Below are 288358 nucleotides of genomic sequence, written 5' to 3'. Positions count from 1 at the left end.
ACCATAATAATTGCCTAGGGGTACCTCTAAATATATTTTTACTGAAGATGAAACGTGGTTTTATTCGAACTTATGAATATAGTTAAACTGGAGAATTTGAAGAGAACAGGTATTTTTAACATTTAATACTTGTCATACTTTGATCAAGCATTACAACCTCACGACGCTACGTTTATAAATATGCAGTATACTTATACAGAATTCGAAACCTGATTTCATTCGAAATTCTGAATCTAAATATATTTTTACCGAAGTAAAAACGTGGTTTTATTCGAACTTATGAATATTTTATAACCGTCGTTGAATAGCCGACCCAAATTTTGGGTTAATGGTTACCAATGTTCAACTCCGTAGCCTTGTAATTTTAAACACAATCCAGAAGACAAAAGAACACCTGGAGCAGTATGACTGGAGAATTTGAAGGAAAAAAAAAACAGTTATTTTTAACATTCAGTATTTGTCACACTTCAGGCATTACAACCTAGCGGCGTTACGTTTATAGGTACGCAATTCTTCGACTGATGTTAAACCAGTGGAATATTTATGTATAATTAGCTTAACTACTTGGAGCGTAACTGTACTCCATGCTCATCCTGTCAAAGATCCTGTTTTTGCCATTTATCCTTTCTATGATTCTTTAGCTTTTATCTCTCTAGCATGTCAAATTTTATTAAAAATAAAGTGCTAATCATGAAACGAACAAACAAGTTAACGAGGAAGCGGAAATTACTTTGGATAGCGTTTTGGTGAGTTTACATGAAACTACACCGAGAACAACTTCATAATAAAGTTTTTTTTTTTTTTTTTTTTTTTTTTTTTTTTTTTTTTTAAAAACTCGCAGGAAATCACTAAAAAAATTTCAAAGATGGTAGTTTTTTTTTTTTTTTTTTTTTTTTTTTTTTTTTTTAAATAAGTGCAGGTTAGTACGAAAATAAATATTAATATGTTAATATGTAAATTATAGTTGTGTTAATTCTAGCTATATTTAAAAATTATCAAGAGCAGACTTCACCTCCACCCTTTTTTCAAACTTTATTTTCATTAAAAAAAATAATAAACGGAACTGCGCAGGTACAAAAATGAATATTAAAATGTAAATTATCATCCAATTTTGCTTATAAACGATCAGCTGAGCTATGATTGATCAGGGGATAGAGAGGAGGGGACAGGGGATAGCCATTCTAACCGTGGGAGGTTCTCGTGGTCATCCTCTCCATGTAACGCAAATGCGGGTTAGTTCCATCTAAAGTCCCCAAGGAAGGCAAATTTCTCCTAATGCTTGATCCAGGAGTTACCTTGTCTTCTGGATTGGGTTCAAAATTACATGGCTGCGGAGTTGAACATGAGTTGTCGTAAACCCAAAAATTGGGTTGCCTGTTCAACCCTGGCTATAAAATAAAACAAAAAACGATCAGCTAGAGCTGATGTCATAGGTCACATGTGTGGGTATTGTGATCTTCTTCTTTTTGAAGTGCAAGTATCCAATTCTGATCGACTAACCATACCTCATCTGGATGTCAAACTTAGACGGAACTTATTAATTGTGTTCGCAATTACTTTAAAAATTTGTATCTGCTCCGTAATTTTTCTGGACTACTCCTTGCTTTGTTTATCTGCATGACAAATATTAAGATGGAATTTATTAATTGTGTTCACAATTACTTTAAAAATTTGTGTCTGCTCCGTAATTTTTCTGGACTACTCCTTGCTTTGTTTATCTGCATGACAAATATTAAGATGGAATTTATTAATTGTGTTCACAATTACTTTAAAAATTTGTGTCTGCTCCGTAATTTTTCTGGACTACTCCTTGCTTTGTTTATCTGCATGACAAATATTAAGATGGAATTTATTAATTGTGTTCGCAATTACTTTAAAAATTTGTATCCGCTCCGTAATTTTTCTGGACTACACCTTGCTTTGTTTATCTGCATGACAAATATTAAGATGGAATTTATTAATTGTGTTCGCAATTACTTTAAAAATTTGTATCCGCTCCGTAATTTTTCTGGACTACTCCTTGCTTTATTTGTCTGCATGACAAATATTAAGATGGAATTTATTAATTGTGTTCGCAATTACTTTAAAAATTTATGTCTGCTCCGTAATTTTTCTAGACTACTTTTTACTTTGTTTATCTGAATGTCAAACAACAATTACTAATTATGTTCGCAATTAATTTTCTTAGTTACAATATAAATGATTGTATTTTGCATGCATGTGATTCTTTACTAAAGCCAACGAAGCGATGCGATTTGAGAGGGTGTGAGAGGAAGGTATGCAACCCGTCGGTCACGCTCGGCGACATTTGCATGCAATAATCGCATTTACAATTCAGTTAGGCGCAATTAATGTCGCCAAAGATGTAAAAAATGACTTCACAGTAGCACCGACGATATAACTTGAAGCTAAAATTAAATGGTCGGTTAATACAAGAAGCATAAAAGAAGGAAGCGATTTATTTGATAAAAAAAAAGTATCCCCTTTAATGAATAATAATTTTCTCATTTACAACTTCTCTCCTTAAACTAACTACAGTTTTCTCTCTATATAGACCATCGATAGATCGTACATTTGGATATATCGTTTTTTCACGTCTCCCGCATAATCAAACTCAAATATATATGTATCAATTTTTAAATTTTCAAAATTCTGTAAAAAAAAATTCTTAATAAAAAAATATTATTAGCTTTTTGTATGAATTCATTTCAAAAGAAAGTGCAGAAATTCGCCATATGATAGAAAAATTATGATTAGCGATTTTGCTAAACTCTATTGTAAATTAACGAGCACAAATTCTGTGACGGTAGTTTTGGAGAGGGATGCATTCAATTTCAATATGTGTTGGCTGTTTTGGAATAGGTACACTAATTTTGAAAATGTGAAGGTAGTTTTAAAGAGGGATACATTCAATTTCAATATGTGTTTGCTGTTTTGGAATAGGTACACTAATTTTGAAAACGTGAAGGTAGTTTTAAAGAGGGATACATTCAATTTCAATATGTGTTTGCTGTTTTGGAATAGGTACACTAATTTTGAAAACGTGAAGGTAGTTTAAAAGAGGGATACATTCAATTTCAATATGTGTTGGCTGTTTTGGAATAGGTACACTAATTTTGAAAATGTGACGGTAGTTTTGGAGAGAGATACATTAAATTTCAATCTGTGTTGGCTGTTTTGGAATAGGTACACTAATTTTGAAAATGTGACGGTAGTTTTGGAGAGAGATACATTAAATTTCAATCTGTGTTTGCTGTTTTGGAATAGGTACACTAATTTTGAAAATGTGAAGGTAGTTTCGGAGAGGGATACATTCAATTTCAATATGTGTTAACTGTTTTGAAATAGGTACACTAATTTTGCAGTGGCTTGCATCAATTTTTTTCTCCAGGACTTTAATATTTGTTATATAATCAAGGATAGTTAGGAAGTTTAATCTCATATTTATTATTGTAAAAAAATATTATCAACGATTACGTAAAAACATTTTCCAATGACAACTTTTTCATCATTCATTCCATAAAAAAATAATTTTAAATTTAATATGAATTTAAATCATAATTTTTAAAAAAAAACGAATGCATTTATTGTAAGTTGATAATTATCACTAATCAGTAAAACCTGTCAAAATGAGAATCGCTGTGACACATCCTCAAACTAACATGATAGAAAATATGAAAAATGATTTAATTACACTTGAACGCCTCGTTTTTGAAAGAAAACAATTGTGTATCAAAATGCAGCGAAGCACGTAGAAACTGTGCTGGCATTACTTCTTTTCAAAGGTGTGGTGCGATTATTTTAGTCCACGCGAAGATCTCATATTTCGAAGGTAATTAGACCTCCACTTCTTGTCACATTGGCGCAGGAAGTTGGCATCTACAGACACCGCCGAAAAAGAAAAAAGTTTGAAGCCAGGAAGAAGTAAAACAAGAAATGGCGATAGAAAATTACCGGTAGTCAAGACAAAAAGAGACAAAACTGAATCTTCTGAAGCGGCAAATTTCCCACCTTTTTGCAGATGCTAACGTTTAATGTTTAGTGTAGTACTTACTAAAAAGACAGTTGGGCAGACATGTTAAATTGCACGTATCCTGTGCAGATCCCGAAACGCCCACGCGTGTCGAATAGTACTGGTTAAGTTGCCGAAAAGGTCAAATTATCATACGAAAACCAATTATCACTGGAGCTTTTTTTTTTCTTCTTTTGTTTTTACTTTTAATGGAGGCTTTAAGCTGTTACAAGTTGTAATTCGAATTAGCAGAAGAAATAAACGTTGGTTGAACATTTTTGTAATCGATTTTGAAGGAGTTAAAAGGCCCATTTTGTTACGGCTGCTTTTAGAGTTGCGCATTCTTGCAGTGTTGCCTAAGGGTAAGGTTTAATTCACGTTGTAGCTGGAGAAAAGGTACCTACAATTTCTGAACATTTGCTTTCATATTCTATACATCAAATACTCTTTTTACCCTTATATTCGTTATTATACTGCATAAATATTTTCAAAGTGTGACCACTCGCAAGTAAATTCTCTACTTCGATAACAAATGTTATAGGAATTGCGAAATAATGTATCTTAATTTTAATATTTCTTTTTTTTTGTTTATTTTTATTTAAAAAAATGATGTTAATAATAAATGGAGGAGGTGAATTTCCGAACTACGGCAAAATAATCGTTCTTCAGGAACAAAATATTTAAAAAAAGGAAATTATTCAGGCAACTTGTTCGTAGAAAGTTTTCCGTTTCCTGAACTTTTTGACTGAATTGTGAACTTCTTGAAAGATAAATGGTGAATTTTTTGAAGAGCAATTGTGAACTTTTTGAATGAATAATGGTGAATAGTTTGAGAGAGTAGGGGTGAAATTTCTAAAAGAGTAACGGTGAATTGACAGAAAGAGTAATGGCGAACTGTCTAAAATAGTAATGATGAACTTACTGAAACAGTAATGGCGATCTTTCTGTAAGAGTAACGGTGATCTTTTTGCATGTGCAATGGTGATCTTTTGGAAAGAGCAATGGTGAACTTTCGGAAGGAGCACTGGTGAATTTTTGGAAAGAGCGAAGGTCAACATTTGATAAGAGCAATGGCGAAGTTTTTGAAAGAGCAATGGTGAATTTTTTGAAAGAGCAATGGTGAATTTTTTGAAAGAGCAATGGGAATTTTTTGAAAGAGCAATGGTGAATTTTTTTAAAGAACAATGGTGAATTTTTTGAAAGAGCAATGATGAACACTTTGAAATCAGTGGAACGTTTTAGAAGTATCGGAGTTTTTAAAAGAAACAAAGGATTTAAAAGTATCAATGATCACTTTGAAGGTAATGGAAATTTTAATGGAAAAAAAAAGATTTCCTGTTTTTCATCGATTTTTTTATTTTCTTCTTAATTTTTATGACTTAACAAATACAGAATTTTGAAACAAAATTTATTCATTATAATTTTGTTAAAAATTGGTTAAAAATTCCTTAAAATATTCACGAAACGAGTAAATTGTTAGGGACTCGTAATGAATTCGCAAAAAGAAAATGTTACTGTCCTTGGGGCTGTCAATTGCATTGAAAAGACAATCAATCGAGAAAATAGTCCTTGTCCAATAAATTGTAAAAGAATATTTAATATTGTCTGAAATCTCGAACACAGATTGAGTAACCAATTTTATTCAAATATTCGCATTCCGTGATCGAATCCATTCCTTAAACGGTGTCCACATATCGTTGACAGGCAGAGGAAAAAACCATTAGTGTTTTTCGGTTGATTTTGTCTAGCAGAAACACTTACAAAAATTCGATTATTCAGTTATGTTATAACGTTTCAAAATATACATAAACTCAAAAGATAAAACAAGTTTTCGTATCTTTGTTTGGTGGTAAATAACCGGCACGCGAGAAAACTCGTTTGCATTTGCGAACAAACCTGCCTTTCACTACTTCATCATAATCTTCAATCGTGTTTAAATCGTTTTGTGAACCTAATATATTTATTTAAATGGTCACACGCTAGTGTTTACTCCGTCGATACGGACATGTTTGTTGTATGAAAATCAAAACAACGTCTTAATTGAGGGGATATTATGTTTACAGACCTATAATTTTGTTGAGACACACTATTTGCAGAAGTAAAAGTTTTATATTCAATTCATTCGATAGTTTTAAAAATCACAGAAACCTATATATAGTTACTTAAAAGCATTTATTCAACCTAATTTTATTCAGGATTTAAATATATTTTTTTTATCAGTTTCAGATTTTTTTGTATGTTGTTACATATAATTTAAATATAAAAATAGATTGTGTTTAAACTTTAATTTTAAAGAATATTTTATGTCTGTATTGAAGGGATTTTCCAAAAATGAAAACAATTTACGAAAAGGAAAAAAATTTCATATATTGTATAGAGATATGTATGTATATGACATATATAGAGCATACACATACACTGGTGTGCAAAACTAAGCAACAAGTGCGTTTTTTGTCATAACTCTAAAAGAAATCATCCGATTGATATGAAATTTGAATATGATGTACATTATTTTGTACTCAAAAGTTGGTAAAAGAATAATGGCGCAGAAATGAATATAAAGCTTAAAGTAGGGTATGGAACAAAAAAAGGCTTTATTTGACATATAGTGGCGTTACACATGATTGCCTGAAGAAGCGTAAGTACAACTGACAGATGTTCCCTAGTATGGGATATGCTCTCCCCTTACTGTAATTGTTGCTTGGCATCGTCTCTCCATGCTATGCACCAGATTATCCAGGAGTTCTTGGGGTAAACGTCTCCATTCCTCCTTTAACGCATCTGTCAGTTGATGGATGTTACCAGGAGGATACTGTCGTGTCGCAAGACGTCTCCCTAATGCATCCCACACATGCTCTATGGGATTTAGATCTGGAGAGTAAGCTGGCCAATCCATTCGCGTGATATCTTCACTTCCCAGTAGCTCTTGAACATTAGCAGTACGGTGTGGCCGGGCATTGTCATCCGTAAAAATGAAGTCTGGTCCTATTGCCCCTCGGAACAGACGCACATGGGGTAGGATTACCTCATTGCAGTAGCGGTCACCAGTTACAGAACCTCGGTCGAAGATCTGAAGCTCAGTCCACCCGTTCAACATAATGCCACCCCAGACGACAACTCCAGGACCACCGTAACGATCGCTTTCCGCGATGTTATTGGGATGAAATCGAGCTCCAACCTCTCTCCAAATCAACTGACGTTGAGAATCGCTTGTAGCACTAAAACGACTCTCATCTGCGAAGAGGACGCGACTCCATTGATGAGGTGTCCAGGTTTCGTGTTCTCTGCACCACTCTAATCGATGCCACTGATGGCTAATTTTTAAAGGTATGCAGCGTTCTGGACGTCTAGAAAAAAACCACCTTTGTGGAGGCGTCTGGCCACTGTAAATCTTGATACTTGTCGTTCTGTGGCTGTGCACAGTTGCTGAGATATGGCGCTCGCTGACTGAAAACGGTTTCTTTTCGCCTGGAGGTCAATGTAACGGTCATCTCTTGGTGTTGTTTTCCTTGGACGGCCACCACCAACCTTTCGAACAGCTGTATCAGTAGTTTTAAAGGCATTCCAAGCACGAGGAACAACACTTTTGTTGATCCCGAACTCTTCGACGACACTGGTCACACTACGCCCCTCCTCAAGCTTCCCAATCATTCTTCCTCGAGTAAAGTCGTCTAAATGATTTCTTGAGGACATGTTTTACAAAACAAATCACTTGCACTTGCAGCGAATGTCTCTAACTACGGTGCTCTTCATCCTTTTATCACAGCTTTGACCTGCGCGCGCCGACCCACAAGGTTTACGTACACTTGCATCACCTACGACGCTTTATTTCTAAAATTTGCATACAAATAATCTTTCTACTGAATACGTGCAGATTATACGGCAATTTAATGGCTATCTTATACTTTGTTGGGGAGCTGTGGCCGAAAAACCACTTGTTGCTTAAATTTTGCACACCAGTGTATATACATATACACTTATAGATGTATATGTGTATATGTATATGCATGTATGTATGTATATATATATAAATATATATATACACACATATATATATATATAGATATATATGTATACCTGTACTGATTATAAATTTTTTTCTTTAATATGAAACTTTTCACAAAAATTTTATTAAATAAAGCTTTGCGTTAACAGATTAACTTTAATATAGAAAATCTTATGTGTAACGCAAAAAAAAAGAAGAAAAAAAGAAGCAAAAATCGCAGTATTTTTTAAGTGGGTCCAAAAACGGTGCCTGCAAATAAAATGTACATTAGGACTTGGGATAAGGTATGATCAGCCTCACTTTCCCCGTAGAGGACATTTTTACGCCACATTAATCTTTAGTTTTGTTTCTGGATATACAGGTAATATATTTCAAGGATTGTTAACACGTTACAGTACAAGGATCAGAAATATTTCGTTAACTATTTAGAAATCGTGGAGTTTTTTTCACCATAAGTAATTTAATCAATAATATGAAATATAGCTCATCATTACATAGCCGTAGAATTGTATCAAAACTCAATTATTTCAGAGGATTTGTTTGTTTTGTTTTTTTGCTAAAAATCATCTACTGAACAATTTGAAAACATATATCTTCACAATATATTGCCAGAAACAGTCCTTATGCATTTTTTTATGAATTTCTAAATTATTATAATATTATTCCACTTCTAGACCATCATTAAAATTTGAAAATTTTAATTTAAATTTATTTCATAATTAAAGTCCAACTACTTAAATTTGCTTCTGTCGAATTTCATTTTTTATTTAATGAATATTTTTGTGAATTTAAAATTTTGGGATAATTCGAACTTTTCCTTTAATTTCGAATTAGTTACAGCACATTTTATGCATGCATATAGTTCTTTTGATGCCACATTCGACTTATCTATTTTGTTTCTGCGTCTGACGTAGTTTCTTGTAACGTTTATTCTTTTTTTCTTTTTTAATATATTCATGTTTTATTTTGAGCCCGGTGCAGTATGGTAGCATCCTGTTTTTATAGCACTAACACTTTTTGTAATTTACCGTGCTACATATTCAGTAAAAAAAAAACTATCTTTTCAATCACAAAAAGAATTCAATATTTTTTTAATTTACTGCAATTTAAATTTTTGTAATTTGTACTTCCTTGGAATTAAAAAAAAAATTATGATTATTTTATAAAGAAAATTTGATGTCGTATATAAGCAATGCACTTACAACCTCCTCCTCTTTAGCAGATGAAATGAAATCGAACATCCGAAAAGATGCTTACGTATCAGCTCTCAGTTCTAATTCTTTTCGTAATTTAGTCCTATAGTTTATTATTTCAATAACATAATATATAGACTTAAGGAAGTAATAATCTAAGAAAAATTTCTGATATCAGAAATCAATTATTTCATTTAGACAAGCCCTTTTCAAGAAATCTAATTCAGGACTGTACAGAATTCATTTTAATGTATGACTGCATTTGAGCTATGCTATTGTATTTAACACAAACATAAACTGATATCGATAAAAATAAATTACTGACTAATTGAAGTTACTCTAATTAATTAATTAAGTAAAACTTTTAATTAAAAAACCCTGACTAAAATAAGAGGAAATTATTGCTATTTCCTTTTTTTTATGAAAAAACATTATAAAATGTTAAGTCCCACAAATATGAATTAAATAAAGAAAAAAATAGAGCTTCTTCAAATCGAGGGTATCGACCAAATTTTAAATGTGTAAAATAATTGCCTTATTTTCCTTCATTCATCTTTTTATTCATAATTACCGAGAATGGTAAGCAAATGACTAGAATTCAAATTATTGGAAGCGAAAAAGTCATGAAATGATCGAAATATCTGAAGATCAATAAAACATATGAATGAAAAAAATGTCAAATATGTAACAAATGTTAAATTAATTTAATGCATGAATTCCTACTTATGGAATTTGTGCATGAGTTCCTGCGTATGGAATTTAAGCATGAGTTCCTACTTATGGAATTTATGCATGAGTTTATACATATGGAATTTATGCATGAGTTCCTACTTGTGGAATTTATGCATGAGTTCCTACTTGTGGAATTTATGCATGAGTTCCTACTTATGGAATTTATGCATGAGTTCCTACTTGTGGAATTCATGCATGCCTACTTATTCTAAACATAAATAATCAAAAGGTTTTTTTCAATTTTATTTACATTTATTTATTTACACTACGATGTTCTAATTTTTATTTCATTTTCTATAAATAATTGAATTCATCACACTTATATGTTATCGAAATTAATGTATATATATATATTTCATAATTTAAGAATAGAAATATTTTAATACAAAGTAGGAAAAAAAGTGTAACGAACTACTAACAACTCAATATGAACTATTTCGTTTTCGAGAAAATCCCCCATCAAATTCCATAATAAGCGTCAACAAGAAAGAAAATCATATTAGAACGTTTTCGAAAATGTTCTTGATTCGTGACACCCTTTAACTGACAGGGCGGTGATTGTTTGCTGCCGAGAGTAGGCACCTATGTCCAACTAAATATTGATATAATATCACCCCCCCCCCATACCACCTTTTCATGATACTTAAACACGCGATGAATAAAATAAAATAAAAAATCTACACTTGCGACGAAGATGAACATGAAAAAGCAATATCATTAGAGGCATTTATTGTTTATTGATGCAAAAGACTACAAGCAAGTGTATGAGCTTGTAACTGGTACATATGAATAAAATAAACCTTTTTAGTTCTTTTTGTCTTAAAGCACGCGAGATTTGTTGGAGAGAAAAAAACCGTCATTGCTTGATAGTTTTTTTCGTTCCTCGTTCGGCTATTTGCTTCTTTGTTGTCTTGTCGACCCGCAACAAAAACAGAGTCTTGCGGGAGTCACGATGCGTTGCTTATGGTACAAGGTTTTAAGTACCTCCTATTGTATTCTGAGCTCAGTGATTGCTCATTCAATATTGATGCTTCCATAAGAATAATAGCCGGTATCTGTCCCCGTATTTTTTTAAAAATGCATGAAATGCAATGGAACAAATGCTCCTTATCACTTTTGCATAAGTACAGAACTGTGTTATCTACACGAAATTAAAATAAATACCAATATGGAAGCGTTTACAATAAACGAACATGGCGGAACTAGTATTATGGATTTTTTTATGTATATATATATAGATATATATAGTATTTCGGGTCGTAAAATTTAAACTTGTATTCCATGGCGATGTCACCAAGTTACTCGATGGCTCAATTTTCGTTTTGTAAAAGTATTAAGGGAATTGTCTGAAATATTTAGGTTAAAAACTAATAATAAAGCTTTGTAGAGTTTTTATCTTGTCCGATTGCTATTTTATTTATTTATTTTGAATATTGAAATGACTTTAAAGCAACCAATTTTTCTGTTGTTTTCATTTTCTTCGATTGTTTGGAGACTAAATTTTCTGAATTAGTTCTTCTAAAAAAATGGATGATAGAATTATAGTGTATCAGTTATGAAGTGTTAGAATTTAACAAATAGTAAAAAAATAACGTGGTGCCTCAGAGGATGGAGCACTTGCCTACCAATGAAGTGAACGAGGTTCGAATCCCAGCGACGACTGGTGGATACGAATTCCACATCCGGCTCGCAGCAGCCACAGAGCCGACGTAAAATATCCTCAGTAATCAACAGATCATGAGTTAGAGTCCCCTTATCGTCGGGGTAACCACGGGAGGTTCTCGTGGTCTTCCTCTCCATGTAACGCAAATGCGGGTTAGTTCTGTGGTGTAACTACCACTACAAATATTAAATACCAAATCAATAGTATATAAGACATGTTAACTTGAATCCGTCATGAGGTACCTTTTGATAGATGAAGGTTGACATGTCTACAATTAAATCTCCCACATTGGTGACCTACGGACGTGATAAGAAATTGTAAATATTGATGGATGAATCCAAATTAAACAGTTGATTTGCTTAAAAAAATATACTGCTCAAAAAAAAAAAAAAAAAAAAATCCGGTGAAGTAAATAAAGTCTCCCGGTTAATAAATAATAATGAGCGAAATGCTAGAAAAAAAAATAATAGCGAAAAGCTATAAAAAAAAAAAAAAATAACGAGCGAAATGCTTGGAAGAAAAAAATAAATATAATGAGCAAAAATTGAAGTTAATAAATAAACAGCATGAATCAACTAGTGGTATTCATTCATCGAATTCTATCACAGATACAATTCTGGAAGGGGAATAATGTGGTGTAACTACCACTACAAATATTAAATACCAAATCAATAGTATATAAGACATGTTAACTTGAATCCGTCATGAGGTACCTTTTGATAGATGAAGGTTGACATGTCTACAATTAAATCTCCCACAGTTCCATCAAAAAGTCCTGCACGAAGGCAAATTTCTCCCAAAACTTGATCCAGGAGTTCCCTTTTCTTCTGGATGGGGTTTAAAATTACAAGGTTACGAGGTGGAACATTGGTAGAACCCAAACTCAAAATTGAGCCAGCTGTTCAACGACGGTTATAAAATAAAATACTCAGAAAATGGTTCTAAATTGTTAATTTATTTCTTTGGAAACAATCGTAATGCACGTAAATTTTCTGTTCAATTTTGGTAATTCATTTTACAACAATACTATAATAAGCTTATTTTGCTTTTTTTAAGTTATTTAACTATAAGTTTTCCTAAAATTATTTTGGTATTGAGATTAAATTATATAAAAAGAAACTCCTTTAGCCTATCGCTTAAAACTAATTTAATTTCTCGGACCTTTTTTTCCTTGTATTCATGAATTTTAAAAATTCTATCTACTGTGAGGAATTTGTCAGAAACGTGATTTTCTGTTTCTTTTCGTAACCGAATTTATAAATTCTATGTTTATATATGTTGTTAAAATTTATGAAAAATGATCGAATAATCGAACACATGACACACACGAGAAAATAGCTCTCCGGCGTTTACCCCTCATCTTGACCCAACAGACATTGAACAGTCAACCCAATTTTTAAGTTACCGTCTACTAATGTTTAACACCGTAGCCTTGTAATTATGAACCCAATCGAGAAGACAAGGAAACTTCTGGAGGAAGTATTAGAAGAGAATTGCTTTCGTAGAGGACTTTTGGATGGAACTAACCCGCATTTGCCTTACCTGAAGAGGAAAACTTCCCACGGTTAACCTGACAGCAACAAGATTCTAACCCATAATCCGTGTGCCACTGAGGATAGTTTACGTCAGTACTGTGGTGCGTGCGAGTCGGATGCGAGATTCGTATGGGCCAGCTATCGCTAGGATTCGAACTCGGTTCACTTCATTGGGAAGCGAGTGCTCTGTCCCCTGTGCTATTCAGTTTATTTAAAGAATATTTATTAAAGTACATTTTCAGAACATTTTTAAATGAATGTAATCAAAAAAACATGAAGCTTTTTGAGCCAGTAACAACCAATTTCAAGCAGCAAATAATTAAATAAAAGCAGCACGTGCGAGACTAAGAAAAAGCAATTTTCCTAACTAAATTGGTCCCAGAAATCAGATAAGAACTGTTCTCTAGTTCCATCTCCAGGGCCGGATACAAAATGCATGTCGTGGTGGACCTCAATCGCTCTACAATTTTCTTTTTTTTTCTTTTCACAAAGTCACTGGGACTCGATATGTTATCACCTTTGCTAAAACGTGCCATGTTTGATAATACGTATATGTTGACGAATTTCCATTCTGGAACGTTTGTGTTCTAGGAACATATAAATGAAGTGAAACATAAACGCTACATGCACCCCCTGATAGTGCTTTTGCGTGATGATTCGTTTTCAGTGCGGCGGCATGCATAAATTCATGCCGAAATCGGAGACTTTTTTCCGAGAATGTCTGAAGGCACGTGTGCTGCTTTTGTTTCGGAAACTGCATATGTTTTTGAAGGGAAATAACGAAAATGGACTATTACGAATTTCTATGTGGTCATTTCTCACCTAGATCAATTGTGACTCGAAACAGAATACGAACAGAGTCCAACAAAAACAATGTGCACGAAGATAGCGGCTACTAATCGTAAAGAATAGCAATTACCTTCTTTCGGGTTGCTTTTTGTCTATTTATGAATGGCTTTTAAGTTCAGGCTATTTTTAAAAGTAGCGTTTGTTAAATTTTTATGTATTTATTTATTTGTTTATATATTTATTTATTTATATGTATTAAGGGTAAACAAGAGCTTAAATATAAAAAAGAGTACAGGAGTTTCATGAATTTTTTTTCTTTTTTTTTTATCGTCTAGGCAACATTTGCTTTTTTTAAACTTCATTCTTCTGTGAGGTTATTTTTAAAATTCATTCTTACGACTTCTGATATAATATGAGACTAATAAAATATTCTTTTTTATTAAACTACAATTATAGATATTTATATTAAAATATTGTTTTAGACATGGTTCTCAACGACTGTAACAGATCAGATTCAACTTAGTAGTTTTAATCTGGTTGTGTTTTAATCTTGTATCTTTACTTGTCAACTAGTAGTTTTAATCCGAATTGAAGCGTAATAACGTTGGTATTAATGTTACTCCTACAGATATTGTTAAAATCCAAAATTCCCCATTAAAGTATTTCCGGAATTGAAATCTAGCTTTAAGATACATGATTTTAATGTTTAATATATATATATTCCCGGGTTTATATTAAGAGCTACTGTTTGTGTTAAAAAAATAAACTGTTCCGCTATGACTGTTACACAATAACGCTGCTGGTTTAACATATACGCTACTTAAAGTAATTCTTAATCGTTTTTCTAATGATAACGTAAAAAAAAAAAAAATTACTGTTCCATTATGACTGTTACATAATAAATACTAAATACATGCTGGACAAGCTGGTCTAAAATACACGCTACTTAAAATAATTCTCAAATCATTTTTCTAATGAAAACGTTAAAAAAATGTTGCTGTTTCTTTATGACTGCAACTTAATAACGTTGCTTTTCTGACATACACGCTACTTAAAATAATTCTTACTCATTTTCCTAATGAAAACGTTAAAAAAATGTTACTGTTTCTTTATGACTGCAACTTAATAACGTTGCTTTTCTGACATACACGCTACTTAAAATAATTCTTACTCATTTTTCTAATGAAAACGTTAAAAAAATGCTGTGTCTTTATGACTGAAACTTAATAACGTTGCTTTTCTGACATACACGCTACTTAAAATAATTCTTAATTACTTTTATAATGAAAACGTTAAAAAAAATTTTTGATCCATTATAAATGTTACATAATACCGTTTCTGGTCTAACATACGTAAAATAAATCTTCATTTTAATGCTGACAACGCATTATGCTTCCACTATGATTGCTGCGTAAAATAAGTTTGCATTAGCTTCAAAAACATTACTAATCCAATATAGACGCTACATAAAACATTTAACAAGATAACTTATATAACAAAAGAAACTTGTTAAAACGATAATTTATCGTCATAAAAATAGAAACTTTTTATTAAATCCAGTGTAACCAATCCTTTTTTTTTATTCTCAAACATCTTAAAATAATCTATACAATAATTAAACTGAAGTAGTTTTTATAAAGCCCCAACATGCAAGGGGGTGGTATCTCATGTCAAAATATTTTTACAGAAAGTCTTTCAACCCTAATACCATCAACTTAGTAAGAATTGACGAAGCAAGCCGTCGAATCGAATGGAGGTACTGGCTACAACTTCTCTCCCCAACCCCTGACCATAACTAAAAAAAAAAACCTTGTTAACCAACAAAAACTCGAAAGAAAACTTAATTCCGTTAGATACAAAAAGTAAAGAAGAAGGAAAAAAAATTCGCCAAGGGAGAAAAAACAGCTTCTGATAGGAAGCCGTTGATGCGTTAAATTAATTTTTGGGGGTGTATATACCCTTTTTTTTTTATCGCTTCCCTTTTTACTTTAGTTCGTGGCTTGTACACTGTTGTCGAAATCTTGAAGACGATCCGCGTAGACCATGTGTGAAGAATAACGGTTGGGTGATACCATACATTTAATCCCGAAAAAAAGACGCCAGTTATTAATAATAGTAATGAAAAAAAAATGAGCCAAAATGAATGAAGAACTCTACAATAGCCCCTGATTTGATTTCTTTAGTCAATAGCGGAACTTCTTAATATGATATTTTTTGGCGATAAGAAGAAGATATTCATTTTTTAATGCATGCGTTGGAGATTTAGGCGAAGTTTTGATGAAAGATAGGATTGTTTGGCGAGGATTTTTTGTATTAATTTATCATCTCTTTTAATGTGGTTTTTCGCCCTTTTGTCAGACTTTTAGTCGGAAAAATAATTATCGTAGATGGGTTCTTTTCAACTTGATGCTGTATACATTCAAACCTTAAAAAGTCACAGAAAAATACGTTAATAGAAAGTGTAATTTACAATGTCAAAGTTTTATAATTAAGTTTCGTTAATTGTAGCAATTGTTTATTTGCTTATTTACGTGAAAGATTGTTAATTTGATTATTAAAGTATATAAAAAAAATGATCTAATCTTTAAATTTTGATTCTCTAAATACTATCTTCAAACAATGTACTGATTTTGATGAACACGTTTTTAAATTAGGGTTTTGGTTGTCATCGGTTTACTAAAATTCAATTAGATATTAATTATTTAGAATGGTAAATAGAGAAAATTTTTCTCGTTCAATTAATTTCTTTGAAATGTTTTTTAACTGCGAAAAAAATAATTATGTAAGGCCTGTTTTTTTAGCAATTATAAAAGCACTTCAGTCTTGATTTAAAATAAAAATACAGTTTAGTAAAGATAAATAATAATATAGTCCTATTGCTTGTCTAAAATAAAAATATAGTCCTATTACTTGTTATTTTTATTTCACTTTGAATTTTTTAAATCCATGAGGGGAAAAAAATCTAATATTGGAACCCACAATTTTTTCTCATACCTAACAATCCGATGTACTGTGCGCAAGAAGATAAAAACCAACTTACAAAAGTAAGATGAAAAAAGAATTCTAAAAAACTGCAGCGGTCGCCATAGCAACGCACGCAATGACGACGCATGCGCACTGTTTACTATTACTCTTGATTGTTGTAGTTGAAAAGTGTGAGGACGCCATCAAATCCAAACCAAAACCCATTTTGTCAATGGGTAAAAATAGCATTAAAAGAATAGCCTTCTGTAGACGCGTACACATTGAGAGTCTTTCAAACATTTGTGTAACCCATAGTGGTAAAAGTTTAGTCAGGAGAGCGGTTCAAATTTTGGATCCCATAATATGTCAGTTTTACTTCCTGCGTATTTCACTATGTCTCCAGAAAGTTTTAAGCAAATTGAAAAATTTCTGCACTCAATTACAAAACTCGTTTATCCAAACATAATTCCCCCCAAAATAATAAATTCTTAATTATTATTTATTATTTTTTATTCTATTTAGTAGTAGTTGAAAAAAAATTGATTAGCGTGGTATCATTTAAAAAAAATAATTTTAAGTAAAAAACTACAAAATGTGAACGAAATAGGTCGAATAGTTCCGGAGAAATCTAATTTTTAAATATGCGACTTATTGAAAAATTTATTTCTCAGGAACTTTCGTGACCGATTTCGCTCAAAGTTTGTACTTTGATATTTAAAATTACGTTCTTTGAAATAATTTAAAAAATTGTACAGCTTGCCATTCAAAATTTTTTCGACTACCATTACATTAAATAATGAAAAATAGTAAGTAAATTATTTTAAAAAAAATTTTGCTCGGAATTTTCTTCAGATAGATGAATTTTATAATTGTGCTCACAAAGTTTTCTATTCGCTAAAAAAATTCTCGAGATATTGCGAAATATGGGAGAAGCAAAATTAACATTAAGAGGTCCAAACTTTGGACCGCTCTCCTGACCCAACTATTTGTACCATATTTCCCAGATTGCAGCTATCCTTTGCACTAACTAATTGACATATTTCTCGCCACCCCCTCAAACCATTAAGATTGAGTGCTTGTACAGGAAAATCCGATCATTAAGTCAAAAGTTATTTAGGGTGGGGATTTTTCTTTTCGCTCTGTACAAAATTCAAAGCAAACTAGGTACAACAAGAACATCATGCCTAATTGTAGCAGAAGTGTGCAAGTGAGCCAGTTTTTTCTTTTTTTAAACAAATGAGTTAAAAGCAAATAAGAGTTAAAGCAAGAGAAATATCGAACAAACGCAAATAAGTTAAAAACAAATAGGAATTAATATAAATCAAGAGTCAAACAAACTAGGGTCAATACGAGTACAAATATTACTATATTAGAAGTATGGAATCAAAACACTTTGGTCTTGCTTGCTAATACAAATGAGTTAAAAGCAAAATGCTAATACATACCAAGAGTCAAACAAAGTAGGGTCAATAATAGTACAGATATTACGATATTAGAAGTATGCAATCAGAACAGTTTGCTCTTGCTTGCTAATACAAATGAGTTAAAAGCAAAATGCTAATACATACCAAGAGTCAAACAAAGTAGGGTCAATAATAGTATAGATATTACGATATTAGAAGTATGCAATCAGAACAGTTTGCTCTTGCTTGCTAATACAAATGAGTTAAAAGCAAAATGCTAATACATACCAAGAGTCAAACAAAGTAGGGTCAATAATAGTACAGATATTACGATATTAGAAGTATGCAATCAGAACAGTTTGCTCTTGCTTGCTAATACAAATGAGTTAAAAGCAAAATGCTAATACATACCAAGAGTCAAACAAAGTAGGGTCACTAATAGCACAGATATTATTAAATTAGAAGTGGGCAATCAGAACAGTTTGGTCTTGTTTGTTATTGCAAATAAGTTAAAACAAGTAATAAGAATCAATACAAACGAAATGTCAAATTTGGGTCAGAAAGAACACAAACAATGTCATACTAGAAGTGTGCAGCTAGAACAGTTTTATTTAATTTGTTGAAACAAACTAGTTACAACAATAAAACGATATTTAAAAATATTTTCTAAGAATGAAGAAAACACCGCTCATAAATCATCTCCTCTATGTAAGGAGCCTTATTGATAATGGACGTCATCTTTTTTCCTTTAAGTCCGCCTATTATTTTCAGTACGATGGCAACATTCCTCTGAAAACCCATTCACCCTTAATCCAAAATTAAGTAACATTCGACTTTAAAAATAGAATAAAGCTCTCTCCATTTCCCCAACCAGCAAAACTCTTGTTTGTATCCGTCCTTCTCTTAAGTCCATCATAAATCAACATCTAACAAATAAAATTTAAGTCTAGTGGGATGTATAAAAACAAATAGCCTATATTCTTATTTTTATTTAAGATTATTTGGTTCCTGAGCCAAATGCCGGACATGAGATGATAGCACTTATTGCGTACCAGGAAATCTCCCGTAATTTATTGCAAAGATGAGAAAAAAAAGGGGGGGTGGAGGGTTTCAGGAGTTGACTGCGGTCGGAGAGGAATGAGAAAATATGATGTGGTTAATGGGGCGTGAAAAGTGGTTTTTAGGGGCCCCGAAAAGTGAGCTTTGTCCAGCGATGATCGGTCCATCATTCTACTTTGAGAAGAAGAAAGAAAAATAAATAAATAAAAATCAGAGCATTTTCGAATACTTAAACTTAACAGACTGTAACTTACACACGCTGTAAAAAATTGGATGCTCAAATTTTCATGAAACTTTCATCGTTTGTGACGAAACTGTTTCCTGCTACATGCTCCGAGTGTACAAGTGACGAAATAACTATCGTCACTTTTTAGAGGAAACGAATTTCGTCAAAAATAAACAAAAATATTTCGTCATTCTAGTTCCGATCGAGCCGACCGTAACGTCTAGTGGACTGGGAGATGACTTCACCTCAGAAAGGTCCTGGGTTGGAATTCCGGACGTGGCATGGATATTTTTTCATTCTCTGTACTATCTGTCCTTACTGTGGGAGCAACGTTGGCCCAACTGATATGGTGACCTTTAAAGAGTGACCAGCAAATCTGCCCTACTGCTACTACCTGAATGACGAGTGTCAATCGGGTAGGCAATGGGAAAAAAGTTTTCAACGTAATTCTAGTTCGTCAATAATCGTCATTCTAGTTTCGCCATACAAGTTAGCAATCTCCCACAATGTAAGACTATTAGGTTCCAAGGTGAGAAAATACTTTTTTCATGCATTTGAGAGTTCACGTTTCGTCGCAAATCACGTGATTTCATGACGAAATGATTTTTAAAATTGACGAAATACAGCTCAAGAATTTTTGAATCGTCAAAAGGGAGAGTTTTATTTTTAAAAGTGCAGCAGCAATAGAAAAAAAAACGCTTTGCGAGGTAAACGGCATGTAGTGTAGCGGTTTCCGAATGGTGTGCTGTGGAACCCTTGAGTTCCGTGAAAAGGTTCCTGGGGTACCGAGAGTTAGTACAACATTATCAAATCCGGTAATAAAATTTATATCCAATTGATTTCGATTGGTTTTTCAATTCCTACTATTATTTATCTTGTTCAAATTTTTTAATCGTTAATAAAATACTTTTTATTCGTCCACTCAAGTTCGAATACATTTTTTTAAAACTTGCAGTGTAATGTAAACATAGTTTCTCCAAATATTAATTCATTAATGAAATAGGGATGGGTGAAAAATTAACTGGAATTTTTTGACTGATTAAGCGTTAGTCATTGTTTTAATATTTACCATAAACGGTTCAGTTTTTCACATATTTTAAAAATAACATCAGCGATAATTTCTAACTGATTTGAAAGAAAAAAAATAGTTTATTGCGCACATTTCAATATTTAATTATTTTATATTCGCTGAGTCTAGAGCCCCTGAATTAGACAGGCAGACTTATCATTTATTTTTGGAGCAAAGAGCTAACATAAGCACAAAACATAACTAATACTAACATAACGTTAACTTGCGAACTTGTTTGCTCCAATATTGCTTGATAGGTCAGCTCTGATAGTATAGGAGCCTAAAGGCCTGGTTTCTTAGGACAGGACGCCGTCAGCTGGAAATCAGCGCTAACCTCTGATTGGTCCATTTGTGATTTTGAAAGTATACGTCATCGAACGCTCATCTTGAACTACAATTGCCGTCCAACTCAACTGCAGTTGGATTACAACGTGACGTTAACCACAGAAGCAATGGCGGACAACATCCAACAGCACATTGAAATCAGCCAAGATTTTGATTTTGACATTAAACATAGCTTCTTCATTAAACATAGCACTCTTCATTTAGCTCAGCTATAATGTGTTTTTTCTTGGACAAAGTCATTATTTGTTCTCTAAAACACTGGTCGACAATAACAAAATCAATACAAATTCAAAATAAATATTTGTTTACGTTATTAACGCATGCGCAATGAGAGATAATGTCTGCGTTGGACCGACTGCTCACGCTGAGCTAACAAAAAAGTATTTTTTGGCGTCAGCTCTACGTCAACTTTCCGCTGACGCCCAGATAAGGCGCTAGTTCTAAGAATCCAGGCCTTGAGCTAACAAATCAGTATTTTGTTGGCGTCAGCTGGACGTTGACGTCCCGCTGACGCTCAGATAAGGCTCTTGTCCTAAGAAACCAGACCTTTAGCTGTGTCAGATAAATTCAATAAAGAACATGACGTGGTAGCACGTGTGGTACACGTCACCAAATGTATACTTTTATAGTTGTCTGATACCACGCGCCTTTTTTTTTTTTAAATTCCTACTATTAGTTCACTACTCTCCCTATATATCTTGTTCAAATGTTCAATCCTTAATAAAATACTTTATATCATCCATTCAAGTTCAAATACATTTTTTAAACTTGTAGTAGATGACACTTGATGTTAATATAGTTTTTTCAGACATATATTCATTCATTTAGATATTCATTTAGATATTCATTCATTCATTTCAGACATACATTCATTCAGATATTAATTCATTCATTAAATTTAATAAATTAATTTTAGTTTCATACGGGAGAAATTTTTTTAATTATTTAATAAGAAGTAACTAAAATAAAATTTTTCTTTGTTGCCCTAATTAGGAATTGACTTAATTTTTTTTTATTCTACTTTTTTATTTACGAAATAATACTGACTAGAAATTAGACCTGAAAATTTGAATTTTCAGTTAGTAGCTAGTGGCCGGTAGACTCTAATAAGTTAGTACTGACATTTTCCTCAAACCTAATGAGTCGATAATCAATACCGATAGGTCCTGTTCATTCGATGTGACTTTTTGCTCCTTTTTTTTAAATCTTGAATTAAATTATGTATATTTTTTAAAAAATAATTTATATTAGAAACCATCTACGACTATAAAAAGTTAATTCAACAGTAAGAATAATATAAATATGCGATCAAATGTAGTTAAACATACTGATTTAGCTTCACCGTGCATTGAGAATAAGATGCTCAGTAAAAATGTTTAAAAAAAATGAAGGATATATAAAAAATAAAAAAAAACAAGGGAAAAAATTTCCCGGTTGTTTATTTAATTTATGTCCTCTCTTTTATTGGTTGACTCGCCTCATGGCGAGTGGTTATTTTTAGGCCTAGTAGAAATAGCATTCTTCTACGTATATAAACAGCATTCAATTTTGTGTTATTGCTTTTTTTTATAAACAATAATTTTAAGAAAATAAACAACCGTATAAACTTCTTTTCCTCACTCTTCTCAACAAGTTACACTAGTTGTCTAGTAGGAAAAAAATTTATTAAAGAAACAATCGTAATTTCACAAAACATCCTTTCAGACGATTTTTAATGGTTTTAAAGACTAAACATAATTTATTTTAAGCAAAAGACTAAAACAAACACAGTTTTCCAGTTTTCTGAACTGAATTATACTAAGTTTAAGTTTTAAGCATAATTTACTTCGTGCGTTTTAAAATCCCATTAAGTAGAAATGCCCATTTAAGGAGGGAGGAGAAAAAGAAAAAAAAAACAGGAAATAATAGTCCTCATCTTTCATAACGGAAAAAAAATTTTGGAGTAAATTTTTTTTTTTTTAACAATTCTTCGTACTTAAAAGGGAAAAAAAATCAGGATACCACCCACCTTTGCAGAAAAGGTACCGCAGAAAGGAAGGGTGCGTAAAAAAAATTAGAAAAATGTGTCTGGTGAAGAAGAAAAAAAAAGTGAAGAAAAATCACGTTACCCCCTTAATGGAAGCTTCTCCTCACAGCAGGACGGTCCTGCACGCGACTGAACGTCGTGATAGATGCAAATCTGCACAAAAAGAGATAGAGGCTATTTGGGGACGGAAAGACGTAAAAAAGACGTTAAAAAGAAGTTTAAGATATCGTGGAAAGTGCGTCGGTCGCATATGCAAATGCCGAAGCCCTGCAACATCGCCTTAGCATCATTTGCAAGGGAGTCTATCCATCAAATATACCCATGAATCTCCTCTGCTGAAAGGGATGTCAGCACCAAACGACAAGCGCCCATCAACCCCCTACGAAATAGCCCCCCTCCTTTTTCTTCTAAATTTAGTCTACCGGTTCCATCCTTTCATGCCACATCCTCTCCCTATCTAAACCTTATTTACTCATATTGTGCGCATGCACCATTGACAGCTGACCAATGGTAGGCATTCCCACTACAATGGAGAAACCCTTTCTGTAGCGGTAAACAAGAAACTCATTTTATTTTGATTTTTTTTTTTTTTTGGTTGAATCAGTACGGATAGTTCAGTTTTTTTTCTCCGGTCATTTTTCGTTGGGGAAATTTTTTATATGGTTATTGATGATGCAAATATATCCTTTATGTGTATCTATATATGCTGCACAGCGGCTACTTTGGTAAATTGATAGTGGATCCCCATTTCACGGTATTTTTGGATTTTAAAGGTTGTCCTATCTGCAAATAATATTAATAACATTTAATACAAGTTTTAAAATAATCTGTATTGATTTTTTAAGAAAAACATTAAATTATTATTAAGGATCAAAACTAGAAAAATTCTTCAATGCCAATTATTTTTAACTTATGACTGAATTGAGAAAGGATTTAAAATTTTACTCTCGATTCAATTACCTCATTTGATTCCTCAGGTTTGCTTTAATGTTTTCTATGAATTTTTATTTATTTTGATATTAATAAACTTATGGTCGAAATTACAAGAATTTTCAGATTTCGCCCAATTTAGACTAAAACCTCCGGACCTTTTAAAAAGAAATTCCCTTTGAAGATAGAATTGAAACTAAATTTTATTAAAATTGGTTTAATGGAGGAAGTAAACCTATCACTGCTGGTAAGGAAACTTGTTTTTCTCTATACATGGAGATAAGGACGAAAACTCTATTCAAGGAAGCAAACCTGCCACTGAAAAGAAACAAAGTTGTCTGCCATGAAGCAAACTAGTCTGTAGTACAAGAAAAATAAAAACTTGCCTGTCACAATGTGAAGTAGCAAACTTATCTATAGCACTGCAAAGAAAAAACTTATCCTTATTATCGCAAAGATGCTAGTAGCACAACAAACTTGAACCTCGGATTGCAAGGAAGAAAAAACTTCCCCTCTAAGCAGTTAGCACTGGAAAGGAGAAGCCGTTTTCCTAGCACTGTAAGGAAAAGAACTTGTTCCTCGCACTACAAGGAAGAAAACTTGAACCTCGCGCAGTAGGGAAGAAAACTTCTACCTCGTACTGCAAGTATAAAGAAACTTCCCTTCTTAGCAGTTTGCATTGGAAAGGAGAAACTTTTTTCCTAGCACTGTAAGGAAGAAAATTTGTAAATGGACCTGCAAAGAAGAAGACTTAAACCTCGCACATCAGGGAAGAGAACTTCTACCTCGCACTGCAAGGAAGAAAAAACTTCCCTTCTTAGTAGTTTGCACTGGAAAGGAGAATTATTTTTTCCAGCATTGTAAGGAAGAACAAACTTCCTTTCTTAGCAGTTGGCACTGGAAAGGAGAAACCCTTTTCCTAGCACTGCAAGGAAGAAAACTTGAACCTCGCACAGCAGGAAAGAAAACTTTTACCTCGCTCTTCAAGGAAGAGAAAACTTCCCTTCTAAGTAGTTAACATTGGAAAAGAGAAACCTTTTTCCTAGCACTGTAAGGAAGAAAACTTTTCCGTGGCACTACAAGGAAGAAAACTTGAATCTCGCTCAGCAAGGAAGAAAAAACTTCCCTTCTAAGCAGTTAGCACTGGAAAGGAGACACCTTTTTTCTAGCATTGTAATGAAGAAAACTTGTACCTCGCACAGCAGAGGAAAAAAACGTCTACATTGCACAGCAAGGAAAATAATTGTAAGAAATATAAGATAACTTTTATCTCCTCATAAAATAAAATTTTTCGTGAGATCTGTAAGAATAACAGTGTATTTCTCGCTCTGCAAATAAAGAAAATCATCGGATATTGTATTAGCCAGAACAACCTGTGATAAAATTTCAATGGTTTTATTGAAATATATTGGTAGGTTTCGTTAATTATACACATTTATTTTCTGGATACATGAGCTATAATTTTTTAATGAACTTATCCCTTAATTCATAAAACTGTTTTATTTACGTTTCAAGCCTAGAAAAATATTAGAATTTCGAAAATGACTTGAAATATAAGGGAAAATTAAACTGAATAAATTTCAGGAACTTCAAGAAAATCAACAATTCGATTGGACAACTTCATAAAGTGGTTCTCAAAACAACTACTCTCTTCTTCTTCTTTTTGTTGGTCTTTTTCTCTACTTTTCTGTTCTCTTCTCTCCATATTTTGTCTTCTATTTTTTTCTCCTTCCATTTTTCATATATTGTCAGCTTAGTAAGTGAACTAAAACAAAATGATTGCCGTATGCCTGACCACTATGGCGTAAAGGGTTGAAAGTTTATTCGAAGTCTAAAGAGGGAGTTTATATTGTTAATTTTTTTTTATAAAATAACATACTATTCACTAAAAGCAGTTAATTCATATGACCATCATAGAGAAGAAAATCGAAGACTAAAAATACTTGTAAAGATTTAAATTAGGCTCTAATCATTTACAAATCTAAATGTTTTTGAAATTTTCAATTCGATTCCTTTTAAGAGACAATCGATACAATTAAAATGGCGTAGAAAAATTTAAAAAAAAAAATTGCAGATGGCCGAAAGTAGACACATTAACATTTCTCTCTTATTGATAATATTTCTATTAGCCTCCTATGTTAATTCTCTCGGCTTCAATTTAAAACTCAAAAATTATTTTACTAAAACTTTTTAATGGCGGAAATTCCCGATGCAAATTTGATGACTTTTGCCTTTGGACGTCTTGAAACGGCATCTCAAGTTAAATTGTTTTCAACCCCCTCCCCCTCTCCAGAAGTGGCACTTTTCCTCCTCTCATTATGAGATTGAGAAATTTTCAAAAAATAATCCATCTATAAAAGTAAAAACAGGGGCCTTATTGTCAGTGGCGTCGCTGTCAAGACCAGTGGGATTAAAGTTCATTAAATTCTAGTTTCAATTTCTGCTTTTAAGTTTTGCTCCACTATTCCGAAGGGCCCTGTAATGAGATTTTGAACGGCCGGGAGGGGGGCAGAAAGAAATATGGCACCAGCACACCCCCTATAATCTGTCAGTGTAATTTTAAGTGCAATTCAAAACCGGTGACAGTTCCCTCAGTCGTCTAAGATAATAAAATTAATTTCTGGAAGCGCTTTTATATCTTTGGCGGGGAAGAGCGGCTGTTTATTAATAAATTAAAAGTTCAAAAGCGCCAATTGCATCCAATTCGCCAAAATCGAGAATGATTCGGGTTCGTTAGTAGAGAAATTAATTTTACGTCTTGTTAACGCGAGCCTTATGTATCCTTTTTATAGCAGAAAAAAAATTAAAAATGTAATTAAAAATATTCCTTTTGCGATATTCCTTTTGCTGTAATGGGGGTATTCTTTACGATAAAGATTGATAAAATTGATTTGCTTGTTTAATCTTATTGAAATTGATTATTAAAGGAGTCGAGTCTTTAAAAATCGTATAATTTAATTTTTGCTTATGCAGGGGTGTTTTCTTTTAACTTTATTAAAATATAGCAGTCGAATTTGTTTCAATTGAATTACAATTTTTGAAAACTGTTTTTAGTATTTAAGAAAGCTTATTAATTGATTAGAGAATTGCAGAGTTTTTAAATTTTATCTATTTAATATGGATTGTTTTGCTGTAACATAATTTTATTTTTCATGAAGTAAAGTTAAAGAGCGAAGATTACTTGGTTGATATTTAAATTTAATGCAAATTATTTTCATGATCAAAGGATGGTTTTATATAATGTTATATTCACGAAAGTTTAATAAAAATTGAAGAGAATGATGGAAAAGCTTATTGAATAAAGTTCTAAAAAAATTGAATTTTTGGGATTTAAAAAAAACTACGCTAATGAAGTTAATATTATTCTCCTAAATTTTTTATAAAGAAAATTTTAAAATTAAAAGGGAAGTGAAACCGAAGAAGTGGAAGAATAAAAGAAGAATAACAAAGGAAAAGTAGTAGCAGAAATAGATAAGAAGAAAAGAGAAGGGAAGGAAAAGAGAAAAGAAAAGAAAAGAGAAAGAAAAGTAGAAATAGAAAAGAAGCAGAAGAATAGTAGAAGAGAAAAGAGGAAGGAAGAAAGGTTTTGTAGTGGAAAAGAAAAAAGTGGCAAAAAAAAAAAATACGAAAAAAGAAAAAGTTAAAGAGAAAAGAAGAGTACAATAGGAAAGAAGAGAGAAAGACAAAAAAAAATGAAAAGAAAAAAGTTCATTTTCTTAAAAATGGTTAAAAATGGCAAATTTGCCGTCACGCTGCATCTCGGATTAATTAATTTTCTAATTATTAATTTCGGATTAATTAATTATGATAGCTCAGGGCACAAAACACAGTTTCTGTAATTATAAAAAAAATTCATGAAATTAGACGTACTTGAGAAATACTAGTACTTTGTTATAATGGACTTAATCCACTTTCAAAATAAATTAATCAAACGTTGATCTTTCATTAAGTTTTGGCATAAATGTGACAATTATGTAAACATATCCATTCATATAGTTGGACACAACAGTTCAACTATTTACTCTCGACATAATTACAGCAAACATGCATTAATTAATTTGAAGGCATTCTATTAAATCACATTTAGAATCGTATATTAACTACACATATCATGTCAAACACTTATCACAACTGTTACGAGATGAATTAGCAATGTTGTCAAACTTAGTAATTAATTCCTGACTGTTGGCAAACATAACAAATGAGTAATTCGTAATCTTCTTAATGTCAATTTTCACTTCTTCATTTCGTAGCGTTAAAGCTGTTTTTAAAAACTAAGAGATTTTTTTTTTAAATTAAAGAATTAATGAAAGTAATAAAGCGATGAAGAAATAATACATAAATAAGAAATTAATAAAAAAAATACATATAAAGCAGAAAAATCGAATTGAAAATAAATATAATTTTTAAAAAGGAATAAAATTGCAACAAAAAAATAATTGAGCGGAAATGGAAAAATAATTTCAAGGAATTCTTATAAATCTGGCTTCTTCAACAAAAAAAATACGTACATTTTCTTGTCGCGCTATCCCAGTAACTACAATCTTGTTCTTTCTGTTTTATGTAGCATAAAACGTTAATTTATTTATTTAATAATTCATCTATTTATTTATTCTATTTTCTGTATTTTATTTTTTGATATTTAAATTTTTATTTTTTTTATTTTTTTTTAATTTTTATTTTTTTACTTTTTTTTAATTTTTATTTTTTTAATTTACTCTTATTTTTAACTTCATTTTATTTTTTATTTTTAATTTATTTTTATTTTTATTTATTTTTAGTTTTTTACTTTTAATTTATTTTCATTTTTATTTATTTATGTTTTATTTTTAATTGATTTTCATTTCTTTTACTTTTTTTTATTATTTGAATTTTTTTTAATTTTATTATATTTCATTCCTTCTTTTTTTCTATTTTTTTATTTTAATTTTTTTTATTTTATATTCTATTATTTAGAGGAGAGGGGGTTTAGAGGGCCTACGGAGAACTTCAAGTGGTCTCAAAATACAGTCGAATTTAGCTCCTCCAAAGTCTGTAAGAAAAGTTTTTTGAAAGATAAACTTTTCTGTTTCACTTAATGCTATTCTCACGTAATTGAAAATTATTTTCAAAAATATAATCTTTAGTATTTAGTAATAAAATATTACTTAATTTTAGTCATACAGCATACCCTCCCATATTTGACACTCCGGGGAAATATATTTTCCTGTGATAGTGAAATAAAGAAGAAATTTTTAAAACAAATAAACATTTTATAAAACTTCTAACAGAAATATTATTAAATTTTTTGGATAAAGCAAAACTTTTTTTTTTAATTTCACATTAAGAAAAGTATTTCCTGAGACTACGAAAATTCTGTATTTTGCCAACAATACTTGTTATTCAATTGCTTTTATTCTCTTAACAATGGAACTCTTTGGCTGAAAAATATAAATTTATTGTTAAAATCATTAAAATTCAATATAATATTTGCACTTGAATTGCAGTAAAATTGCTGCATCTTTGTTGCTTAAGAGGACGCCATGTCGCGTAAGAAAATTTTCGCAGCAAATTCTCTTTTTCCTGCATTACTAATTTAAAATTTGAAGTGTAGAAAAAGTGAGTTCAGACAAACGTAGAGTAAGCCACGAAGTTACAAATACTGAAAGGAAAATCTTTAAAATATACAAGAGAAAATAAATTAAGAGATGATAACTTAGGATTACTCAAAGAAGAAGTTCTCATCTAGTAATTTGCTTGCATTTTAAAAGTATTTTTTTCAGCAATTGAAACTTCATAACTTACTCTAGCTTTGTTTGCACTTACTTTTTCTTTCCTTTAAGTTTTAAATTAGTAATAAGGGAGAATTTACGACGAAAATTTTCTTCTGGTGTCCTCTTAAGATGCAAACCATTTGCCACGAAACTTTTAGGGGGCTGACGAGATTCAGCGGTATGATTATTTATTCTAACACTAAAATATCGTATTTCTGAAATAGTAACTTCCTAATGAGTATATAAAGCAGTTTTAAATTAATATTTAAGGTCAAAGTATAGAATAATGTAAAAAAGACACGATAAAATAAATTGAAGTCTGAATACGGTGAGAAAGGCAGGTACAACACTAAAATATCAACCGTGATTGTTTTTTTAATATAAACTCTTATCTAATTGCACAGTATCTGCAATGTTTCACGAACGCTCTTTTTATCCAATCATTTTAATAACTACCTATGGAATTATTATTTTGCCCGCCGCACCGAAAAAGCATTCTTTCACATTTTTCAAAATATTGCATGGACCGCTGATTTCACATAAACACAGTCATTTTCTATTATTCGTGTTTAGTTTTGCAACATAGATGCAATGATGTGGAACAAGTTTATAAAATTAATTTTTTTTTAAAAATATATAAATAGTCTGACCAATAGAGTTTTAAAGAATGAAAAGGTAAACAAATGAAATAAATAATTTGACTTTTCAACTGGTACTTTTATAAATAAAATTATAAATTTTGATAATGTATTTTCATGTGTAAGTATAAGTTGGAGTTGCCTATGTAATTTAAAAGTTCGAAGTAAATTAAGGTATGCTTTTATATTCGGAAAGGTTCTAAAAGTTATGTCCCTCCTACTACAGTCGAACCCCGCTATAGTGAACATGGTTTATAGTGAACTCCCGGATATAGTGAACGAAATGTTAGGTCCCGTGCCTTGCTATACACGTATAATGTTATTTTTTGTGGATATAGTGAACCAAAAAAGTGAGGAAGTTGGATATAATGAACTTTTTTCTGTCTTCAACTGATTTTTTTCTTCATTTTTTTTGTAATAATTCTGAAATTTTTACTTTAAAATAAATACATATACCGATTTTTAAAACCATCTATAGAGGGGAATTTAGCGATACGCTTCTTTTATCTCACTTTCCCATCCCTAAACAAACCAAGCAGATATTTCCAACCCTAGCAGATAGTGCACCTGTAAGGTATCAGTGGGATCAATATGAATTTTCTGTCAGGATTGCTCATCAGCTAAAGATTACTAAATTGTTTTTTTTTTTTTTTTTTTTTTTTTTTTTTTTTTTTTTGTAAGCAAGACGAGGAGCAATGAAAAATAACACATTTTTCGCAACTAAATAATATTTTTCAGTCATTTATTTAAATAATGTATAATAAAAGGGAGGACTTTGGGAACCATTAATTAAATAGCCTGCAGAACGGATATAGTGAACTCCCGGTTACAGTGAGCCAAAATTTCGGTCCCTTGAAGGTTCACTATTGCGGGGTTTGACTGTATTTCAAATTTAAGTCTGAAAATTAAGATATTCGGGCATAAAAATGCTTGAATTTTTTTTTTAAATATTCAGAAATTTCAAAAAATAATTAAAAGCCGGGAAATAAAATATTGAAAATATATAATCTCGTCATTAGCTCACACGATTATATCCGGAAAATAAAGATTATATATATATATATATATATATATATATATATATATATATATATATATATATATATATATATACTATATATATATATATATATATATACTATATATATATATATATATATATATATACTATATATATATATAGTATATATATATATACTATATATATATATACTATATATATATATAGTATATATATATATACTATATATATATACTATATATATATATAGTATATATATATATACTATATATATATATACTATATATATATATATAGTATATATATATATATATATATATATATACTATATATATATATAGTATATATATATATATATATATATATATATACTATATATATATATATATATATATATATATATATATATATATATATATATATACTATATATATATATATATATATATATACTATATATATATACTATATATATATATATGCTATATATATATATATACTATATATATATATACTATATATATATACTATATATATATATACTATATATATATACCATATATATATATATATACCATATATATATATATATATATATATATATATATATATATATATATATATATATATATATATATATATATATATATATATATATATACGGAAAAAAACGAAGAAAAGTAGGAAAAACACTAAGTTTTGTTTTTATTTTTACTTAATGTGTTCTATTTTATTTCTCGTGAATAAAAAAAAATTTGTAAATTTTTTTTTAGTGCTTCTCGCGTTATTGTATTGATATATTTTACTCTGGCTATATTAATACAATATTAGAAAGCACTCCGTTTTGCGGATAAAATCGTGTGAGCTGATGAAAAGATTATATCTTTTATTTTCCAGAATTTTATTATTATTTTTCTTTTTCCCTTTTTTCATTATTCTGTAATTTTTCCATGTTTTCTCAGCATTTTGAACTTTATATATAGATATATATTAGTAGGTAAGTAAGTAGTTAGTAGGTAAGTAAGTATGTTAACAGGAAGAAATATACTAGGGTATCATAGATAGGTGGTGAAAAAAGACGCATACTTTTGAAACGTGTAACAAGATTTATAAAAATAGAGAACGAACTTTTGTTAGAGGAAGGTAACTTAGCTGGTGGTCGTCCAAAAATTGCTTTATAAAGATAAGGGTTGAAGTTTTGAGAAGGAAACGATTATTATTTTTCGCTTTTCCAGTATTGATATCAGAAATAAGCTTTTTTTCCATATAATCCTTTTTCGTATAATATTGTTGGCTTAAACAGCAAAAAAAAAGAAGAAAAAAATTTATGTCCTTGATTTTTAGAATTTTTATTTTTGTTTTATAGTGGAAGGCTATTAATTTTATATCATTATAAGCATGGAATGTCTATATCTTTATTATTAGCTTAAACTTGATGTCAGTGGAAATTAGTCGTAATAGCGGACCCTTCTTATTATGCTCGTTACTAAGAACTTTTACTCATGGCAAATTGCACGATACCATAATTCCCTGTATATAAATATCGTCACCATAACAAAACTAAAACTCGTATCAAACGAGAAGATCTTTTGCGCGCAATTTTTCGCTCTCTGTTGTGAATAGTGATTAGTTTCAAAGGAAGCGTAACGCTGAGGAGACAGGGCGTGGATACAAGAGCGAGCTTCCTTTTAGGAAATGTTTACAAGGTAATTCCACCCCTTCCCCCCACCTTCTTGTTTTCTCTTCCCAGATCTTACAGATAGGGGTCAGTTGGAACCTATTGTTCCAAATTAATCCCTCATCTACCCTTTCGTCCAGATTTCCGGATTTCATTTTTCTTTTCTATTGATAAAAGTGGATTTTGGAGAGGAAATGGTGGTCTGCAATACGAAAAACACAGTGGGGAAAAAAAACAATGTTTTTCTTTAAAAATTTGTATGACAAAACGTGCTGCGGCCTGGAAACGCGCTGATCGGATTGAAATATTAGTTGGCGCTTTTGTTGGACTTAATCACTAAATGGCGAAAAAAAAATGTCGCCAGTTCAGTCAACTTTTATTGTATTTATTATACATGGCAAGTCAACCTGGTGATAATACATGACTCAGATGAGGAGAGGTGCTGCATTTTAACTAGAATGCATTTATTACAACGCACTGATGCCACACACAGCTAAGAAACTTATTAGTACCGGACGATTATTTTCTTAATTTATTGTTCGAGAACGCCAGGAGCACAAAGCAATTTTTAAGAATTATTTTCGTTTTTGCGAGGCTAGTTTATAGAAACTGTTTCGCAAAAGTAAAATAAAATAAATAAATAAAAAGAAATATATATATATATATATAAATCCGCAATTTTATTACCTTAAACTTATCAGTATGACTTAAAGTTTTCAGTATTTAGCAAACCTTCAGAACTGTTTTTTTTTTTTTTTTCCTATAATTGCAGACAAGTTCAGCACTTAAACAACTATTATTTTTCAAACTCTTAATCAATTTTATTTGGAAGATTATTTCAAGTATTACAAAACCAATATTAGTTTTTTTTTTCCTCCATACTTCCGACTTCAAATTGCCCCAGCCATATTTCCCCATTTTATTTTGTTTTTTTTCTTCTGATTTTTCCCCGACTTAGTTAATTACACTATTTAATTTAGTTACATTGAATACTTAATAACATATAAGAGCTGCATAACCGTTCCCGACTCAGGTCAATGCGTCCTAGGAGAGAAAAGGCCGCAGCGCGTGTTACCACTAGTAAGAATTTGGATTCTTTAGTAGTCCAAACCTAATGACATCTTTCGTATTGCTTTTACTGCGTAGCTAAGTAACCCGAATGAAAAAAAATCAAATATTAAATAAATATAATGGTATTAGTGAATAAATTAATGTCAAATCGAATATAACAAATATTTCGGACATTCGCCAAAGCGACTATGTGATTGTCAACATTCACCATCAGGGTATCCATCATTGTCGACATTGTCTTGATTTCGGTCGTTCACGGTAGCATATGAACGTTATAACCGTCGTTGAACAGCCGACCCAATTTTTGGGTTTACGACTACTATTGTTCAACTCCGTAGCCTTGTCATTTTGAACCCAATCTAGGAAACTCCTCGATCAAAATATTCCTAGAAATTTGCCTTCGTGGAAGACTTTTTGGTGGAACTCACCCGCATATGCGTTACATGGAGAGGAAGACCCCGAGAACCTCCCACGGTTAGCCTGACTGCAAGGGGACTCTAACCCAAGATCCGTCTACCATTGAGGATATTTCACGTCACACTGCGGTCGGTGCAAGCCGGATGCGGAATTCGTATCGACTCGCTATCGCCGGGATCGAACCCGGTTCACCTCATAGGAAGGCGAACCCTCTATCCTCTGAGCCATCGCGGCTCACATATGAATGGTCCGTGTAAAGCTGAGCACAGATGGCACTAAAGGTTGAAATTCGTCGTAAGATTTCCGGGTTACTTTTTCCGATTAATTTTTAAGCCTAAGCTTGGAAAAGCACGACATCCAATATTATTATAGTTGTAGTGTTTGTAAATGTAACGTGTTCTTTCAATTTAAATTTCAGCTAAGAAAACAACAAATGTTACCCTAAAAATTACGTACGGTGTTATTTTGCACAACTGTAGCCAAATAAGGGATAGCACACATCTTAAACATTGCACTTTATTCATGCTTTCATATTAATATTCTTAAAGTTGTTTTGGGCTCAAAGCCTATTAAAATTTGTAAATTACAGGGAGCTCCTATGAATGGTGAAATTACGCGTAAATTTAAAAACAAATTACAATAATAAAACCGTATGTCTTATAAAATTTCAGAAAGGCAAACTATTTATCAATTATTTGGATGAAAATGTTCGTTGACTAACAGAAGAGAGTGAATGGAAAGCTTACTTTAAGAGAAAGTCTTACGATGAAGGTTAAATTAAATGAGCCATAGCCAAGTCCATACTCCAATTTTGTAGTTCATGGTCACAATAATGTTGCTTAACTCGATTAAACATTGTGACACCACTCTTATTTGTTCGCTTCAATTGACAACAGGTGACATATTGCTTCAAAATTATTGTTTACACGGAAAATAATTAAAGTAGGCGAAATTATTATTTTTTTTTTTTTTAAAGTGAGTGTTACGTTTTGTTTTTATGCTTCAATTTTCTATTTTGAGGGCAGATGACATAAATTAGGTATGCCAAGTAAGTGCACTAAAATAAGTGTCAAATAACTTTTGTTAGATTATTAATTGTTAAGTAAATACTTTTATTTTATTTTATAACCGTCGTTGAACAGCTGACCCAAATTTTGGGTTTACTACTATTGATGTTCAACTCCGTAGCCTTGTAATTTTGAACAAGGGAACTCCTGGATCAAGTATTGGGAGAAAATTTGCCTTCGTGGAGTACTTTTCGATAGAATTAACCCGTATTTGCTTTGCATGGAGAGGAAAACCTAGAAAACCTCCCACGATTAGTCTGGCAAGGGGACTCTAACCCATGATCCGTCTACCCCTGAGGATATTCTACGTCCACATTGTGGTCAGTATGAGCCGGGTGCGAAATTCGAATCGACTTGCCACCGCTGGGATTCGAACCCAGTTTACCTTAATGAAAGGTGAATGCTCTATCCCCTGAGCCACCACGGCTCTAGGTTAATAATTGTTAGGTTCCCTGTTGTCTAAGCCTGATTTATTTCTAATAAAAAAACATTTAGTGGATAGCATTTATCTACCAAAAAAAAAGGCTATCAATATTCAAAAATTATAAGAGACGATATCGTTGTAACTGTTTTGTATGTTCTACTTTACGTTTTATTTTGTTTTTCTGCTAAATTTTGTTTTTCTGTGAGAAATAGAAACTTGCACTTACGAAGTTGTGTACAAAAATGTTCAGAGAGTTAAATAAAATTAAGAAATTTAACGTACGTTTGAGAATTATAAACTTGCAGTCAGTAAAAAATATCATGCGAGTTGCTCTGCTCCTCCCTACATATGCATGTAAGAAACTGAATTTGGATTTGATGAAAAAACCATTTTAAATTAGAAATTTTTCCAGAGCTTTTCCGAAATTCCAGTTTGATCGAAAGCTATTGCAATTTTAACCCTTTATTTCTTCGGAAATTTTTTCTCAAATTTATTGTCTTTAATAATGATTATTTTATTAAAAGTTTTGTTAAAAATTATTCATCTTTCTCCAGATCTTTAGTCTATGAGCTCTAGTAATCCAGTAAACTGTTTAAGCAATTATCTCTTGCAAGTCTATCGCGTAATTTGTTACTAGCCTATCGCGTAATCTGTTGCATGCATATCGAGTTATAGATTTCAAACTGATTGATTAATCGCTTTCAAACCTATCGATTAATCTGTTGCAACCTATTGAGCAGTCGCATGCAAAACTGACGAGTGATCGTTTGCAATTCTACAGTTTACTTTAGTAATCTGTTTAAACAATAATTTCTTGCAAACCTATCCTGTAGTTTCTTACAAGCCAATTGAGCAATCGCATGCAAAACTGACAAGTGATCGTTTGCAATTCTAATAATCGTTTGCAAACTTTGTAATCTCTCGCAAACTTGAAAAGTAATCAATTCCCTGCTTTGTGAAATGACATGTACCCCAAAGGAATAGTTCCGAAGCATAAAGGGGGCAATCAGAAAATTTTTCTTTAATGAACAGTCACCATTTACTACACAGTGAGTTTTTTCGGCTGTCAGGGATCGAACCCACGATCGCCTCGACATGGGCTCAGTGCCCTACTAACCAGGCTATTCCGGCCTTATATGCATTCTATGAAACTGTTCTGAAAACATAAATGATACTTTTTGTGCTGAGTGTGTTAACAACACATCCTTCTCTTTTTTAGTAAAAGGAAACGCGCCCTCTCCAACTTACTGCAAACGATAGTTTCGGAAGGAAACGCCACATAACTCTACTTTACCACAGCCCATCGAATGTTACTTAACTTATCCCATCCCCTTGCCAGAACCATTAAACTCTAGGGGATATCTTTACCCTTAAAAAAAAAGAAGCAAGTGCCATCCTCCTCCTGAGCTTCTATTACAGGATTGAGTTCGAAAGTGTCATTTTGGGAGGACATTAAATAAAACCCAGGGTGGCTTCTACTCCAATCTGTCGTCGCCTTTCGATGGACTCTAGGCTTTTTTGTTTATCCCTTTTTCCTACTATCTTCCCTCTCATCTTCCCTCTATCTTGTTGCATTCATTGAATATGGATGGGCGACTCGAAACCGTGCTTTACCCCTTGTTAGTTTTTTTTTTTTTTCTTCTCCACTCTACTCTGGACGATGCATCGAGCTTCGATGGGTTTTTAATGTTTCCGAAAAGGCCTTCCTGCCATTTCCAATCCTTGTGGGGTGATGACGAGGAAAAATACATTTAAAATCTGTTTTTCTCTTTCGCTTTATTTATTTTTTTTTTTCTCCCTTGAATTAAACAAGCCATTCCTTTATTCCTACGGTCAAATTTTCAATTGATTATGTAGATACAGTATAGTTTACTGAATTTTTATAAATCAATTCGAATTTGCATTTGGTTATGTAGTCATAGTATATAAGCTTATTAAATTTTTATTAATTAATTCTTAGAGTAAAATTTAAATTTGGTTATGTAATTATGTAGTTTTAGCATGGTTTACTAAATTCTTATTAATTAGTTCCTGCAGTCAAATTTACATTTGGTTGTGTTGTTATAGTATATAGCTTATTAAATTTTATTTAATTAATTTTTATTGTCCAATTTAAATTTGCTTATGCAGTTCCAGCATTGTTTACTAAATTTTTATTAATCAATTTCTAATGTCAAATTTACATTTGGTTGTATTGTTATAGTATATAGCTTATTAAATTTTAATTTATCAATTCTTATAGTCCAATTTAAATTTGCTTACGTAATTATGTAGTTCTAGCATGATTTGCTAAATTTTTATTAATTAATTCCTACAGTCAAATTTATATTTGGTTGTGTTGTTGTAGTAAACAGCCTATTAAATTTTAATTAATTAATTCTTATAGTTTAATTTGAATTTGGTTATGTAATTAGGTAGTTCTAGCATGGTTTACTAAATTTTTATTAATTCCTGCAGTCAAATTTACATTTGGTTGTGTTGTTATAGTATACAGCTTTTTAAATTTTAATTAATTCTTATAGTCAAATTTCAATTTGCTGATGTAATTATGTAGTTCCAGCATGTCTTACTAAATTTTTATCAATTAATTCCTGCAATCAAATATATGTTTTATGTAGTTATAGTGTATAGTTCATTAAAATTTAATTAATTCTTATAGTTCAATTTAAATTTGGTTCTGTAATTATGCAGTTATAGCATTGTTTAATATATAGCTTATTAGATTTTAATTAATCAATACCTACAGTCAAATTTACACTTGGTTATGTAGCAATACCATGACTTACTAGACTTTTATTAATTACTCTAATAAATACCCTAGCTATAAATTCCATCTTTAGAGTTTTCAAGATTGGTGAAACTTGGTTCGTTTACAGAGAAGAAGAGAAAGACTTTAAACTCTAACTTATTCACAATCTTAGCACCTGGGGACTAATTTTCGGATAATAAGGTAAAGCAATCGGATTGTTTAAAGTTCGAATTAAAGACTTTGCTGGATTTCGCGTTCGATTTTTTTATAGAAGGAATATTAAAAGAAAATTCACAATTAATTCTTTCATTGAGGAGATTATTATTGGAACAGATTTTAGAAGCGTAGTAGACAATGGTGCGTAAGGCAATTATATTTTGGTTATGGGCTGACTTATCAATAGTATTTAATTTAATTCTGTTTTATAACTGTCGTTGAACAGCCGACCCAGTTTTTGTGTTCACTACTAATGTCCAACTTCGTAGCCTTATAATTTAGAATCTAATCCAGATGACATGGAAACTCCTGGATCAGAACCCCCAGAGGTATGATTTGTTGTTGGAACATGGCGAACTTTGTGACTCGACAGATTTACCGTGCATCAATCACCATTTACTACACGGGGAGTCTTCGGGATCGAACTCACAACTTTCGCTCAACGCTCAAACGCTTTTCGTTGTCACAAAACTATTTTCTATATATTGACGTTTTGCGAGATTTTCAAACTAAGCATAGAAGCCGTCGTTGAACAGCCGACCCAAATTTTGGGTTTACGACTGCTAATGCTCAACTCCGTAGCCTTCTAATTTTGAACCCCATCCAGAAGACAAGGGAATTCCTGGATCAAGTATTGAGAGGAAATTGCCTTCGTGGGGAATTTTTTGATGGAACTAACCCGCATAGAAAGGAAATACCCGAATACCTCGAATCCCCTCGAATCCCCTTGCAGTCAGGCTAACCGAGGGAGGTCAGCCTGACTGCAAGGGGATTTTAATCCATGATTCGTCCACCACTGAGGATATTTTACGTCAGCACTGTGGTCGGTGCAAGCCGGATGCGGAATTCGTATCGACTGGGATTCGAACCCGGTTCGCCTCATTGGAAGGCGAACGCTCTATCCCCTGAGCCCATCACGGCTCTATTAATAGTATTTTAATGACTTGATAAAATTAATAGATTCTGAAAAAAAATCAAACTATTAGTTTTGTTAGCAAAAAAAATTAAATTTTTAGATGCATGCTAAAAAGTCAATTGCTCATTTTTTTTTTCAATTATCAGGAAATGAAGTGATTTCAAGTTTAAGGTTGTATTGCCACTGGCGACCGTTTAACCTTTAATGAGTAGATAAAATTATTGTTCTTGTTCTGTTATCTCTTAATCCCTTATTGATTCCTTCTGGAACATTCTTCTGCTTACAAGAAGCAACACCGTTCCAGTAGTCGATCTTGTGTGAGACATTTCCTAATTACACGACATGTAATGATGGTCGCGTGCTCCCGCCTTTAACACGTCATCGGCAAGTGGGCCCGAGTTCGGCCCCACATCTGGCACTTCCGGCCGCTCTATCACGCTCCATCCGGATCCATGTTACAAGTCACGAACTTAACATACAAAGCGATGTAACAAACATTGTCACCCAACCTCCTGACCCCCATATCTATCTCAAATAGTTGTTATTTCGCTGAAAATATAAAGCTGTTATTGAATACTGAAATTTTATTGTTTTTAATGAATTTTTTTTAAATTTCTTTTTATTCAGTTACATATTGCTACAAGATCAATTAGGGCTAAAAATCTATATTATTATACTGTAATATAGCCTCATTTAAAGACTAAATATTTTAAATTTCTTTCTTTTTTTCCTTTTTTCTTTTCAAAAAGAATACATATCGTTACATATGAGTTGCGGTGGAAATTTCATTTTTTTCCTTTTTTTGCTAATAAAACTGATAGTCTGATTTTTTTTTCAGAGTCTATTAATTTTATCAAATAATTAAAATACTATTGATAGAGTCGTGATGGCTCAGGGGATAGAGCGTTCTCCTTCCAATGAGGTAAATCGGATTCGAATCCCAGCGACGGCTGGTCGATGCAAATTCCGCATCCGGCTTGCACCAACCACAGTGCTGACGGAAAATATCCTCACTGGTGGACGAATCATGGGTTAAAATCCCCTTTGGCGTTAGGCTAACCATCGGTGGTTTTTGTGGTTTTCCTCTCCATGTAACGAAAATAGGGGTTAGCTCCGTAAAAAATTCCTTCACCAAGGCAAATTTCCTCTAATACTTAATCCAGGTGTTCTCTTGTTTTCTGAATTGGGTTCAAATTTGCAAGTCTACAGACCAAAGTATTGAGTCGGCTGTTCAACGACAGTTATAAAATAAAATAAAATTTTCGTTAGAAACCTACAGTTTTAATTTTTTTTTATTTATTTATTTTCTTTGTTCAAAAAATTAAGGTACAAGAGGACATTTACCTTTTGAAAATAACAACATTGATGTTCTTTTACGACTTGTTTTTTAAAACGTCATTACGATTTTTATTTTGATAAAAAAAATATTATATTTGAAAATAACTGTTAAAGCATAAATGAACTTTGTTTAAAAATATCATATTTTAATTCGTTTTAGGCAAACGTCAACTTTTGTTATCCAGCCGAGCAACCTGAAAAGGTATGCACGGCTATTGTTGTTTTAAGGAAATCCTGTAATTATTGTACAAAAACAATGAGCCTTAATTTGCAAAGAAATTTAAATTCGTACAGACTTTCCCCAGGGGTGACAGAGAAAAAAGAAGAACGGAGCGAAATTTTCAAATAACTCTACCCAAAATTCAATTTTGAAAACCAGGATCTTGAAATTTCTTTTTCTTTTTAAAAACACTCCATTATGATTATAGGAAAGTAATAACTAAACAATTCAAATTCGCGCTGAAAATTGCTGAAGAAATTGTTTTTGAAATAAAAGTAAGAACAAAACAAATAAACATCAGTCTCCATTGTGTTTAAAAGAGCAGTATTTTAATTATAAAAGTTGTTTATCAAAATCAAACGAACGTAAACGATTATAAATTTTTGAACTTTTATTTTAATGCTTTTAAATGTATATCTTTTAAGTTAGACTTTCAAATCATAAGTCTTGGAATTAAAAGCCTTTATTATTTTTATGAAATGAATCTTTGTTACTGTCCTTGTTTATATTTCATTCTTTGGAGATACAGATTAATATAAAACTCGTTTTATTTGAAACATTCGACAATTTTGAAATAAATCATTTCCTTTCTTTCCAAGTTCTGAAGTGGCAAAAGCAATATTTATTTAGATCATCCATTAAAAGTGATGTTTTACTTTAAAATTATTTTTAAGTTGCTTCGATTATTTTTTTTTCTATTGCTATTTTTATGCAAACACAATTATCATGCATTTTCTAGAAATTAGTATAAACTTATTATTTTTCATATTATTTTAATATGTTTCTCTTATTATTCTTATTATTTTAATATTTGTTTCTCTTTAAATAGTTTATGATGGAATGATTTAAATCAAGCATTTTTGCAGTTTTTATCCATGTTGAAAAAGTTTTTTTTTTTTGCTTAACAAAAAATACCTAAATTTACACTCGCCGAGTTTGTCCCGCTTATATGAAAACATCGAGTTTGGTACCTAAATCTATATACATCGGGTTTACTATTAAATCTGCACACATCGGGTTTGCTACATGAATCTGTATAACATCGGGTTTACCGCCTAATTTTATATCGAGTCTACTGAACCGCGATGGATCAGGGGATAGAGCTCTCGCCTTCTAATGAGGTGAACCGGGTTCGAATCCTAGCGATGGCTGGTCGATACTATTTCCGCATCCGGCTTGCATTGACCACAGTGATGACGTGAAATATCCTCAGTGGATCATGGGTTAGAGTCCCCTTGCCGTCGGGCTAACAGTGGGAGGATCTCGTGGACTTCCTCTCCATGCAACGCAAATGCTGGTTAGTTCCATCAAAAAGCCCTCCAGGAAGACGAATTTCTACATATACTTGATACAGGAGTTCCGTTGTCTTCTGGAAAGGGTTCAAAATGACAAGGCTACGTAGTGAACATTAGTAAACGTAAATCCAAAAATTGGATCAGCTGTTCAACGACGGTTATTAAATAAAATTAAAATATATCAAGTCTATTGTTAATTCTACACATATAAGGATTGAGTACCTAAATTGACTTACATTGATGCAAAATAAAGTGTCGTTTTGTGCTTAATGAATATGCATTTCGTACCATATTTAATCATTCATAGAAAGTGTAGGTCAAAAATTGTGATTTAAGTATTTATAGTTCAAGCGCGGGGGGAGGGGTCAAAAAAATACTAAGCGTTAGACACAAGTTCAGTGGATCAACGTATAAAGATATTTTCTCCTTTATACCCTGATTGGAAATTTATTTAAATACAATATAAACACAAAGTTTTGACTTCACGAACATAAAGAACGATTTTTTTCTTCAAATCTACAAACTCTTTTAATGTACCGTTCAGGAAAAAAATCTAATTGAACCGTTAAGTTCGGAAATAAGTACTCTAGAATGTATTTTTTTATGGGATTTAACTATTTTCTGACTCGATGATTCAATTAAAAAAAAATACGAAAATGGCGCCCTTTCTCTTCTTTTTTCAAGAAGTCTCTTTTAAAAGCCTATTTTTTAATATAAAGTTATAATATAAAGTTAATATAGTTTTCAATGTAAAGATCTCCCATACCCACACATGTAACATATGACGTCAGAGCTAGCTAATCTTTATCAGCAAAGGTAGTGCAAGTTTTTCTACACAAGTTAGAATGTTAATTAACGATAAGTAAATTAAAAACAGAGCTGTATCGCACATCGAATTAGTTGAAATATAAATCTTTCTTGTCTACTTCTTTTACTTAACTTAGATTTTTTTTTTTTTTTTTTTTTGCATTTTTATTTTGTGTACCTTTCAACTTTGATGCGTAATTAGTTTGTTTATGCTTTACATGGCTTCGTGCTTGTCTCTGTATCAAGCTTCTGTGTAAATAGATGGTGAAAGAATTGAAATCTTTGAGAAAGAATATTTGTGAAAAAGTTTAGAATGTGTCACTTAAGAGAATTGATACTTGACGGGCTTGGTTTAATCAAAATAGAATGGAAAGAAAAGTTGCTAACGTAAGCAAATGCCACGTTTCAACAACTCATCAGGATAGAGATACACACACTACGTCGCTTACAGGCACCCCATTGTAAAATACGGCTAACTTAAAAACATTGTTGCCTTAATTGGGTGATTTCAACTGTAGAAAATTACTGCTGAAATAACATTTTAGTGTATAATCACGTGGTTGTGCCTGGAGTCTCAACGTTACAGCTATTAGGATAGGTTTATTATCACGCTAAATCAGTTTTTTGATCAGATTTAATAGGATCCTGCAAGCGACGTCGAGCTCGTGTGTTTACCAATACCTCCTAGAAAATACCTCCTTCTTCTAGGAGGTGTTGGTTGAACCCGATTTTACACTGAATCGTAGCATAAACAAATGCTGCGATTCCACGTGCACCTTCGCTTGAGAGTATCCAATTATGCAATGTCCATATATGTGTTGTTCTCTTTTAAACGGAAAATTATTATTCCACATAATAATATGTCCAATGCTATGTGACGATTTAAAAACTGTCTGATTTAAACAAATGGGCCCGGTTTCATAACAACGCAGGTCCATTTTTTTATTGCAATGCATTTTTAACTGTAGATATTATAGCTGTTACAATTACTGTAAGATCAAAATATAAACGTAAAATCAGACCTCTACTCTATGTGCAAACCAATTGACTTTTATTTAACTCTTGATGAATTTGTGAAGACTTTTCTTGTAATTACGCTAATCCATTCCATTATCTTTACCCATTATTGCGTTACTATTTTTAACAAAAGTCATTAAAAAAGTCTTAATAATTTATTATTATATGCTGTTCCCTGTTTTATAACTGTTAAAAGAAATACCTATTTCTACGTAATCGTTGTAAGCGGTATTGCTATTTATAAAGGAAGCTAAAGTAATTACATTTTTTAAGATTTTATCCACTGCGAATCAAATATCCTCACGCTGTGTTCTTCTATGCATAATACTAATATCATTTTGAAGATACTCCTATATCTGTACTTAATACGTTCTAATTCTAATATATATATATATATATATATATATATATATATATATATATATATATATATATATATATATATATATATATATATATATATATATATATATATATATATATATATATATATATATATATATATATATATATATATATATATATATATATATATATATATATATATATATATATATATATATATATATATATATATATATATATATATATATATATATATATATATATATATATATATATATATATATATATATATATATATATATATATATATATATATATATATATATATATATATATATATATATATATATATATATATATATATATATATATATATATATATATATATATATATATATATATATATATATATATATATATATATATATATATATATATATATATATATATATATATATATATATATATATATATATATATATATATATATATATATATATATATATATATATATATATATATATATATATATATATATATATATAAAATATATATATATATATATATATATAAAATATATATATATATATATATATATATATATATATATATATATATATATATATATATATATATATTTCTCTGATTTTTTAAAGTTTTGATTGTTTAGTCATTGTTAAAAAAATTAGTTTTCGAGATATTTATTTAGATTATTACGTGCACCTATATCAAAGGTAACAATAAAAAAGAGAAATTACTGGTTGAAATTTTTAAATTTTAAAAAAAAAATTATTATAGAAAGATATATATAATCCCCTATTTGGACTGTTATAAGTTCCATAAAATAAAATTATGGAATAAAATTACTTCTCATCAATTTCTTATTTTGAGTCGCAATCTGTACAATTTTTTTCCCTTTTAAAGTGCAGATAATTATTTTTCATAAGGCGGTGAGTTTCGTTACGTTTGACAAATTAACAAAATATTCTTACATAAGACTACAATAGTTGTCTATTTTGTTAACAAAATGTTCTTTATTTGTGTGTAAAATGTCGACGTTTAAAGAGAAAGAACTGATGAACAAGAAACAATTACGGGGGTTGGTGAACGGAGCGAACAGGGAGAAGATCCACCTAGTATAATGAATTCATGATCCAGAAATAATTAATAGCAGTATTATATCTTATTTGGTTTCTATCTTTGCAAATTTTGAGATATTGTATTAGACCAGATAAGTCTTGAACTTGAGTAGAGTAGAGATTTAAAAAAAGAAAAGAAAAGAACGAAAATGATTTATGGAGAGCTCTAAAGTTAGCCTGCGATGATCTCTACGCTATTTTAAAATCTCGAAACTTTTGATGCAAATCCTTTCTTGTTAATTTACGGAAAATTAAATGAACGTAATTTATTTATCTTTTTAAATAGCTAACAAATATTTTTGAATAAAAATAACATATTTGAAAGAGAATTGACCTTTTTAAAGGGACTCTTTGCTTTCAGTGAGATAAATAATTTGGGAATATTTTTGGCTCAAAGCTGAGAAAGTTGGCAGTTCTATAGAATCAGTGAATAAAACTTAACAAAACTGTGAGCAAACTAAACTATGAGTTACTTAATAATTGAGGGAATTGCGTACATTTAATTCTTTTATAGTTAACATGCAGGGAGTATAATTTACCTCTTAACCCTTAAGAATGTAAACAGAATTATACTATCTGATAAAATATATTAGTTATAACACATTTAATGCATCTGGTAGATTAGAGAAATTTTTCCTGTTTTACGTATCACCCGACACATTCCCTTACGTAAATTTTGAAGTAACTGCGTATGTCCCTTAACAATTTTATTACTTTTTTGGAGTTAATGTTGCATACTTTACAGACATTAGCACATGCGTACTTACTTCAAAACTTAGGTTAAGGAGCGTGTGAAATGTTACGTAAAACTGAGAATTTTCTGTATTGTGATATTCTGTATATTCAAAGAAAATGGTTTCGGAATTAACATTAGTAGAATAAGCCAACATCACGTTCATTTAAGTAAAAAAAAAAAAGAAAGAAAGAAAGGAAAAGAAGAACTAAATCAAAATATTCTCTGTAAATTCATGTGTAAATAAAAGTTTATTGGCACGTCATTAACAGATAATTTTTTGAGTTGGCGATAAAAGCTTATAAAACTTTTAACTATAAAGAAGGAAAAGTGCCAAATATGTTGTTGTCTTATGCTTAGAAAAAGGGAGTTCAGACAAACCTAGAGTAAAGTTTCAAATACTGAAGAAAAAAATTTATTTTAAATATACATACAAATTAAATATACATACTCATTATAATGAAAATAAGTAATGAGATGATAACTTAGGATTACGCGAAGTTCTCTTCTCATAATTTTTTTGCATTTCAATATTTCGAAATATTTTTTTCCAGCAAATTGAAACTTCATGATTTACTCTAGGTTTGCCTGAACTTACTTTTTCTTTCTTTTAAATTTTAAATTAATAATGAAGGAGAAAGCCTGATGCAGAAAGTGATATCGAGGCCTGTTGCAGAATCATATTTTCTTGGAATATACAGTCAGTAGCGTTTTGTATAGATTACAATTGAAAAATAAAAAAAGAAACAAGCATAAAGGAAACATTTTGCATTTATTGATACATAAACAGAGTATGTTATAGACAACAGAGAAATGGCAACTCCAAAATTCGGGGGAGGGACAACAGAAAGTTTTTTTTTTTTTATGGAGCTTTCAGCGAATCCCAAACATTCTCTTATCACTATAGATCTTACATTCTTGGTCAAGAAATAAATTAAACTCCAGGTCCTGCTGGTCTCTTACAAGGGTCTGTCCACCCAGCGGCGTCGAAACAACATATTTTTTTTTGTACACATATATTTATCTATTTATATAAACTATGTACATGCTTTGGTTTTACAAAAGCGCCGCCTCACGGAAAATGAATCAAGTTCTATGCATAGGAAGATGTTTGGCTTTTTTATACTGTATAAGAAGGGTGTGAATTCTCATGAATTGACGAGTGAATTTTTGAGGAATCCACTGGTGAATTCTAATTTGAACCAGTTTTTTTTTCCACACACACTCTTAACACCGTTGAGGAACTTTTTAACTTTCCATTTAAAATAAAAGTTGATAGTTTATAGAAATAATTATGATTTACCACCCATCATTGTCCATAAATAAATCTCTTGATATCTTTCAAGGGCGGAATTTGTAAGGAGAAAAATGTTTTTGTTTTTTTTCCGCGCTGACAGAATTCGTAGTTCATTAAAAAAAACTGTATTTATTTACAATAGCATTACAATACTTGAAGGAATTTCGAAGTTTCTCTTTGGAACTGGATTACTCGATTTTGTGTTTAGAAATAGTTCATTGGTTTCCAGATTCGGTGTAGAAATATTCCTTTTTTTTTTTAGTTGTTTCTCACTATTCGGGGGGTAAAATGGCACATCTTTAATTGACTCCCAAGTGAAAACAACGTGGTAAGCCAATGTAGTTTCTTATAAAAAAAAGATTTGCTGCTCGAAGAAAAAAAAATTGCACGTCATTCATAGCAAATCATATGGTGAGGGTTTCAGATAAAGTAAAGGAAACAATGAACTGCCATAGAATTACACATTGTTATTAGGAACCACATAGAATCAAAAGGATTTCAATCTATGCCTCATCAGTTTGAATTTGTTTTTTTCTTTTAAGGATTCCTCCAATTAAAATGATCCACCGGTTTTGCGTCTAAAATTTGTAAGAAATAGTTACCGTCCCAGTATCTTGTGATATCAGTCGCGCATTATGATAAAACACGACCTTGTGTCGGTCCAGCGCTTATGACAGTGCTACCCGACATCGCCGCAATGGCCGCCGCTGAGCCACTTGACGACGACCTGGATCCACCAGGAGTGTGAGGTTGCTCACTTGCAGGTTGCAGAGAGTTGTTGCTCAGTTTGGAGGTTAGGTTGAACACTGAGGGAGGAGACGACGATCCAGTGACGACAGCAGCGGCAACTGCTGCTTTGTGAAGGGAAAGTTCACCGGGTGTGGCAGCAGTCGGAAAGGCCGCTGCAGCTGTCCGTAATCTATTCAGTGAGGACACTGCAGAAGATTCGACCATGGATGGGGCTGCACCACCGATCGGGGGACACGAGTAAACGGCCGACAGAGGAAAGGATCCTCCGACACTGGTCACAACACTGAGGTTGCCAAGAGTCCCGGCGTACCAAGAGGCCGGCTTAGGGTAGGGGCTGAGGTAGGCTGCTCTCTGAAGAGGACTCAGTCTGGAAGAAGCACCAGGCGGTAGAGCAGACGAACTCGGCCCTTGTGTTGACGTAGCCGTGTCCACAATGGACCATATTCGAGGTTTTTGCTGCTGGCTACTTTGTGGTGGTAGTTCTGTCGAAGCTGGGTGGGGTAGTGAAGAATTCTGCGAGGATTCAGAGTCTTCTGATCCCAATGAGGCATCAGAGATAGGACTTGGTACACGATGCGTCTTCAGGAGGGAACAGTTCTCTTTGTCGGAGCTGTTTGTGATGATGTGGCCGTCTGTACTCGTAGATGCACACGACTTGCAGTCATCATCCACGTCCACGAAATCCATCTTACCATCGTCGGAACCTGCAATGGAAAAAAAAACTTGCATTACTACCATCTAACTTACAGAACATTAAAAAAATAGTCATTAACCGCTTCCCTGACGTATATATTTCATTTTATAACCGTCGTTGAACAGCCGACCCAATTTTATGGGTTTACGACTGCTAATGTTAAACTCCGTATTGTTAAATCCAATCCAGAAGACAAGGGAGCTTCTGGATCGAGCATTGGGAGAAATCTGCAGTCGTGGTGGACTTTTTGATTGAGCTAACCAGTATTTCGTTACATGGAGAGGAACGTCACGTGAACCTCCCACGGTTAGCCTGACGGATGAGGGACTCTAACCCATGATCCGTCTACCACTGAGGATATTTCACGCCAGCACTGTGGTCGGAGGAAGCCGGATGATATATATATATATATATATATATATATATATATATATATATATATATATATATATATATATATATATATATATAATATATATATATATAGAGAGAGAGAGAGATCTGTCGTTGAACAGCCGACCCAATTTTTTGGGTTTACGACTGCTAATGTACTACGCCGTAGCCTTGTCATTTTGAACCAATCCAAAAGACAAGGAGACTCCTGGATCAGTACCTCCCAGATGTTTTGATTTGTTATGAGAACATGGAGGACTTAGCGACACGACAGATTTAACGTGTATCAGTCACCATTTACATCACGGAGAGTCGTCGGCCGGCTTGGAATCAAACCCACGAACTCTTGGACAAGGGCCCAGTGCCGTACCAACTGCGCTATCGTATTTTTTTTTTTCTTTTTGATAGTTTCAGAAAATTGGATGGATCTTGCATTTGTAACATCGGCCACACTAATGCATGCGGAAAGGGGGGTGGGGAAGAGATCAAAATAGGCATTAAAGATCAGTCTTCAACCCCGCATAAAATTGCAGCTTCCCTCAGTTGTGGTCATGGTTGGTGGTTACCCCATCCCTTTCTGGATCCGAATTTTCATCTCAGTGAGGGGTGACGAATGGATAAGGTCTATTCATCCGAATAATCATCATCTACAGATTACGGAAATAAAACTCTCTTATCAACCACCCAACAAAGCAGAGTTAAAATCATTCTTGGAAAAATTAAATGTAAGGGAAACATTGAACTGTTCAACTGGAATTAACTTTGAGAGAGAACATTTTGAACGGAGAATTTGATAATTGATGCAATATAAACTTTAATGTGAATACTCAGCATTACAAACTTGCATCACTTACAATGACAAAAAATGAAAAGAACCATTTGATTTTTAATGTTCTCAAAGTAGGAAAATGAGAAAATGAGAATGCTTTGTTTTGTAAATTTAATGAGAACAAATTATTTCGTGATGCAATCTCGGCTCAGCCTCATTTCAAATTAAATAAAACTACCGATATATCTCATAAATGCTTTATTTTATAACAGTCGTTGAACAGCCGACCCGATTTTGAGCTTACGGCTACTAATGTTCTACTCCGTAGCCTCGTAATTTTAAACCCAATCCAGAAGACAAGGGAACTACTAGATGAAGTATTGGGAGAAATTTGCCATTGTGAAAGAATTTTTAATGGAACTAACTCGCATTTGCGTTACATGGAGAGGAAAACCACGAGAACCTGCCACTTTTAGCCTAAAGGCAAAGGGATTCTAACTCAGATCCGTCTACCACTGAAGATATTTCACGTCAGCACTGTAGTCGGTGCAAGCCGGATGCTTATTCGTTTCAACCAGCCATCGCTGGGGATTCGAACCTGGTTCACCCCATTGGATGGCGAAGGGAGGTAGTGCAATATTATAAGGATTGACAATTACATATCAAGCCGATGCCGGCAATATCATCACATGCCACTAGAGGCTCTTATTTTTTATGAACTTTCTGCTTGTACGCCTGTAAATTGGTATATTTTTTATTTAAATTATCATAATTTCATGCTTCCCCATAATTATTAGCAAAAATTGCGTCAAAATTGTTCAGAAGCTGCTGTTTTAACGTAAATTAATTCTTTTGGTGACTAACTGGGGAGCCAAGTTGATCGCCAAATCAACTCATCTGAGAGTCACCAAAATCGTCATTAGAGTTAAGTTAGTCGCAAATTCATTAAATTATGATAAAACAACTGTTATTCAATTTTTTAGAATTTATTTTTTTAATATAATAATTATAAGAAAGCGTAAAATTAAGATCTATCAGATAAATATATCAGTTCAAAAACGTAGGGGTTAACCATACAAAATTTATATAGAGAAGCGCTTGTAGGGACTTATTTCCGGCCTTCGGTTGCAATTCTCAATCCTTACGAACTGCCTTTGCGTCCTCGTAAAGTTTGCACCCATATTTATGGGACAACCTATATATTCTTTCTCAAACATCTTCGTGAAATACATAAAATAAAAGCCATAATAATCTCAAATCACAATCACGACCAAAAAAGAACAATATTTCTTCTAAATAGATAACCGACATTACTGTGTTTATTATAAACTTAACTGCACTCAATGCTAAAATAAAAAAAGATAATAATAATAGCGCAGAAGTAAATTTCGTTCTAAACATAAACACGACAAGGCATGTACCAAAAATAAAACTCAATGGTACAAGTAAATCCTAATGTGGTGACCCACGCTTTTTATGTAAGAGAAATGCGTCAAAATGTCTATAATATAAAATTTACTGTCTTCCTGATTCTTGTAGATCTTTTTTTTAAGATCTGTTGTTAAATTCAGTAGTCCGAACAGGAAATATAAAAATCAGTGAAGCCCCACGCTTAGAAAAAGCAGTTCTGGGTTATTTATTTTCCATAGTAAAAGATGTGCGAAAAAATATATCGTTGTAAACAACAAACGCATCGTAGAATCACCACTAAATCTACCCAAAATGGCGTGTTTTTTGTGAAATTTGACGGCTCTATTGATAAATACGATATTTTTATCGCGGTTACAGTGGAGCGACTTTTTTTTCCTTCCCTCTTCCTCGTCCAGGAAACACGATTGTTTAATGCCATATCTAAAATTTAATTTCAAATACAAAAGTTCAATCGAATTCGATGCAAATTTGAGTTATATGATAGTCATTTACAGACCCTGGTCAAATTATTAGACGCACTATAAGAATCTATGTAAAATCATAATTATCAGGTGATTACTATACAGCTTTATTGCTTTTACGCGACTGAAACTAGTTTGCACTTATTTACGTTCGTGTGTCAATTGGTTAAATTAGACAATATATAATATAAATTCTACGATTGGATAAATTAGATATGTTATATAAACATAGAACATTTATTATATCAGGTATTATATTAGTATATTATAATAACTAGACCGAATTATTCGACACACTGTAGTGTTTTAATAATTGCATGCTTTGCACAAGTTTATATGCAATACTTTTATATTTAAACATACATGCAATAGATTTTTTATTCATGGGATTTTTCTGCATGATCCTCAAACAAATCGGTATTAGATTGTTTAAATCCGTGCTTTGCTTTTATTGAATCCAATAATGACTGATCAAAGCTGGAAAATAAACTTTTTGTTTCATTTTATTTAAACGAAGAAAAAATTATATATTCTTTTATATAATCGGCAGTCATTGCGAAAATCTCAGAACAAATTATATTTACAGGTCGGTTTTCACATTTTAAAAAATGAACAAAATCCTCTCCAAACAACCCTTTTTAACATCTCGCGTTCGAAGAATAGTTTTCACATTCGAAAAAAGAAGTGTTCGAATATTCGAGTTGTTGCTGGACATCTTTAAAAAAAGAAGAAGAATCCGTCGGATAAAGAGAGTAAGAAGCGGACAAAGATGGCGACACGTTTCTTGGAAAGAAGAGCATACGGTGGAAGGTGGGAAAAATCTGAAAAGTGTGTCACGTGACCCTCTTCCATCTCTTTCCCCCCACGCGGGGAGGGTCATCTCTCTGGAGCAACGATTGGTTGCGGTAGAGACACAGTCCCAAAAGGCAAGTGTGCATAGGATTATTCCAGAGCATCACTGGAGGGGGATTATAAGAGGATGCATCTTCAGCATCCTTTTGCACGAGAGAGGGAGACTATTGACTTTATTGAATACTCAATTCAACGGAACACAAACGCAAAGGGAGGGGGGAAGGAAGACTTTTCTGCCTCCATTTTATAATTTTAAAAACCACCGAATGGAATATTTTAATGGACTTATGAATATTGGCGAGAAAGCCAAACTAAATATAGGCAAATAATGGAGATATTTCGTATTCGTAGCAAGTCTTTTGCAATGTAGAATGCAAATTTCTTTCTCTTCAATGGGAGGCTTCCATCGCATTTAATTGCCGTTATCAATGAAAGTTTTGAAAGGAAAAGCTTACAATTTAAAAGCATATAATTAAGATAAATTAATTTGTTGTCCTTGCTATTTATTTGCAAAAATTATTTGATTTGTAAAATATTTGCTCTAAGTGTATTGTACATACTCATTAATAAATAATTATTATTGCTACTTATATTAACTTGTCTTGTGTTAGTTATAAAATTGAACATCATATTGTTGAATAAATATAAATTAGTCATTAAATTTTTATGATGTAGTTTCTTATTACCTAAAAAAGCGACGGTTCCCAATTATTTACATCTACGGAAACGTAAATAATCAACCTTCCGACTGAACCCCGACTTTATAATTAAAATTAAGGTAATTGCGAACGTCGTAACCTGTAAAAGACTATTTTTAAAATATTTTATAAGAGGAATAAAGAATATTTATCCTTTTTATTAATGATAATCTTAAGTTAGGTTTTATGTCTGGCAGTTGATTTTTCAGGCCTTGCGTTATATCTAGTTTGATGTATAAACATAAGCTGAATTATGGTTTACATCAAACTCATAAGTAAAAAGAACTGCTATAAATGTTGAAAATGTTCATTAAGGAAACAAATTTCTTTAGTAAAAAATTTAATTATTCTATTTTGATTTGAGAAGCGTGATAGGAAATTTACTAGAGTGCATATTAACGGCTTTCGAGATTTAAGATGTAACATGTATGAGAACAAGTAGTTTTGATGGCCTACCTTGCCTAGGATGGTGATGATCGTCCCTCCTCCGATCTACATCGGAATCTTTATCGGATCTTTTACCATCGGACTCTTTTATCCTCTGATCGGCTTCGTCTCGATCGTCTAGATCGTCGTCTTCACACCTGTTTCTAGGAGACCAGGTCATTTTGTTCTCTTTTTTGAGTCTTCTACGAGCATTTGCAAACCACGTTGACACTTGTGTCAGAGTCATTTTGGTGATGATGGCCAGCATGATCTTCTCACCTTTCGTCGGATAAGGGTTCTTACGGTGTTCATTGAGCCACGCTTTTAGCGTGCTCGTCGTTTCTCTGGTTGCGTTTTTCCGTCGGGCACCGTTTAAATCAACACCATACCTGTAAAGCGAATTATAAGTATAAATATTAATTTATAATTATATATTATTTGTGCATAAATTATTTATTAATAATCTCAATATTTATATTAGTAGGGGATAGAGTGTTCGCCTCTTAATCAGGTGACCCAGGTTCGAATGCCAGAGGTGGTGGGTTGATCTGAATTTTGCTCCCGGCTCACACCGACACAATATCCTCAGTGGTAGATGGACACTGGGTTAGAGTTCCCATGAAATCAAACTAACCTCGGAATTTTTTCGTGGTTTTCCACTATCTGTAACGCAAATTCGGGTTAGTTCCATTGAAAAGTCCTCCGTGAAGGCAAACTTCTTCCAATACCTGATCCAGGAGTTCCCTTGCCTTCTGGGTTGAGGTCAAAATTACGAGGCCAAGGAGTTGAACATTGATAGTTATAAACTCGGACTCGGGTCGACTGTTCAACGTTATAAAATATAAAATAAAACAAATACAGTCATCATTATAACTATCATTATCGAATACGACATTATCACGATCATTATTGATCACATGAAGTACCAAAGAGATAATGTCGCGAATAACGATAATTGTTAACTACAATATTATTCTGAGTATTTATAAATTTTATTTGGGTAACGCGAATATTGACCAATGTAAAATTTGATACTTTCTACTTTATACTTTCTTAAAATTCTCGCTAAAATTCGTGTTTATTTTTATGAACGCAGGTAAAACGGAACATAGGACTTTTCACTGAACAAGGTTATTAAAAATATATGTAAATCAATATTATACCGCAAAAAGTAAAATTATAGCAAATTTTTTAACTTTAAGTGCAATTATGCATTTTCTTTACATAGTAAGAATAAATTGCGTACTTTAATTGCTTATGATGCCCGAATTCTGATTATTAGTTTATTATGTTATTTGTCAGGAATGTATTTTTATGGAAGATACATTTTCGTTTCAAACAATTGGTTTTTCAGTCGGTGATTGCGCATCAATTACGCGCAATTACAGCCAAGCATTAAAGACTAGACTTAATGACAGAAACGAGTGGATTTATTTTAATGACATTAAAATAACAGAGGAAACTGTCCTCAAATCGATGAACAGAATGACAATCAAATGGTTTTCGTACGGCATAAATATCATTAAAACTTTTCTAGTTCGTAATATCATTTAATTTAAATAGCTATTTAAATGAATGTGCAAAGAAATCGATATATGCAGAATCCAAACGATAATGAAATAGAACCAAAATTATAAACTTGCAAAAGCTTTAATGATCGAGTAGCAATTATAGCGGTCAATCAATTCACAAGATGCGGACCCTAGACAGCACGAGATAACTGTAACCATTAGGTCATGCAAACTGTCCACCCCTCGGGCACGTGACACAAGTTTGATATCAAATGATTGCTACGAAAATTCATTCTAGCCAGCTGCTATGATCACCAAATTGCTTCATTCTGCGATACCGAACAGCCCCCCGGTTCATTCTGTCGATATATTAATATGACGATGAATTATATATATAAATATGCATGATATTCGATGGTAGTAGAAGTTTAGAACAAAGTGATGCTCCATGTTTTTCGTAATAGGTGCAACAAAAATAAAATTATTTTCTTCTTTCTAACATAATTAAAAACCTTAATTTTTAAATTATTTTTATTTTATTATTATTATGTAGTTTTGTGTCAGCAGTATTTTTATGTCAGGTTCAGAATTTCGCTTAGAGTTAAAACGGAGATAAATATTCGTAGCGATTGTAATTAGTATTGTCATTCATCATAAACATTCAGTTAAAATGTGAGCATTCTAGCAAATCGGAAAGTGGTTGGAATTTTGATTGATAATAAATTCCGTCTGATGATGTCGTTTTGACGATAAACTGACGATTGAAATTTGCCTCGGTGGAGGACTTTTTGATGGAACATTTGCGTTACATGGGAGTAAAACCACGAAAACATCCCACTGTTAGTCAGACGGCAAGGGACTTTAACCCACGATCCGTCTACCATTGAGGATATATTACAGCAGTACTGTGATCGGTGCAAGTCGGATGCGGAATTCTTATCTACCAGCTATAGCTGGGATTCGAATCCGGTTCACTTCATAGAACGGCGAATGCTCTATTTCCTGAGACATCACGGCTCACCCCGAGGTATTGATTTGTTGTGGGGAAATTGAGGACTTTGTGACCCCGACTGATTTAACGTGCACCAGTTACCATTTAATTCAACCAGGCTTGGTAGGGACTCGACCCCAACGCCCTACCAAGTTTTTTCCCAAAAGTTAAATAGTATCAGTAACAGTACAGATTACTATTTTCTGACAAGTTGAAAACGTCCTACTAACCAGACTTGTGACCAACCAATTGAGAGTGATGATAAATGGCAAAGCTTAACATAGGAAATGGGGGACGCAAACCACGTTGAAAGGTTAAAAATCGCTGAAAATAAGTCAGAATAAGTTTCTTTAAGAGAATAGTTACAGTCATTTGGTTACAACAAATGTTTTTATTACTATGCATTCGAAAAACGACATTTGGGAGGGAAAAACTATCATTAGGGAGTGTGTTCTATACACTAACTTGCCTGGTGGAGCATGTTAAAATTATTTCGAGCCTAATACATGCTTGTCTTGTTTGCATATTGCCGTTAAATTTGTGCTTACTTTCAACCAATTTATTAAACTCTGTTTGCTGTATTTTACAAAAACTGTACATTTTTATTATTTTGTTCTGGTTTTTACTATAATATCCACATCCTATCTTTATATAAATAATTGTCTTAAAGTATAATCTGGGATTTAGAATGGACGAATAACTTAAATATTTTTAAAGTTATAAAAGTCTACAAGAAATTGCGAATTAGAAGATATTTTTCCATCAAGATGAATGCTATTAAAATCAATGTCGTACAGTCTCAGTTTTTGGTGATTTTTATGAGTGCAATATCCATACAATGCAATGTCGGGGTAACTTTTTAAATATTAAAAGTGTTAGATCATAAATGCTTTTCGTTTTTTAAGAATTGTGACTTTTATTATTATTATTAATAATAATAATAATATTTTCCTAACTTTGATACATACGTTTTTATTATTGCCATATTGTAATGAAGTTTATATTTAGCTTCAATTTATTTGATTGTCTTTGTTTTACTTTACAAAAACTATTGTAATATTTAGTTGGTGTTCTTACAATCAAATCCTTATAAAGTTTGAAATATTCTCGAATTATTTACAGTTGGTTACTAAATATTATAATTTAAAGCAAATCCAATTATTGTTGAGGCCAACAAAATGAAAATTCGTTACTAAATCAAAAGTAATTTGTTTTCCAGTAAAAAAAAAAAAAAAAAGTCTTTCTCATGCAGAAAACGTAAACCGAAAATCATAAATCCCACACATTGTTTAGCAATCATGAGTTGGCGTGATTTCGGCACGTGCGCGCACATTTTCCACTTCTTTTTATTCTCGACAAATTGATTGGCGTTAATTTTCATAGCCACATGTGTTCATTCTAAATTATAAAAATAATACTAAGAAAATCGATTCCGAAAGGTTGCCAATGCACAAATTACGCATTTAATTCGTGCGCGCGTGCCGGTATCGAACTTATGTATCAGATTCGCAGCTCTAAAGAGCGTGACCTAGAGGTCACAGAAAAAGAGAAAGTTAGTAAGCGTGATCACAAGTTTACCAGGTGGTAATTCGAATTCGTTCTTATTGTTATAATTTTTTATTTTTTTATTTCGCCGCTGTGATGATAAAATTACATTTGTTTGTCTGGATAAATTCTCATTGATATCCAGGTGTTTTCATTGTTAAGAAGGCGCTATACCATGGGGAAAAACTTTTCATTGCAAATTCCTTTTCATCTTCATAGGTATCTTGAAATTTTAAATTTAGAGTTTAGGTAAACCTTAAATAAATCATGAAAACTTTCAAATGCTGAAAAAATGCTTTAAAAATATCAAAATATAAATAAAATTTAGGTGAGATTTCTTTACTGCATAATTTTCTTTTCTGCAGCGTTCTTTTCTAATTTCTTTACTGCAGCGTTTGAAACTTCATGGTTTACACTAGGTTTGCCTGAAGAATAGAGATAAAATAGAATTTGCCACAAAAAATTACTCCCGTAGTAAAGAGTCCTAAAAAAATTAAAAGTATAATTCTTTTGCAAACTATAATCTCGGGGTTTTTGCCAAACTAACCTAGTTGAACCGCTATACCTCAGGGGATAAAGCGTTTACCTTCCAAGGAGGTGAACAGGGCTCGAATCCCGGCGATGGCTGGCAGATACCAATCCACCGACCACAGTGATGACGTGAAATATCCTCAGTGGTAGACGGATCATGGGTAAGAGTCTCCTTTACGTCAGGCTAACCGTGGGAGGTTCTCGCGGTCTTCCGCTCCATGTAACGCAAATGCGGGTTAGTTCCATCCAAAAAGTCCCCCACGAAGGTAAATTTCTCCCAATACTCGATACAGGAATTCCCTTGTCTTCTAGATTGGGTTCGAAATGACATGGCTACGGAGTTGAACATAGTCGTAAACCCAAAAATTGGGTCAGCTGTTCAACGACTGTTATATATATTTAAAAAAAACTAACCAAGTTATACAAATGACAAGACAAAATATAAAATACATAAGTTATATAATATTTTTCTGCACTGAAACATTATACAGTATACTCTCGATATCTAAAAGTTCAAAAGACGCAAAAAAAATTTCAAAATAGCACGTTTTCGAGATAACAAGTTCAGAACTAAATATGTTCTAAAAAGTAGAAAAAAAATATTCTAAAATATGACTCTAAAAAGTAGAGTCATGAAAGATAAGAATAACTACCAATAAATATGTAAGTAACGATAATTGATTAAAAGTCTAAATACGTTAATGATATTTTTTAAAGAAAAACAAAAGTAATTATGCATTAAATGGAAAAGAATTTGAGTATAATAAACTTAGATTGTGATTTTACCGAAAATATTAATCTTTTTGTTTCTGAAAAAAAAATTCGACGTAACAAGGTTTTGAGAAGAAACTTTTCGACATATTAATTCAAATTAACAATAGGTGAATATATAATGCTAAGGGGAAAATTATTTTCAACAAATTTTTCCCCTTAGCATTATATTAGCATTATTTGGAAATATTTCCAAAAAATATCACTTGAAAAATTTCTGGTCGATGCTTGATCGAACTAACACTTGGAACACTTTAACGTTTATCGTAGTAATATAAATTGAAGTTAGAAACGTTTACTTCTCGAGACTATCTATTTTCAGAAAATGGCAATAGATACTGTTATTGATCATCGTTGACTTTTAATCAGAAATTTGTCGCCATTGAAAAACGATTAATTTTAAATAACACTTCAAACAATTTCGAGGCGGTTATTGCTTGACGATTGGAAAAGTTTTAGTCTAATTTTTTTTTCTTTTTAAATCAACGTTTACCTTGGGTTCGAAATTAATATTTGAAATTTTCAACGCTCAGCATTTTCGTTTAGTCAATGAATTCAACAATTGGCACTGATTCTATTTGGTGTTTTCTATTGATTAGAAATTAGTTTGTATTAGTTTCTGATAAACGTTTTAAAAATAACACTTGACGCAGTTTTGAAATGGTTGCCGAAAAATTGCTGATCCACGTTTTCTATGCCTTAAAAAATTAAGAAATTTTTACTTCTTCACATTTTCTAATGGTCAGAAAATAACAACGGATGCGGATGCTTGCAATTAATTGGAAAATAAAATCTTAAATAATTCTTAATACTCAACCATGAAATAATACTTAAAAATCCATTGATCAGCTGTTAGTAATTAAATTTTAGTACGGTTTCTCATTGAAGGTAACTTGAACCAGTTCCTCAACTGTGATAGTATAAAAAAAAATATTTGAAACTGTTATTGATCAACAGTCAGAAATTAAATTTTTGATGAGTTACTTTCTATTAGTCGCATTTTTCTCAGAAAATAGAGAAAAATTGCAAAGATTTTATTTTTTTAGAAAGAAAAAGAAGAAAAAAATTGTTGTGTACATTAACTACTTTAAGGCGAATTATTTTCCATTCTTTTAGAATCAGTGTGATTTAGTTCATACTTTAACAATAAAAACATAGAAAAATAAGCTTTTTTTTCTAAAAAAAAAACCTAAATAGACCTATTTAAAAATTTTCGAAATAGATTTTTGACAATGATGTTTATTTCAAAACAGTTTGGAAGAAAAAAAATTTCAGCTTCTCGCTTTTTATTTTTTTAAAAAGAAAAAATAAATTGACAAAATTAATTAACAAAGTTTAAAATGAAAAAAAAAATATAATTAAACAAAATAAAAGCGCTTGGCAGCGCTTTTTATTTGTTTAAAAAGAGAAAAAAAATTTGATTGTGTACATTAACTATTTTAAGGCGAATTATTTTCCGTTCTTCTATAAATAGTGTGATCTAGTTCGTACTTGAACAAATAAAACATAGAAAAAAAAGCTTTTTTTTTTTTCAAAAAAGAACCTAAATAGACTTATTTAAAGTTTGTTAAATAGATTTTTAACAAGGATGTAAAATTCAAAACAGTTTGGAAGATAAAAAATTTCAGCATCTCCATTAAGATTTCAATTTTAAATAACCTTCAATTATGCCATCCGAGTTTATTTCAATCCTGTAATAATGAAGATATTAATCGCAAAGTTTTGCATTCATTTTGAATAAAATAATTTTGAAAAAAGCTTAGAAGCAAAATATTTATCTAGTTTAGAAAAGATTTTGTGTTCTACTTATGATGGGTTAATTTAGTTGTTCACCTTTCAAATAAATAAATAAAATTACCGAACAAAAGTCGAATAAATAAAAGACAATCTTTTGTACCCGATAAAAATGAGTACAGTAAATAAAGTATTTAGTTATTTTAAATTAAATAATCAATTTTACTTATTATTTAGACCTTAATCATATGGAAAAAGTCTTCGAAATGGGAGTATGAAAAATTAGATTTTTTTATTATTTTTTTTCTTTTTAACGTCATTTTTGAACTAAAACGATGTTTGGGTCATTTTAAAAATAAAGTGGAATTTAAAAAAAAGATTTTTAAAACAAAACTTTTTTTTTTTAAATATTGCTTACAATAACTTTAGCTGCACTTGGAATATTTCTTATCCATAAAGCTTGAAACAGCACAGCATGTTTTGACTTGGAACATTATATTTGGACGAGGGAAGTGGGACCACAAGCGTAAGCAAAGTGAATTTTTTATTTCATACATGAATGAATAATTTCGATTTTCGTAGAAAAAGCTGTTTAATGTCAAAAAACTATTATTATTCCGAAGCTATCATCGGGGTTGGCGAGCGACAGTGTGCGGAGGATTTAGCCCTGTAGTATTTATATTATTACATATTATAAGAAAGGTAGAACCCCGACCCACCCCAGAGGGGAATACGGAGATTTAAAAGTTAAATTATTACATTAAATAGTTAAACTAAAAACAAAACAAAAATAGTAAAATTTTGCCAAATGATCAGTTAAAAGTGAATTAGCTGAAAATTAAGGCAATTAAAAGCATGATTTAAAATCAATGGAAGCTAAAAGCGTCGGTGTAAATATCAAGAATTAAAATGATGATAATACTAAGGAAATTAAAGATGAAAATAGAATCACTAAACCAAACGTCAATGAGATTATATTTTAAAAGTAAGTTTTACATCTAGTATTTAAATAGTATAATTAAGTATTATATCTAGTATTTATGTATTATGAGTAATTATGAATTAAAGTCGTAATTTTATGGACATGTCGACATTTCTCAAATAAAACCTTTTTTTTTTCTTACTTTTTATCAATTCATTAAAAACCCAAGAAAGGGGAAGAAAAAAAAATTGGTTGGTAGGAAGGCATCCATGCGAGATAAACTTTTTTCGCAAAAAGATCCGACAGAAGTTTAACATCACTCCGAATAAGCATTTACGAACCCAAACAAGAAGTCAGGAACAACAAAACAAAGTAAAAAAGACAGAAAATAAAAACTGAATAAACCAAAGCTCATTTCATCGTAATAATTGGATCGAAAAGAAAAACCATGAATGTATAGAGAGGGAGCTTATGTACATGGTACATACTCCCGGAATCAAAAGAAGAAATGAGGTAGGGCCTTTTCCAGGATCTCCCAGATCCTCATTTCGTTCGGAAAGATAGAGAAATATGCAAACCGGAGTGAACAGGCAAAGTAACTGGAAAAAAGGAAAAAGCCCGCTTTACGGGGAAAAAAATGCATTGAAAAAGGAAAAGCCCGCAAAATATTTTTTTTTTTTCTATTTCGAAAAGTACAAAAAATGGGGGGAGGGGGGTAAGAAATGGGATTCGGTGGGTTGCGACCCTATAAAAACTCCTTACCGACTGATGCAGAAAATTCAAAGCGTTTCAAGTTTATTATTATTATTTTTTTTTATTCCAAACCCCTTTTTTTCCCTTTTTTATTCCCTATCCCATTATGGAGAGCCCTTAACTGAGTGAAAAATTGGCGTATTGACTTGTGCGCCTTTTTGAATCTGACTACCCTCATTACAGGGAATCCCTTCTTGCGGGCGGCCGGGGCTTAGGCTCGGGCGCAGCCCTCCTGGTAGAGGCCTTGTTCTTGGAGGCCCAGGATGTTTGTTCGACACGAAATCTATCAGCCTCCCGTCGCGAAACCCCCTTGCCATCGAAGGGGCTTATTCTGTACCCCTTTTTGCCGATGCAGGGGCTTATTCAAATGCCTTACTCGTGTCAGGTTCGGTCAGATTCACAGGGGCTGACTGATATGGAAAAAAGAACATTTTTTATTTAGATTTTGCGTTATCTGTTTATATTCTTCGAAAAATACAAATGCATTCTAAGCGCATATATACCTGCACGCATGCACTTAGCACGTACCAGCCAACTTGGCGAGGTTTTTTCGTGTCTTTTCCCCACATGGCGGCTGATATTTTTTTTTCTTCCTTGCGCTCATTGTTTACGCAATATTTTTTTTTCCAACGCAATATACATACATTTAGAAAGGCATGTGTTTGTGTGTATAAATGTGTGAAGAGAGAGTGCAACCACTTTTCCCGAAAGCCACATCTAGAGAAGGCTGTATGTTTTCATTTTCGGTGTTTCTGCATTTGAATGACAAAGTAGGGAAAATTTATATATTTTTTTTCCCTTTTCGCCTTCCATTTCTCCGTTTTATTTTTATTGTAATATTTTCTTTTTTCCTTTTTCTGGAGATCTCAAAATTTCTTGGGGGAATGTTTTGCATGAGTTGGTGCAAGATGAAAAAGTTGGAGTGGTAGATGTGTATGGATGATGTAAAAAATGTATGAAAAATCATCTACTAGATGAGAAAATGTGTACGAAAGGGAAGAAAAAAAAGAACGTAAAAAATAAAGATGGAAGACACTGAGTAAATAGGGGAAAAGGGAAAATATCACTTTTTGAAACCGAGATATTTTGGATGAGAAGATAGCGATTCTACGTTGAAGAAAGAAAGAAAAAAATTCCCTCGTTTTTATTTTCGTCCATTATGTTAAGCGTCTTATTTTTTCTATGCAACTCTGGAAGAAAAAAAGTGCAGCACTCTTTTGTAAATGCAATCGGAAAAGTTGCCGATGCATTTTTATTGTGTAGGACAAGTTTTACCTTTTTTTTCCCCTCTCTCTTTGCGTAAAAGTAAAAGATAGGGTTGGTTGTGAGAGACTATTTTTCCCTTTCTCTTTCTTTTTTTCCCTGGCTGTAAGATTGGTGTATTGTTTTGGCAGATGAAGATATATACTCCTACTTTACAAAAGGAATATACCGACTGGAAAAAATTTACATGTGCCTGCATTCGTAAACTTTTTTTTTTTCTTTTCTCTTTTGGTGAAAAGAACTTAAATGAGAAAAATGTATCTTTCCATTTTGCAGGTTTAGTTTGAAAAAGTATATACACGATGGTTTACAAATATGCAAAGTTTTTTCCTCCGAGAAAGAAAAACAAAAACATATTTCGTTTAGAGTAAGAACACATTTTTGCTTTCTTCGAGAAAATGTAAGAAAATAGTTTTTTTTTTGTCCCACAAAATATCTTTTAAATGTAAAAATTCGAGGGAATATATTTTTGTTTTTGGAAAGAACGTTGAAGCGTATTTATCAAGTATGTTAATTAATTTTTAATCTTGCGAGCTTCGTAAGAGATATATTATGGATATATTATTTCATAAAATCTTGACGGCTCAGACGTTAAGGCACTGAATTGTCGTTGTGAAAAAGGGGGCATTCGATGCTCAGTGGCGGCTCGAAACCCACCCAAATTCTGATTGATGTGTACCAGCTTGTCTAAAAAGTAAAGGCGGCCTGAGCACAATGCTGACCCCATACCGTTGGTCGTGAAATTTAGGAGCTTTAACCTTCATGACCAGGCCCAATGTGAGATGGATAGATGGCTTAGATATATTGCATTTAATATTTTATTTTATAACCGTCGTTGAACAGCAGACCCAATTTTTTGGATTTAAGACTACTAATGTTCAACTCCGTAGCCTTGTAATTTTGAGCCCAAACCAGAAGACAAGGGGACTCCTGGATCAAGTACTGGGAGAAATTTGCCTACGTGGAGGACTTTCTGATGGAACTAACCCGCATTTGCGTTTTATGTGGAGGAAGACCACGAGAGCCTCCCACAGTTAGCCTAACGGCAAGGGGACTCTAAACCCATGATCAGTCTACCACTGAGAATATTTCACTTCAGCACTGTGCTCTGTGCGAGCTGGAGGCGGAGTACGTATAGATCAGTTATTGCTGGGATTGAACCCGAGTCACCTCATTAGGAGGTGAACGCTGTATCCCCTGAGTCATCGCGGCTCATGGCCTAGATATAGACTTTTTGGTCTTACAAGCTAAAAACTGGAAAACACTAGCAGGAGAAAAGTTAGCCTGGAAACAAAATTCTTGAGAAATCCAAGGCCCACCCTGGGCTGTCGAGCCATTGCTGAAGATGATGAGGATGATAACCTCTATAACCCTCCCCTAACCCAGAACGAGCTGTTATGGGAATGCTTTACCTATTTGTATCATCTGCCTTTAATGAATGCAAGAAAATAGTTTTTTGTACGGCAAAAGACCTTTAACTGCAAAAGGTTGGTGGAAACGAATTCGTTTTTGTTAAAAACAGTTAGGAATATTTTTCAAGAATATTAATTTTTTTTTCATCTTCCGCACCTCATATATATTAAGGATCTTTTTATTGTTCCGTATTCTCTGACTTTAAAGAAATTGCCTGATGTGCATTTTTAAATTGTTGCTAAAAAAAATAGTATATACGTGTAGTACAAATAGCAGTAAAACGTTTTCAAGCTTCGTCGCACCACTACTAAGAAGAGTAGGATGCAAACCAGTTTGATTGCCTCATGGAACTGGAAAATGTTTCCTCAAACCATTATTTATCTCCACCCTACTATCCTCTGGCTATCAAAAACTGCTTTGATATTATTAATCTTTTCCTCTTCCTAAAATTTTGATAACTTTTTTCTTTTCGTTTAAATGTAATTTTTTGTTTTGTTTCGTGAGGTTACCAAATAATCAAACAAATTAATTTGCGCCAACTAATTAAAATCTTTTCTTTTCTTTAATTGAATTTATTGATAAACAGCCGTAGAAAAATTTACGGTTGAACTATTGAGCTGTCAAAAGAGATGATGTAGTCAATCTGCCTAGCAGTAAAATAACTTGGGCCAATATTCGCGAATTTTGGCTCAATAAGGGTTCAAAGAGGCGATATTTTTCCGATATAGGCCCTCTATAAGATTGTCCAATTCACCAGACATTTTACTGGCACTTAACAACCCATATCGGCCTTGTATAGAATTATCAGATTCATCCGGTGTTTGATAATCATTAACAAGTCAATATAAACCCTATATTGACTCTATATAGGCCGATACTGACACTGCATAGGACAAATATTAAAAAATCTAGACATCCCAATATGGTGCCTCGGAGCATGTTCATACAGGACCCGTGTTGAGCCCAACTGAGGCCAAGATGTAATTGTTGCTAGAGATATTTCATCTACCATAAGTTCAATAAACATTCTTGTATTATTAATTTCGACATTTAAGGAAACAAATTTAAAAAAAAAAAAAAATGAACACCATACCCGTTTGGAAAGGGATAACCAGCAAGTGCGGCCGAATCGTATGGGTAATACATTGAAGCTGCATATGGTAAACTTCTCCAGGCTTCTAGGTTGTCCTTTAGGTCAAAGCCATTAGCCTACAAAAAAAAAAACACAAATTTATAGCTTAATGTAAATACAGTGTCAAAAAATGCTAAAATGTAAATGAATAGTTTAATGATCGAACATATATTAATGTGATACTCCCGGCAGCAGAAATCCTAGAGCAATCATCATCTTTCATCTTAGATTTCTTTTTTTTTTTTTTTTAAATTATCACAACACGTGAAGATTATTTTTCTTCTCAAATCTTTTTTCTTTATTAAATTATCACAACACGTTAAGATTATTTTCATCTCAGATCTTTTGGTTAACATTATCACAACACGTTAAGATTATTTTTCATCTCAGATTTTTTTATTAACATTATCACAGCACGTGATGATTATTTTTCATCTCAGATTTTTTTTCAACATTATCACAACACGTTAAGATTATTTTTCATCTCAGATCTTTTTGTTAACATTATCACAACGCGTTAAGATTATTTTTCATCTCAGATCTTTTTATTAACATTATCACAGCACGTGATGATTATTTTTCATCTCAGATTTTTTTTCAACATTGTCACAACACGTGAAGATTATTTTTCGTCTCAGATCTTTTTGTTAACATTATCACAACGCGTTAAGATTATTTTTCATCTCAGATCTTTTTATTAACATTATCACAGCACGTGATGATTATTTTTCATCTCAGATTTTTTTTCAACATTATCACAACACGTTAAGATTATTTTTCTTCTCAGATCTTTTTTTTTTAACATTATCACAACACGTTAAGATTATTTTTCATCTCAGATCTTCTTTTTAACATTATCACAACACGAGAAGATTATTTTTCATCTCACATTTTTTTTAAACTTTATCATAACACGTTAAGATTATTTTTCTTCTGATAACAGCTAATTTTTAGCAACTTTTTTTTTTTTGCCTATAGTTTTTAACTACCTTATAATGCTAATTTTGCCGAAAACATGTTTACAATAAACAGTCTGTGCTAAGGTCGCAGACAAGCTTGAATTTATGAAGATTGCGCTGCAGTTTGACTGCATAAATTCTGCTCCCGGGGTGACAATTAAATAAATTATCGAATATAAAATTCACAGTTACAGTAAAAGGCTGAAATATATCGACTGTTGTCAATCTCCTCTGAATATCAACACTCACAAAATTGCTTTGGTGTAGTTAAATAACCTTATTTCTCATTTACTCTGGCAAATAGCGACTTCAGACAAATTACGACTGACAATTGAGGACATTGAATAACGACATCATTTACTCTGACAGCTGACGACATTGAATAATGACATATTTTACACTGGCAAATGACAACAAATGGCATTAGACAGAATGATGACATTTTAGCTGTCGACGTTATAAATTAAGACACTCTCCATGAATTTGCACTGGAATACCAATGTTGTTTAATTTTTAATTATATATTTTTACGTCGGATTGCACCATGTACTGATTCATTTTCATGAATATACTTATTTTGTCGCCGGAAAATGTCGACTTTTAATATTCAAAAAATATTTCGGACATCAACCTATGTAAATTCTGACATCAAACGATAACAGTCGACATTCATTGATTTTTGTCTCTCACAGTTGCACTTACGCTTACAGTTATGACTTACGCTCACAAGAAGCTAATTACAAAATTTCTTCTTATCCTTGCAACTATTGATACAACATATAATTTTCTTATCCTTAAAAATCTGAATATTTTCAACTAAATTAACATTTAAAACTTTTCAAATGATTCGACGCATTTGATATCATTGCGTAAGTACTTAAACTGGAAACTATTTAAACTCTGACTCTGATATCAATCTACAAAGCAGCGACAGAATGATGCTAACCTCGTATCAGCCTTCCAAGATTACGTTTTCAACGTACTACCTCTCGTGTTATAGAGTTTCGTGATCTCTGTAAAGGACACCTAAGAGCCGTGGTTGATGAGGGGATAGAGACCTCGCCTCCCAATAAGGTGACCCAAGTTCAATCCCAGCGATAGCTAGTCGATTCGAATTTCCCACCCGAATATCACCGAAATCAGTGCTGAAGTAAAGTATTCTCAGTGGTAGGTGAATCATGGATATGGTGGTAGATGGAGTCCCTTGCCGTCAGGGTAACCTGTGGAAGGTTTTCGTTGCTCTCCTCTCCATGTAACGCAAATGCGGGATAGTTCCATCAGAAAGTCCTCCACGAAGGCAAACTTCTCCCACTACTTGATCCAGGAGTTCCCTGCAGGATTGTGTTCAAAATTGCAAAGCTACGGAGTTCAACATTAGTAGCCGTAAACCCTAAATTGGGAATACTGTTCAACGACGGTTATAAAATAAAATATAAAGGACACTCATACTACATCTTGAAACTTTCACTACGCTTATTAAAAAGGCCGGCATAGCCTGGTTGGTAGGACACTGGGACCATGTCGAAGAAGTTGTGGGCTCGATCCCCACCGTGCCGAAGGCTCCCCGTGTAGTAAATGGTAACTGATACACGTTAAATCTGTAGAGTCACTAAGTCCTCCATGTTCCCATAACAAATCATTTATTATATATACAGCGGCCTAGGCCAATAGGCCCATACGCCAAATACAATGGATCAACCCCCCCCCCCCATAACAAATCATACCTCTGGGGGTACTGATCCAGGAGTTTCCTTGCCTTCCCGATTGGTTTAAAATTACAATTTAACGGAGTTGAACATTAGTAGTCGTAAACCCAAACTTGGGTCGACTGTTCAACGACAATTATAAAATAAAATAAACTTATTAAAGGAATATGAATATATAATGTATAATATCTTTTACTTTGGCATCGCCTGAACGCACCATTATAAGTTCTAATTGGTTTGTAACTGGATGTTCACCAAACTAGGGTCATCAAACATCCAACTAATCGAAGAGAGTAAACAATGACCAGAGAAATTTTCTCACGGATTATTTGATGACTGAAGGGGTCATTTATTTCAGGCACCACCCTTAAATTTACTATCTTCTTACTTCTTTTCAATCAACACTTGAGATCATTATGCGTACTGGTTGGGCGTATACGTCAGAGAAAGACAGTATAATTGAAGTTTAAATCGCTTCAAAGGAATGTTGCAGTCGTCTTTTACTTGTGTGGTCTAGTATAAATGAACGAAAGAGGCAAATGCAATAGACCGAATAAGTACACATCACCCAACTATGGCCAGAATACGAAATTAATATATATAGATTGTAATGAACCAGTTTAAAATAGTAGAGAACACTATTAGCGTCTTTCATTATATCGTTCATATTTGCATCAACTTTAATGTCGTTGCTAAATAGTGCTAAAAATACACTTGCCAAATAATACCTATAAACTTTTACATAAGATGACAAATAAAAAACCTTTTTTAAACTCAAAATCATTGTTATTTTAAAAAATACAATTTTTTTTCGCACAAAAATAGTATAAAAAAATAGTATCAAGTCTTTCATCAAAATTAAAAAAATATGCATAAATTGAAAAAAAAAACCTAAGCATGTGCCAAAAAATAATCGATTAAAATTTCAGAAAAATCCATTCAACATGGAATTATTATACTTTCGGTATTTAGAACTTTATTATCGTACAAGTTTTATGCAAACCCCTATTCGGTTTAATTTGAATAGCATTGTGTCTTTAAATCTAAGATGGATTCATTTGCACTATAATAAGGCTCAATTTATTATATTTGATGGAGCAAAGTTGCACAATATTAAGGTTCAACTTAGCACATTGGTTGCAGCAAATTTGCGCGATAATTTGAAACGACTGGGTCCATTGCTTGCAACAAGTTTTTCACAATAATGAGATTAACCTTGGCTCATTGCTTGCAGTAAATTTCCACAATAATAAGATTAAACTTGGCTCATTGCTTGCAGTAAATTTCCACAATAATAAGATTAAACTTGGCTCATTGTAAGCAGTAAATTTCCACAATAATGAGATTAAACTTGGCTCATTGTAAGCAGTAAATTTATACAATAATAAGATTAAACTTGGCTCATTGTAAGCCGTAAATTTCCACAATAATAAGATTAAACTTGGCTCATTTGAAGCAGTAAATTTATACAATAATAAGATTAAACTTGGCTCATTGTAAGCCGTAAATTTCCACAATAATAAGATTAAACTTGGCTCATTGTAAGCATTAAATACTGTAATAAACTGTAATAAAGTTCAACTGTAATAAACCACTGTAATAAAGTTCAACTGTAATAAACCACTGTAATAAAGTTCAACTTGGTTGAAGCAAATTGTCCCGATATTAATATTCAACTTGGCACATTGTGTGCAGCAAATTTATGTAATATTGTGGTTCAACATGCTTCGGCATCTTTAACAGTGAGCATAATTAGCTGACTAATTAATATTCTAAATGTTTAATCGAAAGAATAAGCGGAAAGCAACAAGGGATACATTTTTCAGCATTCACCACTGAATTTAATACATCGATGACTAATAAAAAGAACTCAATGAACAAAAGCAAAAAAACTCATTTTTCAACTCTAGACAAAAGTCTTCAAATTTAACATAACATGACTATTGAATCGCTTCAAAAAGCACTTCAAAAAGACAGTTCTGCCATTTTTTTATTTTTTTTTTTTTATCTGCTACTTCTTTGGAATAGGAAATAAATAAATAAAAGGGATACCGAATGAGTAAAGTAAAGAAAGCTAAAGGTTTTACTTCATTTATTTATTTTTTTTTCATTTTTACTTCTGCGCTAAAATTTATTTTCGTTTGTCTTTGGCCTGTGTGTGTATTATTTACAACCTTTGCCGTAACAAAGGTTTTGTAACAGAAGTAGCCAACAGTATAAGCATTGCTACAATTAACTTTTACAGAGAAAAAAAAAGGTGGTGGGGGAGGTAGGAAAATTGCTCGCGCCGACAACAAAAAAAAAAGAACGAAACATCTACTTTTGCCTGTCCACCTATAAAATATTCGCCAAGTTATAGGTTTTTGTTCCGCGGCTGTGAGCATTAAATGTTTGTCTTTTTACGATGCCCCATTGTGAATAAAACAGTTTGGCGAATGTCGTCTTGTGACGCCGAAAGGGAGCGAGACGGTCGAAGTTACATAATTGGTTCCACATTTTGTGAAACTCGCGCATACATTAAATCGTACGTCAAAGCGCTTTGTCGAATGTTATACTTACCCAAAGACACGCCATATTACATTTTGAACATATTTTAGTTTTTAATTTCAATAGTTAACTTTTTAGTTACAAAGTGGTTTTTAGTTACGTAGAAGTTATTCGTCATGGTTTTTTAGTTACATAGTAGTTTTTGGTTAGGGTTTTTTAGTTACATAGTAGTTTTTGGTTAGGGTTTTTTAGTAGCGTAGCAGTTTTTGGTTATGGTTTTTTAGTTACATACAGTCCCTGTCCAAATTATTAGATGCACTATAAAATTCTCTGTATAATCTTAATTATCACGTGATACTATACAGCATTATTGTTTCTACGCGGCTGAAACCGGTTTGCACTTGTTTACGTTTGTGTATCAATCGGTTAACATTGTAATGAAATACGTTAAAAATAAATACAAATAGGAAGCATATGAAAAATCTCCTGAATAAAAACCCATTACGTGCATGTCTAAATATAAAAGTACAGCATATAAACTCGTGGAAAACATGTCATTATTAAAAAACTACAGTGTACTAGTAATTGGGTCAAATTATAATAATATAATACCTGATATAATAAACATTCTATATTTATATAATACATCGTGTAATTTATCCAATCGCCGAATTTATATTTTCTATCGTCTAATTTAACCCATAGATTTACCAACGTTTTCAAGTGCAAACCGGCTTCAGTCGCGTGAAAGCAATAAAGCTGTATGGTATATACTGATAATTAAGATTTTTACATAGAATCTTATAGTGAGTCTAATAATTTAGCCTGGGACCATACGTAGTAGTTTTTTAGTTACATAATAGTTTGTCGTTATGGTTTTTCTGTTACATAGTAGTTTTTCGTTATGGTTTTATAGTTACATAGTATTTTTAGTAATGGTTTTTGGTTGAATAGTAATTTAAAATAATGGTTTTTCATTGCATATTAGTTATTAGCAGTGGTCGGTAGTAGCGCACTACAAGTAGTGAAACTACTGTTGTCGCTACTTTTTTTGTAGTGTAGTGTGCTTCTTTTTTTAAAAAAGTAGTGTAGTGCGATGGAAAAAAACAGTAGTTTGTAGCGATTCCTGGCTACTGCTTTTTACGTTAGCATAGTAAAGAAACCGGGTTTTAATACTACTAATTTTTCGAAATTGTTGAGTACAAATCTTCGCAATTTTAAATGCCCCTGTGACTGTGAATTAACAAAAATTGTGTATTTAGAGACACGTATAACAAATATTTGAACCAGTCATTACGAAAAATAGATAATTAAACATTTTGGTCGCACTTTCTCATACGAATGTACACTCGTGAAACATTGATGTTATTTCAAAGGAAGGGAACATACTTTCGATGTACTTAATTTCTTAGAGGAAATAAAAGAGTATTGAACACTTTACGAAATAGCAAGTATTTGATGATTTCCTAGAATTTCTTAAATTAAATATTCGCTGTCGAGAAGGACATAAAAAGTTAAAGATTAAATGAAATAAAATGTTTAAGGATAACAAACAGGTTCATGTAAACATGAATAAATATTTCTAATTCATTCTCCATGCTTAATATAAGCCAATTTCTTATTCAAAACCAATTTGAACATAAAGTGTAAATTAATTTCTCCAGCAAAGATCGGCTCCTCAAAGTAATGAAGTAGTAATTTTGAAAATAGTTTTTAGTCACTACATTTAAAAAAAAGTAGTAGTAGTTGTAGTTTTTCTGACCACTGCTTATTAGTAATAACTTTCAGTTGAATAATAGTTTTTATATAGAATTACATTGTATTTTTTAATTATGGATTATTGACATTAAGCTGTTTACAATAATTATTTTTGGTGTAAATTGCATTGATATACTGTTATAAATTACCGTACAAGAGATTCGTTAAATGATTTAGAGATAACGGATCAGCTTCATGCGCAATGTGATGCATGCACAAAATTTGTTGAATACATCAATCTGTTTGGTAGCTGGAAATATTAAATTATGGTTGTGTACTTAACCAAAATTGTTAGAACGAAATACAATGTTATTTTAAAAGAATGATTACTAAGCGAAATTATTCATGTTTACTACTAGATCTTAGTAGAATCGAACGAGAAAGGAAAATAGAGATATTTCAAACTATTTCCCACCCAATCAAATTTGTTTCAAAATAAACTTTTAATTTAAAAAAATGAACATAGGGAGTGGGGGTACAAGCGTAAGAAAACAAATTCGAAAAAGATGTTAAGTAACATTAAAAGTTAACCTTTTAACTTACATTAAAAATTTTTCTAAAATATTATATTTTAAGTGAATAATTCTAATGCGAAATTTTTAAATTACATTTGTAAACTCACCAAATTTGTTACAATAATATACTTTTAATCATAAATGATATTTATATAGTTAGATTTTTAAAAAAAAATGATTTATGTCTACTAATATATAGTATTATAAGTGCAATATTTGGACTTGGAATGTGGTGGCACAAGTGTTTTTTTTTAACATATATATGTTTAGTTAAATTAGTTTTTATTATTATAATGTAATTCTGCGCTACATTTTAAGATAAAGTTATTTAGAAAGGTGGTTTTATCTTATTAACCGTTTTACAATTATTATTTTTTTGCAAATAACGTTAATATACTATTATAAATTACAGTTAAAGAGATCTATTAAATGATTTAGAACTTCGTGCACGAGATGCAAACAAAAATAGTATTTAATATATCCGCCCGTTTGGTAAGAGAAAATATTAAATTACTGTTGTGAGCTCATCATATTTGTTTGAACAATAGAATGGTATAACAATATAAAAGTTATTTCTAAAAAAAAATTATTACTTAGAAAAATTACTTCAGTTCATATATAGATCTAAATATTTATAATACTGATAGATAATAATATTAGGACATGGGAAGTGGAGGCACAAGCGTAAGCAAACAGAATTCCTTTTAGTATATATATATATATATATATATATTAAGTGACTAATTTTAATTTAAGCAGAAATACTGTTTAGTGCCAAGAAACAACAATTATTGCGAGGCAATCAACGGGGTGGGTGAGCTGCAGCGAACAGGGGGCTTAGCCTCCAAGTAACTTTTTAAAAAAATCTACCCGACGAGTACTCTCTTTTAAAATCTCCAAGTAATTTAATTCAATGGATTCAAATGTTTTTTTTTTTTCGTATGTGTTTGTCTCGGTTAATATCAAACATTTCGTTCGGCTTCGCTGCCTGCTGAAAACATGTGTCCGTCTTTTGTTCGCAATTCCATAAAAAAACGAAAGAAAAAATTTTTCCTAAAATTATTATGATTGGTGGTATTTTTCTTCAATCTTTTTGTCATGGTTATGGTTTGAAAATTAGAGTTTAGAAAACATTTAAGCTCTAACTTTCGTTTTCGAAAAAAGTGCCTTATAAATAACAATGAATGTAAAAACCAAAAGTAAAAACCATTGACTGTTATTACGACTCTTTTTGGTAAATTGTTTACTAAAGCATCTTTTTTTTAAACGGTCTTTAAACGCGTTTATTATACAGAGAAAAGAATTTATAGTTATCATAGTAAAATAAGTAAAACAAAATAAAATATTGTATATACAAATGCTACTGAGACAAATTGCCTCTCAAAGCAAATTGTAAATTGGATTCAAAGCAACAAAAACAAAACATATTTTTTAAGTGCTTAGAAGTATGGAAAATCATGTCTGTTTTCCATTAACTTTCTCTAAAAAAATATTCTGACTTGCAAAGAAAGGTAGACGTTTATAAGCGTTAATAGTGTGCTCAGTATTCTTTTCTTCAAATTACGAACAAACAATTTGGATTGTACAAATTTTTCAGAAGAACAATACGTGTTTTTATCCTAAAAATGTGCATACTTTTGAAAACCAGAGTAATTTACAAAATAAAAAATAACAAAAAAAGGATAAATTTTATTAAAATCATATCGGGACAAAAAGCTTTACTTCCCATGCAAAAAAAAAAAAATAAATAAAATAAAATAAAATAATGCAAAATACGTTACATTTATTAAGATTTTAAGAAGACCATTTATATTTAATTAACTTTATAAAATTAATATTCAAATGTATGGCAGTCTGTTAAACGAGTAAAAAAAAATGCTAATAACAATAAGTAAATAGCCATACGCTCTCGTATAATCCGTTTCAAGTATGAAATATAATATTTATGTTTTGAATCATAATATACCGTAAATTTACCGCAACCATAATGAGGTGTTAAATTAAACCGTGCTTTTGTTGAAGTTTTCACATTTGCTGCAAAATTATAAGGTGTTGAAAACACTTTGGATTGTACGAACATGGTTTAATTTAAGTTGAACCATACAGCTTAGCACCACATTTTGCTGTAGCGAATTTAAACGGTATTATGGTTCAGCAGGTTCCAAAATTTTTATCAAAGTTGCAACAAATTTAAATTTTCTGTTCAAGTTTTTTGTTACTATTTTTTTAGGGAGCCGTGGTGGCTCATGTGATAGAACGTTTGCCTTCCAAAGAGGTGAACCGGATTCGAATCCCAGCGATGACTGGTCGATTCGAATTCCGCACCCGGCTTGCACCGACCACAGTACTAACGTAAAGTATCCTCAGTGGCAGACGGATCATGAGTTAGAGTCTCCTTGCAGTCAAGCTAACCTTGGGAGGTTATCGTGGTTTTCCTCCTCATGCAACGCTAATATGGGTTGGTTCCATCAAAAAAGTCCTCCACGAAGGCAAATTCTTCCCAATACTTAATCCAGGAGTTCGAATCTCTTCTGGATTGTGTTCAAAATTACAAGCTTACGGAATTGAACATTACTAGTTGTAAACCCAAAATTGGGCCAGTTGCTCAATGACGGTAATAAAATAAAATAAAATATTTTTTAGGAGCCATTAAATAAAAAAGAATGCAAGTATAAAATATAGGTGACAGAATTTGCTCAAATAAATGACATTTTGTAATCTCTTTTCAAAACAGGAGTAATCCCATTTTGTATTTCACATTCTAAATTGAAAAAGAAGGGTTAGTAATTGACAAAAATCGCTTTCGATCAACCTTACTCACAAAGGAAAATTCTTTCTGAACCTCATTTTTGACAAAAATTGCATGAAGGATCATTTAAAGGGAGACTTGTGACTAATTTGTGAAAAAGGATGACAGGAGGGTGAATTTTAAATTATTTTAAAAAGGTTCCTCGGTAAGGTAACAATTGGATAAACGCCGAATGGCAACACGAACATCATATTTTATTTTTCACAACTTCTGCTGTTTGGTTTCTAATTCTACTAAACATGCAATATCTGAAAATGTACGTCAACAATGTAGATAATTCTAAAATTCAAAATATTCTTTTCTAAATGTTCTTTTCTAAATATTCTTCTGAAAGAAAAGAATTCTAAATATTCTTTTCTAAATATTCTTCTGAAAGAAAAGAATTCTAAATATTCTTTTCTAAATATTCTTTTCTAAATGTTTTTTTTTTAAATATTCTTTTCTAAATGTTCTTTTCTAAATATTCTTTTCTAAATATTCTTTTCTATATACTCTTCCGAAAGAAAATCTAAATATTCTTCTGAAAGAAAAGAATTCTAAATATTCTTTTCTTTCTATTAATTAGACATACCATGTAAATAAATTTTGTTGATGCTATCGGAGATTTTATTTTCATTACAAATATTTCCTTTAAATATCACTTTAAAATCACATGAATACTTTGGACAAAGACGAACGTTACGTAGTTATTTTTCGAAAACTATACCAAGACGAACCTCATATAGCTAATTCACGAAAAGTTCTCGCCAAGACTTACGTTACTCAGTTATTTTTTAGAAACTTAATACAAAGGCAAATGTTAAACAGCTATTTCTCAAAAACTTTCCCCAAAGAAAGATTTTAAGCAGCTATTTCTCATAACCTTATATGAAAATAAACGTTAGTTATTTGTCGAAAACACCATACAAAGCAACGTTATATAGCTATTTGTCAGAAACTTTCCGCCAGAATAAACATTATACAGTTATTGGTCGAAAACGTGATAAAAAAAAAAGGGTTCTCAAAAGCTTCACGGAAGGACATAACTTAAACAATCCCCCCCCCCCCTAAAAAAACTTTTAAAAATAAACGTTGTACAATTATTTCATGAGGGCCGGGATAGACTTGTTGATAGGGCACTGAGTCCATGTCTAAGAGCTCGTAGATTCGTTCCCCGCCGGCAGAAGACTTCCCTTGTAGTAAATGGTGACTGATGCACGTTAAATTTGTCGAGTCAGAAAGTCTTCCATGTTTCTATAACAATCATACCTCTCGGGGAACTGATCCAGGAGTTTCCTTGTCTTCTGGAATGGTTCAAAATTACAAGGCTACGGAGTTGAACATTAGTAGTCGTAAACCCAAATTGGATCGGCTGTTCAATGACAGTTATAAAATATAAAATATTTCATAAAAACCTCAAGGAATGACGAGCGTCATTCAATTTCTCAAATTTTTTTTTTTTAATATCTTTAAAAAACTTAAATAAATTACTATTTGACAATCTGTTATTTGCAAGTGCAAAAACAAGAAAACTCTACATTTTAATAAAACTTAGTTAAAGCTTCCCAGACCTTAAAATTAGCTCGCGTCGAGTACAGAGTTCAATATCAATTCGACATCAAAATCCCAAGCTCCACTCGGGCGTCGACTCATAAAACTTTAGCCGTCATTCCAAAGTTATTGCCCCGATCGACGCTCTCTCCCTTGCTGAGATGTCGAAAAATTGAGAGCGCACTTCCGCGCCAGTCCCGACTTAGCTTCTCGATTGCTGTAAATTTACAGCCATGGGCTCGGAATGAAACCTCTCTCGAACAATGCTACAAATAAAAGAAAATGAATTTGATTTGGAGTTGAGGGGGGAAGATTTCATTCTCGAATATATCGACATGCATTACAAAGACGGAAAGAATAAGTCTTGAATTGACTTCGATAGTATTGCAGTTTCTGGCTTTAATTTATCCACCCAACGAAAGGCTGTTCATTCCCTGACGAATGAGAATGGAAATGCCTATGATTCTAGGGATGAGGGGCCCTCTCCGTGAATCCGATTGCACCGTTTTTCCTTCAAGGTAGTATTGGTATTCCGAAAAATCGCAGTCGACTCTTGCATCCGACAATCGTGGTACATGGAAAAAGTCGTGGGATAACCGAAGAATCTTTATTTTCTGAGATTAACTAGTGCAATTCAATTCCTCTCCGTGAATGACATTGCACCGTTTTTCGGTAAAATCGTTTGCACCGTTTTTCCGTAAAATTGTTTGCCCCGTTTTTCCGCAAAATCATTTGCCCCGTTTTTTATTTATTTATTTATTTTCCAATGTATAAGTTTTCGGAATGAGAGAAGTCGTTTTTGAAGTACTTTCGAAATTGTGAAACCCGGAACAAAAATCACGGATAACCGAAATAACTTTATTTTCCAACTGTACTAATGCTAATTCCTGAAGTTCAACTGGTGCAATCCAATTACTCTCTCTGAATTCGATTACATTATTACACCATCTCTGTGAAGATTGCATTCGGTTGCACTGTTTTTTTTTCTTCTTTATTTTCTTAACAAGGCATCGGTATTCTAAACGATAGCACCCGACTTCTGAATACCAGGCAACCGTGAAACTAGGAAGAAAAAAAAAATTGCCACCGAAGAAGCTTTATTTTCTAAGATCTGATAACTGATGCAATACAGTTAGTTCCTCTTCATAATTTCTTTTCCCACGATTTTCATCATTATTCCGAAATAAAGCAGTCAGCTGCTGTTAAATCACGGAATAACTGTAGAAACTTTAAACGTATGTCTTTGCAAAGTGTACAAAACTCAACACTTTAGAAAAGTTAAAGGGCTTGGATAAATAGAGCTATAAGCCACACCTTTTATTAAGGACATTTTTACACTAAACTGCACGTAGTATGATTTTAAGATAATTAAGTTTTTATTTTATTTTATGACCGACGTTGAATAGCCGGCCAAATCTTTTGGTTTACGAGTAATGGTCAACTCCATAGTCTTGTAATTTTTAACCCAATTCAAAATACAAGGAAACTCTTGGATCAAGTATTGGGAGGAATTTGCCTTCGTTGAGGACTTTTTAATGGAACTCTACCGCCATTGCGTTACATGGAAAGGATATTCGTGAAAAACTTCCACCGTTAGCCTGACAGCAAGGGGACTCTAACCCATAATCCGTCTACCACTGAGGATATTTTACGTCAGCACTGTGGTCGGTGCAAGCCGGATTCGGAATTCGTATCAATCACCCATCGCTGCGACTTGAAAAATGCTCTGTAGAATACTCTGAAACCAAAAGAGAGACCACAAACAAGGTAGTCAAATAAAATAAGAGAATATTAATATGAATAGAAAGGCAAAAAATAAAAAGGAAGACAAAAATTAATGAGAAAAAAAATAAATAAATAAAATATGAATAAGAAGGCAAAAGCAGCAAATCGAAACTCTTAAATATGTTTAGAGAAAATCATCATCCAGCTATGCATTGATTATTCGTAAAAAAATGAAGACTCTTAAAATTTTAAAATCACGAAAACAATATAGATTTTTAAATGACGCAGACAATATAGAAATTCAAATAACAAAGACAATAAAATTTTTAAATGGAGAAAACTTGAAATCGTTTTCACATGAAATTAAAACTTTATTTTTGGATAAGATGTGGTCGGTCAAGATTTTATATCGACTACAATGTCTTTTAAAGTTATATGTCATTAAATTCCATATTTCAAGCCCTGTCAGAGATGTTCTTTTCTTCTGCAAATGTTAATGCATACAAACTTCAGATGAACTTTTTTTTCTAACAGAAAAAGGGCGAAATTGGTTTTCAAATTGTGTGCAAAAACAAGTTCGTAAACTAGAATAAGCCGAGCTGCCAACTTTTTAAGCTTTTTATAAAAATTGATTCCAGTGGTAGCTAAGTTAGTGTTTTAATGTATTATTTTTTATTAATTTAAACTTATTTTCAACACCATTACATATAATTGATTTAAAAGTTCATATGCTACTCCACTTTATTCCAGCTCCTACGTGGTGAGTCTTTTAAAATGTTGCCAAAATTATTCAAAAATTCTGAAAGCTTTGGTTTTTAAATGCCTACAACTCTATAAAATATTTTACAAAAAGCCTAGTAGTTGGCAGGTCTGTAGAAAGAGGTTTCATAAATGTTTTATCACATAAAAATTTAAAATAAACAATTTCAGTGATATTTATCGACTCGTTTGCACAAAATTTGTAGTAAAGAAAGACACGTCGAAATGCTCTTTAAATAATTTATTATTAGACAGAAATCGATTGTAAATTGTCCAGAGCCTCAAAGCGCATTTTAACATGTTGTGGAACACGTTTAACATACATTTCCTTATGACAGAACAGCAAACATTTTTCTGAGAAAATAATTCCACTAGCTTTGATTTTTTTTTAAAAATCGTTTTCTAATTTATTATGTTAAAATTTTGTTGATCGATAAAAAAAAATTGGCAACACTACGTAAGAAAATCCAAAATGTCAAAGCTCACTTCAGAGAAAATATGAATTCAGAGTTTTTTTATACTATAACTTTGGAAAACGTGCAAGGAAAAAAAAAAAGAGCTGGAAACAATTTTAAAATACCGTAGTCAACTGTTTACATTTAAACATCAGGTAGTACAAAAGGGAAATTTTTATATCAGCACTATCATTTATGTCCGACCCCTCGACGAATTACGCAGCAAGCTTTCTGAAAGAAATTCCCTATTCTGAAGGGAATAGAGGGAAAAATACTCAGTTTGAATAAAGTGTCGAGGAAAAGAATATATATATATATAAAAAAAAATCCCCCTCTAAAAACAGTTAACCTATCCTGCGTGCGCAGACGAAATCAAAACCGTGCCTCGCGAGAGGTTTTTATCACTTTTACGTTTTTTATTCTTTCATTTTAATTTTTTTTTATTCCAACGAATCGCGTCTCAGAATGTCGTTGGTAGGAAGGGAGACCCTTCTCCAAGATTGCAGACGACATATGTGTGTCGCCTCCTCCTCCTCCTTCTTACTCCCCCCCCCCCACTTTATAGAATGAGGCGAGAAAAGGACCGACTGCTCGTTATCAGGGTAATTTTGAACTCCCAAATCGGCTGTGATTTTGGTGAGCGATGACAGCCCAAGTGAAATTATCACCCGCGCTTGAAGGGGGCGCTGTGATCGCTTGCTTGTTTCCTCCGACAAGAAAATGGTTAAAGACTTTCTTTTTAAATAAGAACAATAAAACTATGCTGTTGTTTGACACTTTTGTTATTGTTAACGAACTCAATTTTACAATGCAATTTAGATGCGTTTGAATTTTAAAAAGTATTTATGTGGGGAAAAAAAAATTTTTTTTCTCATTTTCTAAACTATTTGGAAAGTACCAATTTTTTAAAAACAAATGTCTGTAAATAAAAATAAAACAAAATTGAGTCACTAAAAAGAGTAGCAAATAGCACCAAATGACAATCCAATGCAGATAGACTGGTGCGTATGTAACTAAATGTTCCCTCAAAGATAAAAAGTAGCCGAAGAAAATGTTTATTTATTTATTTATTTTTATCTTTCACCCAGAATCCATGTCATTTAATACTTTTTTCCTCCGAACAATAATTACTATTTGAACCGTGGTGGCTCAGGGGATAGAGCGTTCGCCTTCGAATGAGGTGAACCGGGTTCGAATTCCAGCGATGGCTGGTCGATACGAATTCAGCACCCGGCTCACACCGACCACAGAGCTGATGTAAAATATCCTCAGTGGTAGACGGATCTTGGGTTAGAGTCCCTTAGCAGTCAGGCTAACCGTGGGAGGTTTTCGTGATTATCCTCTCCATGTAGCTTAAATGCGAGTTAGTTCCATTAAAAAGTTCTCCGCGATGGCAAATTCTTCCCAATACTTTATCCATGAGTTCCCTTGTCTTCTGAATTGGGTTCAAAACAGCAAGGCTACGGACTTGAACATTAGTAGTCGTAAACCCGTAAAATTAGGCAGGCCGTTCAACAACGGTTATAAATAAAAATACAATAATTACTATTTAAATCAATGAATGAAAATATTGAATTTTTTTTTAAATAAATGTTAAGGAATATTTTTGTTTATTTATTTTATCTTTTACCCAGAATTCGTGTTATCTAATGTTTTTGTTTTTCCTGTAATTAATAATACTGTTTAAGTCAACGAATGAAATTATTATTATTATTTTAAAGTACACTTATAATACTTACATTTTAAGGTACCACCTACTTATTCAGGCAGACTAATGATATGCGAATCAGTGTTGAATATGAATTAGTTGTTCAAGCAGTGATTTAAATAAGAAATTTTCATAAAAACAAAAAGGTGCAATCGAAATCTCTTAGCATACCATTGATGGTACACGTACCACAATCGGAAATCATCTATACATATATTTATAATATTTGTTCTGTCATACATACGCCTATATAATATTTTTCTGTCGCAGATTTATTCAGTCATATAACATGTAAACTAATTTGTTGTTAATGAATGGAAAGTAATTTATTTTATCGAAACCATCAATTTTAATATTAGAAGATTTTAATGTGATTAATCTATTTTTATTTTTGTTCTTTATTTTGCATATATTTACTACTTTGTTGAGTTTTAATGCTAGACGGATTATTCCTGCTTTCTTGCTATTGATGCTAATGGGATTATTCCTGCTCTTCCGCTTTTGATGCTAGTGGGATTATTCCTGGTTTCTTGGTATTGATGCTAGTTGGATTATTCCTGCTTTTCCGTCATGTCGGGTAGTTAGTTTTGATTTACATTTCCTTCAAATATTTTTTCCAGTAATATCCTTAGCAGCTTGGCGCTGTTGTGACTTGGAATTATATCTGTTTTCTTTTAACTTCTCAACTTTTAATATTCCTGCACTTTACATATTATTACATTGCAATATAAACATATACTTATAATATTTATCCTGTCATACATATGCCCATGTAATATTTTTCAGTCGCATATTTATTTCCAAAAATTGACACAAGTTGAGTGTTCGCGAAGCTTTTAAAACATCGTGTGAGATATATATAGATAAGTTGGACTGTATATTTATTTATTTATTTTTTTGCGGGTAAAGTGCGCTCTGAAGCCCCAAAACTTTTCTCGAAACGATTTCGCACGATATCTCGACATTTCCCGACATATCCATCAAAGGCAAGAATTTCTCTTTCCATGGATTTTTTTTCTTACGAAAAAAAAAAACCTTTTTATTATCCAAAAGGGGGGGGGGAGTTATCCCGTTGTATATGTAAACGCATATATATGCACATGCACTAGGTGGAAGTGGTGGGGTAGGAGGGTGGTTAAAAAAAGAGGTATGGTATGAGTAGTGCAGTAATCATATAACTTCACTCAATCACTCGGCAACACCCCCTTGCGTCGAAAATTCACTTATTTTTCTGTCAATTTTATTTGTGAAGCGGGAGGTGGCTGTTGTAAAGGTGCGCGCCCCTGTTCCAAAAGCCCCTTTTCGACAGAGGGGGAGGGTGTAGTAGCGGGGCAGACGAGTGCGAAAAGCTGAGCAATATGGAAAGGAGGAAAGGCATCCCAGATTCTCACATATCTACGACAACGGAATTTCAATTTTGTCCCAAGCTTATGGAATAAATTCAAACGAGAGACTCTTTCAAATGCATATACACCCCCCTGCCCCTTCTTCAGGAAAAGGAACCAGGAACTCTTCCCCCAACCCCTGTTATTTTGCATGCATATGAGCGAATGTCGGAACGCGGCCAATCCGGGCAGTTCACCGGAGAAAACCAGGATTCTCTTAAAAAGGGGGTGGCAGGATTTCTCTAAGAGAAGGGGGTCTCGGATTTAAGTCAGTCTGCCGAACACATACGAAGAAGTAAAGGGAACGTTCGACTCACCCCTTCCTCATTCACATCACATTTCCGAATCCCCCCCCTCTTACTCCACCCTCCAATTCATATTCAAGATATATCCATATTTTGGGGGGCTGCCCCCCCCCCCTCTTCGTTGCCGATATTTCAGCTCTATTTTTCCGCTTCATCCTGGCGAATTTTTACTTCCATATTCTTTTTTTCGAACCTTTTATTCTATTTTTTTCTTTCTTTTTCATTCCTCTTCGTCTTCTATTCCACACCCAACCCCTATATACACCCACGCAGTAGCGATTATTACTCCTAGAATCCTAACTATTTATTGCTGGATTTGTTTCGGTCCTTCTTTGTAGCGTCTTTATTGTGCTTTTCCTGCTTCGCTTTCTGTGTTTAGGAGTAGGGGAGAAGGGGGTGTCGTAATTGTTCCCTTTTCTCGACCGAGTAAAGGTGCCATGTTAAACCGTTCCCAACCTCACACCCTCCACTTACTTTTTTGATAAAGAGTTATAACTTCGCTCTCCTGGCTTTTGTTTTTCCTTTTGTTCTTTGAGTTTTCATGAACCACCACCATCTATGTACTTTCTTGGAAAGAATTGCAAGGATTAGAGTTGTAGAGCTACACAATAACCAAACTATGGAATTAGTTTTATTACGTGAACACAAAAAACACAAAGAATTTGTGTCAAATATAACTACGTTGTGACTTATGTCATTGCTTTTATTTATTAATTTGCATTTCGGTACTTAATGAACCACTTATGATTCTGCTTACTTTCTACAGAGCGAGGATCACTGTAGAGCAACGCAATAACCAAACTATGGAATTAGTTTTATTACGTGAACACAAAAAACACACAGCATTTATTACGTTAAATATAGCTACGTGGTGACTTATGCCTTTACTTTTGCTCATTAATTTGCATTTCGATACTTAATAATGAACCACTTATACTGCTGCTTACTTTCTTCATAGCGAGGATTATGGAATTAGTTTTATTAGTTTTATTAATAATAATTTACTTTTAATAAATTTAAAATTAAAGATTAAAATCAAGAAATTTATAGATACTGCATTAGCACATTTCTGAGTTTATTCATTAGTTTTGAGTTTTCTTACGATAAACTAAGGAAAAATTACTGATGCTGCATTATATTTCTGAATATGGTAACTATACAAACTCTAACTTAATGAATTACTTTTATTAAAAAGTACAAATATTGTATTGATTGAATAATTTACTTTAAAGCAACTCAGAAATTATTAATGAACTGAAAAAAAAGCTACCATGTTTCATAACACATTTCTTAATTTATTTTAAATAAACCTAAAATCTGATGAATAAAATAAAAAAATACTTCCTGCATCAATCCTTTTTTTTAATTTACCTGGAATTAAATGTAAGTAAATAAATAAAAGACCACAGAATGCAGATTCCAATGAATACATTTTCGAACGTGCACAAAATAATATAAATCAGTTGAATTTAGTCATGAAAATTTTTTTTTCCAGGTAAACAGAAATCATTTTGCAAAAATAAAGTATGAATCTAATCTTCGTTACAAGCTAAATTATGAATCCAATCTTTGCTATAAACTAAATTCTGAATCCAATGTTTGTTGAAAACTGAATTCTGAATCCAATAATTGTTCAAAATTAAATGGTTAATTCAATCTTCGTAGCAAACTGAATTACGAATGGAATCTTCCTTAAAAACAAAATTCTGAATCCAATTTTTGTTAAAAATTAAATTACGAACCCAATCTTTGATCAAAAATAATTGTTAATTTAATCTTCGTTGTGGACTAAATCAAGAATCCAATGTTCCTTAAAAACTAAATTTCGATTCCAATTTTCGTTAAAATTTAAATTCTGAATCCTATCTTTGTTCGAAATTAAATTGTTAATTCAATCTTTGTTGGAACTAAATTAAAAATCCAATCTTCCTTAAAAACTAAATTCTGAATCCAATTTTCGTTACAAACTAAATTCTGAATCCAATCTTTGTTAGAAACTAAATTACATCATCATAATTTTAACTTATGAACAACTACCGAAGTTGTAACTACTTAAATCTGTGACATCACACAGGACATTTTTAAAAGAAAAGAGACTACGCAAGTGAGTAAAAATAAGAGATGTAGCAAATATTCTTAAAAGAGCCTAAGCTGAAAATTCTAAACTGAATATATCGAAAAAATATAACTTAAACTATGCTACTTACGTGTTATGATAGATAACTTATCGCTCATAACACCACTTTACCCTCCGGGTTCTTCTTGTAAAACATTGCTCTGCACTTAACTATTGCTGGTTTTATAAGCAAATGGTACCTCTATTGTAATAACCTGTATTGTATTGCACTATAAAAAGGAATATTAAACTTTTTGTCGGTATTATAATTATTATTTTTATATTGAAATTGATATCGTTGTTTACAATTGGTATTCCTGTAGTAAAAGTTGTAGAAATTCTATTTTATTCTACTATTGTCACAGCGCGGAATTCATAATCCTGTAAGTGAATCAAAACGCCAAGAAAACTCCTATTTGTTCGTTGATTATATGTTGAAAACTTCAAAAAGATGATTTACTACAGGCAAACTTGGCAGAATGCAAGTTATTTCAAAATTTGCATGTTTTTTTTTTTATCAGTATATGTTTATGTTTCATAAATAATAATCAGGTTCAGTTTGGTATTTGCCTTTGCATGAAATAGTTAAATTATTGAACTGTTTTTATGTTATGAATAATTATGTTATGAATGTTTAATGTTTTCTTTAAATGTACCAATACTGTGCTATTTTCCATTTTCCTCCAAACATGTGAATTTCAACTTAAAACAACTGAATATCCACTCCTTTTCTTTTTGTCTGTAAATATATATTTATATTCCAACAATAAATATCAAATCCTGCGTTCTTTTCTGTATTCTTTTACTTCATTTTCCATCTTTATTATCGTTTTTTAGTGAGTAAGGGGTTTGTTGAATTGTTAAGGCGGGAGGAGGGAACACCTAAGCCTTCATATCAGGGGCTAAAAACTAAAAGAAGGCTAATTTATCTGTCAGTGCTGCTGACGCTAGTGCTGTTGTTTAAATATTTTATGAAAACGTAAAAAAAGTGTTTTAGGTTTGATGTTAAATCCTCACTTCCTTCTTAGTAAGTGGAGGTTTTTGTTTTTAAGTGTAAAAAGGGGGTGGGGAGAGAAAAAAACGACGGCAGCTGTGGACTACGGTTACAGCTAGGTATTCGGTTAACTCCGAAGAATAAAACGAAGAGCTATTTTCGCAATCAAGGAATCCAAACGATTTTTTCTTTCAAAAAAAAATATTAAAAAAATCTAAAGAAGGGAATTATTTTTCTTCCTTACCGAATGAAATGGAAGTGAAGTGAAGAGGTCGAAGTGGTTCTAGGAGCAGACGATGAAGAGATAAAGAACGAAAAATACAAAAGGAATTTCTGTTAGAATTCCGAATAAAAAATGAATAAATAAATGGGTAAGAGCGATAATTTGTGTGGGAGAAAACATAGAAACGTTTTTATTATTTTATTTATTTATTTTGGAATTGTGGTCAAAACGCTGAGGAAAGAGGATAATTTGCTTTAATGCGCTCCCCTCTCCTCTGAATCCCTTGATTTCGGAGAAAGAATTCGAATGTTTATGGCATCTGAATATCGAACAAAAGAACTTTTTACCCTTATTTTCGAAATTTTAAAGATTTCTGAGATTTTATGAAGAGAGTGTTCGATGGAGGACAAAGACTACCTTAATGGAATGAATTTTACTCCTTTCTTCGCTTCGTAAAATGGCAACAGATACGTCGATTTGAACAGAAGGTATTATATTTTAATTTATTTTTCGTCGATGCAGACGATGTTGTCATCTAGCTATTCAAAATATCTGAAACGTTTTTATAAATTCAAAAGAAGTTGTTTTTTTTTTTATTCGATGGTGCAAGTTTTTTTTTTATTTATTCATTTACTTTTATCTTTGAGCATTTTTAATCTCATGAATAAGTAATTTTACCTAAATTTTATTTCACGAATTCATATTTTAACTGATATTTCTGAATCGTTATTTATAACAAACGCGTGCCGTTACTGAAAGATTTAGATTAGGATTAATTACATGCTTGCGAAAAAAAATATATAAGCTATGGATATTAACGTTAGGATAATAGTACTCAAACACTACAAAATGTATAACGGATGTTAAATAAAGCTTCTATAATATTAGCATGTTGACGACATTTTAAAATCGTTCGATTAGCACGTTATAAATGTCGTTTAACATGTCCTTACAAAAAGCTATGTTACATGATTCTTTCCACTGTTTAGTCAATTCAGTTGTCCGCTAGAAACTATAATCTTACATTAAATAAAAGAGGTAACTTTTAAATTAATTAATATTTACAATTCTCTACTGATGCACATGTTCAATTCAGTATTAGTCAAAATCTTTAACTTTTATTGAAGGAAACAGAAAGCTCTTAAATTGTGATACTCTCTGTTCTATTAGTTTAAATATTTATCCGTATGGTTAAAACGTACTCCGACTTTTTTCCTCCTGTTGGACATGGTTATTTTAATTGTCCGTCCAAATACTTAATCTTGTCTTGACTAAAAAAAAAAGAAGAAGAAGAAGAAGAAGAAAGCAGAAGCTTTTAAAAGAATTATCATAGTGTCCGTGTAATTTAATTCCAACATTTATCTGTGTTGTAATAGTATTTCCAATTCTACTACTGGACATTGTCCATTCATTCATCAGACAAAAACTTGCAATCGAATCTTGTCTTCGATGTGAAGGAGAGAAAAAAATTACAGACATCTTTTGTAGGGAAAATGTTGAAACGGCCCCATGAGACAGATAACCCCTGAGTAAAAGATGGGGCTCAGTCGATGCCATCTCTTTAACTAAAGAGCCCCCTATTGCCCTTGCACCATTGCCAGGACTATTAGAGTCATTCTCAGTCCTCGCTGCCAGCAGTTTGTTGAAGAAATAGAGAGAGAGAAAATAATTTGATTTGGTCGGTCTACCCAATTTACGGCCCTCTCTTGGCCCTAATAAAAACCGCAACGGCTCTCGCGTGAAAGAGGGGCATTAAATACCTGTGAGGCAATGACTGCAGCGGGGGATGTTTGAGGAGAGTGTCACGGCCTAAACTGATTGCATTGAAAATGCCTTTCCGCCTTAGCCAATCACCGGATGCTTCATCTCGGGGACTGTTCGAACAAATTTTCCAACACGTGTTACTTCGAATTTTCTACTATTTCTTCTAATTTTCTTCTGTCTTGGGAGAATAGCTTGGCTTATTTCTTTCAAACTACTACTACTTTTTTTTTGTTCAATTTTATTGGTGGCGAGTACTTTTTCAATCCAAGAAAATTGGAAGAAGGATTGGGTGGCTATGTCTAGTTTCTGAGGGGAAAAAAAGCAAAAGAAAAGAGGTAGCTGGGAAAGTAATTAGAAGACAAAGGGGAGATTGAAAATTCTTTCAGGGTTTTACTTTCTCATTTGTAGTTGGACAAGATCTCTTCCCCCCCCCCTCTTACATGCTGTTGCTCGCAATAAAAGCTTCTATTCTTAAAAAGACTTCTTACGTGGATATCGTTACCAAGAAAGAAAAATTATTTTTTTATGTATCATAATTTATAAAAATAAAATTATATTGTTGCATAGCAGCTTCTATAAAGGCTCCAAGCAACCTTTGAATAGACGTTGTTAGCAATATATAGTTAGATTGGCATGTAACGCTACTGATACCTCTCTTGAAAATTAATGCTGCCTTATGTAAGTTTTATATCCAAGTGAGATACTTAAGTAGAAAGTAAAACAATATTTTCCATATCGAATAAAATATTTTTCTTTTGAAGAAATTGCCACTTTTTGTGAAATTTTTCTAACAGCATGCTAAGGTATTAAAATAAATATAAATATTTTCATGGTTATAAGCGATGCACTGAAGAAATACCTTTTCAAATGCAAAAAAAAAAATATTAAAAAAAAAATAGATAATTGCTTTTCTTAGAAAAAAAAGAAACTAAGATTTTTTTTTCTTGATATTTCCCTACATTTTCATTGATGCATAGAGGGCGGTATCTGAAGATGAGCAAACGTTAACCTAACAGTTACAGACAAATGTTACGAACTCAGAACAGATATAAAAATAACGCTTGCTAATCACCGAAAGGCATTATTTCATAAAGGCGCAAGTCTTCGATAAATGTCCTTAAGAAAGTATATTTTGCAAAATAAAATTTTCTTTGTAAATTCGAAACATGCTAAGCTCATAATTCTCAACAAAATCACCAATTAAAATTTCACTTTTGCTCGACGGTGACCAACTGGCGCTTGTTTTAATTTATTTCTCGTACAAAAGCAAACAAAAATTTTCCAGAACATTCATAACTGACATTCTTTATCCTGCAAACCTTTCCATCAAATTTATCCCCTCAAATTCCAGTAAAGCTTCCAAAAAGTAGAAATTCATTCTTCTTAAAGTGTCCTTAATTCCCATCCTTCGAGCGAAGTTCATTGAGTAAAAGTAAACCCGAGCTCAGTCTTTAATTATTACCTTCATACTGCATAAAGATGGCCCCAGGGGAGGTCAGAAATTAATTCCTACTCGACGATTAAAACGTAATCTGCGCCAAGCAGGCTCTGTTTCCAGTGTTTTTCTCTCGCCATACTAGGAAACAATAGAGCGGACACAAATAACGACTAGAAGGAATAACCATGATTAGCTAATGATAAACGATAGCTTTGGCTTTTCATCCTTAATTAAGCGCCAAAACAGGGTTTTGCAAAGAAGAACTTCTTTGGCAAAGTATCTCCCTTGCCTTGATGAATGGAAAGCAAGACTTTGTCATAAATCCTCGCCAAGATTTAAAAGAATAGCACCAAGCTCTTATTACGCCGCTCTGGTACTGATGTTCCTATTATAAACTGTAGTTATCGAAATAAAACCATCTTTTCTCATTCATTTGTTGTTTCTTTACGAGGAACAAAAGAGTTTGGCTTCTATCGTCAATGTAGAATAATAATAATCGATTCATCATAAGGGAAGGTGTGTTGTTTTAGGCACTTCAGCCGCGTAACTTGGCGGTTTGTTTTATGGGCAGTAGCTTTATGAAAATAATTTAAATCTCCGTCATGTCTCTCGGCTTTATATTAAATTTTAAGGAAGGGATTAATTTTAGTTATTTAGAGGATTAAATCAGAGAAAAGTCTCGGGAATTTTAAGGAATAGTAGAATAATAAAAAAAAAAAGTATGCATTGCTGCTTTAAACTGTGAAAAGATTATGAACACACCTCTGCAATGTTTATGAAATGTGGTTGGGGTGGCTAAAAATATCAAAATTTCAACAATTTTGTATGTAATTTCCGAGCTTCACTATTGCTAAATGTACTAGATTTAATTTATATGCTATTAGAGTATATGTAATTCATAAGCTAGATTTAAATCTAATTGTTTAATGATTTCATAATAGTTATAGAATAGTTAATAATATTATACTTTTACAAAAAACAAGAAACATAAAACTTTTATTTTAACACAAAAATTTGTTCTATAATATCACCATAGCAACCGATGAAACAAACTCTAACTTACAGCTTACATATACTCAAATAACAAATAATTTAAAATCTAGCTTACAACTTACATATACTCTAATAAAATAAAAAATAAATGAAATCTAGTAATAGAAAATAAATGAAATCTAGTAATAGAAAATAAATGAAATCTGGTAATAGAAAATAAATGAAATCTTATAGTTTTCGTTCTTTTAAGGAAAGGATTTATACTGACATTTTATTAATTTAATAGTTTTCAAGTTCGTTTTTTTCTATTTATTTGCTTATTTTACACCTCGTAAATCTCGAGGAATTGAGAACTATGAAAAAAAATCATAACTACCAGTTTTTATAGTTTGTGGAGTAGTTTCCATAGCAACAAAATTGGAAAAATATGCACCGAATTGAGGTTTGTTATTTCCATAAATCTATCGAAGGAAGACAAATTTGGTTGTTGCCACGATTATGGTGCTTAGACATGGGATTTATACAACAAAGAATATAAATCTATATCTGTTGTAAATGCGGAAATAACACGATGACGTTTGCAGGAGGTATAAAAATGGCAGATAATTCCGCTCACGTAATTTCACGTAAATCAAAACATACTGGTTCATTTTAAGGACCGAACAAAGGTTTGCCCTATTTCCTATAATACGACTTAATTTTTTGAAACAATTCACCAAAAAGTCTCGGGAAAAAAAGAAGAAAAAAAAGAAAATTGCCTCTTTCCGAAGTAAATTCCCAGTTGTTTGTTGCCATAAAGGGACAGTAAAAACCATTTTTATTCCAAACCTTCTATTAGGTACTGCTGCCTAAAACAACGACAGAAATATAAAATAAAAAATTGTATGTCTTATGCGGTCATAAATAACTCAGCAACACACAATGGACCACGTGTCCACCGTGGACTGAGTCCAATTTTCAAAGTGGACCGTCCGCTCGTCTTGTCCCAGCAGAAGTGATATCGCTGTGAAACCACTTTGCGATCCGATGCCTAATCGGGGTTAAAGAAACGATCCTGAAATTTAAAACAAGGAATACAAAAGGTGATTTTTATTTCCCTAAAGAAATGAGCATTCGTTTCAAAGACAAATGTTTGGTCCGTGGTTAACAATGGATCTCTTCACGGTTCAGCTCCTCTCTCTCTCCTCATGAAAGTTTAAACGCGTTTCCACTTTATTTTTTTTTTCGCGTCATTTATTTACTATTAATAATTCTTTATTTGTGGTTTAGTTTCGTCTTTTGTGTGGAAAATGTAGTTTTAATGGTTATAAATACTTCTGAACCGCTTGAAGTAGGGTGGATGAGGATTACCTGACACAATAACTCCTAAAATAAATAAGTACTGCTCACATGTATGAATCATTTTAAATCATATTAATGAGAATTAAACCATCTTTGACTCAATAACTCCTAAAATAGGATAAGCTAAGTTATGCTTCTGATGTCTGAATCATTTTGTATCGTACAGAATGGGAAAAAATCTGGACATCTTTGATACAATATCTCCTAAAATATGTACGGCTCATATGTATGATCAAAAAGTTTAGTGCGTAATTAAAGTTTATTGTATAATTTAAATTAACAAATGTGTGTGATAGGGACTACGGACTCAAAATTTTATTAAGACAATAAACTTAGTTTATTAACGTTGTCTATTTTAATACATATATTACTAGAAGGCTTAGCCCCCTGTTCTCTGCCGCTCTCTAACCTCGATGATTGATTCGCAATATTTGTGTTTCTTGGCAGAAAACAGTTTTTCTGCTAAAGTTAAAATTATTCATGTAACATATATGTACTAAAAGGAGTTCTGTTTGCTTACGCTTGTGCCTCCACTTCTCACGTTCAAATACTATTATTATCTATTAGTATTATAAATGTTTAGATCTCTTGGCGAACAGAAGTAATTTTTCTAAGTAATAATTTTTTTAAAGCAACTTTTACATTGTTATAACATCATATTGTTCAAACAAATTCGATGAGTTCACAACTGTAATTTAATATTTTTGCTTACCAAACGGACGGATATATTAAATGCTATTTTTGTTTTCATCTCGTGCACGAAGCTGTTCGTTAACTTCTAAATCATTTAACAGATCTCATTAACTGTAATTTGTAATAGTATATTAATGTTATTTGCGCAAAAATTATAATTGTAAAACGGTTGAAACCACCTTTCTAAATAACTTTATCTTAAAATGGAGCGCAGAATTACATTATAATAATAATAATAATAATAAAACAATTCTCTTAGTTTTAAACTTATGTATTAAAAGCGTAATAATAGCAGTACAGGAAAATAATTTTAAATTAGGGATACAAAAATATTTTTTTAAGAACTGTACCGTTATGATTAGTATTAATTTTATACTGATGACAACCAAAACGATATGGAAAAGAATGAGGAAAATCTGGATCCTACCATGTGATTTTCCGACTCATAAATCTGCACGGACAACAATGGTAAACTGCGACACCATCATTAGAATTTTGCACATATTTACGTATTATACATGTATTACATATTATATATTACACATTACATATTATATATATATTACATATTATACATATTGTACATATTACAATATATTTGAATTAAAATAAAATAAAAATAAAAAAATCTGCAAAATGGAAGTTTGAAATATAAAAACATTTTGTACCTTTCATAATTTAAAAAAAAAATGCTTTTACCTGGTTCCTATACTTAAATAAAGTAATTATTAACAGTAAAAAAAAACACCTTGCCAACCTTATGAAATCATTTGCAATCTTTTTACTAACTGAAAAATAATTTCTCATGTTAGGACACGTAAACCCAATATTTTTGAAATAGCATTCTTTTATCGTAAATAATTAAGTAGATACTATTTTATTGCGTGATAATTCATATCAAAACTTTTGTCACTATATTGTTGTTGTCGGTGCTTTTTCGTTGTAATGTCTTTATTCATTTGAGTTAGATTCTATTTAAAACACGAGATTTTTCGTTAGAACTACAGATAATTGTACTTTATAGAAAATAAAAATACATGTGTCCATGGAGCTGGACATGGACTTTTGCTTTGATTCTATTCTTTAATGCGGGCTTTTGTTAATAACATGGGAACGACAGGTGCAATATGGTGGGTACATTATAAGCAAAACATCGAAAAAGTCTTTTCAGTTTTTGTTTTTTAACTCAAACAGAAACTATTCAATATTCATAATGATATTTCAGGTAGTTTTTTTTTATGTAAAGAGTTTGAAAAAATTATTGATACGCAACTTGAAATGAACACGATCCGCTCAATTCGCTATTATTTATCATTTTTCCCTACCTTTACGTTATTTTTCTTTATTGTTTATTAAAAAAAACTCATTTTTACTAAGCTGAAAAATTTGAAGCGATAAATAACCACTATTTTAATAATAATTATTTTTTTTTTAAATATTTGATGTACCATAACAGTATATAGAGAATGTATTACAATAATCTATTCGATTTACTGTTGTATACTAATCTAAACCCAATCTCCATAAGTTTCATATTGATTTTATTACAAAGAATAATTATTAAAATAATTGAAGTAATACATGAATATTAATTGTATACGCGTAATTGTAAACACCAATAATGTCTTTAATAAGTACTTATTCCAATAACTAATCATTCCACTCATAGACTACGAACTAAATTCCTGTTTTTTTATTTCCTTTATTCTTGTTAAATAAATAAGAGAAGCGCTATTATTCATTGAAACATAGCTAAGTGATAGTATGTTACATTTATAATTTAGGGATTTATGCAAAAATGTTAGCCGATGGTACTTTGACAACAAAAACAACAATTAAGAATTAAGAAATACAAAACAACACTAATAACAGCTAAGAATTCAGGAATACTTAATCGAAATGAACCAAGAATTAAGGAATGCTTAATAATAACTAAGAATTATGGAATATTCAATAATAGCTAAGAATTATGACAACACAAATAACTAAGAATTAAGGAATACTTAACAACACAAATAACTAAGAATTAAGAAATACTTAACAACACAAATAACAACTAAGAGTTGAAAATGCTTAATAATTTAAAAATTATGAATACGGAATAAGGGAACACTTAATAATTATTAAAAGCTAAAGAATACTTAATAACATGAATAACAACTAAGATTTAAGAATATTTAATAAGAACTAAACTTAGGAATACTCAATAACAAAGAATCGTGAAATATTTAATAATAGCTAAGAATTAGAGAATACTTGACAACACATATAACTAAGAATTCAAGAATACTTAATACAGAAAAGCAACTAACAGTTAAGGAATGCTTAACAACACAAATAACAACTATTAATAATGATAATTGAAATATAATTAAATGATAATTGAAATTAAGAATACCTAATGATAGTTAAAAATTTATAAATATTTAAGAACGTGAAAAATAAATAAGAAATTGGGAACACCTAATAATAAATAAAAATTAAAGAACGCTTAACAAAACAAATCACAAGTAAGAATTAAGAATACTTAATAATAACTAAATGTAGGACTACTCAATAACTAAGAATCATGGAATATTTAATAATAACTAAAAATTAGAGAATACTTAACAGATTACTAAGAATTCAGGAATACTTAACACGAACAACAACGAATAACTAGGGAATACTTAACAACACAAATAACAACTAAAAATTAAGAATACTTGATGATAATTAAAAGTTTAGAAATACTTAAGAACGTGAATAATAAATAAGAAAGAGGGAACGCTTAATAATAACTAAGAATATAGGATTACTTAACAACGCAACAGCTAAGAACTCAACAACACATATAACAACTAAGAACAATGAATATTTATCAAAAAGAACAGCTCAGAATTAAGCAATACTTATATTTAATTTAGGCAGCTTTACTTCATTTCTAATTATTAGTTTTTACCCAGAAAAATATCAAACAATCAAGACAGCACAAGTTCTTTGAAGAAATAATATTAATTATAAAAATAATTATAATTCTTATCTATTCCTATAATTATAAGAATTATAGAATTAATAATAATAAGAAGAAATATGTTTGCGGAAAATGTACAATGTATATGTAATAAATGAGTTGAGCAATGAATTAAAAATTCTTATGCTTTGTATTTGTAATACATAAGATTGGCAATATACAATTTTGTTTAATTATAATAAAGTTTTTTTTAAATTTTTTATTTCCTTCTAACATTCATATATCATACATTCAATCAAAAAACAAAGTCCAGTCATTTGACCGGCTATGGTAGAAATCAATATATATTAAGTGTTGGCATGTTTAGTGTTAACTCAAATAACAACTAACATTTAAAGAATGCACAACAACGCAAATAATATTAAAGTTTCAACGTAGAATATCTTGCGTCTATAAATATATATATAAAGTGTAAAATGCTAGTAAAATGTAAGAGAACTAATTCCAGAAACGAAAGTGCCACAGTCTGGGAGATAAAGCTTTGAAACATCGCACGATTTGATAAAAGTCACTGTCGAGAAATTTTTTTTTTTTCTCTCTCTCTCATTTTTCTGACACTTTTAATACTATCCGTGGTATATATATTGTCGAACCATATATTAGAAAGGAGGTATGGGGGACACACAGAATAAAAAAAAAATAGAGAGAAAAACAAATCCGACAGAATTTAATAAATCGTTTTTCGTATCTTTTCCGTGGCACGCGGATGCTATGCCTGCGAAGAACCAGTACGGCTTTTTTATCAGAAGAAAGTATTTTCATTTCAAAAAGGGGTGGGGTGAGGGGAAGCAGAATTGGTGATACTTTTAAATGAATGGAAAGAAGAGGGTCGGTTTGAAGAGGGAAAACAGAGCTGAAAGCTCAATAAGAAGTGAAGTGAAGAGTAAGATTAAGGGGGTTGGGGGTGTTGGAGAGGGGTAACAATAATGGGCTTATATCGCTTTTATTATTTCGTCAGAAAGAGGGTTAGGTGGAAATTGTGACTAAATCCGCGGATTGAGGGGGAAGAGGGTTTGGTTTAGGGGTTGGGTTGACTTTCGAGAGGGGTTTGTTTCCCCAGTGATTGATTGGCAGACGATGGTGGCTGCTGGTCTTACGCAATTCTAGGGCGTGAAATCACTTCTGGTCATAATTGGAACGTATCAATTACAATTCGACAAATGGCTCCCAATCTAGGCTATATTGTTTGCTTTAGCACCGCGCCAATGTTGATACTTCTATGATTAATAGGCTATAGCGATGATAAATAGTAATTAGAGACGAGGTACCGAAAATAAGAGATTTAATTTTTCTTATCTGTGTTCCTGTTCGCTTTATTATATAATCTTTAAAATACTTTTAAAATGAAATATTATTATAAATATACTTAATTAAACAGATAATCCCAAGAAATTGACTCGGTAATATATTATTAGATTAAAAACTTTATTCTCTTTAAACATAAACAAATTTGTAATAACCGTCGATATTTTCCCTTTGTTAACGTCATTAGTTCCTCGCCACCTCTCCATAGCGTGTGTAAATGTATTTTACCCTGATTTGCCCCTTTCGCTCACTGTGGTTTTCTTGTTCTGATTGTTTTTTATCTTTGTTCTCTCTCGGCTACTGTGGTTTTTCTACCTTTGTTTCTCACCCTTATTTTTTTTATTTTTCTTAGGCAACTTAACGTTTTATTTCTTTAATCCCTTACGTTTCTTTCCATTCGCGTCCGGCAAGTCTTGAAAATAGGTGAGTTACATTAGTTATGTATATTATTCGTTCTATGCTAAGTCATTGATAATAATCATCACAGATAGTTATCGCCAGCATAAGCTTTTGTCTCGATAACTGATAACTGAAAAATATTAATATCGCAATGTATTGTAAAAAAATATCGATATTTTTCAATATGCCACGAGTCTCTTCCTGTATAATTAATTTATATTATCTTTACGTTAATCAATAAGTTCGCTACCCAAATAAAATTCATTAACACTCATAATAAAAACATATTTAATAACTATCGTTATGTGTAATATTCGTGATATATTTTACTATGCTAAGTTATCGATAATAATCGTGATATTATCGTATTCGATAATTATAAATATTAACAATGATCGTGATGTGTACCAATTAGTAAAGTAACGTTATCTTTAATGATTGTGATATTGCCGTATTTGGCATTTCTAAGGGTAGTGTTGATTTCTGTGGGTATAAGTTGCAAAGCGTTTCGTCGAAATCTTTTTATTTCCTGGGCAAAACTAAAAGTTTTGAGGCAGAACTTGAATGTTTTCTAGTTCAAAAGCTTGTTTACGTCGCAACCTTCTTTTCTTTCTTCCATTTTTTTTATTTATTTTTATTTATTTTTTTTCTTGAAAGTAAATTCTTGCATTTTTTAATTATGGACAACTTTAAGAAGTATTTTATAACATATTTTTATTATTATTTACATTTATTCCTGCAAAGAGGCATTATTATTAAACACTATTAAGATTACACTCTAGTAAGAAAAGCAATTATATTTAGATGCTTAAGTTAATATATATATTACAAAATCTTTAACCGCTCAAAAGGAGCATTAATAATACTTTTTTTGAAAAACAAAGTTATAGATATTTATCTGATGTTAAACATTCCGATGTATTTTAAAACAGTCATTTGTAAAAGCAATTGTCAAAATTTACTCCAGTTTCCATGAATTTTGAACTAAGGCTATTCATCGGAAACAATAAAGTTGTAAAAGTTATAAAAGACGAGTATTTAAATCAGAGCATCAACTTGCTCAAGCATAAAATTCAAAATAAAAATTTCAGTTTAAAGAGTTATTTTCTTACTGTGGCTATTCTCATTTCCTCATAGTTTCACATCATCAAATCGTAAATTATAAATCCGTTCGTAAACACACACATGTTACGGTCCAGTGTCCCAATCACGAAGCATAAAACTATTAAAAAAGTTTTTTTTATATAGTTTGAATTTAAGTTTTGTTGACTAGATTAAAAACAATTTACCTAAACAAAACAGAAGTTTTGCTGTGGGTGTTTTGTTTCGATATTTGGTATTAAATTGAGCGTTTAAAATGGCTATCTAAATGGATTCCGAGGCATCATGAATAGTTGATTACTTTCGGGGCCGTTACATTCCGCTCGTATTCTCAGATGTTTGTAAAAGAAAAATTACATCTCAGCGGAAGCAATTATAACTTCTGCAAAAGAAATGAATAATAATAATAGTAGTTTTAAAAGAGGCATTACTAATCTTTGTGCTTACATAGATTTCTGGAGTCCTTTAAATTTGCATAAATATTTTTAAAAAAAATAGTAAAAACAAATGATCAGTTTTTTATAGTTTGAATTTAAGTTTTGTTGACTAGATTAAAACCAGTTTACCTAAACATACTAATTGTAAACTGTTTCAGCAATTTTTTTTACTTTTAACGTCAAAGTAAAAATGTTCTTAAGTGTAAACTTTACGGCTAATCAGATGAACAGAATGCTGCCGATTATTTTACCGTAATTTTAGAACGAAAATTCTAACAGTGTGATAGAGCGTCCTCAAACTTAATAAGAAGTTAATTTATTAAAGTCTCGATTTGTCTAAATGTAAAAGTCAACTCTCTTTAGTACGACTCCTATTTCAGAGACCCTTCCGTTATAACGACGAATGCATTAACGTCGCATTTGCGATACCATTTATTCAAACATCTCAAAACAATAACCATCGACTAGTGTTTTTACTTGCAAACTACCTATATGCTATAGGAAACAAAATATTTTAATGTATTAATCGATATTTCGACTTTTTTATAAATTTGTAATGAAAGCGATATAAATTATTTCACCCAAATCCAAAATCGGAACGCGTTCGTAAACACCAACTTCTCTGAAACATTTCCGAAAACAAGAGAAGTGTTACAATAGATCGTTTAAACCATCTTGTGGGACCATTAACTAACCATTTCACTTCATTTCTCCCATTGTTAAATATTCCCAGCCATTATAATAATAACCATTTTCATTTCTGGCAAAAATGATCCGCTTTCCTAATGAGGAAATAGCAGCAGAAATTTGTTCCATTGTTTTAATCGATAGCAAGCTTACGTCGTTTGTGTTCTTCTTCTTCTTTTTTTTTACAACATTGTCGGCAATAGGTTCGTGCTTACAACAAACCGATAATTGAGACAACGGGGCTACCTGCTGTGGTTATGACGTTTAAATGCGATCTTAAGAAGCAAAGGAATAAGACGATAATGATTAGAACTTAATTAAATGCACGTGTAAGAGGGTCAGATCTTTATTGAGAGTTAGTCGTCCGTGGTGTCACGATCTTGGATTTAAGCTATCGCTCTATGTGCGCCATTTTCAAAAGCGAATTTCTGATGCAGTCTCTTTGTTGTATTAATTTCGGAACAGATCTTCGAACACGTGTCCAATGGAACTTTTCTTACTTAACATGACAACCTTTGTTTTATGAGTTAAGTGTATTTTCTAGTGTTGGAAAGCACCGCGCAGTAAAACATACAGTGGATAACCGATTATCCGCGGAGAGTGTTAAGTGTATGTTAAAATAAACTTTCCTTAACTTTCCTTTTGAAAAATAGTTCGAAAATGAGAAGAATTACACAGTAATTTATTTTTAAAAAAATCAATAAAATAAGTGTTTGAAATTATTTTCAAAAAATGATTCCATAAAAAATGGATTTTGGAATTTATTTTCTGAAAAAAAAAATAATAATACAAAATTACTGAAGAAGATATCTGGAATTATTATTCTCTTCTTAGATTATTCAATAAAGGCAGCTTTTTAGAATTTTTATTTAAATGATTTAATAAAGACATCATTTTGGAATCATTTTTTTTTTTTAAAAAATGATTTAATAAAGACTGCTTTTTTGGAATTTTTTTAAAATGACTCATAAAGAAGAAAGTAATCTGTAATTATTTTTCGAAATAAAACTAAATCAATAAAAGCTTTGGAATAATATGTTTCAAAAAAACTTATTCAATAAAAGCAGATTTCTGGAATCATTTTCCAATTTTCAATTTTTAACTTTTGTTGTTGAATTAAGTAGGACACCATTTTCGCTACAAACTTTTGTTCAACAATGTAGCTTAAATTCATAAACTTCGGAATGACTATTCCATTTGACTTATTCAAGCTCAATTTACTTGATTCGTAATGAAGAGCGTAGTGAACAAATGTTCGAGGTGAAATTTTAGTGAACAAATAAGCAAAGAACGAAAATATAGCAAAAGCTGTTTACGAAGCACAAGATATTCCGAGAAAAATATTTCATGTCCAGCCTTATGCCACTAATAATTAAACTGCATTTTTTTCTTTCAATCTTCAATGTTTACAATAACTATTTAAAAAAGATTTAATAAAACTTTTTTATATTTGCAGGAATTATTCCGCTTCTTTTTGTTTGAACAATGTGTGCAATTATTAATGCATAATCCATTAACATATTTTTACAAAAGATTGTAAAGTCCAAGTTTATCTAAAAGCATTTAAATAAAGTAGTCAAGCAAAGTCAACAGGGCTCAGTAATGATGGCGTAGTAATTGACATTAGTGTCGAGTAAATAAATGTGTATACTAGAGAATAGCACTTCTAACAAATGTTCGAAAATATGTTTACAAATAATTCCGTGCTAAAATACCATCACGACAAAAGTATACTCGCTGCTTTACTTCTAAAATTTTCGGTCACGAAAATGGTAGGCCTCCGTTACTTGAATGTCGAAGTATAAAAAAGCAAAATTTGCCAGTATTTATTTTTATTCTGACTTACAAATTCGAAGAAATCTCTCGAATTATCTATTAGCACTGTTCGATGATCTGCTGTCTTGTTTTAATTAAAAATTTAAGCTTAAAATTGGGAATTAGGAAACGATTACAAAAATCTGATACATATAAAATCGTTCGCTCAAATAGCGACATCTATTTTAACTTTAAAGTACTTGTAGCTCGCAAAGTACCTCACGCAATTGAGGTACATTAGTGAGGTACAAATATGCGAGTTACAAATTCGACAAAACATTTCGAATAATCTATAAGAACTGTTCGGTTATCGGTTGTCATGCTTTAATTAAAAGCGGAAGCTCAAAATTGGAAATTAGAAAACGATTGCGATAATCAATTAATTATGGAATCGGTTTCTCAAATAATAACTTCTATTTTGACTTTAAAGTACTATTTTTGAATCAAATACGATGCGTTAATAAATTATTGAACTGAGATATCTTGTAAGTTAGTCAAAATTTGAAAACTATTAATATATTTTTCATATGAATGCAATATATGAATGCAGTTTTTTTTTCATCATTAAAGATGGCTGCTTTACCAGAAGGATTAATGAATTATTTAAGAATATAAAATTATTCTGTATTTTTAACATTTAGTTATAACTGCCATAACCAGGCGGATTTAAGAACGATATAGGAATGTTAAACTTTTCTAAATTTTTAATATTTAGGTATGACTGCTTAGTTCATGGATAACTGACCTTAATGAGGTAAATTTATAAACTTCAGATAAATATAGAATTCTTTTGCATTTTTAACGTTAAGAGATAACTGTCCTAACAAGGTTTATTTATGAACATAGAATATTTCTGCATTTTTAATGTGTAGGTATTACAACCTTAACACGCCGCATTTATATAAATGTAGAATTGTTCAGAAGATTGAATGTATGTCTTATAAAGTCTAAAAATATCTAAAAAAAAATACCTGGCTAACAAAAACATGAATAAAAAAATAAATAAAACGAGATAAATTAAAAATAAAAGCGCGTGACAATTTATGGAGCATAAGAGAGTTGCTGAATTTTGATGAGAATAGCTTTTGTTTTGAATTTAAGGTTTATAATTTATTTTGTAAGGTTATTAGTAATCCGTTTCAGGTATTTTAATTTAATTTCTCTTAGTTTATGTGTGGTTGTAAATGTGTTTTTATAAAAATAAAAAAAAGGAGCTGTTTATTTAATGTAGCTTGATTCGTTACAATATGAAAGTAGAATTCTTTTGTATCCTTAGCTACTTACGAACTTAGCAACTTTATTTAACTAAGGTGCTTAATAAAATCTTCATGTTAGCAAAAAATTATGACATTTTTATCTTGTAAATTATTTTCTATTTATATTTCAAAAATTGATATTAAATGTAATTTCTAATAGTATAATAACAAAAACAAATATTATTTTTATAAGTGTTTTTAGAGTTTGCATGATTAGAAGATTATATTCGAAAATAAATTTTTTTGTTGTTGAATAAAACCATTTCTTTTTCACATCATTTCAGGAAAAAAGTATATTTTGCACAAATAAATGAAGTTATTCTGAAAAAATACTGTTTAACAATTGAAATGATAGTGTAATCCGCTTTTAATGGGGGAAAAAAGGCTATTTTCCGGGTATTAAAATTTATTCTTTTCACAATGTTTATTATTTAAACGTTTTCAAATTCTTCCAGAATAAAAGAAGAATAAGTCAGTGAAATGAAAATACTTTTTTCCCGAAAAAAAAAGTGGGAGAAATATCATTGCATACATAAATAGATCGGAAATAATATTGTCTGTAAAATAACACAGCATACGAACATAAATATATCCCGATTTGATTTCGAATATTTCACTTTCAATAGCTGCCCCTCGAACTGTAACCATAATAATAATAAAATTAAAAACTTCTCAATGATTTAATGGCAACAGCGATGAATAGCGGGAATTGAAAATAAAATGGAATAAAAAAAAAATCTAAATTTATTTCGAACAGTTTGTGTTCGGAAGATTCGGAAGTCGGGCATGAGAACAGACAAAAGGGGGGTTTCGAACGAAGACGAATTGACACTTTAATAAGATTTATGTTTGGAGTTCCTATTCGAATTGGAACGATATTTCCCTTAAAATACCCTTTTCAAAACGGAATTCATTCCAAATGCAATAAAGAATAGAAAGAGAAGAATTTTCTTAACTTCTTTTCCTCATTCTTTCTTCTTTGCTTTTCTTCGAACGTTTTATTAGCATTATCTGCTTGTGTTTAATTTGACAATACTGGGAGAAGGGGAGTGGTGAAGGAGTATGTACTGTGAGTGTGACCCTGTATTATGTTTTCTTTTCTCACAATAAATCCAATTTTATTCGGGTGTGTTTGTTAAAGATGAGGCTATGTAAATAGTTCTTTTTTTTTCTTCCCCTTCCTCAACAATCGCCAAAAGAATAATGATAAATGGAATTGGCGTGTATTAAAGATAACTTCCATTTTTAACCTGTATTGTTAGGATTTATTATTAATATTTTATTATCCTTCTTTAGAGAAAAGCTTGTTAAAAGTGGAATGATGTATTTAAAATCTTTTTCTGAGCAGAAAATTCGTTGTTATAATGGAGTTTAATTAAAATTTAAATTTTTTTTAAACGTTTCTTGAACAAGAAGATACGGAAATGTAATGTAATTTAGCTTTTTTATTTATGTTTTCCTTGTTAACCGCAGTTTTTGTACTAAAAAAAAATGATAAATGGCAGATAAGTTTCACATTTAGTAAAATGTCGGAAGAAAGTGTGTTTTAAAAATTCGAAATATAAATCTATACAATTAGAAGCAAATAAAAATCTATAAAAATAGAAACATGTGCAAATCTGTAAAATTAGAAGTATGCACAAACCTGTAAAATCAGAAGTATAAATAAGTGTATAAAATTAAAAATGTTAAAAAAAATTAGTTTAAATTTGGTGTAAATTAAAATATACCATGCATTTGTATTAATAGGAATATTTTCTGAGATAAATCACACCCGAAATTTGATAGTATGTCGTAAATTCAAAAAGCAAAAAGAAATAAAATTATTATATATATATATATATATATATATATATATATATATATATATATTACATGTTTTGAAATTTAATAATACAAATTAGAAAAATAAAGGATACCAGATGCGTATATTAGGGGACAAATGATCACGCTGTTGAAGGATTGAATACTTTTTTTTTAGTACTATATGACACAGCGTAATCTCTGAATTGAAAATAAATTCAAGAGATAGCTACTGTCCACATACATTATGAGTGTTGGCGGTCGATTGGATATTAGGAGTGGAAAGAACACTTGGCCCCGCCTTCCTTTTTAGATAAAGAAAGAGATAAATTCAGGTGATGATTTACAACAAGGACAGGTGTTAACACTCAAACCACAAAACGCGTGGGATCTTCAGAAAGAAGAAGAAGAAAAAAATCAATTTCAAGGATGATTAATGAGTTTGAAACCATGAAGAGGCTTATCTTTCTTTTCAAGATTTGGCCGAGATTTTTTTTTTTTACCAGTTCTTAATAAAAAAATTAATAATGGCAATATTATTTTTGAGTGTATTGCTAAGTTTTATTTAAATAGTACTACTGGAAATAGTTTTTTTATTTACCGATTTGTAACGACGGAAATTTTTGACAGATCCTGTCAAATTCTTGCAAAAGCAGCATTGAAACAAACCAGAAAGACGTTTGACTTTAATATGTAAAAAATAGCTTTTTTCTTCGTTCTTAAAATTGTATAAAGTTAGATTAACATGTTATTTTTTATTTTTATATGTGTTATTTTTCAAATGTATATGAAAAATATACAATCCCTGGCCAAATGATTAGACGCACTATAAGATTCTATGTAAAATTTTAATTATCAGGTGATACTATACTTTATTGTTTTTACGCGGTTTGCACTTGTTTACGTTCGTGTATCAATGGGTTAACATTGTAATGCGATACGTTAGAAATAAATACAAATAGGAAGTATATAAAAAAATCTCCTGAATAAAAACCCATTACATGTATGTTTAAATATAAAAGTATCGCATATAAACTCGTGCAGAACATGCAATTATTAAAACACTACAGTGCGTCTAATAATTGGGTCCAATCATTATAATCTACTAATATATTACCTGATATAATAAATATTCCATATTTATATAATATATCGTCTCATTTATTCAATCATCGAATTTATATTATATATTGTCTAATTTAACCAATTGATAAACGAACGTAAATAAGTGCAAACCTGTTTCACCTGATAATTAAGTGATAAGTATCACCTGATAATTAAGATCTTACATAGAATTTTATAGTGCCTCTATAATTAGGCCATAGACTGCATCTAGTAGGCTTAAGTCCTTTCATTTGTTGAAATTTGTGTTAATATTTCTTCAAAGGTGAACTAAAATAATTTTTTTAACTTTATATCAGCTTCAGTTGCTACTTCTAATACAATGTTTTTCCGCTCAAAAAAACCTCAACTCAGAAAGATAGATTATATAAATCTGTATCAGCATTAATTATCACCTCTAAAGAATTTATTATACCGTGTTCAAACATCCAAGTCATAAACATCGATGCAAATGCGTGTCATTCCTTATGTTTCTCTTTCCCCCAAGGGTCATAAAAACTAGGGATACAGCAGCCTCCTACTTCTGTGCCACCCTTTTTCTCAAGAGTCTTTTTCCTTATAATGAAAACACTTAAATCGGAAGCGGAGGATATCTGCCGAAATGGCCTGCCAAGAAGATATTTAATCCATATAAATGCCTCGATTATCGGGGGGTGGGAATTCCTTGTATCGGGATTGGAGCCCGATGAGACTATTTCTATGGCCTTCTGGTCCAGTTTTACGAGGGTAGATTTGGAACATAACTTGAAAGAGAGTTCTAGAACCAGAGGTGGTAATGAAGCTCTTTGTATGTGTGTCCGTGGACTAGAGTTCTGCCTCATCGAACAAGTACTGGAGGACACCTTACGTGCTCGGACAGTGAAATGGACATTCCTTCCGACACTATTCGAATGAATGGATTTGGAAGTGGGAAGGTTATGGGGGACACTGTTTGATTGAATTCATGAGTCGTCCGGGCCTTCACAGTTTACGGGGATTACTGAAAACTATGTTTGTTGGAAGTTTTTTTGAGTATCTTCCTGTGTGTCCTGTGAGGACGACTTCGTGCATAATGAAACTTTCGGTCGCTTCCGTTTGCTTTTTTCTGCCACCCCTCCTTTCCTTTCTACAATCTGAAAACTGTTTGCCAAGATTTTTTTTTCTTCTTTTGGATCATGAATTATTATGAATTCTCAAAATAAAATAAACCAAGCAAAGACTGGCAGAATAGGGTATATTGTGCCAAGTATGAATAAAGAAAAACAAAATGAATAAATCACACATCAGTTTTCACGTGTTTGTTTCGTTACTTTTCAACTTTCATTTTGTGTTTAGACACTGAAGATTTTGCTTTATAAAACCGAAACTATAATAAGTCCATTTCTGTACCTTTATGGATATTTTATTCACGTTGTTTTCCTTTATTAATATAATTGCTTTGTTTTTATAAAAGTTTTGATAGTCAATTAAAAGATATCTACTGTAAAACTGGGGTAAAATGAGCGATTTATTTTTATATTCTACATATTATTATCAATAAATAATTTTATCAATGAAATGTACTGAATTCCTAACGGTTTACCTATTTGTCTGAGGTTTTCTGTGTATGAATGTCGCAATCCTTACCAATCTTAAATGCGTTTCGAAGAACTTGTTAAGGTTTTCGTTAACAAGTTAAATTAAGGTTTTCGTTAGAAGTTAAATTATTGAATTTTTATTTAAGTTTAAAGCCAATTTTTCGACAAAAGAAAAAAAATCTTAACTTTTTACTTACTATGTCAAAATTCAATTTCAAAATCTTTTAAACAAAGGAAATGAAATTTTAAAAAAATGTGTTGAAGCGTTTTTAAGAAATAGAAAGTTCAAATATAAAAAGGTGTTTTTGAAAATCGGTTCATTAGCTTTTTAGAAAAGGGGCTGTTGAATGTCAAAGTTAGCAACTTTAACCTAACACTTTCAAAGTAAGACTTCAGCTTAATTCAGAAATCCTAGTGGTTGCTTTCTTTGCATCAAATCGATTTACTTTTGTTATTCGATAGTGAACCACTGCTCAGAACCCCTGCTTAATTTCGTATCGATAACTTGCAAAAGAAAGTCTTCTCGTTGTAGCCGTTAAACGGTGCAGATAAAGAGTGAAGTAATAGAAGTAGTAGTTTATATTTTTGTATTTTGTGAAGATATGTATCCACGTTGCTTGTATCAACCACTCACTGTATCATAAATCATGTATGCTACGATAAAGAATTCAAGAAATGGGAAGAAATTACAAGTCGGAAGTTCATGCGAAAAAAAAGTTTACTTAGAATCCATCGGTTGTACACGTATGTTCATAATTTTGGTACACTTTTAAATATAAAAAGATTTTTTTGTTGATTTTGTGTATATGTTTTATATTCTCCAAATTATTAAATGTGAGAACACTGCTTTTGTCCTCAATTTCAAAGACAAGACGTCCATTATCTCACTGTTGTCTTGTTTTAATTAAAAGCTGAAGTTTAAATTCAGGAATTAGAAAACGATTCCAAAAATCTATTACGTGTAAAATCGTTTGCTCAAATAATGACTTCTATTTTAACTTTAAAGCACTATTTTCAGTGAGAGCACTGTGCTGAATATGCTAGGTTCATATGTTGTATAACTGCAGGCATAAAATTTAATTTAATTATGCGCTGTAATTTATTTTTTTACAATCACTCATGTATTTTCATCATTCGAATTGAACTAAGAATACATACAATGAATGATTATGTGAATGTGTAATTAAACTTTATGTTGAAACAACTTAAACTTGAACAATGTAAACAAATTTTTCGTTTTTATAATAAAACAATGTCCATTTGTAAAAGAGAAACCTTTTTCGGAGATTGGCCGTTTCAATTACGCCTTGTTAGTAACAAAGCATACAACTTATTGGGGTACAAAAAACAAGACTAATGCGTCAATCTTTAAGCGCTGATTAATTTAAAAGTAATTCTCCAAATTATTAAATGTGAGAACACTGCTTTTGTCCTCAATTTCAAAGACAAGATATCCATAATCCCACGGTCCGAGCACAATAAAGAGTCGATCTCTATTAAAACAAACGCCTGTGTTCAAAACCATTACGGGTACTTTTCCATTAGCTTGACCAGAAGAAGGGGGAGGGGGAGAGATTCATAACGATGCTTAAAACAACTGCGATAAGCCATATCGATTCAGCTATGGCATCGATATAATAGAAGGCACGGCAGAAGGTGGGGGTGGAGAAAAAAAAACAATCAAGGGCTTCTGTTAGAACGAGGACCAAATGATCTCTTTTAAAACAACTCGCTTGTAAATTGCTCATAAGCGCAGTGTGGGAAAGAACCGGATGCGGCTTCTTGAGAGTTCCAGTATCGAAACCGGTTTTCTTGACCATTACAGACTCAATCGCCATCGGTCATTGAAGTCCACTACTCCACCCTCCGCCGTTTATTTGCTCCATTTCATTTGCTCGATCCAATTGACTCCTCTTTCTCGGCTCCTGAAGGAATCTCAAAATCGAGTTCAACTCTTTGGGAGCAATTCCATTTACTGTGAAAGTTTTATATCACGATTAATGGATTTCGTAAATAGGAAAATCAAACATCGGTATTGTTTACATTACTGTTCCAAAACTTAACATGGTAAATGAGTTTACGAACTCAGCTCATATGATAGTTCAGTGAGGAAACAATACATTTTGTAATTTGACTAAAAATATAAGATTAAGGGAAGAATGCAGAAAAAGATACCCTTAGTCATATTAGCAAGTCTTCAATGCACGTTCACGCATATATATTTATTTTTTCTAGTTTTTTTTTTTTTTTTTTTAAATGAGCCACTTAGTTTTACGCTTTCCAATTTTTGTTTTCTAAGACCGAAAATATAGATTTTCACTTTGCAGTTCTGTTTTCCTTAAAAAAGGCACGCATATTTACAGTCCCTAGGCAAATTATTAGACGCACTGAAGATTCCATGTAAAATCTTAATTATCAAGTGATACTATACAGCTTTATTGTTTTTACTCGACTGAAACCAGTCATGTTCGTGCGTTAATTGGTTGACATTGTAATGCAATACGTTAAAAATTATTGCAAGTAGGAAGTATATAAAAAATCTCCTGAATAAAAACCCATTACATGTATGTTTAAAGATAAAAGTATTGCCTATAAACTCGTGCAAAACATGTCATTATTAAGAAAACTACAATGAGTCTAATGATTTGGTCGAATTATTAATAATAGATGAATATAATACCTGATATAATAAATATTCTATATTTATATAATGCATCGTCTAATGTATCCAATCGTCGAATTTATATTATCTATCGTCTAATTTAACCAATTGATACACGAACGTAAGCAAGTACAAACCGGTTTCAGTCACGTAAAATCAATAAAGCTGTAATAATATGTAGTATTACCTGATAATTTAGATTTTACACAGAATCTTAGAGTGAGTCTAATAATTTAGCCAAGGGACTGTATACTTTACAATTTTGGTTTCTTAAGACGTACCCAATAATTTTACACTTTTAAGAATTTGGTATTTTAAAATGGGCTGCGTAAATTAATGATAACCGATTTTGGTTTCCTAAGACGGGTCACAAATTCACAGGAACTAGTTTTGATTTCGTAAGACGGAAAACATAGATTTTCACTTTCCAGTTCTGTTTTCTTTAAACAAGACACGCATATTTATGCTTTCCAATTTCGGTTTCTTAAGACGCACCACACATAAATTTTGAATTTACAATAATTTACACTTTTGAGAATATGATATATTAAAACGGGTTGCGTAAATTTAAAACAACCAACTTTGTTTACCCAAGATGGATCACAAATTTACAATACTAAAAACACACATGCATTTACACTTACATTTACAACATAACTGTTTATAAACTTATGTATGTGTATAAGTTAATTTATAAACTACATTTACACATTAATTTAACCTACTTATTTCATCATGCATACAATTAGTTTTTATGAAAAATCTAAACACAAGATATCATAAAAATGAGAATCAACGTGAAAAACCGTAATCAGAATATATTCTTGAAACAGTTCAACGATTTAAAGCCCAGAGGGGGAGAAGATGTTTTCTCATTTTAGACTTCGCGTGTTTTCAAGAAATACAAGATGTTAACCTAAATGTTTTCCGTTTTCCAAATCTTGGGATTCAGCTTGCAATGATTAAAGATTCCAGACACTTTCCGCTTCCTCTATATTTTCTTGTCGAATCTAGATGATCCCTTTCGTGAGCTGCTGGACATAACTTCTGGCCTGCCAATAAGGTTGCGCAAATCCTTAAATCGCCACTGGCCATACGCCATTTTTATCAATGGTAAAAGAGGAAAAGTACATGAGCGGGGGAAAAAAAAGTAACACATCTTGACCACTTTCTTCAAAAAAAAAAGACCTTTCCCTTTGGATCTGTATGTGACCTTAGAGGCCTCGTATGTCCCCCAGACTGTCCGGTTGTCCATCCTTCGACAACTTCCGGCATCGATGCCTACTTCCTGGACGTGACAGAGTTCAAAGTTTAAGCCCGGATAAATTTGGAATGGCTGTACGGACATATGTAACATACATATTTCCTTCTAAAACCTCCTAGAAAATCAGTTTCTAAAAAGGTTTACAGAAAGAGAGTTGTTATTTTAAAAGATTTCAAAAAATCTGAGAAGTAAATTCATTTGGTGAGAAATAAATTCTTTCTCGTTGCTATAAAAATATTTATTTTATTAAAAAATGTTAGGTTTAATTCATCTATTATGAACTGCTAGTTTGGATTTATTTAATATTTAATGCTTATGTTCCATATAAAAATTTATCCATATAAAAATTTATTGGGGTTAAAAAAACATCCATATAGAAATTTATTGGGGTTAAAAAAACATCAAATTTTAATTCTAATTTTCCCGGAAAAATTTCAATTTCGAAAATATTTTTTTTTAAATCATTATTTTAGATTTGGAAGAATTTTAAGCTTTTCTTAAGATTTAGCGTAAGCTAATTTTTATTTTTTAATTGGTGGAACGGATACACACGATTATCTATAAATAGTAGCATAAGTTTTCGAATTTAATTGCACCAGTTGAAAGTTCGCTAAAATAAACTCCTATAAAAATAGTACGTAGGTAGTCACTTATAAAAAGTGCAAACTATTCTAGAATCTTCTCTTTTTCAAATGAATTTGGAGTTTTATGGTTACATTTGTAGTGAGAGCGATAAGTGTTTTTGAACAAAACAAATACGATCAAAAAAAAAGTATGACTGAACGTTGAAATCTAGTTTTGATTGAATAAGTATGGTGGTAAACAAGTACATTCGTTATAGGTATAGAGCTTCCCCCCCCCCTTTTTTTTTCAACAAAACACAAACACAATCCTAAGTTAAATGCGAATAATCGAGGAATCTAGTTTTCATTAATTTCGAGTTCCATGGTAACCATGTACATTTGTGATGAGAGCAAAGCAATTTTTTTTAACAAAATAAACACAATCCTAAGTTAAATGCGAATAATCGAGGAATCTAGTTTTCATTAATTTCGAGTTCCATGGTAACCATGTACATTTGTGATGAGAGCAAAGCAATTTTTTTTAACAAAATAAACACAATCCTAAGTTAAACGCGAATAATCGAGGAATCTAGTTTTCATTAATTTCGAGTTCCATGGTAACCATGTACATTTGTGATGAGAGCAAAGCAATTTTTTTTAACAAAATAAACACAATCCTAAGTTAAACGCGAATAATCGAGGAATCTAGTTTTCATTAATTTCGAGTTCCATGGTAACCATGTACATTTGTGATGAGAGCAAAGCAATTTTTTTTAACAAAATAAACACAATCCTAAGTTAAACGCGAATAATCGAGGAATCTAGTTTTCATTAATTTCGAGTTCCATGGTAACCATGTACATTTGTGATGAGAGCAAAGCAATTTTTTTTAACAAAATAAACACAATCCTAAGTTAAATGCGAATAATCGAGGAATCTAGTTTTCATTAATTTCGAGTTCCATGGTAACCATGTACATTTGTGATGAGAGCAAAGCAATTTTTTTTAACAAAATAAACACAATCCTAAGTTAAACGCGAATAATCGAGGAATCTAGTTTTCATTAATTTCGAGTTCCATGGTAACCATGTACATTTGTGATGAGAGCAAAGCAATTTTTTTTAACAAAATAAACACAATCCTAAGTTAAATGCGAATAATCGAGGAATCTAGTTTTCATTAATTTCGAGTTCCATGGTAACCATGTACATTTGTGATGAGAGCAAAGCAATTTTTTTTAACAAAATAAACACAATCCTAAGTTAAATGCGAATAATCGAGGAATCTAGTTTTCATTAATTTCGAGTTCCATGGTAACCATGTACATTTGTGATGAGAGCAAAGCAATTTTTTTTAACAAAATAAACACAATCCTAAGTTAAACGCGAATAATCGAGGAATCTAGTTTTCATTAATTTCGAGTTCCATGGTAACCATGTACATTTGTGATGAGAGCAAAGCAATTTTTTTTAACAAAATAAACACAATCCTAAGTTAAACGCGAATAATCGAGGAATCTAGTTTTCATTAATTTCGAGTTCCATGGTAACCATGTACATTTGTGATGAGAGCAAAGCAATTTTTTTTAACAAAATAAACACAATCCTAAGTTAAATGCGAATAATCGAGGAATCTAGTTTTCATTAATTTCGAGTTCCATGGTAACCATGTACATTTGTGATGAGAGCAAAGCAATTTTTTTTAACAAAATAAACACAATCCTAAGTTAAACGCGAATAATCGAGGAATCTAGTTTTCATTAATTTCGAGTTCCATGGTAACCATGTACATTTGTGATGAGAGCAAAGCAATTTTTTTTAACAAAATAAACACAATCCTAAGTTAAACGCGAATAATCGAGGAATCTAGTTTTCATTAATTTCGAGTTCCATGGTAACCATGTACATTTGTGATGAGAGCAAAGCAATTTTTTTTAACAAAATAAACACAATCCTAAGTTAAACGCGAATAATCGAGGAATCTAGTTTTCATTAATTTCGAGTTCCATGGTAACCATGTACATTTGTGATGAGAGCAAAGCAATTTTTTTTAACAAAATAAACACAATCCTAAGTTAAACGCGAATAATCGAGGAATCTAGTTTTCATTAATTTCGAGTTCCATGGTAACCATGTACATTTGTGATGAGAGCAAAGCAATTTTTTTTAACAAAATAAACACAATCCTAAGTTAAATGCGAATAATCGAGGAATCTAGTTTTCATTAATTTCGAGTTCCATGGTAACCATGTACATTTGTGATGAGAGCAAAGCAATTTTTTTTAACAAAATAAACACAATCCTAAGTTAAATGCGAATAATCGAGGAATCTAGTTTTCATTAATTTCGAGTTCCATGGTAACCATGTACATTTGTGATGAGAGCAAAGCAATTTTTTTTAACAAAATAAACACAATCCTAAGTTAAACGCGAATAATCGAGGAATCTAGTTTTCATTAATTTCGAGTTCCATGGTAACCATGTACATTTGTGATGAGAGCAAAGCAATTTTTTTTAACAAAATAAACACAATCCTAAGTTAAATGCGAATAATCGAGGAATCTAGTTTTCATTAATTTCGTGTTTTATGGTAACCGCGTACATTTGTTACAACAAAGTATTTTCAATAAACTAAGCCTGATCCAGTCACAAGCGATAATAATTGTGAAATCCAGTTTTAATTAATTTCAAAGTAATCACGTACATTAAACACGCATCTTTAATGAGAGGAAGTGTTTGTAGATAGTTGATACGAAGCTATTAATCTTCATCTTTCGGCGACAATTGTGTTGTTCTCGCGAACGAAAAACAATTTCAACGAATTCAGTTGCCGACGCCTTTTCTCTTATCTTCCAAAAACATCGACACTTTGTTCTTGCAAATTTTTGTGGCCTTTTAAAAAGCTGTTTTGTCAGCCGATGAAGAAACATTTAGCCTCCATTCCGTTTTGCTCTGATTCTTCGAAAGGATTTCTGACCCACATTATAGAACTTTCTGTATTCCGTTAAACCGCCAAAAAAAAGAAGCCAATTACTACGGATTTTAGAGACAGGGATTATCACATGTGTCGATAGCGTCATTTGTGTTTGTTTCGGCGTTTTAATCCCTTTCCTTAAATACAAAACCTAAATAATTCCCCTGTTACACTGGAATGGTCTATAACTGGCTAAGACGTGTTTTAATAGAATAATATTCGTATCTTGTTTTCACAATGAGATTTGGTAAATGTTCCAGAAAATAGCATGCGAAAACAATTCATCATTTTTAGAAACACGCGGATAATGACGTCACAATTAGCCGACTTAACAAGCTTTATACAATTCCCCCAAGCTATGATAAGTATCCGCAAAACATTTAACGAAAAAGTCGCTCGCATGAAACTATAATTTAAGGATTAAATACAATTGATTATTGCTTAAAATGTATCAAATATTTAAAATAGAAAGGTAACATTTGTCCATTGTTAAAAAATAATATCTCCGTATCGTTTATTGTGAGCATTTAGTATCATTTCGAACTAATATTAGAACTCTGTTGTTATTATAGAATAAAATATTGCACTGTGGTGAATATTCTACATTTTATGATTACATTTATTTGTGTACTTCAAATTTTTTGCTTAAATATTCATTTTTAAATGTATGCATTAAGATGTGCTATAAATGTATGCATTAAAGTGTGCTTTAAATTTATGCAATAAGGTGAGTTTCAAACTTGGAATTAAGTTTTTTTTTTTTTTTTTTTTTTTTCCTTTCTTTTTTTTTTTTTTTTTTTTTTTTTTTTTTTTTTTTTTTTTTTAAATTTATGCACTAAGGGCAGTGGTTCACCATTTTTTATCGGCTACGGAACCCTAAATAATCAACCTTCTTCCGGCGGAACCCCCAAAAGTATATTATGGTTATAGTTAATGCTATAACCAAATAGAAAGAAGACTATTTTTAAAAAATTTGATAAGAGTAATGAAGAGTTTTCATTATTTTATGATTAATAATCTTAAATTAGGGTTTAAGTTCTACAGCTAAATTTACAGTTCTTGCGCTATATCTGGAATTTGTGTATATACATAAGCTGAAATTGAATAAAATAAGCCGAATTATGGTTTACATCGCGATGAAAACTTATAAGAACTGCTATAATGGTTGAAAATGATTATTAGTGAAACATATTACTTTATTTAGTTTTTATTCTTTTGAAAAGCGCGATGGGAAAATACAAATGCAATATTTTATAAATGCTTGTTCATTTCATAATTTATTTAGTGTACTGTTATTAGAAATATTATAGTTTCTTTCAAAAAACGTTATTTTACTTTAAATAATTTCACAAAGGCAACCGAAAGATTGAATAAATTATGAATAGTGGGCAGGATCTAACAAAAGGAATCTGTAGGCAGGATTTTCCTCTTGACGACGAATATATATTCTTTGTATTTATGTGTTTTTGTTCTCAATAAAGTTATATTTGTTTGTTTCAAATATTTTCGTCATATATTTGAGAGTTTCCATATCATCACAAATCACGTGATTTAGTGAATAAATAATTCACAAAATTAACGAAAGCATTGCTGAATCGCTAAAAATGAGAGTTTTATTTTTGTGAGTGTACTTTATATCGGCATACAGACTGATATCAGCGAATATTTTATAATGGATTTTTCATGTGTTAAATCGGATACTTGCAACTCGAGAAGTGTAGTGATTGTGCCTAACCATGCGATTTAAATCAAATTTAATTGGATACCTGCAAGCGACGTCACGCGTGTATGTCGAGCATTTGTTATTTCAAAATATTTAGATGATATTTTCAAATTTCAAATAAATAATTTGTTACCATGAATTTTTATTAGAGTTATATTACGTATTACGTATGCTTCGATTACGATTACGTATGCTTCAGCAACTTCTATATATAGCAAATATTTCTTCGTTATGTTTCCGTGCATGCAATCCTTACTGAAAATTGTTGTTTTATCTCTTGAAAATGTCAGACGATATTTCGCAATTTCAAATCAATACTAATTTTTATGAATTACGTATGGCAACTACGATTGATTTTTCTCAATCCAATATAAATACTCCAGAATTTTGTAACTAAATTCCTACATATATCGAATCAAGTGCAAATAGCATTTCGGTTGACTGGATTTAGCATTCGAAAAAGCAGCCAACAATTACCCGAATTTTCGAAAAGTGGTATTAGAATTTTTCACTGCAGAAATTATGTTTTCAAGAAACCACTCGCCAAAACAATATATGTAATGTGCTACGAAATCAGGAATAATAATAGATTGATTGTAGAAAATGAATGTCACGTGATAATGTAATTTTACGGTCGCTTGGACATACAACCCTGTATTATTATGCATATTTATTTTTTAATGCTTCCCAATACCTATCGGTTTATTTTTTTTATCGTCCGTAAATCAACAAGATTTAACATTTGTTGATGTTAAGAAAAACAAATAAGTGATGTACCATTTCATGAAATCAAAGTTTTTATGCACGTTTCATGGTTGGGTTACTTTTTATAAAAAAAAAAACATTCCAAAATCGGATATTTATTTCAACTTTATAATAAATATATATAATTCTGATTGCAGTAGAATAAAGTCTCTTGCTGTGATTGATGTAATTTTCACTCAAACTTTGAAATGCAAACTTCTTGAAGCGTGCGTTGTGGTAGGTGATATTATTTGCATTTATTATTATTATTCTTATTTTTGCTCCGAAACTATCATTGTTTTCGCTGGAAATACCATTTTCGAATAATAATTTACCTCACGTGACTCTTGGATTTAATATTAAATAATAAGTGTATCAAAGTCGGTTGACTATAATTTGTTTTTCCAACATATTATTCCTTATTTATAATAAAATTTGTGGAACTCAGGCGGCTGTTTTGAGGATATTGTTGTTGAATACGCTTAAAGTTATGCAGGAATCTTTTGAGTTTTTTCTTTCTTAGTTCGAATGTAAGCATTTTAAATGTTTCCTTGTAAAAATATCAAAAATTATAATGTTTTGGGAATTTTAGAATACTATCGCAGCTATTATTTTTTTGTTATGAATACTTTGAATTTATTTTACTTGTTTATTTTGTTAATTTTTTTAAGCGTAAGGTTCCTTTTTTTACTAAATTTCCAATTTGAAAGAAATAATTCATTTATAATTTGTTCGCTATAACTGAAACATGCAGAAAATACTGGGGCTATTTTAGTGTTTATTTATTAAGAAAATATTGAGAACCGCTTTTTCAATTCAGCTATTTTATATATATATATATATATATATATATATATATATATATATATATATATATATATATATATATATATATATATATATATATATATATATATATATATATATATATATATATCCTCTCCTTGCGCTTCTGTTTTCATATTTTGTAATCTGGCAATCTTATAAGAAAAATATTTTGAATCATTATTGAAACGGTAGGTGTAAGTTCATTTGAATTAGCTACTCGCTTTATAGATTTCGTTTTGTATTTTCTGTTTTTTGCTTGATATGTTTAATTTCGTATATATTTTTTACTTAGTGTATTCAATTTTCATTGAAATTTTTTAAGTGCTCCTCACACTATTGTATCGATATATTTTGCTATGGCTATATTGATACAATATTAGAAAGCACTCATTTTTGCTGATATAATCGTGTGAGCTGATGAAGAGATTTTATCTTTTCACTATTCTGTTTTCCGGCTTTTTTTTTAATTATTTTTATTTTTTTAAAAATATTTCTAAAAAAATATTTTATTTTAATAATTTGTTTTAATATTTTAATAATTTTAACTTATATCCAGCTTTACATAAAATTTTGTAGCTACTCATTTGAAACAAGATTTTTCTGCTTGCATTTAAAATCCAAGCGGTTTAAATGAAAAGTTTTTAAAGTTTACTCCATCGTTTCTAGTTCGTAACTTTTAAATTATATTGATTTTGATTATAAATGCTTGTGACATCAACAAATTACTTCGAAATTGATTCCTATAAGAATTCTGATGCAAAATAAAATTTTTAAGTTCTTACGAATATTTGTAAAGAGTCATATCGAAGTTAATAAAATGAATTCTGGTAAAGAAATATTAACGCTTTCGAGAAATATTTTCGAAAACTCGTGGAAGAAATTCGATTGAGTATTTAACTTATTAAGTTAACAATAATAACTGTAAGCATTATGATCAGAATTGTTTTAAATATTCTGATGAGTGCGATTTTGATTGCTTACCTAAATGAATAATTGCTAGTAGAAGTAGTAGAGCTAGTAGAACTTATTATGTTAACAATAATACCTGTAAGCATTAAAATCAGAATTGTTATTTATAAATATTCTAATAAGTACGATTTTGATTACTAATCTAAATAAATAATAAGTAGATGTAGTAGAACAAATAGAACTTATTATGTTAACAATAATACGTGTAAGCATTATAATCAGAATTGTTCTAAATATTCTGATAAGTACGATTTTGATTGCTTATCTAAATAAATAATCGCTTGCAGCTAAATAAATAACAGCTAGTAGAACTTATTAAGTTAACAATAATACCAGCAAGTATTAAAATCAGAATTGTTCTAAATATTCGATATATATAATAATCGCCTATATATATAATAATCGCTTAGTAGAAACCTCATATTTAAAGATCCTTCCACAAAATATCGTCTGTAATTCCTCTCATAAGGGTTCCTCTGTCAACCATACTTTACAAATATCGATTTTTCAAGCAATGAGAGAAAGGGGAAAAGGGGCGGGGATTTTGGCGGGTGGGCTCATTCTTCCTTTTCTTAAACATCGTTTGCTTCGTTGTTTCACACACATAACTAAGAGAAAATAAAAAAGAGGGACTTAATAGCAGACGATGTATACGCACCGTTGGAGAATAGAATGCGGATTGCTCAGCAGATAAAGGCAGAAATCCTTGTTCGGAGCCGTAAGCGGCCGCTGCGGCTGCGGCAGCCGCCGCTGTTCCGTAGACGTTGAGGGGTAGTCCGGAGGCCGCAAGCCGCTGGTAGCCGAGCAGCTGCGCGTCGTACTGGCAGGAGCAGACAGTTTGTCCCGTCAGTGGGTCTGTAAGGACGGGCCGGCCGGACTCACAGCAGGGCTGACCTCCACCGCCGGATCCGGCCCCTGTCCCACCTCCTGTTGGAGCAGCGCCTGCAGATAGCGGCGTTCCGGACTGTCCAGCCATCAGCAGCTGCAATAGAAGAAAAAAAAAGTTAATTTGAAACTCAATGAGAATACAAAAATAAATTAATTAATAAAAATTCTAAATCGAATAAATCCTTAGATAGAAACTGATATTTAAAAAGGATTCTTTGAATACTATCAAACATTTGAAGTTTGACAGCATTATGCAAGTGAGAAGAATCAGGGGTCGGAAGTAGTGCTCTACAAGTAGTGAAACTACTGTAGTCGCTAGTTTGTAGTGTAGTATGCAACTTTTGTAAAGGAGTAGCGCAATGCAAAACGAAGTAGTTTGTAGCGATTCCTGGCAACTACTTTTTACGCTACCATAGTAAAGAAAAAGGATTCTAACACAACTAATTTTTCGAATTTGATGGGTACAAATCTTGGAGGTCTGTCAAAGAGAGCAATTATAGATGCCCCTGTGAGTTAACGAAAATTGCGTGTTTAGAGTCACGTATAACTAATATTTGAGTTTGCCCTTATGAATAATATATAATTTATTGCTTTGGTCACACTTTCAAATGCGAATGTACACTTGTAAAACAGCGATGTCATTTCAGAGGAAACATATTTTTGATATACTTAATTTCTTATAAACACTTAACAAAATTGCAAGTATTTCATAATTTCCTAGCATTTCTTAAATTAAATATTCGCTGTCGAGAAGGGCATAAAAATTTGAAGACTAAATGAATAAATTCGAAAAAAAAAATTAGAATAACATGATGGATCATGTAAACATGAATAAATAATTCGCAATTACTCCCTTATATTTAATGTAAGTCAATTTCTTATTCAAAACCACTTTGAACATGGCTGTAAATTAAGTTCTCTAACAAAGTTCGTCTCCTTAAAGTAGTGAAGAAGTTTCTAAATTCCAAAGTAGTTTGTAGTCACTATATTAAAAAGAAAGTAGTTATAGTTGTAGTTGACTGCATTTGTAACAAAGTAATTGTAGCAAACTACAAAAATAATGTAGTTTTTCTGACCACTGCTTGTGAATGGGAAAGCAATAAGATAATTTTGAGTATTATCTCATAAAAATTGCTTACAATTATGATGGCATTAGTTAAATGTTGTTGATAATTAGTTAAATGTTGTTGATAATTAGTTAAATGTTGTTGATAATTAGTTAAATGTTATTTCATAGAGATTACTCCGGAATATGATACAATAAATTGGATCCTCAACATGAAAAAGGTTCCCTCCTATGTTCAAATAACTTCAAAATAAATTATTTGCGCTTCAATTTGAGTCTTATTCACTTCGATACCAATAATTTGGACTCATAACAAATATATTACTAATTGAAAAAAAAAATATCCAATTGAAATAAACTTCATACATATGAAAATAAACATTTCAATATAACTATAGCAGAACGTCCTTATATTGTTAGATATTTTAAGGCATATTATATTATTGGATCATAATATTATTACAGTATACTATCATTGTAATTCGTCGCCACCTTAACATGTTGAACAATGTTATCTTGCTTCTTTAACTTGATTCAATGATATAACATACACGGAAACATACTTCCATTTAACACTCATAATAAAAGGAGAAATCAAATATCATGTACAAAGCAGTTAAATACTACAATTCCAAAGGAAAGTGTCGCAAAGCAGAAAAGAGAATACAAAATACAAAAACAAAATACGAAAGTAAAATACATAAACTAATTATAAAAGAAAAACAATGCTCGAGAAACATACTTAAAAATATTTCTTTTTCAAACCGAAGCACACAACTTCCTGAAAATTATTAAATTTTACATTGTTTTCTTCTTTGAAATTTTATATTAGTCCCATTTAACACCTTATTAAGGTTGCAGCAAATTTGTACCGTATTGTGGTTTAGAGTACCGGTTTTGCGTTGAACAGATTTTTCTGAGAATATTCTTTAAAACTCATGAAAATTATAATGATGCAGACTATATTGCAATGATCGCAGTTGAATCACTTTACAGAATTATCTCTTATTATCAATATTCATTTAAAATATAACTTCGCGTGTGTATATATATATATATATATATATATATATATATATATATATATATATATATATATGTGGAAAATAACAAATTTTAGAAAATTAACTTTGTATGGAAAAGTCAGGAAGTTGTTTACAAAACAGTTTTTCCCTATTAAAAACCTCACATTGATAAACTTAAACGGATAAATTAATGTTCTATACTTAGAGCCGACTATTACAGAAATTTAAATTTCCAACATGCCACTTACATGCCTCCCCCCTCCTCCTTTTGGTATCTACTTAAGATCTTCAACTATTTAAGTAGATATAAACTCAACCAGTTTGAATTATATGATGCGTGCAAGTTTTCCTAATAAATTATCTCAGTTAAAAGTTCGTTAAAACAAACTTATTGCACCGAAAATGGCACGCTGATGCCGAGAGTACATCTTAAGCAAGCCAGTTACAACTAAGATAAAAGTCGAAAGGACAAGAATTTATGTAAAAATTCATGAATCATATTCTAGCGTGCATTAAAAGTAAAAGCCTCTTTAGGTATCTTTTAAAAGAATGGATCAAGCACAATACCATTTAGTTTTGTGAGTAGAGGTTCGAAAATTATCTAAATGGTGAGGCTTTTGCGTACTTTCTCCGTCAAGCCTTCTTCCGCCATTTTCTAAAAGGAATAATTATAATTAACTGTGAGTGCAGAGGGGGGAACGAGGGTATTAGGAAACCAATTTAAACCCCTCTTTGTTTGTTTGAGGGAGGGAATATGTGAAATGGGGTCTGAAAGGATTTGGGTGGAAATTAGTTCTAAAAGTCGTACTCGTTTTGAATTAAATCTGTAACTCGATTGGATCCGTTATCTAAATATTTTCCCCTTTGAAGTTTTCTATGTTGTCATTCTATAGCCTTTTCTGCAATTATTCGTTTAAAAAGATTTTGATTCTTTTAATTGGATTATTTTACTTAATATGATAGAAAATTTTTCAAAAATCGACTGATATATGTATTTATTACTCATAAAATAAAATAAATAACCTTAATTTTGAAATTAATTTGTTTGTTTTTAAAGTAATAAATGTAAGAAAAAGCTTTTGAAACTTTCCCGCCAATTTCTGTCATTCAAAGTAATCTTGTCATCATCTTTCTGTCATTCATCTAATCTTATCTTGTAGTATATCGTAGTATATATATATATGTGCGTGTATATATATATATATATATGGTAATATATATATATAGTATATATATACACGCACAAATAATGTGTAGCTTATTGTTTTTGTACTCAACTATTGCACATAAATAAGGGACTATTTGATGAAATACTTAGGGTAAGAATATATCTGTAGTGAATTAGAGAAAACAAACTTAAGATTGCTTACCGAAAGAACATAATATACATATATTATATATAAACGTATGCAATGTACTTAAAACAGTAAAAAGTTGTTGGCGAAAAGAAAATAACGTAAATAAAGACTTTCCTCAATAAATCGTTCGGGTGATAGTCTTTTGGGCAATTCTAACTCGTACATAAATGTTGAAAATTAAATGTTTTGATAATGTCAGAAAATGATTTCCCCCTAAACTCATTGATTAGTTTTTAAAAAAATAAAATGTTACCATAATATCCCCAATATGTTTTTCTATTAAACTCCTTGATTTATCTTTAAATCACAAAAAGTAAACTATTTTTAATAAAAATGTAATTAACACCAATGAAGGGAATTAGTACAAAAGTCGACTTCATCCAGTTTTACTTCAGGATTTTTTACAATAAACATCTGATAAATTTTGTTTTTATAGAGGGGGGTTTAAAAGTTTAAAAAAGAAAATAATATTTGTTGATTAAAGATTTACACTACAAATCGCAAACAGTCGGTTACCCTAAATCGAAGATATATACTAGAAATCACGAATAGTCGGTTACAAGAAGAAGAAAAAAAGATTAAAATATCAAGACAGAATAGACTACAAAATATAACAAGCGAACGATACACCATAATCTATAAAGTGCAGGCTTGCAAAAAAAAAAAAAAAAAAAAAAAAAAAAAGAGAAAAAAAACTGGATTTAGCTTCTTTGGGTTTTAATGCCTCAATTTCTTAGCTTTTAATCAATCTGCTTCGTTAACCAACCGAGAATTACTTGTCCGTAAAACTTCACTTATTCAGTAAATAATTGATATTTTTTTAATAGTAATTGTCTCATTTTATGCAATAAAGGTAAGTTCTATTGAAGTTGGTTATCGAAAATTAAAACTGTAAGCATTTTTGAAACTTGAAAAACTTACATACAGCTTAAAACTTAAAAAATCGGTAACTAAGTTCAATCAAACAAATTTCAGTGAATAAAATCAAGCAAAAAGTGTTTGAAAATATTAATTAGTTATAAAACAAATTGAGACAATAAGGACATGCAATTCTTCAGGGTAAAAGTAAAATTCGATTTGTACATGAAGGAAATATAGAAATGCCACTTATTTTTATTCAAATGCTTCCGAAATAAATGTTGATGAATTTTTATTACTTATATCTTATGTTTTACCAGATTTAATAACTAAGTTCTCCCCAGACATTAATTAACACAATAAGACAAGAATTATCTATGTTAATGCTTTTCTAAGAACGCTTCGTGCTTTAATGAGGTTATTTTTATCTTTGCAATTAACGCCAAATAAGTCTGTAAATGTTTATTGTTTGAATAGCGCGTGATTTGAATAAAAAGCGATGATGGCCTTTCTTCTCACGGGTCAATTCAATTCGAGTTTTCGAGTATCAATTAACCTCTTTGAAAACGACCCAATCAACAATCAATCATCAGAACAAAATTGAGAAATCTACTCACACTATCGCTTGTCGGATTGGATTGTGGAGAACGCGACATCAAAAATAGGACGACGTTTTCATATTTCAGCTTGTAGCTCACTTGACTCACAATGAGATTTTCTCTTGAGAGTTTTTAATCCACAAATTGTGGCAACAAAACGGCAAGGGAAAGAAAAAAAATAACCACCATATCCGTTCTGAAGGAAAGCAAATGGTGTCAAAAGCTCTTTCAATTCGAAATGAAAAGCAATTTGTAACTCAAACAATCTTCAGAAAAGAGCAATCGACTGTTTTGCACGCCAAGTTCCTCGGGCTATGTTTTGACCCGAGGATGATTTTTAAGATGAATGTTTGTCTCTGGATGGTTTTTAAGACGAAAATATTTGTTTCTGTATAATTTAAAACAAATATTTGTCTCTGCATGATTATTAAGGCAAATATTTCTCTATGTATGGTATTCAAGACGAGTGTTTATAGCTCGATGAAAACCTAAGAACACTCTCATGTGATTTAAAATTAATGCTTAATAATGCCTTAAATTTAATGAAAATTTTAAAAAAATAAAATCGAATTTTAATTCAAAAATTAATCATAAATATTATTAATAACCAAATTTTCGAAATTGTGAGTCAATTGAACATGTTTATCTCTGAATGATTTTTCGAACTAATGTTTAGCTCTGGACGATATTTAAAAGCACTATTAAAGAATAATTAGTAAAAATAATGCTAATTATTTATTCCTTATATTAGCAAAGCTACATATGTTACTTTTGTTAAATCAAATTAATAATTTAAATTGTTACAAATGTAATATATTTTGGAAAATTAATTAGATATTATTAAAAACAGATATTTTCTCTTTACCCACAATTATGAACTTTGAATGATTTTTCGAGGTAATCTTTATCTTTGGAGTACATTTAAAAACACAATCTAAAAAAAAAAAAAAGATTGAAAAATTAAATGTTAATAAATTATGCTCTAACTTAAAAAAGTTATATATGTTGAGTTCTTTATTGCCAGAAATGTAATGAATTACGAAAATTATCGATATTATTGATACCAGATTTTCAATATTCTGATTTTTAGAAAATAATTTATTTGGAATTCTTTCAAAAACATTAAAATGCTAAAAATCGATTTCTAAAATTAAAAATGTTAAGTGTGTGTATCTATATATAAACTTCATCTTAGGCACTACAGCCGGTCACTGGCCACTAAACAAAATAAAGGGACAAAAAAGAATCAAAGAATTCAAAGGAAAGAGAGATGAACAAAGTATTGATATATTTTGCTTTAGCTATTATACACTACTAGAAAACGGATCTAATCGTGTTAGCTGTCGACGAGATTATATTTTTTCCTCATTTCATTTTTCTGCCCTTTAATTAATTTTTTAAAATTATTTTTAAAGAAATTTAATATTTCGAAAAAAAATGTTAGTATTTTGTAATATTTAAAATTTTTTTATTATATTTACTAATATTTTTTTTCTTCTCTTCAAAAATATTAATTTTTTCTTTGTTTTCTTTGTATTTTAAAACTTAAGTATTGAGTTAGTTTTTATAATGTAATAGGAAAACTAACTCAGCTGATGGTATTTTAATAATATTAGGATGCATATAAATAAGCTGACGTAAGTATCATTATTGGGGTGGCCTTGGCCTGCCATAGGCTGTAGTGCCCAATAAAAAGAAGTTTCATTTATTACTCGAAATTCAAATATCCATTTAGAATCCTCATATTAGAATTATTGGAAGTTGTCATAAGATATAATTATTAAAAAAGAAATAACATTTGCATTTATTACAATAAAAATAAATAAGCATAAAGAAAAAAAGATTCTTGAAAAAAAAATGTTTAATCTTTTTATATAATAAATTTGAATTTTAAATTTTAGAAATTAATTGTAGAATACTTTAATGAATTATAAAATGCGCAAATAATGAATGATTATTTTGAATACCAGTTATATCCTAATACTCCATCGAAAACGAAACAATTGTCTAATTTGGAGCATAAAATTAAAATATTGAAGAGGAAAAAAAAGAAGAAGAAAAGTTTGGAAAAGTTTCATATTGGCGAGTGTTACTATTTTAAAGTTGATGTTATGTATGTGTTTCATTTTTGTCAATTTTAAGGTGTCAATTAAAAGTCTTTGTGTTAGGTTAAAAATGACCCGATTTTGTGAAATATGTCGTTTTTAAAAACATTTGAGAGTTCGTGTCTCAAAATTCACCACGATTCTTTTCTTTAAAAAAAATTGTCCAATCATTTCAATACAAATACAATATCCAAATTCAGGCAATCATTACGGAATATATGAAAAATGATAATTAGAATAAAAAATAGTAATTAGAAATAATAACTAAAAATTATTAATATCCAAAATTATAATTCAAAAAAAAATTCTAAATATAACCATTATTACAATACAAACAGAAAAATACAGAACAGACAATTCACAAAAATATCATATAGGACTCACAAAATTTAGAATTCATAAGAAGAACAACACGTATTAAAGTAACCTCTATCTAATGACTCTGTTTATTATACCGATAAGGATCAATCCTAATTGAATCTGCTTATTTTGAAGAAAAACATCATGTTCTTACATCAAGTCTTTTTACTCTGCACAGAAGCAATATATTCTAACTTAAACCTGTTGATTATATTCAAAAAAGTTGTTCTAAAACTATTAAAAAGTATATTAAAAACTTCGTCAAAAATTATTTTTAAGCATTTTGAGAAAAGGATTTTTGTTTTTACGTTTAACTTTAAAAAAAAAATGATAATTGTAGCAATAATGTAACAATCTGAGGTTACATTATTGTTGTAACAATATAATGTAACAGTATCAATTAATAATGTAACAATAATTGTAATATATCAAGAAGCTCATCTTGATTATAAAATATTCCAATTATCCTGGGCGCATGGGCCCATGATTCTGAGAGCTCCAAATATTAAAAAAAAGTCGTAAAAACTTGTATTGCCTTTATTTATTTAAACTGCAGAGAACATGTCCCCCCCCCCCAAAAAAAAAATTTGAATATTTACTTTACATTTTTGTCACATCATGATACAAACAACCAAGCTGGAAGAAAATTTTTATTTTACTTTATGACCGTCATTGACAAGCCTACCTAATTTTGGGCTTGCGACTACTATTCAACTCCATAGCCTTGTCATTTTGAACCCAATCCAGAAGACAAGGAAACTCCTGGATCAAGCATTATGAGAAATTTGCCCTTGTGGAGGACTTTTTGATGGAATTTACAGCCATTTGAGTTAAATGGATAGGAAAATCACGAAACCCTCCCACGGTTAGCCTGACAGCAAGGGGACTCTAACCCATAATCCATCGAGCACTGAGGATATTTTACGTCATCACAGTGGTCGGTATGAGCTGGGTACGAAATTCGTATCGGCCAGCCACAAGAAGAAAAATTAGTCAGACGCTTACCCCAAGACATTACTTACTCATCACCATCGGTTAATTAATCAGTTAATTAGCCCAGAGAATCTAGTGGGCATTAAGCCCCATAACTATCTTGAGCGGTCTTGTTAAGAAGTGTAAGAACTTCAATGGTTCTTAGGAATGCATAGGCTAATATATACACACTAATGCTGGCGAAAACATCCTCAGTGGTTGACGGATCCTGGGTTAAAGTCCCCTTTTCGTCGGGATAACCAAGTAAAGTTTTCGTAGTTTTCCTTTTCATGTAACGAAAATGCTGTTTACTTCCATCAAAAAGTTCTCTACTATGGTTAGTTTGTCCCAGTGCTTCATCCATGAGTTTCTGTGTCTTGTGGGTTCGAAATTGCAAGGGTACAGAGTTAATAAAGTACAAACACTGGTAATCATGGGAGCCGTTAATAGCAGAATAGCTCGAATTAGTTTGGTACAAATTTGCTTAATAACGTCCAAATTGTAGATAAATTTTTTAATTTTATTCATATTAAAGTTATAAAAATAAATCGACCAAATGTTAGTATCAGGACGTGAAATGAGATTTAATTCTTGAAGATTCGTGATTTCTTTTAAATTGTCAATTTATGAAGTCATCGTGTTTAAAATGCTTATTTTCACCATAGGAATCTAAACGATAACTAAATACGCATTTTTCTTACCTATAATTTTCCTTGAAATCACCGCGTAAAATTATCAGTGTGAAAATCAAGGGTGAAATGTCTAAAAAATTACTGTCATATTAAATCTTTCTGGAAAAAAAATACAATATAAATTACGCAGATTAAATAAAATGAAGGGATTGCTGAAGTGTTAGGAAATAAAATTCGAAGTAATTTTAATAAAAAAGAAGGAAATTAATTAATTGAATTGAATTCAAGGATGAAGTAATTGTCGAATTTTATACTATATCATCTTTTGATAAAGAATATTGTTCATTAAAAAATAGTTATTAATATTTAGATCTATTTAAAAAGGCAGTGGAACCGAGTATTAAATGAGTAATCCGTTAAGGATTGTTCCACGTTCCATTTCATAACTCTCCTTGAAATCTGTACAGAAAAAGAGAAGTGATGATTGGCGGATTATAACTTCGCCAAAACAACAATTAGCGGCCTTATGACAGTGTGATTTAAAGCAATTAAACATCCAAGTTCTGACCCGGAGTGACCATTGAACACCTTAGAGGAAAAACAAATCCAATCTTGGAAAAAGGGCGTCTGTTGTTTCATTTCAGCCATTGAAACGTCACTCATTTCTGATAAAAATGAAGAGGGCTGGGCGTTCTATGGACGGAATTTGGGATTTTAGTTCGGAAGAAAAGAGTTAATTTTTTTCTTTTCCCCTTCTGAGAGTTCGTGATCGGGCCATCAACTGTCCGCCCGACACGCCGTGATTAAAGCTCATAATGACCAGATTGTATGGTCCGTTGCATATATCACTCTTTAGGAAGTTAAAGAGTTTTTCTTCTTCTTTTTCATGACGTTCTTCTAAATGATTTTCGGCACTATTTAAAGTTCTATTTAGAAACAGAAAATCGAGAACAGTCATTAAAGTCCATTTTCGTTAACCAACTCTTTACCTGGAAAGGGGTGGTCTGTTTTAACAGACAACCCTCCGCGTGGTCTGCTCTCTGGGCATTTTGAAAAAAATCTTCCAACTGCGGCCTTTCTCACCCTACATTTTTAACATTTAATTCTTTGATTATTCCTTTTTCTTTTATTCTTTCAATGCTACAACGAAAACAGGTAGGTAGGTACCTTATTTCGCCGCACTAGAGCTGCACAATGGGCTATTGGCGACGGTCTGGGAAACATCCCTCAGGATGAGTCGAAGACAAGCCATCGCAATTTTGATCCTCTGCAGAAGGAATGGCTCCCCTGTTTTGGTAGCCGCGTGAAATCGAGTACTTACGGTAGAACAGTTTAACGAAGACCGATACCGCTCATCCTCGGTCTCTACCCAGGCTGATCACAGCGATCAGCTTACTTTTTATGTTTTATTTCATAACCGTCGTTGAACAGCCGAGCCAATTTTTGGGTTTACGGCTACCCATGCTCAACTACGTAGCCTTGTCGTTTAGAACCCAATCCAGAAGACAAGGGAACTCCTTTATCAAGTATCGGGAGAAATTTCCCTTCCTGGAGGACTTCTTGACTTAACTAACCCACATTTACGTTACATGGCGAGGAAGACCACGAGAACCTCCCACGGTTAGTGTGTCGGCAAGGGGACTCTTACCCATGATCCGTCTACCACTGAGGATATTTCACGCTAGCATTGTGGTCGATGCAAGCAGGATGCGGAATTCGGATCGACGAGTCAACGCTGGGATTCGAACCCGGTTCACCTCATTAGAAGGTGAACGTTCTATCACCAGAGCCATCGCTGCTCACCCACCCGCTTACTGACCGCAGCCAGTAATGCTTGACTTCGGCGTTCAACTGGGAACCGCGATCAGTCTACTGCGTTACTAATCGCAAACAGCAAAATAAGGGAAAGACAAGAGAGATGCAGTTTGCCCTCTATTACTATCGATCCAACATTTAAACATTTTGCCATCATTGAATTGAATCTGACAGTTATGTTTCCGTCCAACAATCATGTTTGATTCTATAATGAGTGACTTATTAACTATTGATCTTCTTTGAAATATTTATTGACATCGCTGGATTCATCATTTTTTGACATAATTTCTTTGCCTACTACATGAAGTCTAAACAATAATAATAATAACAAAAAAACATGATAGCTTGGGAAATTATTAATACAATTTTTATTAATACTCATTTTTTTAAAATTATTTTAATTAAATTTATTTTAGTTGCATTTAAATATTAATACTATCAATCCTATAATATGGTAGCAAATTTTTGCTAAGAAGGCTGCATTTGTAGCAGTAGGTATTAGGCTATATATGAACATATTGTGTTTTTGATATTACGAGGGGACAAGGATATTTCAACCAGGAATAGAAGCTATGTAACTATCAGTATTGTAAATAAAAACAGTTTATCACTTATTTTATTGTTTTAGAAAAGGATAACAAAAGCTGTATTTTTTGCAATGTAAACAAGAAGAGGCATTGCAGCTCAAGGGATAGAACGTTCGCTTCCAATAAGGTGAACCGGGTTCGAATCCCAGGGTGGTTGGGCGATACGAATTCTGCACACGCTCCTACTGACCGCAGTGCTGACGTACAATATCCTCAGTTGTAAATTAATCATAGGTTGGAGTCCCCTTGCCGATAAGCAAACCGTGAGTGATTTTCGTGGTTTTTATCTCCACATAACGCAAATGCTGGTTATTTCCATTAAGAAGTCCTCCACGAGGGCAAATTTCTACCAAAACTTGATCCAGGAATTTCCTTGTCTTCTGGATTGAGTTCAAAAATACAAGGCTATGGAGTTGATTGGTAGTTAGAGATTGGAGAACATTGGTAGTCGTAAACTCAAAATTGAATCTGCTGTTCAACGATGGTTTGAAAATATAAAATGTAAACACGTTTGCAAATTAGCCTAGTATTAGTAGCAAAACACTTCAACTTCGAGATTATTTCTTTACGCTTGCGTATATTTTAAAGCATTGAACATTTTGTAGAATTTGATATATGATGCAGAATTTGTTATTAAATTAAATTCGATGGTCATTTTCCCATTTAATGTTTAAGATCATTTGTTTTTAGAATACCTTATTTTAAGGAGTCCTTTTTACAGAACCATTATTATAGCCAATCAGCGATGGAAATATTTAAGCAGAGACATATGCTCAATAATTTAAACATATTACTGCATTTTTTTAAAAAATTAATATTTATTCAAACTTAAGCCAACAAAACACGTTTTATTTAAACACGTCTAACGTAAATGATAGGTTTGAGAATTCTTAATCAAATGTCTCCAAAAAAAGACGCGTTAAAATGTCACCGCTGCCACCAAATTGGCGAACACAACGTTCCAAATATGTTTAAAATATTTAAAGCCCTCAAAACACTAGTCTGCCTTCATTAAAGCCCGTCAGAAACATAAATATTTTCGAGCAGTTTATAAAAATCTCTTCGCGACATAATTTAACTGTAACTTTCTTCATCCCTCGAAAAAAAAAACCTCTTCCCATAAGCATTCAAAAATAAACGCCACTTTATTTCATTTAGGTCTCTTTTTTTTTACCCTCTTATAAGTCCCTCCGGTAAAAGAGAGCAAACTGCTGACATTTATCTAAGTCCTTTTCACACCGTCAACCATATAGATTACGGTAATCTTTCTCCAGCAATTTTATCCTAAACAGAGATAAATGCTACTGTTGCTCGAACTTCCATCAAAATACGGAAGATTCTTTTTTTCTTCTTTCATTTTCATAGGTCTTTAAAAAATTGTATAAGACTGCTAGAACTTCGTTCCACATTATTTAACTAAGGATTAAGACTTTAGTTACGACATATTTATATTAACTATGAAGATTTTAGTACAATGTATTTTATTAACCGTTGATATTTTAGCACTGCGTATTTATTTACCCTTGATGTTTTAGCACTACGTTATTAACCCTTACTATTTTAGTGCTACATATGTTATGAACTAATAAGATTTTAGCACTACGTATCATGTTTACAATTAACTCAACGTATTTTATTTACAATTAAGATACTAGTACTACGTATATTATTTACATTCTATCCTAAACAGAGATAAATGCTACTGTTGCTCGAACTTCTATCAAAATACGGAAGATTCTTTTCTTTTCTTTTTTTCTTTTTCTTCTTTCATTTTCATAGGCCTTTTAAAAAAATTCATTTCATTTTCATAGGTCTTTAAAATGTATAAGAATGCGCTCTACATTATTTAACTAATGATAAAGACTTTAGTTACGACATATTTATATTAACTATAAAGATTTTAGTACAATGTATTTTATTAACCATTGATATTTTAGCACTACGTATTTATTAACCCTTAATATTTTAGTTTTAAATATGTTATGAGTTAATCGCTTCCCTGATTATGCCGAGTTAACTCGGGTATGTATATATTGCAAATATTTATTATCCCGAATAAACTCGGGCATAGCAGAAATCGTCAATACGTTTTGTTTTATCACGTTTTTATTCGGCCGGAAGCAAAGCAAAAAATAATAATAATCTGCTGTGATTGGAAGTTTGTCAATTTTTGTTTGGGAGTTTTGCTGTTTGTGGAACTGCAGACGTGTTTTGTACAATTGTATATACAATGGTTGCGGAATTTACAAAGAAAAAAGTGTAAAATAATGGCGTTCGCGAGCGAAAATGAAAGTAATGCAGGTGATTTTTCAGATTATGAAAACGTGAACATATACAAAGACTAATATTTAACTTTTTTCATTTGCCCCGGAAAATTTGGGATAGTAAACTGGTGGTAAATTAAATAATTTTAACACGTAAAAAAATTAAAATTTCAACTTAGAACTTGTGTGTTATGTTCTGTTTTAGATCCTTGCATTTATAAATGAATAAAAAATGTAATAAATGTAATGTGTAAAATAATAAAATATGTTGATTTTTTGCATTTTTTTACAAAAAAATTGGTAAGGGAAGAGGTTAATAAGATTTTAGCACTATGTACTATATTTGCAATTAACTCAACGTATTTTATTTACAATTAGGATTCTAGTACTACGTATTTCATTTAGTAATTAGGAGAAGATAACTACATCGAAGTCTCAACAAAGTTTTTAAAGGCACCGGGACAAACGCCTTAAGCACAAAATACTTTACTTTCATATTTTATAGAATTTTTGAAGACCCCTCCATACGTTTTTTTTAAACGCCAGGCACCAAATTTATTTTTCTGATTCATATTGCGGGGCCTGTTGAGCACCTTGTGACCAGGGTCATGGAGGCTAGCAACATTACCAAAGCCACAATGCCACAGACATAGTATACAAAATTACTATACATTTGCAAACTACTATGCTTACTATACAAAATTGTAGTTATTTAAAGAAATTCTCTGAAATTTGATATAAAAAAAATTAATAATTAGTAAGCATTATGTTTTTTGCTATGAATTTTTGTCGGGTCCTTAGCAGTCCCCGGCCCTATAACAACTGTCCCTCATCCCCCTCCTTTAGTTTGGTCTTCACTACATCTTTAACACGTTGAATGCCACACTCATTTTACATGGCTTGCCTGTCTGGCCAAAATGATTTTCTCAGTATGCGTTGCATATTTTGATGACATATTATTTACAACAAAACAGTTAATTTTTGTAATCATTCGTGACGCACTTAATTCACTGAGGTTAATTTTTGTAATCATTCGTGACGCATTTCATTCACTGAAGTCACCGGTGACCCCCGTGTCGCTACGAACAAACTCAGTGCCGGTCACCGGTGACCCCCATAGCATTCAACGTGTTAAATTACTTGCATAACTTTCTTTAATTGTCCTATAAAGTAGAAATGTTCGCATTTCTAAATTTCTCAGATAATTTTTAATAATTGTGTACCCGGTATATATATATATATATATATATATATATATATATATATATATATATATATATATATATATATATATATATATATATATATATATATATAATATGCGCACACGACATAGTGGATAAAAACTTTCATCATTAGGTGGGACGTGAAACTGCTTCACTTGCCTACACTCGTGACTAAATAAATAAAATAAGGATAAGAAGAAGAAGAAAAGAACAGACTAAAACATTTTAAACGACTTTGAATATCGGGTCGGACTGTTGCTGAACTTAGACGAGAAACTCAGGAGTTGAAATTCGAAATATCTTGTTTTGCAAAAGAGCTCGACAGGAAAGTCAGCCATGCATGTCAGGAATATACCCTAAAGGGTAGGATATTTGTTAAGATGCTGCAAGAAAAGAGAAAATTAACTCCGCTGAAAATGGCAACAGAGTCACTCATGCAAAGAAACAAAGAATAAAAATAATAATAAAAAATAAATAAATAAATGAAATAACTAACAATAATTCGCGGATAAATCGAGCACCTTGTAAACAAGCTGTTACCGACAGTTTTGTTCGGAGTTCAAGGCTCATTGGTGAAATAAGCGAGGAAAAAAATAAAAGCGAGATTTTTCGTAACCGATTTTTCGCATGCTGATTAGAGAGTATATTGAGTTTTAGGGGAGTTGAGCAGCATTGGGTGTTGTTCAATGTAATACACAAAAGAACAATCTGCCATCTTTGGTCAAAATATCAATTTGAAAAAAAATGGAATAGTTCCAAAACTAAATCGAGTCGTTACGATGTAGACAATTTCGATCGATATAGTTTAAAGGTAGCCGTTTTGTATTTTTAAAATATACAATCTTGAGGCAGTTCTTCCGACACTTCTAAATCCATTTTATTTTTAATTTTTAAATCCTCTGAAATGTTTTAACGCAAGAAGTTTTTCGAATTTCAAAATAAATTTCAATTCTGAAAATAAAAATATTCAACTTAAAAAAGCTAGTAAATAAAATATTTATCAGTGACTTTATAAATATTTACGCGTGACTTTGAACGTTAGCAAAAATTAACTTTTTACGTTTGTACCATTACCATATAACGTTTATGCCCCAACATATGTACCATTTTATTAGGGAATGTGAATCATAGCAAGAAGAACCATGTAAAAGAATTTTTTCAGTACAATAAATCGAATAGAAAGAGACATTTCATGCAGAATATTTGAAAAAAAAAAAAAAAAAAAAAAAAAAAAACGACTTTTTGTAAAAATGCATTTCTCAGACTGGTAACCTAGAAGAGAGAAAAAGAATTTTAAGAAACAAATCAGAATTTAAAAAACTTCATTTATATTAAAAACGTAAAAAACGAGAAAAAGAAAAAAAAATGAAAAATATAGAATATTACTGACTTGGATCTCAAAGATGTCCATCCCTATCCTGTTTTTATGCGTAGTTAATTAAATTTGCAATGCTGTTAAAAATTTCTTTCTAGATAAGGATGTTGAAAAGCTTAGAAAATAATGTTTCAAATGTATAGAAACATCACCCCAATATGGGTAGAATTTCGTGAAACGATTTATTGAAAATATAGGACAGTAACATTCGTGTGTAGTAGAATTCGTGTAACATTTAAAAACTAGTGTTTAGCAGAAAATTTAGCTTTTTTTTTTTTAAATCTAAGAACTAACTTTTTGAGCAGGTACCATTCTATTATTGAAAATGTATGAAACGGTGTTTGAAATAAGGTCTACTTATAGTTTGTCTATCTAAAAAACTCCCCTAGCCATTAGAGTAATGACGGTGACTATGGTAACGAGGTTTTAACTATTTCAAGGGTGTTGGGCCATTATTTAGGACAGGCTTTGACTCGGGCCAGCGAAAGAAAGAAGCTCCCCTTTTTGATATGCTTTATTTCTTGTTTCCATAGCAACAGGCGACCTTAGACTTCGTGGCGAGAGGAGTTCCTTCTGTAGACAAACTATACCCTCAGCAAAATGCATCGTCTAGAACAATATATATTACGGAGTAATTCACGTAACGAAGTTTGTTTCGAGCTAAAGATATCCAATCCTCTTGAGTATGTACCATTTTATTGGGCACCATAATTGTACCATTTTTATAATATTTCGCGAAACTGTGTCTAGATCAACAAGCGTATTTTCTATGAAGTATTTTATCAAACGGAGTATAGATGAAAGCCTAGATATCCTTAATCCAAGAGCCATTATTCTTACATGGAACATTTTACGAAACAAAGTATGAGCACTAATCTAGGAATCATTATTATATGAACCATTATTGTGACATGGAACATTTTATAAAACGGAATAAAGAGAAAAATCTAGAAATTCTTGTTCCCGGAACCATTATTTTGACATGGAACTTTTTATAAAACGGAATAGAGAGGAAAATCTAGAAATTCTTGTTCTAGGAACCATAATTCTGACATGAAAGATTTTATAAAACAGAGTTTAGAGGAGAACTAGGAACCACTGTTCTAAAGAACATTTTATTAAACTGAAATTAAAAATAAAATAAAAATTTTATTACTTTTATTGTTAGAAGTTTATTTTAACATGCATTTAAGCTCTTAGTCGAGTCTTACGATGCTATTTCTGCTATTGTAGACATAAAGAAATAAACAAACAAATAGGTGATGGATAGTCGCAGTGGTTCGTCTTTTTATCAATGACATATTTAGGATCATTTCAGACAGTGGGTCTCTCTGCTCCTTCCCAATGTACAGGTCTGGGTGCTTCGTTATCGTCTGCTCGACCCACGCTTGTTCTTAAAAAAAAAATTCAATTTTTTTTATCACTTGTTATCGCAAAAGTTCAATACATATGAACGAAATGAAAAAGATAAAAGAAAAACTAACATTGATTTTTTTTAACAGTTAAAGATGTCTAATAATGATGATGATAATCTTCATTTTTCTCGGAAATGGGGAATGGGACTTTGATAAGAATCTGTTATCACGACGGTAACCATAGCAAAAAAAAGAGGGGGGGGGTATCCTTATTAGGTGGGTAGAAGAAAAAAGACTACCGATAACGTCGTTTATGTATTTTGTGTGACGTGTCACATTATTGTGACATTGCTGAGTTCATCAGGTGGAAGAAAATTCCTCTAATTAGTGAAGTGTTCGTAATAATGGTGACGTCTTGTTAGATTAAAAGAAAAACGAAGAGTGCGGTGGATATCTGCCGCACTTTATTAATGTCAAGTCTGACTTTTATTTTCAGTGTTTAGGTATTTCAGCTGACATTGATGAAGGAATTGATAAGATAAGTGCATCGTCCATAAAAGTTATCATTACATTTTCCCTTTTTCCCTCCAATCATCACAATTCTTTTTAATTCAAAGATAGATTTTGAAAAAAAGTAATGGGAATTACATAATTGTACTTAAAATTAAATTAAACATTTTAAACTATATGTTTGAGGAAACATTGAGAATTTGGTAGTTAACGTAATTCAATTGTGATAAACCGACATTCATGAAGAAATTGACCAGACGCATGCCATAACTTATAAATTAATACATTAACCTCTTATTGTGATTAAAAATTATCATTGCATTTTACCTCCAATCAACACAATTTTTTTTTTTAAATTCAAAGTGTAATTGATTTTGAAAAAACTAGTGGTAATCGCATAGTTGCATTTAAAATTAAATTAAATACTTTAAACACTATGTTTGATGAAACATTAAGAATTTGGTAAACGTAATTCAATTTTGATAAACCGACATTGATGAAGAAATTGACCAGACACATGCCATAACTTATAAATTAATACATTAACCTCTTATTGTGATTAAAAATTATCATTGCATTTTACCTCCAATCAACACAATTGTTTTTAAATTCTAAGATTGACTTTTAAAAAAAAGTAATGGGAATTACATAATTGTACTTAAAATTAAATTAAACATTTTAAACTATATGTTTGAGAAAACATTCAGAATTTGGTAGTTAGCGTAATTCAATTTTGATAAACCGACATTGATGAAGAAACTGACCAGACGCATGCCATAACTTATAAATTAATACTTTAACCTCTTATTGTGATTAGAAACTATCATTATATTTTACCTCCAATCAACACAATTTTTTTTCAAATTTAAAATTGTAATTGATTTTGAAAAAACTAATGGGAATTGCATAATTGCATTTGAAATTAAATTAAACACTCTAAACACTATGTTTGATGAAACATTAAGAATTTGGTAGTTAACGTAATTCAGTTTTGATAAACCGATACTGATTTTTTATTATTTTATAACCGTCGTTGAACAGCCGACCCATTTTTGGGTTTACGACTACTAATTTTTAACTCCGTAGCCTTGTAATTTTGAACCCAATCCAGAACACAAAGGAACTCCTGGATGACCCCCAGAGGAATTTATTTGTTATGGGAATGCAATAAAACAAATAATTCGTCAAGCATTGATGAATGAATATATCAGGTAAACACAGCGACAAAAACATCATAATTAATTTTCCATCCTATCACCTAAATTTTTTATTTATTTATCAAATATTTATACGACTTAACTTTGTAGTAAAAAATAATCAAATCACTTTCAGTTTGAAACTTTAATTTTAGATAAATAATAAGAAATAGATTATTGCACTTTACATATAAATTTAAGGTACTTAATTTTTTTTTTTTTTTTTAACTCAAGGAACATTTTAAGACTTTTTAACCAGTTTTGCAACACTTTGTGAAGGTTAAATTTAATATCTTTTCGGATACTTTATATATTTATTACTTCAGAATGATACACATGTTAATTTAAATACCGCGCTCTGTACTTTTCCCAGTCTATAGTTATTACTTTACTATTAACAACTATATAACTTAACTTGGTTCTGCGTAAATTTTAATTTGATAATAAATAATAAATACGCCTTAAAACAAAACAAAAAATATTTGAAAGGAGTATATTCTTAAAACAATTCTCATAAACAATTTCATAAAAAGAAAATTCACAGATTTAAATGAAAATAATTCCATCAAAGAATGAAAAATGAAGGAATTTCATGGAAAAATGAAAGAATTCCATCAAAATATCAAAAATGAGAGAATTTCATGGAAAAATGAAAGAATTCCATCAAAATATGAAAAATGAAAGAATTCCATCAAAATATAAAAAATGAAAGAATTTCATGCAGTTAAAGAAAAAAGATATCTTTGTCATCGGTTCACTGTGCCGCCTAGACTGTAAGACATTTGAAAGATAATTTAAAATAAGTTTACAGTAAAATTAGTAGTACAGTAAAATTAATAAATATAAAGATAAAGTTGTAAGTTTTAACATCATTTCAAGTCCATAAAAGTAGCTTATATTTTTTCAAAATAAAAGTTTTCCTTACACAGTTCAACGAATCGCTACTTACTTACATACTTGTTAGTTATACAACAGTTTAAAAAAACAATAGTTAATCACTTTAATTATTTACTTCTGCCTTTTTAGAGACATTTAAAATAAAGAGATAATGACCTATTATCAACTTGATCTAAGAAACAAATTCAATAATGTAGAAAAAAGTAAGATTATTTAAAATTGTAAAAGAAATGTTTTTCTTTTTTCTTAATACTGTTGAACAACGGTCGATTGTCAACATCATTAACTCATGTAAACAATTTGAATAGGTAAATATTTTGAGTTTATCGTTCTAAAAAAAATTATTTGTTTCATGGTTAGTGAACAGCAAATTTAAAGTTTAAAAAAAGAAGAAAAACCTCGTTTAAGTTGTGTCCATAAGACAGAGGTATTAAAAAAAAAAGCATAGGTCCTTTTTAAAAATAAACAAAAAAACGGATAATTACGACCCAGATGTAAATTCAAATGTATAAATACTTTTAAAACAACCTGCATTGGAATTTTAAATGCTTTAGTATTGTTTAAAGAAATAAATTACTCCAAATTGTAGAGAATTTTTCTTTAGTATGAAAACAGAAATAATTAAAAACTTTCAGGTTCGCGTAATTCAAATTCCTGCATTATCTTAAAATCACAAATACTTTTATTAGAATAATACTTCCATATCTCTAAAACAGGGGCTCAAATAAATTTTTTTGAGCATTGAAAACAATGGTTATAGGTAATGTTTCCTTGCATTGTTTATAAAAAATTTGCAGACTTTTTTTTAACAATTATTTTACTCATTATTACTTAATACCATAATTTTTGCCATTTACAATTATTTCATTCGTTATTTAATTGAGTAATTCGAGTAAATAAATAGATATGTTACATATTGTGCACTAAAATCTTTCCCTTTTTTTACGTTTGTTAAAATATTAATTTTATGCTTTCAAATATTATTTTAAACAAGGCTTTCTAACATTATATGAAAGATATAGGTATTCAAAATGGTAAATTAGGAACTAACAAGCATAAGTTCTCAATAATTCCAAATTAATTACATAAACATTTTAACTAAAATAACAACTTTAGTCAAAGACAACGATTCGTTGTACCTTTGCTTGCGCTTAGGAAGTCCGAAAATTCTTTTAGAAATTGCATGAAAATGTTGATGATGACCTCAGTTAAATTTAAATAAGTTCACAATTATTATTATTATTATTATTATAAATTTACTACGCTGCAATAGTTTGTTTTAAGTTTGTTAAAGCAATGATTAATATCATTGAGAAGTGATTATGTCCTGTAAATTCGAATAAACAAATAAAATTTGCACTACCTTGTTTTTTCTTTCTTATTAAAGCGGAAGTTGATTCAGAGGAGTTAATTCAAAATGAATGATTATCAACATTGATATATTATTAACTCATTTAAATTCGAGTATGTACATAAAAATTAGAGATTTGAAATAGTTTCTTTTTTTCTTGTGAAAGAAACTTGATCTACAGGAGTTAGTCTTACCTAAATGATTATCATCATTAATATATGATTAACTCACGTAAATTTGAATTCGTTCCTAAAAATTTGCAATTTTGTTTTTTATCTCATAACAGTGAAAGATGATCATCAGCAATTAATGCTATTTAAATAACTATCACCACTGATACATGATTAACTCACCTTGAATCAAATATGTACAGAAAAAATTTGTAATTTTCTTTTTTTTTTTTTTTTTTTTGTTCAAGCTTAACTTGATCAGAATTAGTTTGTCTTACCGAAATAATATCTTCATTCATATATTTGACTACCTCACTTTAATTCGAACGTGTATATGAAAATTTAAAATAATTTGTTTTTCTCCTGTTGGAACTTGACTTATATGAAATAATCCTACCTAAATAATTACACTCATTCATATATTTAATGACATCACGTTAATTCGAATAAGCATGTTAAAATTTAAAATAATTTGCCTTACTTTTGTTGAAGCTTGATCTACAGGAGTTGATCCTACCTGATTGATTATCATCATCGATACATGATTAATTCATGTAAATTCAAAAAAGTACATTAAGCTTTCAAAACTACCACAGTGAAATCTCAGTGCTTCTTAAAGCATTGGATTTATGTTTTCCGAAGAATGTATTTTCTAAAAGAAGCCTTGTTACTATCTCAACTAAAATCAACACAAATATACCTGATTGGTTATGATCATTGATATATGATAATGCCGAATTTACAAGAATTAAAGCTTGTAAAATAACTACAGTGTAATCATAGTGCTTGTTAAAGCAATGAATTTATGTTTTCCGAAGAATGTATTTTCTGAAAATAGCTTTGTTAGTCTCTCAACGAAAATCGACACAAATATACCTGATTGATTATCATCATTGATATATGATTATGTTGAATTTACAAGAATTAAACTTTTTAAAATAACTGCAGTGAAATCATAGAGCCTGTTAAAACACTAGATTTATGTTTTCTGAAGAATGTACTTTCTAAAAGTAGCCTTGTTAGGATCTCAACGAGAATCAACACAAATAAACTTTATTGTCAACAACAAGCCTCGTGGCACCAATAAAGCAAAACCACCAAAAAGAAACACTTTCCTTATTTTCTTGGCGTTTGTAATCACCCAAAAGCAAAGCCAACTACTTCGCCCCAAACTCAAGCACCACGAAAGATTAAATCTAAGCAATATTTGAACAACACTCTTCAGGTAAAGGAGGCATAAATATGGAAGAGGGACATAGTCTGGCGCCGTTTCAAACTCCAACAGCAAACAAGTGATAAAAATTTTCTTGGCCCTTCCATCCTCCATTTGTTTTACAGTCAATCTGCAAAACAAAGACAGGGGGGGGGGAGAAGTAACCCCAAAAAAAGACCACCTAGGCGTTCGAGAACTCTTTGGACAATTGCTCCAACAAATGTCGGCAGTGGGTGTCCGAATTAGATGTGTTTACCCAAAAACTGCTTACCTGGCGAGATTTTTATCTTGACGATTCAGGGAAAGTCCATCTATTTTAAAAGCTCTCAAGACAAGACTTAATCTGCGCGAAAAAAAAAATTGTTGTCTTCCAATTTCATTGCTACTTATCTCTGGTAGTTTGTTTTCCAACTCGACATGATTTCAGTGAAGGAATTCGTCAGTACAAGTAAAACATGGTTTGAATGAAAGTGCAAAGTTTCAGCCAAAAAGCAATCCTTCGATTTTTCTTAGAAGTAGCCTAAACTAAAAGGACAAAATTTTCAATTTTTTTTCTTGCATTTTTCTGGACTGATTGCGAAAAATATAAGCAATTTTGTGTGATACAGTTTAAAATTTTGTAAAAAGAAAGTCTAGAAATGTTTTCACCCTATTCAATTGTTTGATTCAATGTCTGCATACCTTATTTGGATATATTACATATCTGGATACATATACATTTCTATAACTAGAAGTCATGATTTAAGTGAAGACTAGAATATCTGAATGACTAGAATATATATATATATATATATATATATATATATATATATATATATATATATATATATATATATATATATATATATATATATATATATATATATATATATATATATATATATATACACACAAGTAAAATATCTAAGTTATGATACAGCTTGTACATGCAACAGCAAAATGTTTTATTGCCATGGAATTTAAACAATTTTTTTTTGTAATTTCATTCATTCAATTGTTTTTTTGGGTTTTTTTCGTGGTGTTTTACTGATTTAGTAAGCTCTAGTTTGCCCCTTTTTCGCCATTTAATTAATTTATTAATTATTTTATTTATCATTTTACTAATTATTTTATTAATTGATTAAATTTTAACTAATTTATTTTCATTTGAATATAATAAATCCACTTTTTAGTTGCTCATTATTTTGCAGAAATGCATTGCATATATATACAGAAATTGAACTTTAATTTCGACGAATTTCTGTAAGTAGACCCAGTGTTTTCCTATACCTTAACGTTAGAAAACAATAACCGTACTTTCAAAAGCTTCTTTTTTTCCTTTTTAAATTGCTATATTAGACAGAGAGGCGTTCTTCTTGTTATCTCCGACAAAACCTCAACACTAACACTTTGCTCTTGCAGCAAGATAAGTACCCATAAACTGTTTTTTTTTTTCTTCTCTTTTTCCCACCTTACAATACTCATCATTGTATATTCGATTAACTTTCAAAACAACGAAGTGCGAGCATAACAATTTTCTTTTTGAAATCGGAAACAAACATTATATAGTCAGTTTTCATGATAAGAAAATGTGGGAATAAAAACTCCAAAACAATGAATTATAAATAATGATCGATTTATATATATATATATATACATATATATATATATATATATATATATATATATATATATATATATATATATATATATATATATATATATATATATATATATATATATATATATATATATATATACAAATTAACATGAAAAACATGAATAAAATAAAAAATTAAATGGAACAGAAACAAGAATGGTAAAAGCAAATAGTCGTTATCAAGACACATCTATTGCTATAAATGCGATATTTCTGAATAAAGAATAATTATCCTAAGATAAAAATTATTCTTTATATGTGTCGATATCGCAAAAAACCTTATGTTGTAAAAAATCATGAAATCAAAGAAAAATGTAAAAAGAAATCAAACTTACCGGCGTGAATTAAAACGCGGTTTAGGTTTAAAAGTACAATAATAAAACAGTTAACAAAAATCGCGAAGATGTAAAATATTGGAAGTTGTGCTTATAGCTTGAATCAAATAAAATAAAATTAAAAAAATATATTTGATATATATATATATATATATATATATAGATTATAGCACAGCAAATAAATACAAAAAGGACAAAAAGTAAAAAGAGAAAATGAAGAAAATTAAGAAAATCATTAAGTTTAATTAACTGCGCATAAGCTGCAAGTATATAGAACTCAGAAAATGAATTAAGAATGTAGAGAGAAAAAAATTACAGAATAAAAGAAATTGGCCGGAAAAAAAGATATCTCTTCATTAGCTCACACGATTATATCCGTAAAAACGAGTGCTTTCTAATATTGTATCAATATAGCAAAAGTAAAACATATCAATACAATAGTGTGAGGAGCACTTAGAAAAATTTTTCAAACAAAATAGAATAGAGCACATTAAGTAAGAAATATCACGTAAAAAACAGAAAATAAAATGTAAAGAAAAAAATTGAACGGAACATAAAACGAAATATATAAAGCCGAATCTATAAAGCTTTATATATTTCGCCTTATGGCTTGTTCTGTTTTTTCTATACATTTTATTTATTGTTTTTTACGTGATATTTTTTACCTTATATAAATATATTACAAACCTACAATTTAAAATAGTGTAAACATATAGTAGCTAAAAGCAGTTAACTTTATTTAAGAGAAGTGAAATATTGCAGTAATGATATTCAAACATATCTTTAAATTTAAATAAATATTATTAAATTAGCCTTAATAAGTACATAAAATAAGTAAGAGTACTTAAAAATTGAAAATTAATAATTAAAGAAAATTTTTTACATTAATTTCCCTTAAAATGAAAATCGTATCAATTACAACAATAACGCATTAATAAAGTAAAATTTCCAAAATTGCGTAATAAAAAAACTGTTTTATCATAAATAGTTCTGAATATTAATGAAAAAAGTAGCGATATTTATGTATCAAAACTAGATTTATTTACCGCCATTTTGCAACTATGATATATTTCTGGAACATAACTTTATTTTAATGAAATATGCGTATTGAGTGGAAAATATTTTCTTGATCAAGTAAGTGTTTTCTTTTTCTTTGACATTGTGTTACTTTTATACAGAATTCCACAGAAAACTGAATTTAAATGAATCTTTACTGCAAGTTAATGTAAATTTAATGCTTCTACATATACGAAACGTGAGAATTGGTTAAACCATTCTCAATTTATGAATTGTTTATACTCTTAATCAAAAAAATTTTACTAACATTTATTAAAAACAAAAATAACATATTAAAAATAACTACAAATTATCATTCGCATTAAAAAAAAATTAACATTCGTATTAAAAAAAATCGCTTGAAAAAAAATTCATTTGCAGTAGAAACCTTATGAAAATAAAAATAATTCTTAACATTTTGCAGTTTGAATAACTTCAAAAATATATAAAAGCATTTAAAAAAATGCAAAAAAAGGAGGTGACCTCAAACTTAAGATTTGTTTGTAAGAACTTTAAATGAAGGAATGTTTTAAATCATTAAGTTCTTAACCAAATGTGATGTTAGAAAATTATCGTTTGCTCTCTCTTTTTTTTTAATGCAAGAGATTTTGTTCTGTTATGAATACCAATGAATTATTTAACAAACCATATTAACTGCCATTTAATAACAATACAAAGCAAAAATAAATTGGTTTCTACTTCCGCTTGATAATGAAACTGATGAATTTTCATCTCCCCCCCCCCCCCATTAATCCGCAGTTACTAACTGCTAGAGACGGAAGCAGGGATCGCGAAGAGATAGAAGTCACCAAAAACGATCAAGTTGCGCATGCGCGTGCTTGTTCACGCTTCAGCGGTCATTCAACGACAACAATGGCGTCACTCCTTGACCTTATTAACCCTGCTGGAGGGTGGGTTGACTTGGGGGTGGACGAAGCGGCCGATCATCAGCTACCAATTAGCCCAATTCGAAAATTTTATTATCCATTTGTTTGCGATCAGAAAGATGGAGCTTTTCGGTTATTCTTCAAGAATTCTATGGTTTCCAACATTTTATTTAAAAATATATTTTTTTTACTTTATGATGTTTATGTTTCACGAGTAACTTATATTTAAATTTTTCAATGTAAAGTGAAAGAGACTGCCCAAATATTACGTAAGCACGTTTTGGGAAATATTGATAAACTGCCTAGTTGCTTGAAAAAAGAAAAGAAAAAAAAAGCGAGTCATATACCACTTTCCATACTTACTTAAGAGAGTCACAACGCTCTTTTGTACCCCCTGTTTAATTTTGATTTTTATTATAATAATGAAATTGAAATTTTTGGATTGAATTCAAATGAAAGATGCATAGAACAAAAATGACTTTTTCATTCTTTAAGTCAAATTTATAAGTTGAATATTTTTAAGGAATCTTACCTTTCTGCCGTCAAAATACTTGAACTCTGAACTTTCTTTTATCTTACTTTTCGGTTCCTTTTCCAATACTATTTTTACTTTAGATTTTTCTGTTAATATTCTTTTTTTTTAAAAAAAAATATTGAAATTATGTGGATTATCGCATCTTACGTAATCCTTAGGTGCTTACGTAATAGAATGGTCTCGATGCACAACACTAGATCCTATGAGTTAGGAAAGCCCGGCCCCTTTTGAAGGCCCAAAAACCCACGATATAACCCAAAGTTTTTTTTTTTTTTTTTTTTTGCAAGCGGATGAATGATAAAATTGTGACTTAATTCATTTCAGTTGTTATAAACTCTATTAAAACTTCGAAGGAAATAAAAAGCTCAAAAGTAAAAAATAAATAAATAAATAAACAGAAATATCTAGGGAATTGAAAATATTATGACATAAAATTATCAGCCTCAAGACTATTAAAATATATTTTCGAAAGAGCAACAAAGTATCATATTTTGTATAGAGGAAAATATCTATTAAAAAGTAATTGTAACAAGGGACGTTAAATTCTTATCAATTATATATTATTAGGAGTGATATTTATTTATTTGTTCGCCAATTTTTCCCCAAAAGATATTTTGAAACCAAGAGGAAAGGAACGGAAGAAAAAAAAAATGACGAGAAAATTTTCACAAAAATGCGATTGGATCTCCGTCTGTTGCATTTTGAGGATAATTAAGTTTTGACAAACCAATAACGTGAAAAATCGGTATTCACAGAGAGTTATTATACAGTGAAGATGGGCGTTACTGGCGTTTCCCCACGGAAAATCGCTTTTGCACAGAATCAGCTTTTATGGACATAAACCGTTTTTTTATCGCGGCCAGCGATGAAAAAACGGTATATTAACGGTATACAAACGGTTAACGGCTTCATTTATAAGTAAATGGGGAACACAGCAAAATTATAATTTCATAAATTGAGCTCTACCGAAATATGATTGTCTTCCGAATTTGAGCTCTTCGATTTAAGTCTCACTCAGCTCTTAAATTGACTTCCCTGGAGCATTTATGATAATTCACGGGATGTTCCAGTAATAAAATGATAAAATTAGAACATTAGTGTTATAATAGTTACTATAACACTAATGGTTATAATTGTTCGAGCAATACTAAGGCACTACCAGATGATTTCTAATAGTTGACATGTATGTCCTAGTAATAAAGTGACTCAACTAGAACACTAGTGATAATAGTCATAAATGTCCAAGCAATAATAAGACACTACTAGAAATTTATGACACTTAACAGCATTATATGATAGTCATAAATGTTCAAGCAAGAATAGGAAATCAGTAGAAAATTTATGATAATTAACATGCAAGTTCTAGTAATAAAATGACACAATTAGAACATTAGTGATAATAATCATAAATGTTCAAGCAATACTAAGGCATTTTTAGAAGATTTATGATAGTTGGCATGTAGATTTTGATAATAAAATGACACAACAAGAATTCAAATGATAATTGTCATAAATGCTGTATCAATAGTTTGATTCGATAAATTTGTTTGTCATTATCACAAAACATAATACAGTTACACAAAATTTGAAGGAAAAAATACTTTTAAAGAAGTTAAAAAACATTTATCTGAATTGTTTTTTCGGATTTAGTTATTTTTATACCGAATTTTTAAGACTTGTGTTAAACATTAGAGTAATTGCAGTTTAAAATTTGGTTATGATTTAAAATTTTTCTATCTGAAAAGCAGTAATATTTTTTAAAATCAAAAATTTGATATATGCATATTAAATTTACAGTACTCACAAAATGATTAAAAATTAAGTACTTAAAGAAATTTTCAGTACACTTAAAATTATTTAAAACTTCATACTTAATGCAATTTTGTATAAACAACTGTTTGATTTATTGTATGAGATTTCATTGCACCTAAAATTATTGAAAACTTCTTACTTAATTTATTTTTCACAAACTATGATTTATTGCATACGATTTCAGTGCGCATAAAAGTATTCAAAACTTCATACTTCAATGTAATTTTCATAAACTTTGATTTACTATGAACCTTAAATTATTTAAATCTGCGTACGTGACGAAATTTTCAAAAGTTTCATTTACCGTTCATAATTTATTTACCGTTTAGTTGTAAAACACGCGTATTCATGGTTGAATTCGCATCATATATATCCTGCATTATAAATGAATTGAAACGATTGAATCTAATTAAACAAGATAAATCCTTTTTTTTTCCTTGGAAAAAAAAATGAGTAGTATAAATTATTATGTTTCTCTAAATTAAACGTGTTTCAGAATTTTAAATTTTAGCACTAACGATAATTTTGTTGTTATCTGAGTATAATTCTGCTGCCAATTGTGGAATTCCGAACGGATGTAATATTCTGAATTACAAATTAAGTTATTTCTGTTGAACTCAAACTTTAAATAGCTTTTCGCTTTGCTAATCAGATGAATAACAAAAAATCGCCATTTTCTTGTTATAACATGTAAATTTTTGCCCGGATTCCGTAATCTATATTGTCTATACAACAATCCAATATCGACGGAGCTATTGAATTCGCGATATTTTTTCTTCTTCTTATTTATCATTTCCAGAGCGGTCATAGCGTACGGATTGAGAATACATTTTTACCACCTAACAATAGAATTCTCATAGATGAGAAAAAGGGGGAAAGAATATTAAACGATCGAAACCAGGCATTATTTCCGCAAAAAAACTCGCGGAAGACCGAAATCGCGCAGCCGCGTTTCCTCAATTAGAAATGGGGACCGACACCGTTAAGATGGTCGATGAAGATTTTCAAGACCAAACAAGCATGTAAGGAAGGCGACAACAGCACTTGAATATAAATCGCTCAACCATTGTTTCGAATAAGTTCAATTAACCAATTCAATGTCTTTACAATGACAACTATTGGATGTAATTTTTTCGTCTAGGTCGAGTTAGCAAGCCTGGTCAAAGTTGAGAGGAGAAATTAGCATTGAAAGAAGTAACCTTTCGAAAAAATATATATATACCTTTAGTAGTTTGGCAACATCAAACTGCTCATGACACTAATCGGTAGAAATACGATGTAATTGATATTGGATTTTAATTGAAGTCATCCATCTTAATTAGAGAGGGCCGTCACTTTGTCGCGTTGCGTACATTCAACGCGTTGCAGATTAATATCTATTAGTGTTATTATCATTTGTAGCTACCGATTGTGCTGTCATTATGGAGCGGAAGACAAAATTGCAATGAATATTATCGATTGACTTATTATTTAGAGGAGCTATTGTCTTTTAAATGTTTATATAAGAAGCTACGCTATTAGAAATTTTGCTGCGCTTTGAACCATAATATAATTTAAATCGCAACGACATAGTTGAACCTACACTTCCCAAATATAAGAAACTATATTGTTGAAAATTTTGAAGCGTGTTGAAGTATAAAAAATTTCAATTCCCAACAACTTTAATTTAGAACTATGTTGAGCCTACCCTACACTAATATAAGAAAATACATTGTTAAAAAACTTGAATCACGTTAAACCATAATATAATTCAAGTCCAACAACCTTAATTTAGAACTATCTTGGGCCAACACTACTCTACACTAATATAAGAAACTACAATGTTCGAAATTTTGAAGCGTGATAAACTACAATATAATTCAACTTCACTGCAACCTTCATTTGGAGCTAAATTGAACCACATTTATCATACTTCCTAAACTTAATTTCACAATACTTTGGTTCAACTCAAACAAAAGCGTAGCACAAATGGACACTTTTTTTAAATTTGCACCCTATTTTGATTTTAGGTATCCTTTTCACGGTTGAATGTCCATCCGATTTTTCTGAGTGTCATGGATCTTTTTGGTCGATTTATTTGAAAACTAAGTTATATTTATGGGATGATGTTTCTTATTTTCAGACAATTAATAACATATTCAACATTTCCTCAAAAGTTTTTGTTTGTTAAACATTGTTTGAATAAAAGATAAGCATTCCTCTGAAATTATATTCATAGATGTTACAACTATTACAGTATTGCTTTATACTCAAACTTTAATTGCCACACTGTATCGGATTTAAATTGATACTATATAAATCACATGTTATAAGATTGTTATTTCTGTCATAGTTATTTTTTCAGGTTTGAAAATATTTTAAAAGCAGTTACCGAAAAGTATTTATTTAGCTAAAAATAATAACCGTGTAAAGAAAATATAAAGTAAAAATATAGATTAAGAGTTAACAGTACTGTTGTAAATCTGGAATCACTATCTGCAAGAAAGTTTAAAAAAAAAAAATTTAAATGTTAGCTCCTATTAAAAAATTTAGTTAAGTTAGCTCAACTTAGTTACATTAATTTTTTTTCAGAAAATAAATAAATGAACTGTAGTTTTTTTCTTTTTCTCCTACGTATTATTAATTGTGGTAGTCACAAATGTATTAATCTCATTAATCTATTAATCCTATTAATCGAGATAGATAAACCACTTAATTTTCAATTGGATGTTCCAGGTGTCTTGAAATTTTTATGATTTTCTTTTTATCTTCCACTGAGCGATCTTTTTATATGAAAACGTAGATTTATCTATAACCAATTCGTTAACAACTTGACTTTTTATTTCTCTGAATTTTAATAATCTATGCTTTTAAGAGAACATTTAAGGGGTGAGCTGACTTTATTTACTTATTACTTTTTCAATACCTGTGTTGCCTTCACTTTAGACACATAAATTGATTAATTAACGCTTTCTAAGTTATTAATATCATATGGTATTTCGCTTTTTTCTTACCTCAAATATTTTATGCAGCAATTTTTTAAAAGAATCTAAAAATACCCACCTTTTGCATTCGAGTGCTCATTCTCGTTAATTTTTATCATTAATCGATCATATGTATGACAATTTTACACTTTGAAAAGTGTAAAATTTTTTCGTGAAAAAAGTGTAAAATGAAAAAAGTGTTTTGAAAAGTGTAAAATTTTTGAAAAGTGCTTTTAAAAGTGCAAAATAACTTTCGTTTGACAAAATTTTCTCAGACTAAGCGTAAAAAATCACAGACTAAGTGTTAAAAAACACCTAACATGAAACGTTCAAAAATATATTGCACAAAAATAAATTTAAAAAAAAACTTATATTCAACTAGTAATCATACAATTGTATATATTGATATCAAGCTATTATAAATTCTATGTCAAAATATTACACAATTTCTTATCGTATACATTAATATTACTTTTGAATTTTGAAATCTGAATATATAAATATATATTTATCGTTTTTTTAATCTAATAAAGTTTGTATTTAGTCTATTAAATCAAATTGTAGTTCTGATAAAAAATATGCAGTTCTCTCTGACATTTTAATATAAAAATCAAATTTCTGATCAATCTGTACCGTAATTTATATTAATGCATTTTTTAAACATAATATGAACAATTAGGCAAAAAAAAAATTATCAACCTCCAAACACGTTCCCATAAATGTCTTATTAAAGTCACATACTCTGCTTTTTTTTTATTTTAGCATATTTTCTAGAGAGGAATAGTTAGTTGGGTTTGATTATCAGTTGGTAGCAGGCAAACGTTGTTGCCAAAGTTGTCACTGCACTAAAAAAATTTTTTAAACTATTTAAATATTCGAGACAAAGTATGGTGAGAAAATAAAAATGAGTTTTACACGCCCCATTGTAAATGGACGAAACGTGGGGGTAAAAGCGTAATGATTTTAAACGTAATAATTTATTGCATAATATTTTTTTAAGTAGTAAAATTGAATTTTGAATAAATTGTAGGTAATGAGAGGTCATACTATTAGTAGTACAGAAATATTCGGTAATAAACGAAAAATTAGAGAAAAAAGGGAGTAAACGTAACATTATGAAATGAAAGGAAGTTGCCAGATAGTAAAACATTAACACCAAAATTTTAAATTCATAAAACTTTGGCATATCCACTCAAAACCAGTTCCAAGATTCATCCTTCACTTAGATAAATGGATAGTTAATTAAAAAAATTAATAGATTATTTAATAGATAATCCAAAAAAATGGATAGATAATTCAAAAAATGGATAGATAATTTTTAAAAATGGATAGATAATTCAAAAAATGATAGATAATTAAAAAAAAATTGATGGATAATTCCCTTTATATAATACAAAAAAGTGGTAATAAATTCAATTCATTCTTTATATTTGTTTAGAATAGAGATAGCTATCTTTTCCTGATTAATGTGCCAGTTAAATTACGGTTTATTATTTTAACTTGTTGCTGACATATGCTAGTTTGTGTTGCCATTTTCTATTTTTCTTTTTAAAAAATATTTAAATCTTTCTATTTTGATTTCAAATCAAATCAAAACAATTATTTTTGCATATTAATTATTCTCTTGTTTCAAATGCAAATCGAATAAATATCATTTTAAAAGTATTTCAAATTAATATTAAGCTAATGTAAAATATCCTATATCCCTTCGTGCTAAACATTAAAATGAAATTGAGATGAATACGTTTTTTAATATTCTGAATATTTATAGCACGAAAAATCAGATATTTCAATACAATTCAAAATTTATTATTAATTGCTCTTATTTTTTTGATTAAGAAATGATGATTTTCTTAAAAAGCTTCACTAATTTAGATTTTCACTTTTCAAAATATACTTCTTAAATATTGTAAATGTATGCTACAATATTACATTTAAAAACTTTATACATTATTCCAATAATTCATGAACTTTATTCATTAATCCCAATTATTCAAAAGCTTCATAAATTTATCTCAATTATTAAAAAATTTCATGCACTATTCCCAATTGTTCCAAAAGGTTCGTACATTAATCCCAATTAATCGAAAACTTCATACATTTATCTCAATTATTCAAAATATTCATATGCTAATCTCGATTATTCAAAACCTTCGTACATTATTCCCAATTATTCAAAAATTTAATACTCTATCCTAATTACTCAAAAGCTTCATACATGAATTCTAATAAGTGCGACACTTGTTTATGAACCATGCCATATTTGAATCATAACTTGTTCTTAATAACTTTGTCTTCGAATTTCAATTGACTCACTAAAACTTTTACGATGAGAATAATTTTCTTGTGAATTACTAAATGAATACTGGCTATATGAACCTTTACTACGTGATTTAATAGATTTAAATTAACTGTCCACCAGCACTTTATAATTTTTTTTTATTAGAATTTTGTTCTAATAAAAACACTTATCGAAAAAGTAAAGGTTTATCTCTTAATATTTTGTCTCCGAATTCAATTTGTCGATGTCTACGTGAATCACTAAAACTTTTACTATGAGATTAATCTACCTGTGAATTACTACATGAATTACTGACAATATGTTTACGCTATTTAGAGCTACATGAACAATTACTGCATGATTAATGGCTACATTAATTATTTCTCGGATCAATGGACATGACCCACTCACCATGATAACCGATAATTCCTAAATGGCTACATGAATTATTATTATTATTACATACTACTACCTTTTGTTTCGTGACTAAAGGCTAAATTAACTATTTTTACTGTGCAATCAATATGTCAATAAATATGTTAAGGAAAACTTAAACTAGTATCATATTGTACAAAATTGATGGATATTTAAACTATTACTACGTAATCAATACTTCAATAAATAATCTAAGGGATATTGTAAAATACTATCATGCAATAAAAAATGTGTAGCTACTTTAACTATGTATTAAGTATTTCAATAAATATGCTAGGAAAACTAGAACTAGTATCATACTATAAATTCACGGCTTCTTGAACTATTACTATGTAATCAATATTTCAATAAATATGCTAAGGGAAACTGGAACTTGTCTCATACAATACAAAATTGATGGCTTTAAGCTATTACTATGTAATCAATATTTCATAAATATGGTAAGGAAAATGAGACTAGTATATTATTATTAATATATGCAATATAGTCTCATTTTTCTTACCATACAGTATACTATGCAAAGTTGATGGCTATTTAAACTATTACTATGTAATCAATATTTCATAAATATTGTAAGGAAAATTAAGCAAGTATCACACTATGCAAAGTTGATGGCTATTTAAACTATTAATATGTAATCAATATTTCATTAATATGGTAAGGAAATTGAAACTAGTATCATACTATACAAAATTGATGGCTAATTAAACTATTACTACGTAATCAAAATTTCATCAATATGGTAAAGAAAGTGAAACAAGTATCATAGTATACAAAGTTGATGGCCATTTTCACTATAACTATGTAATCAATATTTCAATAAATATGCCAATACAAAATTTATGGCTCCTTGAACTATAACTATTTAATGAATATTTCTGTAAATATGGTAAAAAAAAAACTGATATTAGTACATTAGTACCATGCTATACAGAATTTATAACTATTTTACCTATTACTTTGCAATCAATATTTTAATAAATATGCTAAGGAAAACAGGAACTAGTATCATACTAAACAAAATTGATGGCTATATTAAATAGGCAAAGCAAAGTAAATGCAATAAATATGCCAAAGAAAACTGGAACTAGTATTTTACTTCGCAAAATAGATGGCTACTTACTACGTAGTCAAAAGCAATTACTATGTAACCAATCATAACTATTACTATGTAACCAATCATAACTATTACTATGTAATCAAAAGCTGTATAAACTATGACTGTATAATAAATGATCTTTGGAAATATAACTGCATAATAAATGGCTACTCAAACTAAAGGCTGCAGGAATTAAGATTACCATAATAGCAAATATTTCAATAAATATGTCAATTAATTCCGAAACTAACATCATGCTAAATAAAATAAGTAGCTACTCGAATTATTACCATATAATCAATAAGATAAAGTAAAATTCTATAGTAATTGCAGCACGAATTATTACTACATGATCAATTACTACACGAATATTTACTGGGGGATTAAAAGCTACTTGAAAACTGATCACCCCAAAAACCAATTTTTTTAGTTAATACACGAGAAAAAATGGGAACTAGTAAGCTTCAAGTATTCGAAAACCTGTTAAATGATGTTAGGAGATAAAAATTAAAATGTACAATAAAGTAGATTTTCATATATGTAGCCCCAGAAAATATAAGCTCGAAAAAAAGATGGATGTAAAGAAAGAGAAAAAAATGGAATATATAATGAAGAAAGGAACTATTTTTCTTTCGAGATTAATTTTACAAAGAAACATTAAATTCAAATATATTTCAAATGCTTACCTGGGTGGTTGCAGTTGATCCGTTATAACCAAATTGGGGACATGACATTTTCAAGACAGATGGACAGTCATACGTATGGATGTCCGGTCGTCCGGTTCTCCAGGAAATCCATTAGAAGTCCATACAATGTGTCTCTCTTTTTTTTTAAAAATTTATTTATTTTTACCACACTAGGTTTCTGAAGTCAATTCGTTTCATTAAGCCATGCAATTACGAACGCAATATTGATTCATCAATATGAATATTTTTTCTGGGTCTGCAATAAGGATAACAATCGTATATCACAATCAGAAAATATTGTTTTCGTTTTTAGAATCTTTTCCACTTTTTTTTTTGCGTCGAAATAAACGAATCGGAAGTTAATTGAATTCCAAACTATAAGACCCGATTTGTGAGTAGTAAAAAAAGATCAGCGCAAATGTCGATTATAAAAATCAGCAGCGTCAGAAACAATAATTTTTCATTTATTTTTTCTTCTTCCAACGTGGTCGGCGAAAAACTCGATAGACGGGAATAGATTGTGTGCGATCCGTAAATTCACTCCATTCGACTGCCGGCTGATCGAGTCGCTCACAGTCGGCGGTAGTCATAGACCACGCCCTCAACTCTATGATTGCCTCTTCTGAATCGACGAACGGAAACCTTCCATCTCTCAAACTTTCCTTTTATTGGTTAGATTAGCCGGTGAGTGACAGATATTAGAGCCAATGGGGAAGTCTCTCTTACGGATGCTTACAGAAGTTCTGGTGTGTGCCTCGTCAATTGCAAGAACAAATGAGTATAAATGTTTAGGGCAGAGTTTGTGGTGGTGTCGAAACAGTGCACCCTGATGATACGGGATGGTTTAATCCTTGTTCCTTTTCGCCCCCCCCCCTCATTGGACATGAGGGTAAGTCAGCTACTATGTTGGGGGGGGGGGAACTAATAGGGAAGTGCAATCACCTTTAATACCATTTATAAAAGGGTGTTTTCTAGGAGAATATTGCTCAGTTTTTCTGATAGGGTTCACACTATTGTAAAAATGTCCAGATGATCCGATACTATGGTTCAATTCAAACAAAAACGAGGTTCCATTTAACATCTTCTTAAGTTTGCAGTAAATTTGCATGGTTGGCGTTCTAAGTTTAGTTTTTTTTTTTTTTTTTGAATATGTTTATGTGTGCTGTTGTGAATATGTTTAATTGATTGGAGCTATATAGGACCAATTATGATAAGGTTTTTAAAATTGTGGTTGAACCGAGCTATATAAGAACTAATATGATAACGATTTTAAATTTGTTGTGATTGAGTAAAACTAAATGAAAACAAATTTGTATATATATATATATATATATATATATATATATATATATATATATTAAAATTGTTTCATTGAACTAATTTATTAGTTTCATAGAGTTTCGTTCGTGGCAAATATAGTGACATTCATAGTTTCATTGAAAGCATATACATATAGTGGCATTTATAGAGTTTCATTGGTGGCATATATATAAAGACATTAATTGAGTTTCATTGATGACGTATAAATTATATAGTAGCATTCATAGTTTCATTAGTGGCAAATAAATAGCAATCACAGAGTTTCATTTGTAGCACATATAAATCACCATTTATAGAGTTTCATTAGTGGCATAATTATAGTGGTATTCATAAAGCTTTTAGTTTCATTTGTAGCATACATAAATTAGCATTTATAGGGTTTCATTAGTGGCATTATTATAGTGGTATTCATAAAGCTTTTAGTTTCATTTGTAGCATACATAAATTAGCATTTATAGGGTTTCATTAGTGGCATTATTATAGTGGTATTCATAGAGTTTCATTGGTGGCATATAAATAGCATTCATAACGTTTCATTCGTAGTGCACGTAAATTAGCATTTAGAGAATTTCATCAGTGGCATAATTATAGTGGTATTCATAGAGTTTATAGTTTCATCAGTGGCATATATAGTGGTATTCATAGAGTTTCATTGGTGGCATACATATAGCATTCATAGAGTTTCATTCGCAACACGCGTAAATTAGAATTTATAGAGTTTCATTATTGGCATAATTATAGTGGCATTCACAGAGTTTACAGTTTCATTAGTGGCACATATAGTGACATTCATAATTTCATTGGAAGCACATATATAGTGGCATTCATAGAGTTTTATTGGTGGCATAATTATAGTGGCATTCATAGAGTTTATAGTTTCATTGGTGGCATATATAGTAACATTCATAGTTTCAGTGGACGCACATATAAAGTGGTATTCATAGAGTTTCATTGGTGGCATACAAATAGCATTCATAACGTTTCATTCGTAGCACACATAAAATAGCATCTATAGAGTTTCATTATCGGCATAATTATAGTGGTATTCATAGAGTTTGTAGTTTCATTAGTGGCATATATAGTGGTATTCATAAAGTTTTATTGGTGTCAAACACAGTGGCATTCATGATAATTCATTTGTGGGAAATGGATGGCCTGATGAGCTGCGTTATTGCGTTTTTATGGTGCTCGATGAGCTTAGTTTGTTATTGCGTTTGAGAAGCGTCGCTAAAAGGGATATAATTATAATTATTTTTTTTAATTAATTCTCTTTTATATTTATTACGCAAATGACCAGTTAAGGGTTTAAAATAACTTCTAATAAAAATCTAGCGTCTAATTAACAAAATTAAATGATCTCTAATCAGATAATTTTGCACATTGTCGTTGCGTTAGTTATTATTTTTTTTAATTCAGAATATTAATCATTACAAATTATGTTTAATTAACTATGGATAGTAAACTGACAACTTATTCGAGCTTTAGACAGGAATTCTTCTAGTTTTTAGTTTAAAATGGTTTGGAAATTTATGATTTAAACATTTGATTAAGAGTTTAAGGAGTTTAACTAAGGATAATTCTGAATATTCAAACATAAAAATAGTTCAAAAATGTATGCAAAAAATATAACATAACATTCATCTATTTTTTGATGGTGGCAAAATTTTTAATAAAGAAATAGTTTCCTTTCCAGTTAAAAATTCACTAACAATATCAATATTGTGGAGTGCTGAATCACCTGTGTTTTTAGTTCGAAAACTGATTTAATAGTAAAAAGGTTCATCATTGTTTAAATATTTTTACTGTAACTGTACAAAATTCAAATTGCGTACTATACATATGTATATATAAAGGCTGAAGATGTAATAAAGGGTGACTAGGACACGCTAAGTCTGTCGGGTCACAAAGTTCTCTATTTTCCAGTAACAAATTATACCTCTAAGGGTACTGTATTGGAGATTGATCGCTCACTGGTTCAGATCAAAATTACGATCTGTGGATGAATGAATGGATGTATGAATGGATCCACCATATAAAGGATGACGTATGGCAGAAGTTGAATATTTGAACCGAAAATGAGGCCACTGGAGAACAAGAACAATCGCATCCCCAGTGCTCATCTGGCCTACGACAACAACAACAAACAGCATAACAAAGAAAACAAGACAAATCATTCACACACACACACACACACACACACACAAAAAAGATAAGAAAACGATAAAAATTAAAAAGGTTCGTGTAACAAAAAAATGAAAATATTGGTAAGAAAAAATTACATTTTTTAAAAAATTAATTGAAAAAAAAAAGGATAAGACAAATTAAACATGAAATATATACATGTGCACACTGTATAAAGGAGAAAAAATAGAGCAGAAAAAATATCGAACAAAAAATAAAATAAAAATACGAGATAAAGTTTAGATTTAGAACAGTTTGAAGAAGAAGAAAAAAATAGTGTTCTATAACGAGCATTCAATTTACGTGTAACTCGTTCTCCTGACACGAGTGATTTCTTTTTCTTTTGGTTAAACCAAAATATCGCAGCTGTCTAGGTATTTCAAGTCTCCTAAACGACCCATCGTAGTGGGACACTCGGGGAGCATAAAGACTCCCGTTCGTCTTATTTTACTTTCCCCCAGACATCCCCTTAATTCATCGGTGGTACAATGAGTTAGCATGACCCCTCTAGAACGAAATTCGAATAAAACCAACATCACTTCCAGAAATAGTAATGCTTTTTTTTTGGCAACACCAACGGAATGTCCTGACATCAGAATAGCCAAGCGGTTGCCATGACAACTGAAATGGCCCGACGCTTCTGAATCGTCGACCATAAATTTCATCTTCCTCCCCCGCATTCGAAGGAAGAAAAAGAGCAGCTCAACACGGTTGGCCGCAAGTTCTAGAATATTCTACTGGTACTGGCCATCACTCACACAACAAATTGGCATAACAATTTGGGCAGAATCGAACCCATGGGAGGCCAAGACATAGCGTGGATTTAGGACCCCCCCTTACTCGAGGGGTCTTACATGGGAATGGGCAGTTAAATGAGGCTGCGATGCCCCCATGTTGGTGTCTTTCCTCTTTTTTTTTCTTCCTTTTTTTCTTTGAAGTGCTCTTCTCCTTTTTATGGGTATATCCCTCCCTCCCAAAACATTCTCTTTTTAAAAAAGAAAAAAAAAAATCCTCTCGATTTCGTATTTTGCTGGGGCGCAGATATTTCTCCGGCTTGTCTGGTTGGTGTTTCGCTCTTGTAGTCCGAATAAATTGCCCGTGTATCGTATGGAATGGCCCATGGTAGTAGTAGTAGCTTCATCTCTTATTTTTGTTCTAAAAGAAACATCTTTTGAAGTTCGAACGTTTCGAATAGAAATACGATTTCTTTCCCTCTCTCTCTCTCTTTATGAGGCTTTTACACTTTACTGTTTGAAGATCAGATCTGGCTCTAATTAAATATGTTAAAGGACAACAAATTGTAATAGCGTACATAATATTTTTGTTCTTTGTGTGACTAAATTAGTAACACAATTTTGTTTTGTGTCTACTAAATGTCGTTAAAGTGAGGCCCTTGTGCGGGCCACTTTTTACCTTCAAACTTCATATATCTTAAAGTGATAACTGAAATTATAATTATTTTTATTTTTGATATTTTTAAAACATTTTAATGAATTTTCCAGGAAAATCGTATTTTCAAGATGGATTATTATCCTAAAAATTATAAAATGTAACTTTAGGGATTTGTTATCATGCATACTTATATCATTTATGTATATTTTATTGCAAGTCTTCTAGTTATTATTTAATGATTTTTAGTTTTAAGAATTATTTTGATAATATTCATAAAAACATATTATAGTAATTTAGAAACAACGGTTTAGTGGGATATGAAATTTATTTTTTCCTACAATAATACGTAAAATAAATTAAGTAGCTTCTGCTAATTGTACAAGCCTCGAATCTGCAAATAAAAATTGTTTTGAGGCATTTTATGTTTATATCGTTAATTGCTCATAAAAAATCAAAGAAATAGTTTAATTCTCTCTAGAAACACTCTTTTAACATTTGTGGAAATTCGAATGTGATTTTTGTCTTCAACAAACTACAACTACAATTTTGAATTCTAAAGCCATTGAAAAATATTATTTTTTTAGAAGCGAAAAGTTTGATTATTTTAAGATATTTATTTAGTTTTTGTAAAAATATTATTAGGCACATAAGACACAAAAACGTAACTCCTTTGCTTAAAATAATTGCTTGTTAAAATTGAAGCGTACTTTTTTTTAATCATTTTGTTCTTAAAATTCCCCAAACTATCAGTTTGGACTTAATAAATTACCAGTTTGTCAAACCAAGCATGAACAGAAAAAGAATGAAAATTTGTATGTCAAACTAGTCATTGACAGAACAAGAGTGAAAATCAGTATGTCAAACTAGTCATTGAGAGAACAAGAGTGAAAATCAGTATGTCAAACCAGTCATTGACAGAACAAGAGTGAAAATCAGTATGTCAAACTAGTCATTGACAGAACAAGAGTGAAAATCAGTATGTCAAACTAGTCATTGACAGAACAAGAGTGAAAATCAGTATGTCAAACCAGTCATTGACAGAACAAGAGTGAAAATCAGTATGTCAAACCAGTCATTGACAGAACAAGAGTGAAAATCAATGTGTCAAACTAATCATTGACTGAATAAAATGAAAAATTTGTATACGTCAAACTATATATTGACAGAAAAGTGAAAATTTTAAATGCAAGAATTTTGGAAACAGTTTTTCTGAAGAAAAAAAATTTCTGATATTTACAAAGTTGGCGATATGACATTGAAGTTTCAATCTTTAGTTGACTGTTAATTCCAAAAAAACAGTAAACTTAAAATGGACGAAATTTACAGAAACTGAGTTATTTCTTTATTTCTATGTTTCATCATCCAACCAAAATGTAACATGATTTAAATCTAGATTATTTGTTTAAATCATCGAAATTTATAATGCTTTGAAGGGCATAAAAATAAACTGCAGTTATTCTGGGATAAAAATATCAAACATTTTTCATTTATGGGGAAAAAAATGTCTTTTGATTCATAGCCGTTAGAAATACAACACGGTTTTTTCCCAACTCCAAGCCATAAAAATCAAGATGTTGGGCATATCAGGTCACTGCGACTGGCTTCTTTCACTAGAGAAACACGAAATGCTCCAAAGCCACTTGTCACTTCCGCCAATATTTTTTGTTAAGAAATTTTGTGGAACACAACAAATTTGAGTCAACGCCGTCAAATTGGTACACGGTTTGCCTTGGCAACATAACTCATAAGAGCCATAACAATAAAGGCAGCCAAGAGTCACAAAAAAACGAACGCATCACCGGTGATATTAAAAAAAAAAGAGTCATTCTATGATAGGTGTTGGTTCTGCATTGACACAAGTCCAAACCTGACCTTCTATAAGATGGTATGAGTTGGCGTGATTTTGAAGAAGTTTTTTCTTTCGATGAATAGAAATCAATAAATATGTTTTCTGACGGAAGTTTTTCGCCAAGATGATTTTTGTGCTGTCATAAAATCAAACAGAAGTGAAACGACCTGAGATACAACGGAGCACCCATTTTAAGATCAAACAACTCATTCACAAAAGAGTTTAGATATAGAAAAAAATGGCCAAAATAAAATTTTCTTTTTTTCTGTAGTCACATTCCACTCCCTTTAAGAAGTTTTATTTATCTATTTATTAAACAGTAAAATCCTTTCAAGTATACTATAGAAATTTGGTTGAATCATAATATCGTTTAAGATTGTTGCACCTTAATATGGGGCTAAAGGCCGTTCACATTACATAACCACCTACCAGGTAGTTCCCAAATACTTTTTATTTTTTAGAGACTGTAGGTTTTCTTCGTATTGTAATTCTACCTTGTTTACAATATCATTGCGTAGAACTGTGGGAAAAGAATTTAATTTAGTAGAGTGCGAATTGGAATATCAGTACGTAGACGCGGTCTTGTGATGGGTGAAATTTAAACTATTAGTTGAATAGAACATAATTTAGTAGAGTGAGAATTGAAATATTAGTATGTAGACGTTGTCTCGTGATGGTTGTAAGTTAAACTATTAGTTGAAAAGAACTTAATTTAGTAGAGTGCGAATTGAAATATTAGTTTGTATGCTCCTCATGATGGGTGAAATTCTTTGAAGAGAACTTAATTTAGTAGAGACCGAATTGAAATATCAGTATGTAGTCTCTGTCTCGTGATGGATGTAATTTAAATTAGTTGAAAAGAATTTAATTTAGTAGAGAGCGAATTGAAATATCAGTATGTAGTCTCTGTCTCGTGATGGATGTAATTTAAATTAGTTGAAAAGAATTTAATTTAGTGGAGAGCGAATTGAAATATCAGTGTGTAGACGCTGTCTCGTGATGGGTGAAATTAGTTGAAATAAATTTAATTCAGTAGAGTGCGAATTGGAATATCAGTATGTAGACGCTGCCTCGTGATGGGTGAAATTTAAACTATTAGTTGAATAGAACATAATTTAGTAGAGTGAGAATTGAAATATCAGTATGTAGACGTTGTCTCGTGATGGTTGTAAGTTAAACTATTAGTTGAAAAGAACTTAATTTAGTAGAGTGCGAATTGAAATATTAGTTTGTATGCTCCTCATGATGGGTGAAATTCTTTGAAGCGAACTTAATTTAGTAGAGACCGAATTGAAATATCAGTATGTAGTCTCTGTCTCGTGATGGATGTAATTTAAATTAGTTGAAAAGAATTTAATTTAGTAGAGAGCGAATTGAAATATCAGTATGTAGTCTCTGTCTCGTGATGGATGTAATTTAAATTAGTTGAAAAGAATTTAATTTAGTAGAGAGCGAATTGAAATATCAGTATGTAGTCTCTGTCTCGTGATGGATGTAATTTAAATTAGTTGAAATAAATTTAATTCAGTAGAGTGCGAATTGAAATATCAGTACGTAGACGCTGTCTCGTGATGGCTGAAATTAGTTGAAATAAATTTAATTCAGTAGAGTGCGAATTGGAATATCAGTATGTAGACGCTGCCTCGTGTTGGGTGAAATTTAAACTATTAGTTGAATAGAACTTAATTTTAGTAGAGTGCGAATTGAAATAGAATATGATTTACGAAGAATTATTGAAGTAAAATGAGGTATAAAAGGGTGATCCTATAACCAATTTTAAAAATAGTGAAAATAAATTGTTAAATCTAGTAGACTGTTTCAACTTAAACATAGCATCAAAAGGGGAAAAAAAGTGCTAATATGTGAAATAAGCCACCTTTGGTGACCAGCTTTAAAAATTATCTTGTACAACACATAAACTTTATAGATAATCAAGGTGCTTCAATCTTACATACGAGAGCGTACAGCTAATGTAAACGAATACGGAGAAGAAAGCGAAAATCTCCCTATTATTTATTCTAAAATACTTAATATATAACTAATTATTCGACTTCAATTACTTAAGATACCCGAACGAAATTGATAATAACTATAGTGTTGCCATTAGATAGAGAAATACTTGACTTTATGGCACCATATTAGAAAAATATACATATTATTGTAAGTAAAGTAAATCTGATTATTTCAATCAACAAGATTGTTCAGCTGTCAGTCATCGATTGTATTTTTTTTCTTCCTGATATTAATACGAAAAGTAATTTAAATTAATTATAGAAACAAGAAGTTCAAAAGAAAATTAAAATATATTACAAATGAATTATAAGTAAATATGCGATGAATTTCTTTAACTGCTGTTGGAGTTAATTAATTTTTGTATACGTAGTGCAAAGTTATGTCTTCGACGCAAAAAGTGAAAGTGATAAACAGTCGAATACTAATCGAATAATAAATGGATTTCAATCGTCAAGCATATAAAATTGGTAAATAAATTAATTTGATCCAACTCAATTGCTTTGAAATTATTGCACATTTTTTTTCTATATTTCAATGTATTTAGTATAATTTAAATTACTACTTTATTTATTTTTATCAGTTAAAATTTAAAAATACTTGCTATCCAAAAGTTTCGTTGGATCATTTAATATTTATTTATTTTGGCACAAAAGGCATGATTTTGTTTTGTATTAAGCATTTTTATTTAAGAGAAAAAATAAATAAGTAAATAATAAAAGAAAAGAAATAAATGGAATTTTAAAACTGATGATTTCTGCAATGCTTGTTGATGAGCGTTGGTCTGTATTCTCTGAAAAGCAAATATAATAAAATTTATCTTAACTTAAAAAGGAATTTAAAATTTATAACTGTTTATATTTTACAGATAAATTAGATAATGTCTCACTTTTAAGAAATTAGAAACTATGGCGACTCATTTTTTGGAAATTAAAGACATATCGGACTCACTTTTTAGATACCAAACATATAATGATTCACTTTTTAGAAATCATTTATACGAAATGACTCACTTCATGTTCTGCGAGTTGGATTATTGAAATGAAAAATATATAATTTCTTCAAAAAAGAAAATGTATGGAGTTACTCGTAAAATTAAAAAAATAACAAAAATGTTTTTTTTTTTTTTTTTTTTTTTTTTTTTTAAAAATTAAAACTGTTTTAATATGCATGCGTTTTTCAAGATACAAGTGCTACTGAAGTACGAAAAATAAATTATTATTATCAATAAATAATAGAAATACTCGTATTGTCTATTTGCAAAATAAAATTAATAAATAGCTATTGAGTTTAAAATCAGACTTCTATTTATCATATGACTGGTTGATATTTTTTTTATCAACAAATTTATAAATATTTCAATGCAATATAAAGTTTATTCATTCAAATGTATAATTTTTCATGATCTAACAGAAATCGACTCGTTACCCATAATTTAAAATATATATATATATTTATTTATCTAGATACCTTGTTAATTGATTTCGAATTCTCCAAATTTTTGCTCTAACAAAGCACTTCTCGAAGAAATGCCAGCAGAGTTCTCAAGAAGAAATCTTTGGCCGACTTTGGACTATCGATCTAGAGATGATTATAAAGATAGACTAAGAGCTTCGAATCAAAATCCATAACGCATTTAATATCTTTAGAGTTATTGATGCTTCGATTTTAGTAACTAATTTTTGTATCTAAGTTGGAGGAATCTTGCAATCAAAATTTCGACCACTTTCTGACTAGCTAGGGAACTCCAATCTCGACTGGGAGCTCTGTGCTGGAAGACAGTAGAAAATTTAATTGTTTTCTGAACTCTATAAGCTGAATATTTTATCGGAAAGAAATTTATCATCTATCGTAATGTCGACTACTTTCCAACTAGCTAGAGTGCTTCAGAAACTAACGACAACACAAATACCTGTTGTTTCCTAAATGGTATAAGCAAAATTTATCGCTTGCTGACTTTTTGATCTGTTATGAAAAAATAATGAAATGCAATGAAAATTTTCAAAGCTGCCTTTTTTATGCAGACTTAAATAGAAAAAAAATATTTTGTCAACCTGACACAAGAAAAAAAAGAAAAGAAAAGTCAGAGCGCATCATTTTCATAATGATAAACATTCTACGTCATTGGAAAAAATGTGCTCGACGTTTATTGACTTGAGGTGACTTGAAAACGTTTTTACTTGAAATTTTACTTAAAAAACGCATTTTTTATTAATTTTTTGAACATAAAATAATAAAGAAAATTTTAAAGATTTAGCTTGCGGGAAAAATATTATTCTGCTCGCAGAGACAAAAATTTTGAACTAAAGAAAAATGGAAATCGTCTCTCTGAAAAGCTACAAAACTATATTTTAGGTTTAAAAGGAAAAGTCATCCCTAAAATAGTTTAAAAAAGATCGAGTTTAAAGTGATTTACTAAATTTATTTTGACAATATCTAATTTTTAATGTTTTTATACCTTTCATTTTAACTATAATCAATAATACAAAAATAAATAAATGAAGAAATGTGCACTCTGTGAAATAATTATGTGAATTAACATAAAACATCTAAAGCAAGCCATAAAAGTTAATTATCGTTGATAGATTTGGTTAATTTTATGTATGTACGATATTAATTTTTTGTTGTTGGTATTTTTCTGATATGCTTGGCATTATAATAATTTTATTTAAATTAAACTTAATTAAAAAACTATTTTTTTTAAAATACTGCGTTCCTTTCTTATGTTATTCGGTGTAATATATAAAATGATAGATTTTTTCCTTCTTTTTTGTGTGCATAATACTGAATTTCTCAGTGTATGAAAATGAATATCTTTTTTGCGTAATACGGGATTGTGCATAAAACGATAAACTTCTTAAACTAGGTATAAAATTAATAATAATAGATTTCTGTATTATTATAGATCCTGTATTGGAATGAAGTGCAAAATTACAGATTAGAGTTCAATTAGACAGAAATTTTATTAATTATAATGATCCATTAGACAAAATTTGGTACAATTTTTTAAAGTAATTTTTTTTTCCGCACATCTCAATATAAATAAAAATCAGTGTTTCTTATTTTACAAAAATAATGTTTCTTTCTTAGTTTAATAAATAATATTTAATTATGATAATAGAAAGAAACTCTATTCTTGTAAAATAAAATTTTTAATGTTAAATGCAATAAATATAATCTTTTAATTAAATTATTTTCTGCATTTTTCTATAAAAATTAATTTTTATTCTTTTCGCATAATCCATGTCGCCATCATTAAATATTTTTACACGCCTACGAATTTTCAAAAAATAATTTCTGTATTACTAACTGTGTGACTAGCGTGGAATTTTCCTTGGTTTCGAATATATTACTGTTACCAACTCGATATACAGAACAAGAATACAGTTTTCTTATTCACGCTCTTCGATCATGAATCTTCAAGATTCTGCAATGAACGGTATCTGTGCGCCATCTATGAATTATGACTGAAACTAATCAAATAAACGTTAGATGGCGCCACAAATCAAAAGCAGCATTTATCTCAGCTGCAGAGAAGGTACCCGCTTCATTTGAATAAGATTAGGTCGAAATGATGCAGCGTGCTTCGTTTTTTGAGAAATTAGATAGATGAATCGAATAGATCTTTTGAATAGTTTAGTTTTCATAAAATTTTTGAAAGCCTGCATTTATTTTTCAGATATTTGTTTATCAGCACAAAAATACTAAAGATGTAGGCGGAAAGGATACAATTTCGTTTACTTATACGATTCAAAAGTTAGTATAATTTAAAGCTAGTTTCAAAATAAATAAATAAAAATATTTACAAAAAATTGCATAACAAAACAGTAGAGAAATAGGAATTCTATTTTATTTATTGAAAAGCAAAAAGTATAAGCATTTGTTTTACTAATTCAGATTCTTTTTTAAAGTTATTTCTTATTATTTACTAGTGGGTATTATTGTTATAGGTCATTTTTAAGTGAATATTGTATTGTTTTTAAAAATGAAATGTTTACACAGTTGACATTTTTAGAAATTTGGTTGGAAAAAAGCTAAATATTGCCAGGAGAAAAACTTTGATGTAGAGAATTTTTTTTTCAAATATCATTTGTAGGCTTTTTTTAAAAAAATTATTAAATTTTAATTTTTTTGAACTATAACCATAGCTGCCTTTAAAGTCTTATTTCGAGAAAAATGCGTTTAAAGTTTGTGAAGATATTAGGTATGGTATAATATGCAATGTATCTTAAAGAAAATATTCTTGGCCAGGCATTCAGGGGTATTGAAAAATTATGAAAAAATTTTAACCAATTTCAATTCAATCAATAATCAGTTTTAATTGGATTTTTATTTTGATTGTATGAACTCTATATATGTTGCTTTTATTTTTCTTTTTAAGAATTTTATCCCCATCATATTCCATGAATTTAATAAGAGAATAAGTATTAATAACAATATTATTAATAATGATAAGAGAATATGTAATAAGAGATAAGAACGCTCTGTAATAAGGAAAATACTATTATATTAATTAACTTAATTTTTTAAATTTAATAACTGAATGAAAAATTAAAAAACTGGATTGTTAGAGGATTTAATCGAGTGAATTTTCTTTTTTATTATTACTAATATGCGAGATCACAATTTTTAATTTACTTTTTTTTTCTTCATACAAGATAGTATTTTTTAAAATTCACAATACCCAGTTTAAAACGAAGAGCTTACTGGTAGTTTTGCATTGTATTCGCTATGAGATGAGGGTTAAAATACAAAAACCTTACTATTATTTTTATTAGTAGCTGATTAACTGCAAATAATATGATAATAATTATCATTAAAAAAAAAAAAACTCAGAAGAGTTAAAAGATTCTCAAAATAACTCTTAATTTTCCGATTGTAATTTTGAAAAAACTCATGTTAATGAAATAAAAACCAATTAGAAAACTGAAAGTGAAAAAAAAAAATGTGTTGGAAATAAAATATGTAATGCTTGCTTAAATGCTTTCCTCAGTGCCATTTTTACGAAATTTTCAACAAGCATTTCCAAAACAAGATTACCGATGAAAAAAGAAAAACCAATAATCAGCTAACGCTGGATAAATAAATTTTTTGATACTTTGAAAAATGATTTCTCTACTTTTTAATGTGGCATTTTCTATATTTTTAAGACGTATCACAATTTCATAATTTTACTTTAATTTACTCCTCCAATTTTCTGCTAATATTGATCCAAATATTACTTTACTACAAATTTGTATGTTTTGGGATCCTTTCAATTTTAGACCTGGGGCCATTCAAATATTGCTTACAGTCCCTGGCCTAATTATTAGACGCTCTATAAGATTCTATGTAAAATCTTAATTATCAGGGAATACTATACAGCTTTATTGTTTTTTACACGGTTTGCACTTGTTTATGTTTGTGTATCAATTGGTTATATTAGACGATATATAACAGGGATTCCCAACTTACATTAGGCCGGGGGCCGCAATTCAAAACATCAGTCAGATGGCGGGCCGCAACTTTATCAAAATTTTATATAGGACTCTTTTATGTTTGAATGAACATTAAGTATTACTGTCAGATTTTTATCAAGTTGTACAAAATAAAAGTATTGAGTTACAAATTAAAATAAGCAGTAGATTTAAAAAAATATTTAATTGCATATTAAAAAATTCTGCTACAATAACTTTAACTGTGCACCTATGCATTAAGCAATTAATGTGCAACAGATATCAAATTGTTAAGATATGAAACTTAAAAGTATTTAAAACCCATAGAGATGTTTTACGAAAATTGTCAGCAAAATAATGACTACTAAATATATTCTAGTTCGCGGGCCACAAGAAAAAAAAAGGCCCACCAGTTGGTAACCACTGATATATAATATAAATTCGACGATAGGATAAATTAGAGTCTAATTTATACTATCGTCGAATTTATATAAATATTCTATATCATCGTCTAATTATTGGACGTTTAATAATATAGTTATTAATTAACTAATTGTAAAATATTAATTAAATTAATTGTTAGACCATATATTATATAAATATAGAATATTTATTATATCATGTATTATATTCGTATATTATAATAATTTGACCCAATTATTAGACGCACTGTAGTGTTTTAATAATGACATGTTCTACACGAGTTTATAGGCAATACTTTTATATTTATACATACATGAAATGGGTTTTTATTTAGGTCATTTTTTATACACTTCCTATTTGCATTAATATATTATTTTTTTAACGTATTGCATGACAATGTTAATTAATTGATACACGAACGTAAACAAGTGTAAACAGCTGCTTCAGCCGCGTAAAATCAATAAAGCTGTGTAGTATCACCTGATAATTAAGATTTTAAACTAGTATCTTATAGTGCGTCAAATAATATGGCCAGGGACTGTATGTACATAATGGAGGGAGGAGTTCGTAATTTGGTCATTTCTGCAAGCAAGCAAGGAGAGAGAGGGGGGAGGGTTGCCTATATAAGAATAAGAGCGTGAATGACAGAAATCAAGAGAATGTCGACTTTCACCGGTGAATGTCAACAATCTCACAATCGCTTTGGTGAATATCCGAAATATTTGTTATATCCGATTTGATATTAATTTATTCCGTGATATTATTATATTTATTCGGTATTTTAATATCTGCTGAGGATGGATTAGGAGAAACATCAGTGTTTGGAGTATCGGGCAAGTATATACTGGGCAGTGGCACTTGACCTTAAAAAAACATTGATGTAGGGCATACCTGGCAAATGTATACCATGTAGTGGCACTGAACCTTAAGAAAACAGTGTAGGGTATACCGGGCAGTGGCACTTAACTTGACCTAGTATATATTATCAAAGCGACTATAAGATTCTCAACATTCACGTGTGGAAGTCAACAACCACTCATTTCTGTCATTCACAGCATACAAAAAAGTTAAACTAGGAAATATTTCAAATCTTAAATATTAGTTGAATACGGAAAAAGAAAAAAATCCGAAAAAAAATTTTCTTCGGTGGTTTTAGTGGTCAACAGTTTTGAACACGAAAGAATCGTCAAGAATATTCCTCATCATTAAATTTCTCTTCTTTAAATTCTCTAAATTTTATAAGATGAATTGAAACATAAATTATGTTTCTTATTTTTTATTTGATTTAATCCTACAATTCGATAGCTTTAGTAAAAGTCAAAGCAGAAACTAGAGAGGAGGTTGCGTTTTCCTTATGTAAGCATAGGGTGCTTGATTACAAATTAGAATTAATTAAAAATTTTACGTATCAGTTATCCTTATCAAAATAAGCGTAAAAAACCTAAACTAAATTAAACTCAGCTGCGCGACAGCCCGTAGAGGGCCAAAGCCTACTGTGCCCATCTCAGTTTTCTTGACCTTGGGTTCTGGGGTGCAGGAGCAGATGTTCCGGTCAGATGGTCAGCCGAGTGCGGAACCCCCAGTGTTTAGTTCCCAAGCATGCTTGGTACTCATTTATCGACCCACTGATGGGATGAAGGGCTAAGTCAACCTTGCCCGACCCGAGAATCGAACCAGGGAACTGTGGCACGGCAGCGCGAAGCGCTACCGCTCAGCCACCGGGCATAAAAAACCTATCCAATATAAATGCACTGGTCATTAGGCATGATTTCCTAATATTAAAGTAATTATGAAAGTGTATTATAACAAAATGCTCGAAGGGTTTAAAATGAGGCAAATTTTTTGTATTAATTATTTATTTGCTATCGTTTTTTTCTTCTTATTTTTTATGTAGAAGGCTTAGAAATTTTTTTTCGACTTGCAAAGTGGACGGTGATTAAGAAATGGATGACAGGTAGACTATATTCTAAATTCTATCCCTAAAAACATCACAAATATACGCTTGGAAACATTTTCCACTTAAAAAAGTTCTCATGTTCAAATTTACTTATTTTTGCTGACAAACAACGTGCAGCCAAAAATATGCTCATATACATGAGGTTCTTAATGTACGAGTAAAACAAGCATGATTTTTAATGATTTCAAAAATAATGCAACCATGCAAAACAATAATAATAAATAAAACAAAAATAAGTAAGTAAACAAACAGTGGTGTTTTTGGAATATTACTATTTATCTATATGCTAAACGCAAAACGAGTTTGATTAAAAAAAATTTTCATTAGAAATTTAATGCAAAATTCACTGACTATCAGTGCTTAGTATGCGCGTAATTCCATATAATAGCTTTCCTATTATAAGATGGTGTATAGTCTTGGAGTCGAAATCAAAAAAATTTGCTCAACTCTTCAAAAAAATAAATTAATTAATTAAAAATATTATTATTCAATGGAAAAAAGATTTCATGAGACATATTGAAACAAATTTTTACAATTATGTGATCATGAATATTCTAATTATATGAATATTCTAAGAATTATGAATATAAAGATAGTTATTTATTTTATAACTTACTTTAGAGCTTTAATTAAATAAATTAAATTGTATTAATTAATTAATCATTGCAAAACTAATTAATTTATGAAGATAAAACGATCATTTCTAATGAAATACCTTTCATTCTAATTAAGAATAAAAACAATTTCTTTCAGAGTCATAATGAGTGCCTTTCAAATTCATATAAATAATATATAGAGTCATAATGAATATTCATATAAATAAAATATAGATCATGATGAATGCTTCTCGATTTCATAAAAATATAATGTATAGAGTCATAAATAGAGTCATAATGAATGCTTCTCGGTTTCATAAAGCATAAAATATTGAGTCATAATATAGAGTCCTAATGAGTGCTTCTCGATTTCATAAAAGTATAACATATGTAGTCATAATATAGAGTCATAATAAATGCTTCTCGATTTCATAAAAATATAATATATGGAGTCATAGTGAATTTTATCCTGAAATTTATAAAAATATCCTATACAAGACTATAATAAGCTCCTTTTAAATTCATATAAATAATATATAGAGTCATGAGGAATATTCATATAAATAAAATATAGAGTCATAAAGAATGCTTCTCAATTTTAAAAAATACATACTATATCGAGTCGTAATATAAAGTCATAATGAATGCTTTTCGATTTCATAAAAAATATACTATATCGAGTCATAATATAGAGTCATAATGAATGCTTTTCGATTTCATGAAAAATATACTATATCGAGTCATAATATACAGCCATAAAGAATGCTTCTCGATTTCATAAAAATATATTATATAGAGTCATAATGAATGCTTATCGATTTCATAAAATTATAATATATAGAGTAAGAGTGATTTTATTCCCAAATTTATAAAAATATACTATACAGAGCTTCTCGACTTCATAAAATCATACAATGCGAATTTGAAATTTTTGAAATTGTTCTCTAAAACGTCCGAAGTCTAATATTTCAGCTACCGACTCCACTGTTCTGGTTATAAAACCTCCAAAACGTTCTTTTATTATCATCCTACATAAGATCTTCCTCTAAAGCATCCTAAGGAGGAAACATTCTTCCTAATGATCCTAAAATAAATAAATTCCCCGCCTCCTTTTTTTTTGTGAAATTGAATTACGAGAATTTAATGACAACCATAGAAAGAAGGAGAAAAATAAATTCCATTTGAGAAATTGAAGAGGGATTAAAAAGGCGGGGATCCCTTCTAATTGGAAGAGAGCAAGAAACGATGTCGCAGGAAATAAAGGTGCCATGCAGTCGGCTGTGTCTGTGTTTTACATAAACATTCCTGTCGTTATGTGTGACATCCCGAACTTTCATCTGTACCGACGAATAAAAACGACGATATTGGTTGAGGTATGTCATGTGATTCTCTTTAACGCTTGACAGCTTAAAATTAATTTTTTTTTTTTTTTAAAAAAAACTTGGTTTATAAATAAAGACTACGTTCGTTTAGCCATCGTTTAACAGGGTAAAAAAGCACTTCTAAAGGGATCACAGTACCCAAAAAATGACTATTTCAAATACACTGAAAAAAGAAATCTACATTTTTAAAAAAAGTTATGAATGATTTTAGATTGCCCTAAAACAGAAACTTGATCATCAGGCAGACTTTAAAGTGCTTTTTCTCATAGTTGATAATTTTGTGTTTTAATCTTCATTAAATCCGTAAGGAATTTTCGCTATTTAAAATAAAGCTCTGAAGTAAACTTTTTTATCTTAAGTATAATACACTTGTTTAAACTGTGCATGGAATAAGTATTTTATGAGGTATTACAATTTTTACAGCATGTTATATATACCTAACAGGAATTTTTTATCTTTTTTTTCTACTTTTTTACGAAATAATCTCTAAAAAATTTTCTAATTGATCTATCAACAAATGAATGCACAAAATTGTTAAAATGGTAATCATAAGCACTAAGAAAATTTTTTTTTGAAAATATGTTAAAATAAAAAAGCCTTAAGGATTTAAGAATATTGAATTTTTTAAATTTTTTAAAAATTTTTCAAAAAATTAAACAGTTTAACTGTTTTTTGAAGATAAATTATTGATTATATGTTAAATGAGCATGTAAAGCGTCCACAAAATGAATTATACCTTTATTTTTAAAAAAATGTTGCAAGAGTGCTGTGACCCCTTAAATATTTGCCTTTTTATATATACAAACAACTTTTTCTTCTTATAGTTATTAGAAATGCATTAAATGGGTAAAAAAACCTTCAAAAAATGTAAAGAATTGCTAATTTAAAAATGCATGCTAATCAGAGTCAGAATTGAATAATGATTATCAAATTCATTAAAATATACACAATGCGTATATTCTATGAAGATAAAAAAAAATTAGCTGTGCAGATTCGTAGTTAAATGCATTTCAAATTCATTAAAAAAAGAAGAAAAAAAACGGAACAGAGTCTCAGTCAATGCTTTTAGAATTCTTAAAATATATACGATGTAGTGCCATAATAAATGCTTCCGGAATTCACATCAAAATAATATATCCGTAATTATTCATGAAAGTAGGTGTTCCGTAAGGACCGCCTTTAATATACATTTTTTGAAATTTAATTAATAAAAGATAACGGAAAAAGATACACCTGAGGGTCTCAAATTAACATTTAAGGTAGGAAAAAGCAAAAATGCCAAAGAGATCTGACAAATTACAATAGAGGTAGGCAGATATAATAAACATCGAAATAGGTTTAGTTGGAAGTTGCAATTTTGAACTCCTCTCTGTTTCCTCATACAATCAAACTTGTCTTGTTGTTTATTACTCTCGCCTTCCTGTTCTTCAATTTTTCATACATTTTTTTACAGCGTTTTCATCCATTAAATACCGATTTCAGAAACTCAGTGTGCAAAATTTTGTGCTTACATTTGTGATACGGATTCAAAAAACGCATATCAAGGGTGGTTTTCACAGTATGCGGTGAAATATCTTTATAGTTTATAGGGATTATTAAAAAAAGGATGGGTAACTAACTAAATTTGCGTTACATTGGATTCCAGAATGGAATATCAAAGCTTCTCAGAAAATGAAAATACATAGTATAGTTCTTATGTTTTTTTCAGGTCCGTACAAGGGTTCAAAACCTAAAAAAAGTTGTCGTGAAATTGCTTCATTTTAATAGCAAATGCTTTGCTAAACACAGTTTTAAATAAAATATATTTAAAATTTAAATATTACGAATTTATTCTACAATTACAGTTTTGCAATTTTCTCAGTTTACATCTCAATTTCGCACTTCGATCTTTGGAGGACACTATAACTCCCGGTGGGTGAGTGGTAGTCCACAAGTCCTGGGTTCGATCCTCGGGTCTGGCAAGGTTGACTCAACCTTTCATCCCTTCAGAGGGACGATAAAATGAGTACCAAGCGTGCTTGGGATTAAACACTGGGGGTTCTGCGTTCGGTTGACCACATCTGCTTCTGCACCCCAGAGCCCAAGGCCAAGAAAACTGAGATGGGAGCAGTAGGCCCTCTATGGGTTGTTGCGCCACTGAGTTTAGTTTTAGAGGACACTGTAACACGGATGAAACCCTTCGTGGCAAATTTTGTTTCACATCCATTTGTAATTTAAAATTTAATGCATAGAAGATATAGTTCTGGTTAACTATGAAATTTCCAATGCTGAAATGTTTTTTCAAGATATTAAAATGCAAATAAATTATGGTAAGATTACTTTTCATCTGCGTAATCCTGCGTAATAATTTTGCCTTTCTATATTCTGATAATTTTTTTTCATCATTTGAAACTTTAAAATTGCAACTGATTTATCAAACTCACTTTTTTCTATAATTTAAATTACCTATGAAACAGAATGAAACGTTTCTCCCTGTATAATGTCCTCTCTTTAATGCAGAAACGGTTGATCTTAATTTTATAGTGTGAACATAGTTTGCCTATTACTAACTGTTAAAGCATCTATTTTATAGTGTGTTAAGCTTGTATTACTGGCAAATGTATATTCTCTGAAAAAGTAAATTTAGAATCTGACACTTATTAAAGGATGAAATTAATCTTCCCCTGTACATACACCAAACAAACAATAAATAAATGAATTATTATTATTATTATTATTAGGTTTTTTAAAAATAATATTAGTAATTTTTTTCATAATTACTCATAATTAGATATTTATACTTTATTTTCATAAGCGCCGTTGAACAAGTGACCCAAATTTGAGCTGACGACTACCAATGTTCGATTCCGTAGCCTTGTAATTTTGAAATCAATCCAGAGAACAAGGGAACTCCTGGGTCAGTACCCCTAAAAGTACTGATTTGTTATGGGAACTTGGAGGTCTAATGCGACTCTGCCTGATTTATCATGCACCAGTCACCATTTAATACTCTGCGATTCTTCGGTCTTTGGGATTCCTTTTCACGAACATGAGTCCAACACCCTATCAACTAGGCTATCCCAGCCCATAATTAGATATGATCTATTTTTCAAATGCTGTTTTCGAGCCGTGGTGGCGCAAGGGATAAAGCGTTCACCTTCCTATAAGGTGAACCGGGTTCGAATCCCAGCGATGGCTGGTCGATATGTACTCCGCCTCCGACTCGAACCGACCGCAGTTCTGACGTATAATATCCTCAGTGGGACGGATCATAGGTTGGAGTACCTTGCCATCAAGCTGACCGCGGGAGATTTTCGTGGTTCCCCTCTCCATGTAACTCAAATGCTTGTTAGTTTAATCAAAAATCCTCCACGAAGGCAAATTTCTCCCAGTACTTAATTCTGCAGTTGCCTTGTCTTCTAGATTGGGTTCAAAATGACAAGGCTACGGAGTTGAACATTTGTAGTCGCAAACCCTTAAAAATTGGGTCGGTTGTTCAACGACGGTTATGAAATAAAAGTTTGCTTTCGATTAATTAATATTTAACCCTTTCTTACTCGCTCTCTTCAATATGACGGGGTGAAGTTTTTTCTCATGCCCTTGATACTGCAGAATTTTTTTTTTCTCTACTTCGTAATCCCGTGGTAATTTACTTGCATTTTGATATTTTAAAAAATAATAAATAAATAAAATATTACAGTATTTGTAAGTTCATTATTTTTCAACTCACATATTTTCTATACTTTAAATTTTCAATTATTTACGTAGGTGAAAGAGAATTTGACATGAAACGTTTCTCCCGCGATATAGTGTACTATTAAAGGACTCTTTATTTCTTCAGTGTTTTCCCTTCTCTTCTTTTCCGAGTTGAAAATGCAGTTAAGAAAAATGTTAAAACCCCGATTCACTTAATTATTTCCTCATTACCCTCGATGGCTCAGGGGATAGAGCGTTCGCCTTCCAATAAGATGAACCGGGTTCGAATCTCAGCGATGGCTGGTCGATGCGAATTCTGCATCCGGCTTGCATGTGTGCTGACTTGAAATATCCTCAGTGGTAAACGGATCATGGGTTAGAGTTCCCTTGCCTTTCGGCTAACCATAGGAGGGTTTCGCAGTTTTTCTCTCCGTGAAACGCAAACGCGGGTTAGTTCCATTAAAAAGTCCTCCATGAAGGCAAAATTTCTCCCAGTACTTGATACAGAAGTTTCCTTGTCTTCTGGATTGGGTTCAAAATTGCAAGGTTAAGGAGTTGAACATTAGTAGTCGTGATACCAAAAATTGGGTCGGCTGTTCAACGACGGTTATAAAATAAAATTATTTCTTCCAATAATTTTAAATGGACTCCATCCCCTCTTTGATTGACGTTGCATTGCGGGATATACATTTTCTACAGTGAGTGAAAAAGAGAAACGATAACTAAAAGCAAACATTCGAAAAAGGAGGAAAAGAAATGATTCCTTTCGAAATAAAGTATCTTCGTCGCAGGGGTGAGTTCGGGGTGATGGAATCCTCTCTGTGGGAGGTTTGGAAATAGAAGGAATTGCACTTCGTCTACGTCTGTTCTACATCCCTAGCATATGCATCACCCTCGTAACTGCCTCCACTACATTGTATCCACTACATCTTCGCGTAATTAGACTCATTTTTTAGTTTCCTGTGACTATCTCACTTAAAGGTAACAACGTTACGCATTAAAGTAATATTTTTTTTTATACATTGTTTGCTTTTTACGTCTTGCCAACTATGGCGCCTTGGCGGTGACTATCAAACTCAGGAATGCGTAGCGTCTTGTATATACAAGGTAATTGTAATGTTCGTTTTAGGATTCAGTGTGATCTTACGCCAATTTACACTTGATTTAAGGCGACTTTTGCGTCGAGAAATTGTCGCCTGTCTCTCTTCAAGACCTCGTAATTGGAAAATGTATTTGTGGGATTCGGCTATTGCTTCAGATTCATTATTTAAAAGAACATAAAGAATTTTCACAGATTAACAGTTCACAACTTTAACTCTTTGACGCAGAATGTTTACTAAACATTTTTTTCATAAATTTTTTATTATTTTGTATTAATTTAAAACAAAATAAGTGACAAATATTTTATTTAATATTTTAATAATTTACGATTATGAAATACAGCATGAAACAGCGGTGTCTTTTTCTACCTTCGAGGTGAAATCTTCCAAACAATAATTTGCCCCCATTTGCAGTTATTTAAATTCCAGAGAAACAGTTATTCCTCATTGCAGTTTCTTCAATTTACTAAATCAATTATTGATAAATTTTTAAATATGAAAAAAAAAAAGAAATTCTATATATGGATAATAAATTCTATATATGTTCTTTGGATTTTATATATTTGTACAAATACAATCCTGATAATCTAAGAATTCTTTTTAGTTAACTGTTAGGCTATTTTTTATTATTAAAAAATATCAAAATATATTTTTCATAGTAATTAGGGAGCCAAAAAATATACATAAAAAGGACAACGGAGTCCTGTCTACGTCAGAGGGTTAAAGGTTACATCGGAGTAAAACTTTTTTTAAATTGTCGCTATCAACTGCCGTTTTACAAATTATAAATCTTTCAATTTTTTGGTGATTGATTCGGTTAAACATAAATTCGCAGATTCACTGATTCTTATGTATTTTAAATTGTCGCTATCAACTGCCATTTTACAAATTATAAGTCTTTAAATTTATTGGTGATTGATTCGGTTAAACATAAATTCGCAGATTCACTGATTCTTATGTATTTTAAATTGTCGCTATCAACTGCCATTTTACAGATTATAAATCTTTCAATTTATTGGTGATTGATTCGGTTAAACATTAATTCGCAGATTCACTGATTCTTATGTATTTTAACCTGTCGCTATCAACTGTCGTTTTACAAATTATAAGTCTTTAAATTTGTTAGGGATTAATTCAGTCCTTCATTAATTTGCAGATTCACTGATTCTTATTGACGTTTAATTCACCGATACACTGATTCACCGATATACTGATTAACCGATTCACTGATTTGCATGATTTTTTCCCTCGTCCTTTATTTACTTGTTACGTCAAAAATCATTCATAGTAAAGGAGCATTTAAATAGTACGCAAGCATATATATAACCGTGGGTAGGAGATTTGAGATTGACCAATGAGTATGAGCAGTGCTTACGCTAGATGTTAAAATTTCCTTATTTTCAAAATTTTTAAAAAAGCAAAAAAAGTGAAAAATGCAGCAAAAATTTGGAAAAAAAAATACTTATAAAAATTATAACTCATAAAAAGTGTGAAATTTTAAAAAAAAAAATTGGTTGAAAAAAAAACAATGTCTACAAATCGGTTCAGAATTTTGGCCTCAGAAGGAATTCTGAGAATATTTCACTCAAAACTTTATAATTATTTTTTTTGTTTCAGAGTTGCATCTTTTGTTTGAATTTAATTTAAAATTATATTACTACATCGAAAGTCAAAGCAAAGACTCTGGGGGTGGTGCGTCTTTTTATAAGTATTGAAAGGAGATCTTTTGATTTGATTATTTTTGCTGACAAGGAATTATCAGATGGATATACTATGCAGTTGTATTGCTTTTACTCGGATGAAAAACATTACATGTCTGTTTAAATATAAAAGTATTGCGTGTAAACTCGTGCAAAACAAGTAATTATTAAAAAACTACAGTGCATCTAATAATTTGATCTAATTATTATAATCTACAAATATAATACCTGATATAACAAATATTCTATATTTATATGATATATCGTCTAATTTATCCAATCGAAATACAGGCTAGCTCAGAATCTGAAGATGATAATTTTATAATTTTTCGTTTCGAGATCACTTAAATCAATCGAAACTATTTTGTAATGCATTAAAAATATATATAAATTGTTTTTACGATGTTTATAATAAGAATATATTTTCCCCTAAATAAAGTTCTGAATAAAGCGTATCTTACAATGTGTAAAAATCTAATGTCATAGTTTTCCATTGTTGTCGGTGCATTTTTATTGCCCCAGAAATCACATAGTAGGATCCAGTTTACCCATAATGGTTTGGTTGTCATCAGCATAAAATTGATATAAGCCATAAGGGTGTTGTTCTCCTATAAATAGTTAGTACTGTTATTATTTCGTTTTTGATTTTGGTTTGTTTTCTAAATTATGAGTTTAGAAGGATTGTTTTTATTATTATTTTTATCAGAATAAGTAATTCTACGTTACATTGTCTGATCTTATTAACCGTTATACAATTATTATTTTTTGTTGCAAATTACATTAATATACTATTATGAATGACGGTTAAAGAGATTCATTAAATAATTTAGAACTCGACTTTGAGCTTCATGCACAAAGTGATGTTTCAACCATTCAACAAAGTTTCAACTGTTTTACGCCAAGAAACAGCAATTACTGTGAAGCAATCATTGGGTGAACAGGGGGCTTAGCCCCCTAAAAATAAATTAACTGACATTCAGAAGTAAAAAAAAAAAAAAAACCAAAAACTCTTTGTGAAACATGCAAATAAACTACTTCATGGACATACTAATCAGTGTGAGCCTTTTGACGATAGTTTTGATTAAAATACATTTTCCTTAAATTTGATGCAAATAAAGTGTCCTAGACGTGAAAGTAATAAGTTCTCTGATCTTCAAAAAACGTGAAACAAGCTAAAAACTGTCTGTGAAATGTAACATCAAAATTATTTCGTGGGATCTCTGATCAGTGTAAACTTTATTACGATATTTTTCAATAAATCAAAGTTTCCTTAAATTTGTTTTTAAATAAAAAATCCTAGATGAGAAAATAATGAGTTCTCTGACCTTCAAAAAACTTAAAATAATCTATAAGTTTTTTGAAAGTCAGAGTTCACACCAAAGAAGAGAAGAAGAAAAATCTGCTATGGAGTTTCCAATTTCGTGACCAGTTTCCAGTTTCGTTTGAAAATTTAATAGCAAAAGTCTGTTATAACGAGAAATTACAACAGCAAATAGAATTGTCACTATATGAAAATACTCAAAACAGTTATATAAAATGACCAAAAAAATAAAGTACAAAAATTTTTTATGCCATTTGGTGACTTTGAATGTTGATTTTTTGTTTAATGTTTGCTTTGCAAACATAAAAAACTATTGTAGACAGAGAGAAAAAAGTTCCGTCCATTTTTCCACTGATACCAGAAACAAATAAAAAATCTTTCCAATTTTACCTTTTTTTCTTCACATAATTGTATTTCTCGTAGTTTTTTCGTCAAGAAAAATTAAGAGTTTAGATGTGTTGCACTTGAAATAAAGTAACTTTAAATTATATTGGATGTCTTACCGCATAGAATTATCTGTAAAACGGACGAATAACGTAAATATTTTAAAAATTATTAAATTGCCCATTTGGCGAAATTGCTATACCTACATAAAAAATTATCAAAATCAATAAATAATTTTCGATTTCAGCAAATTTTCATAGGCTCTGATAATGCAGTGTTGAAAATTTTTTTTTAAATAATAATAAATAAATAAAAAAAAAGCCAAAAACGCTTTTCATTTTCAGACCTCAGACCAGATGGGAATTAGTAACAACAACAAAACTGTAGTTTTTCTTATTAACGTTCTGTGCCATTTTCAGAATTAGCATAGATGGCGCTGGGTGAAGATAGAAAAAATTTGACCTAACAGTCTGGAATACCGGCAAGTGACGTTGAATGGGTATCTCGATCCTGATTGGTTGTTAAAGCGTGTCATTTGTTTACGTCAGCAACTGTTCTTTCCATTCTATTTCGAGTAAGTTAAACCTGTCAAGTATCAATTCTTTTAAGTACCATTCTAACTTCTTTCACAAATATTCTTTCTCAAAGATTTCAATTCTTTCACTATATCATTTCACAGAGACTTAACACAAAGACAGGCTCGAAGCAACCACTCCTAGAAGTCTGAAGGCCTTAGCACGGATCAATTTAGCAATCCGATGTGACGAAGTTAACTGCGCAGTAGATGAAAAATAAGAAAGATGTCATTACGTTCGGGGTACTAAGCTGCGCAGTGGTTGAAAATACGAAATATGTCATTACGGTTGGACTACTAAAGGATATTTATGGTAACCCGTGCTGAGGCCTGCTCTTTTCTAGGAGGTGTTGCTCGAAGCCATGTGGAACATAAACAAACTAATTATGCATCGATGTTGCCAGGTACACAAAACAAAAATATATCACAGTTACAATAAAATACACAAACAAATAATAAATCTAAGTTAAATAAAAGAAGTGGTCGAGAAAGAATTATGTTTCAACAAATTCGATGTGCGATACGGCTCTGTATTTAATCAACTTATCGTTAATTAACATTCTAACTTATGTAGAAAAACTTGGTCAACTTTAATGAGCCATTTTGCTGATAATGATTAGCTGGCCCTGACGTCATAGGTCACGTGTGGATATGAGAGTTAGTACCCAATTTCGGTCATTTACGTTTCTGTGAATTACCGAAATTGGGTACTTGCATTGCCTATATGCAAACAAAATAAAAGCTTTTTGAAAGTCAAAGAAATTTTACTAGGAAGGATAAATTCATATCGGGTTTTGGTTATTTTCAATTTTATGACCAACTGAAAGTTCAATAACTGTTTCGCAAGACACTAAACAGTGTAAAGTAATTATTTTTTCGGATTATTTATAATTAAAATACGTTTTCCGATAACTTGGTCACAAATAAAGTGTTCCAGGCTTGATATCCTGAAGAAATAAATTCTCTGACGTGCAAGAGATGTAAAACAAGCCAGAAGCTGTTCGCAGTGCCAAAGATCACAACACCGACACAAAGAAATGAAACTAGGGATGACGGATCGACAGTCACATACATTCAGTCGACAAAATGAAAAGTAGTCCCCGACTCTGTCTCCGACAAATTCAGAACACTATCCATCCGCCATTTTCCCTTCTTTTTTTATTCCTTTCCACTTTTTAAACTTCTTCCATGACATCCACTAACACCGATCAGGCTCTGTTGAATCAACAAGATTTTTCTCAGTAAGAATTGCGAAAAAGAAGAATAAAAAAAATAAAGCGAAGTGAAGAGAGGTGGTAGGAGAGGAATTCTTGGCAGCCAAAAATGCGGTACTTTTAATTAGGGAGTTAAGAAGTCCATTTGTCACTGTGTTTGCACAACTCTTGAAGCATCAGCTGACAGAGAACGCTCCCGGGATATATTTCTGGTAGATTTGATTCGATTGATCTAGAACTAATGGATACTTCATTGCGTCCTTGGAGTACTCTCCTTTCTTTGCAAGAGACTTTTTTTTTCCTTCTTCTCTTTAGTGTAATAAGATTGTTATGCGAAGCTAATGCACTTTTAAATAGTTATTTATTTACTTTTTTTCTCCTTCGGGAAATTCCACTCCTGCTAGCTCCAATCGCCTACTTCCAACTATTTCGCATTCAAATTAGTTTCTCTTCTTCGTAAGGCAGAAAACGACTTGTTTTAGACATGTCTAAGAAGTTAAATATTCCAGTAAAAGGTCGATTATTTTTTTGTATTTTTGACATGCATGTAACATGCTCAAGAGGACGCCATACCGCGGAAGAAAATTTTCGTTGCCAATTCTCTTTCTCCTTTATTACTGATTTAAAATTTAAAAGAAAGAAAAAGTAAGTTTAGGAAAACCTAGAATCCAGTCATGAAGTTTCAATTGCTGAAAAAAAAAATACTTCAAAATATTAAAATGCAAACAAATTATTAGAAGAGAACTTCTCCGTTGCGTGATCCGAAGTTATCATCTCGTAATTTATTTTCATTTGCATATTTTGGAAATTTCTTTTCAGTATTTGAAACTTCATGGCTCACTCTAGGTTTGTCTGAACTCACTTTTTCTACACTTTAAATTTTAAGTCAGTAATGAAGGAGAAAGAGAATTTGCCAGGAAAATTTTCTTCTGCGGTATGGCGTCCGCCTAAGAGTAGCAATCATTTACTCTACAGATAATCCGGCTAATTTGCAGAATAATCTAGGTGTTCTTTGAAGTACAATAATCGCTTCAATTGTCAAATTATATAGGTCATCTTCAAACTCTAATTAGATAATCTGCACCTAACCTATTAAGGTCTCGTTAAAGTGAAATCGTGGTAATCTGCAAACTAGTTAGATAATCCGCACCTAACTTATTAAGCTCTCGTCAAAGTGAAATCTAGGTCATCTGCAAACTAATCAGATAATCCGCACCTAACTTATTAAGCTCTCGTCAAAGTGAAATCTAGGTCATCTGCAAACTAATCAGATAATCCGCACCTAACTTATTAAGCTCTCGTCAAAGTGAAATCTAGGGCATCTGCAAACTAATCAGATAATCCGCACCTAACTTATTAAGCTCTCGTCAAAGTGAAATCTAGGGCATCTGCAAACTAATCAGATAATCCACACCTAACTTATTAAGCTCTCGTCAAAGTGAAATCTAGGGCATCTGCAAACTAATCAGATAATCCGCACCTAACTTATTAAGCTCTCGTCAAAGTGAAATCTAGGGCATCTGCAAACTAATCAGATAATCCGCACCTAACTTATTAAGCTCTCGTCAAAGTGAAATCTAGGGCATCTGCAAACTAATCAGATAATCCGCACCTAACTTATTAAGCTCTCGTCAAAGTGAAATCTAGGGCATCTGCAAACTAATCAGATAATCCGCACCTAACTTATTAAGCTCTCGTCAAAGTGAAATCTAGGGCATCTGCAAACTAATCAGATAATCCGCACCTAACTTATTAAGCTCTCGTCAAAGTGAAATCTGGATCATCTGCAAACTAATTAGATAATCTGCACCTAACTTCTTAAGGTCTCGTCAAAGTGAAATCTAGGTCATCTGCAAATTAATCAGATAATCTGCACATTACTTATTAAGGTCTCGTTAAAGTGAAAATAAGGTCTTTGCTGGAACAACAGCAATGTTTCTGCAAGCTTAAATTAGCATAATGTCATTGATTTTCGATGTATAAAATATCGAGTTGCTATCAATGAACACATTAGAAGATAGAAGCAATCATCAATCACTTTAAAAATTGTCATACAAAGGATCAATCGGTTTAAAATATTATTTTAATTAAAGAAGTCAACATAATATCATTTCAAGCAAAAGCTTTGTGGTATGTAGACTAAAGCAAAAAAAATAACGCGCATAAAGCACAAATGAAAGTACATAAATGGATATATTAAAGTTCTACAAATAAAAACCTTTCTAAAAAAAATTATATATCGCATTTTTATCCATTTTCAACTTATTTAAATTCGTCTTTTCGAGAGCTTAATTCCAGTTTATTTTCGTTTCATCGCTGGGGCATTTTAGGTAATTGTCTATTGTATCCTATTTAATAAATTTGTGAAATTTTGCTTTTGATAAATTAATGTTATCAATATAATGGTAACAAGTTTTGCTTGCAACGGTTATAAGCGATTAAAACTTGTATAGACAACCAGCACAGTGATTGGTCGGAACATGAAAGCTGAAGTTATTCGAAAAGTGATAGAAATCAGGATACGATCTGATGCGCATTGTATCTCTCATATGATTTCATTGCTTTTGCTTATAAAGTCCAGGATACGATTAAAACTTGCATGGTCATCCATGATAGAGATCCAGTTAAAATAAGACAGTTGTTTCTAGTCGGAAAGAGGTCAAAATTTTTCACAGGGGTCATTTGCGTTACATGGAGAGGAAAATCACTGTAAATTACCATGGTTAACCTGACGGCAAGGAAATTCTAACCCATGATCCGTTTATCACTGAGGATATACGTCAGCGCAGTGGCTTATGTACACAGGGAGCAGAATTCGTATGAATCAGTCATCGCTGGGATTCGAACCTGTGGTTTACTCATTGAGAAGTGAACGCCCTCGTCATGAATAGAACTCTACTTGAGATTTGAGTGCTCCATATAGTCGGAATTTTAATTACAAGATGCCACCCGCCTTCTTACAAAAACGAGCTAATAACAAAATTTTTTAAAAAATGAAATTTTATATTTAAATAGAAAAAAAATATTTTGCTATTTCAAGGGATGTTAAAATTCACCAAACCACAAAAGAGGAAGATGGAAAGAATAATTAAAATCAATGAATTCCTCAATCAACAGGAAATTCTTCTTTTTGTTGGGCAAAAAATACTCCAGGAAGAAGAACCGAAACAAGAAAAAAAAATTTTAAAAAAAGAAAAGAGGCACGTGAGAAAGTAAAAAGAAGAGTAAATTGAAGGAATAAAAAAAATGGAAGGGGGGTTTGCTTCAGGTAAACATAGACTTTAGCGGTTAAAGGGCAAGTAATTTCTTAAAGGATAACTTAAGTGACGTGTCGCCAGTCAGGAGACAGATTCACCCTTTTTTTTCCCCTAGCTAATGAAAAGTTTTGAGAAGACACGAGGCAACACACTCCCCACTTTTCGTCATATCTCCAGATGTCACGCTTTTCACATTTCTTTCGCTCTCATTTGTCTTCTCTGTATTAGGCTTGCATGAATTCAGCATCGAAATCTGCCAATTCGCTGTTACCAATTTTGATAAAACTCTGTTATCAAGTCAGTAATGGGTAGCTACCCATTTGGTACATAATCCATAGTTGCAAGTTTGGTAACTTGTTATCAATTTTGTAAAAATATCGAGGTCTATTCAGTCGTTTGGTCTTATCTTATTTCATTTACTACCGATTTGGTGATTCATTATTTCCAATTCGGTAGTTCACTGTTACCAATTTGGTGAAACTTTGTTATCAGTTCAGTAATAGGTAGCTACCCATTTGGTATTCCATAGTTCCAAGCTTGATAACTTGTTGTTATCAATTTTGTAAAAACATCGAGATCAATTCAGTCGTCCGGTCTTATAGAATTTCATTTACTACCGATTTGGTAATTTATTATTTCCTATCTGGTTATTCACTGTTACCAATTAAGTTATTCTTCTTTCAATGGAACGCTGATTAGACATTCTGTGCAACTTTTATTTGCTTTTGAAATTAATTTTGTTCCTTAATGTAATTTTTTTTAATCAAATTTTGTTTCAATTATAATATTAATATTAATTTGGAGATACGTTGTTACTAGTTTGGAAATTTTAATTAGTTGTTATCGCTTTAGTATTTACTTGTTAACAATTCAGTAATTTGTTAGGTAATAGTACGTAGTTAACAGCTTGGTAATTCATTGTAACCAATTTCGTAATTCATAGTTACCAATTTGGTAATTCACTGTTACGAATTAAATAATTCTCAGTTACATAAGTGCCAACTCATCTGCATTTTCTAAAAAATATTGTTTTTATATTTAATGCTATAGCAAAATGATTGACACTTAATTCCTCTCTTATCAAATTTTTTACAATATATTGTGGCGCAACTGCCACTACAATTATTAAGTATCAATATATCAATTCACTAGAATATAAGACTATCTAAGTCGATTCAACTGCTATTAGCAACATAGGAGAGACCACACACACAACCGTGAACTTAATACAGCTCTAGCGAAAAACGCTCAGAACTCGGTGAACTTAACACAGCTCTCACAACAAACTTTCAAAATCTGGGAAACTTAAATACAGCTCTCCCGGTCTTTCGCAAAATACGGCAACTTGTGATATCCGTTTATCGAATTCTATCTCTGATAAAATTCTGGTTTGGGAATATTGTGGCGTAACTACCACTACTAATATTAAATACCAAATCACTAGTATATAAGACTTGCTAACTCGATTCAATATTGAGGTACCTTTTGGTAGATGAGGGTTAGCAGGGTTAATTTCTACGCCCCCTTCTTATAAATACCAAACTCATTTAAATAGTTTTTAAAAAAAAACATAAAGAGTTCTAGCTAGTTGACTTTTTGTGCTTTTACTGTCAGCGAAAGGTCTATTAAATATTTTATTTTATAACCGTCGTTGAACAGCAAACCCAATTTTAGCTTTACGACTACTAATGTTCAACTCCGTAGCCTTGTAAATTAGAACCCAATCCAGAAGACAAGAGAACTCCTGGATCAAGTATTGGGAGAGATTTGCCTTCGTGGAGGACTTTTTGATGGAACTAACCCGCATTTGCGTTACTTGGAGAAGAAAGCCATAAAATCTCATAAAAATTTCTCAAGAACTCGCGCCACTAATTTACATTTTTTTTAAAAATAAAATTAAAATGGGTCTGCCTCTGAAGTAGAAAAATTAGTTATTCTGAAGATTTCCTAGCTAGTATGCAGATTAAGTACTACAATCCCTTAAAATGATTCAAATTGCTTCATGTCTCAAATTACCTAGGTAATCTGCAAACTATTCTGCACATTATCTATTAGGCACTCGTTAAAGTGAAAATAAGACATCTTGTTGGAACAACAGCAAAGTATCTGTGCGCTTGAACCAACATATTTATTTTTATTTATTTTTCGCTGACTAAAAAATCAAGCTACTAACAGAAAATTAACTCATTAGTTGATAGAATCACTCATTTTAAAAAGTAAAAAACAAACAAATTCAAACGGCATAAAATATTATTACAATTAAGGATATTAACATGATGTCATTTATTTATTTTTCGTATCTAAAGAATCGAATCAAAACAATCAACAAATTAGTTAATAAATTGAGAGCAATAAACATTTTAACTTTAACAATATGAACACCGTTAGTGCCCATATTACCTAGGGAAATTGCGGAAAACATTACCTATTAGGCACTCGTTAAAGTGAAAGTAAGATATTTTTCAGAAACATTACACCTGTGCATATTGCTTAGTTTATGTGCATATTGATGTGCATATTGCTTAGGGTGAATTGCGGAAAACGTTTCTGTGAGCTTAAATTAACATATTTTTTATCCTGCATTTCAACAAATCACCCTAGTTAATCTGAAGATTAGGTTACTTAGTTTATGTGCATAGTTAATGTGCATATTGCTTAGGTAAATTGCGGAAAACGTTTCTGTGAGCTTAAATTAACATATTTTTTATCCTGCATTTCAACAAATCACCCTAGTTAATCTGAAGACTAGGTTACTTAGTTTAAGTGCATAGTTAATGTGTGTATTACTTTGGTAAATCGCGAAAAACGTTTCTGTGAGCTTAAATTAACATATTTTTTATCCTGCATTTCAACAAATCACCCTAGTTAATCTGAAGATTAGGTTACTTAGTTTATGTGCATAGTTAATGTGCATATTGCTTAGGTAAATTGCGGAAAACGTTTCTGTGAGCTTAAATTAACATATTTTTTTATCCTGCATTTCAACAAATCACCCTAGTTAATCTGAAGACTAGGTTACTTAGTTTAAGTGCATAGTTAATGTGTGTATTACTTTGGTAAATCGCGGAAAACGTTTCTGTGAGCTTAAATTAACATATTTTTTATCCTGCATTTCAACAAATCACCCTAGTTAATCTGAAGATTAGGTTACTTAGTTTAAGTGCATAGTTAATGTGCATATTACTTAGGTAAATCGCGGAAAACGTTTCTGTGAGCTTAAATTAACATATTTTTTATCCTGCATTTCAACAAATCACCCTAGTTAATCTGAAGATTAGGTTACTTAGTTTAAGTGCATAGTTACTGTGCATATTACTTAGGTAACTTGCGGAAGACGTTTCTGTGAGCTTAAATTAACATATTTTTTATTCTGCATTTTAACAAATCATCCTAGTTAAATTAAAGATTAGGTAGTTAAGATGCACATTAACGGCTTTTGAGCTTTAGCGTTAATATAATGACTCTGGAGTTGTAAATTCGTCTGGAAATGGAAGGAAATTTCTTGTTTTATGGAAAAAGCGTAATTTATTTAAATGAACATTCTAAACCTAGCACATTATATTTTGCAACAGAATCGTTATGTAAAACGAGGCCAACTTTTTACTGAAAGTTGCTGTCAAAATCAAAATAATTGAAATATGTCAAAAATCAAATTGAAGTATCAAAATAATTGAAAGTGATATATAAATGTATGAGTTGATCAAAAAACTGCTAACATTTTAGAAATTAATTTCTTAAAAATGCATTGCATTTCATTAGCTGCAAACCTAAATTTTTTGGACATCAACAATTTCCTGAGAGTTTTTATACGAAAAAGTAAATGTTATGGCTTTTTAACACGTTGAATGCCACGGGGGTCACCGGTGACCGGCGAAGCCAAGATTATTAGAAACACATAATTCGAGCAAATTTTAAATTTTTTTTAACATTATTATCGGTACTAAAATGGTTTGAAGAAATTAATGCAATATAGAACACACAAAAATAGTTTTATTTATATGCACAGAGATGCCAACTTGCTCCGGACAGCGAATAAATATTTTAAAGTGGTACTTTATTAATTGTGATTATTGGTTTAATAAATTCAATTTATTAGATTTTTAATGCACCACTATTTCTAAACAATTCGTAGGCTTATATAATTCACTACTTTTTTCAGATATGTCATGATGCTAAACCTTTTAAAAAACTAGCAAAATCCGTCAAATTTGCAAATTTAGTTTGTAGTTATTTACCGATTGGCCAGACGGGCAAGTCATGTAAAATTAGCGTGGCATTCAATGTGTTAAAGAGCAGAGAATTTAAAAAAAAAAGTGATTGATTTCAGAGATAGTGAAAATTATGTTAAATACCAAAATTATAAAAATTAAAAAGTGTATTTTTTGCGTTAAGTGATAAGAATAATTTTTGTTAAATCTTTACAACTCAATCACTGTCAATAATGAAAGCAAAATTATAACTGATTTAGAAAACTAAAATATTTACAAATTAAAGATTTATTATCAAATTCCAATTGAGTTTCCCTTATTTCGCGAAAATCCCTCCTAAGCATCCCCCAGTGATGTTTCCTACTTTATTTTTCAGCGGATTTAGTAACAACATAAATTTTTTTCACTTGTATGGAATATTTGTGAGGTTTAATCAACTCCAGGTCTTGATTCGTCAAACTTTACAATTAATTCAATCCTACTCTAAACTTAAATCCGCGAAATTTTAACAAAGAAATTAATTTCGAAGTCTTAAATGGTGAAGCATTAACGTTACAAAATATACATAAATAACAGGTTTAAAATATTTGTGAGGTTTAATCAGTTCCGGAACATGCGTCGTTCAACTTTACAACATATTCAATCAAATTCTGAATTTAAGACAGCGAAAGTTTTACAAAAACTTGAATTTTGAAGTCATGACGCATTTACGTTACTAAGTATGCGTAAATAAAAGGTTTAAAGAAGCTTGTAAGGTTTAATCGGTTTCGGGTCTTAAGTCGTTAAGCTTTGTAACCAATCTAATTCAATTCCGTATTTAAGTCAGTGAAATTTTAATTAAAAATTGAATTTTGAAATCTTAAAGCGTAGCGCATTTATAGCGTAGCATTACAAAGTATACGCTTAAATACCAGGTTCAAATAAAAATTTTACTCGAAGCACTATTGATTTATTTATTAGAATTTTTTTTTATATCAGAAGACATTTATTTTTGACAAGAAATATTTTTTTAATCACACTATAATTGAATATAATCACTCTATAATTATTTAATCACTCTAAAGGTGCATACTTACTAACTAGAAAGTAAATTTATCTTAAAACAGACAGAACTTTCGAGAATAGTTCCAATTAAAATTTAAAATAAACTCACCTTTTTCCTGAACTGCCGGATATTTGCTTTCAATGTTGTTTTTTGATATACCGAACGCATCTTAAAATCTTGCTCCGACATTACGAACAGTCGAAGTGTTAGAGGATCTCATGAATGCACAGAAAAACATCAATTTAGTGTTCGTTTTTGTTAACGAGGTGTAACGTTTAATTAGAGGAGTGTGCTACCGACAATTGACAGAAAGTGCCGGACTGTCGAAGGTCTTCGGCGAAAACAATTAGCACACTTAAATAGAGAGAGAGGGACAAATTATATAGTGTCGTTAGCACATTTATGAGCAGGGCTACGATGTTGAAGAAAAAATGCATTTTTCGCATATTAGGTTGTTTTTTTCATTATATACTGAATAAAAAAGTTTAGTCAGAACAACGAGAATATGGTAAAATTTACAGTATTCCTGGCTCTACGGGAGCAACCAAAAAGTTGGTAATTTTTACCGAAGCGTTTTGATTATGATTTTGGTGAAGAAAAAATCACCAAATGAGGTAAAATGTGATAATTATATCATGATACCTTGGAGCATGGTATAAAAACTATTTATTCGGTTCAATTGACTTTTATTTTTGTATTTTTTACTAAATGTGTGGTAATAATAAGAACTATAATTTTGAAAACCACGATTTCCGGCTAACCGTTACCGTATGAATGGAAAAATAAATGGTTTAAATATCGTATATTTTGATTTTATTTACCAAAATTTTCTTTCACTTTTTTTTCCATCAGTAATATTATTGCCAAACATTACACTAATTTCACCTAAATTATTTGCTGCGTGCAGGGATACGTCTAGATTTTTTATTCCTTTAATAATTTTTTGTGAATTTCGAATGAAAATTTTCGATTTAAGCGCAAATTTGTTAGTGAAAGAAAAAAGCATTTGAAGAATATTAAAAAACATTACAATGCAATTTTGATGTTTTTGGACATCGTGATTTAAAGTTGATAAATTTGTTTCGATTTTTATCAGGTATTTATTTACATTTTACTTATATCATAAATTAAGTATTTATTTTAATTACTTAATTTTTTATTAGTTATATAAATACAAGTCATGATTCATAATTTATATTTTATTAAAAAAAAAACTAATATAAACCATGTTTTCAAGAAAAAAAATTTCATTATTTTTAAGATAATTTTTTATAGATTTTCTCGCATCTTTTACGAATTTCAAGGTTACAACATCTCAGCCGAGTTTAGATTCAAAAACGAAGTTAACGGTTTTTAAAAACATTCTAATGATGACGTATTTTATTATTCAGGCAGTCAGGAGGCAATAAAAATTCCATGTAGTTAAAAATATTAAAACACTTTGAACAGATTTGTATATCGTACAAATCTGTTGATACCATAATACGATGCTAAGTTGAATAATATGCAAACAAGTTTAAATGCACCTTAACATCGTTTAGCTGGAACATAACACATTACAGTTGCTAACAAATGACACAATATATATATATATATATATATATATATATATATATATATATATATATATATATATATATATATATATATATATATATATATATATATATATATATATATATATATATATATATATATATATATATATATTTCACGTCTTCAGTATTTTCGTTGCATGCTATTTCATTATTTTTCTTGCTTTTGTCAGCCGCGCTAAATTTATATTCCTAAAGGTCCTGACAAACCCTTTACAACATATTTAATTTTCTGAGAATCTTTGTGCTGCGCAGAAAAAAGAAGATTTAACAAATAAAAAAAAATTCTACCTTATATTTAAGTTTAAATTATAACTTACAAACGTGGCTAATGAATGCGAAGCTTTATTGCAAGGAATTTGTCTGCAGACTACATTAACAAGGGTTATTAATGGTGGTAGCACGAGTCGGTTTGATATCAAAGTCACGAGTTCATCTGTGACGTCATCTAATGTACAAATAACTACTGTCTTTTTTTATTAGGCGACAACATTAAGGCAATGTCATTACAAAAATTACTTTGCTAAATGAGTTAAATAGTTGGGGACATTAGAAAAATTAAAAATGTATTCAATGCAAATCGTTATCATACGCATATGTAAGGAATTATTCATAGTTAAGAAGACATCGACGAATCATTTCTGTAGCTTTAAATCACTATATTAATGTCTACGTAATTGTTAAAATAAGTTTTGAGCTCTGTACAAGCGAAATGTGTAAGCATATGAGTTTTTTAGATTCAAAACCAGTTCAATTTATTTTCAGAAGCTCTGTCTCAAATTAATATTTCACTATAAAATAATAGGGAGAATTCGCAAATTTATATTAGCTTACGTACGTAAGATTGAGGCAACTACGCATGCTCGTGTTTATTTTAGATGCTACGTATCTTTGCGTTCTGTTGGCATTATTTACCCTACAAGCTACAAGCGCGCTGTTTACAGCTGTTAAATGTCGTTTTCTGTTTAAGCCTACCTTCAAACTAAAAACATGGACATGGAATGCGAATATGAAGAAATATATTGATGAAATTTAGAAATGAATCATGTGATCTTGCAACCATTGGTTCATTCAATAGCAAGATAATTTTATTAGTTATTGTTTAACATTATGGTTTCCCAATTGCACTAGTTAAATAAGAAACTAGATATATTTTCGCTATTTCAAAATTAAAAATTATATTTATTTTAACTGTACGATTTAGTTAAAAAAAAGTTAAATAATCAATAGAAATTCAATAATATTTTTTTAAATATTAATAATAATAATAAGCTGCATTCTTTATCGCTGAATTCATCAAAATCTATAATCGACTAAATTTTTCTGCTCATAGACCCGCAGTTTTACGTAGACCAAAGCATCTTGAATCGTAAGCCATAGCTTTAAAGAAGTAGTCTACATCCATGTTTATTTTGACAGTGTCTTACGACACGCTAAAACGTGTTTAAATTGTTTTTAAGGAATTTTTCCACACTGACTATCCAAGGGAAATAAATAAAACGCAAGATATGAAAGCAACTTATTTTCTCTTCTTCATTTCTTCAATAAAGGTTTATATTTTCAACAATAATAAACAAAACAAGGAAAACCATAAGCGAAAAACGGATTTTAAATAAAAGAATAAGAAATGAAGAAAAATGTGAAATTTATTAAAAATTAAAAAAAAATTACAAATTAAGAAAATTAATAACGAAAATATATAATCTCGTTCAGCTATAATCACCTCACACTTATTTGGTAAACAGTAATGATATTCACGAAAACAAAGCTTTCTAATATTGTGTTTATATAGCCAAAGCAAAATATAAAAATACAATAGTATAAGGAGCTCCAAAAAAAGTTAAGACAGAGGTGTTATTTTTATTTGCTCTTTTATTTAAAATCTTCTTTTTTTCTTTTCTTGTTTTCTTTGTGTTTTTATTATCCTTATATATAAGGATAAAGGCACCAAGAAAAGAAGAAAAAAAAAGAAGGATTTGAAATGAAGGAAGAAATGAAAAAAAGAAAAGTTAAAAAATCATTCGGTTTTATTATAGATAATTATAACTAACGATTACAATAATATTGTGATCATTATCGGTAACATAATATGACAAAAATAAAATATCTCAAATACTAAACATTACGAAAATTATTGAATACGATATTATTTTGAGTGTTACGAATTTTTATTTGAGGAACAAGACTATTGACAAGATATAGGAATAATTTAATTTATTTAAAGTGGAAAAACATCGGGATTAGTTGTTAAATATCGATATTTTTTATAATATATCACGGTGTTAAAATTCGGCATTTATCGGTTATGTATGAGGGTTCATGGTAGCGACAACTCGGAAAAGCAGTCGACAACGTATAGTTCCATAGCAGGTAAATACTATAAAAACATAGTATAGTTTGTCTACGGTGGAACTCCCCCCCCCCCCCCTTCACAAAGTCTGAAGCCGTCTACTGCTATGGAAACAAGAATAGCGCATTTCAGGGAGGGTAGCTTCTCTTCCCTCTAAGGCTAACACAATAGCCGGAAGAAGAAGAAAAAAATTTCGCCGACCCCACACCCCTACTTGAAATAGTTATACCTCGTTACCATAGTCACCGCCACTGGTCCAGACGAGTGTCCAGGGGAGTTCTTACTTTAGACAAGCTATACATTTTAAGAATATACTTTGGTAAACAGTAATGAACTTTTTCTCATCTTTTAATTGGTAAATTAAATAGGTATTTTATTTTTTACTGCTAAAGGCTTTTGTTGCTAAAGGCTTGCTATCAGTGCGTTAAAGTTACGTTCTTCGAGCGACTTTCGTGACTTTCCTCTTCAGCTGCATACAAATGTGGGTTAGTTCCACTTAAAAAAATCCTTTTAAAGCTTTATCCAGAAGGTATGTAGGTTGGTACTTTATTTATGTTGTACTAGAGCTGCACAATGCGCTATTAGCGACGATCAGGAAAACATCCCTGAAGATGATCTGAAGATATGCCATCACAATAGGGATCCTTTGCAGAGGGGATGGCTCCTCTGCTTTGGTAGCCCGACGACCTGCGCGTGAAGACGAGCACTTTACGGTAGAACAGTTTAACGAGGACCGATACCGCGCACCCTCGGTCCCCACGCACGCTGATCAAAGTGGCCACTCACCCTCTAACTGACTGCAGCTAGTGATGCTTGACTTCTATCAGAAACCGCGTCTTTACGATCAGTCCACAGCGGAACTTATCCAGAAGGTCTTTTGATCTTTGAGTTTGGCTCAAAATAAAGGCTTGACCACTAGTTGCAGCCAGACATGAATTGGATCTTATTTTTATTAACAAGGGTGGAGAGGAAGTCCAAAATATACAAAAATAAGCTTACGTTCCATTCAACAGCCCCATACATAAAATGTATGAGAGACAATAAAATATCTATACTTTCGAAAATTGCATTTATCTCAACATAGAAAATTCAATTTCTACACTTACCAAAGTCTTTAAGCATTTTTTTTTTAGTCATGAAAACTATTTTCTCAGAGATTTAAAAGTCTATCACGTAACAGTGTGACAGAGAAAGTCTTTTTTAAACCTTGCCGACATCGTAATGAGTTTGTAATTCGATAAGAAATCGTATTATAAATCTCAAAACATTATGATATTGACTCTGTGGTTTTCAGTACAATGTTTCCACCACTTAAGCATCGTTCAGAATTAAAAATTAAGCAGAGACGACGGTTTATGACTAACTGAAATGGTTTTATATTTGTATTCACTCTTCTTTTATACTGATCGTATGAGACAAAAATGTTAAAGGCGGCTTAAAAACAATTTAAATGCTTCTTTTCTTCTTTTTTTTTTTTAATGAAGGGAAAATTGGTTTCACTTAAACGTTATTGACATGCTCACATATTAATATAAAAGCTGAATACTTAAAAATTAAAAAAAAATATGCGTTTATATTTTTATAAGACATTTGTAAAAATGTGGTTTTGAATTTCGCTCTAATTACATTCCAAATTTTTGTGAAAATTAAATTTCTCCAGAATTTTCTATCCAAAGCCAATTTCTTCTTTCCAATTAAAAACAGAAACATTCTCTACAACAATGAAACAGAAACAGGGTAAAATTTGCTTTATTTAATCGTTATGGACACACTTACGCATTCATATAAAAGCTGAATATTTAAAATAAAATAAGAATATGCGTTTATATTTTCACAAGACATTTGTAAAAATGTGGTTTTGAATTTCGCTCTAATTACATTCCAAATTTTTGTGAAAATTAAATTTCTCCAGAATTTTCTATCCAAAGCCAATTTCTTCTTTCCAGTTAAAAACAGAAACATTGTCTACAACAATGAAACAGAAACAGGGTAAAATTTGCTTTATTTAATCGTTATGGACACACTTACGCATTCATATAAAAGCTGAATATTTAAAATAAAATAAGAATATGCGTTTATATTTTCACAAGACATTTGTAAAAATGTGGTTTGAATTTTGCTCCAATTACATTCCAAATTTTTTCTAAAATTAAATTTCTCCCGAATTTTCTATCCAAAATCAACTTCTTTCCATTTAGAAATATTTAAAATATTTAAAATAAATCTAAATCTAATCTAAATATTTAAAATAAATGAGAATATGCTTGTATATTTTCGTAAGATATTTCTTAAAATGTGCTTTTAAATTTTGTGCTAATTACATTCTGAATTTTTTGCGAAAATTAAATTTCTCCCGAATTGATAATCCGTAACCAGTTTCTTTCCAATTAAAAACAGAAACATTGACTAAAGAAAGATTTTTTTCTTCTTTTCTGCTTTGGCTAACTAAAACTAATTTCTGTCCAGTTAAAAAAAATATTAAACAAAAAACAATATAGAATGAAAAATATAGAATAAAAAATATAGGATAAAAAATATAGGATAAAAAATATATATTAAAAATAAAGAATATAAAAACAAAGGGATTTAAGGGCAGAAAGTTTTTTAGTTTAACTACTCAAAACTAATTTCGTTTCAATTTTAAAAAAAATAAAAGAGAGAGAGATGCTCTTAACCGCTTCCCTGATTATCCCGAGTTAACTCGGGTATGTATACATTGCAAATATTTCTTATCACGAGTAAACTCGGGCAAAGCAGAATTCAACAATACGTTTTGTCTTATCACGTTTTTATTCGGTCGAAAGCAAAACAAAAAACAATAATGATAATCTGCTGTGATTGGAAGTTTGCCAATATTTGTTCGGGAGTTTTGCTATTTGTGGGACTACAGACGTGTTTTGTACAATTGTATAGACGATGGTTGATGAATTTACAGAGAAAAAAGAGTAAAAAAATGGCGTTCGCGCGCGAAAGTGAAAATAATGCAGATGATTTTTCAGATGATGAAGATGTGAACACATATAAAGACTAATATTTAACTTTTTTCATTTGGCCGAGATGATTTGGGAGAGTAAACTGATGGTAAATTAAATATTTTTTACGCTCAAAAGAATTCAAATTTCAACTTAGATCTCGTGTATTATGTTTTGTTTTAGTTCCTTGAGTTTATTAATAAAATAAAAAAATATGTTGAATTTCTGCACTTTTTTTCTCCTTCAAAATAATTGGTAAGTGAATCGGTTAAAAAGAGATGATTAAAGAAGAATTGTGAAGATTTATTGGTGCTTTTTCATAAAGTAAAAAGGAAGCGATCCTTACATTTAAAAGAGAAGTACTTATAATTGAAGAATAATTTTTTTTTAAAAAAGAACTTTTTAAATTCAATAATAGTTATAGTGAATCGATGCCAATAATAAAGTGAAACTTCAACAAGTATATTATTTCTTCATTTCAATAAATCTTATACTATAATACGAGGAATGGTTGCCAAGTCGAAAATCGCCCCAGAATTAATAAACTCCGGTAAACTTGGGGGTCTGGGGTTTTTGGCCACGAGGAATCGATTGGCGCCGGTTTTGAAGCGCTACGGTCGAGCAGTTCGGAGTTACAGATAGGATATTTTCAAACTTTATTAGTTCGCCATAATGGCTATAGATACTTTTCTCCACTCTTATAAATGTATGCTAATGCGAACCTTACAATTGAAATATTAATTTTCGACAACTTAAACCAATAATATACGAAGGAATTAATAATTTAATTGTAAGGTTCGCATTAGTTTACATTTATCAAAGTGGAGAAAAGTTTAACTTTTGTGTTAAAATCACCGTCAACAAAGTCCGACATTTCAACATTCATCAGATTTCAAGCTACATTTTCAACATGCAGAACGCACCTCTACATGAAATTCTTCAAGGAGCCGGAATTTTGGAACAACAAGCGATCAACTCAATTCTACCCTCAAATGGACAACTAGAAGATACCGTCATTGTCAGAATGCTTCTCCATTACGCCGAACAAGCTTACCCGACCGTCAAAGTTGCCGTACTTCACTCTGAATTTGTCGCACGCTTCTACGTTACAACAGCGGATGGCGCTTATGAAGGAATGGCTCTTCTCAACGATATCAGCGACCAGAACAAGGCTTCCAACTATCCATACGGCGTTCAACAAGGATTCGACGTGCTACTCATTCCCATTCACAAGAGAGCTCAAATGGATAGAGGCCAGCACTGCAGGAAGCACTGCAGGAAGCAAGCTATGGAGAACTTCAACTATTAGTCTGCGATCCAGTCGACAACCCGCTGCCCATCGATGCTGTTTTGAGAAAAATACTGCGACACGTTTTGAATACCGTTGTTACGAATGAAAAGCTGAAAGGATGCATCGTGAAATCTCGCAACGCTTACAACCACCAAGATGACGCGTCTTCCTGCGGAGTTTACATCGTCTTTTACGCTCGACAATACCTCTCTCATCGACGCCTTTTCCTGGACAAGAATTTTTAAGAAGCGGATGAACGGAAGCAAATTTACGAATTCGTTGTGAACAGTGTCTTTAATTGTATAATTTTTTGTTATCAATTACATTTTATTTCCTATGACTTTTCAAACTTTACCTTTGTATAGACCCTTTCCAAACTTTGTTTAGATAGTTTACAATGGTGCACTTTAACCGGTTATCTTTTCACCAATGGTTTCACAAATTTTCTTATGGCATGTATTGTTTTGATAAATCACAATTGAAAATTTAAATCTTCGAGTTAGCTTCGATACCTGTTTTCTCCGAGCGGAGCTCGGTCACCCGCTGGTGTATAATAATGCAAAATTTACTGACTCGTGATGGAAGACCGATAATTGAACTGATCATGTTTCACAGAGTAAGAATTATTACTGCGATTGAATATAATTTGAATTAAAGCATTTTTGCAACTTTCACTTTTATGACGTTTACATTTATTATAAAATCATTTGAATCTATATGAATGTTTTCATTCTATATAATAATAATAATATTTTTAACATGAAATAGCTCATTTTCCGATTATTTAGCGTTTTATGTTTTTATTTTCGCTTAAAATTTAAATCGCTTGAAACGCTTGTAGATAAAATGATGTTTACGCACTCTACTATTTGTTTACTATACAACTGTACCAGCGCGTTATCGTGTAGGGTAACTCGAAATAAAGAAAAATATAGACATTCAATTGATCATGTTTCATTAGCATATTAACCATTACTGTGATATTGTATATCGATTACTGAAAGCACGCGCAATTTAAGCTTCCTAAACTTCTTTTTTTAATCGTTGCTTTTAATACTATGTTTATGTATTTATTTCAATGCGAAAGTGAAATAATTTGGATGTGAGGATAATTTGGATCGTGAAATTGAAATAAATCGAATAATTAATTTGGAATATAATTTTTATTCTTAGTGTAATACTTTTGTTTACTATACAATTAAATTCATACGATATGACATAGAGTAACTCGAAATTGTAAAGAAAAACTCAGACATGTTATAGATCATGTTTCATTAGAATAGTTATATTACTGTTATATTATATATCGATTACTAAAAGCGATTTAAGCTTCCTAAACTTCGATTTTTAATCGTTTGCTTTTGATACATTATGTATTTATTTTAATGCTAAATTAATTTGGAATATAATTTTTAATCTTAGTGTAATATTTGTTTACTATACAAATACATTCATACGTAATCGCATAGAGTAACTCGAAATTGTAAAGAAAAACATAGACTGAATTGATAACGTTTCACAAAAACTTGAACCAATGCTATGGTATAATATCGTTCGCTTAAGTCAATTTTCAGCTTCCTAAGCTTGCACTTTTCAATTGTATGCTTTATCGTTTGCATTTATGATATTTATTTCTCTCAGACGATTTGGAAAACTATTCTTGTAAATAAAATGATGCTTACGCGTACTGAAATATTTAATTGCTATACAACTGTAATCATACATATCGTGTAAAGAACTCCGAACTAGTTAAGAAAAATATCGACAAGTCATTGAATAGGTCATATTTCATAGCTCCAGGGTTGAGGGCGCCTTTTTAATATTCTTACTTAGATTACGAAGTCGTAACACGAACTTGTCTTATCAGTCGAAAGAGTCATTCCAAACTTAAAGCAAAGGAAATTAGAAATTTTTTTTTATTTCTTTTATCTCAACCTATCCACAGTGCCTTTTTCCAAGTCCCTGCTTCCTGTCGCTCTTACCAAAAGGTATAAAAAAAAAATTGTCCCACCCATACACGTCTTGATTTTTGATTGGTTGTTATGCTTTATCGGATTGGCCGCTGGGCAATTCAGATAAGTAGATGTTATTTTTCAGAAATTTTTGTTTTGATTATTTTACTTTTTATTATTATTTTTTTTTTAACTTACCTCTTCACCGGTTATGATGGTTTGTTTGAGAATGTCACGCAAATCGTGTCCGCAGGATTTGCGTTTGCACCATTGAGTTTAGCTGCGGTTCCAGTGAAATTAATAGCAGGGAATAATGAAAAATGGCTCTTGCCGCGGAATTTTTACTTATGTTAAAACAATAAACATGCGAGGATTTTCTCCATAAAACGGATCATAAAAGAAAAACAATAATTATGTTTTATGTCCCCGAGCGTTTTATGAACTAGTAGAGATTGGTTGCTGGCAAATATTCGAATGTTTTACCTCAATCGTTATCGGTTTTTAGTATATTTCGAATGCCCATTTGTTCGAAAAGGCGGTGTATTTATCTGTGGGTTGGAAGAATGGAAGTTTTATTCGGGTCTGGAATGTTAAGAGCAAAAACATTCGTGTAAATCGTAAATGAAGTTTCGGCCTTGAAGCGAAATTAGAGTCAACGACACTTTTTTTTAGTTGAAATATGATTTATGGACAAATAAAAAAAAATTTATACTAATGCCACGAGTTCTATATCCGTAGAAGTCTGTCAGTTAAAGGCTTGCAAAAATATAGTTGAAATAAATAGGCATTTTTTATTCGTTGGTTTACATTTTAAAAAAGTCAATAATAATGATATTAAAAAAAATGTTCTCAAAAATCGAATAAGGTGCGAAAAAATTCCCTTATGATTATGCTGAAAAATATAAAAGGAAATCCTACCAGGATTGAAAAAATTCCTTTATGATCATAATGAGAAATATAAGAGGAAATCGTATCAGGTTCGAAAAAAGTTCCTTATAATTATGCTGAAAAATATAGGAGGATATCGTATCAGGTTCGAAAAAAGTCCCTTATAATTACGCTGAAAAATATAAGAGGAAATCGTATCAGGTTCGAAAAAAATCCCTTATAATTATGCTGAAAAATATAGGAGTAAATTGGATCAAGTTCGAAAAAAGTCCCTTATAATTATGCCGAAAAATGTAAGAGGAAATCGTATCAAGTTCGAAAAAAGTCCCTTATAATTATGCTGAAAAATATAGGAGTAAATTGGATCAAGTTCGAAAAAAGTCCCTTATAATTATGCTGAAAAATATAAGAGGAAATCGTATCAGGTTCGAAAAAAGTCCCTTATAATTATGTTGAAAAATATAAGAGGAAATTGGATCAGGTTCGAAAAAAGTCCCTTATAATTATGCTGAAAAATATAAGAGGAAATCGTATCAGGTTCGAAAAAAGTCCCTTATAATTATGTTGAAAAATATAAGAGGAAATTGGATCAGGTTCGAAAAAAGTCCCTTATAATTATGCTGAAAAATATAAGAGGAAATCGTATCAGGTTCGAAAAAAGTCCCTTATAATTATGTTGAAAAATATAAGAGGAAATTGGATCAGGTTCGAAAAAAGTCCCTTATAATTATGCTGAAAAATATAAGAGGAAATCGTATCAGGTTCGAAAAAAGTCCCTTATAATTATGTTGAAAAATATAAGAGGAAATTGGATCAGGTTCGAAAAAAGTCCCTTATAATTATGCTGAAAAATATAAGAGGAAATCGTATCAGGTTCGAAAAAAGTCCCTTATAATTATGTTGAAAAATATAAGAGGAAATTGGATCAGGTTCGAAAAAAGTCCCTTATAATTATGCTGAAAAATATAAGAGGAAATCGTATCAGGTTCGAAAAAAGTCCCTTATAATTATGTTGAAAAATATAAGAGGAAATTGGATCAGGTTCGAAAAAAGTCCCTTATAATTATGCTGAAAAAAATAAGAGGAAATCGTATCAGAAACGAAAAAATTATTATGAAATGATAATGAGCATGATGAAAAATATAAGAAGATATGTTTTTGAGTTTAAAAATGATTTATCTACAAGAAACTTGTACTAAAAGATGCTGTAGAATTGTTCCTCTATGTAAATAGTTAAGAATATAAAAGGGATGTAAAAAATTCGCAAGCGCCTCCTCTGTTATGGAGGGACAACTTTCTATTTATTTATTTTGCTTGACTGTTTATTAATCATTTATTTTTACATTACGTTTTGCTGTGCAAAAACTATGAGATTTAAAACAAGAAGGTGTGCAAAAAAATATAGAGAGAGTACGACAAACAAAATAGTTTAAAATTCGATCATTAGTTCGAGAATCATCATCTGTTAAACTTTGAAAAATTATTATGCTGTCTGATGCTGTATGAAATGCAACTACAAAGTTGAAATTTGATGAGCTGAAAGGTCCACTTTCAGTAACAAACCTTATGCGTTTTTATTTATTTTTTTATTTACCCATTGGAAAATTTTTTTTTTTTTTTTTTTTTTAGGTTTGATAGCGTGCGCACCTTATTTGGACGTCATTACGTTTTTAAACTGTGTTCACGAGTAATAGTTAACAGTGCGCATGCGACGTCATTGCATGCGTTGCTATGGCGACCGCTGCTGTTTGATAATTTCTACAGCTACGATTATTAAATATCAATTCACTAGCACATAAAACACGCTAACTCGATTCAATCCTAGAGTACCTTTTGATAGATGAAGGTTGGCATCGTCGAAAACTCCTCTCCCCCTTATTGGTGACCCGGACGTGGTATGAACTCGCCTACATCGAAAGTAACTCCCACTTCGATGAATAAACCGCACTGAACTGTTGATTTGCTATTTGTGACGGCGTCATCCTCCTCATCGCACTGTTGCTTCCCAGTTTCATTTACTCACAACGGGATCCTGCACACACTAGACTGCTAATAGCAACACAAGAGAGACCACACACACAACCGTGAACTTAATACAAGTCTCACGACAAACACTCAAATTCCGGTGAACTTTACACAGCTCTCCCGGTCTTTCGCAAATACTGCAGCTAGTGGTATCTGTTCATCGAATTCTATCCCAGATAAAATTCTGGTGGGGGGTGTATCATGGCGTAACTACCAGTACGATTATTAAACATCAATTCACTGGTATATAAGACATGCTAACTTGATTTTAACTGGAGGTACCTTTTGATAGGTGAAGGTTGACTTTCTCGATAACTCCTCTCCCCACGCTACTTTCCAACTAAGAAATTGCCATTGAAAATTCCAAAAAATTTTCTGAAAATGCTAAATTCTCAGAAAAATTTGAGATAAATATATTTTGCTTTCAAAGAAATTATTATAAATTGTATTAGAAAGAAGACAGTATAATTTTTTTCACAAATTCGTTAGATATATGTAAGAATAAGAGAATGTCGAAAAATTAATTCAATCAAGGAAAAAAAAAATTCGCAACTGTGAGTTTCAAACAGAGCTCGGATCTATCAATCAGTGTTTAAGAAAAATAAATTTTTACTTTGCCGATAGATTAGACTTTTCGCTAAATATGAACACTATTATTTTTTCAGTTTAAAAATGATGCTTAAATAATTTAAGAAGTTGTAATGGTTTAAAATAAAGTTCAAAAATTGCACACGGCTATCTCATGTTTTTATCTGAGATCATTGTGATTTGTTCATTACATTTTCTCCCCCCCCCCTTTTGCTTTACCCATAATTCACTTAATCATTTTTACTTAGTTAATTTCCATTTCAATCCCTTTAGTTTATCTCTCCATGCAAGCTGTAAGCTAATTATCTCATCTTGAAATCTTTCGGTTTTATACTTTAAAGGCTTCCAGAATTTTCGAGATGGAAATATCCGTTAAAAAATTATTCCAATATTTTCCATCTGAAACTTTCTTAAGAGGAACTTTTTTATCTGGAACTTAATAAAAGGTTGATTTAAGATAAAGAGAGATATATTTATGAAAATAAATTACGAATTAGATGTACTATTTAACTTAATTATTGATGAAGCTATAACGGAAACTGTATGATGTTAATTGATGGTGCTATTTTCTCTTAAAGGAGGCTTGCGAAATTTTTAAAGGTTGCCTCTCCCAGTCAGTATGATTTTTTTATGCTCATGTGCTACAAAATAAATAAATAAATAAAAATAAAATAAAAATTTAAAAAAAAAAAAAAAAAGGTTGTGATTGCTTTATTACGATTACTGGTTACCCATTGGTCAAATACTTCTTCTTTCTGGATTGACTCCGTTAAACGCCACAACATTTCAAATCATGGGTTGCAAAAACTGTCTCCATTGATGTTTGTCGTCTGATTGATTTTCATATCCTGCCTATTGTACGTTTTTCAAAACGTCACAAAATACTTTTCCTTCTTCACCATTCATATTTATATTGAAATCACCATCAAGCCAGTAATTATGCCTTGATAATAAAAATAATATAAAAATACTTTAAAATATTATTATGTAAATACATTAAAAATGCCTGCTAGTGGAAAGAAAAAGAGCAGCGGTCGCCATAGCAACGCATGCAATGACGACGCATGCGCACTGTTTACCATTACTCTTGAACACAGTAGAAAAGTGTGTGGACGCCATCAAATCCTAACCATGACCCATTTTGCCAATGGGTGAAATGAAGAAGATTGAAATCAAAACTCTTAAAGTAATTATGTGATTAATCTCTACATTTTTCAACATTCTAAGATTCAAGCATCTCTACAATCACTTTATTTACATTTTCGTTTTGGTTCACGATTTAAATTATTAAAGATATTAACAATAATTTTTGATATAAATATCATTATTAATTATTTTGTTGTTGTTAACTTGGGACAAAAACTAATTTTCTGTGCCTCCTCTAATTATTAATTATTAATAGTGTAAGTTTGTTAATAAGATTTTATAACAGCGCGAAATGGTATCTCGCTATTAAAACGGCTTTAATTCCCCCCCCCCCCCATTTATATTTCCCGAAACGTATTTCCATCAAGTATTTGTCAACAGAGGAAAATGATTTCTTCCATTATCTATTTATCGTTATTTATTTTCCCCTTAAAAAATCTCATCTTGACACCATTAGAATCTTTTTGTCGAGCTGGCGATAGCTTCTGTTTTATCTGCACAACGAGTCTGCAATTTGGTATTATAAGTTCGGTGAACTCAAACAAAAACAGAACAAAACAAAAAAAGACTTCCTTTTTAACCAAGTTTAAATTTTTAAAAAGTTCCATGAGACAATAAATAAAATCGCTGACTTCCTATGAAAATCAATACATTTGTATGAATATGATATCGTCTGCTTTTATAATTCTTGATTAAGATTGGTATCAAGTGTGCGGGTAAATAAATTTATTTCCTCGAATAAATCAAAAGGATATAATAATATCAAATAAAACAGATAAAACAGAGTTTAATCTTGCGATAGAGTGAAATACAGATACGTGTTAGAGTAATTTTTAATAGGTTTAAAAATTACTTAACTCAAATGTAACAATTGTAGTGTTAGAAATTATATAACTAGCTTAGTTAAAATTTTTAAAAAGTTCCATGAGACAATAAATAAAATCGCCGACTTCCTGTGAAAAATCAATAAATTAGTATGGATATGATATCGTCTGCTTTTATAATTAATTCTTGATTAAGATTTGTATCAAGTGTGCGGGTAAATAAAATTATTACCTAGAATAAATCAAAAGAATATAATAATATCAAATAAAACAGATAAAACAGAGTTTAATCTTGCGATAGTGTAATTTTTAATAGGTTTAAAAACGAAAACGGAACAATTGTAACGTTAGAAATTATATAACTAGATGAACCACATCATTTAAACTAGTTATTAACATACTAAATATGGTACATACATTAATACATTTACTGAGCTTGATATTGCGATACAGTGGCTAAACTTAAACAATTGTAATTAAAATAAAAAATATCTGATATATGTTTCTGTTTTTAAAAAAATATCAGATTTTTTTTAAAAATTTTTTTCGATGACTATAGGTATTAATTACCTTCAAAATTTGATTTTACAAACTGTTAAGATCGGACTGTTAAATGGCGAGATAATGTAGAGTGCGATGTCAGAGCATTTTCTTATGATATCATTATGATTTTTTGACTGTTATGCATTGAGAATGAACAAAATGAGATTTTTCAAGAATAAAATCGATCTTAAAAGTAAAAATTTAGCTATGTCTTTAGGGTTCTCTGGGTTCTAAGGTCCTCAATGTCCTTAAGTTTAAGTTTACTAACAGCTACGTACAGTGGACAAATGAGTCCTTCAATAGCTTTTCATTGAATAATTGGATTTGCATGTATTATTATCTAATAATTCAAAGGCCGGGATTTAAATATGTGAATTAATTAGGGGAGGTGATATTTTGCATTATGAAATCAGATACGAAACCGTTCTTTCTCAAACTTTTTTTTTTTGAACGGATACTTGACTCTTAATATATGGGAATAGCAGCAATCTGAAAAATAGGGTATCAAAAGTTTAAGAAGGATTGAAATTTGGGTTCGTCAATTCACTTTTTGTTTACTTGCCATCTCAAATAAGTTATATTTATAAATTTCCTATTTCTAGAGATTTATTTGACCTATTCTTTTCAAGCCTTGGATTTCAACCCTTTGACGCAGAATTTTTATTAATCATATTTGTAATACTTTTTTCATTATCGTGTAATGATTTTGGTTCAAAATAAATGAAAAGTATTATATTTAGCTTATAAATTAATGTTAATTATTAATTACAGAAGGAAACATTGGTGTCTTTTTCTGCATTAAAGGTAAAATATTCCTAACATGGTTCAATTCGAAACAATTTTTTTTCCAAATTTATATTTAGTTATATTTAGATCTAAGTAAAAGCAGTTGTTCATCGCTGAAATTTCTTTAATTTACAAAATCAATTATTGAATATGTATATTAATTATTGAATATGCATAACAATTATTGAATATGAATATCAATTTTTGAATATGTATATCAATTACTGAATGTGTATATCAGTTATTGAATATGTATATCTTATCTATCAATTTTTGAATATGTGTGGGGAAAAAAATTTTTCAAGCTACTTTTTTCTGTTTTTATATTTTAGTAAAAATATAATTCCGGTAGTCTAAGAGATTTCATCTTGACACTGTTTTATATATTTATATATTAGACAGTTTTTGATAATTAAAAAATACCAAAATACATTTCTCTCGTAATTAGAGAATCAGAAAAAAATATTTTAATTGGACACCGGTATCCTATCTGAGTCAAAGGGTTAACATATAAATTATTTTGTTTAAATTGGTGAAAAAATTGGGTCGAACTTCGGATAAACAAGTTTAATAATTGTATGCAAATGATATTTTAATTCCTGGAATATGGCACAATTCGCAATACATTAAAGTGACCAAATTTTCTACTACATTCCCGTCTTAAATATTTGTATTATATTTACTAAATAGAAGCTACCGAGCCGTGGTGGCGTAGGGGATAAAGCGTTTGCGTGTCATTAAGGTGAACCGGGTTCGAATCCCAACGCTGGCAGGTCGATTCGAATTCCGCATCCGGCTTGCACCAACCCCAGTGCTGACATATCCTCAGTGGTAAACGGATCATGGGTTAAAGTCTCCTTGCCATCAGGCTAACCGTGGATGGTTTTCGGGGTTTTTGCCTCCATGTAACGCAAATGCGGGTTAGTTCCATCAAAAAGTCGTCCCCGAAGGCAATTTCCTCCCAGTACTTGATCTAGGAGTTCCCTTATCTTCTGGATTGGGTTCAAAACTACAAGGGCCTCGGAGTTGAACATTCGTAGTCGTAAACCCAAAAATTGGGTCGGCTGTTCGACGACGGTTATAAAGTCCCGCAGTGGACTGATCGTTAAGACACGGTTCCCAGCAGATCACCGAAGTCAAGCATCTCTGGCTACGGTCAGTGTGCAGGTAGGTGACCACTTGGATCAGTCTGCGTAGGGACCGAGGGTGTGCGGTATTGGTCCTCGTTAAACTGTGCTACCGTAAAGGGTTCGACTTCGCGCGCAGGTCGTCGGGCTACCGAAGCGGGGGTGCCATCCCCTCCGCAGAGGATCAAAATTGTGATGGCAAGTCTTCGGATCATCCTCCGGGATGTTTCCCAGACCGTCGCCAATAGCTCTAGTGCGACGTAAATTAACAACAACAACGACGGTTATAAAAAAAATACTGAAAAATAAATAAAAAAATGCGAAACTTTCCAATACTTTGTGGGTCGAAATTCCATTTTTAAAAAAATACGAAAAAAAGTACATTTTTGCGGAGGATTTCATAACTCATATAATCAGCAGCATAAATCAGCTGAAAAAAAATTTCTTTTTTCAAAATTTTCATCTAATCAGCAATAATTAGTTAGTATATTTAAGATTATTCCCTTAAAACCATCAGTATTAAGCCTAAGTTCTTGAAATTTCATTAAAAATCCGATAACTAAATCAAAAGTTAAAAAGAAGTTTTTATATATACTCCAGTAATGAGTTGTGGTAATACGTATTACACATATTGCGGGAGTTGGTAATAGGAACTGCGGTAATAGGTAAAGAATTTTATTTTTCTTTCTGTAGATTTACTATTCTTTATGTAAATAATCTTTCTTTTAGCTGCAAATATTTTGTAAGATTTTTCATCTCAAAACTTTTGACACAATTTAAAAGATCATGTTTGCAGCTTTCCATGCAAAATTCGGATTGGCCATAAATGAGGAGGGGGGAGTAAATAGCTTCTTTCCAGCTACATTGACAACAACTTTGCAAACATTCGATAGGGTTGCGATAAACATATACAAATGCTTTTAAAATTATAGGGGTATTTACTTTCCATGCTCATTCTGGTCGATGCAAATTTAGAGTGATCCTTAGCAAATTTTGCCTGATGCATATTTAGCATGGTCATTAGCAGTTTTTGCCCGATACAAATTTAACATGGTCCTTAGCAATTTTTGCCCGAAGCAAATTTAGCGTGTCCCTTAGTAATTTTTGCCTGATGCAAATGTAACACATTCCTTAGCAATTTTTGCCCGATGCAAATTTTCCATGGTCCTTAGCAATTTCTTTTATGCAAATTTAGCATAGTTCTTAGCAATTTTTGCCCAATGCAAATTTAGCAAGATTATTAGCAAATTTTGCCCGATGCAAATTTAAATGGTCCTTAGCAATTTTTGCCTGATGCAAATTTAACATGGTCCATAGCAATTTTTGCCCGATGCAAATTTAACATGGTCCTTAGCAATTTTTGCCCGAAGCGAATTTAGCGTGTCCCTTAGTAATTTTTGCCTGATGCAAATGTAACACATTCCTTAGCAATTTTTGCCCGATGCAAATTTTCCATGGTCCTTAGCAATTTCTTTTATGCAAAATTAGCATAGTCCTTAGCAATTTTTGCCCAATGCAAATTTAGCAAGATTATTAGCAATTTTTGCCCAATGCAAATTTAGCAAGATTATTAGCAATTTTTGCCCGATGCAAATTTAAATGGTCCTTAGCAATTTTTGCCCGATGCAAATTTAAATGGTCCTTAGCAATTTTTGCCCGAAGCGAATTTAAATGGTCCATAGCAATTTTTGCCCGATGCAAATTTTGCATGGTTCTTTTAGAAATGGTGGCAAAGATCCACCATTTCTAAAGGCTTCAAGCATTATCTTTCATACTGTGCAAACAGTTTTGCCACATAAAACTTACTTAGACATTTTCTGCTAAAAGAAATATAGTTTACATGGAGTTAGTATAGAAGCGTTTAATTATTTTTTCCAACCCTTGTAAGTACCTAATATGGGTAAAGTGTTGAAAGTTTTTTTTACCCCCCCCCCCCCCCAAATCGGAAAAGTACCATTTTTTTCCATCTTTTCTGATTTGTCGCGCACTCTGTTTGGCTCCAAAAATAAGCTGGAACTGAGCAAGTTTTTTTTAAATAAGATAGTTTTTTTTTTCTCCATACAACTCAGATTTCTTCCACTACTCGAATTAAGTGTCCATAGAATAATATATTTTTATGTACAATTTCACTGTCTAGATGTCCGAAAGAGATCAAAGATTTACCAGACCGGTGACAGTTACGACCCAAGAAAAACAAACATCCCGAGTGCCTCGTAAATAAAAGTCGACATAAATCTGAAAGACAAAAGCATTTTTAATACTCACTGTTAACCGCAAGATCGAGAAAATCCCGGCCATCGACAACGACCGCCTGCTACTTTCGAATCAACAGCGCTATCAACTTGATATTGGACTACTCCTATAATATAATGTTCCTTTAAGAGATCAATAGAATAAATCTGAAATTAAAAGCCCTAAAGACCACTCCCGGCGACTTGTTCGATTTTTAAGAGACGTCGTAATTTAGATAGCGGACACTTCTATTTTCTGGAGACGTTTCAAGATGTCTGCTTTCGAGTTGTTAAAACGCTTATCGGCGAAATCGGATCTTAATGTTCAGTGGCCACAGCTATTAAATTTTGAAATATACTTCTTTTATTTTTGGCGCTGATAAAGATTCATTTATGACTTTATTTATCTGGGATTTCTGCGGAGCCGTGAAGGCAGGTGGTTTGTTTTGTAACTCTGTCGAATATCTTGTTGGAAAGAAGCTCTGAAAATCCTGCAAAAGTTTGGATTTTAACAGTAGGGCTCTTAAGTTTCAAGATAACAGAATGTGGTTTTACTATAAAATTCTTTATCACGTCCATTCGTTTTGGAGGTCTTTAGTACCGTCTGACGTCGGATTTCCTATAAAATTTTCTGAACGTCTAATGAGGGAAGACATCACCGCCTTTACTTCAAAGTAGATATCTCATACTTCATCACAGACTTCCGTAATATTCTATGGAGAAAAAAAAAGAACTTCTGTAATTAAATACGTTTATAATACGTTCTATGAAGTGTCAGGGAGATTTCGAAATTTCGTTCTTTGATTTGAAATCGAATGGCATATCACATATTTTTACAAGAACTAAAGACAGCTTGTAACTAAAATAATGAGCTTTTCTTGTATTTTCCTTATTTTTTATGATTTTGCCTTTATATTCTTTTAAAAATCTTATAATAAACCCTTTGAATTCTTTTAGTTTGTAATATGACATATTTTTAACATTATTTTCCTGACCACTTTAGAGGTGGAATTATATTGGATATTCTAATGCATTCTTTTTGAAGCAATTTATTGACATAAATATTTTAAAAAAGTCAGAAGAAGAAAAAAATCATGGATTCATGGACAATTCTATATATATTTATTTATCAAAATAAAGACAAAAAATGTGTACTATTTTTGTTTCAATTTTTTGACTGCTCCTCACATATTGAATGGCTATATTGATAGAATATTAGATAGCGCTTCTTTTTATGGATATAATCGTGTGAGCTGATGATGAGGTTATATCTTTTCATTATTTTGTTCTTCGGCCTTTTAATTATTTTTTTTAAAATAAATTTAAAAAGTAAAAGAAAATTATATATATATATATATATATATATATATATATATATATATATATATATATATATATATATATATATATCCATAAAACACAAAATGAATAATAATGCATACTGGATTTCTCCTGGTCTACTGGTTTTTGTACATTTTAAAAAATTCCCTAAAATTGAGTAAGTTTTCTAAAACAATCGTATTGAAATAGAATTTCTATACAGATTATTGCTTGCTTGAATATTAAAATAAAGCTAGCCTCATTTATAAACAGTTTAAAACTTTTTTTGTCCTAAAATGTTCAGTTTATTTTTATTCAGAACTCTCATTTTGAATTAATAAAAAAAAATTTAACTATCTTTGATGAACTAAATGCATATTACTGTTCAAATTTATCAGTAAACATAATAAATATCATTTCAAATTCATTTAATGTCCATCAAATCTGAAAAAATACTGCAATTTTTCTATTTTGATGACTATAAAGTTCCCTATGAGTAAAATGTTTAGTCCATTATGCAACAATTATCTTGAAATTTATATTATTTCGTAAAATCTACACGATATCTATGTTGGCAGCTATGATTACGTAAATTTTTGTTACCACTTAGAGTCATTTTGTTTTAATAACATCATGTAATATCAAATAAATGTGGTAGTAACATCAATTTTTCGTTTACATCACTACGTGTAATAGATAGGAGATTTTTAGTATGATTTTAAAATCATAGTTAATGAAATAAGATATTAGAGACTTTAATGGTGAGAAAAAATAACAAGCCTCATTTACAATGTTTCTATTTTCCTTGAAACTGTGTGTGAAGTTAAATCTCTCTTTTTTTTAAATAAGTTACATAACAGTTATTGTAGCAAGGATAGAATTTAAATTTAAATAACATAACTCATGTTTTAATTAAAATAACATAGGTTTTCCTGATAGGCATTTTCACCTGGGAAAGAGATAAGTGGTAGCTAAAACAAAAAATTGCTCAATGTACACTATCACAACTTTCCAGCATCAGTACTACTACTCTACTGTGTTTTGTGTCATTTAAAATTTTTGATACAGTTAAAATGTCTGTCACATTAATAATACAATGTGAGCCGTGATGACTCAGGGGATAGAGTGTTCGCCTTCCAATGAGGTGAACCGGGTTCGAATTACAGCTATGGCTGGTAGATGCGAATTCCGTATCCAACTTGTACCGACCACAGTGCTGTCGTAAAACATCCTCAGTTGTAGACGGATCATAGGTTAGAGTCCCTTTGCCATCAGGCTAATCGTGGGAGGTTTTTGCGGTCTCTAACTAATCATGGGAGGTTTCGCTAGTCTTAGTGGAGGTCATCTAACGGGATCCGTCAAAAAAGTCCTCCACGAAGGCAAATTTTTCCCTATGGTTGATCCAGGAGTTCTGGATTGGGTTCCAAATTACAAGGCTACGGAGTTAAACATTAGTTGTAGTAAACCCAAAAATATTGGGTCGGCTGTTCAACGACGGTTATAAAATAAAGAAGAAGAAAAAAACATACAATGTTGTAATCTCGATACAGCAATTTTGTTTTATTTATTTACAAAAAAAATCTCATGATTCGTTTTTATCAGCACTTAAAATGGCTATCTGTTGAATACTTCGCAGTTGACAAAGGAAACGCGTGGGATGTATATGTTTGATAAAAAAAATAAATCTTAACACGAACATCACATCTCAAAACAGAAAATATCTTTCTGAAACTATCATCAAACATCACATGTTTAAAAGGAAATAAAAAAGTAATAACTTTGTTTGACTTATAATCCATGCTATCTTGACATTTTTTTGATTAATTTTGTCATTTAGTTCGCGAAACACGTTTTTCCTGATAAATGAAAAAATGATATCAAAATGACAGGAAAAAAAAATCATTACACAATGAGACGAGGGATTAAATTTTAATTTAATTCAAATCTTTTCTTCTACTATAAGTTCTAATTTATAAAGCAATGCAAATTATAGAGAAAATTTTTAAGATTAATTATTGATAAATTCATAATTAACAAATTTATCTAATGAATTTCTTGCTCGTAAATTTAACTTTTACTCTACTTATGTCATATTAAGTTGATACTCTCACTTAGAATAAATTCTTTCAATTCACATGACTTTCTGCACGTTCTTTATTAAATTTTTGGCTAAATAGTTTAGCTTTCAGTCCAGTCTATCAGTGTCGCATTTAGTCGACAATGTCACTTAGAATAAATTGTCCCATTTGCATTAGTTTTCACTCGTTCTTTATTCAATTTCTTATCAAGTAATTTAGCTCTTGGTCTACTAATGTCGCATATAGTTGCACTTGGAACAAATTTTCACAATTCACATGCACGTTCTCTGTTAAATTTCGCAGCAAATAATTTAGCTTTTAGTCTACTTCGCATTCAGTTGACAATGTCCTTTAGAATAAATTGTCACATTTGCATTAATTTTCAAACGTTTTTTATTTCATTTCTTAGCAAGTAATTTAGCTTTTGATCTACTAATGTCGCATATAGTTACGTAATTTAGTTTGTGCGCAAAAACAGCCTATTCTTGATTTGTATTTTAAATTGAAATTAAAAGACAAAAAAGTCAAATAATGTATTTCATTTTTTCGTTTCTTTATTGATATTTTAACATTAAATATGCATGGTACTTGAAAGTCAGATCACTAAATCAAAAGTTAATCAGGGTGTTCCGTTTTTTACTTACTCAGATCTCATGGTATTTTTCCCTAAATACAAATTTTAATGACAATTTGGGAATGGGGCTAATCATTTTGCAGTCCTAATACTTTCAATTGGTCTGATTTTGCCCATTTTCAGTCGAAAGAGACAATTAAACAAGCATGAGCATTAAAACATTTAATAAACATAACCACCCTCAATTTCACTTTCCACTTAACAAATAAAAATATTGAGATCAGAAAGTCAGTAAGTAATCTTTTTCTAAAGTTAAAAAGTTTTTGACGTGCAAAAAAAAAAAAAAAAAAAAAAAAAAACAAACCTGTGAACATTAATATATTAAGGTATTTCTTTTAAATTCCTTCTCATATTACGGCAAACATTGCAAGGTTCATTTCTAAAATGAAGAAAGGTTTTAAGATATTAGTACGAAATAAAGTAATTTTCAGAATCTTCTGAAATATGCATAATTACATATTTTTTTTGAAAAAAAAAAATAACAACAAAATGCACATGGGATACGTTTTCCATTAAAGGCGTGGCAATCAGCTGGCGACTGGCAGCAATTTTCTAATCGTCATTTATTATATTTAGTCGCCCTGTGACCCGTGGAAGCAGTTCATTTTGCCTTATATCACAAGCGTGGTAAAGGGACTAACATTCACCATTCGAGTTCAATGTGGGTAAATATTTTTATAAGAAACGTGACGAATGGTTCTAATATTGGAGGGGGAAAAATGCAAAAACGGAACAGCACATCACTTAATCTAAAAAATAAAAAGAAAACATAAGTTACCTAAAGAACATTAACGTAGCCGTTTTTTAAAGTTGTCAGTATTTGTTCTGTTTTTAGTTACATCTTAGAATAGTGCTTTTGTAAACGTACATATTCGAAATAGTATTCGAATTAGTATTCAGAATAGTATTCATATTCGAACGAGAAATTTGCATTAGTGGAGGTCTTTTTAATGGATCTTATTTTTTTTTCTTTTGGTAATTGAAACTGCTACTCTAGGGTTTTTTTTTGTTTATATTTTATAACCGTCGTTGAACAGCCCACCCAATTTTTTGGGTTTACAACGACTAATGTTCAACTCCGTAGCCTTGTAATTTTAAACCCAATCCCGGGAATTCCTGGATCAAGTAGTGGGAGAAGTTTGCTTTCGTGGAGGACTTTTTGATGAAACTAACCCACATTTGCACTACATGGAGAGGAAAACCACGAAAACCTCCTACGGTTAGTCTGACGGCAAGGGAACTCTAACCCATCATCCGTCTACCACTGAGGATATTTTATGACAGCAATGTTATCGGTGAGAGCCGGGTGCTGAATTCGTATCGACCAGCGAAGGCTGGGATTTGAACCCGGTTCGCCTCATTGGAAGGCGAACGCTCTATCCCCTGAGCCACAGCGACTCTTTTAAAACGTGATAGGCTTAATGTAGTAAAATCCCCTGGAAGAAAACAGGTAATAAAATTTTTAAAAAAAATAGAATTTTTTGAAATTGTTAATAGTTTTCTTTCAGTTTTATGCATGATTTTATAGTGTTGACTAATTCCAATTTACTTTCTTTTCTTTTTTTTTAACACCGAGCGAGGAATGGGTATTTAAATAAGTAAAAATAAAATAATAAAAACAGAAACTTTTTTTGGTTAAAACTTTATTTCCTCGATTCCCACTTTGTCTTCTCCTATTCCTTTTACGTCGATGAAGAAAATTCGGGCAATTCAGTAAAGTGTTTATCTTATACATATATGAAGAAAGATAAAAAAAAGAAATGTTTTGATAAATACATACTCCCAAACACGTTAATGTCCCCCGGGCCAAACTTACTTCAATCAAAATGGCGAACTAATTGGCGTGATGATGACTCGAAATTCGCTCTCATTTTCTCTTTCTAAGAAAAAGTTTATATTTGTGGTTGTTGAAGAATGGACTTTTATCAAAGGTGCCTCCACCCACACACCGTTGACGGAAGAGGAAAGATAATGAAAAGCGGCAAATGCTCGCCAATATTTGTATCGTTGCCCGAGTAACACTTTGTTCCTATCATCTAATAAGACGGGTTCAACCTGATAAGAAGAAATCTGCTTTGAATGATGTGTGTCTGCCCAAGTGATGAACTGGCAGCTGATGAAAATGACGAGTCTGGATGGATTGGCCGAGATTGCACTTCACACACGTGTCACTAAACTGCATTTTGATATTCATTTGATAGGTTGGCTCATTTTTAACACAAACTGTTAAGATAGGACTATTAAAGAACGAGATAACGGCGGTATTCGGGCATTATCATCGCGTATTTACTTTTGGATTGTTAAGATCAAAATGAGGTTTTTGAAGGAAGAAAATCGATCTTTAAGTGAAACATTTGGCAACGACCTTAAGATTCGCCTAACTATTATACAACTTCCTTTTCCCATTTTGCAATTCGAATCAGGATTAGTTAATGATGTCAGCGTTCTTGATTATTCTATAAACAACTTACAACACAAAAAAAAGGTTTATTTTGCAGTTCTATTTACAAAAATATAATCATCATAAAGTAATTTCACGTACCATATCATCAATAAAGCTCTCAAAGATAGAAAATAGCGTAAATATAAATATAATTAATGTTCTAAAGCAAATAATTATAAACTTAAAACGATTTTTTTTCTTCTTCACAAAAAAGAACAAACGAACTAAAAAAAAAATGAAACCGCTACCATAGCAACTTAATTTCATGAACTAGATCAAAGTTAAAAATTAAGCAGACGATAATTTTCAACAAGTGCTATGTACTGTCCACGAATACCATCCTGCATAACTTTTGATCTGAAAAAAGGATTTTCACGTACCTGGACTCAATTCTAATAGTTCGAGGGCCTAAACTTATCTTATAACTTATATTAAACAAAATATATTAACTTAATTATTTATTAACTTATATTAAACTTATACTAACTTATGCTAACTTATATTAAACTTATACTATTTATACTTCAAGTTGCGAAATCAAACACAAAAACATAACTTTTTTTCGACCGATTTGATTCTTGAGCTTCAAAATGAGGCAGGGGACGGGGGTTTACCACAATCTGGAAAGTTAATATAGACAGGTCCCAATAATGAAAGGAAGCGAGCGTTTTTAAAGTTTCGGTTTCTGATTATTAATTTTATTTTTAGTGTACTTCGCCATATTTCCATAAGTAATATAGTGAATAAAAAAAATTTCTGCACATTGAGAAATTTGCTTATCCAAAGTTAATTTTACTTAAAAAAATAATTTTTAACAGTTATTTATTATTTTATTTTATAACAGTTGAAACAATTTTGTGTTGTTAAGATATAAATTTTTGACCTTTTCGTTAGGTAAATAAATGATTTAAATAAACAAAAAGCAAAAATTTATTCAAAATTCAAAAAAGGTCTTTAAAAATTTAAGAAGAACGAGAAAAACTTTTTAAATCATTTCCTTGAAGTTTTATATATAATATGTGTATATATTTTACATTTGTTTTTTGAATTTTTTTTTAACTTTTTATCGCAATCTTTTTCGTTTTATCGCCTTAATTTTCCTAATTACGTTCGAGGGTGAAGGTGAAAAAAACGGAGTTATAAAAATTTTTGTTTTGATTTCTATAAAAATCGTCTGCAAATCTTATGTTTGAAGTGAAGTGTATTAATGATGCGTGACGTAATGGCGACAATGACAAAGAAGTCTAAACAGGGCGGCTCTTTGTTGTTGCAAACGATTAAAACAATGGTGCCTCTCTTTTCATGTCTAGGTTGACAAAGAGGCTCATAATGCGTCGCTTTCGAATTTGTGAGGGTAAAATGCTTTTTTATTAAGTGTCACCCTTTTAGCGGTGAGATGTGCCACATATGGCCATTTCATGTCACACACGGCCACCTTTTAGATGTCAAAAGATGTTGTGATATTAAAAAGTTCTTTACGCAGCGTCGGAAGGTAAAAGAAAAAAGAAATGAAAAAAAAAAAAAAAAAGTAATGAGTTAAGTAGTTGTTTGTGAAATAATATTTTAAACAATTTTGAAATATTAAAAGCATTAAACGGATGTTCGCATAAGCAGTTGGTGCTTGTTGGTTGATGTGTCGAAAAGTTAAAAATATTGTTAATGATGTAGGGAGAGGAGTATTAGACCATGTCAACCTTCATCTATGAAAAGATACCCCATGTACTGTGGCGTAACTACCACTACAAAAGTTTAACATCATTCACTAGTATATAAAGCATGCTAACTTGATTCTATCACGAGGTACCTTTTGATAGATGAAGGTTGGCATTGTCGATAACTCCGCCCCCCACAATGGTATTAATATTATTATTTTACTTTATAACCGTCGTTGAGCAGCTGACCCAATTTATTGGGTTTACGACTACAAACTTACTGTTCAACTCCGTCGCCTTGTAATTTGAACCCAATCCAGAAGACAAGGGAACTCCAGGATCAAGTATTGGGAAAAAATTGCCTTCGAGGAGGACTTTTTAATGGAACTAACCCGTATTTGCGTTACATGGAGAGAAAAACCACGAAAACCTCCCATGGTTAACCTGATGACAAGGGGTCTCTAACCCGTGATCCCTCTACACATGAGGATATTTTTACGTCAGCACGGTGGTCGGTGCAAGCCGGATGCGGAATTCGTATCGACCACCCATCGCTGGGATTCAAACACGGTACATACACCTCATTTGAGGGCGAACGCTCTATCCCCTGAGCCATCACGGCTCTATTATTATTATTTTTTTTGTTTGAACTGGTAGATAATTAATTCTACGAGATTTAAATGTAATTTTACATGAGCAACCGCTTTTAGAAACATTCTAACTGCTCCTGAAGGTTATTTGTTGATAATTTAAAAAGTTAAAAATATTAATAAAAATTAAAATTTTACAATTATTACTATCATTTGAGGGAGTTGATAAATCTACGAGCATTGAACGAATATTCCCATGAAAGGTTTAGCTTTTTGATAACATATTTTAAATGTTAAAACTTTTTATGAATATTATTATTAATATATGAACAAGTTGATAATTATACGAGTGTTTAACGGATGGTAGCATGAGCTAGAAGCGTATTGGTAATTTTAAATGTTTAAAACATTAACCCTTTAAAGCAGAATTTTTATTGAAAGTATTTTCATGCTTTTTCCATTATTTTGTATTAATTTAGGACAAAAAAGTGAAAAATATTATATATTAATATTTAAATAATTTATGGTTATGAAATACAGCATGAAACACCATTGTCTTTTTCTGCGTTAAAGATGAGGAAGTCTTTAAAGAAGAATATGAGAATTTTTGGCAATTAATGTAAAATATCTTTAGTTAATGCTTAATACCTAGTTTTTGACAGATTTTTTAAAAATTTTCAAATACTCCAGTTTGCAAATGTTTTATTCATTTTTCCTATCTATTCATTTTTATGCACTACTCGAATTAAAATGTTAATTTAAATAGTTAAGTTAAATAGTTAAAATGCTGAAGCAAATCGTTGAACTTTTTTATTTTGAGCATAGATAAAAAGTTCGTGATTGAAAATAGAAATAACTTGAAATGCGTATTTAAGAAAGCGGACACATCTCGAAATATGTTATGACGTTAAACTCAACTTTAAACAACTAAATAAGGGATTTCACTTTTGAATTTAAAAACTAATAAAGCATAATCATTGCGGAACAAAGGCTCGGACACCGGGGTCAGGGTGACTGAGTATTTTTTTTATTTTATAACCGTCGTTGAACAGCCGGCCCAATTTTTGGGTTTACGATTACTAATGTTCACTTACGTAGCCTCGTAATTTTGAACCCAATCCAGAAGACAAGAGAACACCTGAATCAAGTATTGGGAGAAATCAGCCTTCGCTTTTTGATGAAACTAACCAGCATTTACGTTGCATGGTTTGGAAGACCACGAGAACCTCCCACTGCTAGCCTGACGGCAAGGGGACCCTAACCCATAATCCGTCTACCACTGAGGATATTTCACGTCAGCACTGCGGTCGGTGCAAGCCGGAGGAGGAATTCGTATCAACCAGCCATTGCAGGGATTCAAACCCGGTTCACCTCATTGGAAGGCGAACGCTTTGTCCCCTAAGCCGAATTTAGATCTCTAGATGATAAAGTGGTAAGTAAAATATGAAATTTCTACGAGCAATAACCTACAAGTATTACAACCACTATTATACGTTTCATAGATACGTGGCAACCATTTAAAAAGTTACTTTTAACCTTCAAAATCTTTTTTTTTTTTTTTTAAAGAGACTAAATTATAAAAAAATATAAAATAAATTATGCAAAAGGAATATATATTATTTTAAGGTAATTAGAAGAAAAAAATGTAAAAGGAAAAATAATACTCATAAATGTAGTTTGAAAAATAGAATTAAACATTGTGTCCATTTTCTTAACTAGCAATTTTCGTTTTCTTAAGGGGCAAAAACATGTTATTGGGCAATATTTCCGAAGTTGAGTTTATTATAAATTTATAATTCCTATACTCTTAGCTTCCTAAACTTTTGATCTTGTATTCTTTCTTTTTTTTTTTTTTTTTTCTTAATTATAAAAAAATATATTTTAATTACAAAAATATATATTTTTTTTTACTGAATTTTTTTCTATTTTTAATTATAAAAAAAACCTTAAAGGCGACAAAATGATATATTTTTCAAAAAAAATTAGTTCAATAAGTTTTTTTTTAATATTATAACGTCATATTTTTGTAGTTTAATAAAAATTTCATTTTTTATACACGTTTCTCTCGCAAAGACAAGGGCAGAAATTCGGAAAAATTTGCTTTTTTAGCTGCATTGATCCTTAACTCAGTAGTGTATGCACTTGCTTCAAAGATAATAGTTCAAAACATAGAGAATAGCCTTCTAAATAAAATCCGGAAATGATTTTTCGTTTTAGGGGATAGAAATTTTTATCGTACAAATTGTGTTTAGAGTACATGCAAAAATATGTCTTATTTTTTAAATAAAAATGGTCATTTAAAAACTATAATATTTTTTTTCCTTGCTCGTTTTATCTGGTTTTGCGCGTAATAAAACAAACTAGTTTTTCTTTAAAAACCTTATACAATTTTTTTTTTAAAAAAGTTGTCGAAACCTGCCTGATATTGAGCTTTTGAGCTAGGTCCGAAATAGGAAGCTAATTTTTAAAATATTTTTAAAAATATATTTTAAACTTATTCGAAGCTTTAACGCACACGGTATATTAATTAAAGATAAGAAAAAACTCAGAACCGTTTAGTTTATGAACGATTCAAGACAGATAAACCTTCCAAGAACAGCGACTTCTTTATTCCTCGCAATTCCAGAGAGGATAAAAAAAAAAAAATAATAATTAAATCACTATTTTGTAGCCCAAATAAACAAACCTAATCAAAAACAAGGTTCGGGAAAGAAGTATCTTTTTCGAAACGCGGTTCCTTTTAAACCCAAACTACGGTCATTAAATAAGGTGACGAAAGTCTTAAAAGGATATGAAGCTCCTTCGTTCATAAACTCAAATAAAGAAATAATAATTTAAACAACCACGCTAATAGCCCCCCGACTTCTTTTATTAAAAAGTTCTGAGAAATCCATCTCGGGAAATATGAGATAATGTTTTAGGTTGTTTACAAGTCAGAACACACATAAAAATTGGTATACAATTCCTAACCTCCCCTTCAGAGACGAAGTAAATAATCCTAACCTATTTTTTTTCTTCTTTCCCTTTATTATTCTTATTTTTTTTTTTTTTTTTTATCGTTTTGATGTCCTTAGGATATTCAAGAAGGTGTCACAGAAAAGACAAGTATTTTTTTTCTCTCTTGAAAGCGTTAAACGACAGTACGCACTTGCAAGCACGATGCTCCTTGTCACTAATCGGCGGCGACGGTCTAGACCTCTCTCCCCTTTCCCCCCTATTTAACGCATACTCCCACGCTTTTAAGGGGGGAGAGTAAAATGATAAGGGGGTGAAGAAAGCTAGACTGTAGAAGTCCGTCGCCCTCATTAGGGTTTAAGTCAGTCGCTGACAAGGGGTCACTGGTAACGGAGATCCCTAGTCTTTTTTTTATTTATTTATTTATTCTTCTTTATTTTAGTTAACTACGCTCATATTTTTTTTCTTTCCCCCTTAAATTAGGGAAAAGAAAGAGTTCTGGATTTAATTTGGTCGTGTTTATAATAACCCAAATGACTCATGAACCATTCATTTTACGTTACTCTTATTAAATTTTATGTTTATTTCTCTCTTCTTTTTTTTTTTAAAAAAAATCTCTTGTATTCTAATATAACCACACCATCGGTCTCTTTTCATGTAATTTTATTTTGTATCCGTCGTTGAACAGTAGACTCAATTTTCTTGTTTACGACCACCAATGTTCAACTTTGTCGTAATACAACCATAAGCCTTGCATAGAAACCATAAAAAAATTGCCAAACTATAGATTTGTAATTTTGAACCCAATCCGGAAGACAATAAAAATTCTGGATCAAGTAGTGGGAGAAATTTGCCTTCGTGGAAGACTTTTAGATGGAACTAACTCGTGTTTGCGTTACGTGGAAAGGAAAACCTCGAAAAACTTCCACGGTTAGCCTGACAGCAAGGGGACTCTAACCCCATGATCCGTCTACCACTGTGGTCGATGCGAGCCGGGTGCGGAATTCGTATTGAACAGCCATCGCTTTGATTCGAACCCGGTTCACCTTTTGGAAAGCGAACGTTCCATCCCCTGCCACCTCAGCTCCTTTTCATACAATTTTATTTAATAACCGTCCTTGAACAGCCAACCCATTTTTTGGGGTTTACGACTTCTAATGTTCAGCTCCGTAGCCCTGTAAGTTTGAACCCAATGCAGAAGACAAGGAAGACAAGATTTGGAGAAATTTCCCTTCGTGGAGGGCTTTTTCATTTAACTCCGCATTTGCGTTACATGGAGAAGCATACCACGAAAGCCTTCCACGATTAGCCTGACTATAAGCGGATTCCAACACATGATCCGTCTAACACTGAGAATATTTTACGTCAGCAGTGCTGTCGGTGCGAACCGTGTGCGGAATTCGTATCTACCAGCTATCGCTGAGATTCGAACTCGGTTTACCTCATTGAAAGCAAATGCTCTATCCCCTAAGCTATCACTGCCCTATTCATATAATTGTTGCAGTAGAACAAATTAACAGTCGCCACTGGCAGCAGGGCGACTAGATATTAAAAAAAATGGTTGTTAAAAATCTATTTGTTAATCGCCACTTTTTTCGCCGAAAATGCAACGCATGTGCTCTATCTAAAACTGTGATTCCTAATTTTTTCCCGGCTACGTTTAACTAACTGATTCCTGACCTTCTTTTTGCTGAACCGTCTGATTAATTAGCATTATTAGGTGTTATGTCAGATAGTAAGTCCAAAAGCGGAATCTATAGACTTTTTTTTTTTTTTTTTTTTTTTACGCAATCTAAAAATTGCAGAGTAATTAAGCTGAATTTTTTGTTGAAATAAAGACGAAAAAGAATTGCTATAAATATTGAGAATGGATAACAGAGAAGTGCATTGAATATTGTTTTGTTGAAGTAGGTTATTTTGATTGAATTGAAAAGCTTGATAGAATACACTAGTGTAGATATTTTTATAGATACTAGTGTAGATTAAATACTAGTGTAGATTTGTTTTATTTGTTTCATTTTTATTTTTATATTTATATACATTTATTTTTTTTTTACTTTATTTTATTATATTTTTTTATTTTATTATATATTTTTTTTATTTCTTTTTTTTTTTTAAATTACTTGTCAGATAAATTTTTTCCCCTGACATTTTGCCTGAATAATTTCATAAAAAGAGCCGAAATAATAAGTAAACACTGATTGGACATAAAGATAATGACAGTAAGTGTAACATGCAACAGGGAGAGAGGTTTGGATGAGACATATCAGTTCCACCCAATTGTTGCGACGGTGGTAAATATTTCTTATTTTAAAGCCCTTTCATCCGGTCCACAATGCCGAGCATAAATATTTTAAACGCTTGCCTTACAAATTTTTTCTTTTTTTTTTTCTTTTTTTTTTTTGAAAAAAAAAAATGCAAAGGATCAACATATTTTTTTTACTTCATCTATACATAATAATAAACGCGGCTGTGTGTATGTCTGTCTGTAATCACAATATATCGGCCCAGAAGCCTCGCCCAGGCACGAAATTCGGCACATAATTGTGTTTTGACATAATGAAGAAGTATTTTTTCTCTTTTTCAAAAATTTGGATTAGTTTTTTAGTTATCCGTCATTTAGTAAGAAAATCTATGCTTTTTCGTCTTCAAAGAGCCATATTCAAAAAACTAAAATGCATATACTTTTCTCCACTCTTATAAATATATGCTAATGCTAACCTTACAATTGAAATATTAATTTTCGACAACTTAAACCAATAATATACGAAGGAATTAATAATTTAATTGTAAGGTTCGCATTAGTTTACATTTATCAAAGTGAAGAAAAGTTTAACTTTTGTATTAAAAATGTGGCAACATATTCGATACGTAAATAGAACGCTTCTCTTTGATATATTTTTCGCTGTTCATAATTGTTATAATAAGTTTTTCTTCTTCTTTCCACTTCTTCTTTCCACTATTCTCTATTTTTTTTTCTTATGCGAAGACGATAATTTTTGTAGCGATATAGAAATAGAAATTGATACCATAAAAAATTACTAATTCGTTTTCGTGTTCTTTTCATGTATTTAGCATTTTAGTTTTTTTTCTTAATCGTTGTAGTTTTACCATAGGCCTTAGGTTACCATAGCAAAGTTACATCTTCAAACATCCTCAAGAGCTATAACACATCTGCAGCAGAACTGAATATGAAGACAAAATTGCAGGACAGGAACACTTTAATTGTCCACTATTCTTCAGATTTCCTGCTATGTTTTAAAAAACCCATTTTAGTTTTTTTTCTTAATCGTTGTAGTTTTACCATAGGCCTTAGGTTACCATAGCAAAGTTACATCTTCAAACATCCTCAAGAGCTATAACACATCTGCAGCAGAACTGAATATAAGACAAAATTGCAGGACAGGAACACTTTAATTGTCCACTATTCTTCAGATTTCCTGCTATGTTTTAAAAGGGTCTGGTTCATTTCATCGACAATCACTTCATCGACAGGCCATTTCATCGACACCACTTCATCGACAGGCAATTTCATCGACTAGGTCATTTCGTCGACAAGGTCATTTCGTCGACAGGCCATTTCGTCGACAGGGCCATTTCGTCGACAGGGTCATTTCGTCGACAGGGTCATTTCGTCTACAAAGTCATTTCGTCGACAGGATCATTTCAACGACAGGGTCATATCGTCGACAGGGTCATTTCGTCGACAAGTCATTTCATCGACAAGGTCATTTCATCGACAGGGTCATTTCGTCGACAAGTGATTTCGTCGACAAGGTCATTTCTTCGGCAATTGATTTCGTCGACAAGTGATGTCGTCGACAGGGTCTTTTCATTGACAGGGTCATTTCCTCGACAGGGTCATTTCGTCGACAGGGTCATTTCGTCGACAAGTCATTTCGTCGACAAGTCATTTCTTCGACAAGTCATTTCGTCGACAAGTCATTTCTTCGACAGGGTCATTTCTTCGACAAGTTACTTCGTCGACAGGGTCATTTCGTTGATAGTGTCATGCGTAATTCTGAAACTATTTCAGAGATTTAATCTAAATATTTCTATTATTAATAAGAAAAATGCACTTATTTAATCGTATACTAAAGTAAAATTCTTTATGGCTGTTTATTGTTCCAATTGCACTAAAAGAAGTTCGCTTTTTAAATTAATTAATAGGTAGTTGAGAAGCGTTTAAACGGTTGATGTATCGAAATCTACATTTCTACATCTAAATCGTAATAGCTCGGCACTTATTTTCAGGATAGGTAAGAATTGTCTTCAGAACATTACCAAGCATGATATCCGGACCGTGGTCACCAGTTAATATAGTGTGACGTTAACAATCAAATTGTTTTTAATATCAAATCAAACTAATAAAATATATTTTTAGAATTAAAAGTAATAAAAATATATTACAATGAAAATTTAGACACTATTTCAAGCAGGGGAAAGCTAAATTTATTGCTGTACAAATTTTCAACATTTTTACATAAATTTTAACAAAAACATAGACTTCAGTCGAATTCTCACAGAAATGAAAATAATCATAGACCTAATTATTATATTTGCATAAGTAGAAAAAAAATCGTCCCGCAGTTGACTGATCGTTAAGACACGGTTCCCAGCAGATCACCGAAGTCAAGCATCACTGACTGCGGTCAGTGTGCGGGTGGGTGACCACTTGGATCAGTCTGCGTAGGGACCGAGGGTGTGCGATATCGGTTCTCGTTAAACTGTTCTACCGTAAAGTGTGCTCGACTTCGCGTGCAGGTCGTCGGGCTACTGAAGCGGGGGTGCCATCCCCTCTGCAGAGGATTAAAATCGTGATGGCATGTCTTCGGATCATCCTGAGGGATGTTTCCCAGACCGTCACCAATAGCCCATTGTGCAGCTCTAGTGCGACGTAAATGAACAACAACAACAGAAAAAAAAATTCTAGGTTTTTTATGATGGAAAAGTAATTTCTTAATGTTCACTTTAATTGCAATTTTAAACTTTTTGTTCAGCATCATTAACATTAGGACAGGAATATGCTTATTCGAACAATCGAACTGAGTCTTAGTTTCGTTACTACTATTAAAGATTTCGAAGAACAATAGGAACACAAACTTGATGTTTAGGTATTTACCGAGGCGGTTGTAGATTCCCACAATATTTAAAGTGCTACTCACCTTACCAAAAATGTTTAGAAGCACGGGCGTAATGTTGCAAGCGTGTTAGTGTTTGCTCTTCACAAAATGTGTTTTTTCCATGAATAGTAGATTTAATAATAGTATTAATTATTCAATTCTAATCCAATATTATTAAATTATACTATTTTTGAATTATACTATTATTATAATTAAATAATAATAGTATAATTTAACAGGAATAATAATAGTAGTAAGTAAATGATGAATTAATTCATTTTTTATTTGCAGGATTTAAATTAGACACATTTTGTTTAAAAGAAAATTAACAAAATGTCAAGCCTGGAATTTAAACGTAAGAATAAGTAACTCTTACTTTACGAGAAAGAAAAAAAAATCTTGCAATTAAAATTTGACCAATTTTTTAATAGTATAAATTTTTAACTAATTTTCTGCACAGGATGAAAACACAATTTTCAAACGCTTACTGACAACTATTAGCACGAATCGCCAATCAAAATTTTGATTATTTTCTGCCTGAACAAGCCAGGAGGCTCAAAACTAAAATGCAGAAAAAATGAAAATAAAAAATGCATATATATTTAAAATATCAAATTTGTTCAGTAGACTACAAATGAGAAAAAATAATTATGAAAATTTTCACACATAGCGAAAACCACAAGGGCAAAATTTCACAAAATATTCTATCAACATTCAAAATTCCACTTTTTTCGTTTTGGTAACAAAAATTCACATTTCTTTTTCAGAACACATATCAAACATGATATTTAAAAATATTTCCATTTCCGATTACACTTTCTAAAGGACTTATTGCTCGCCTTTAAAATATATACTCAATTGCTTTTGCGATGATAATCTACAATAATGTACATTAAAAATTAATCTTAGAAACAAATGTGTTAAATATGACTAGAAAAAAATTGTGTAATATACAACTTAAATGTATAAAATACAAGTAATGTTTCGTTTTTGCAACGTGATGTGAATAGAGGAGTAGGCAATTTTCAAATATAAAACTTTTTTCCGGCAACTTCAACATACTATTAAGATTTTGCATCATGCTAGGATTAAAAAATTTCATCAGAAATATACTAAATTACAAAGAAGTGCAAGGGGCATAACGTCTAATGTAAAAAATCATAAGACTAGTTTCAAAATTACGCATGACTTTGCCTACAAAATAATCTTTTCTTAATATTGTCGACGAAATGACCCCTGTTGACAAAATGACCCTGTCTTCAAAATGACCCTGTCGACGAAATGACCCTGTTGACAAAACTACCCTGTCGACGAAATGACCCTGTCGACGAAATAACCCTGTCGACGAAATGACCCTGTCGAGGAAGCAATCATGTCGACGAAACGATCATATCGACGAAATAACTTGTCGACGAAATGACTTGTCGACGAAATGACTTGTCGACGAAATGACCCTGTCGACGAAATGGCCTGTCGACGAAACAACCCTGTCGAGGAAACGGCCTGTCGACGAAATGACCTAGTCGATGAAACGGCCTGTCGATGAAGTGGTGTCGATGAAATGGCCTGTCGATGAAGTGATTGTCGATGAAATGAATGCGACCCGTTTTAAAAAACTTTATTTGTGAAAACCTTTAGCGTGGCGGACAGCTGGCCGCCTTTGGCGGCTAGTTAATAAATAAAAGGAACTAAAACAAAACGTAATACATAAGTTTTAAGTTGAAATTTTAATTTTATTATGTGTAAAAAAGATTTAATTTGCCGTCAGTTTACTATCCCGACTTATCTCGGGCAAATGAAAAAAGCTAAATATTAGTTTTTGTATTATAAATTTTTAAGACAAGGGAGAACAAAAAGTGATACTTTCAAAACGTCAGTGAAGTGATGCGCCAACTTTAATTTTTTTTAAAAATGTAAATTCAGCAACCATCATCTATATAAGCGCGCAAAACACGTAGGCAGTCCCACAATCAAACAGCAAAACTTGGCAAACTTCCAATCACAGCAGATGATATATGTACTATTTTTTGCTACCGGTTAAGTAAAAACGTAATAAAACAAAACGTACTGACAAATTCTGCTACTCCCGAGTTTACTCGGGATAATAAATATTTTCAATATATACATACACGAGTTAGAGCGGGATAATCGGAGAAGCGGTTAAGCATGAGCGTTGCACTGTTTACCGAAAATAGTTCGATTCAGTTAGCCAGCCGATGGACTACAGTTAAATCAATTGAAAATTTTCTGCAATGGACCATCTAAAAACAACAAATTAAATCTGTGGATTGCACTCGTTTACCGCTAAAATCTTCCGCTAAGTCTTATGTACTTGTATCACTAGAATAAATATACTTATGGACTATAACAGATTTCGCAGAAGTACTTCACCTTATGGTTTATATTGGTTTCAGTGTCATTCTTGATGGTCCAACATCATTTGATGGTTACCATCATCAAACATTTTTCATTCTGCTTCCATGGTGTTTGATATGCCAACACATTTCCAACATTCCATGATGGAAAATGATACTTTAATATTATGATGATTAACCATGAAGAGAAATTTGATTGTTTTGAACCAACAATCCGTAATGCTCCATGATGGTTTCAACTATACATTTCCATGACGGTTTAATAGGAATTCTGGCTGGTTTTCAGGAATTTGGACCATCATAAATCAATCCAAATTCCTACATTGGAATGATGGTTTTTCATGATCATTCCGACATTTCATTTCTAGTATACTATAGAAATTTATGATGGTCCATAATGGTACAACAATACATTTCCATGGTGGTATAATGGAAATTATTGTTGGTTCAGCAGGAATATACCATCAAAATAAGTTGCTATTCTTATGTTGGCCCATCATAAATCAGTCCGAATTCCTACGTTGTGGTGATGGTTACTTATGTTTGCTACCATCAAGATTATGTTGGTCCATCAATGGAAAACCATCAAAAATTTTGACTTCAATACTGTTAACAATGGCAGCTATACGAGTACAATACTAGGAAGTGGAATCTAATAGTATCGAAACATCTTTCGTCAAGTCTTGTACCACTAGAAAAATATGGTCGTTGCATGAAACAGTATCTTGACAAATATCACCAAAACACATTTCGTAAAGTTTTGTGACACAGTAAATAAATTACTCATGGACCGATCGCCAAAAAAGTATCTAACCTATTGTTAACATTAGAATCTACAAGAATACAATAATAGAAAGTGAACTCGTAGGTCATCAACACATGTACCGTCATGTCTTATAACACTAGAAAAATATAGTTGGTAACTATACTAGATAGATCAAAAAGTACCTGACCTTATTGTTAGAATCGGTAATATCTTAAAACAATACCGCGATGATTGCGTTCACATGAAAATAGTGTTTAGAAGCATATTATCAAAACATATTTCGTTAAGTTTTGTAAAACTAAAAGAATTGCTCATTGACAGATTTCTAAAAAATACCCGACTTTACTATAAGAAGATTATATAACATAAGAAGATTATACATAACTATAATACATAAGAAGTTACAAAAATACAATATTCATAAATGCACTTGCATACCAAGAAAACATCTTCGGTCAAGTCTTGTATCATTAGAAAAATATGGTTTTGAGCTATAACTAGCTAAGCCAAGAAGTTCCTAACCTTATTATTAGCATCAATATCTGAAAACGATTATGTATACATACTATAGTGCATAGGCGCATACCATCAAAACATATTTCTCAGTTTAATCTTGTAACACTGAGGAAAAAAAATTCTCATGGACCAAAAACTACTTGACCTTATTAGAGTTGATAATGTTAACAATTATTTTTATGTTGCCTCAAATCAAATTGCTACTAGTTTTTTTTACGTCATTAAAGTTAGGAAAGACGTATTGTGGAGATAGTTGATGCAGTGTACTTTGATGCATCCGAACTCACGTCAAAAAGTTTGTCGCCGGCGATAACGTAACGACAGCTTGGTGTTCCGATTTCAGAGGGACATCAGGAACAACTTTACGACGCATGATACGCGTGAGATTTGTTATGAGTCTGTTCCTTCTTTCTATTTCATGATGATTAACTCAGTGAATTAAAGTCGTTTATCCGACGAGAGTTGAAAACGTCAGTGACGGTCCGCCATTATTTTTTTCTAGACCTCTTCTTGTCGGTATCGTTTTCCTCTTGTTCTCTATCAGCTAAATGAGGAGGGAAAGTATCTCTTACAGAAAGAAAAACAGAGATTTTTTTTTTTCTAAATTTTATTCTGGTAGCCTCGTTTGGAAGTGATTTAGAGGAAATGAAGTGTTGTGTATTAAATAGCTTAGAAATGTAATCTCTCTGACTTCTTCTTTTTTTTTTTTTCTTTTTTTTTTGAATACTTGTTTTGGATGCGTTCGAAATTGTGTTCTATAGATTCGAAAAAAAACCTTCTTATTAATGTTGCGCATGCCAGGAAGTTATTTGATACGCGAGGAGATGTTGAATAAACAATTTTAATAAGTTGCAGTTAGGTTTTCAAAATGGCGAAAAATAATTAAGAGATAAAAAAAAAGTGAAAAGTGAATTAAAAAATTATCATTTCACTAAGTTTTTCGTTTTACAGAGCATTGTTTTTTTTACCATTGAAAATATTAAAAATAATTCAAAAGAAAAAAGAAAAAGAAATCTGGACTCCCTGCTTGCAGTTAGACCCTCGGACATTGATGTCCCATTAATCTTTTGGAGTAACTAACTATCCATAAAAAAAGACTACTGGGACATATACACCCCTTAGTCATAAAGATAAGGTTGCTTTAATTGTTTTCTTTAGATAAATCTTCCAAATCATGTAAATTACGATTCAGAACAATGTAAAAGGATGTTAATCAGAGGTCGCCAAAGTGGTCTATATAGACCTCCAGGGGTCTATTTAACAAAAGCGGAGATCGATCTGAGCCAGCGGGTCGAAGGGGTCGAATGGGGGTCTATCCAAATCGGAAACGTCAATTGGAGGTCGAAGAAAAAACAGTTCTTAATACGCAAATCACATATATGTCACAAGTATGTAAAATTTGTGATTTTTTTTATAATTGACTTAATATTAGTTCTTTATAGAACATATAAATTAATAAACGTATAGTTATTCGGGTGAAACAAGTATTTACGTACCAGCGCGCAATGGCACAAACTCTGCACTTCTGGTTTATAAGTCATATGCATATGTGCGCTTGTCCAAATATCACGTGTGACGAGCATTGACGTTATACACGCAAATATCATACGCAGTTTCAGCTATCTTTGCAAAATGTGAACAGTGTTGAATATTTGCAGTGTCATTATTACAACTTTTATAGTTTTGGATAATTAGTTATTGTTTCGATAAAACCATTCGTTTAGTTTAGATATCAATTTTAATTATCAATACATGTAAAAAGGAAGATAAGCATTAATAATATGGATTAGTACAGCCCGCGACAAAACTTTAGTTATTGTTACACAATGCTATAGTTTTGTCGCAACTCATAAAACTATTGTTACACAATGTACTATTACTTTAAAAAAAATCATAAAATAAATGTACAAACACAGTATCTAATAGAGTTTTACTTTAATTAACAGAAAATTACTCTTATGGGGGTGGATGGAAATTTCAAAAAATTATATAGGGGTCGATGATCAAAAGAGTTTGGGAACCCATGGTGCAAATAATACAGTTTTGCAAAAGCTACCAACCTTTTAAATAGAAGGGAGGAAGTTAAAAAAAACTGTAATGCGCGAATTTAATGTTAAAATGGGGTCTATTTAGCCCAAAAGTCTACTTGGACATATATGTCCCTTAAGGTTCGAAAGAGTTGATAGAGCCCATTTTTTTTTTTTTATCTTGTAGTTCTACCAAGAATATTTCAGGAAATTAGTAATTAGATTTGTTCTAATGTTGTGTTTGAACAGACATTATTTTGTAAACCTATATAACTATGAAATAATAAACAGATATTTCATCTTCTTATGTTTTTGTAAAACAATATTTCCATGAATTAGTGAATAATTATGCTTTTTTTAATGTTGTTGCTGTAACAACATAAGAATATTTACATAAGAATAAGAATTATTTACTATTTCTTTTAAATAGTTATTTCTTTTTATCTTTCAGTTGTACCAAGAACATTTCTGGAAACTAATAATTAAGAAAAATTTTATGTTCTAGTTGAACAAACATTTTTTTTGCTCTTGTGATATTCAAGATATACAAGATATTCTTCCTTCTTGAGCTTCTATTCTTCCTTCGAAGATATTCAATATTCCTACGGAATATTGAATAGTTATTCCTTCTTCCAATGTTGTTGTTGTTGTAAAAACTACACTTCCTGGCCAAATTATAAGACGCACTATAAGATTTTAAGTAAAATCTTAATTAACAGGTGATACTATACAGCCTTTTGCTTTTACGCGGCTGAAACCGGTTTGCACTTGTTTACGTTCGTGTATCAATGGGTTAACATTGTAATGCAATACGTTAAAAATAAATACAAATGGGAAGTATATTGAAAATCTCCTGAATAAAAACCCATTACATGAATGTATAAATATAAAAGTATTGCCTATAAATTCGTGCAAGACATGTCATTATTAAAAAACTACAGTGCGTCTAATGATTTGGTCTAATTATTATAATATACTAATATAATGCCTGATCTAATAAATATTCTATATTTACATAATATATCGTCTAATATATTCAATCGTCGAATTTATATTACGCATAATCTAATTTAACCAATTGATGCACGAACGTAAATAAATGCCTACCGGTTTCAGTCACATAAAAACAATAAAGCTGTATATTATCACTTGATAATTAAGATTTTACATAGAATCTCAGAGTGCGTATAATAATTTTTTCTGGGTCTGTATGTTAAAGAGAAATAATTAATAATTCAATACACTGAAGCCCTCCATAAGAAAAGACAGAAACATAAAAATAAGAAGAAAAACAAAACCTGGTATGGAGACAACTAAGCTGTTTTTTAACGGAGATTTGAAAAGGAGGAGAGATGCCCGAAATAAAATAACATATATCCCTTCCTCATAAGCCAAAGATAACAGAACGGAAAAATCTGTGTTCTAAACACCTCCCATACATATGTGACAAAAATTTCCGGGTATTACAGAACGAGTCTATTTGTCAGTTGGGGACGGCCGATACTTATTGCCACAAAGACATGATATCCGCTCTTTGTCATTGTCAGTCTGTCGCGGGAATCGAATGTGTTACCTCTTCAAGACGACGACGTTTTTATCTTCCTTGCGTTGAAGGCACGTATCTTTCGGGATTTGGGCATGTCTTATCTTGTCCATCTACGAAGCATGGAATTTTATTCATGCCTCAGCCATTTGTCGGAATTTCGAAAATCCCGTGACACAGCATTTATGACTCTACTCGAGTGATTCATTTGGAACATGAATTTCGGTAGGGCACAAGGACGATGTAAAATATGATTCAATGTGGGCGTGACCGTACAGGTACGCGACCATAATTCACTTTTATAATTCCATCAAATCGTTTTTGAAAACCATCGCAAATTAATTTATGATACACATCAAAATTCAGTCAAACCTCGCTATAGTGAACTTTCAAGAGACTGAAATTTCGGTTCACTATAACCGGGAGTTCACTATATCCATACTGCAAACAATTTTGAGTTATTTTTTACCGAACTGCTCCCTTTTATTACACATTTTTTAAATAAATGACAAATGTAGAGAAATACAAAAATGATTTTAAAAAAAATATGTAGTAACAAAAAATCAGTATATGTAACAAAAATCAGTATATGTATTTTATGAAGAAATTTTAAAATTACCAAAAAAAAAAAAAAATGAAGAAAAAAATCAGTCAAAGACAGAAAAAAATTCATAATATCCAAATTCCTCCCTTCTTATGGTTCACTATATCCGCAGAAAATTATTATGAGTGTATAGCAAGGCACGGGAGCAAACATTTCGTTCACTATATCCGGGAGTTCACTATAAACTATGTTCACTATTACTAGGTTTGACTGTAATAATGAAAAGTTCTTATTCTCAGTATGTTTGGTTACTTGTAAGAAGTACTAAGCAAACAAAATTTGTGCCGTGCTTTGTTTTACTTTAAATAAACTGTATCTTTTCAATATCGAGAAGAGGTTCTCAAACCTTTTTGGTCACGGAGCACCTTTCATTTTATTTTATAACCGTCGTTGAACTGCGGACCCAATTTTTTGGGTTTACGACTACCAATGTTCAACTCCGTAGCTTTGTGATATTGAACCCAATCCAGAAAACAGGGGAACTCCGGAATCAAGTATTGGAAGAAATGTGCCTACGTGGAGGACAAATTATACTCAGTGGTAGACAGATCATGGGTTAGAGTCCCCTTGCCGTCAGGCTAACAGTGGAAGGTTTTCGGCGTTTTTTCTCTTTATCTAACGCATTAGTTTCATCAAAAAGTCTCCAAAGAAGGCAAAATTTCTCCCACTACTTGATCCACGAGTTCCCTTGTCTTCTGGATTGGGTCCAAAATTACTAGGCTATGGAGATGAGCATTAGTAGAAGTAAATCCAAAAAATTGGGTCGGCTGCTCAGCAACGATATAAAATAAAAATCAAACAATCGACGCTTTAGTTGATTGTATCAATCGCTTTAAAAACTATTATAAAAAGAATCAAACGGTTTAATTTAAAATATTATTACAACGAAGAAAATTTACATAATGTCATTAAATTTTTTCCTTTAAGAGTCAAGATAAAAACGATTAACAAATTAGTTGATTAAATGAGGGAAACAAACGATTAGGAAAATGAGGGAAACAAACGAGGCCTTTACGCACAATATCGAGATAAAATGCAGAAAAAGTTTGATTCCGAGCAAATCAGTTTACCTGTAAATTAATTAGGTCAAGTGCACATTAACGATTTTTGAGCTTTAGCGGTAATATATATTCTGTATTTAATAAATTGAAGTGCAAAACGTCATTGAGAATGATGCCAAGTCATTTCGCAAGTTAACGTAAGTTTTCATAGCTTGAAAATTTTCATTTCTCTGGACTAATTTCCAATTGTAGGCGGTAAAAACTTACAAAAAAAAAATTAAAATAAGTTCTGGACAAGTATAACCGATAAACGATTCTTATTTCATTTTATAACCATCATTGAACAGCCAATCCAATTTTTTGGATTTACGACTACTAATGTTCAACTCAGTAGCCTTGTCATTTTGAACACAATCCAGAAGACAAGGGAATTCCTGGATCAAGTATTGGAAGAAATTTGCCTTTTTGATGGAACTAATCCACATTTGCGTTGCATGAAGAGAAAAAACACGAACATCTCCCTCGGTTAGTCTGACGGCAAGGGGACTCTAAGCCATGATCCGTCTATCACTGAGAATATTTTACGTCAGCACTGTGGTCGATACAAGTCGGATGCGAAATTTTTATCGACCAGCTATCAGTGGTATTCGAACCCGAATCGCTTTATTGGAAAGCGAACGCTCTATTCCCAGAGCCATTTGTTATTTTTTTTTATTTTTATGATGCATGATTTTATTTTCCACGCACGGAGCACAGTTTGAGATCGTCTGTTTCTGACGGATTAATACAGTTAGCCTCACATTAATAAAGAAGTTGAAAGCTTTCGAAACAATTTCTTTCCTGCTTTAAAAAATTATGTTCTGAGGATATTTGTCTATGCAAAATATTTTTATTTTCACTTTTATTATAGTTAAAGACAATGAGTTGTTGAAATTTCTATTTCCGTATTGAATTTCAAGCAAAACGGCCCCTTATATTCTTATAATTTTAAACCTGACTCAAAAGACAAGGGAACTTCACGGTTTGTACAAACTCTCCTTTTGATGGATGACCTTTTGAATGAAACTAAATCATATTAACTGTGAGGGGGCCGAACTGATTTTTATGGGGATTGCGGGTTTAAGTCAATTAGTTATATTATCCATTCAACATATTTAATAACACTTTTATTACAAATAACACATCGAAAGGCCAGGATAACCTGGTTGGTAGGGCACTGAGCCCATATCCAAGATTTCGTGGGTTCGATCCCCGCCGCCCGAAGACTCCCAGTGTAGTAAATTGGTGACTGATGCACGCTAAATTTGTCGAGTCGCAAAGTCCTCCATGTTCCCATAACAAATCAATACCTCTGAGGGTACTGATCCAGGAGTATCCTTGTCTTCTGAATTGGTTCAAAGTTACAAGACTACGGCGTTGAAGATTAGTAGTCTTAAAACCAAAATTGGGTCGATTGTTCAACGACGGTTATAAAATAAATTATAAAATAGCTTTAAAACTGGCTGTTGGGTTGTTTTTAAAACAGCGTGAAAAATAAAGCATAGATATTTTGTTAACTTCAAACATAAATTGGTTATTACTTTTTACTTTTTGATGTTACTCTGATCTTTTTTATGTGATTGTTTTAGAGGAATTCTGGGAAAGAAATGTCCCATATAATCAATACATGTTCACAATCAATAATCAACATCTGTTATCAATAATCAATACCTGTTATTAATAATCAATATCTTCCAGTTTTAGAAATTCAAAACTAACCATTAAATTCGAACGATCTGCTCATCTGTATATAGATTAGCTAAAAACAAAATTTTGCTAGTTAAAATTTCTAAAAGTGTAAGATGACTGATGTATAAAATAGTCAGGATTTTTCGTTTTCGAAATTCGTTAAAAACAATTACGTGTTAAATTTTGTTTTTACTGACTTTATTAAACGTTTAGATGACCCATAATTTTTAAATGCAAGAAAAATGTCTAAAAGAATAAACAAAATAAATTGTACCTGCGTTTTTATACAAAAACATTATAATTATTATTTATTTTTTTATTTTTACTTTAGAGAACAAATAATCACACATATGCTCAGTTGACAATGCGTTTAAGACAGGAATAATAAATACATGATCTGATTAAAACGTGAACTAGTTCATCAATAAATATTTATCTCTATAAATAAGGCAAGTATGAAATGGAGCGTTCAATAAGCATGTACAAATGTAACATGTGTAAATATAACATGCAAAAAATATAGTTACCATACATTATATAAAAGTCTCAAAATGATTTCTGATCATACAATTTTAAATCTATATATATATATTTCTCTTACACGGCGACAAAAAAAAGCCTCATTACAACTCCCCGAATGGCAACGCTAGAAAATCGACCAATGATTGCCGCTAAAAATTTTACATGCCAAATCTAGCTGAGGTGGCTCAACATATAGCGCTTTTAATAAACTGAAACTGAAATAACCAGAGAGAGCATAAGCTAGGCAGAAGTGAGTAGTCTTTGTCGATAGATCTCTATTTTAGTATTTTGTCGAAAGCGCTTTTTTTCACGAATTTATATATTACGAATTTATTTGACGATTTTTTATTTATATCACGAATTTATTTGTTTTACTAGAATTTATTTGTTTATGCAGGTTTTTCCATTGCAATTCACTTATTTCAATTTTTAATAGACTTAATTATAGCCAAAATTTTAACCTCTTTAAAGAGATATCAGTTTTAGAAATCTTATCTTAAGATTTTATACTATAGCACATTTCTAATAAGTTTAACGAATTACTTGTCATTTATTTGAATTCAAATTTATTTTAATGACTGAGTATTTACTAAAAAGATGCAATTTTTTTTTAAAAAAAAAAAAAAGTTGTTATATGGATTTGAAAGATTGTTTTGAATTCTTAGAATTTTGTGCATTTGCAATGTACCTAAGTTAGTAGCGAGCTAAGCGAGCTTGGTTTGCGAAGCAAACCATATAAGATTGCGTAGCAATTTTCGGGGGTTGACGAGCGTTAGCGAGCAGGGGGCGCAGCCCACTAGTTTGAATTATTATCGTAATTATTATCGTTTTTCAGAAACTTGCCTTTTTCTAGATTCAACAATTAATAGAAAATGTAATTGTTTATCAAAAAATAGTTATTTTTCTGCGTGCAACACTTCAGTAGAACAGAATAGTGCTTCTAAAAAATAACGTTTTTTTTTTTTTTTTTTTTTTACGTAAGATTTAAAAAAAAAAAAATACTTTTATTTCTAGAAACTGGTAATATTTCAAATGCCAACATTTCAATAAAATAAACTTCTAGAAACGTCCATTTTTGTTTAGACTCAAGACACAAAAAAGCACAATCGTTTTAATATAAACTGACCTATTTCTAGAGCAGGGGTTTCCAACTTACATGAGGTTGGGGCCGCAATTAAAAACACCAGTCAAATGGCGGTTCGCAATTTTATCAAAATTTTATGTAGGACTCTTTTATGTTTGAAGGAACATGAAATATTACTGTCAGATTTTTATCAAGTTGCACAAAACAAAAGTATTGAATTACAAATTAAAATAAGTAGTTGATTTTTAAAAATATTTAAATGCATATTAAAAAATTCTGGCTACAAAATTCACAATGTAAATAATTTCGCATATGAATAGGGTTTCAAAAAGTTAAATCGGAGAATTTCTTCGAGAAAATTTCTGATACACTCATGCTAAATTATATTCACAAAAAAAAAAAAAAAAAAAAAAAAGGAAATAAAAGAGGGCAATATACACGATTATTTTTGTATTTGAATAAATATTTTCTTGCATGCAAAACTTGAGAAATAAGTTGTTTTGCACCGTTGATATGTTAAATTTCACAAAAACGAAGAAATTAGGGTTTTTTTTTTTTAAAGAATGAAAGTATTTTAAACCCATATAGATTTTTTACGAAAATTGTCCGCAAAAAAATGACAATTACGCGGGCCACAAAAAAAGGCTTCGCAGGCCGGATGCTACCCTCGGGCCGCCAGTTAGTAGCCACTGTTCTAGAATCAGCAACTCAACCAAATATAATTGTTTACCTAGAAACAGGCATTTTTCTAGGTATAACATTTTAATAAAGTCGAAAAGATTTCCTAGGAACTGGAATAGTTCTAGACCCAACAACTCACTAAAATAGACTTGTTTTACCAAAAATTGCAATTTTTGTTTAAAACTCAAAACACAAAGTGATTTTATGGGAAGTGGCGTGTTTTTAGACTCAACAACTCAATCAAACGTAATCATTATCCAAAAATATTTTTGACAGCACAAATATTGACATTTTTTATACACAACAACTTAAAAAAAAAAAAAAAATACTGCAAAAAGAAGCAATTATTTTACCAGAAACTTATTTTTCTAGACCCAAAAGTAAAAAGCGTATAGATATAAAAAATAAAAATATACAATTTGCATTACTCAATACCTATCTCTATATCTATCTATCAATCAAACATAATCATTTTCTAAAAACATTTTTGACAACACAAACATTGGTATTTTTTCATACACAACAACTTAAAAAAACAAAACAAAAAATATTTTACCAATTAAACAAAACTTTTATCGATCAAAATCTATAATTTGTAGTGACATTTATATACTTATAAATGTCACTGATAAATTTCCAAAATTATTAAATCAAAATGATTAAAACATCTTACCCATAGTGACTCCTCCTTCCTTGCTCAACTAGTTTTTAAGAAGATATCGTAGAAACAAATTCTAACTTTCAAAGCACCTTATCATCACATGTGTTTGCCGGACTGAGCATTGCTGGATACTCATTGCCGGATTTAGAAACATTGACTCATTCACCATCATTGACACAAGAGTTACTCTCACAGGGCGAAATTAGATGGGGGCTGCCCCTCCATCCATTTACTCTGAGGGGTGATGTACTCTCATGGGGGAATAATAGAGTACACTCATGGTGTTAAGAGCCTTTTTAGGTTTTGGTTTGATATTTATGTCCGAAAATGAGGTGTCGCTTTGGTGTTCTGATTGAAAGGAGAACCATAGAAAGGGAGTATTTGGTATTGGTATTAAGTAACTCAGAAATAGCTGAATATTTACTGTGCAAAGATCCCAACTCGTTGCTTTCGTGGTAATTTACATCAAATAAAAAATTTGCACTTATGGTTTATCTTCATTCCTTAATAAATGTTTTGCTCATATTATTTTTACTTTATAACCGTGGTCGAACAGTCGACCCAAATTTTTGGGTTTACGACCACTAATGTTCAACTTTGTAGCCTTGTAATTTTGAGCCCAATTTAGAAGACAAGGGTACTCCTTGATCAAGCATTGGGCGAAATTTACCTTCGTGGAGGACTTTTTGATGGAACTAACCCACATTCACGTTACATGAGGAGGAAAACCACCGAAAACCTCCGTCGGTAAGCCTGACTGCAAGGGAATTTTTACCCATGTTCTGTCTACCACTGAAGATATTTTTACGTCAGCACTGTGGTCGATACAAGCCGGATGCAGAATTCATATCGACCACCCATTTCTGGGATTCGAACCAGGTTCATCTCATTGGAATGCGAACGCTCTATCTCCTGAGCTATTATTGCTCCATATTATTTTTAGTCATTAAATTTTTTCAATAATATACGTTATGTAAACTCTTTTTACGAATGTTTGAGGTTAGCAAAATCAATGGAATTTCGTTCCTCGCTCCGCCAACGTAAAAATGAAACAAGCTGAGCTTAAGTGTCTGATATTAAATATGTACTATGATTGGCTGTATATATATATATATATATATATATAATCGACCCGAAGTCAATTCAGATTGATTTCATTTTAAAATACGAACGCCATATTTTTCCATAATAAGTTCCATTAGTCCAGTAATATTTAAAAAAAAATTTTTTTTTTTAAGTAGTTTAGTCCATAACCCATACGTTTCATAACACTTGGAGCTGGTATAAAGGTGGACATTTTTCGAATTTGTATATTCATTTGAAACTGATTTCATTTAGAAAGGAAATGAGCGTCATATTTTCCGAAAACATCCATAGATATCAAGAAACATGTAAGGTGTTTTTGTGGGGGGAAAAAATTAGTTTGAACTGTACCAAAACACATTTCAAACTGTATTCACATTTTCATCATATTTTCCGAAAATATCCATTTATGTCCAAATATATTAATATAAAATTAAGAAAAATAAATAAAGATAGAAATCCATGACTATAGCTTTCATGCATTGTTATCATTGTTTTGTGTTCACGGGTTTTGCCAAATTAAATGGGTAAAATAACTATAACAAACCCATGGTAATCTTTCGAAAGTATATGGGACATGTCGTAAACGCACAGATTGAATATGGTCCTCATAATTCTTCATTAGCTTACAATGGCCTCCCTCCAAGGGTCTCTCTCTTCCGATGATTCTGTCCTCTGATATGGGGGGGGGGGATGTGTAGAATATTTCATCCTTTTTCGAATTCGTCAAGGGAGTAGAATTCCTAGAGGACTTTCACCATTCCGCCCTCTCATTTTCTATAGCCAGGGGTCGATATTAATGAAGAATTCTGGACTTTTAATAAAACATTTTCTCCCGACATTTTCTCGCGAATTGAGCCGTGTTAAAAGCAATAATTAAAAATTCACTAAAAATTTTACAGGATATCTTTATAAATGTCACTTAAAAGTCTTTATATCTATACAGGATATCTTTATAAATGTCACTTAAAAGTCTTTATGTATATAATGTGCTTATAAAACAAAATGTTAAATGTGAACATTTTGATGTAGAATTTTTACTTAACATATTTTTCATACTTTTTTCATTGTTTTGTATTAGTTTAGGTCAAAAAAGGGGGATTATTATATTTAAAATTTTAATAATTCATGGTTTTGAAATACAGTAGGAAACTTTTCTCTGCGTTAATGGTAAACTCTTCCAAACACGGCTCACTTTCAAACAATATTTTTTCAAATTTGCACTTATTTGCAGTTATCATAATAAACAGTTAATAAAACATTTTCTCTCAACGGTTTTTGCGAATGGAGAAGTTTTGAAAGCAATTATTAAAAAATCACTTAAAATTTACAGGATGTCTTTATAAATGTCACTTAAAAATCATTGTGTATATAATGCGTTTATAAAACAAAATGTTGAAAGTAAAAAATTTTATGCAGAATTTTTGCTTAACATATTTTGTATACTTTTTTCTTTATTTTGTATTAATTTAGGTCAAGAAAGGGAAAAATATTATATTTAGCATTTTAATAATTTATGGCTATGAAATACAGCATGAAACGCTAGTTAAGCATAAAAAACGATGTTAAATGAGTTAATAATGTTAAAATCAATAAAATAATTTTTGAAAAATATTTTTTTAAAAAGGGATGAGATCGATTAATAATTTCATAGATAGAAAAAGTTGTGGCTTAAAACCGTATAAATGTTATTCATTTATTTTATTTTTATGTTAGTGATGTTTTTTTAAGGCGAATAATAATAAAAAGATGATATTTGTCTCTTGATGGATTAACAGTTTTTCTCTTATTTTTTATTCGTGTAAACTTCCACGCGCTTTTTTCGAAAACAAGTATAATTGTAAAAATAGAGTATTGCTTTATGGTAAAAAATAATAAAGATTAATATTTCATTAACAGTTGATTATTCACACTTTAACACTGTTTGCAATCAAAAGTTAATAAAAGAAATAAGTTAAAATAAAATCAAATTTCAATTCCAAAAATATGTTTAAGAAAAAAAAACCTTCTCTACATAATTACAACTTTATTTTGTATTAATTTTGGTTAAAATAAGTGAAAAATATTATATTTAGCATTTTAATAATTTATTGTTATGGAATACAGCATGAAATGCTGGTTTCTTTCTCTGCGTCAAAAGTAAAATGTTCTAAACAAGACTCACTTTCAAACAATAATTTTTCAAATTTGCACTTATTTGCAGGTCTAACAGAAATAGTTATGAATTACTAAAATTTCTTTAATTTATAAAATAAATTATTGATAAATTTCTGAACATTCATGAAAGAAAAATTTCATGCTCTTCTTTTTGGATTTTATATTTTACTGCAAATTTAATTCTGATAATCTTAAAAAATGTTTTTAGTAACTATTACTTTTTTTTCATTTATTTAAAACAGAAACTAAAATGTATTTTTGCTGGCAATTGGAGCACTAGAAAAAAATATATATAAAATGGACACTGGTGCCCCATATGCGACAAAGGGTTAAACACTTTTTAATTCATTACACGTAATTCAATATATCCCTTACTCTTGAAATGTTTACAAATTTCACAGTTAATTACAAAGTTTCAAACATAAAAGCGCTTGTTTCATTTTTTTTCTTCATGAAATATCTTGGAAATTCAATTTTAATTTTTATTTCTTTATTCATTTCTCCTTTGTTTTCTACTTTCACTGTTTCAATGCATTTCATTCTAATAGCATTTCGTTCTAAATTATATTCCTATCCAAAAATCATTTTTTTTAAATTCATGTAGTTGTTGTTGTTTCTAATGCCACTTAAAATTATTTAACAATCTTGCTTGGGTAAACCTAGTGAATTTAAGGCAGAGGGACTCTTATTCTTCAGTGGCGCCATCTATGGTCAAGAATACGACTTCAGCCACACACTCGTCACAAACCCGTTAATAGGACGGACCCATTCATTCAGCCACTGATCGTAATTTTGATCTGAACCAGAGAACGACCAAGCAATACATACCCCAAAAGGTATAATTTGTTATGGGAACATGAAGGGCTGTGTGTCCTAATAGATTTAACGTGCACCACTCACCATTTTCTACAGGCCGGTGAGAATCGAACTCATGACTTCTTGGACACGGACCCTATATCCTACCAGCAAGGCTATCCCGGTTTTGGTCTCGATGTAAAAAATATGCATTACTCTTTTCCTTGAGGAAAACATATGATGACAAATTCTGTTCCAAGCTCATTGGTAAATTAAAATTCAGATAAAACTAAGTGTAAATAAAACCTAGAGTTGTTGTTGTTACTTATGCCACTTGCCTATATCAGCAAGCTGGCTTGAAATCAAGCGAATTTTTAAGGCCGTGGATACGTTTCTTGTTTTTTCAGGGGTGCCATCTAAGGTCAAGAATACGACTTTAGCCATACACACGTCGCTGTCCGTTTTACAGGGAGAACTCAATCATACTCCATCCATTCATCCTCAGATCTTAACTTTGACCTGAACCAGAGAATGATCAATCTCCATTACAGTTCCCTTAGAGTAATTTGTTTTGTTATTGGAACTTGAAGGATTTTGTAACCCAGACATATTTAACGTGCACCAGTCACTATTTAATAAACGGAAATTCTTCCGTCGGCAAAACTCGAACTCACGTTCTTACGAACATGAGTCCAACGTCCTACCAACTTGGCTATCCAAAAATCAAATGCTGAAGGGCAAGTTCCCGCATCAAATCAATACCTCTGGGGTTACTGGATCGAAGATTGATCGTTCTCTGGTTTAGGTCAAAATTACGATCTGTAGACGGATGGACGGTTTTTGAATGTCACCAACGGGATGTGCCGTATGTGTGTTGTCTCCGGTTCATCATCAGGGATGTTTTTCAGAGCATCATCAATAGCCCATTGCGCAGCTCTAGTGCGACGTAAAAAAAAAAAGTTTTAATTCTTCCGTAACTTGTTTGCATTTTAATATTAAAAAAAAAGCCTTTTCCCATACTTGAAATTTCAAAGTTAACTCTATGTTTAACTGAGTTCAATTTTCTTTAAATTTTGAATTAATTTAATTTTAAATTAATTCGTAACTGGTTACTTTCTTTTCAACTTTAACAGATCTTTTAACACTAAACATACCATAACTGTTCAAAAAACTGGTTACGAACTTTTGCACTGAAAATGCGCAGATCATCTTATCGCTTTTGCACATTTGACTTCATGACTTTTTCTATTAATTATATACAGTCAATATTCTATTAATTTTTTATTTGTATTTTGTTTATTTTGAATGATACTTAAAGTTATCTAACACAACCGGCCGTTTGAACAGGAAAACTACGCATTGTTTTATAAAGTTATCAGATCAAAAAAAAAAAAAAAAAAATCGATGTACAGCTTAAAAAAATGGACCACTCTGAATAACTTTTGATCTAATGATCGGATCTTCACCCTCTAGAAGTTAATCTTAATGGCTCAAGAGGGTGACCTCAAATATGCTAATTAATAAGTGCAGACGATATTTTAAGTTACGAAATCAGACACAAAAATGTACTTTATCTAAATAAACATACCTTTTATTTTGGGTGAATTCTGATTTCCGACCCCCAAATATAGAGGGCAGCCGTAATCTGGGCTATATTCCCAATAGTTTGGTCAGGAGAGTGGTTCAAGGTTTGAACCCCTTACTGATAATTTTACTCTTTGTGTATTGAGTTCTATAAACATTCTATAACTCGAAATTTTTATAAGAGAATTGAAATAGTTTTGCACACAATTATCCGGTGATTAGATCAAAAGTTATTTAAGGTGGTCCGTTTTTTTAAAAAAATTTTTACTTTCTTTTTGGTCACTGTACGTGCATATTTAACGTACTGTACATTTCAGAAAAGACTGTTGCTTAGATAGTTAAATCAAAATGAAAATTAATTAAATTTAAATTACCTAGTGCACCTAAAATTTTAGATTAGATGTAGCATTTTAGTGTGAGAAAAGGTAGCAAAAACTAAGCTTTGGTAGGTGAAAAAAAGGTCGAAACAACCAAAGCATTACCAAGTCTTAAGAGATATAAATAACATCAGCGAAGAGTTTTCGGAATTTGATGAAGATGAATTTTCGGAAAATGAAGATATTCTGGTTGGAAATGATAATCAGTTTGAATCCGCAGATACGATACTGACTATGAGAGCCATGATGGCTCAGGAGATAGAGCATTCGTCTTCCAATGAGGTGAACCGAGTTCGATACGAATTCCGCATCCGACTTGCATCGACCACAGTGCTAATGTAAAATATTCTCAGTGGTAGATGGAAAATAGGTTAGAGTTCCCTTGCCGTCAGGCTAACCGTGGGAGGTTTCTGTGGTTTTCCTCTCCATGTAACGCAAATATTGGTTAGTTCCGTCAAAAAGTCCACCACGAAGGCAAATTTTTCCTAATACTTGATCCAAGAATTCCCTTGTCTTCTTGAATAGGTTCAAAATTTTCAATGGTTCGGAGTTCAACATTAGTTGTCGTAAACCCAATCTATTGGGTTTACGACATGAAAGACCACGAAAACCACCCAGTGTTAGCCTGGTGTCAAGAGGATTCTAACCCATGATCCGACTACCACAGAAGATATTGTACTTTAGCGCTGTGGTCGGTGCAAGTCGGATGAGGAATTCGTATCAACCAGCCATCGCTGGGATTCGAACCTGATTGACCTTATTGGAAGGCGAACGCTCCCCCTGAGCCGCCTCGGCTCTTTTATGATACTTGATGCTCAAAATAGTATGCATATAACGGAGAAAAAAATGACTGTTCTAACATCAAAATAAAAAAATTAAATTTTTAGCAGCCGCTATTTTGTATCAAAAGGAAGAAGGAAAAAAAAAAAAGAAAAAAAGACCTAGTTTCCCCCCCCCCCAAAAAAAATGAATCTTTCTTTAACCACGGGTGTTCTATCTCCATTTCATCAGTCTATTTGAATTGCCAAATTTATTTACTTATTTTTATTATTATTACCTGCCCCTTATAATACCTTTACCAGCATGGGTACTCACGACAAAGTTGGTAAATCACGACCCTCCAGACAACGAGGACACACGGCATTGTGAATGTGCTATTACAAAGGTCAATTCATCTACGTCATGATGAAAATTTGTCTCTGTTTTTTCTTCCATTTTCTACTTCTTTTTTCAGTTCCTACTATTATTTCACACTCGCCCTGTACATCGTATTCGTATTTTCAATCGTTTAATAAAATACTTTTAATTCATTCACTCAAGTTCAAATGCATTTTTGTTAAACTTGTAGTGGATGACACTGCAGTTTTCTTCAAATATTAATTCATTCATTAAATTTAATTGATTAATTTTAGTTTAATGTGGGAGAAATTTTTAATTATTTAATAAAAAGTAGCCCAAATAAAATTTTTCTTTGTTGACCCTCAAGTAGGAATTGACTTTATATATATATATATATATATATATATATATATATATATATATATATATATATATATATATATATATATATATATATATATATATATATTTATTTATTTATTTATTATTATTATTATTATTACTTGTTATCCTCTTAACTCTATTTCTTTTTTATCTCGATTGTCTTTTTTATCTTATTGTTATTCGATTTGTTAATTGTTGTTTAAGTCATTTAAGTAAAGAGAAATTAATACATGTCAACATGTTAATTTCCTAAATTTTAGAAAAAATTTAAACTGTTTGATTTTTTTGTATTTTATTTTTTATTTTATAACCGCCGTTGAACAGCCGACCCACTTTTTGGGGTCACGACTACTGATGTTAATTCCGTAGCCGTGAAATTTTGAACTCAATCCAGAAGACAAGGGAATTCCCGGATCTAAGTAGTGGGAGAAATTTACCTTCGGGGAGGACTTTTTGATGGAATTAACCCACATTTGCATTACATGGAGAGGAAGTCTACGAGAAACTGCTAGGATTAGCCTGACGCAACGGGACTCTAATCCATGATCCATCTACGCTCTGAGGATATTTCACGTCAGCACTGTGGTCTGTGCGAGCCGAATGCGAAATCCGTATCAACTGGGATTCGAACCTGGTTCGCCTCATTGGAAGGCGAACGCTCTATCCCCTGAGCCATCACGGCTCTTGATTTTTTGTGTTGTAGTTTTTAATGTGATTGACGATTTACTCGATTTATTATTATTTTTTTTAGGTATCGAAAATTAAATTTCCAACATTATGTAAACTGACGCGTGCAGAAACGTTGCTGTCTTCAAAGCAAAGATCTTACATTCACTTGAACGAATGCTTAGTTCGTAATGCGCAGATCTTCTGGGTAGTTTGTAGATTATCTGAGTAATTTTTACAATGAAACAATTCTTTTACCACTTTAGCGGATTACCCTAGTTAATTTCCACATTACCTAGATAATCTGTAGAATAATGGGTTTCTACACCTTGACGGTAACATATTTGAATTGCTAAGCCACAATTTTTTTTTTTCAAATTTTTCAAGGGAGCGTTTTTAGTTTTAAAAAAAAGCGATTTCTATGTCGGTAATAAATGATTTCTATTTTTTTCCATCCAGCAAAAATTTCGAAAATTGTAAACAATACTTTGATACTTAGGAACTTACCTGGGAACAATACTTAGTAACAGTTTTTGTACAAATACCACCTAAGGATCACTTTATGTCACAAGCCCATCATTTCTGCGAGTAAATCTAAATAAAAGTTTTTAAAAAAATGTCTGTGTGTAACAATTAAACGTAAAATAATTAATTTGTTTTTTTTTTCCATGCTATTCCAGTCTTTTTAGTTTTTTATTTAATTCATTTATTTCGAATTTGTATCTTCTTATTTCATTTGCCATGTAACACAAATTCACCGTATAGTTTTGTTCAAATCACCGAAAATTGCTCTTTTTCAAAACGATCACCTATTTTTTAAAAAAAAAATTAGTCTGGTACATGTAATAGTTTGAAATCAGCACAGACACCTTACTATGACGCATGGCAAACCATGTGCTACCCACATGGCAAACCTTGAACTGTAGGCAGGTAGGTACTTCATTTTTATTTATTTGCGTCGTACTAGAGCCTGCACAACGGGCTATTGGCGACGGTTTGGGCATCATACTCAGGGATGTTTGGGCAACGTTCCTGAGTATGATCCGAAGACATGCCATCGCACTTTTGATCCTCTGCAGGGGAGATGGCTTCCTTGCTTTGGTAGCCCGACGACCTGCTCTTGAAGTCGAACACTTTATGGTAGAGCAGTTTAACGAGGACCGATGCCGCAGACCCTCTGTCCCTAGGCAGGCTGATCAAAGTTTTCGCCCACTCGCTTACTGACCGCAGCCAGTGATGTTTGACTTCGGTGTTTCACTGGGAACCATGTCCTTACGATCAGTCCACTGCGGGACACCTTGAACTGTATTTTACGGATTTGTGATTCTTCTAATAGTAAAATGATAAAGGTTCAAAGAACCATTTGGGTCATAATGAGTCTATTAATTCGTTGTTCTGTTCTTTATGACGTGGACCGAGTTTATCTGTTCTCCCTACCCCATTACAATGCCGGAATTCTGACCCACAAATGAACCACCAATGACAAATAACAGCACTAATATAATAAGCATTTATTAAAAATAAAAGTCTTTCTTTGAACGACTGCAAGAGCAATAGTTCGTTGTTTTATTTTTTTTTCTAGTTGCACATACATATGCAGGCGTCAGTGCTCAACAAGACAAAACTGAACTAAATCAGTAACTAAACTGTTATGCGTCCCGCAGTGGACTGATCCTAAAGACACGGTTCTCAGTTGAGCACCAAAGTCAAGCATCACTGGCTGCGGTCAGTAAGCCGGTGGGTGACCACTTTGACTAGCCTGCTGAGGGACCGAGGGTGCACGGCATTGGTCCTCGTTAAACTGTTCTACCTTAAAGTGCTCGACTCTCGCGATCAGGTCGTCGGGCTACCAAAGCATAGAAGGCCTCGCCTCTGCAGAGGATCAAAAGTGCGATGGCATGTCTTCGGGATCATCCTCAAGGTTGTTTCCCCGGTCTTCTCCAATAGCCCGTTGTGCGGCGTAAATAAAGTATTTACCAGCCTACCTAAGTGTTATGCATCAGACAGTCCCATCATCTTTAAATGGGAACGTGGAGATAACCGGTTCGAATTCGGCCACGGCTTTGGAATGGTAGGTACTTTATTTACATTTCTCTAGAGCAATGGTTCCCAACCTGGGGGCGATAATCCTTAGGGGGGTGATCGGGGGGCGACGAGTATTCAAAAGATGAAAATTGCTAATAATATTAATGACAAAATCTATTTGAGATCAAAATTGAAAACATATATGAAGCTTATGGTTCTGGTGTAGACAAAGAATTACGATAGTTAAAAATTAAAAAATTTCAAGTTCAGGATCGTTTTCATCATACGTTTTGGTATCGCTGGCGGAAATCTGACCTTCAAGAATTCTCTTTTGTTGAAAGTCATGGTCTTTTATATATCTTCTTCTCCTCAAATGTTCCTCTCTCGTCTCATCCCCATCCCTCCGATTTTAAAAGGCATCTAATAGGAGAAACGGATTGATAGACGATATATTTATATAACTCTAAACCTCACACATTTGGTGAACTCTTATTTTACCTTCTACTAAAAAAATTGTTGAAATCATGTAGGGTGAGGGATCGAGCAATAATATAAAACCTCTGAGCAATAATACTGTTTCCGGGCTTATTGATGAGATGGCCGCAGACGTTGAATCAAAACTTGTTAAATTTAAGAGAGAAGGTAAATTTTCGTTGCAGATTGATGACTCAACTATGATAGATAACAAAGCTATTGTATTAGCTTACGTGAGATTCATAAATGAGAGTAAGGAGATTGGATGAACGAGGAAATGTTGTTTACAAGAACTTTGATCACTGATACAAAATGATCGTAGACTTTTAAATTGATCAAAGACTATTTTGTGGGAAAAGAAATTCCCTTACAAATGTAAGTGCTTGGGCAACAGATGGTGCTCCTGCCATGTCTGGTCGCTATACTGGGCTTCTAGCGCACCTTAAAAAAAAGTACCGGAGGTCATCACCATTCATTGTGTCATTCATCGTCAACATTTGGCTGCAAAAAAGTTGAGTGGTGCTCTGCATGACACTTTACGATTCGTTATTTCTGGCATCAATAGAATCAAAGCTAATTCTCTCGATGACCGTTTGTTCCGAGAACTTTGCCGTGAAAATGATGAAGATTTCGAACGCTTGCTCCTACATGCATATGTGAGATGGCTTTCAAAAGGAAACTGTTTGCGTCGTTTTTTCGAATTGTTTGACTCTGTTACTGAGTTTTTCGACACCACTGATCCTGTTTTAAGTGAGAGTTTGAAGCAACGCAAGTTGGATACTGCGTACCTCACGGGATATTTTTGAAAAAAATGCACAAAATCAAGGTAAAACTTCAAGGAAATAAAGTGAACATTATCAATGCCATCGCAAAGAGCTAATGCTATTTCCAACTCTTAGAAAGTGTTCAATGGCAGATATCGAGATTCTCGAAAATAAAAGCTTAATTTTTACTGATTACCGTGATCAGTTAAAAACTGATATGGAATCAAGATTTAAAGATTTGATTAAATTAGAAATTCCGGATTGGATTTTCGATCCTTTCACTTTTGAAGTTGTGGATAAGCTCACTTCCTCTTTACAGATTGAGTTTTTAGATTTGAAGTATGCTAAGGTCGTCTTTAAAAAATACGGTTACGAGTTAGCTTGGGTAAAGCTTATGGACACTTATCCACAATTGTGGAAACAAACTGAGCCGCTCCTCATCTCGTTACCGTCAACATATTTAGTGGAGAGAGGTTTTAGTTCTGTCGTCCAGCTCCTCACAAAGCAAAGATAGGTTGGACATTTGCTTCAAAGGAGGCCTGCGATCTGCGTTTAAATCTGACGAACATAAAACCTGACATTCAAGCTTTTACTGAAATACACTAAGCACAGGGCAGTCATTGAAGTGGTAAAAATGTACTTTCTCACTCTTCATTTTTTTCTCAAATTTTAGTTGCTAACGTTTTAACTTTTTCTTGATTACATTAAAATATGAATTTTAAAAAATGTACTTATGTTTTGATTATTCCGTTTTAAATATCATTTCTTTTTGAAAAAAAAAAGATGTACAATTTTTTTTAATTAATAAAAATGGCAGGATAAAATTGTCTCTTTATTTGCATTAAAATTTAAATTAAAATCAAATATAACTTAGCGTTTAGTTGCTCACGGGTAGCAATGAATGGTTTTTGAGCAAAAAGAGAAAGGGGCGATGTGTGTCAGTCAACCCCAAGAGGGGGGCGATGGTCCACAAAAGGTTGGGAACCACTGCTTTAGAGCTTCCCAATGGTCTATTAGCGATGTTCTAGGAAACATCCCTGAGGATGATCCAAATACATGCCATCACAATTTCGATCCTCTACAGTGGAGACGGATCCTCCGCTTTCGTAGTCAGTGAAGTCGAGCACTTTACGGTAGAACAGTTTAACGAGGATCGATGCTGCACACCCTTAGTCCCTACGCAGACTGATCAAAGTGATCACCCACCTGCTTATAGACCACAGCCAGTGATGCTTGGCTTCGGTGTTCTACTGGTGACCCTGTCTCTTCAATCAGTTCTCTGTGGGACCCATTGCTTCGGACAATCGAATTACTTAAACATGTTTTATTTATTGTTACAAATACATATACAGCCTTATATTAAAAATATGGTTTCTAAGCACATGTCCGTTTGAAGAACAGATAGCACGAGTCAGGGATGAACATTACCCAGATACATCCAGGGTTACAACTGGATTCAAACCCGCTACATCCACGCTGCAAAGCATCTAGTGGAAAGACGTGATTGCTCGGTCAGGGAGGTCTCCGTTGTATTTGAGAATCATTTCATGTCCCGCAGAGAACCGATCGTTAAGACACGGTTCCCAGTAGAACACCGAAGTCAAGTATCAGTGGCTGCTGTCAGTGTGCGGTTGGGTGACCACTTGAATTAGTCTGCGTAGGGACCGAGGGTGTGCGGTATTGGCCCTCGTTAAACTGTTCTATTGTAAAGTGCTCGACTTCGTGCAGGTCGTCGAGCTACTGAAGCAGAGATCAAAATTGTGATGGCATGTCTTCGGATCATCCTCAGGGATGTTTCCCAGACCGTCGCCAATAGCCCATTGTGCAGCTCTAGTGCGACGTAAATGAACTACAACTATGACAATCATTTCGTCACAGAATTACTTGAGCTTTAACGAAACGTATCAGATTCCTACATTTTTGACGAAACTGTTTCCTAACCGATGTGTCTAACCTCAAAACATTCTAAGACTTGTATTTTTTCTTTTGACATGGTATTTGGATGGGAGAGCAAAATTTATATTCTTTCCACGATTCATAAAACAAGGTTTGTTTTTATTATACACTTTTATGTTTACATTATAACTCATAATCAGTTGAATATTTGTTTGATTCACAATAATGCTTAATGATAGTATATTTGTCATTGCTGTCTGATGCAAAATGTAAATAAACCATTTCGTACGTGCTTATTTTGCTTGATTTCTTGTCATTTATATATGAGAACAATAAATGTGTTTTGACAACAATGTAAGTAATAAATTGTAGTGAAAAATATTACCAATGAAATCCTTTTATCAAATTCTGTGATATATGCTGAAATATGAGGAAATTGGCATGACGAAAATATACTTGCCAAAACTACAGAAAATATTTGTTAGTTTAATAAAACTGACGGATTTAAATAGTTCTAGTTTTCACCGTAGGATTAATTTCTTCGATTTAAGTTATAACACGGAGGAACAATTTTTTTTATTATCTTTTTTATTATTTTTTTTTCTTTTCAATTTTGCTGCAAATACTTGATCTTGCCTAACTCAAATGTGGAAATTTCAAATCTGAAATTAGCTTTACTCTTGAAGCTATAGTTTTTTAAAATGACGTTTTAAGCCTATTTTTTGTCTAAATGTTCAAGTTTAAAAACGTTATATAGAGTATGAGGTCATGTAAATGTTACGACGAACTTCCAGGGAGATAGGGCTCATAATCAGAATTTAAATTGCATAGGAACTCATGGACGGAAATGTTGTCGCGCGCAGCTAATGGTTTCTTTCCAATTATGACCTGTTCAGAAGCACATTAAAAAAGAGCTTATAATAGGGAAAGCGTCCCTAGCTGCGTATGACGACTTTTCTCAGACATGGGTTCCAATGCAATTTTATATCTCATGATTCACTCTAACTCCCCTATAAGTTTATAGCAATATTTATACGAGGAGCTGCGATGGCTCGGGGGAAAGAGAGTTCTTCTTCCAATGAGGTGAACTGGGTTCGAATCCCGGCCATGGCTGGTTGATACGAATCCGCACCCGGCTTGCACCGTGTAACCCTACGTAACGCAAATTCGGGTTAGTTCCATCAAACAGCCCTCCACGAAACAAATTTCTCAAAACACTTGATCCAGGATCAGGTTCAAAATTACGGAGTTGAACATTAGTAGTCGTAAACCCAAAATTGGGTCGACTGTTCAACGACGGATATATATATATATATATATATATATATATATATATATATATATATATATATATATATATATATATATATATATATATATATATATATATATATATATATATATATATATATATATATATATATATATATATATATATATATATATATATATATATATATATATATAAAGAATTTAGAGCTTAGTGAGCGGAAATATATGTTTCCATTTCGCTAATGGAATCTTATATTTTGATCATTTGAGGTAAAAAATTTGCGAATAAATTTCACTCAGGGGATAAAACGTTCGCCTTTCAATAGAGGTGAACCGGGTTCGAACCCAGTCTATACGAATTCCGTATCCAGCTTGCACCGACCACAATGCTGATGTGAAGTATCCTCAGTGGTAGATGGATCATGGGTTAGAGTCCCCATGCCATCTGGCTAACCGTGGGGTTTTTCGTGGTTTTCATTTCTATGTAATGTAGATGCGGGTTAGTTCCATCAAAAAAGTCCTCCAGTAAGTCAAATTTCTCCCAATACTTGATACGGGAGGTTTCTTGTCTTCTGGATTGAGTTCAAAATTACAAGGCTACGTAGTTGAGCATTAGTAGTCGTAAACCCAAAAAATGGGTCAGCTGTTCAACGACGGTTGTAAAATATAATATTTATACGACCCCCTGCTACATATAACGTTTTTAATTTTTTACATTTTGACAAAAAATAGACTAAAATAGTTTAAAATCAGCGACGAGAAAATATCCGAGATCCCTTACTATCGTGCAACAGAAGACAAAAAAATAAAATAAAATAAAATAAATAATGGTAATGAGTTCCGTTCGTGTAACTAGGGTGGCTTTTGGTCTGTTTTTGGCTGTGTCTTTTGGTTTAAAAATTAGCATAACAAAGCATCTCTTTAGATCAAAATTAGAGGATCAAACCAAATAATTATTTTCTCTCTTATAAACATTTACTGGATCAGTGACCAACGACCAAAAAAAAAAAAGATTTTCAATTTTTTAAGTTTTCTATAAGAGATCCTCCTTGGCTTACACTCATTTTCGTTTCCATAATTTAGAAGAGTCCTTAACACTTTAAATATAAAAATGGAATGCTACGGACAATCCGTAGCTGTTGTCGGTCATGATTTTATTATGAAGAGAATACGAAGAAGTTTTTTTTAATTTATTTCTACGGAAAAAAACAAGCTATATTTTTCACAGGAGTTGTAGTTTCTTTAAAAAAAAAAAGTTTAATAATAGTGAACAAATTGAAAAAAAATTACATTAAGAGATTGTAATACTCATATTTGCTTTTAATTTTATTAGGAAACATAAAAACATAGATAGATATTTCATATTTTTGAATACGTGTGAATTTTTGAATACGCAATAGTACTTGTGTACAAAGTACTTCGCGAAAACACGTGTATTTATTTGTAGGATAAAAAAACAAGCTACATTTCTTACAGCAGTAGTAGTTTCTTTTTTAAAAAATAATAAGTATAATTATGGTGAAAAAATAACGAAAAAAATTTATTACATTAAAAAAATTTTAATACTCATATTTGCTTTAATTTTTTTAGGAAACATAAAAACATAAATATTTCTCATTTTTGAATTCGTGAAAATACGTATTTCGTGTGTATATTAGTAAAAATACTTGTGTTTTGAATACATGAAAAAACGTGTAAATTTTATGATTTGGGAGGGGGGATGAAAAGTGTCTATTTCATGTTTATGAGAGAGGGAAACGTGTATATTTTATTTTTTATAACATGTTAACTTATAATTTATATGTGTTTTTCTTTTTAGATATTACACACTTTTTATGCGTATTTTTTTGAATTTTGATAAAAGAAATCTGTGTTCCACTTCTCAAATAATCTAATTTATTAATGTTCCTAGTATGAATATAATATTATCGTATATCCAAGAAAACATTTCTGTGAACAAAAGTGCTCTGTTTCCATATCTTATGATACCATAATACCCATGCTAAGATTGTAAGCATCAAAACTTAAAAAAAAGCCGAGTACATATCGCCCATGGGCTGCAATAGTGGCACAACTCAAAAGACACGATTTTTGGACTAAGAACAGGTGTAAATATTTAAATTTTTTCAATACATTTTTTCAGCTGCAATACTAGCACAACTCATAATTCAACTTGAAGATAATCTTCGTTTAAGCAGACGAAGACATTTCTTTTGCATTTTCCTTAGGAATGAAAACATTAAATCCACTTATCTCAAAACATGATTTTTTGAGTAGTGCTGCTATTGCAGCCCATGAGCGATATAACTTTGATTTATTTTATAAGAATCGATAACACCGAGGTGTATCTCATATGACGCAGCGAAAATTTCTTTCTGAACTTCGCATATGACATAATCGTACATCTAAGAACAAAGCTGCTGAAATTATATCCTCTGTTTTCATATCTTAATGATACCATAATACCCATGCTAAGATTATAAGCATCAAAACTTGAAAAAAGCCCAGTACCTTTGATTTATTTTATAAACATCGATAACACCGAGGTGTATCTCATATGAAATAGTGAAAATTTCTTTCTGAACTTCGCAGAATATGATTATAATCGTACATCTGAGAACAGAACTGCTAAACTTAGATCTTCTGTTTTTATATCTTAATGATACCATAATGCCCATGCTTAGATTATAAGCATCAAAACTTTAAAAAAAGCCGAGTACCTTTGATTTATTTTATAAGTATCGATAACAGTGAGGTGTATCTCATATGATACAGCGAAAAATTCCATTGCGCCAAGTGTCTATTCATTCTGTTATCTTAACAATTCATTTGGAAAACATAACCATAACTTCATCGTTATATGCAGGCATATTTCATTGGGGAGAAAGGGCGACATTGGCATGCCTTGTCTCGCCAAGAACAAACAGACTGTTTGGTATGTGAACAAAGTGGAGAAGTTTGTCACAGAGGAAAGAAATTAATATTTATCTCAGCTGCATTATGGCTAGTGGGCAACTTTGATTTATGACTTAAGAGAAGGAACAGATTTGCTCTAAATGATCTCAAACTCGATTAGGGCCCTAACAAGTGTTCTTGGAGATGTTATCGAGTTTATGCTGGTACTTTTCAATTACTTAAACTGATACGATTTCTGTTTTCTTTTTTAGAAAATAATTATTTGAATGTTATGTGTCTTTGATATACATCTAGAAAGTGATAGCTGATCTGTCTATTTAAATAAAAGACAGCGAAAAACTTTTTAAATGTTGACTTTAAAAAATTCTCATACCAATCTTAGTAGGCATCAAATAGCCCAATTATCTTAAGGTTTTGAGTTATATGCACTTTTTAAATGCCCATTACGTCATTTCTTATTTGCGACTGCAGAAGGTATTTAAATAATTTGAAAAGAGTTCATTTTAAGGCCATTTTTCGAAGATTTTGTCGTCACGTGAAATAAAGCTTTTTTTCTGAATTCGCGATCGCAACGAACTATAGGGGGCGTTGTTGTATGGGACGCATACCTGCGATTTCTATATGAACTGTCATTCAGTTACTCTGGAGACGTCTTTAATGTAGCGTGTAGCATTGCAACGTTCCTTCTTTAATGTGGCTTATTAAATTTAAAAAAGAAAAATGTTTGATACCCTTTCTTATACAACCGAAAACAAGATGGTATCTCTTTTTTTTTTAAAGAAGGAACATCCAAAACACATCTGAAAAATATTTGTAAATAAACAGAAAAAAATATTTATCTTCTTATTAGAGTTAAAACCTAATGCCTGAGAAATAGTTTTACTAAATTTAATGATATAACCTGAAAGGCCTATTTAAACTTTACATTCCATAGTTTCAAGAATCATATTACTTCAAACATTAAAATAAGCAAAAAGTATACATAAGCTTCATAATTTTATGTAATTTAACTTCGTAAATAAAGTTTTTTGACAAGTAATTTTATCAAAAAATTTTAAGTTTTAATAAAAATCATTATTTAGAAACTGAAAAACGTAAAGTAAAGAATGCTTACGATACAAAACAAAAGAAAAACAATTCTAAAAATTCCTTATATTAAAATAAACAACTTTCATGTTTTTTTCTTTTTTGATTCATAATCGGACGTAGAAAACCATTCTATAGAAAACTATCATCACGAAAAAAACTGCTTAAAAGTAAAATTTTTTATTTTATAAAAATTAACACTTACCACACTTTATAAATCAGAAGAATTCCAAAATGATTTGTTCTTCGATTTTTGTTACCATTTTTTAGTGCTACGAAAATGCGTCTTTGGGATTTGCCGAAAATAGAACAAGATGCAATTTTATTTTTTCTGGAGCGAAATATTTTGCCCATTGTACACCGAAATCCGATACACTACTTTGATTTTAAATAAAGTATTTCGTTTTATGATTTGTCACAAAAATTTTAGGTGCAGATTGGCGGCACTTTAAAACAGCCAAATCTGTAGCTGCTGTGGCGTTAATACATAAGTACCGAATTTTTATTCATACTTTTCTGAATCATATTACTTGAAACGTTAGAATATGCAAGAAGTATACATAAACACATAATGTTATACCATTTATGTTTTCAAAAAAAGTATTTTGTCAACAATTTTTATCAAAAAATTATAAACTATAAAACGGAAAATAAAGAATTCTTAGGATAAAAAACGATTTTAAGAATTCTTTACATTGAAATAAGAACTTTCATATAGTTTCTTTTCTTATTATTCTTATAGTTCTTAATCAGACGTAAGAAACCATTCTGTAGAGAACTATCATCAAATAAGAAAAAAAAGTTTTACAAGCTAATTTTTTATTATAAAAATCATAACACTTACCTTCTTTATAAATCCGTAGAGTTCCAAATGAAATGTTCTTCGTTTGAAAGTTTTTTCAAATAATGTGTGCATAGATTATCCCTTTATTACTTTTAGATAACATACCACACATCAAAATTTTATAATTGTAAGATCTCGATATGAATTTGAATATGTAGCTTAAAGACAGAACAGCTGAATTCTAGTTGAAATTATCTATTCTTTCAAAACTAAGAAATACTTTCCAAGAAAACGATAAAAAATTTATTAATCATCAGCACAAATGACACTATTTCAAGTAATTTGGTTGATTCTTTATTGTTGTTTTCCGAATTATATAGATACAGAAATATATACTGTTCTATAACAAAGAAGAATTCTATAACTATTGCAGTTCTTGACGTTCTGAATTCACATTTCTTTATTGGAATGACAAAAGTAATGTTGACTTCATTTTAATTTGTAATGAATTGAAGACAGAAAAAATTATTTTACCGTAATATACACATCTGTAACAGCAAGTGATCATGAAATTGTAAGTTATGTTGTTGGTAATAGAAAGGTAAAAATTATTCAGAAATTGTTCTTCAAATGCTTGGCGTGTTCTGCTTCAATGTTTGGCATGTTCTGGTTAGTTTTTTCAAGTTCTTCAGCTGTTCCTTAGGGAAATTTTGATTTTTATTTGCTGCTAAGAAAATGGCGTCCGTCATGGCCGATGATTTTGATGGAACTAAATGAAAACGTGATAAATTAATGTCTGATATTTACAGGCTCCCGATAGAGGGCGTACTCGAGCGTTGCGATCGCGAATCCCTTGCTTTATTTGATGAGAATTATCGTCTGCTTAAATTTTAACTTTGATCTAGTTCATTAAATTTAGTTGCTATAGAAACGGGTTTTTTTAAAGCTTGTTCATTCTTTTTTGTGGAGAAGCCACAACCATTGGCTTCACAGTCAAGCAATCTGACCGCTCTGCCACCTGTCCAGCCTCATGCAATATTTTGAATTATCTGTAGAATATTTTACAAACCTGACTTTTTGTAGAAGCTTGCACCGATCACAGTGCTGACGTGAAATATCATGGGTTTGAGTCCGTTTGCCGTCAGGCTAACCGTGGGAGGTTCTCGTGGTCTTCCTCTCCATGTAACGCAAACGCTGGTTAGCTCCATCAAAAATTCCTCCACAATGGCAAATTTCTCTCAATACTCGATCCCTTGTCTTCTGGATTGGGTTCCAAATTACAAGGTTACGGAGATGAGCATTAGTAGTAGTAATACCCATAAAATTGGGTCTGCTGTTCGACGACAGTTATAAAATATAAAATAAAATCCCCACAAATATAAATATTTCGAAGGATAGCCTTAACTTAACCATAATAGAAATTCGGTTTCGAATTTATTTCGAACAATAAAAAGAAAGTATAGATTGTGATACTGGACAGCATGCATACTGTCCTAAAAATTGAAAACAGGACTTACATATGGAATGACAAGTATAATCACCTCCACACCCACTCTCGAGAATTTAAGAGGTCATTCTACCCAGATCTCGTTCTCTAAAATTGAAACAATAAACATGGTAGCCCTCCCTCTCACCTTCTGCTATTTGCCAGACGAGGGATAAAAACTGTTGATATGTCTCCCCACCCTCAATCACCTTTTCGAATCCGATTCTTGCAGCCCATTTCAATCTCTTGAGATTTAAAAATTCCACATTCTTTTTTTCCTCCTTCCCCTTTAATGGTCACTCTGCCTCATGTTTAACACTGACATTTATGGGGTGGGCACACAAAGTCCAGTTAGGACGGCTTCTGATGAGTTTGTATAAAGTTTGTGGGGGTGGGGGAGGGAAAATAATGATCATGTGTTTCTGTGTCTTCTGCCTGGACACACAGTGGTGATTCTATTGGTTTCCCTAGAGAGCCGTGTTGGACATGAAAATAATTTTCACCTTCTGTAGTGATTCTTTTTTTTTTTTCGGGTTTTTTTTTTCTCTCGTCTATTTGTGTTTTTCGGGTGTATTATATCAGGGTATACCTATGTAAAGAAATAAGTAGGCGCAAAAGTATTAAGGTAATAGGAACAGCGGAGTTGGATATAAATGGCTCGGTCCAGATCTATTTTTCTTTTCTCTTTTTCTTTTCTCATTTGTTTTGTGTTATGGGCAGCCGTAAAGTTTACCACTGAAATCGGATGACAAGTATTTGTAAGGGGAAATTCTTGTAAAGGATTCTGAACTCAGAAAGATTTCTCTAAAAACAAAGTAGTTTTGTATTATAATATAAAGCGATCAATTTATGTAATAATAGTAATAATAATAAAATACAGTCCCCTTAAAATTATTGGACACACTATAAGATTCTATGTATAATCTTAATTATCAGATGATACTAATAAGCTTTATTGTTTCTGCGCTGCTGAAACCGGTTGGCACTTGTTTACGTTCGTGTATCAATGGGTTAACATTGTAATGCCATACGTTAGAAATAAATACAAATAGGAAGTATATAAAATATTTCTGATTAAAAACCCATTACATGTCTGTTTAAATAAAAAAGTATTGCATGCAAACTCGTGCAAAACAAGTCATTATTAAAAAACTACAGTGCGTCTAATCATTTGGTCTAATTATTATAATATAATACCTGGTGTAATAAATATTCTATATTTATATAATATATCGTCTAATTTATCCAATTGTCAAATTTATATGATATATCGCCTAATTTAACCAAATGATGCACGAACGTAAACAAGTGTAAACAGCTGTTTCAGCCGTGTAAAAACAATAAAGCTGTATAGTATCACTTGATAATAAAGATTTTACATAGAATCTTATAGTGCGTCTAATAATTTGGCCAGGAACTGTATAGTAAAAAAAAATAGTGCGTGGAGTCCCTCCGAGCGGAAGAAGTTAAACTTCGCAACCAGCGACGGTAATTGTAGAAGAATCAGCAGTCGTAGAAGGATCACTAGTTCTATTCAACGACTCTTTTTCCTGCTCCGCTCGCTTCCGTGCTCTGTAATCACGGTAATATTGTGCATTTTTCCCTCTTGAACCAGTGGAAGTGCTTGTGGTTGCCTCATCGTCTCGCCCTGGAAAATGTATTTGTATTAATAATGTATGTGAATGCGTCATAATGTAATTTCAGAAGAGAAACAATCAATTGATATTCAGAAGAGACGTACCTTGACATAACCTTAAATCCATCGCATTGTCCGTGGGATTGTTTTCACTCATTTTTTACAATTGTTATCCACTAAATTTGAAAATAAAAAATACTACCCTATTAAATTATATGTGTATCAAAGCAAACTAAAAAATATTTATAGAAAAACAATTCGCGATCGCAACGAACTATAGGGGGCGTTGTTGTATGAGACTAATACCTGCGATTTCTATACGAACAGTCATTCAGTTACTCTAGAGACGTCGTTAATGTAGCACGTAGCACTGCAACGTTCCTTCTTTATTGTGGCTAATTAAATTTAAAAAAGAAAAATGCTTGATATTCTTTCTTATGCAAACGACAACAAAATGGTATCTCTTTTTATTAGAGAAGGAATATCCAAAACACATCGGAAAAATATTTGTACATTAACAGAAAAAATATGTATATTCTTATAAGAGTTAAAACCTAATGCCCGAGAAATATTTTTACTAAATTTAATGATATAACATGAAAGGCCCATTTAAACTTTACATTATATAGTTTTAAGAATCATATTACTTCAAAAATTAAAATGAACAAAAAGTATACATAAGCCTCATAATTTTATGAAATTTAATTTTGTAAACAAAGTTTTTTGACAACAATTTCCATCAAAAAATTTCAAGTTTCAATAAAAATCATTATTTAGAAACTAAGAAACGTAAAATAAAGAATGCTGACGAAACAAAAACAAAAAAACAATTCTTTTTTGTCTCCATTTTTAGTGCTACAAAAATTCGTCTTTGGGATTTGCCAAAAACAAAACAAGATGCAATTTTATTTTTTCAGGAGGGAAATATTTTACCGAAAAAACGAAAATGTACCAATTCCCACAACATAAAACTTTATCTTGGTAAACGTACGTTTTGGAAATGTTATTTCATTTGAAATCTTATTTATCAGAGTTCATATGGCGATATGATTGTTTTGAATCTATGCTAAACTCTATATCGGCTCATTTTCCACCGAAATCCGATTGACTATTTTGATTTTAAATAAAGTGTTTTATTTTATGAATTGTCGCAAAAATTTTAAGTGTAGATTAGCGGCACTTAAAAACCGCCAAATCTGTAGCGGCGGTGGCGTTAATACGTAAGTACCGAATTTTTATTCCATACTTTTCTGAATCATATTACTTCAAACATTGGAATGTACAAGAAGTATACATAAACACATAATGTTATACCATTTAATTTTTCAAAAAAAGTATTTTGAGAACAATTCTTATCAAAAAATTATAAACTAAAAAACGGAAAATAAAGAATTCTTAGGAAAAAAAAACAATTTTAAGAATTCTTTACATTGAAATAAAAACTTTCATATTGTTTCTTTTTTTATTATTCTTATAGTTCTTAATCAGACGTAAAAAACCATTCTGTAGAGAACCATCATCAAATGAAAAAAAAATATTTACAAGCAAATTTTTTATTGTAAAAATCATTGCAATTCCCGGATTTATAATTCCCGGAGAATTCCAAAATGATAAGTTCCTTGCTTGAAAACTTTATTCTCAAATAATAGATACATAGTTTATCCCTTCATTACTTTTAGATAACATACTACACAGCAAACTTTTATAATATATATGAATTTGAATATGTAGCTAAAAACAGAATTGCTGAATTCTAGTTGAACTTATTCTTTCAAAACTAAAAAATACTTACCAAGAAAACGATTAAAATTAATTAAGACTCAGCACAAATGGCACTATTTCAAGTAACTTGGAAAATTTTTTATTGTTGTTTTCCGAATTATATGGATACAGAAATATATACTATTCTATAACGAAGAAGAATATGCTATAACTATAACAATTCTGTATGTTCTGAATTCATATTTATTCACTGGAATGACGAAAGCAATGTTGACTTCACTTTAATTCGTAATGAATTGAAGACCGAAGAAATGCATTTTACCTTAATACACACATCTGTAACAGTATCCGAAATCGGAAGTCATCAGTTGCAAGTTTGTTGATAATAGAAATTAAAAATTATCGAGGAATTTTTCTTCTAATGTTTGGCGTGTTCTGTTCCTGAAAGATTTACTAATATTCTGGAGATTTTTTTCAAGTTCTTCGGCCTTTTCCTTAGGGAAATTTTGTTTCTTATTTGCTGCTAAAAAATGGCGTCTGATTCTGTCAATGAGTTTGATGGAACTAAATGAAAACGTGATAAATTAATGTCTGATATTTACAGGCTCCCGCTAGACGGCGTACTCGAGCGTTGCGATCGCGAATACTTTAATGACTTTTATTATTTTTATGCTAGTGAGAACCAAAACAATATGGAAATGAATGAGGGAAAACTGGATCCTACCACGTGATTTCCCGGCCATTTAAAATGTAGCGTTAAATGTTTAACGCAACCTTGTTGGAAGTCGCATAAGAAGTATAACTTCAATATTGTGTTTTTAGTTTCTTTTTCGGTTAAAATGAGAGTTAGCTTATTGTTAAGACTCCAAAAATCAAGCTTTGGACAAAGTTATGGAGTTGATGATTGTTCTTAGAACTCGGTTCCTTTACTTTTATGGCAGTGTTAAATATTTAGACAGAGTTATGGAGTTGATGATTGTTCTTAGAACTCGATTCCTTTACTTTCATGGTAGTATTAAATATTGTGTTTTTAGTTTCTTTTTCGGTTAAAATGAGAGTTAGTTTATTGTTAAGACTCCAAAAATTAAGCTTTGGACAGAGTTATGTAGTTGATGATTGTTCTTAGAACTCGGTTCCTTTACTTTCATTTTGGTATTAAATATTGTGTTTTTAGTTTCTTTTTCATTCAAAATGAAAGTTTGTTTAATGTTAAGATTCCAAAAATCAAGCTTTAGACAGAATTATGTTGTTGATGATTGAAATATTCAATTCCTATTCTGGTTTGTTCTTAGAAATCTATTTTTTTACTTTCATGGCAGTATCACTTGGTGTGATCATGAACTTCTATCTTCATAAATTATGGAACTATTATGAATAATACTTTAAATTTATTCGCATTAACTTTTTAATTAACTTAGCAACCTAAGTAAACAAATTTGGTTTTGGAATTTAAATATATTCATTGATATCGATTTTTCAATGGTTTCAACCATTTTTTTATAACTAATTTAGTCAAATATAGATGAAATGCTACTCAAAAGTAATAAATTATTTTTGTAGTAAGTTATAACTTAAATAATTGTCATAATATTTATTTAAGTAATATACACATAATTACACACATAATTATAAATATTTGCGCAAATTAACTTCATAAGATCAAAAACTTTTTTTCTTCTTTCTTTTAGTCTATAGGATTCATCTTTTAACTCTAAAGTTTTCGACTCCAACTCCGGAAAAACTATTATCAACAGAGTTAAAATTGTGTGTTTCTTTACTGTTTTGTTGCGCTACCCAGTAAGTACGATTCATTTTTTAAAATTTTTTTTGCAAAACTTTGCCGTATAAAAGTTTTGCACTTTCATACAAAAAAAAAGTTTATTGTTTTATTTATTAAATAAAAACTTTTAGTTATAGGTCATAATATACAGCTCGCAGAATAAAGAAGTAAATACCCTAAATAAATTAGGATCTAGTGATTGAATTTTCCCTTACTAGAACTCTATCTTAACGTTTTGAGAGCCTTACCTAAAATAAGCTAATTTATTAAAGCAGACGATATTTTAATTCACGAAATCGGACAAGAAAAAGCGTATTTTCTTTAAACAAATATGAAATAAACATATCTTTTTGTCTATAAATTCGGATTCTTGGCCATCAAAATAAGGGAGAGGGGCAGCCCAATATGAAAAAATGTTCCCTATATTTTGGACAGAAGAGCAGTCCAAAGCTTTTCGCGTAATCCGCCATATCTCGAGAACTTTACAAAGGAATTGAAAAAATGTTGCATACAGTTATAAAACTTGCTTGTCCAAAACAAAAATTCAAAACAAATTATCAATACTAATAGTCGAAATTATTTTGAATTTTTATTAATAGTTCAAAAAGTTTTGAATTGAAAGGCGAATTATGAATTTTTACATTATTTTTACCGAACACAATTTTAAAATGAAAAATATAAATTTTAAGCGAAAACGGTCGAATAGTTCTTGAGAAATCTTAAGAAAGCTGTTAATTTTTCAATAATTATTTTTTTCATTTATAATTGCATTCGTTTAAATAATGTAAAACTTTCTGTGAGTTTCAGTCCAATATATTTTTCAGTATTTCTTATAATTGCTCAATAAAACATTAACAACAATAAAGCAAAAATAATTTTTTACATACAATCATCTTTAGATAAACGAATTTTGAAGTTGTGTGCAACTTTTCTGCTATTTTTTTATTTTATTATATATTTTTTTAAGTGGTTGAGACTTGCAGAAATGCGCGAAAAGTACAATTAACAGCAAGACCAAACTAACCTGGCCGTACTATTGGGACAATATCTTCCACATTGCGCTTACCGGGTATTTTGAAGGTCAAAAATCCGAATCCGACCAAAAAAAGGTACGTTTGTTCTGAAAAAGTACGCATTTGAGTCTGATTTTATTATTTTAATTGATTTCATTACTTTGTTCTACACTAATTCTTATTAATACATCATCATCATCATTAGAATCATCAACATAATTTTGGTTAGGCACATAACAAATTATACTTCTGGGGGTACTGAATTGGAGATAGAACGTTCTCTGGCTTAGGTCAAAATTACGATCTGTGGATGAATGACTGGATGTATGAATGGGTCCGCCCTATAAACGGGTGTGACGTATGGGTGTGACAGAAGTCGAATTCTTTGCCATAGATGGAGCCACTGTAAAACAAGAGCAGTCGCACCCCTTCTGCCTTAATGACTGAAGACAACAACGGCATAGGCACTCAAACCATTAAGATTGAGTACGTGAAATTCCGATTATTATTCAAAAGTTATTCAGGGTGTTTTTTATTTTTATTTTTTTATCTTGCGTGGCATGACCTATAACTAACGTTATTTCTCAGGGGGAAAATTGCAAAATGCTACTTATAGAATCTATAGCAAACAGCGAAATTAGTTCACGTTTGCATTATGCTTGATTGACAAATGAACCCTTTTCAAAATTCTAAATACCCAGTTTGTTATCCAATTCACGATTGCGCGGATAAACTATATTCTCCCCCCCCCCAACCTCCACTGTCATAACTTAAAATGAATTGAAAAAGAAATAGGTTTTTTTCCCCCTCCCTTTTTCTGCAATTTGACAACTGTATCTTTCTTTATTACCTCATGAAACTATCAATGTGAGCAAAACAAACCTTACGTAGGTTTTTTTGGCGATGAACATAAAAAAAAGAAGCCAACGTCGGAGAACAGATGTGACATTTTTTTAACCTCGTTATAACGAATGAGTGGTAAAGTGGCAGGTGACTCATTAGAAATCCTAGTCTCGTTTTATCGAAGCCAAAACAACGGATGTTAAAAACTTTCGAAGATAAAGTGAAAGAGGATATATAAATTCAACTCTTTTTATTTTATTTTATTGTCAAGGTATGAAAAGGGCCTATTGGTTTCTTATCTCTAACCACTGTTTGTTACGACAGAAAAACATTTCATTCGGACGTGTTTATTTGTTTTCTTTTTTTATTTCCCTGACAAAAGCGACAATAACAAAGATGGTGTTATGGCTAATTTAAAACTAGTTTCTGTTTAATTTCTTTGATCTTCAACTTCTTTTCTATGCATTTTATTGTTTGGAGAAAGACTTTTCAATTTCTAATCACAATCGTTGAAAGTGGTTGTTCTAATTGGCGAGCTAACAAGGAAAGTTCAGTTGAGGAAGGTGTGAGAAAATGTGTTTTCAATCGTAGAAGGACGACGAATCGTGGAGACGATTCGAATTTGATCTCCAGCAAAATAATATTTTATATTATTGTTAATTCCCATTAAACATATAGATGGCGCTGTAAGCGTAAATTGAATTTAATTGTAGAACTGAGTGCTGGAAGCAGCAGTGTATGTGTATGTGTATGTGTCATGTGCATGAGTAACGGGCTCACGAGCGAGTCCGTAATGCTGGTACAAAATAAAAGAGTATAAAATAAATACAGTCCAATTATTGTGTGTGAGCTATTGATCTGACCAAACTGGTCATATGGTCCTCCGAGAACGGAGGTGAGTTAAAACCTATGGATTAAAATACGAATTTCATCACTTAAAAGGTATGTACCAGTTTTGAAATTTGATTGAGATAAATTGTGCATTGACTTTATATTGACTATATATAAATATAAACTATGTTTAAAGGAGCGAAAAAAGAGGACTTAAGGCAAATTGCCATTGAGTTAGGTGAAAATGTTACTGAGACTATGACTATTATTGAGCTAACGAACTTAATAAAAAACAACGAAACATTTGTTAAAGAGCCAGAACTTGTTACTGACATAGCAAATACTATAATTAATGATAGAAAAGCAGAAAAGGAATCGTTGTTACAGTTAGAAAAATTTAAGTTTGAGAGAACAAAAGCAGAATTAGAACTAGCTAAACTGCGAAACGAAAACAAATTTGAGAACTCCGAAAGTACTGAATCGCTGGATTCACTCGTCAAAAGTGTCCGGACTCTAACAGTTAAAGTTCCTAGTAGACCTGAAGGTTGGAGTTATTTTTTCTCATCCTTAGAAAGGGCATTTAACTCTAAAAGTGTACCCGAGAAATACAAGGCAGAAATTCTGTTAAATTTATTAGGAGAAAAGGCTACAAACGTGATTACTTATATAAAAGATAACGAGTTAAATGATTATTCTAAAGTAAAATCAATCGTAATAAGAGAATTTGAGCCCACCCCTCAATCGTGTTTAGAACATTTCAAAAATACATTCCGACAACCAAACGAAACACACGTACAATACGCGTCTCGATTGATAACAAATTATGATTATTATTTGAAATTAAGGAAGGTGTCGGATTTCGAAACATTAAAAGAGTTAATCGTATCCGACAAAATCTATCAAACACTTGACAAAGAAACCGCATACCATATAAGTATGAAACAGGGAGACGATTGGTTCAAACCCTCTCAATTATCGAAAGAGATCGATCTATACTATACATCGCGTGGGAAAAAATTAGTCAATAGTTTAGAAAACGTAAAAAATCCCCACTCAAAAAATGCTTCGCGAGTATTCTTGTCAGATGCTAAAATTTCTAAATGTGTTTTATCGTGTAGTGAAAATCATCCATTATATAACTGCCCTGCTTATAAAAACTTATCCATAAATGATCGAGTAGAAGTTGTTAAAACTAATAAATTATGCTTCAATTGCTTAGGAAATAACCACAGAGTATCAAATTGCAAATCTAAGTATTCTTGCCAGAATTGTAAAAGGCGTCATCACGTGACTTTGCATTTCTCTCCTGAGAAAAAACCGTATGAGGCATCGGCGACTGCTAGTCGAAGCGTGCTTTCCCCCACCGCAGCTGAATTTATTACCAATCCTTCTAGAAGTGCGGAAGTTAATCAAAACAAAAACGAAGAATATTTTGCGGCTGCGAGTTTCGATTCGAATTCAATACAATCAAAATGTGTCTTGCTTAGTACGATTATTTGTTACATAAAAGATAATGTAAACAATTTAATTCCTTGCCGGGGTTTGCTTGATGTGGGTGCGAATTCGAATTTTATCAGCAAAAGGTTATCTGATAGACTTAATTTAAGGAAAGAAAAAATAAATGCCTCAGTGTCAGGATTAAATGAATTGTCATTAGAAATAAAATCACGAGTGAGTACTACCATTACAAATGAGGAGGGAAATTTTAATTTAGATTTAAACTTCTTAGTTGTTCCAAGAATAATGGATTTTACTCCATCTAAACCAATTCAATGCAGTTTCCCAGAATTAAGAGATGTGAAATTGGCGGATTTAAGTTTTAACATGCCAGGTCCTATTGATATACTTATAGGCGCGGAACATTTTTATGAAATTATGAGGATAGGGCAAATACAACCCCCTAATACAAAGTTAATTTTACAAAATACGGTATTCGGTTACGTTGTAAGTGGGAGCATACCAACAAAAAATTATGATAGGGTTCACTGCGGATTAATAAAGGATAACACGGAATTAGAAAAGTCCATTAGTAGATTTTGGGAGCTAGAGTCCATTGGCATTAATGACGAGAATGAAAACAGCGACGAAAACGAAGCCCTAAAGAACTTTAATGACACGGTGAGCTTTAAAAACAAGCGGTACGAGGTAACCTTACCTTGGAAGAGGAACTGGCAGGAGTTAGATGATAATTTCAACATTGCAAAGAAGAGACTTGACTCCCTGATTAAAAGAATGAATCGTGATAATTCACTATACTTAGAATATTGCGAAACTTTAAAAATTTATTTGAGAGAAGGAATAATTGAGAGAGTATTGGATCATTCAAAACCAAATGATAAGCCTGTGTTTTACCTGCCCCATTTGATTGTCAATAAAAAGGAGAGGTTAACCACCAAAATGAGAATAGTGTTCGATGCTAGTGCACATGGAATCGGACAATTATCTCTGAATGATTGTTTGTTTCAAGGGGTTAATCTGAATCCAAATATTTTTTATCTTCTGATCCATTTTCGTTTAAATAGAATTGCATTTCTGGCTGATATCGAGAAAGCATTCCTCCAGATATCCTTGAGTGATAGAGACAGAGACGCTGTGAGATTTCTTTTTGGAAAGGATCTAAAACATATAGAGATCTACAGATTCAAGCGAGTAATATTTGGAGTGAATTCTAGTCCATTTTTGTTGGCAGCTACCATTAAAAAGCATATAGAAAAATATCGTGAAGAGTTTCCATCCACAGTGCAAGTACTTGATGACTGTTTATACGTTGACGATTTGATAGCTGGAGAGGACAGTGAAGAAGCAGCCTTTGAAATTTCTAAAAGAGCGAAACAAATCATGGGAGATGCTGGAATGAACCTAAGGAAGTGGATTTCGAATGATGAAAATCTTATGAAAAAATTGAATGAAGAAAGATTTGATCTACTACACCCAGAGGACCTCGAAGGAAGTCTGCATCGAGTCCTAGGCCTTTCTTGGAATCCACTTAGTGACTTTATCACCGTGGAGATAGATAGCTTGCTTGAATTTCTTCAACAGGATAAAAATACCAAGCGATTTTTGCTAATGGCTGCAGGAAGAATATTTGACCCTTTAGGTCTTCTCACTCCCTTCACCATCAGATTTAAATGTTTATTTCAAGAGATCTGGCAGAGGAAAATCACCTGGGATGAAGAGTTGCCACCCGACATTGCAAAAACGTGGAAGAAGTGGTGTACAGAAGTTTCTCAACTGAAAGATCTTAAAATTCCTAGACATGTGATGAGTCCTACAGGTGATGAGAATTTATGTGTCGAAATCCACACATTTTCAGACGCTAGTATCAAGGCCTATGGAGCCGCCGTGTACATAAAAATACGAGTCAAAGATCAAATCATTACCAATCTTGTGTCTTCTAAAACCAGAGTTGCACCTTTGAAGAAGATTACACTACCGAGGATGGAACTCATGGGTGCTGTGCTAGCAGCAAGATTAGCTAAAGAGGTGAAGAAAGTAATCGACCGAAAACATCAATCAACAAGCTTTTTCTGGACTGATGCTAAAATCGTACTCTACTGGATTCAGAGTTCAACCAAACGATGGAAACCTTTTGTGGCGAACCGTGTAAAAGAGATTCAAGCCTTGACAGCCCAGACGTCATGGCACCACTGTCCTAGTAGAGACAATCCCGCTGACATGTTAAGCAGAGGTGTGACTGTTGACGTTCTTCTTGGCAGTGCGAAATGGTGGTCTGGTCCTGACTTCCTTAAAGAGAACATTCCTGACGCTTATGAGGAGCAAACTGTTCATGAAGAAGAGTACCAAGTTGAACTTAAAAAGAACTGTGATTCCCATTTAGTGACATTAATTTCTATAGATAATGCTTCCCTTTTTGAGAAAATTCTTACCTTATCTAACAATTATACTAAAATTATTCATGTACTGAGTTTTCTTTTCAGATTCATTTACAATTGTAAAAATCCAGATAAAAGAAAAATTGGTCCCTTGTTAGTAAGTGAATTAAATGCAGCTGAGATTTGGTTGTTAAAATGTTTACAACGAAGTGAGTTCCCAGAGGAAATCAAAAGCTTGGAAAAAGGTAAGCCTGTTCCGAGGAACAGTAAGTTGTCTTCATTGTGTGTTTTTCTAGATGAAAATAAGCTGATGAGAGTTGGTGGTAGATTATCTCTGTCTGACTTGCCTGTTAATTCTAAGTTCCCCATCATTTTACCGGGTAAGAATTCTTTAACCACCATAATTTTGAGATATTGTCATTTAAAATATTTGCACTTGGGACCACAAGCATTATTATATCAAGTTCGACAAAAGTTCTGGCCTCTTAACGGTAGAAATAATTGTAGGAAAATTGTACATAGTTGTATCACATGTTTTAAAAACAAACCTGTTATGAGTAATCAAATAATGGCTGATCTACCAAAGGAGCGTACAAGACCTAATTATCCATTTAACATCACGGGAATTGATTTTTGTGGCCCATTTTCTATTAAGTTCAAAAACCAGAGAAAAGGGGTCACAAATAAGGTTTATGTTGCTGTTTATATTTGCTTGTGTACCAAGGCAATACACTTAGATTTTGTAACTGATTTAACTTCTCAATCGTTCATTGCCAGTCTAAAACGTTTTTTTGGGAGACGGGGCAAGTGTGCAAAAATTATGACCGATAATGCAAAAACATTTATCGGTGCTAACATTGAGATTAAGAAGTTAAGGAAATTGATAAATTGCCCAGATGAGACGTTAGCCAGTTATTTTACTAACGAAGGGATTGATTGGAAATTTATCCCACCAAGGTCACCAAACTTCGGGGGAATTTGGGAGGCTGGTGTGAAGTCGTTTAAGTTCCACCTAAAAAGAGTAATTGGCAATCAAAATTTAACTTTAGAAGAATTCTTGACAATTTTGACTGAAATCGAAGGTGTTTTGAACTCCAGACCTCTCACTCCACTATCACCGGAGTTTGATGAATTTGAAACTCTATCACCTGGTCATTTCTTGATAGGTAGGCCCATCACCTCACTCGCTGAACCCCAACTAATAGATATAACTGAGAATAGGCTTTCTAACTGGCAAAAGATTAATAAGTATAGTCAGAGAATATGGAAGTTGTGGAAAAGGGATTACCTTAATAATTTACAGGAACGTAATAAATGGAAATTTGAAAAGAATAATGTAGAAATAGGAACCCTGTGTTTGATAAAGGAAGAGAATTTACCATCTACGCAATGGTTAGTAGGACGAATTGTTGAGGTGATGCCTGGCCGTGACAGAAAAATAAGAGTAGTGAAGTTAAGTTTACCTAATGGCAAACAACTTCAAAGAAATATTCGTGACATTTGTATTCTTCCCATAGAGTAATTGTGCAAATAGAAAATTAGCTTTAGTCTTATATCTCAATGTCTGCTTTATGTCACAATGTTATTTGTATGATTCATATGTATATATTTTTTTTTCTCTGTATAACATTATATTGTTAATTGTGTAAAATTTATTGAAATTTGCAATTTCAATCGTGGGGAGTGTTAATTCCCATTAAACATATAGATGGCGCTGTAAGCGTAAATTGAATTTAATTGTAGAACTGAGTGCTGGAAGCAGCAGTGTATGTGTATGTGTATGTGTCATGTGCATGAGTAACGGGCTCACGAGCGAGTCCGTAATGCTGGTACAAAATAAAAGAGTATAAAATAAATACAGTCCAATTATTGTGTGTGAGCTATTGATCTGACCAAACTGGTCAATTATAGTATGTAATAGCCTGCTAGCTTAGTCAATTGTGATTTCAAATTTTACCAATTTTCAAATGTTAAAAATTCTAAATTTCCAATCTTTCTTATATTTTACCTTTTTTATTTTCAAACATAGAATAGTGAGCTGCGGTGGCTCAGGGGATAGAGCACCCACCACAGTGCTGACGTAAAATATCCTCAATGGTGGACGGACCCTGGGTTAGAGTCCCCTTGCCGTTAGGCTAAATGTGGGAGGTTCTCGTGGTCATCCTTTCCATACAACGCAAATGTGGTGCGTTCCATCAAAAAGTCCCCCACGAAGGCAAATTTCTCCTATTATTTGATCCAAGAGTTCCTTTGTCTTCTGAATAGGGCTCAAAATGACAAGGCTACGGAGTTGAACATTAATAGTCATAAACCCAAAAAATTGGCTAGGCTGTTCAACGACGGTTATAAAAATATAAGAAAGTATAAGAATATAAGTTATAAGTAATGTCTAGGTATGATATTAAAATCTCCTAATTTAAAAAAAGTGTTTTTTGGAAATATTAAAAAGTAATCAAAAATACCACGTAGAAAAATTTCAGTTTGGTAAAATTTGGAGAAAGTAAAAGCAGGAAAAAACTCTTCGAAGAGTTGCAGAGGACAAAAATTTTGATCATAACGAGGAAATACAAAAGATTCCTAAAGAATATTCTACTCGAAATAGTATAAAATGAATTAAAACGTGATTTTCGTTTTATGCAAAGTTACATTAAAATTTTATCCTAAAATTAGATTACTACATTAAAGGAAAAAGTGAAAACAGAAACTGGAGAGGTATTGCGACCTTTGTGATTCGCTTATTTTTGTTGAAAAGGTGGGAAGGGAGGTCTAATGCTTTTGTGATACAACGGTCCCGTACGGGGAAATGTATTTTCAAACTTAGATTTTACTAAGAAATTATTTTCATATCACTTCAAATCTAGAGATAATCAGTTTGAGGTTAAATCCTATTTAGTGTTCATACTTGAGTAACTTTTTATCAAAATTGATAATCGGATTTTAATGTATCAATCTTAATCATTCAAACGCGCAGACTACTGATTAATTAATGCAAAGATATTTTAAATTACGAAATCACATATTTTCTCTGAATAAAAATACCCTTTTTCAAAAACAGGTTTGGGGTTCTGGGGTCCTGGCAATTCGGTTAATAGTTTAGTTCGATCGTAAGTTATAGTTCATTATCGTTAACTTTATTTTTTGTGTTAATCACCCTATCTCAAAAACTAATTAAAGGAAACAAAAATTTTGCAGACAACTATAAAACTCTTTTATCCAAACGTAATTTCACCCAAAAAAATATTTTTAATTGTTTTTATTTAATTTATTAACAGTAACACATTTTCAGAATGTAAGGTACACACATTTTTACATTTTCTTATACTATAAAACTCTAAATGATAAAAATCCGAAATTTTATCGGGATGGATCAAGTTATTCTCGAAAATAAAAAAAATAAAAAATTCGATTATATTTCGTTTTATTGCTTAAAAAAATATTCAACCGATTACTGTTAAATACTGTATTTTCTCATTTAGAAATACATTGTTTGAGAAGATACACACGGGTAAGTTTTTATTGAATAATAATTCGACAGATATGTGTGGGCTATTGCCTGGTAATCCCTACTTTGATGTTTTTAATCTATCCTAATTAACTAATAATAACAAGCAAACGTTAAAATAAATCGGTTTAATCCCTTTTCGTCGGATTAACCGGGGGTGGTTTTCGTGATTTACCTCTCCATGTAACTCAAGTGCTGGTTGGTTTCATCAAAAAATCCTCCACGAAAGTTAGTTTGTCTCTATGCTGAATCCAGGAGTTCTTTTGTCTTCTGTGTTGGGTTTAAAATTTGCAAGACTTCTGAGTTGAACAAGGATAATCGTACAGAGCCTCGTAGGCTCAGGGGATAGAGCGTTCGCCTTCCAATGTGGTGAAACGGGTTCGAATCCCGGCGATGGCTGGTCGATAACAATCCGCATCCGACTTGCACCGACCACATTGGTAACGTGAAATATCCTCAGTGGTAAAAGGATCATGGGTCACAGTCCCTTTGCCATCTGGTTGGCCGTGGGAGGTTCTCGTGGTCTTCCTCTCCATGTAACGCAAATGCGGGTTATCTTCATCAAAAAGTCCTCCGCGCATGCAAATTGCCCCCATTTCTTGATCCAGGAGTTATCTTATCTTCTGGATTGGGTTCAAAATTATAAGCCTACATAGTTGTACATTTGTAGTCGTAAACCCAAAAATTGGGTCAGCTGTTATAAAACGGGTTATAAAATAAAATAAAACATGTCGGTCATGAGGAATCATTATTTGTTATCTATCACATGCATCAGTCATTATTAATGAAAACCGGATTTATTACTTCGACTGTAACATATGTATATGTATAATCGAAATATTCAAAAGTTATACGATCTCATGCTCAACAGCACTATGCAATGCGCATCAAAATTGAAGTTAAACTGTTTACTTTTTTTCATACAATTATGTCTTCCTTCAAACGTTCGCTCTCCTCAGCCATGGGAATGCGTAAGTTTTTTGACATGATCTTTAAGCAAACTGTCAAAAAATGTCATCGGCTTTGTTGACTGTTTTTTTTGATGGTCGGATCGTAAGAGAGGAAGAGCCTCCGACAATGCTATCGGATGTCCGCGATTACATAAGATCTCGGACAGTGCATCATCGATCATCTAAGAGATGGCTGATGGGAGTCTCGTAATCGCTAATTGATTGTCGTCATTAAAAATTCGAGGATCTCAAGTCGAAAGCGGATCGACGTAGCGGAACTTTCCTTATCCGTCTCCGTGATTCACCTTGTCCATGTCATTTTAATATAACTCTACGCTTCGTTGACGCTATAGATATTTTCTTAAAATGGTGTTATAACTGCATTTAATCTTATATTTATTTCTAATTTCATTAAAAAGAATAGCTTATTTGTATTAAATAATCTGTAGCTTAATTGCAATCGTATAAAAGTATACTTTCGCTGTATCATAATCATCAAATTTTTAAGCTTACAGGATCAGAGGCAAATTTTAGAATGGACCAGAGGCAACTTTTGAATTGTTTGGACCACAGATAATTCGATTTTGTGATCCACCGAACCAGGGACGATTCATTAGATTCGTCCCTGGTCCAGTAGATCACTGGTTCATTAGATTGAAGTGATTCGATCTAATGAACCAGTGACAATTTTCAATTTCCAGATCTACTAGACTAAAGACAATTTTCAGTTTTGAGATCTACTATACCAGAGACAACTTTGAAATGTTTAATTCTACTGGACAACTTTGAAGTGTTTGGACTAAATGGGCTGGAGACAACTTTGAACTGTTTTGGACTAAATGGGCCGGGGACAACTTTGAAGTGTTTGGATTAAATGAACCAGAGACAGCTTTGAACTGTTTGGACTAAATGAACCAGAGACAACTTTGAAGTATTTGGACTAAATGAGCCAGAGCTTGGCGACAGGCCAAGGGCCAGAGACAACTTTGAAGTAGACTAAATGGAAAGGAGACAACTTTGAAGTAGACTAAATGGAAAGGAGACAACTTTGAAGTGCTTGGACTAAATGGACTAGAGACAACTTTGAAGTGTTTGAACTAAATGGGCCAGAGATAGCTTTGAAGTGTTCGGTTTTAATGAACCAGAGAGGATTTTCAAATTTTGGAACTTCGGAATCTGCAGATCCAAAAGACTTTGATAGAATTGAATGATCGGACTGACGAATTTGCAGGTCATGCGACGAGTTTTAGATATTTGCCACAAGAAGTCAATAACAGATCGATATGTGAATTCCATGACATTGTAGGAAACGGAAATAATAATTTAGATTATATACAAGATAAGGATAAAAATGAGAGGCTTATATCTATGACTTTTTATCTCTTCGAAAACCCACTTTTTAATTGCTATTGCAAAATTACAGAGTCAAAATCGTTCAACCTAGCATAAGTGCAATAAATTATTCTTCCTACGTGATTTAATTTAAACATTTCTATTTACAAAACAATTCAATAAACGCCAATCATAATGCGGCAAAAAATAAGATATAAAGGGTTGAGTGTAAAATATTGACTGGACATGAACCAATCAGATAATTAAGATTATCCCTGTCTCGAATACAACGCAAAAAGACGTTGCATTAATATTTTACTCTAGCTCAGTACTTCGATTAAAAATTCTAACACAAATCACTACCATTCTGACATATATACTTGTCACGACGTTAACTGTGAACTTTTTTCTTTTGCCCACATGTAACCGGTCACTGTATAGTTTCTCGGATTCTGAGTCGCAACACGATCTCCAACTCACGTACGGTAATTATTTATGTCTGACGATGAGGTCTTCAGTTCATTTCTCACTAACGATTCATGTGAAGACAATTTCGAAACAAGAAGGAAATATTCAGCGAAATTCTATCGTTTAATAATTTTAAAATATACTTGCTCTGATAGTGTGCTAATAGTGAGGTTCGTAGTTGTCTTAGTACTTCTGATTTTCCATAAAGAAAAAATATTCGGTTTTCATTTATCCCGATTTTTAGCTTTTTGTTCTAATGTTCCTAATTTCTTGTGTTCGGAATATCCGATATATATATATATATCCGCTCGCCAACCCCCGATAATTGCTACGCAATTACATTTTCGTCCGCATTTTCGTGAGCAAACTCAAAGTCGTATTCCTGGAGATTAGCTGGCAATTTTTCTGCACCAACATCACATAGAGAGAATATGATAGAATTGTAAAATCTCACAGTTGCTTATTATCAGCATTATAAACTTATATAAAGCAATTTTAATACAAACAATATTATAAACTTATATAAAGCGAGGAAGCAATATTATTTAACACATTACTATAGGGCATTAGCCGGAGATTAATCTCCGAAGCACGCATGGCAGAGCCTAACTGAAATCATTGTTGATCTTATAGGATGCCGGACGCTCCCTATATGGTGCTTCATCTCCTCCCCCCCCTCCCATTAATTTAAATTTTAAACAGAAAGCAATTAAAACCTGATGAAAAAACTTTAAAATATGGCAAACAAATTAAAACATGTAATATTGATAAGTTGATGCTAAGTAATATTTCAAAAGCAAATACCATTGCAAGTAATTGCCCAATTAACTTCAATACTGCTGATTGACAAAATATTTTAGTTTCTATCTGACAAAAAGCAAATTATATAATAAAAACATATGTAACTGAAATTCGACAAATTAAATTAAGCAATTTAATTTTTCGGGTAGATTATATTTGAAGGTGCCCCTTGATTCTCGCCAAGTTGTGATCGCGGTTAATCGCCAATTTTGTCATACTGAATACCAATAAAAACACAAATATAAATTGAAATAATTATGTTATCAATGATCAATAAACATTTTTGTCAGAATTTTTATAAAAAAAATAAGGTGAAAACAATAAAATTTAAAACTATTTACAATAGATCTCTAAATATTCACAAAACCTAGCTATGTATATTTTTCATTGATTTTTCTTTTTGCATCATTTTGTGTATGAAAGATTTGCACTTTTATGCATTATTTAAGAAATATCTCAAACAAATATGAACTATTAATTAATATTTCTGTCTGAACAATTTTTTGAAAGTAAGTGAAAAACAATTAAAAGTAAGTAAAAGATATTCATGGCGATCCATTTTATGTAACAAAGATATGAGTATTTTAAAGTAAAATCTGATCAATATATTTCACACATTCGATACAAATAAAAATCGCAACAAGCTTTAGCTGGTAAGTTTAGTTGTAACAATTCTGCAGGCAGCATTATTAAAAATTATTACCTTTTCACACAAATGCGTTCTCAATTTTGATTGGCTGTTTAGTGCGTTACTAGCCAGAAGTCTCCTGTGATTGGCTATGTGTTATCATTCCACTCTCTTCTTATATTATATAAAGATATGTATAACTGTCGCTGAACAGCCAACCCGTTTTTTGGGTTTATGACTACTGATGTTCTACTCAGTAGTCTTGTAATTTTGAACCCAATCCAGAAGACAAGGGAACTCCTGGATCAAGTTTTGGGAGCAATTTGCCCTCGTGGAGGACTTTTTAAAGAAACTAACCAGCATTTGCCTCACATGGAGAGGAAGATCACGAGAACCTCCCTCGGTTAACCTGACGGCAAGGGGACTCTAACCCATGTTCCGTCTACCAATGAGGATATTTCACGTCAGCACTGTGGTCAGTGCAAGCCCGGTGCGGAATTCATATCGACCAGCCATAGCTTGTATTTATAACCCGGTCACCTCATTAGAAGGCTAACTCTCTAACCCCTGAGCAAATAATTGATTTGAAGAATCTAGCGATATGCTTTAATCCAACATAATTTTTTTAATTAACTAGGAAACTATTAATTGAAACTAACTAGCATTTTTATTTTAATTAATAAAAAGGAACACTTATGCCTCCACTTCTCACGTCCAAATATTTCCGGTGCGTTTCTTGTTTTTCAGTAGCGCCATCCATGGCCAAGTATACGACTTCAACCACGCGCACCTCACAGCCCGTTTATAGGGCGGGCCCATTTATACATCCATTCATTCATCCACAGAGCGTAATTTTGACCTGAACCAGAGAACGATCAATCTCTAGTTCAGTACTCCAAGAGATATAATTTGCAGCTTCAAATCTATCGAAAAATATGCGTTTATTCAGAGTAATTTCGGAGTAATTAACTCATCAGATTAATTAATTCAGAGTAATTAACTCAGTTACTAAATTAATTTTAATTAAGTGTCATAGTTAAAATTTTCCCTTACTATCATTAATTTTCCCTTATCGTTGTTATTTATTAGAATTCCATTTTAACTCGCTAAAATCTGATCATTAAGATAAAAAAAAAATTTGCGTATATACTTTTATTCTTATTTATTTATTTTAAATCCCTGCTGAACTTAACCATATATTCTAACTACATAAAGTATCAATAAAAGAACATTTCGATTGAAATTAACAAATTTTGTTTGATCTTACAATCTAAGCTTTACGAACACTATAACTTAATTTCTTTCGCAGAGGAAAAATGTTTACGCCTGGCATTTTAACTGTGTGCACAAGGGCGCCGGCAGCGGGATGCAAGGGGGTGCACTTGCACCCCCCCCCCTGGCTTTTTTTAAAAACAATTAAAGAGATACAGAAAAAAAAATTTATAATTTTTTTTATTGAAGATATTTTTATGGAAAAGCAAATAATTAAGTAATTATTGATACATAACAATTAAAAAATTGTTTAATCAAACAAGAATTGTAATCGTCTTGTTTGCTTTCCAAATCTGTTTTTAACTTTTTCAATGAATTCTGAGTCATCTTTGATTATCTTCTTAAGCACACTGAGCATTCACAAACTTGGCAGAAATCAGAGCAATATTTTTAAATTTCATTTAATAAAATGTAAATGATATTATATTTTCTATTAGTTATTCAGTTTAACAAAGGTGTATAACACAAGCTGATTTCTCGCAGCTGTAAAACTTCATCAACACAATAAATACCAATGTTAAGCGTGCACAAACACGTTAGTATACGAAACTACTGTTTGTAGTTATTTGTGCTTCAAAGTCAGTAGCTATGCCAGTGCCAGCGCGATCACTTCTGGGCAAAATTTTTAAGTACAAGAAATTCGCACTTTTTTTTAAATATCTTGCTAACA

The 288358-nt window shown here is 31.3% G+C and overlaps 2 protein-coding genes across 4 annotated transcripts; one reads left to right on the top strand and one right to left on the bottom strand.

Annotated features, from left to right (window-relative positions):
• Nucleotides 1–47548: 47548 nt before the first annotated feature.
• LOC107437851 (uncharacterized) lies at nucleotides 47549–216213 on the bottom strand. 3 transcript variants are annotated; one of them, XM_071183007.2, is made up of 5 exons: nucleotides 215941–216213; nucleotides 121674–121997; nucleotides 67094–67209; nucleotides 54597–54955; nucleotides 47549–49546 (listed from the first exon to the last, which is right to left on the bottom strand). In XM_071183007.2, the coding sequence occupies exons 1-5, from the start codon at nucleotides 215971–215973 to the stop codon at nucleotides 48726–48728; spliced, it is 1653 nt and encodes a 550-aa protein (XP_071039108.1). In that variant the 5' UTR covers nucleotides 215974–216213; the 3' UTR covers nucleotides 47549–48725. The 3 variants fall into 3 exon arrangements, with proteins under 3 accessions (XP_071039108.1, XP_021002307.4, XP_021002308.1); XM_021146648.4 differs by lacking the exon at nucleotides 215941–216213 and adding an exon at nucleotides 195697–195814; XM_021146649.4 differs by lacking the exon at nucleotides 215941–216213 and adding an exon at nucleotides 158566–159186.
• Nucleotides 216214–275088: 58875 nt separating this feature from the next.
• On the top strand, nucleotides 275089–280257 carry LOC147807382 (uncharacterized). The gene is made up of 2 exons (XM_087168916.1): nucleotides 275089–278725; nucleotides 278867–280257. Exons 1-2 carry the CDS (start codon nucleotides 275089–275091, stop codon nucleotides 280255–280257), a joined length of 5028 nt encoding a protein of 1675 aa, XP_087025042.1.
• The last annotated feature ends 8101 nt before the right edge of the window (nucleotides 280258–288358 follow it).

Source organism: Parasteatoda tepidariorum, chromosome 7 (genome assembly GCF_982258835.1).
Source record: "Parasteatoda tepidariorum strain Cologne lab strain chromosome 7, Ptep-v5.0, whole genome shotgun sequence".
In the NCBI taxonomy this organism is placed as follows: Eukaryota; Metazoa; Arthropoda; class Arachnida; order Araneae; family Theridiidae; genus Parasteatoda; species Parasteatoda tepidariorum.
Note: the sequence above shows the minus strand (reverse complement) of the source record. Positions and strands in the feature narration are given on the sequence as shown.

Coding starts and splice junctions, on each gene's coding strand:
- LOC147807382 (XM_087168916.1), top strand. CDS start 275,089: ATGTTTAAAGGAGCGAAAAAAGAGGACTTAAGGCAAATTGCCATTGAG. Junction 278,726..278,866: donor AGTTGAACTTAAAAAGAACT/GTGATTCCCATT, acceptor GTAAAAATCCAG/ATAAAAGAAAAATTGGTCCC.
- LOC107437851 (XM_021146648.4), bottom strand. CDS start 195,777: ATGTCGGAGCAAGATTTTAAGATGCGTTCGGTATATCAAAAAACAACA. Junction 54,956..67,093: donor GGTTATCCCTTTCCAAACGG/GTATGGTGTTCA, acceptor TTCGCTTTACAG/GTATGGTGTTGATTTAAACG. Junction 49,547..54,596: donor TCATCACCATCCTAGGCAAG/GTAGGCCATCAA, acceptor TTTCCATTGCAG/GTTCCGACGATGGTAAGATG.